Source organism: Coregonus clupeaformis, chromosome 36, assembly GCF_020615455.1.
Source record: "Coregonus clupeaformis isolate EN_2021a chromosome 36, ASM2061545v1, whole genome shotgun sequence".
In the NCBI taxonomy this organism is placed as follows: domain Eukaryota; kingdom Metazoa; phylum Chordata; class Actinopteri; order Salmoniformes; family Salmonidae; genus Coregonus; species Coregonus clupeaformis.
Genome location: NC_059227.1, coordinates 13,996,191 through 14,284,548, shown reverse-complemented (window position 1 = coordinate 14,284,548; position 288,358 = coordinate 13,996,191). Strand labels below are relative to the sequence as shown.

Here is a 288,358-nt window from a genome sequence, read left to right as displayed (position 1 = left end):
AGAGGTTGCCTGATTGGAGCGTTTTGGCAAGCGATGGTTGCCTGTGAAGTGAGGCCCCGCCGAAGCAAGGGAGATGTTTGTTGTACAGTACATTTCTATTTGAACATTCTGTAACGTTCTGCTGAGACAGAAATGTTTTCATGTGCCAAAACAGAACAAAAAAATAACAGAACGGTTACCTGGCAAAGAAGGGTATATAAAGAGAATAAAGTAATGGGACTCTTGGACTTCAAAGAGCTTGAGGTTGCGTCCCAAATGGCACCCTACTGTGTCTTTGGTCAAATATTATGTTTTTGTCATAAACATCTAATTGAGCATTTTGTAGTGTACAAATTATTTTAATTATGTTCCGGTCGCCCGACCAGCCATTCAAAAAACAATCGGCACGCAGCTAAATCTAGTTGCCTACCCCTGTTCTAAGGCCTAAAAATCTCAACTATTTCTCTACAGAACTGGACAGTATCTCAGGACAGTAACTGCCTACTGTGCAAAAACTGGTTGAATCAACGTTGTTTCCACGTCATTTCAACCCAACAATTTAATGTGATGAAGTTTAATCAACGTGGGAAAATTTTTGGATTTGCAAAGAAAATTCTACCAATCTTTTAACCTAAATCCAATGACATGGTGACATTTTTTGTTGATTTCACATTTAGTTTGTGTTAGTTGACAACTCAACGTCTGTGCCCAGTAGGTGCTGTGGCTACATTACAATATCAGACAAGGTTATGGTTTCCACACTGCAATTTCCTGTTGGAAGATGGCAATCTATCTGGAATAATGAGAGCTGGTCAGCCGGACAAATGAATAAAGAGAGGGTTTAAAGGAGGATATTGACACACACACACACACACACACACACAGTGTATCCTTGCCCAAGAGTGATTGCTGAGCCAACAGTTTGTGTTTGCGTGCGTGTGTTTCTCATCTATTTCAATCTATTCATCGCAATTTACTCTAGGAAACACCGTCTGTTTTGTAAAACAGGGAGATGACCTATGGATCCCCACAGAATAGACTAAACTAAGGTCTATATTCTGGCACAGTCTTACAGTATATTTCCTTATGTTTTGGAGATGCCTTCTTAAAACCATTACTTTACGAGTTTGTGCACATCTGGAGCCTTGTAGTTCAGTTTAAAGGAGATTGAGAGTGCGCACATAAATTGTTGAAGGGGTTAGTCAACCCATAACCCACTGAGTGTCTGGTTGTTGCTGCCTCCATCAGGTGAAATTATTTTGTAACCTAAATCTGTACTATTGTACTATTTTGTAACCTCTGAGTGAAAATAAATACATATAAGAATTTGTGAGTTGGAGGTGGAGTAGGGAGTGTGTGGGTACTGTACATTGACAATTCTAAAGTGTAAATTTTTATTCTTATTTTTTGGAAGATGCTTGATTATTTGCCATGAAAAAAATAAATAAAAAAAAAGGAGATAACTAAAAAAAGAGTAATGAGTTGAGTAGAATCCAATGACATTATTTGCTTATTCTGACATGTTATATTTTTTGAAAACCTTCGACATCACTGATGTTTTGTGTTATGTATTTTGTGTATATGTTGTATGTTTCATGTTGTTGTTGTAGGTGACGTATTGAAAATGTCAATCCTCAGGTGTCTCAACACTGCCACTGTGTGGTATGAAAAAGCCATGTTAATGTGGTGAGTTCTCTCTCCCAGTCCCCACCCCCCAAAACATTTTTATTTATTTAGATGCATGTATTATTTTACTATTTCTACGCTCTCTATACAACTTGCGTAGCCACGACTTCTTTGTAAATTCATGTGAAAAGGCCAGAGCGTGTCCAAACAATTCATTATATTATGGCATAGTCTCTATCATACTTCAGCCCGGTAGGTGGTGGTAATGCACCTGAAGAAGAAGAAGAAGAAGAAGAAGAAGAAGAAGAAGAAGAAGAAGAAGAAGAAGAAGAAGAAGAAGAAGAAGAAGAAGAAGAAGAAGAAGAAGAAGAAGAAGAAGAAGAAGAAGAAGAAGAAGAAGAAGAAGAAGAAGAAGAAGAAGAAGAAGAAGAAGAAGAAGAAGAAGAAGAAGAAGAAGAAGAAGAAGAAGAAGAAGAAGAAGAAGAAGAAGAAGAAGAAGAAGAAGAAGAAGAAGAAGAAGAAGAAGAAGAAGAAGAAGAAGAAGAAGAAGAAGAAGAAGAAGAAGAAGAAGAAGAAGAAGAAGAAGAAGAAGAAGAAGAAGAAGAAGAAGAAGAAGAAGAAGAAGAAGAAGAAGAAGAAGAAGAAGAAGAAGAAGAAGAAGAAGAAGAAGAAGAAGAAGAAGAAGAAGAAGAAGAAGAAGAAGAAGAAGAAGAAGAAGAAGAAGAAGAAGAAGAAGAAGAAGAAGAAGAAGAAGAAGAAGAAGAAGAAGAAGAAGAAGAAGAAGAACTCTAGAAGAAGAAGAAGAACTCTAAGAAGAAGAAGAAGAAGAACTCTAGAAGAAGAAGAAGAAGAAGAACTCTAGAAGAAGAAGAAGAAGAAGAACTCTAGAAGAAGAAGAAGAAGAAGAACTCTAGAAGAAGAAGAAGAAGAAGAACTCTAGAAGAAGAAGAAGAAGAACTCTAGAAGAAGAAGAAGAACTCTAGGGGTGTGTTCGTAAATTCGTAACTGGCTAACGTTGGCTAGCTACTTCCAGACACAAATGAGAGAACACCTCACTCTGACCATTTTACTCGCCCTAGCAGAGCTGGTTAAGCTGTTTTCATGTTATCCAGAGCATTGGTGACTTTAACTGTGCTGCTGGCAATAATTTAATTACACTTTTTTGCTGATGTTTACTGACACCGGCCATATTCAACAGGTGTTGAGTGTTTGTAAAGTTATTCTGCGCTCTGGCTCACTCAGACGAGAGCGCTCTGAAATCGGAGCAGATCGCCAGAGTGAATTTACGAACACACCCTAAATCAGAGAAATAAATAGTTGCTCACTCCAGAGCCATATTTATATGCACAGTACAAAGATATAAACACTTGCTCAACTGTCTTGTAATGTTAGAAGGAAATTAAACTTGATTGACAAGCTAACCAAATCATAACAATGCTCTGCTGGATAGTAACTGTCACAAACCATCTTGAGTCTGCACAAATCAGAGTCATTCTGACAAGTTTTGAAAGCATTCCTCCCTATCAGTGCTATGGCTAAATCCGCAAGAAAAATAGTTTACGTCAAAAATATATATTAATTAAACAGTGCCCTTGGGGTGCTTACAAAGGTGATTCCCGAAATGCAGAGCTTTTTGATTAAAAAACGTTTTCTTTTTGTGCTAATTTGTTAACTAGCTCACATTGCCCATAATTGAAAACTTGGTTAGAAGCATTTAAATTTGGACATGTCCATATACATTAAAAGGCCAGTTTATTAGGTACACCACCCCGTTCACAAAAATGGTTTGCTCCTACAGACATATGGCTTGCGATATGAAGCAGGCAGACAGGCATCGAGGCATTCAGTTACTGTTCGATTGAGCGTCATTGGTAAGGCAAGGACTGGTAAAACATTACTGTATAATTTAATGTGCTGAATAGCCAACTGTGCCAGTTCTATATGATATATTTCTATAGGCAATACTCTGTACATTACATCATCCGAAAGTGTCACGACTTCCGCTGAGGCTGCCTCCCCTCCTTGTTTGGACAGGTTTCGGCGTCACCGGCTTACTAGCTACTGCCGATCCCATTCTCATCGCTCCACTTGTCATGTCTTGTCTTGTCAATTACACACACCTGGTGCTCATTCCCCTAATTAGTATGTGTATAAGTGTTCCCTCTGTTCCCCTTGTCTTTGTGAGCGATTGTTTCATTGTGAGAGCGAGTAGCTCGGTTGAGCTACTCTTCAATTTGTTATTGCCAAGGTGGAATATTTCCCTTGTGATAGTTTGGTTTTGATGCTTGGTGCGTTTTATTTATGTAAATGGAATAAACTCTGGACTTCGGTGTTTTACCTCCTGCGCCTGACTCCTTCATTCACACCTCATCACAGAATCACTCACCTGCTGAATGGAGTCAGCAGGAGAAGACCGCGTGCCTGGAGCTTTGGCAAGGGTCCAGGAGCATTCCTCGATGCTGGCCAGCTTGGGGGAAACGATGGATCGGGTTCTTCAGGTAGTACAACGCTTGGAGAGGAGAGGACCCGATCTATCGAGACCAGCTGGTCAACCGGATCCAGCCACCTACACCCCAGCCCCTGGAGGGATCCAGATATCCCGGCCACCGGCGTTTGATGGGACGGCAGCGCGCTGTAAGGGATTTCTGCTCCAACTAGAGTTGTATTTCTCCAGCATCAGGCCGGCGCCACTGGAGCGGGAGAAGGTATCCGTCCTCATCTCCTGCCTTTGTGGGAGAGCCCTGGAGTGGGCCAACGCGGTGTGGAACGAGGGAGGTGCCGCGTTGGAGGACTACGGGGAGTTCTCTCGCCTCTTTCGGGCCGTTTTTGATCACCCGCCTGAGGGTCGAGAGGCGGGCGAACGACTGGTCCATCTGAGGCAGGGGACGAGGACTGCACAGGACTACGCGCTGGAGTTCCGGACGCTGGCAGCGGGGTCCGGGTGGAACGAGCGGGCCCTGATCGACCATTTCCGGTGCCACCTCACCGTTCTCATGATCATTGCAACTCCACGAGGTAAAACTTGCATGGAGCCCCAGGCCGAGGGAGATTGACTGGTCTTTTGTGTTTCTTCCATTTGCGAATAATCGCACCAACTGTTGTCACCTTCTCACCAAGCTGCTTGGCGATGGTCTTGTAGCCCATTCCAGCCTTGTGTAGGTCTACAATCTTGTCCCTGACATCCTTGGAGAGCTCTTTGGTCTTGGCCATGGTGGAGAGTTTGGAATCTGATTGATCGCTTCTGTGGACAGGTGTCTTTTATACAGGTAACAAACTGAGATTAAGAGTGTGCTCCTAATCTCAGCTCTTTACCTGCATAAAAGACACCTGGGAGCCAGAAATCTTTCTGATTGAGATGGGGTCAACTACACATTTCCCTCATTAAAATGCAAATCAATTTATAACATTTTTTACATGCGTTTTTCTGGATTTTTGTTGTTATTCTGTCTCTCACTGTTCAAATAAACCTACCATTAAAATTAGACTGATCTTTGTCAGTGGGCAAACGTACAAAATCAGCAGGGGATCAAATACTTTTTTCCCCCTCACTGTATTTGAGCACTGCTTTTGTTAGCTATTAGCTTGCCTTAGCTCAATCATTTAATACAGTCCTTTGTTTAGTTGACTCCCATGTGTCAAACTAATTTATTCCTTGTTTATTTAATAGAAACCATCTACATCCATCACCTGTGACATTTGTAGCCTACAAAAGATCAACAAACCTGTTCTAAATAAAAGGTCAAAAGGTTACCTTCTTGTGTTCTTGCAGACATACCCATTGCCTCACACCCATGCTTCCCATTTTCTTTTAGCTATTTTTCAAATATTGGTTTACCCCCCCATCTAAACCGATCAGATGCAGAGTTGGTATAATCTGTCGCTAACCGCAGCTGCTAATGGTTAAGGTTAGCATTTGGGGTTGGATAATCTGATCCTTGATCTGTGACTAGGGGCAACTTTTACCTTAAAACGTCTCCTATATACCTTAATTATACATTAGGTCCCATTTCTACACCACCACCAATTATGCCTGGGGAGAAGAAAAAAAAAGGTAGTATTCTGGAAAGTTGTTCCCCTTGCAACACAAATCTCACCAAACCATAATTAAAAGACTTACTGGTGAACATTTGCTTGTCTTTCTTGATTTATTATCTCTATTGTATAAATGTATATGTCCATATTGACAATTTATACAACATATACACATTTTGTTCAATAGCATACACATCAGGAAAACGGTTACATAACATGAATCTTACATTTCAAGTTGGAAGTTTTAATTTCCCCAATTTGATCTTAAATATCTCAAAGCAGAACGAAGGTAAGTCCCCAATGCCAATTTACCAAATCTGTTATAAAAATCTATAGAAATTGATTAATGCTGCACTCACGGCATTTTAACAAGGAATAAAACAGCAAGGCCTAGATTCAATCAGATCAGCAATAACCTGGAAACTGCAGAGCATATCATTGTTTTTGTTCGGCGGTGTCAGAGGTGTAACGGCGTTGGAGCTTTCAAATCGGTGACCACACCCATCCCACCGAGTTAGAAGTTCAGAATGAGAAAGTGTAGGCTATACAGAAATAATGTCAGTCAAATTGAAAATCATTCAACAAAAGAATGATTTAATTCAGTCTAATCGAGGTGTAGATTACAACACGCATTCCAGTGTCAAAACTTGTAACACGGCTGCATGGGATTTCTAAAAATGCAACAAGGAGTATCCAAAAGCAAATGTCCACGATCAGTATAACGCCGGGAGCAGCTTGCCGATTTGACAGCGCAAACGCAGTTACACATCCTACTTTGCCTAAACAAAAACAATGAATTAATCATTATTTTTTTGATTGAATCTAGCCCTACGTCGTTGACATACATTTATTCTGGATTTCATGGAGTAGTATACTAATTATTTTCTGTCCTGAAAGATAAATAAACAATATACTGTACACTGTAGCTGGAATATCTACATAGACGTACAAAGGCCCATTATCCGCAACCATCGGTCCTGTGTTCCAATGGCACGTTGTGTTTGTTAATGCAAGTTTATCATTTTAAAAGGCTAATTGATCATTAGAAAACCCTTTTGCAATTATGTTAGTGCAGCTGAAAACTTGTCAAGAAACTGAAGATCTCGTACAACGCTGTGTACTACTTCCTTCACAGAACAGCGCAAACTGGCTCTAACCAGAATAGAAAGAGGAGTGGGAGGCCCTGGTGCACAACTGAGCAAGAGGACAAATACATTAGTGTCTAGTATGAGAAACAGACGCCTCACAGGTCCTCAACTGGCAGCTTCTGGGATGCTGACCTTCTAGGCAGAGTTGCAAAGAAAAAGCCATATCTCAGACTACCAATCTTAATCTTTTCTTTTTATTGGCCAGTGTGAGATATGGCTTTTTCTTTGCAACTCTGCCTAGGTCAGCATCCCGGAGTCGCCTCTTCACTGTTGACGTTGAGACTGGTGTTTTGCGGGTACTGTTTAATGAAGCTGCCAGTTGAGGATCTGTGAGGCGTCTGTTTCGCATACTAGACACTAATGTATTTGTCCTCTTGCTCAGTTGTGCACCGGGGCCTCCCACTCCTCTTTCTATTCTGGTTAGAGCCAGTTTGCGCTGTTCTGTGAAGGGAGTAGTACACAGCGTTGTACGAGATCTTCAGTTTGGATTAGCAAACACAAACGTGCCATTGGAACACAGGACTGATGGTTGCTGATAATGGGCCTCTGTACACCTACGTAGATATTCCATTAAAAATCAGCTGTTTCAAGCTACAATAGCCATTTACAACATTAACAATGTCTACACTGTATTTCTGATCAATTTGATGTTATTTTAAATGGACCATTTTTTTTGCTTTTCTTTCAAAAACAAGGACATTTCTAAGTGACCCCAAACTTTTGTACGGTAGTGTATATCACATACACTGAGCATACCATTCAATAAGAACAACTGCTCTTTACATGACAGACTGACCAGGTGAAAGCTATGATCCCTTATTGATGTCACTTTTAAGTGCCTTTGAACGGGGTATGGTAGTAAGTGCCAGGTTTGTGTCGAGAACTGCAAAGCTGCTGGGTGTTTCACATTCAAAAGTTTCCAGTGTGTATCAAGAATGGTCCACCACCCAAATGACATCCAGCCAAGTTGACACAACTGTGGGAAGTATTGGAGTCAACATTTCGACACCTTGTAGAGTCCATGACCCAACAAATTGAGGCTGTTCTGAGGGCAAGGGCGGTGGGGACTCAATATTAGGTGTTCTTAATGTTTTGTGCACTCAATGTATATTCACAATATTATCATATACACTACCAGTCAAAAGTTTGGACACCTACTCATTCAAAGGTTTCTTTATTTTTACTATTTTCTACATTGTAGAATAATAGTGAAGACATCAAAACTATGAAATAACACATATGGAATCATGTAGTAACCAAAAAAAAGTGTTAAACAAATCAAAATATATTTTATATTTCAGATTCTTCAAAATAGCCACGCTTTGCCTTGACAGCTTTGCACACTCTTGGCATTCTCTCTACCAGCTTCATGAGGTAGTCATCTGGCATGCATTTCAATTAACAGGTGTGCCTTCTTAAAAGTTAATTTGTGGAATTTCTTTCCTTATTAATGCGTTTGAGCCAATCAGTTTTGTTGTGACAAGGTATACAGAAGATAGCCCTATTTGGAAAAAGACCAAGTCCATATTATGGCAAGAAAAGCTCAAATAAGCAAAGAGAAATGACAGTCCATCATTACTTTAAGACATGAAGGTCAGTCAATACGGAACATTTCAAGAACTTTGAAAGTTTCTTCAAGTGCAATTGCAGCCCAAATAAATGCTACAGAGTTCAAGTCACAGACACATCTCAACATCAACTGTTCAGAGGAGACCACGTGAAATCAGGCCTTCATGGTCGAATTGCTGCAAAGAAACCACTACTAAAGGACACCAATAAGAAGAAGAGACCTGCTTGGGCCAAGAAACACAAGCAATGGACATTAGACCGGTGGAAATTTGTCCTTTGGTCTGGAGTCCAAATTTGAGATTTTTGGTTCCAACCGCTGTGTCTTTGTGAGACGCGGTTTGGGTGAATGGATGATCTCCGCATGTGTAGTTCCCACAGTAAAGCATGGAGGAGTCGGTGTTATGGTGTGGGGGTGCTTTGCTGGAGACACTGTGTGATTTATTTAGAATTCAAGGCACACTTAACCAGCATGGCTACCACAGCATTCTGCAGCGATACGCCATCCCATCTGGTTTGGGCTTAATGGGACTATCATTTGTTTTTCAACAGGACAATGACCCAACACACTTCCAGGCTGTATAAGGGCTATTTTACCAAGGAGAGTGATTGAGTGCTGCATCAGATGACCTGGCCTCCACAATCCTCGACCTCAACCCAGTTGAGATGGTTTGGGATGAGTCGGACGGCAGAGTGAAGGAAAAGCAGCCAACAAGTGCTCAGCATATGTGGGAACTCCTTCAAGACTGTTGGAAAAGCATTCCAGGAGAAGCTGGTTGAGAGAATGCCAAGAGTATGCAAAGCTGTCATCAAGGCAAAGGGTGACTATTTGAAGAATCTCAAATATAAAACATTTTGATTTGTTTAACACTTTTTTGGTTACTACATGATTCCATGTGTTATTTCATAGTTTTGATGTCTTCACTATTATTCTACAATGTAGAAAATTTTAAAAATAAAGAAAAACCCTTGAATGAGTAGGTGTGTCCAAACATTTGACTGGTACTGTACATATCTCGAAGATCAGACTGACACACACAACATTAAATTAAGTCTGCTGGGTCCCCTTGCCCTCCCCTACAGGAGATCATGTCGGCTCAGTCTATAGGAACCTATAGACACATTTGACAAAATCATTGATTTGACGGAGATCCAATAGCAGGGATGTGATCACAGTAAACCAGTGGATCAAAACAAACATAAATTGGAACCACAACTCATTAAAAAAAAGCAATTTTCCTTCTAAGCACTAGCACGTTAACTAGAATATTAAATTTCCTAAAGAACATGTGTGCACTTGCGAGCTTGTCTTAAAGTCCTATTTCAGTCTCCTTTTTCACCTCATTGCATACCTGATTTACTTAAAAAAGGCACATCAATAGGTGATCCAGGTATGATTATGACATGACACAAGTGGGATGGGGGGGTGCTTCCTCTTTTGTTCTCTATTGCTCCTTTATTGTTCCTCATTTAAGGGGGGGTGGGGTGGGGGGGGATGATGACATTACATCAGACCAACTCATTGAATGCCCTACTCCTTGAAGTTTGCAGTTGTCTAAAAAACACTATTTTTCTCAAAACTTTATTTTTACACTTAAGTGGGTGTATGTCGCTGTATTTATACTTGGGCTACCGCCTTTCAATAGGAAAATGTTATTTTTTTTAATCACTGGAGAACGTTATGGTTGTTGTAGTGATAGTGACTAAAGTAGTAATGGTAGTGACTGGTTATAGTTGAAAAGCACATGTTGGTTTGGTGTCTCTAGTTTGAACGGTTCAAGAGTTACTATTACTGTTGGTGGGTTATTATTTGCCAATTTATGCAATTTTTGAATTGTTATAGTTTAAACATTTCTGAAAATGTTAGTTTTAATGTTTGTAGCTGAAATGGTTGAAGCGCAGTAGCATTTAAAATGTCTACCACTGTTTTCTTATGGTTGGCATTGAATCCATGTATTTATGCTAATTTCTGCAAAGTAAAATAGTTTATAAAAAAGTGTTAGAGAATTGGATAGCCTGAATGTTTTAAAGTTGGTCTTGTAGCATAATTGGCCAAGGAGCAGGACCAATTGGAATAGCTAACACTGTATTCCTATAGTTCTCATTCAAACCCATGTTTAATTTATGCTAATTTAAAATGGTTATAGTTCAAAAAGTATAAATAGCATAACAAATCTGAATGCAAGCAATCTAAGTCAGGTCAGTCTGAACATCTCAAAGTTGGTTTGGTGTTGATAGCTTAAAGCAGTGAAAGATGAGTCTAGAATGTTGACGTCTAGGCCATTTTTTTGCCATTGAAATGCATTGGAGATTATTTTAAATATTGTTGTAGTTCAAAAAGTATACATGCTATCAAAAAGATTCTCAAGCAATGTAATTTGAGTTAGTCTGCACATTTGGAAGTTGATTTCGTGTTAATAGCTTAAATAATTTAAGCGCTATATTGAGGAGAATAAATAGAATAACTAGAAAATGACATTTACTGAAGTAAATGTGGTGTGCTTGCTAATCTTGAAGTAGTTATGGTTGTAAAATAGTTATAGTGATGGCAGTAGTAGGGTTTTCATAGGCTGTGTGTTAGTTATAGTGACCAATTTTGGGGTGGTTTGTAGGTTTGGAGTTATTATAGTGTATTATAGTGGGCTAGAGTGAGTCCCATGTCATCATAAGCTCTATAATGTGTTTTTAAGCTCTTCAAATGTTTTTGTTTGAACATTCTGAAAGTTTTGTGGCAGTGATTTCAGTTAAGAACGTTGAAGCCTGCATTCCATCATTGAAATGGATGGGAATACAACAAGCTTTATAGTTTATAAGGTAGGAATGGTAGCAAAAAGCTCTGTTGAAGCCATTTAAGTTGAGTTGTGCACATATGAACGTTGGGGTGGTGTTTGTAGCTGAAACGGATCAAGAGCAGTGGTGAATCAACATTTCGCCTTTGAAATCTATGGAGCTTTTAAGCAAATGGGCATGAGGATGGGGATGTGGGAGGGCTCAGGGGACAACCAAGGGGTTTTGGGTATTCGGAGCAGCTTCACATAAAATGTATGCTTTAAAATACAAAATAAAACAAAACATCCCATTCAAGCCTATGGAGTTTCTATGCATATTTAAAACAGTTATAGTTCAAAATGTATAAATGGTATCAAAAAGCTGTATACAAGCAACCTATTCCAGACCAGTCTAAACATTTGAAAGTTTGAATAGCATTTCTAGTTTAAACGGTGGAAGACTAGTTACGACCGGAATTCTATTGAAATACATTGGGATTTATGCAAATATGGTTGTAGTGTGAAAAGTATTAGTAGTATCAAAACGTTTTTTTTTTTTCAAGCAACCTGAGCAGTGGCTGTCTGGACGTTTTAAAAGTTGTTTTGGTGTTTGTAAATTTTACAGTTTTGGCACTAAAGGTTCCAGCGTCATAATAAGTATGAACAGTTTCTAAAGTTGTGCTTGCCTAATAAGACTATATAAGAAATCTAGAGCGGTCTTGCCTTCAGCAAGCACATTAATATTAAGAATATGTAAGAAATCTAGTGGTCTTGCCCTCAGCAAGTACATGAATTAGTAACTACCAAAATAATTTAAACACTTGAGTAAATGAGGGATACAAAGTATATTGAAAGCAGGTGCTTCCACACAGGCATGGTTCCTGAGTTAACTAAACAATTAACATCCCATTATGCTTAGGGTCATGTATAAAAATACTGGGCAGGTCATTATTTTGGCTATCATGGCTATGGCCCAATAGGATGACAATGCCCCCATCCACAGGGCACGAGTGGTCACTGAATGGTTTGATGAGCATGAAAATGATGTAAACCATATGCCATGGCCATCTCAGTCACCAGATCTCAATGCAATTGAACACTTACGGGAGATTGTGGAGTGGCGCCTGAAAGCGCTTTCCACCACCACCACCAACAAAACACAAAATGATGGAGTTCCAGACACTTGTAGAATCTATGCTAGGGCTCTCCACCCCTGTTCCTGTAGAGCTACCTTCCTGTAATAACTAAACTGATTCCGTTTATCATCCAGCTAATTACTAGAATCAGGTGTGCTACATTAGGGTTGGAGGAAAACCTACAGGATGGTAGCTCTTCAGGAATAGGGTTGGAGAACCCTGATATATGCCAAGATGCATTGAAGCTCTTCTGGCTCATGGTGGCCCAACACCCTATTAAGACACTATGTTGGCGTTTCATTTATTTAGCCAGCAACCATACAGTGTGGTCCACAGTGATTGACACCCTTGATAAAGATTAGCAAAAATGACAATAAAATAAAGAGCTGTATTTTCATGTCATCCAACAAATGTAAATGCTTGGAGTTTGTTAAATGGGATTGGCACTTGGATTGAAACCTGTGCTATGGTCAGATTACATTTAAAAAGATTACTTATTAAACAATCTCTTTCTCTGAGCAATTGTATAAAATACAATAAAAAAATACAATATAGCTAAGTAATTGAATTATTTATTTGATAGTCATTTTTACTCATCTTTATCAAGGGTGTCACTGTATATTTATATATATTACATACATAATCTTGTTCTTCACTACTAGGGGCTCGGCATTAATGCGAGGAGGCTTTGGTGGGGATGTCAGACACACAATGTTGTTGGAAGTTGGCCGAAACTTCAGAGTCGCACCCCAGTCCCTGATTGCCTCCCCTCTTGACGCCGTCTCCCTCTACGATCCAGGTGTTGGACTCGTTTCCAAGGAGCATGCAGGGTTTCCCACAGTCGGCCAGGGCTGCGGCGGTGGGCTGTCCCCCGACCACGCTGGTCTTCCCAAATGCCCGCTCCTGGAGAACACTTGTGAGATGACTCAGTAGGTCGTCAAAGAACTCCGGGACACCCTCGTAACCTGAATAATAGAAAAGTTCATTTTTTATAGAAATACAATTAAATAAATATTTAGGCAGTAGATTTAGAATGCTAGATGTTTTATAAAAGGGAACACAAGATGTATACAAATACAGGCATTCACAAAATACATCACAACAAATGTAACTATGTAGAAAGGTAATTTCACATGAAGTAAGATTATGTGACTTGCTTCAAGCTCTTTAAAATTATTTTTGTGGTAGTTGAAGACGTTTAAAACCTATTACTTAAGTGAAGCAGCGAAATATAGTCAAAGTGAAATATTTTAAAAGATCTGGTCTGATTACTTTTATAGACTACTATATCAACCTTATTACTTTGGAGTGTGGGGTAGTTAGATCATATTTCAACAAAATAACTACAACACATTGAATCATTGTGGAGATAAAGCAATCCATCTACCCCCCCCCTCCCCCACAAAAAAATTAAAGAAGAAAAAAAGTGGTTGTCCCACTTGCTATCATAAGTTGAATGCACCAATTTGTAATTCCCTCTGGATAAGAGCGTCTGCTAAATGATGTAAAATAAATATGATGGTGCATCTTGTGGAAGAAGTTTAGAAGTTTGTTAGTGTTGAAAGATTGAGGCTGGTGTAGTAGAGAGAGTGACTTATAAATAGTTGAGAGTAGTAGTAGTAGTAGTAGTAGTAGTAGTACTACACTGGGCAAAAATTGGTCGAATCAACGTTGTTTCCACATAATTTCAACAAAAAAATTAAGTTGAATCAACGTTGTTTCCACATAATTTCAACAAAAAAAATTACGTTGAATCAACGTTGTTTCCACATAATTTCAACAAAAAAATTACATGTGATGACATTGAATCAACGTGGAAAAATGATTGGATTTGCAAAAAGTTATCAACGTAAGGGAATTGTATTTTTCAACCAACTTTAAACCTAAATACAAGGACCGTGACATTTCCTGTTGATTTCATGTTGAATTTATGTTAGTTGACAACTCAACCAGATGTAAATCAAAACTAGATGTTGAAATGACATCTGTGCCCAGTGGGAAGTAGCCCAGAAGTACTAGTAGCAATACATCGCAGTAATAATAGTGAATGTCTTAAATAGGTAGGCCACGGGTTAGCTATAGTAAGTGGGTCGCTATTGTTGTTTGGCTAGTGAGTGTGGGGTTTGTTATATTGGGTTAGTTTAGTGTGTTGGGGTGAGCTGTGGGCAATGAGATTGAGGCTGTAACCGGAAAGTGCGTTCGGAAAGTATTCAGGCCCCTTGACATTTTGTTACGTTACAGCCTTATTCTAAAATGGATTCAATGTTTTTTTTTATCCTCAGCAATCTACACACAATACCCCATAATGGCAAAGCAAAAACAGGTTTTTCAAAATGTTTGCTATTTATATATTTTTAAAAAATAAAGTATTCAGACCCTCTGCTATGAGACTCGAAATTGAGCTCAGGTGCATCCTGTTTCTGTTGATCATCCTTGAGATGTTTCTACAACTTGATTGGAGTCCACTTGTGGTAAATTACATTGATAGGACATGATTTGGAAAGGCACACACCTGTCTATATAAGGTCCCACAGTTGACAGTGCATGTCAGAGCAAAAACCAAGCCATGAGGTCGAAGGAATTGTCCGTAGAGCTCCGAGACAAAACTTTCTGCAGCATTAAAGGTCCCCAAGACCACAGTGGCCTCCATCATTCTTAAAATGGAAGAAGTTTGGAACCACAAAGACTCTTCCTAGAGCTGGCCGCCCGGCCAAACTGAGCAATCGGGGGAGAAGGGCCTTGGTCAGGGAGGTGACCAAGAACCTGACGGAGCTGCAGAGTTCCTCTGTGGAGATGGGAGAACCTTCCAGAAGGACAACCATCTATGCAGCACTCCACCAATCAGGCCTTTATGGTAGAGTGGCCAGACGGAAGCCACTCCTCAGTAAAAGGCACATGACAGCCCGCTTGGAGTTTGCCAAAAGGCACCTAAAGACTCTCAGACCATGAGAAACAAGATCCTCTGGTCTGATAAAACCAAGATTAAACTCTTTGGCCTGAATGCCAAGCGTCACGTCTGAAGGAAACCTTGCACCATCCATACGGTGAAGAATGGTGGTGGCAGCATCATGCTGTGGGGGTGTTCGCCTTCCAACAGGGCAACAACCCTAAGCACACAGCCAAGACAACGCAGGAGTGGCTTCGGGACAAGTGGCCCAGCCAGAGTCCAGACTTGAACCCAATCTAACATCTCTGGAGAGACCTGAAAATAGCTGTGCAGCAACACTCCCCATCCAACCTGACAAATCTTGAGAGGATCTGCAGAGAAGAATGGGAGAAACTCCCCAAATACAGGTCTGCCAAGCTTGTAGCGTCATACCCAAGAAGACTTGAGGCTGTAATTGCTGCCAAAGGTGCTTCAACAAAGTACTGAGTTAAGGGTCTGAATACTTATGTAAATGTGATTTTTGGTGGGGGGATAAATTAGCAAAAAATTCTACAACTTTTGCTTTGTCATTATGGGGTATTGTGTGTAGATTGATGAGGGGAAAAAAAACAATTTAATGAATTTTAGAATAAGGCTGTAACCTAACAAAATGTGGAAAAAGTCAAGGGGTCTGAATACTTTCCGAAGGCACTGAAAATATCTGAATGTTAATTGATGACGGCCTCTCTTTTAAATTACATATTCAACAACTTACAAAAAAATTGAAGCTGAAGTTTGGATTTTATTTTAGGAATAAGGCCTGTTTTTCTTTTGAAGCCAGAAGGAGGCTAGTATCAGCTACATTTATGGCTATACTAGACTATGGTGATATTTTATATATGAATGCTTCCGCTCAGTGTTTGAGATCAATTGACACCCTTCGCCATGGAGCATTGACATTTATTTTAAACTGCAAAACCCTTTCGCACCACTGCACTTTATATACCAGGGTTGGCTGGCCTTCTCTAGTCACTCATAGGCTCAGTCACTGGTATACTTTTATTTACAAAGCCATTTTTGGTTTACTACCATTTTATTTGGGCATTTTATTCTTCAGAAATGTGATGGGTACTCTCTTCGTTCGCATGACTTTATCCTGCTAACTGTTCCAAATGTCCGAACTGAATTTGTTAAAAGGGCTTTTATGTACTATGCACCATCGGCTTGGAAAGCCTTACAAAATCGTTTTAAACTGGAAGAACTGGTCCCGATTGGTGTTTTTAAATCATTGATGAAGGATTTTGAGGCTGATTCCTTGACCTGTCAATGTTTTTAATTTGCTGTTTTATGATTCTGTTCTGATTTCAGATTTGAAAAGCAGAGAATATTTAATACGCTCTAGGTTTTTGTCCAAGTTGTTGGGAAAGTGATAAAAATGTCAGTTTGTAAAAGTTTAGATAAAATGTAGTTTGTGGTTACTAGAACAGCTGTATTGTTTGATTGGTAGAATATATTTCCATTCAGATTTCAGATTTGAACAGCAGAGGCGTAGACCAAGATTTCATACGCTCTGTTTTCGTCTAATTTGCTGGAAAAGTGGTCAAAATGTCAGTTGGTTGAGAGAAAATAAAGTTGATGCCGATACGTTTACAGTTTTGGCATGTCAAAGGGTGAAAATGTCATATGGTGCAACTGTCTAAAGGTTGCATTTTAACAAAAGGGTTGCAAAATTGGTACAAGAAAACAGAAAATATTTAACTTTAGCATACATTTACAAGGGTATGTGATGACATAATGAAATGTTGAGCTAGGAAGGAATCATTTTCTTTGAAATACTTTTGTCCACACATTTGAAAAACACTAATATCAAATGGTGCAACCAACATTAACATTTCCTCCATGTGTCATGATACAACATCAAAGCCTATACTGTAGTGGACCCTCCAATTCAGCAGAAAGATAAACAAATCTCCCACAAATGTCACAGTTCTATCCTCTGTCATGACAGGGGATAATTTACAATGTCATATGGTACGACCACAAAAAAAAAACTATTAAAATGGTGTATAATTTAAAAATAGGTTCTATGTTATTAAAGATTATGGTGAATATGCAAGCCTTTCAAATAAACTTTGCCTCATGACCAGAGCTCTAAATTTAAATGTTTCATTGGTAGCACTGGTGCTCCCAACTTTAAAGTTAGGAGCACTACATAAAATGTAGGAGCTACTGTACTTCTGAAGCACATGATGTGCCCTAGAAATGCTGTAAAAACATGTGTATTTAAAAAAGTTAAAATATGATACAAATACCGGTCATTGAAATTACAAAGTAATTTGTGGAATATTAGGTTTTTACATAGGATAGCATTAGCCTTCAGGCTATCTTACCCTGAAGACCGGAAGAGCCATGTCGCTGGATTGACCGCCTAGTTAGCACAGGCGAGCAAACGCAGACTAAACTAGGCAAAGGGGATAGCCAGCAGTACTACCGTGTGGCAGGTAGAAATGCATGGTTAGCTTGCCTTGCAGTGAGCTAGTCGAGATAGCCCAAGCCTTGCATTATGGGCTAGCTGAGTCACACTAGCTAGCTAACCGGAGGGGTGACCAAGGGGTAGAATGAATTTCTACACAAGCAATGCTACAATACCGTGTTTCAGGTAGGATTGCATGGTTAGCTTACCTTGCAGCAAGCTAGCAGAGCTAGCTTAAAGGAAAACTCCACCCAAAACCTATTTTGGTATTTGTTTCATTAGTCCATTGTTGATATAGTCCCAACATGTCAGCAATCAAGTTTTCAAGATATGCAACTTTCAATATACAGAAATCTGGCCCACATGATGCATCTTATGATGCTGCATTTTGAAGATGCATGTCAGTTATAATTTCTTCCTAGCAAACCATGTACCTGTCAAACAAATACTTAGCATGTGGGTATGTACAGTATGCCTTAAGATCTGCTTAATGACTTCAATAGCTTTCAAAGCCTGCCCTCTGGAATTAAAGGGGCAATCTGAGATTGGTGAAAAACAAGATATGATTTTGATCTCATGAATGAGCAATCATTGCATCCATTGCTCGGTCTATGAATCTGAGAGTGGTTATGTTTCTCCAGCTGCAGACAAGCTGTCAACCACCAAAAAGAGTGGTGTGGGGTCTGCTTTGTTGTTGTTTGAATCCCAGATTGTTCCTTTAAACCTTGTGTCATACCATTTCAGATAACATGGTGTAACTTCTATTTCCATTCCCAAATGCTTCCAGTTACAGCAATACTGTTTCTCTCTCTACAGCAAATTATAGCGGTCGCACCGTATGACATTTTTCACAGGACTAAACATCTTATTTAATAATGAAATTAAATCATTTCAATTTTAAACTATCATTAGTTCAAAGACTAGACTTCTGTGAAGATAAAACATGTATTTGAACGTTAATTCATTAAACAAATTTTTTTCACACTTGAAAAAACATATTTGTCAACTCCCTGGTAGAAGATGTTTGTTCCAATTTCAGATTTGAATAGCAAAGAAGCAGACTAAGATTTCATACGGTCTAAGTTTTTATCTATGTTGTTGGGAAAGTGTTAAAAGTAGCTGATTTGTGTCAAAATATATACAATACATACAATGGGAGTTTAATAGTTGAAATATTATCAAAAAGTTGTATGCAAACACACTGGTCCTGACCAGTTTACACGTTTTAAAGTTTAAATGGCGTTTCTAGCTTAAACTGTGTAAGAGGAGTAGCGTTCCAAAGAATAACTACATGTATAATAAGTCAGAAATAAGTTGTACATTATTTAAAAAGTGTGGCTGCTGTCACATTAATAAAACAAATATTGTTTTATTCTTAACAATGTTGGTTAGGTTTGGCATATGTGAGTATAACTTTTCAGTTTATTAATTCTCTCCATTTAATGATAGAACTTTACTTTAATGGACCACAACCACTTCCTACTCCATCTGATTTTTGAACACCATAGCTGCAGCTTGAATTAGGTCCATTGAATGACACCACCGCACCCTGTGGAAACATGAGAATTGCACATACCTGGAAATGCGTTGATGTCAATGACTGCATGCTGCCCTGTCTGGTTGCTGATGATGATGTCAATGCCAAACAGGGACACATCCAGTGCTCGCCGCAGACACCTGGAGATCTCCCTGATGACATCATCAATAGGCACCCTGGACACCCCCTCCACATTGTCCCTCTACACACCACACAGACAAATGGACGGACAGACAGACACATAGTAAAGAGGGAAAGTTGACAAGATCAATTCTGGTTATGCTGTTAGTACCAACACAAATTGCAAGGCTACAGTAGAGGAAGAGAGACAGATCGACAGACATAAGGTCAGTTCTGTGAATGCCGTTGTACCAATTACTATATAGCAAGGCCCTGACAAAGCAAGAACAAAAAATTATTTAAAAAAAGATATTGCCCATATTTTGTCAATCAAAATGGCTGTGCACATTTTCAGAATATGCTTTGGTCTGAGGTTTCACTTACAGAATTCAGGTCGGAAGCACACTCTGGCTTGGACACATCGTGACTGTGGAAAAAAATGGGTTTTCTCTCTGGAAAACAGAAACCAGGCAGTTGACTAGGTTTGTAAAGAACAGACACTAATGAAGTCAGAGAGCAACCACATTAAATTAAATTTGCTACATGTAACATTTTAGCCACACATTCGATTTCTTCAGTTCTCTTTTAAGGACACTGCTAAGAAACCTAAAATGGCTTAGTTCTGCTTTTTACCTGATCATAATCCCCAAAATATCAGTTGCAAGGACGTGAAGAAGTTTTGTATTGCTAATGTTTTTGCTATTGTCATCCTCGTGAATGAGAACCAATTGTAATTCAGTAAGTTGTACACACAACTAGTTGTCTAGTTGCCAAATTGCTAATTTGCAGTAAAAATGCTAATTAGTCCTGTCACACTGACTTCTAAAAAGTATGTTTTACTCCTGTGGATTTATATTCCTTTGCTACTACTGGTATGCAATTGACAGTTGGAGCTAGTTGCAGGTGGAAATGTTAAATGTAGCTATATTCCAGTTTCCCAATGTGGACATCGCTAAAAGTACACATTTTACCTTATGCTCATTTCTGATGTGTCTCTACTAAAATGACTAGCTCTCTCAATAAAAAATATGTCCTGTCGGTCTTTAAGGCTTAAAGGCCCACTCCTCGACTAACACACCTGATTCAACTACTCAAGGGCTATTGATTATATACAGTGAGGGAAAAAAGTATTTGATCCCCTGCTGATTTTGTACATTTGCCCACTGACAAAGAAATTATCAGTCTATAATTTTAATGGTAGGTTTATTTGAACAGTGAGACAGAATAACAACAACAAAAATCCAGAAAAACGCATGTCAAAAATGTTATACATTGATTTGCATTTTAATGAGGGAAATAAGTATTTGACCCCCTCTCAATCAGAAAGATTTCTGGCTCCCAGGTGTCTTTTATACAGGTAACGAGCAGAGATTAGGAGCACACTCTTAAAGGGAGTGCTCCTAATCTCAGTTTGTTACCTGTATAAAAGACATGTCCACAGAAGCAATCAATCAATCAGATTCCAAACTCTCCACCATGGCCAAGACCAAAGTGCTCCCCAATGATGTCAGGGACAAGATTGTAGACCTACACAAGGCTGGAATGGGCTACAAGGCCATCACCAAGCAGCTTGGTGAGAAGGTGACAACAGTTGGTGCGATTATTCGCAAATGGAAGAAACACAAAATAACTGTCAATCTCCCTCAGCCTGGGGCTCCATGCAAGATCTCACCTCGTGGAGTTGCAATGATCATGAGAACAGTGAGGAATCAGCCCAGAACTACACGGGAGGATCTTGTCAATGATCTCAAGGCAGCTGGGACCATAGTCACCAAGAAAACAATTGGTAACACACTACGCCGTGAAGGACTGAAATCCTGCAGCACCGCATGGTCCCCCTGCTCAAGAAAGCACATATACATGCCCGTCTGAAGTTTGCCAATGAACATCTGAATGATTCAGAGGGGAACTGGGTGAAAGTGTTGTGGTCAGATGAGACCAAAATCGAGCTCTTTGGCATCAACTCAACTCGCCGTGTTTGGAGGAGGAGGAATGCTGTCTATGACCCCAAAAACACCATCCCCACCGTCAAACATGGAGGTGGAAACATTATGCTTTGGGGGTGTTTTTCTGCTAAGGGGACAGGACAACTTCACCGCATTAAAGGGACGATGGACGGGGCCATGTACCGTCAAATCTTGGGTGAGAACCTCCTTCCCTCAGCCAGGGCATTGACAATGGGTCGTGGATGGGTATTCCAGCATGACAATGACCCAAAACACACAGCCAAGGCAACAAAGGAGTGGCTCAAAGAAGAAGCAAATGTTGGTCCTGGAGTGGCCTAGCCAATCTCCAGACCTTAATCCCATAGAAAATCTGTGGAGGGAGCTGAAGGTTTGAGTTGCCAAACGTCAGCCTCGAAACCTTAATGACTTGGAGAAGATCTGCAAATAGGAGTGGGACAAAATCCCTCCTGAGATGTGTGCAAACCTGGTGGCCAACTACAAGAAACGTCTGACATCTGTGATTGCCAACAAGGGTTTTGCCACCAAGTACTAAGTCATGTTTTGAAAAGGGGTCAAATACTTATTTCCCTTGTCAATTTATAACATTTTTGACATGCGTTTTTCTGGATTTTGTTGTTGTTATTCTGTCTCTCACTGTTCAAATAAACCTACCATTAAAATTATAGACTGATCATGTCTTTGTCAGTGGGCAAACGTAAAAAATCAGCAGGGGATCAAATACTTTTTTCCCTCACTAACTGAATGAATACAATCAGGGGTGTGTAATAAAATGTACATGTCCTGGTGGTCCACCAAGTGATAGTTCACTTTTTAAAGTTGCAGTTCATTTCCAACTTCCATAGGGAAGCGGTTTTCAAATCTCTCCTTGGGGACCCGCAGACATTTCACAATTTTGTTATAGCCCTGAACTAGTTCAGGTAACTGATTTACCTAATCAAGGTTCTGATAATTAGTTGACAAGTTGAATCAGGTGTGCTAGCCCTTTAATAGTTCAAATATGGAATGGCTGGGGGTTCCCGAGGAGAGGTTTGAAATCCCCTGCCCTAGGGTCTTGTTGTAAACTGCAACAAAAAAAGAAAAAAAGAAAAAGAGGGAAATGAACTATCCCTTTAAGCAGAAGGAAGTTTTTTGTGTGGCAGTTTAGCATTAGCACAGAAGGGGGCAGAAATGTCCATGCAGACTCTCAGATTAAAAAAGATTGATCCACTCTGATGACTGTACTGCTGTGAGTGACTCACACGCTAATGAATACCTTGCTCAGTGAACCAGGGAAATGGAACCTATACACAAACATGGGACGAGCACAAACATTGACACAAAGAAGGGAATTGTTTGGGAATGCATCAGCGGTGCTTTACGTCAAACAGAGCAACTCGGAAATCCCATTAACAGTCATTTAATTTGGCATGTGGCCCCCTGCCATGGTTAAACAGAAGACGTGTTTATAAACGGCGGTAAATCAAGTGTCTTCATAAGGTAATGTGCCAGTTTACAGTGGTCTCTAAGAAATGGGACAATTCTGAAGTGGCACCTACTCCCAATATAGTGCACTGACTCTGGTTAAAAGTAGTGCATGAGAATAGGGTGCTATTTCAGATGCAAATTTAGATAAGCTGGTGAGGGGATTTCAATTCGGACACCATCTGTACTTTTAACACTTTTCTAATCAAAACGCACAATTCAAACCTACTCTATACGCCGACATTTGAAATGGGACAAGCTCGATTTGGGTTAGAATAGGGCAGGGTTGGGCTAAATGGATCTGCTATGAGTTTCAGGTAAGGTGGCATGAGTAGACTCAGTATCGCCTAATTTTTTTTTCTTCTATTTAACCTTTAACTAGGCAAGTCAGTTAAGAACAAATTCTTATTAACAATGACAGCCTACCCTGGACGACCCTGGGCCAATTGTGCGCCGCCCTATGGGACTCCCAATCACAGCCTGGAATCGAACCAAGGTCTGTGGTGACGCATCTAGCACTGAGATGCAGTGCCTTAGACTGCTGCGCCACTCAGGAGCCCAAATCTAAGATGTGTCAAATAAATTATATCCAGCAGAGATCAGCAGAGACATTCAATCCCCTTCTGGATCAAGATCCCTGTTGCCTAAATTGTTTTGTGCAGGTTTTTTGTTGAAATAGCGCCCCTTGTGTGCACATTTGGTAATACCGTATACCCCGGTATGGTACAGAGATGGTATGACGGTATTAAAATCTGGGTACTGCCCAACACCATCGCCTAATACAAAAAATATACAGTGAGGGGAAAAAAGTATTTGATCCCCTGCTGATTTTGTACGTTTGCCCACTGACAATGATCAGTCTATAATTTTAATGGTAGGTTTATTTGAAGAGTGAGAGACAGAATAACAACAAAATAATCCAGAAAAACGCATGTCAAAAATGTTATAAATTGATTTGCATTTTAAAATGAGGGAAATAAGTATTTGACCCGCTCTCAATCAGAAAGATTTCTGGCTCCCAGGTGTCTTTTATACAGGTAACGAGCTGAGATTAGGAGCACACTCTTAAAGGGAGTGCTCCTAAACTCAGCTTGTTACCTGTATAAAAGACATGTCCACAGAAGCAATCAATCAATCAGATTCCAAACTCTCCACCATGGCCAAGACCAAAGTGCTCTCCAAGGATGTCAGGGACAAGATTGTAGACCTACACAAGGCTGGAATGGGCTACAAGACCATCGCCAAGCAGCTTGGTGAGAAGGTGACAACAGTTGGTGCGATTATTCGCAAATGGAAGAAACACAAATGACCTGTCAATCTCCCTCGGCCTGGGGCTCCATGCAAGATCTCACCTCGTGGAGTTGCAATGATCATGAGAACGGTGAGGAATCAGCCCAGAACTACACGGGAGGATCTTGTCAATGATCTCAAGGCAGCTGGGACCATAGTCACCAAGAAAACAATTGGTAACACACTACGCCGTGAAAGACTGAAATCCTGCAGCGCCCGCAAGGTCCCGCTGCTCAAGAAAGCACATATACAGGGCCGTCTGAAGTTTGCCAATGAACATCTGAATGATTCAGAGAAGAACTGGGTGAAAGTGTTGTGGTCAGATGAGACCAAAATCGAGCTCTTTGGCATCAACTCAACTCGCCGTGTTTGGAGGAGGAGGAATGCTGCCTATGACCCCAAGAACACCATCCTCACCGTCAAACATGGAAGTGGAAACATTATGCTTTGGGGGTGTTTCTCTGCTAAGGGGACAGGACAACTTCACTGCATCAAAGGGACGATGGACGGGGCCATGTACCGTCAAATCTTGGGTGAGAACCTCCTTCCCTCAGCCAGGGCATTGAAAATGGGTCGTGGATGGGTATTCCAGCATGACAATGACCCAAAACACACGGCCAAGGCAACAAAGGAGTGGCTCAAGAAGAAGCACATTAAGGTCCTGGAGTGGCCTAGCCAGTCTCCAGACCTTAATCCCATAGAAAATCTGTGGAGGGAGCTGAAGGTTCGAGTTGCCAAACGTCAGTCTCGAAACCTTAATGACTTGGAGAAGATCTGCAAAGAGGAGTGGAACAAAATCCCTCCTGAGATGTGTGCAAACCTGGTGGCCAACTACAAGAAACGTCTGACCTCTGATTGCCAACAAGGGTTTTGCCACCAAGTACTAAGTCATGTTTTGCAGAGGGGTCAAATACTTCTTTCCCTCATTAAAATGCAAATCAATTTATAACATTTTTGACATGCGTTTTTCTGGATTTTTTGTTGTTATTCTGTCTCTCACTGTTCAAATAAACCTACCATTAAAATTATAGACTGATCATGTCTTTGTCAGTGGGCAAACGTACAAAATCAGCAGGGGATCAAATACTTTTTTCCCCTCACTGTATATAGCCCCCACTCCTAGGTACTTCATGAAGATTTGAAAAGATTGAATAGGTATAAGAAACATGGGAATAGGGTGAAATGTTCGTGTGCCCATATTGTTTACTTACGTCAATACCATTTTAGTATATAGGAGGCAGGGGCTATGTGTTATAAGGTGTTGGGAATGGGTACATTTTGAAGCTGGGAATTGGGTATATCTGACCTGCAGGTCCAAAAGGGAAGTTTCTGATAGAAGGCCTCTCCACCACGTAGTAGGCTTCTCCCACCACATACACCTTGTAGAGTACAGCATCGTGGTTAATGAAGTTCTGGATCACACACGGGGGCTTAACATCCTTCAGGTCCTCCTCACTGAATATGATGGCCATCTATGGGGGGAATAACATGTAAGACTCGTGCATCTGTTCATTCAATTTCATCAAACCTCCCTTGTTATCCCTCTGTCAGTTCAGTGATGGGTAGAATCCACTGTCTGTGATCTCATTCAGCCATACTCTCTTAAAACATGCCTGTGTTCAAATAGTATTTGTCTTCTCTGAAATACATTGATTTTGATTGAGCCTACCTGGAGTGCCAGATGGGTGAGGTTTGCACTTTTGGGACTATTCCATTAGTTTATTGCACCAGCCAAGTAAAATGATTTGAAAGATCCTCAAAACCCATTGTCAACAATAACATATTGACAATGTGACATTTTTGTGCAGTAACTAAAAATGTTTGGCCACTATCACAATAAAATGATCAGTGCCGCAATGTTTCCCCACCAGATAGAGGGCACTAATACCCAATATCCTTTTTGGTGTTTTGTGATTTTGTTTTGAGGTTTCTTTTTTGGTAGAAATCTATGCAAAAAAAGTTGTGGACTTTAAAAAATAATCTCTAGAACAAGCCAATGTCTGGTGATTCTTTTACAATCCACACATATTTTGAACCCCTATTATATCACAACCATTTTAACAGAATAGCCTGTAAACCCAACCTATTTTTATGACCAAGGCGAGTCTGAGTACACAATGATAAAAAGCACATGACTACCTAACTGTACGCTTACTCAGACCCAACTCGTAATACAATCACTCATTAGTGAGACATTATGGTCTTGAACATCCCTTTAGGTCAATATTGCTAAAAGCTTTCGCAAGAGAGTAGGTAGCGATTGTTAGGGGAGTTACCATAAGGATAGGATGAAGTCATGGTTGGGGCAAATTTAATTTCAATTAAGTCAATGCAGGCACAAATGTGATCTTGTAATAATGATTTTAAAAAACGAATTTCTTACCTCATGGGAGTTGGAGTTTGGAGTTTTACAAACTGTAGAGGTGAAAAGGAAAGTGTAAAATATTAGGACATCATTCTATTCAGTCAAGCAAAGTTCTGAAAATTAAGCTAGACTTGAATATGTTTTATAAGAGACCCTGTAGAAGTCTCCAGAAATGTTCTGGTAACCAAACATGTAGAGAATGTGATCTTACGTACTGAAAGGGAAGGTAATGCCATGTTTCTGGATGTCTTTGAGAGTGTCGGTTCCACACTCACTCCTTAGAACCATGAAGGGAGGAGAGCAGATCCTTTCATCTATAGAAAAGAGGGAGAGAAAGAGAGAGATACTGTTATTCCTCTATCCTTGCCATTTTAATCACTATACTGTTTACTATAATCATGCTTATTTGTATACATTCCTTAATAATGTAAGTACATAGAAAAGGAAGGAGAGAGATATTTAAAAAGTGTGTGTGTATATATACACACACGACTACAACCCTGAGCATCATAAAATCATCAACTGTAAACAGTTTGATAATAACTTGTTATATCAGTCAATGTGAAGAAAAGTTGAAAAAATTCTTAATCAGTTAGGGAAGATGTAACAATCCTTTGATCTCTCAGCAAACCTCTGTTGAAATATATAGCCATGTGTGTCATGACCCCTTGACTTGCTGTGCTATGTTGTTTAACCACATGCTTGTCTGTTGGAGTTGAGACTGCGTGAAAACAATTACTTTAAATCACAATAAAAAAGGTCAACTGCTACAGCTCTCGCTCTCTCTAGCTCTCCCCAATATCTCCTCTTCCTTCTAAGGTCTCAGGGGAGCCGTTCAGCTGTGATGGCTTCGAGTCCCGCTGTCTTTGGTGCAGCTGTTTCTAGCAGAGCATGCAAAAAGTCTGCTTGTTTGCAACATTTTCACACTCTCTCTGTGGTTTGTCTACCTGGTCTTTCTCTCAGTCTCCATCAACCCTTTCATTCTCTCTCAGTTGAGATTGTAATCTCTCCCTTTCCCTCTTCTCTCTCCATACCGCTCTTCCCCCAGTCTCTCCCACACTCTTCCTCTATACCCCTTTTCTTTCCCTTTACCACCTGCTATGGCTCTCATTATGCTCCTCTGGGCGTCATCTAGGCGTCCAGTGGTATGTTTATATTTGCTCACTGTGACCCTCGATCTCTGTCTCCGTGTGTTTGGATAAGCCGTTTTGATAAGCCGTCTCTTAGCAAGGACGCCATGGCTATAGCCTTGTCACCCAGCCATACAAAGACCCTGAGACAAACGAGGGCCTTGGGGCAGAGCGTGCGCGCGCACACACGCATGTAAACACAAGTCTCGTTCACATTACCTATAAGCACTCCGTTCATTGCGCCGGTTGTCATGCCTTTCAAATGGGGACTTCCACAACGGCATGGAAAGGCAACGCCCCCTTGCGGTTGAAGGCTCCGTTGCGAGACGGACGCCACATACTTTGACATTTTTCTAACTTTGCATCATCTTCAGTCCAGCCAGTCTGACAAAGAACAAGAAGTTACCAAACCACCGAAGATGAAAATGTGGTTTTCGGTGATGGTTTTATGGGATAGCTAACAACTTGTAAACAATTACCCATTCCTGTAAGTGAGTACTATTTTAATCGTAACATTAAATAACACACATTGGCCGTTAAGCCAATTATATGACTGTTGCCTCCCATTTAAGTTTGTAATGGTAATAACTTCATTTTTATTATTAGTTGGAGGTCACTAGCTACAATGGTATTTTCAACCTAGCTAGCTGCTCTGCAGTGCAAGCTAGCTTGACTTGCTTTAAAGTTAGAGAAACAAGTTTATGAAAAAGTAACTAAACAAAACGTGTTTTATTTTCACCTGAAACAATATATTTATCCTGTCTTGATTGAAAGGGTCATATTTTGTAATCTACCAAATTAAATGCAATCTCTGACGAGAGACAGGCTTTCCATCTTGCGTTACAAACATTACACTTGTCCGTTCAGTAGCCCCGTGAAGATTACGTACGGCTTCATGAAATATGTCATGATGGAAACGGGGCAGCACATACACACACACCACCATGCAGACAGACAGACACAGAAAGATTGAGCTCTCCCTCGCTCTGTGTGTGTCTTGCTAGCTGTCACTCCAAATGGCAAGGGGCTGAAGCTCATTGGCTGAAACTCAAATTGCTAGGGGGCTGACCCGTGGGGGTAAATGTAGGGGAAATGGTGCCGCAAAGCTTCCAGAAAACAGTCGCTTTCAAACTAGGGATTTCATGGCTAATTGAGGAAGCTGAAACGGTAATTCTGCTTGTAGATTATGCATGTATGAACTAGACACTGACACATCCAGCCCAAAACGTGAGGTTTAAAAAAAACACTTACTAGTCGCCAAAGTACCGGAGCATGTCTTTAAGGGGTTCATGTAAATTGATAGTCTTCCATCCTCACAATCCACAATGTTCCCAATTATCGACCCTTGCAGGATGAAATACTGAAACTGCTCCATCTTGAAAACTTGACTGCTGACATTTTTGCACAACAGTGGACATATTTTTTGCACACGTCAAGCATTTCATTGAGCCCACCCAGAGTATTATATTGGCAGGGTTTAGATACCAAATATCCTTCAAGTCCACTTGCCATGTAAAGCCTGACTCCAGATACTGGCTTTTACAAATAATCTCTACTACCCATTTTAGAAATATAAAGCAACATTTATATGAACCCCTTTCAAACAGCCCCTTATTTACCACTTAATTGCAGGTATACACCCCCTTTATACATTTAACTGGCAAATTGGGAAGGCTGGGGTGTGTTAAACCATGGGGGCTGTTTGCATTTCAAATTAGGGAGGTGTTAAACAATGGAAGTGTTAATTAAATTTACCTGCAAAAAAGCAGAGAACCATTCACACAGACCCAAAACCTGTATATTCGTTACAAGGCCTGTGAAAATGCTGGAATCATGACTAGGTATTTAGGTGGGTTTTAATTTAACATGTTTTTTACCCCCTAACAAAGAGCTCGATTTTCATCTCATAAGACCATAGCACCCGGTTCCAATCCAAATGCCGTTTAGCAAACTCCAGGCGTTCACATTTGTCGGTTGCTCGCAAAGGCTTTTTTTCTGGAAACCCTTCCAAATAGCCTATTGGCATGGAGGTGGCGTCTAATTGTAGATTTGGAGACCCGAAGATGTGACCAAGTTATGTAATTCTCCAACTTTGGCTCTTGGATTTTTCTTTGCCTCCCAAGCCATCTTCCTCATGTGCGTGCGGACAAGATGCCTGGCATTGGACGCAAGTGCAAGTTGACCACTGTTCCAGTGGTTTTAAACTTCTTAATTGTTGCCCTAATAGTGGTAAGGGTTATTTTATTTAGCAATTGTTTTGGTACCCATTGCCTGATTTATAAATGTCAACAACCATGTCTCTTTTCGTTTGTGAGTTCTTTGCCTTTTCCCATTGTGATGGATGACCAAAAGGATTTTACATAAGTGTTACTTCATTTTTATACCCCAGTGAAACAGGAAGCCATGGAATGCCACAATACTATTCCTTAAAATGAGAATAACTTAAAAGTATAATGTTAATGCAAATTGAATTGTTTGATTTTATTTATAAGAATCTTATAATTTTGACACCGACAGGTAACTGCCAACATAAAGGAAACACTTGAGTAAATTAGGGATACAAAGTATATTGAAGATCCTAACCCAATGAAACACTTATGGAAGATTCTGGAGCGGCGCCTGAGACAGCGTTTTCCACCATCATCCACAAAACACTAAATTATGGAATTTCTCATGGAAGAATGATATCGCATCCCTCCAATAGAGTTCCAGACACTTGTTGAATCTATGCCAAGGCAATAGAATCTTGTGATGATACATCTTGCTTATCTCAGGGATTGACCCAAGATGAACCTTAAGTGCGCAATATGTTTAAGTTGCAACTTATTCTGTTTAGGTTTATTAGATGCTAATTGAACACTAAGTGCGGGAGCCTCCTCAGTTCATATGTTAGTAGAAGTTCTAGGATAGTGAGAGGTGAGCGCATAGTTGGGATTTTATTTGTGTTTTACCGCTTGTTCGAGGTCGCGCCGTGCTTTTTTGGCATCGGCCAGACAATGTGTTTGTTATTTTTATTTTCATATTTTTTTCTGTCCTATGTGTGTATGCCTGTTAAATGTGGGTTGATGGGGAGGGTAAAGGTTGGGGAAAGTAGGGGAACAGGGTGGAGAGTAAAGGTGCTTGCGGGGGGGGAGGGGTGGGTTGGATACTGCTCGGGTGTAGGTGCTACATATGCTGATCGTGATGGTTTGGTGCGCTTTCTTACCTTTTTAGTGAGTTACATGTTATGCAGGCCACCATAGGAACTACAAATGAGAGGAGGGCGGGACTTACATTCACTTCCTGGAATGTCAAGGGTTTAAACGAACCAATTAAGAGAGGCAGGGTCCTAGCCCACTTGAAAGCACTTTCGTCTGATATTATATTTTTGCAAGAAAACCATCTGAAAAACAAATCTCATAACAGACTTAAATGTAAGTGGGTGGGACAAGTGTATCACTCTAACTTCTCTGCCAAAACGAGAGGCACAGCGATTCTGGTACGGAAAGGAATTCCCTTTCTACATAAAACCACTATTGTGGATAAAGAGGGTCGTTATGTGATCGTAATAGGAGAGATCCATTCTACTTCTGTAACTCTACTAAATATCTATGGGCCAAACATTGATAACCCCTCTTTTTTCAAAAGAGTCCTTGCCCTGATTCCAGATATCTCCCATACTAATCTGGTCATTGGAGGGGACCTTAACTGTGTACTAGACCAATATTTGGATAGATCCTCTACCCGGCGAACCCCTACCTCCCATTCAAACGAATTCTTGAATACCTACATAAAAAACTCTAACTTATTTGATATATGAAGGATCTCTAATCCTACGGGTAGGGAATACTCCTTTTACTCTCATGTTCACAATGTATATACTCGAATTGACTACTTTTTGGTTGATGCTAAACTACTCCCCTATACCTGTAATGTGAGATATCATGATATTATAATCTCTGACCACAGTCCACTCACCTTCTCCCTGAGATTGGGTGACATCGTACCAAACGAGAGGGTCTGGAGGTTGAATCCTCAGCTCCTCACAGAACCAACATTCTGTGAACATCTTAAAGACCAAATTACATTTTTCTTTGATACCAACGACAACACAGAGACTTCCCCAGCATTATTGTGGGAAACGCTGAAGGCTTATTTGAGAGGCTGTATCATCTCCTTTCAGACTGCCAGGAGTAGGCAAAACAGAAAACAATTGGTAGAACTGGAGGGACAAATTCACTTACTGGATAGGGAGAATGCTAGACATCCATCTATGGAGAAACATAAACAAATTATGTCTTTAACATTTAAATACAATCAGATCCTCTCGGCTAAAATTGCTAAATCTTTTCTCTATGCCAAGCAAAAATATTTTGAGTTTGGTGACAAACCACACAAATTACTCGCCAGACAACTTCGAAAAAACGTGAGTGACCGAATGATTCACAAAGTTAAATCTGCATCTGGGGAATTACTCTCCTCCCCCAAAGACATCAATGACAGATTCCGTCAGTTTTATGAGACTCTATATACATCTAAAGCGGATCCTAATCCCTTAATTATGCAAAACTTTTTGGAGGACTGTAATCTTCCTGCCCTGAACCAGGAAGACTCTAACTTCCTGAATAAGGAAATATCTCTTGAAGAAATTAGAGAAACAATTAAATCTCTAAAGAGTGGCAAGACCCCGGGCCCAGATGGATACCCTGGTGAATTCTATAAAACATTCAGCAACATGCTATCTCCCTACCTGCACAAAATGTTGGTTCGGGCCAATGAGGATGGAGCTCTCCCATCTACTTTGGATGAGGCGTTTATTACAGTTATACATAAGAAGGGTAAAGATCCGGAAGAGGTAGGGTCATACAGACCAATATCCCTCCTTAATACAGACCAAAAGATTTTAGCAAAAACTCTGGCTAACAGGCTTAGCACTTTAATTGGCAAATTGGTCCATTCGGACCAGACCGGCTTTATCCCTAATAGAAACTCATTCTTCAATCTCAGGCGCCTCTTCAACATTATGTATTCTCAGAGGTTACCTAACGTGGACCTTGCCGTTATATCTCTTGACGCCGAAAAGGCCTTTGACCAAGTTGAATGGCCCTATCTATTCAAGGTCCTACAGAAATTTAATATTGGAGATGGGTTCATAAATTGGATCCAGCTTTTATATAGGAACCCCTGTGCGAGAATACTCACTAACCAATCAATGTCGCCCCGATTTAACCTTCACAGAGGGACAAGGCAGGGTTGTGCGCTGTCGCCTATGCTCTTCGCCCTAATTATTGAACCTCTCGCTCAAGCGATCAGATCTCATTCAGCAATACACGGCTATAATACTAAAGATACTCTAAATAAGATTTCCCTATACGCAGATGATATTCTCCTCTATGTAACAGAACCCCAAGCTAGTATTCCAGCTATTCTTGAGGTGATTAATTTGTTTGGTACCTTCTCGGGATACAGAATAAATTGGAACAAGAGTGAATTAATGCCCATACGGTTGCAAAACACCTCCTGGCTAGAACATCTTCCAGTTAAGTTATCTTCAGAAAAATGTATCTACCTTGGAATTGTAGTTACCAAACAATACTCCTTACTATTTAAAGAGAATTTCCCTTCTCTGATGCAAAATCTCAAGGCAAACATACAGTTTTGGAGAACTCTCCCAATTTCTCTGCTCGGAAGAATTAATGCCATTAAAATGGTCTTCCTCCCACAACTGCTCTACCTATACCAGAACATCCCAATACTCATACCTAAATCATTTCATAAACAACTGGACTCTATTATCAATCCTTTCATCTGGGATTATAAAACACACAGGATAGGTAAAAAACACCTATGTAAATCCAAGATGGAAGGAGGATTGTCTCTCCCAAATTTTATATTTTACTATTGGGCCGCTAACCTCCGCGCTGTTACGTTTTTTGCTGGATGACGCAACCCCGCCACCCAGCTGGCTTAGCATGGAGCGGGAGGAGTGTCACCCCTTCTCTATTGGTGCCGTGATTTTGTCACCTGTTAATCTGGAGATGTCACTTTACCATAACAATCCTATTATACATAGCACAGTCCGAATCTGGAAGCAAATTAAAGCCCACTTTGAGCTTAGACCAATATCATTCATGCTCCCTGTTGCCAGGAATCCCTCCTTTGCCCCCCTCTAACCTTGATAACACCTTTGAGCGATGGGGAGAGTTGGGGATAAGTACCATAGGGGATTTATATATAGGAGGGACCTTTGCTTCCTTTGAAGCGCTGAGGGAAACTTATAACCTTCCCAGAAGTAACTTTTTCAGATACCTACAAATTAGAGACTATGTTAGAAAACACCTCCCAACATTTGAGAATGCTAAACCTTCCATGTTTGACGGATGCATAAAAATATGCCCCACCTCAGACAAACTGATATCTCGTCTATATGACGCTTTTCAATCTGTTAGCGCACCCTCTACAGATGCCATTAAGGCAAAATGGGAGGAAGAACTAGGGACTGACATTTCGGTGGCAGACTGGGGAGGATAGCTTGGAGTATATCCACACCTGCTCCATTAACTCCAGACATCGTCTCATACAATTTAAGGTATTACACAGATTACACTATTCCAAAACTAAACTGCATAGGATATTTCCTGATACATCCCCTATGTGTGATAAATGTCAGGCTGAGCAGGGTACACTACTCCACTGCTTTGCCCTATGCTCTAGTCTGTATGGTTATTGGTGTGGAATATTTGGGGTCCTCTCTGAAGTTCTGGAGACTTCAATAGACCCAGACCCGCTTCTGATAATCCTGGGAGTGTCCGACTCCCTAAATGGATTAACCAACTCCCAAAAACAACTCATCTCTTACAGTCTCATCTCGGCAAAATAATTAATTAATATTGTTGTTTTGGAAAAGGAGGGAAGCGCCCTCTACCAAATTATGGCTCACCGAAGTGGCAAAAACTGTACACTTAGAGAGAATTAGATATATTCTGAACAATAAATTATCAACATTTGATCAAATCTGGCAGCCTTTCCTCTCTTACCTGGACCAGTCGGTGCTGTGAATTTGTACTTTTTAACGCACTCTCAATTGTCATATTTATATATACCTTTGGGCAGCATGTGCTGGCCCCGACACTCGAGCAGTCGGGAGGGGAATAGGGTGGAATGGGGGGGGGGGTATAAGTGGGGGGGTTACATCTACCCTTTTTCTTTCTACCTGTCCCTGTTCTGTATGTCATGTTTTGTAATATTTGTTTTGTGTCCAGAACTCTGGGTCTTGTTGTTCATGTCTGTTCTCTTATGTTTAGATAAGAACTGTACACATGTCTTTCATACCTATACACCATTCTTGTGTGTGTTCAATAAAAAATATTTGAACAAGAATCTATGCCAAGGCACATTGACGCTGTTCTGGCAGCTCATGGTGACCCAACACCCGATTAAGATACTGTGTTGGTGTTTCCTATATTTTGGCAGTTACCTGTATCTTTTTGAGAAATAAAAAGTATTACTTGTTAAACAAAATCTTTATTTTAATTATATATTAAAATAATATAATAATAAAAAAAAAATGGAGCATACAATATTGCTCAGTATTTGTATTTCCACAGTCTTTTTTGCTCATCTTTATCAAGGGTGGCAATAATCGGAGGTGACTATATACAAAAACAAAGCTGGTATGGTAAAATTGTGGGATGGGGGGGGGGGATGAGAGAGGTGGGGGGTCACAGATACACACAAGAGCAAAGGTATGTTCTAATAGGGGTAAAAAAAAGCTAAGTAAAAAAATAAATAAATAATAACAGCTAGGCCTGAACACATAAGAGCTAATCCGTTATCGCCATCCACAATGTTCCCAATTGTGGGCCTTTATGGGGTTAAATACTGCTGGTTCTCTTTTTCTACCTGGTAGCTAATTGATTTAAAAAATAGCATTGATTGGCCAGACAGAGCATTCTTGTGGGTGTCCAAAGTGATGAGATATTAGTTTGAGATTTAGTTTTTTTTCTGAACCAGGAAATATGTACAAGCACTTCAGAGTGGCAGCTTGCCATCTTGCTGTACCTTTTTTGTGAAATACCCCCAGGGTTGCACATTTTTGTTCCAGCCCACCACAAGCACACCTTTTTCCAACTACTACTCGACTAATCAAGCTCTTAGCTGAACCAGGTGTGTTAATACTGGGCAATGATAGTTGAGAAGGTTAATATTGGAGGGGTATTTCACAAAACAAGGGCCGGGATTCAATCCTATCTATAACCTACTTTACAAAAAGGTAATTTACGGTTGAGCCAGTATGCACAGCCTTTACCGTGAACATGATCTCCGTAAACGTCAGGGAAAATGCATTTTAAAAAAGGTACATTGTCAGTTGTATAGTGACCTACGCTATAGCACACCTTGGATTGAATCCCGGCCAAGGTCAAGGAAATAGCCAGCTAAGAGTCCTGCCCTACAAAGCAAAAGAGCAGTTACTGTACATTTACACTTTTGATACATTAAATATATGCTTTATCAAGTGGACAAATATCCTGTCTCCACTGTGTTGTGTTTTGGAGAATATGGGGGGTTTGCAGTAACTGGAGAAAGTTAGTGAAACCAAGGAAAAAAGCAGCCATCCAGAAGGCGAGGTCAGTACAGGTGCAACAAAGCTGGGACTGAGAAACAGCTTCTATCTCAAGGCCATCAGACTGTTAAATAGTCACCACTAGCCGGCCTCCGCCCAGTACCCTGCCCTGAACTTAGTCACAGTCACTAGCCGGCTACCACCCAGTTACTCTACCATGCACCTTAGAGGCTGCTGCCCTATGTACAGTCATGTAACACTGGTGCCTTTAATAATGTTTACATACTGTTTTACCCACTTCAAATGTAAAGTATATACTGTATTCTAGTCAAGGCCTATCCCATTTAACTATTGCTGTACATATACTATTCTTCAGATATACTACATATTCTATCCACATACTGTCTATACAGCCCATCACACACACACACACACGCACACACACACAGAAAGGATTCAGACCCCTTGACTTTGTCCACATTTTGCTACGTTACAGCCTTATTCTAAAATGGATTAAATTGTCCCCCCCTCAATCTACATTTACATTTTAGTCATTTAGCAGACGCTCTTATCCAGAGCGACTTACAGTTAGTGAGTGCATACATTTTCATACTGGCCCCCCGTGGGAAACGAACCCATAACCCTAGCACTCTACCAACTGAGCTACAGGGGACTACACACAATACCCCATAATAACAAAGAAAAAATAAGTTTGGAAAATTGTGCATATATATATATATATATATATATATATATATATATATATATATATATATATATATATATATATATACACACACACACACACACACACACACACACTGCTCAAAAAAATAAAGGGAACACTAAAATAACACATCCTAGATCTGAATGAATGAAATAATCTTATTAAATACTTTTTTCTTTACATAGTTGAATGTGCTGACAACAAAATCACACAAAAATTATCAATGGAAATCAAATTTATCAACCCATGGAGGTCTGGATTTGGAGTCACCCTCAAAATTAAAGTGGAAAACCACACTACAGGCTGATCCAACTTTGATGTAATGTCCTTAAAACAAGTCAAAATGAGGCTCAGTAGTGTGTGGCCTCCACGTGCCTGTATGACCTCCCTACAACGCCTGGGCATGCTCCTGATGAGGTGGCGGATGGTCTCCTGAGGGATCTCCTCCCAGACCTGGACTAAAGCATCCGCCAACTCCTGGAAAGTCTGTGGTGCAACGTGGCATTGGTGGATGGAGCGAGACATGATGTCCCAGATGTGCTCAATTGGATTCAGGTCTGGGGAACGGGCGGGCCAGTCCATAGCATTAATGCCTTCCTCTTGCAGGAACTGCTGACACACTCCAGCCACATGAGGTCTAGCATTGTCTTGCATTAGGAGGAACCCAGGGCCAACCGCACCAGTATATGGGCTCACAAGGGTTCTGAGGATCTCATCTCGGTACCTAATGGCAGTCAGGCTACCTCTGGCGAGCACATGGAGGGCTGTGCGGCCCCCCAAAGAAATGCCACCCCACACCATGACTGACCCATCACCAAACCGGTCATGCTGGAGGATGTTGCAGGCAGCAGAACGTTCTCCACGGCGTCTCCAGACTCTGTCACGTCTGTCACGTGCTCAGTGTGAACCTGCTTTCATCTGTGAAGAGCACAGGGCGCCAGTGGCGAATTTGCCAATCTTGGTGTTCTCTGGCAAATGTCAAACATCCCGCACGGTGTTGGGCTGTAAGCACAACCCCCACCTGTGGACGTCGGGCCCTCATACCACCCTCATGGAGTCTGTTTCTGACCGTTTGAGCAGACACATGCACATTTGTGGCCTGCTGGAGGTCATTTTGCAGGGCTCTGGCAGTGCTCCTCCTGCTCGCTCCTCCTTGCACAAAGGCGGAGGTAGCAGTCCTGCTGCTGGGTTGTTGCCCTCCTACGGCCTCCCTCCACGTCTCCTGATGTACTGGCCTGTCTCCTTGTAGCGCCTCCATGCTCTGGACACTACGCTGACAGACACAGCAAACCTTCTTGCCACAGCTCGCATTGATGTGCCATCCTGGATGAGCTGCACTACCTGAGCCACTTGTGTGGATTGTAGACTCCGTCTCATGCTACCACTAGAGTGAAAGCACCGCCAGCATTCAAAAGTGACCAAAACATCAGCCAGGAAGCATAGGAACTGAGAATTGGTCTGTGGTCACCACCTGCAAACCAGTCCTTTATTGGGGGTGTCTTGCTAATTGCCTATAATTTACACCTGTTGTCTATTCCATTTGCACAACAGCATGTGAAATTTATTGTCAATCAGTGTTGCTTCCTAAGTGGACAGTTTGATTTCACAGAAGTGTGATTGACTTGGAGTTACATTGTGTTGTTTAAGTGTTCCCTTTATTTTTTTGAGCAGTGTATATATACATACATACATACATACACACACAGCTCAAAAAAATTAAGGGAACACTAAAATAACACATCCTAGATCTGAATGAATGAAATAATCTTATTAAATACTTTCTTTACATAGTTGAATGTGCTGACAACAAAATCACACAAAAATTATCAATGGAAATCAAAATGTATCAACCCATGGAGGTCTGGATTTGGAGTCACCCTCAAAATTAAAGTGGAAAACCACACTACAGGCTGATCCAACTATGATGTAATGTCCTTAAAACAAGTCAAAATGAGGCTCAGTAGTGTGTGTGGCCTACACGTGCCTGTATGACCTCCCTACAACGCCTGGGCATTCTCCTGATGATGGAGCGAGACATGATGTCCCAGATGTGCTCAATTGGATTCAGGTCTGGGGAACGGGCGGGCCAGTCCATAGCATTAATGCCTTCCTCTTGCAGGAACTGCTGACACACTCCAGCCACATGAGGTCTAGCATTGTCTTGCATTAGGAGGAACCCAGGGCCAACCGCACCAGTATATGGGCTCACAAGGGTTCTGAGGATCTCATCTCGGTACCTAATGGCAGTCAGGCTACCTCTGGCGAGCACATGGAGGGCTGTGCGGCCCCCCAAAGAAATGCCACCCCACACCATGACTGACCCACCGCCAAACCGGTCATGCTGGAGGATGTTGCAGGCAGCAGATCGTTCTCCACGGTGTCTCCAGACTCTGTCACGTCTGTCACGTGCTCAGTGTGAACCTGCTTTCATCTGTGAAGAGCACAGGGCGCCAGTGGCGAATTTGCCAATCTTGGTGTTCTCTGGCAAATGTCAAACGTCCTGCACGGTGTTGGGCTGTAAGCACAATCCCCACCTGTGGACGTCGGGCCCTCATACCACTCTCATGGAGTCTGTTTCTGACCGTTTGAGCAGACACATGCACATTTGTGGCCTGCTGGAGGTCATTTTGCAGGGCTCTGGCAGTGCTCCTCCTGCTCCTCCTTGCACAAAGGCGGAGGTAGCAGTCCTGCTGCTGGGTTGTTGCCCTCCTACGGCCTCCTCCACGTCTCCTGATGTACTGGCCTGTCTCAAGATGTACTGGCCTGTCTCCTACGGTCTCCTCCATGCTCTGGACACTACGCTGACAGACGACACAGCAAACCTTCTTGCCACAGCTCGCATTGATGTGCCATCCTGGATGATCTGCACTACCTGAGCCACTTGTTGTAGACTCCGTCTCATGCTACCACTAGAGTGAAAGCACCGCCAGCATTCAAATGTGACCAAAACATCAGCCAGGAAGCATAGGAACTGAGAAGTGGTCTGTGGTCACCACCTGCAAAACCAGTCCTTTATTGGGGGTGTCTTGCTAATTGCCTATAATTTCCACCTGTTGTCTATTCCATTTGCACAACAGCATGTGAAATGTATTGTCAATCAGTGTTGCTTCCTAAGTGGACAGTTTGATTTCACAGAAGTGTGATTGACTTGGAGTTACATTGTGTTGTTTAAGTGTTCCCTTAATTTTTTTGAGCAGTGTATTTTTTACTGAAATATTACAGTATTAAGACCCTTTACTCAGTACTTTGTTGAAGCACCTTTGGCAGAGATTACAAGTCTTCTTGGGTATGACGCTACAAGCTTGGCACACTTGTATTTGGGGAGTTTCTCGCATTCTTCTCTGCACATCCTCTCGAGCTCTGCACAGCCATTTTCAAGTCTCTCCAGAGATGTTCGATCGGGTTCAAGTCCAGGCTCTGGCTGGGCCCCTCAAGGACATTCAGAGACTTGTCCTGAAACCACTCCTACGTTCTCTTGGCTGTGTGCTTAGGGTTGTCGTCCTGTTGGAAGGTGAACCTTCGCTCCAGTCTGAGGTCCTGAGCGCTCTTGAGCAGGTTGTCATCAAGGATCTTTACTTTGCGACGTTCATCTTTCCCCTCGATCCTGACTAGTCTCCCAGTCCCTGCCGCTGAAAAACATCCACACAGCTGCCACCACCATGCTTCACCTTAGGGATGGTGCCAGGTTTCCTCCAGACATGACGCTTGGCATTCAGGCCAAAGAGTTCAATCTTGGTTTGATCAGACCAGAGAATCTTGTTCCTCATGTTGTTGTTTTTTTGGTACCCTTCCCCAGATCTGTGCCTCGACACAATCCTGTCTCGGTGCTCTATGGACAATTCCTTCGACCTCATGGCTTGGTTTTTGCTCTAACTTGCACTGTCAACTGTGGGACCTTATATAGACGTGTGTGCCTTTCCAAATCATGTCCAATCAATTGAATTTACCACAGGTGGACTCCAATCAAGTTGTAGAAACATCAAGGATGATCAATGGAAACAAGATGCACCAGAGCTCAATTTCGAGTCTCATAGCAAAGGGTCTGAATACTTATGTAAATAAGGTAACTTTATTTTTTAATAAATGTGTAAACATTTCTAAAAACCTGTTTTCGCTTTGTCATTATGGCGTATTGTGTGTAGATTGATTTAATCCATTTTAGAATAAGGCTGTAACGTAAAATAAATGTGGTAAAAGGGAAGGGGTCTGAATACTTTCTAAATGCATACATAGACTACGGCATTGCTCGTCCTAATATTTCTATATTCCCATTCTTTTACTTTTTAAATGTGTGTGTATGGTTGTGTATTTTTTGATATTACTGTATTGTTGGAGCTAGGAACACAAGCATTTCGCTACACCCGCAATAACATCTGTTAAATATATGTGTATGCGACCAATGAAATTTGATTTAACTGCACTCACTCACATCAGTTATTGCTTTTTACCTTGGTTTCACCAAGCTTTGGGCTGCAGTTACTACGGTTTACCTTGGTATTATTTATTGCTCTTTGCTGATACAAGTATTAAACTATATGACACTGACAGCCACAAACAAATAAGTCTATGAACACAACTAATGTTATTCCAGCCCAGCACTAACAAACCTTGATTGGGTGACTGGCTCATGCATAGATCCTTTCATATTACTTCTACACTTCGCTGTAAGTGTGAGCTTTTTAAACCACCTTTTACCAGCAGCTTTTAGCCAAAACCTTTTTTAAACCTAAATTGGATTTTTGGAGGATTCTTAAAAGGTTTTCTAAAAAGTACTGATATACGGGCCCTGGTCCCAGATCTGTATGTATTTTAGCCAACTCCTCAGACTATTATTGTCATGCCATACATGGCTGGCGGTGATATTACGATCAAACCCCTGAAGAGTTCAAAAAGTTGGCGCTTTGTAATATGACCGAAAATCGTGTAGAAAGAAAACATAAAAAAAGTTAAGCCTACCAGACTCCAAAACAAAAATGTAATGAATACCAAAAGACTCAACTTGGCGCTAAATAGACGATGTAATGCGCTGATATGACCCAGAGAATGTTCGTTCGGTGCGTTAATAGGAGTCTAAAAGCCTTCAAGTAGCCTTTTACATAAAGCCACAGCTTAAGCAAGTGTTATCGGCATTTTCCCAGGATCCTATTCTCTCTCCAGTCTCTACTGTTACCGGCTAATTGCCATGGAAGTGGTTGCCTGGGAGAAGCACAGCCACAGAAAACACTTTGCTCGCTGCTGAGGTATTTCTAAACAGAGTTGTGGAGCTGGAGCCAAGACCCACAGTTCACCTCACACTACCCCAGGTCGAGTGCACTTGCTCTGGAATTGACCAAAGCAGGGGGGTGAGCGGTCAACTTCAGTCCTGGAGGTCTGCTGGGTAAGGTAGTCGCTTTAAGGGATAATTTTATTTGTAGGTATTAGGTAACACTAAGTATTTTCTGTAGTCTCTTTATGTAGCTAGTTTCTTAAAAAGGTTAAATGAGCTATTATGAATGCTTATACAGTAGCATGTTTTATACTTCATATTACCACATAAGGCTTTATAAATGCATATTTTGCCTTTAGGCATGACAGCACACTTACACTAATACATGATAAACAGTTGGCTCATTAAACTTCTACCAACCTGAAGTTTGGTTTTAATTAGAACCAGTATTTGAATTATTATTCAAGTAGTTGAGGGGAGAGTACATAAACTAAATGAAATCAATGAGTTTAGTAAGTTAGTTCCATAAACAAATGTCTTTCTAGTATACAAGTTGTGCCACTTGATGTAAAGTACCAATAGATTCTGACGAATTGGCCAGTCAGAGTATACACAGCTCTCCCATTATTTAGAGCAGGACTGCCCAACCCTGTTCCTAGAGAGCTACAGTCCAGTAGGTTTTTGCTCCAACCCTAATCTAGCACACCTGAATCTAATAATTAGCAGGTTGATAAGATTAATCAGGTTAGTAACACCTGGGGCTGGAGCTAAAACCTACAGGAGGGTAGCTCTCCAGGAACAGGGTTGGGCAACCCTGATTTAGAGGATAGATTGGTCACAGAAACTATCCTAATTTACTTATTAACTTATTATCTCCAAATAAGTACATAGAAACTAGCCTTATTTCCATACGATAACCAGTGTTTGAATTGGGCTGGTGCACACACCTCGAATGTTCTATTGTTTGAGGACAGGAACCTCATAGAATATTCACTCTTAAATATGAACACGTACTGTAACATTTTAATGAGTACCAGCACCTAAAGTGAGTACAGAGTCTACAGACACCGTTGTCATTCAACTTCAAGCACAGACTATAAACACTCATGCCAGAGCATATGATAGCACCATATACCCTATATAATGCACTACTTTTGACCAGCACCCATAGTGCACTTCTTTTGACTAGTGCCCTATGTAGGAAATAAGGTGCCATTTGGGATTCACATACGTGCCTATGCAGCTAGCTACGCTAACCCTTCAGCCCCTTCAACCCTGATCCCTTTTGTTTAACTAGTTTGGGAATGCCCCATGGCGCAGGACAAAGGACGAGCCACTCTGCAGTTTTCATACACACGCCGTGAATAAACCCACCCTAAGCCACACATTTCCCTTGCGCAAAGCCCCAAAATGGAGCCTGCCATTCGACATCCAGCCCGGGACAAAAGGCTTACGGAAAGCGCCGGGCTCATGTAGGGAGCCAGTAGCAACATGAACACAGGCCAGGGAGGGATTCCTGTATTTTGCGATTCCGGGCTTCCCAACCCAAAGGGAGGAAAAAAATTCACGCACACACACATATTTAAAGATGGCATTGCCGGTTATGAGTAGGTGTGTTAGTCCCAGGCCAGGGGTAAACTGAGCAAGTGTATGCACACAGTATGTGAGTAATTGATTTGAATGTTCCTTATGTCGATGTTATGACGTAAAATTCTAACAAAAGGGTTAACAGAATGTCTAGGCAAGTGAGTGTGTAGTGTCTATGTTTTGGTATATGTGAGTGCATGGCTGTGTGTGGATTTGTGATAGTTTGTGTGTACATGCATGCGTGCGCGTACATGTCAGTTTGTGTGTACACTTTGGGTGGCAGTCCTGTCTCTATACCTTTCATGCAGTCCTCAAGCCTGCGGATGAGCTGGTAGGACTTGCAGCGGTCCAACAGGGTCCTAATGGCCGGCAGCGGGTCCAGAACCACCGTTTCAGGATGGGTGTCGATGTAATCCTGAAGACAGTCCCAAAACAACATCAGGGATGTATTCAAAAGTGCACACCTTAGCAACACACTTTGCAACAACAAAAAACGCCCCAAGGCCATGTTTATTAGGCACCAAAAACTGAGAGGGACTTCCTGGACTTGTTCAATAAGAAACGCACATTTTCGTTTTCCATTGCAAATCGTTTTAAAATATTCTGCGCCCTAATGAACATTTCAGACATTTCTGAAGCATATTACAGCCTCAGCAAGCCTTAACGCAACAAAGCCACTCAAATTATGAATCTGAAGAATGTTTAAATAATGTATACTAGATTTCAGAAAGTATACAGGTGACTTCCTAGTTATACTGTTGTAATTTGTTAAAGACTACAAAAAGGTTTTGTACAGTTCTGTTCTCCACTTCCTTGTGCTGGTACAGTAGAAGTCATTTATTTTCATATCTGTGCTTTTATGTATTAGTATCTCTGTATGCACTATAACAATCAAGAGGAACTCCATGTAATGTAAGTATCCATTTGAAATGAAAGGCTTGGCTCCTCGTCTAATGTCAATGAAACCATAAAAGGAGATGAAGAGGGAGGAGAGTTATTTTGTTTGTTTTTCTGAGACTGCAGGTGTGTAAAGCAACGCCTCCAGGAACAGCTAAGGGTGAAAACATGTATTCACGTGGCGTGGTGCATATTACCTAATGTTTACAAGATGAAAGAATGTGAAGAATGCAGAGAAATCCACGTGATATAAAAACAGGTGGCTAAATTTACCATTGGTTTTGTTTTTGAAATTCCTTGGTCTGTTTTGGTAAACAGTGAGGTCCAAAAGACATTTTGACATTGAAACCGTTGTTGTTTTGGGTCTGTACTCCAGCACAATGACGTTAAAGTGAAGATTGTCAGCTTTAATTCGAGGCCAATTTCATCCATATCGGGTGAACCATTTAGAAATTTAATCTGTTTTTGGACAAAAGTATTGGGACAAATTCACTTATGTGTAATAAAGTAATCAAAAGTGTAGTATTTGGTCCCATATTCATAGCACGCTATGATTACATCAAGCTTGTGACTCTACAAACATGTTGGATGCATTTGTAGTATGTTTTGTTTGCGTTTCAGATCATTTTGTGCCCAATAGAAATGAATGGTAAATAATGTAGTGTCATTTTGGAGTCACTTTTAATGTAAATAAGAATGGAATATGTTTCTAAACACTTGTACATTAATGTGGACGCTACCACGATTACGGAAAATCCTGAAAGAATTGTGAATAATGATGAGTGAGAAAGTTAGAGACAAATTTAATCTCCCCCCCAAAGAAATGCTAACCTCTCACCATTACCAATAACAAGTGAGGGTAGCATTTTTCTGTCTTGGGGGTATGATCGTTGTGCATCTAACTTTCTCACTCATCATTATTCACGATTGATTCAGGATTATTCGCAATCATGGTAGCACGTGATAAACCCACGTAATAAAAAACGAATTGCAAATGCATCCAACAAGTTTATAGTCATAAGCTAGTCATTGCGTGCTAGGAATATGGGACAAAATACTAAACTTTTGACTACTTCAACACACATAAGTGAATGTCCCAATACTTTGCACAAAACGTTCTGTAATTTCGAAACGGTTCATCCGATATGGATGAAAATACCCTCAAATAAAGCTGACAGTCTGCACCTCAACCACAGTCATTGTATTATTTAAAATCCAAAGTGCTGGAGTACAGTGTCACTGTCCAAATACTTTTGAACCTCACTGTATGAAAGCAACTCTGATCTAATCCCTGTGCCTTAAACATAAACTTTTTTAAAAAACTGTGTCCCTTTAAAAACAGGACATTTTACTTCAAAATCAGAAGATGCCAGATGTTTTCAGGCCTGGAAAGCAGTCCACATCAGAGGAATGAAACAGAATAAGTACAGACAATCTGGAAATAAACGGTTCTGATCTTTTCCATTAGTTTTAGATTGTGGCACGTAGCTGGATCTCCAAAACAGATGGCCTGGGACATGGACTCCCTCTGACAGTCTGAAAACATCTGCTAAAATGGGATTTCGGAGTGCAATGTCCCTTTAATGAATGAGGGGGTCCAGGGTAAACATTCAAATTAATGGCCATTAAAGAAGCTAATGGGAGTCATTAGTCAGTCATATAATGCTGAAAATAGGCCTATAAACCAAATCCAAGTTTGCTGAGGACCATTAAACATGTCAAGCTTTTAAAAATCGACCAGACTATCATGTGGAACTGAAAACAAATTCTGCATTAAAAGTCTCCCATATATCAGCTCTAGGTTTGTATAGTGTCTAGAGAAAAGAAGACTGAAGGAGTGGGTAAGTTTAAGGAGTCAATTACATGCGTTTTATGTAGATGTGAACAGTAGACCAGTGCACTGACTAAAAAGCTCAAAGTAGTATCCACAACTTGCGGTTTCCTTCTAATATTTGGTATTTTATTAGGATCCCCATTAGCTGTTGCGAAAGCTAATGTGGTTCACTGCGATGCTAGCGAGTGTAACAGTGCATTCTGTTCTGCCACGTGAAAGATGCGAACTAGCAACCTTCTGCACAACAACTCACGCAACTTAAAAAGGCAACAGTCTAGTCTGAATAGTCTGTCACTCCGTGAGTGACAGTTGCCTCAGGGAAGGTGTGAGGTCACCGATGTACTCCACCCAACATGCACTACATTCACCAACCTTTGATCTATGGATTAGGTCACGGCTATTCAACTGGTGGCCCACGAGCTAGATCCGGCCCCTTTATCAATTTAGAATGGCCATTTGATCAATTATGAACATTAATATAAAAATCCACACATAAATCCCTGCAAAAATCCAATGTTTAGTTCCAAAATGAGCCCTCGTTCAATATTCTCCAATAGGATCATCTGTTTTCCAGTGCTGTCAATCAATATCACCCAACGTACCAGCTACAGCCAATCAGAGCTGCAAACATCAGCCAATCGCAACTGCAAACATTTGGCGACGCCACTCCACCAACATCACTTGTTTCATACTCTGCTGAAAGACACGTCTGCTGAGCATCATGATCAACTTTTACATAATGATGTTAGGTGGCTAAGCAAGGGTAATGCTTTCAAGAGAGCATGTGAGCTTAGGAAGGAGATAGTTGCTCATCTCCGCCACAAGAAAGCCAATACATATCTAGCAAAAATTGTTGACATGATTGGAAAACTGACTGCTTTTCAAAATACCTTTGTTATTTTCTCCTCTGATTTGATCTCCAACAAAATGATCAATTTCTCTACACTCAGGGCTCGAATTGGAGGGGCTTTAGAAAAAAAATGGCAAAAAGCATACCACTTGTTAGCTTTTTTTTTCTACATAGTGAAAATCTCTGAAATCCTTAGCAGAGGCACTCCGAAGACAAAACGACAGCCAGGCCTGATGGAAAGGAGGGGAGGGAGAAAAAGGGGCAATCGTAGCAGCGGTAGCCTATCAACATACACCTCGGTATGTGTGCTGAGCACCTAGTTTGAGGAGAATATTATCTGTCGGGCAGCAAGAGCCCGCAGCTCAAACAACTTGTTGTCCCGTGGAGCAGCTCAGATGAACAACAGTGGTAGTGTAGTTAAATTGAATGAATGTCTCATAATTGATGCATCAGTTATTTGTATTTCTTGCCACATTCTGAAGTAGTAATGCCTGTTTGTGGCCCATGTCTGTGTAGCCAGTTAGCATGCCGAAATAGTAATTTCTAAGGCTTTCACCAAAAAGCTTCTCAATTAAATGTTTACTCCAAAGTAGGCCTACAGTGCCTTCAGAAAGATTTTGTGGCAGTGATCTACACACAATACCCCATAATATCAAAGTGGATTTATTTTGTTGACATGTTTACACAAATGCCTCAAGTCAATAAGTATTCAACCCCTTTGTTATGGCAAGCCTAAAAATGTTCAGGAGTAAAGGTGTCCAAATCACATAAGTTGTATGGACTCATTCTGTGTGCAATAATATACTTTTGTTATGACTACCCCAGCTCTGTACCTCACACATATAGTATCTGTAAGGTCCCTAAGTCAAGTAGTGAATTTCAAAAACAGATGCAACCACAAAGACCAGGGAGGTTTTCCAATGTCTCGCAAAGAACGTCACCGATTGGTTGATGTGTAAAAATGTAAAAGCAGACACTGAATATCCCTGTGAGCATGGTGAAGTTATTAATTAGGCTTGGATGGTGTATCAATAGACCCAGCCACTTAAAAAATACAGGCATCATTCCTAACTCAGTTGCTGGAGAGGAAGGAAACTCTTCAGGGATTTCACCATGTGGCCAATGGTGATTTTAAAACAGTTACAGAGTTTAATGGCTGAGATGGTAGAAAACTGAGGATGGATCAACAACATTGTAGTTACTCCACAATACTAACCTAATACTGCTTTCACGTTGGATTTACGGTATTTTGCCTGTACATTTTTTTGGGCAATGTATGACCTGCTTACAAACAGGCCCATTTTTACCACATTCTTGGCTGCATTCACCTTTTATACCTCCCGTGCGCTTGCCGGTGGTGTGCAGATGTGGGTGGGCGTATAAGTCCTTTGAGAATATACACCATCAAAAATAACTCCATTATTAATTCATTTTGGCAGGTCCTAAGAAACATAAGACTAATAAAATGTATTTTCAAAAGAATAGAATGGCATATTTTGAGTTTAATTATGTTACTGGTCTGTGCAGCCTGTATGGCTGCACATGAAATCAATAGTTATTTTGTTAAATTAAACAGACGAGACACACTAGCCTGATCAGTTTTTGATCCACGTTTCATCTCTTTCCTACCCTCCCTCTGCTTTGTTAGGGAGCAGGCATTGGGTCTTACATTGAGAGTATCTTCATCATGATACCGATAGAAAATAATAGCAATCTATTGTATATTTTCAAAAGCATTCCAGTCTTGTGTTCATATTTCACAACCTCTGCAGGCTTTTGGAGTTGCGCTATACGCGATCAAGCAAAATAATAGGCCTACACTTGATTTAGGCTACATTGTTGCATGCTAAATGTTTCTAATCAGTGATAGATGAGCAAATGAATAGATGAGCTATACCACCTCCATGTATTTGCCCAGACAGAGAATTAGCCAAATATACAGACAGATTCACTAAAAAAACTAAATTACATTGATTGATCACAGGCTTTCGGTCGGGAGTAGGCCCAGGCTACTAAGCGACTGATAAGCAATAATAATCCACTTGTTAAGCTACATAACATGCTGGCAAAATGTTCTGATCAGGGCTAATAAATGAGCCAATTAGACAAGATGATCATGAGCAGCTTCACCTCAACTTAATCTGGCATTTATTGATTTATCAAGACCCCATGCTGGTCTCAAAGCAGAGCGAAACGGTGCTGAAATAGTTGACCACACACAGGTAAGCTATTGCTTCAATCAAATGTATTATAACAATTCGATTACTTTGGGAGTTTCAGTAAGCAACAATGATGCCTTCAATTGCATTAGCCTCATTCAGTTATATTTATTCCCACAGTAATTCTTTATGGATCGATCCAGTTGTGGTTAAGAAAATAGTGCATGTGGTGGGCTATGCGACGAGATGGGTTAAGTGAAATGCCTCGCAAAATTATTTTGAACTGCCAGGATGATAGTAGTAAACGGGCACTGCCTAGCAACCATCAAGAGCTTAAGAGCGTAGTGCGTGCCAATGCCGCCTCGGCATTGCGACTTCATTACAGGCTTTGTCGCCGGCAATACTTTTCATAAAGAAAAGTTAGCAAACATTTGGCGGGATGCTAAAGTTGGCGGAAAAACAACTTGGTTTGAAAGGTATATAAATGACTGACTGAAAAGGAAGCCTGTACAGAAAAAAATATTACAAAACATGCATGCTGTTTGCAACAAGGCACTAAAGTAATACTGCAATATATATATATATATATATATATATATATATATATATATATATATATATATATATATGTTTGGGGCAAATCCAACAACACATTACTTGATGATTAGATGATTATTTGAATCAGCTGTGTAGTGCTAGGGCAAAAAACAAAACGTGCACCCCTTGGGGTCCCGAGAACAGAGTTTGGGAAACCCTGTCGTAGAGGATAAACCTGGTTCAGACAGCTTTCCAGGAGACTAATTCACCTTTTCAGCAGAACAATAACCTAAAACACAAGGCCAAATCTATATAGGAGTTGCTTACCAAGACGACCCAATGTTCCTGAGTGGCCTAGTTACAGTTTTGACTTAAATGAGCTTGAAAATCTATGGCAAGACTTGAAAATGGCTGTCTAGCAATAATCAACAACCAACTTGAAAGAGCTTGAAGAATTTAAAAAAGGATAATGGACAAATATTGCACAATCCAGATGTGCAAAGCTCTTAGAGACTAACCCAAAAAAGACTCACAGCTGTATTCGCTGCCAAAGGTGTTTAACATTTATTTACTCAGGGGGTTGAATACTTATCTGATCAAGATAGAACTTTTATTAAAAAGTTAATGACAAATTAAACTAATTTCTTTCACTTTGACAGATGTGTAGATCGTTGACAGAAAATGACAATTAAATCCATTTGAATCACACTTTTTAACGCAACAAAATGTGGAAAAGTCAAGGTGTGAATACTTTGACCTTTGATTTGTGGCCTATTAAGCAGGTGGTCTTTTTTATTTTTTTTACTGCCATCACATGTACACTACTGTATGTGCAGTACATTGTACAGTACAGAAATACCACTAGCCAAACAAATGGTCTTTTGTTAGATGCCAATTGAATTAATATAATAATATGCCATTTAGCAGACGCTTTTATCCAAAGCGACTTACAGTCATGTGTGCATAAATTTTTACGTATGGGTGGTCCCGGGGATCGAACCCACTACCCTGGCTCTACCAATTGAGCTACAGAGGACCACAAAGGGCAACTACACCCTCTCAATTATTATTTGTTTTTTTTGAGACCTCAAATGTGGTCACCTGATGTTGCATTGTTTTGGACTACATTTTTTGCAGTTTTTATATATAACAAAAATATGATTTTCATAATGAAAACCTGAAAAAACTACAAAAACTCAGAAAACTGGAAAAACTAAACCGGGAAAACAGATTGTTTAAAACATTGAAACATTAATTGATTTCATGTTTTTTTTAATATATAAAAATCGGTCTTAGGAAGAGTAATCGTCAGGGGTGAAAGTAAATAAAAAATAAATAGTGCCTGTAAGCCGTACCGGTAAAACATGAGTATCACAATAATTAAACCAAGATGGCAAGAAAACTGTAGGCTGTTACACCATAGTGTTTTATTACTGCCTTTCAGCTGCATGATAAATTAGTGAATGGACTTGAAAACAGGTGGTACACGTTCCAAAATGTGGTGTGGTTCGACGTGAACACTAAGTCAGAGATACGTTTTTAATGTGGCATGAACATGTAATATATTTTTACAGTTAAATTACACGTCTTTACTATTAGGCCCATAAAATCCTTTCATGCATATGAGGTTCCTTACCAGGAAGAATTTAAAATTTAATTTCACCGTGGTAATCGCATGTAGAAAATGTCTAACCCTGTAAATAACCTTTTTCAAATCTAGCCCCCAGTAAGAATATACAGGTAACTGCCAAAATAAAGGAAACACCAACATAAAGTGTCTTAATTGGGCATTGGGCCAACACGAGCCAGAACAGCTTCAATGCACTTCGGCATAGATTATACAAGTGTCTGAAGCTCTATTGGAGGGATGCGACGCCATTCTTCCACGAGAAATTCCATAATTTGGTGTTTTGTAGGTGGTGGTAGAAAACTGTCTCAGGTGCCGCTCCAGAATCTCCCATAAATTGGATTGAGCTCTGGTGACAGCCAGCCATGGAATATGGTTTACATAGTTTTCATGCTCATCAACCCATTCAGTGACCACTCGTGCCCTTTGGATGGGTGCATTGGCATCCTATGGGGGCATAGCCATTGTAGCCAAAATAATGGCCATAACAAATGGCCTGTCCAGCATTTTTATATATGACCCGAAGCATGATGGGATGTTAATTGCTAAATTAACTCAGGAACCACAGTGTGGAAGCACCGGCTTTCAATATACTTTGTATTCCTCATTTACTCAACAGTTTCCATTATTATGGCAGTTACCTGTAGTTGAATAGCACTGGATTAAGTCATGGTTAGGAGAGATTAAAAAAAAAATATTCATATTTCATTGGCACATTTCTATCCAGGAACACCAGAAAAGTTCACCAAAATCTCAGAGCAAAATTTCAGAATTATGTAATCAAAGGCATAACCCTCAAAGATAAACAGCCTACAGCACCTTCAGACCCTTAGCCCTAAAAGAAATGGCTGCACCTGTCAAAGAACAACTTCCCCAATTAGGTGAAGTGCTCAAGATCCACCCTTACAATGTTTTAGCGGTGCCGATTGGCTTACCTGGACACTCTGCACCAATAGCAGGCCCTGTGTGTCGTTCTGGTCCGCCAGAATGAGGTCCGCCAGCTTGTGGATGATGACATCCAGAGGGCCCTGCTCCTCCAGGGGCCGACTCAGATCCAGCTGCAAACAGGGAGTGAGAGAGGGAGAGAGAGGGCTCAGAGGTTAGGCAAGATAAAAATCAAGACACCTCTTTGTATTATTAGTTGATAAGATATGGGGTCCGTTCCAAATGCACCCTATTCCCTATATAATGCAGTACTTTTGACCAGAGCCATATGGGTGATGAACACACTTAAGACAATCATTTGGGGTTTGACCCAAGAGGTCAAAGAATTTGTTTTTTGCTAAGATTAGGCCCGTTCCAAGCCTCTTTTTCCCTCTCTTGCCACAAACGATACAACCATATGGGCTTTACGGATGGGCTTTACAGACTGCGTTCTGGTAACAGCTGGGAGAAGAAAAAAAAGCAGCAAGGAACATTGTCTGCTTCCCAAATGACACCCTATTCCCTATATAGTGCACTACTTTTGACCAGGGTCCTGCCATTTGGGACACACATTATGTAAGGAGTGGGGACCCGGTCATAGGGTCAATGGTCCAGCGCTGGCACAAAATAAAGGAGCACAAACGGACCACAGACCCACCAAGTCGTGGGATGAAATTGAGGAGGGGGAACATTTTATTCGGGAGGCCCCTGGGGCCTGTTCCCTACAAGGCTCTAGTTTAATCAGGGAGAGGATGTCTGCATCCCAAATGGCACCCTATTCCCTATGTAGTGCACTACTTTATGGGCCCTGGTCAAAAGTAGTGAACTAAATATGGAATAGGGTGCTGTTTGGGACGCACAAGTCTGGAAATGTTGTAGCGGCGGGATCAGAGCCTTCTTCTCGGCTGATTTAGGAAAACATTTTCATGTCTCCAAGCTCATAGATCAAGACACAGCAGTGCTGTCATGCAAGTAGAAGGTGTAGGGTAAAACGTTTCACCTAGACGCTGATCTTGGGTCAGTTTAGCATTTTCCCCCACTAACGGTTAGGATTGGGGGAGGGAAGCTGATCCTAGATCGGTACCTAGAGGAAATTTCACCCCAGAGCCAAGACACTGTTGTTCCTCCTTGTGTCCTAAGTGAGGCCACAGAGTGGGTTTGTGTAAAGAACTCAGTTTGGCAAAGCCTCTGAGGAACATGAAAGCCACCATTTGTAGCTGCCAGCATTGCTCACCTTCCAATTGATCAGGTTTGTAAACCGCAGTGAGCAATTGGAGGGGAATGTGTGTGCATTAGCCAAGCCAACATCTTTCCATAGACTTAGTCTTCAGAAAGTTCACACCCCTTGACTTTTTCCACATTTTGTTGTGTTACAGCCTGAATTTTAATTGGATTAAATTAAGATTTTTTTTGTCACTGTTCTACATACCCCATGATGTAAAAGTATAATTATGTTTTTTGAAACTGTTACAAATTAATGAAAAATGAAAAGCTGAAACGTCTTGAGTCAATAAGTATTCAACCCCTTTGTTATGGCAAGCCTAAAGTTCTGGAGTAATAATGTGCTTAACAAGTCAAATAATAAGTTGTGTGCAATACTAGTGTTTAACATGATTTATGAATACCTCATCTCTGTACCCCACACATACAGTTATCTGTAAGGTCCCTCAATCAAGCAGTGAATTTCAAAACACAGATTCAACCAAAGACCAGGGAGGTTTTTACCCAATGCCTTGCAAAGAAGGGCACCTATTGGTAGATGGGTAAAAATAAAAAAGCAGACATTGAATATCCCTTTGAGCATGGTGAAGTTATTAATTACACTTTGGATGGTGTATCATTACACCCAGTCACTACAAAGACAAGCATCCTTCCTAACTCAGTTGCCGGAGAGAAAGAAAACCACTCATGGCTGTGATAGTATTGTGGAGTAACTACAATGGTGATCCATCCTCAGGAGAAAACTAACCTAATTGACAGTGAAAAGGAAGTCTGTACAGAATAAAAATATTCCAAAACATGCATCTTGTTTGCAACAAGGCACTAAAGTAATACTGCAAAAAAATATGCCAAAACAATTAACATTTTGTCCTGAATACAAAGTGTTATGTTTGGGGCAAATTCAATAAAAACACATTACTGAGTACCACTCTCCATATTTTCAAGCATAGTGGTGGCTGCATCATGTTATGGATATGGTTGTAATCTTTAAGGACTGGGGAGTTTTTTAGGAAAACATTTTTACGAAATGAAGCTAAGCACAGGCAAAATTCTAAAAGGAAAACCTGGTTGTCTGCTTTCCAACAGACACTGGGACACAAATTCACCTTTCAGCAGGAGAATACCCTAAAACACAAGGCCAAATATACACTGGAGTTGCTTACCATGACGACATTGAATGTTCCCAAGTGGCCTAGTTACAGTTTTGACTTAAAATAGTCTTGAAAATCTATGGTAAGACTTGAAAATGGCTGTCTACAACCAACTTGACAGAGCTTGAAGATTTTTTTGAAGAATGTCCAAATATTGTACAATCCAGGTGTGCAAAGCGCTAAGAGACTTACCCAGAAAGACTTACAGCTGTAATCGCTGCCAAGGGTGATTCTAACGTGTATTGACTCAGGGGTGTGAATACTTATGTTAATGAGAGATTTCTGTATTTCATTTTCAATAAATTAGCAAAACCTTCCGCAAACATGTTTTCACTTTGTCATTATGGGGTATTGTGTGTAGATGGGTGAGAAAAAAATTAAAAATAATAAATTTTGAATTCAGGCTGTAACAACAAAATGTGGAATAAGTCAAGGGTTATGAATACTTTCTAAAAAGTCACTGTACACCCAAACCAGACCATCCATGTTGCGTGCGCTGCTAAATAAATCCACACGTTATTCAATCATTTCACCCATACTGCTCGCGCGTGACCAAATGTCTGCGTAGCCAAGTGCTAAAATAAAATGCTCAACGCACTGCAAGTCCCCTCCTTATTGGATATCAGGAAGACACAAACCCAAGTGGATGCTTGAAAGACCAACAAGGAGAGACTAATCAAAATATTGATAATTAAAACTAACTAGGTTTCCCTTTTTATCTGTGGATTAAATCAGGAGTAGAGAAACACGATTTTGTATTACTCTGGGTATTTTTTGGGGGACAAAGAACTAGCTAAAGTGGCCCATATTCATTCAGATAAAATAACAACCATCTCCCAGGACAAACTAGCTAGCTAAATATCCATAAATGTTTCATGCGTTTCGAATTGCGACAAAATTCATAATTGATTTTGGTATTTTAACCTGCGTGTCATGATCGCGTCTGGTGAAGATAGACAAAATTATCACGCACGCGCGGGGCCGGTGTTACAGTGCACTTACGCACAAGTTTACATTATGACTACCACACTCCACTTGACTAAAATAAATATCATGTGACGTCTCCTACCTTTAGGAAAATCATAATCCTTTAGGGAGAAATTCCACAGAAACACAGGACAAGAGTGGGAGTTAGAAGTTAGGAATAACTGATGTCATACAATAAGGGGTTGGAACATAAATTATTTCTCAATCTTTTCGTTCTGAACAGAACCTTTATTTTCATTCCTCTGTTCCAACCAGGAAACTAAAGTGCTGAACCGGTTCGAACCCCAAAAAAGTACCTCTGAAATCATAATTTTTCTCTAATAAAAAAAAAAGAATCTCTCTCCCTAGCTTCTGAACCCCGCTTGTAATGTCAATACGCTACAGCTAAGCTTTGGAAGGGCAGAGGCAGGTAGCCTATACGCTGGCTAAGATTTTCAACTGGCAGACAGACACAGGAAGAAGTTTGATTGACAGATGGGAAGGCGCCTTGTTGCATTTTTGTGTGGGACTGTTCCGGAACCGTATTAGATCACTTTTGTTCCTGGTTCGGATTCGGTTCGGTTCCAACCCCCGCATACCATAGTAAACCATCTGTGTTTAAAAGTGTCCTGGTTCTACAGGGTTGACCTGTGTGTGTGTGTTGTAGAAAGCAATTGATTTCCGTAGAAAAAATTGACAAAGTATCTATTGTATTGTCAAACAAGGTCCAAGATCGCAGTGCAACCTTATTGTCTCGGGGCATTGCAAACAGACATCCGAATAGACAGACCAATTCAATTCCAACAGAAACTCCAACTTGTGTAGAGAATGTCCAGATAGGCCTAATATCCCCAGCTCATGTAATATTGATGGCAGCGGAGTAGATTTATCAATTATGAATTGAACAAGATTAGTGGACTTGTCAATGCAGGGCATTGTTTCTCCTAAGGGGATTGAGGCATCCAAAGAAAACATCTCCCATACCGTAGATATAGTATGCATGCAAGGTTGGGATTAACCATTGTTTTGAGGTTTCTCTTTTATTTTGAATCCCTATTCTTCAGTCTGTCATTGGTGGAAATATCCAAAGTGGTGGCTCAACAAATCTGATTCAGATGCTTGCTGCCAGTTCGAGAACTAACGCTGGTTTGAAACACTTGAGACACTTCGTGACTATACAGAACGTTTGCCTCTGGGGGTTGCTCTTGAGCCAAAACGGGGTCCCCAAAATATTATCCAGAAATTACCTAAATTGGACAGGAAGAAAACAACGTTGCCCAAAAGAGAAGAATGTGTGTCATGACAGGTTTGACTGCTTCTCTAGGCGAAGCTAGCAAAGGATTTCAACACAATCCATGAACAACCTTTGGAACAACAATTTCTATCAGTTCAATCACTATCCCCAAGCCCTTGATTAACGACTGAAATGTGACACAGGTTGTGTCCCAAATGGTACACTAGTCTCTATATAGGGCACTACTTTTGGCCAGAGCCCTAGTCAAAAGTAGTGCACTACATGGGGAATAGGGTGCCATTTGTGATGCACCCATTGTATCTTATCTGCCTACACCCAAAAACATTGATAAAGGGTCATGTCTGTAGTACTGGGGCAGTGGTTCAGGGGCACTGTAGTACTGGGGCAGTGGTTCAGGTAGTAATGAAGACAGAGGAATTCAACGAGGGGAAGAGAAGAGGCGATAAAAGGGAGGGAGAGGATGTGATCGTGAAGCAATAACTGACGAGAAATCAGCTATTACATAAACCTTAAAAAAGGAAATGTTCACCCATTTTGAATGTTATATCGTTTTTGTGCATCTCAGTGATGTTCTATCGATTCCCTGGGTCATTTCATGTATCTGAGTTATTGGCGTTCAAGCAGGCAGAAATCCGTCCAGTATGACGTAGCACCGTGATAAAGTCGCTCTCGCTACACTGGAAGTTAATAGGAATACGACTTTTAGATCGTGAAAACATCTATCATACATGTCAGATTTCAATTCTGGCCGATGTCATAACTCAGGAGGGTGTCTTCTCTCGAATGAGCCTTACATCTTTTTGAAATATTCTTACCTCGGGAAAAGTGTAATTTAACGGAGGGTCTAACACATTGTTCCTACGAGTCTGCCTCTTTAGTCCAGGCTGCATTGCATGGTGCAGTTGCAAAAATATATTATAGAAAGGAGATAGGAATCCAATTAATCTTGACCAAGGCCAGTTGGTGTAAATGCTTGAAAATGACCTGTCACGAACTCTGATACCTCCTGCGCCTCGACCTGTTGTTTTGGCCTGTTTCCGAAGTTGTATTATTTTGTAAGTGTGTCAACACCTGCTACCAACTAGCTAGCTAGCTAGGTTGCAATGGAGCCCGCTTTGCCTGGAATAGCTAACGAACGCTTCCAGCGCTATAGAAGCTGTGCTTATTACGCTCTTATCCGGGACAATATTGACAAGCCGGAGTTCCAATGCAGGAATTGTTTGCCTGCGGAGGATTACAGGAATTAGGTGGCTATCCTTAGCAAGCAAATTTCAATTCTGCTGGAACTTATTGGGAAACGTAAATTGGAACTCTCTCATTCTCAACTCCTGTGGCCGGACGCAGCTCGGGCCTGATGGATGTATCCCCGCCTTGTCATCGGTCCCTATCCGAATGGCCTGTGCTACCTGGAACTTGCCTGCCAAGGAAGTCGTCTCCATCTGCTTCTCCTCCTCCTCCATCTTGTAGTGGAGTAGACGGAGAACAGCAAGAGGATTGTTTCAATCAGCAATGGTCCCATGTCACAGAAACCGAAGGCAGCGGCATGCTGCTAAGTGGACTGGAGTGTCTGTGAGCGGTTCAGAGCAGATTGACATGAGGAATAGCTTTGCGGCATGGTGCCTGATCTAACTGTGCCTTGGTCACTGGGACTGCCGGTGTCCAACTACGCGGACTCCAGCAGCGGCTTAGTCATCGAATTCGGCTCCTTTCACGCTCTCCGGATCTGACGAGGCACTGCCTGCTGTGGGAGGTCTGGACCTATCGCCGGGAGCAGCGGACGAATGCTATCCTGTTTCTCGTGGGCCCGTGAAATGTTCCACGAATTGTGTGAGGGGTAGGAATGGGCGGATTTCTCCATCCCTTCTCCGGCCATTGTATTGGGCAGTTCAATGGTGAGAAATGTCTCAGTCCCTGGAGCAAAAACGTTGTGCTATCAAGGAGCACAAGTACAGGACATCAATAAGATGCTCCCAAACATTTTAAACCTGCATCAGGAAATTGAGTCTATCATAGTTAAATGTGGGATTCAATGACATTATGAAGGGCAGCTCAGAACAGCTGAAGATGGATTTTAAAGAAATTATTGGGTCTCTGCTTGACACCAACAAACGCCCCATAATATCTGGGCATGTGCCCTCCCTAAATCGTGGCATTGAATGTTTCAGCAGACTTCTAGCCCTCCATAACTGGCCATGAGATGATTGCAGCTCTGTGGGTGTAACATTGACAATTTTGATCCCTTCAGGAAACAAAGCTTGATTTATAAAGGAGGATGGGATCCACCCAAATCATTTGGGTTCCTGGATCCTTTCACAGCATTATAAGGCTGCGTCGAGACACTGATTTATTAAATCACCCAATCCCAGCTCAGTTAATCCCTACTAGTTGTGGAACCCTGCCTTAAGGTAATAATAATAAAATAAGATTTATTTCATATAGCGCTTTTCATTACAATAGGAATCTCAAATACGTAGACTTACTCCGCAAACAAGCAAACTATAATCTGCAAGACATTTGGGGCTGGCTTTACTGTAGCAACGCTCATCAAAATTGTGATTTTTTTTTAAAAAGCAACAGTTGGACAATGGATTAAGATACTCCAAACTGTTAGAAAAGTTTTTTTTAATCTATCAGATATTGACTGAATCATAGCACATAAAACATTGTACTAGCAAAGACAAATAATGGAGTTCAGGTATTAAATGTATTGTCAAATGTAACTTTCTTATAATACACTCATACATTTTCTTAGTATATCAGGTATTTTTAAAATACTTTGTGATAAAATCAAGAAAAGTTGCTTTCATTCAACGCATCTAATTTGTAAACATTTCAACTGTATTAAAATCATATTTTTTTTTTTTTCATTGCACAAAAAAATCTACACCCACAAAACTAAAAGTTATCTTTCTTGTGATGCAAGTGTTGAGACAGTGCGTTAAATTTCAGACTAAGCATTAGCATTCTTATAGATGCAACGGAACACCAATGTATTCCATTGAGCTCATTACCAGCAGTGGCGGACTTCCCATTAGGCAGAATAGGCAATTGCCTCCTGCCTCACATCATCAAGGGGCCTCGTGAGCTGGGCATAATCTCACACACACACAACCAGTCAAAAGTTGACACCAACTCATTCAAGTTTTTATTTATTTTTTACATTGTAGAGTAATAGTAGAGACATCAAAACTATGAAATAACACATATGGAATCATGTAGTAACCAAAAAAGTATATTTTATATTTGAGATTCTTCAAATAGCCACCCTTTGCCTTGATGACAGCTTTGCACACTTGAGACCCATGAGACCAAGCTTTAAATTCCTGACTAATGTCTTGAGATGTTGCTTCAATATATCCACATAATTTTCCTTCCTCATGATGCCATCTATTTTGTGAAGTGCACCAGTCCCTCCTGCAGCAAAGCACCCCCACAGAATGATGCTGCCACCCCCGTGCTTCAGTTGGGATGGTGTTCTTCGGCTTGCAAGCATCCCCCTTTTTCCTCCAAACATAACGATGGTCATTATGGCCAAACAGTACTATTTTTGTTTCATCAGACTAGAGGACATTTCTCCAAAAATTACGATCTTTGCCCCATGTGCAGTTGCAAACCGTAGTCTGGCTTTTTTTAATGGCGGTTTTGGAGCAGTGGCTTCTTCCTTGCTGAGCGGCCTTTCAGGTTATGTCGATATAGGACTTGTTTTACTGTGGATATAGATACTTTTATACCCGTTTCGTACAGCATCTTCACAAGGTCCTTTGCTGTTGTTCTGGGATTGAGTTGCACTTTTCGCACCAAAGTACGTTCATCTCTAGGAGACAGTACACGTCTCCTTCCTGAGTGGTATGATGGCTGTGTGGTCCCATGGTGTTTATACTTGCGTACTATTGTTTGTACAGATGAACGTGGTACCTTCAGGCATTTGGAAATTGCTACCAAGGATATATATTTATATATATATATATTTATATATATTATATTTATATATATTATATATTTTAGTCATTTAGCAGACGCTCTTATCCAGAGCGACTTACATGAGCAATTAGGGTTAAGTGCCTTGCTCAAGGGCACATCGACAGATTTTTCACCTAGTCGGCTCGGGGATTAGAACCAGCGACCTTTCGGTTACTGGCACAACGCTCTTAACCACTAAGCTACCTGCCGCCCCAATGAACCAGACTTGTGGAGGTCTACAATTTTTTGTCTGATGTCTTTGCTTGACATCATGGGGAAATCAGCCAAGAGGCACTGAGCTTGTAGGTAGGCCTTAAAATACATCCACAGGTACACCTCCAATTGACTCAAATGATGTCAATTAGCCTATCAGACGCTTCTAAAGCCATGACATAATTTTCTGGAATTTTCCAAGCTGTTTAAAGCCACAGTCAACTTAGTGTATGTAAACTTTGACCCACTGGAATTGTGATAGTGAATAAGTGAAATAATCTATCTGTAAACAATTATTGGAAAAATAAAATGTGATTTGATCAGTCTTGAAGGAGTTCCCACATACAGTGGGGAAAAAAAGTATTTAGTCAGCCACCATTTGTGCAAGTTCTCCCACTTAAAAAGATGAGAGAGGCCTGTAATTTTCATCATAGGTACACGTCAACTATGACAGACAAATTGAGAAATAAAAATCCTGAAAATCACATTGTAGGATTTTTAATGAATTTATTTGCAAATTGTGGTGGAAAATAAGTATTTGGTCACCTACAAACAAGCAAGATTTCTGGCTCTCACAGACCTGTAACTTCTTATTTAAGAGGCTCCTCTGTCCTCCACTCGTTACCTGTATTAATGGCACCTGTTTGAACTTGTTATCAGTATAAAAGACACCTGTCCACAACCTCAAACAGTCACACTCCAAACTCCACAATGGCCAAGACCAAAGAGCTGACAAAGGACACCAGAAACAAAATCGTAGACCTGCACCAGGCTGGGAAGACTGAATCTGCAATAGGTAAGCAGCTTGGTTTGAAGAAATCAACTGTGGGAGCAATTATTAGGAAATGGAAGACATACAAGACCACTGATAATCTCCCTCGATCTGGGGCTCCACGCAAGATCTCACCCCGTGGGGTCAAAATGATCACAAGAATGGTGAGCAAAAATCCCTGAACCACACGGGGGGACCTAGTGAATGACCTGCAGAGAGCTGGGACCAAAGTAACAAAGCCTACCATCAGTAACACACTACGCCGCCAGGGACTCAAATCCTGCAGTGCAGACGTGTCCCCCTGCTTAAGCCAGTACATGTCCAGGCCCGTCTGAAGTTTGCTAGAGTGCATTTGGATGATCCAGAAGAGGATTGGGAGAATGTCATATGTCATATGGTCAGATGAAACCAAAATAGAACTTGTCGTGTTTGGAGGACAAAGAATGCTGAGTTGCATCCAAAGAACACCATACCTACTGTGAAGCATGGGGGTGGAAACATCATGCTTTGGGGCTGTTTTTTTCTGCAAAGGGACCAGGACGACTGATCCGTGTAAAGGAAAGAATGAATGGGGCCATGTATCATGTGATTTTGAGTGAAAACCTCCTTCCATCAGCAAGGGCATTGAAGATGAAACGTGGCTGGGTCTTTCAGCATGACAATGATCCCAAACACACCGCCCGGGCAACGAAGGAGTGGCTTTGTAAGAAGCATTTCAAGGTCCTGGAGTGGCCTAGCCAGTCTCCAGATCTCAACACCATAGAAAATCTTTGGAGGGAGTTGAAAGTCCGTGTTGCCCAGCGACAGCCCCAAAACATCACTGCTCTAGAGGAGATCTGCATGAGGAATGGGCCAAAATACCAGCAACAGTGTGTGAAAACCTTGTGAAGACTTACAGAAAACGTTTGACCTGTGTCATTGCCAACAAAGGGTATATAACAAAGTATTGAGAAACTTTTGTTATTGACCAAATACTTATTTTCCACCATAATTTGCAAATAAATTCATAAAAAATCCTACAATGTGATTTTCTGGATTTTTTTTCCTCATTTTGTCTGTCATAGTTGACGTGTACCTATGATGAAAATTACAGGCCTCTCTCATCTTTTTAAGTGGGAGAACTTGCACAATTGGTGGCTGACTAAATACTTTTTTTCCCCACTGTATGCTGAGCACTTGTTGGCTGCTTTTCCTTCACTCTGTCGTCCGACTCATCCAAAACCATCTCAATTGGGTTGAGGTCGGGGGATTGTGGATGCCAGGTCATGTAATGCAGCACTGAATCACTCTCCTTCTTGGTAAAATAGCTGTTACACAGCCTGGAAGTGTGTTGGGTCATTGTCCTGTTGAAAAACAAATGATTGTCCCACTAAGCCCAAACCAGATGGGATGGCGTATCTCTGCAGAATGTTGTAGCAGCCATACTGGTTAAGTGTGCCTTGAAATCACAGTCTCACCAGCAAAGCACCCCCACACCATAACACCAACTCCTCCATGCTTTACGGTGAGAACAACATGCGGAGATCTGTTCACTCACATTGCTTCTCACAAAGACACAGTGGTTGGAACCAAAAATCTCAAATTTGGACTCCAGACCAAAGGACAAATTTCCACCGGTCTAATGTCCATTGCTCTTGTTTCTTGGCCCAAGCAGGTCTCTTCTTATTGGTGTCCTTTAGTAGTGGATTCTTTGCAGCAATTTGACCACGAAGGCCTGATTCACACAGTCCCCTCAGAACAGTTGATGTTGAGATGTGTCTGTTACTTGAACTATGTGAAGCATTTATTTGGGCTGCAATTTCTGAGGCTGGTAACTCTAATGAACATTTGGTTTTTGCGACTGCCCTTGAAGAAACTTTCAAAGTTCTTGACATTTTTCTTAATGACTGACCTTAGTCTTAAAGTAATGATGGACTGTCATTTCTCTTTGCTTATTTGAGCTGTTCTTACCATAATATGGACTTGGTCTTTTACCAAAGAGGGCTCTCTCCGTATACCCCACCCCCACCTTGACACAAAACTGATTGGCTCAAACACATTAAGGAAATAAATTCCACAAATTAACTTAAGGCACACCTGTTAATTGAAATGCATTCCAGGTGACTACCTCATGAAGCTGGTTGAGAGAAAGCCAAGAGTGTGCAAAGGGTAGCTATTTGAAGAATCTCAAATATATTTTGGTTTGTTTAACAGTTTTTTTGGTTACTACATGATTCCATGTGTTATTTCATAGTTTTGATGTCTTCACTATTATTCTACAATGTAAAACATTTGACTGGTAAAACACACACGTTCAAAAGTTTGGGGTCACTTAGAAATGTCCTTGTTTTCATAAGAAAAGCAATTTTGTTGTCCATTAAAATAACATCAAATTGATCAGAAATACAGTGTAGACATTGTTAATGATGTAAATGGCTATTGTAGCTGGAAACAGCTGATTTTTAATGGAGTATCTACATAGGCGTACAGAGGCCCATTATCAGCAACCATCAGTCCTGTGTTCCAATGGCACATTGTGTTTGCTAATCCAAGTTTATCATTTTAAAAGGCTAATTGATCATTAGAAAACCCTTTTGCAATTATGTTAGCACAACTGAAAACTGTTGTGCTGATTAAAGAAGCAATAAAACTGGCCTTCTTGAGACTAGTTGAGTATCTGGAGCATCAGCAATTGTGGGTTCGATTACAGGCTCAAAATGGCCAGAAACAAATAACTTTCTTCTGAAACTTGTCAGTCTATTCTTGTTCTGAGAAATGAAGGCTATTCCATTCGAGAAATTGCCAAGAAACTGAAGATCTCGTACAACGCTGTGTACTACTCCCTTCACAGAACAGCGCAAACTGGCCATATCTCAGACTGCCCATCTTAATATTTTCTTTCTATTGGCCAGTCTGAGATATGGCTTTTTCTTTGCAACTCTGCCCAGAAGGTCAGCATCCTGGAGTCGCCTCTTCACTGTTGACATTGAGACTGGTGTTTTGCGGGTACTATTTAATGAAGCTGCCAGTTGAGGACCTGTGAGGCGTCTGTTTCTCAAACTAGACACTAATGTATTTGTCCTCTTGCTCAGTTGTGCATCGGGGCCTCCCACTCTTTCTATTCTGGTTAGAGTAAGTTTGCACTGTTCTGTGAAGGGAGTAGTACACAGCGTTGTACGAGATCTTCAGTTTCTTGGCAATTTCTCGCATGGCATAGCCTTCATTTCTCAGAACAAGAACTTGTTTTTGAAAACAAGGACATTTCTAAGTGACCCCAAACTTTTGAACGGTAGTGTACACACACAATTTCTCATCTTACATTTAAGTCATTTAGTAGACGCTCTTATCCAGAGCGACTTACAGGAGCAATTAGGGTTAAGTGCCTTGCTCAAGGGCACATCGACAGATTTTTCACCTAGTCGGCTCGGGGATCTTGAGGTCCCCTCCCCATGCTCCACTCGATGCCCCACAATCCTCCCCCTACAAATGACCCACTGTCGTGGGCTTGCTCAGGGCATCGCTCTTATTTCGATCTTGCTTCAGCAGGTTGGTTCAGCAGCAAAATCTGCGGGAAGATTCAAAGTTGCAAACGAAATGGAGAGGAAGGGTGCATTTTGCCTGGCTGCTGTGCCCAGGTTACCATGGTGTAAAGTCTGGTTTGCTTAATATAAGGAATTTGATTTATAGCATTTACTTTGTACTTTTATTAAAGTATGACAATTGAGTACTTTTTCCCACCACTGTACTTAAGAACATTTTAAACCAGATACTTTTACACAAGTAGTATTTTACTGGTACTTTCATGAGAGTAATTTTCTATTAAGGTATTGTGAACCATCCAGAGGTTTGGGGTCCAATTGGAGTCAGTAGGGCGGGGGCACTCCGGGAATCGTCACAGGATTCGCCGAAAACATCCCTTATTATCTTTACTTTTACTGAAGTATGACAATTGAGTACTTTTTCCACCACTGCCAGGTTAAATGAGGCCACATTGATGACAAAAAAGGACTCCAAAAAAATTTATTCAGCCACCTTCAGAAATTCACACCCTTTCACTTTTTCCATATATTGTTGTGTTACAGCCTGAATTAAAAATGTATTAAATTGAGACTGCACTGGCCTACACACAATACCCCATAATGTCAAAGTGGAATTAGGTTTTTTGACATTTTTACAAATGAATTAAATAAAAAGCTGAAATGTCTTGAGTCAATAAGTATTCAACCCCTTTTCTAGGGCAAGCCTAAATAAGTTCAGGAGTAAAAATTTGCTTAAGTCACATTATAAGTTGCATGGACTCCACATATACAATTATCTGTTAGGTCACTCAGTCGAGCAGTGAATTTCAAACACAGAATCAACCACAAAGACCAGGGAGGTTTTCCAATGCCTTGCAAAGAAGGGCACCTATTGGTATATGGGTAAAAATACAATAAAAAGCAGACATTGAATATACCTTTGAGCATGGTAAAGTTATTAATTACACTTTGGATGGAGTACCAATTCACCCTGTCACTACAAAAGATACAATCGTCCTTCCTAACTCCGTTGCCGGAGAAGAAGGAAACAACTCAGGGATTTCACCATGAGGCCAATGGTAACTTTAAAACAGTTACAGAGTTCAATGGCTGTGATTGGATAAAACTGAGGATGGATCAACAACATTGTACTTACTCCATAATACTAACCTAATTGACAGAGCGAAAAGGAAGCCTGTTTGCGACATGGCACTAAAGTAATACTGCAAATCCAATACATTCCTGAGTACCACTCCATATTTTCAAGCATAGTGGTGGCTGCATCATGTTACGGGTATGCTTGTAATAGTTAAGGACTAGGGAGTTTCAGGATAAAAAAGGAAACGGAATAGAAGTAAGCACAGGCAAAATCCTAGAGGAAAACCTGGTTCAGTCTGCTTTCCAACAGACACTGGGACACAATTTCACCTTTCAGCAGGAGAATAACCTAAAACACAAGGCCAAATACAGTGGGGAAAAAAAGTATTTAGTCAGCCACCAATTGTGCAAGTTCTCCCACTTAAAAAGATGAGGCCTGTAATTTTCATCATAGGTACACGTCAACTATGACAGACAAATTGAGGGGAAAAAAATCCAGAAAATCACATTGTAGGATTTTTAATGAATTTATTTGCAAATTATGGTGGAAAATAAGTATTTGGTCACCTACAAACAAGCAAGATTTCTGGCTCTCACAGACCTGTAACTTCTTCTTTAAGAGGCTCCTCTGTCCTCCACTCGTTACCTGTATTAATGGCACCTGTTTGAACTTGTTATCAGTATAAAAGACACCTGTCCACAACCTCAAACAGTCACACTCCAAACTCCACTATGGCCAAGACCAAAGAGCTGTCAAAGGACACCAGAAACAAAATTGTAGACCTGCACCAGGCTGGGAAGACTGAATCTGCAATAGGTAAGCAGCTTGGTTTGAAGAAATCAACTGTGGGAGCAATTATTAGGAAATGGAAGACATACAAGACCACTGATAATCTCCCTCGATCTGGGGCTCCACGCAAGATCTCACCCCGTGGGGTCAAAATGATCACAAGAACGGTGAGCAAAAATCCCAGAACCACACGGGGGGACCTAGTGAATGACCTGCAGAGAGCTGGGACCAAAGTAACAAAGCCTACCATCAGTAACACACTATGCCGCCAGGGACTCAAATCCTGCAGTGCAAGACGTGTCCCCCTGCTTAAACCAGTACATGTCCAGGCCCATCTGAAGTTTGCTAGAGTGCATTTGGATGATCCAGAAGAGGATTGGGAGAATGTCATATGGTCAGATGAAACCAAAATAGAACTTTTTGGTAAAAACTCAACTCGTCGTGTTTGGAGGACAAAAAATGCTGAGTTGCATCCAAAGAACACCAAAGCTACTGTGAAGCATGGGGGTGGAAACATCATGCTTTGGAGCTGTTTTTCTGCAAAGGGACCAGGACGACTGATCCGTGTAAAGGAAAGAATTAATGGGGCCATGTATCGTGAGATTTTGAGTGAAAACCTCCTTCCATCAGCAAGGGCATTGAAGATGAAACGTGGCTGGGTCTTTCAGCATGACAATGATCCCAAACACACCGCCCGGGCAACGAAGGAGTGGCTTCATAAGAAGCATTTCAAGGTCCTGGAGTGGCCTAGCCAGTCTCCAGATCTCAACCCCATAGAAAATCTTTGGAGGGAGTTGAAAGTCTGTGTTGCCCAGCGACAGCCCCAAAACATCACTGCTCTAGAGGAGATCTGCATGGAGGAATGGGCCAAAATACCAGCAACAGTGTGTGAAAACCTTGTGAAGACTTACAGAAAACGTTTGACCTGTGTCATTGCCAACAAAGGGTATATAACAAAGTATTGAGAAACTTTTGTTATTGACCAAATACTTATTTTCCACCATAATTTGCAAATAAATTCATAAAAAATCCTACAATGTGATTTTCTGGATTTTTTCTACTCATTGTCTCTGTCATAGTTGACGTGTACCTATGATGAAAATTACAGGCCTCTCTCATCTTTTTAAGTGGGAGAACTTGCACAATTGGTGGCTGACTAAATACTTTTTTCCCCCACTGTATACACTGGAGTTGCTTACCAAAATAACATTGAATGATCCCGAGTGACCTAGTTATAGTTTTAACTTAAATTAGCTTGAAAATCTATGGCAAGACTTGAAAATTGCAGTCTAGCAATGATCAACAACCAACAAGACAGAGCTTCAATAATTGTAAGAATAATGTGCAAATATTGTACAATCCAGGTGTGCAAAGCTCTTTCAGTCTTACCCAGAAAGACTCACTGCTGTAATCGCTGTCAAAGGTGATTCTAACATGTATTGAATACTGTGAATACTTATGTAATTGATATGCCCTCTGCCTGAGGCCTCCAAATCACTAAGTCAGCCCCTGATTACTGGAGTGTATGACAGGTCATTACAGTCATTATGTTAACAGGGAAAAATGAATGGCACAAGCAAAAGTGGGAAAGAGTCGCCAGAGTAAAATTAAAGTGACAAGTGGATTTTGCACCCCTCAAACACAGGAAATAGATGGCTGAAAAGGAGAGTTCAGGTGGGTGGGGCATGCGCATTGCTACACTCTTAGAAAAAAGGTTTCTTTGGTTGTTCCCATAGAAGAACCCATTTTGGTTCCAGGTAGAACCCTCAGTGGAAAGGGTTTTACATGGAACCCAATGTCCTATGGGGACAGCCAAAGAACCGTTTTAGGTTCTAGATAGCACCTTTTTTTCTAAGAGTGTACTTTACTGTTGCCTAACGGAATACTCTAAGCACAAAGGGTCCAACAAAAATACAAGGAAAAAAAACAAAAGGACTCATGTTAAAAGTGAAGAAAGAGACTGACGCCTATACAGTAAGTATTAGACCATGCCTAATTGAGCAGTGTTTTATAGCTTGCCACAAACGCGACAAGTTGATCATTAACAAATATTTATTTAGTCTCGTGACAACAGGCGACCTATGACTGGGTGTTCCCCGCCCAAGGATGACATGTGACAAGGAATCTACTCAAAGTCCACTCCCCTCCTTCAATACAATAATATGGATTTGTTCAAATGGTTTTCTAGTATCTTGGTAGTATTAAGACCATGGTTAGTTCCCACGTAAGGTGCATCGGTAGCATCCGAACAATAGTTGCACTAAAAACATAATAGCCCAAGTCTCGCTTTGCGAATGATATGCTACTTCAACAAAAATGGGATAAACAATTGGTGATAACCTTTAGTCACAATCATTGTTAAAAAAAACAAATCCAGGCAGAGAGGACAGAGAGAAATGGTCCTTCTTTCTTAGAGCTCAGACAGGTTTCTTATCAGCTGAACTGTCTGGCAGATGTTAAACAGCTGGAGGGAAGCCCTAAAGCCTTCTATCGGTACATTATGGTAAAGCTTTAAAACATTAAGTTTTTACAACAGGTTTGGTGGTTGTGACTAGCCATCACTAAATGCATTGCAGCGATTATTTGGTCAGTACTGGGTTGCAACCTAACTTTTTATTGCATGCAACTGTAAGTATAAAATTACCCATTGCAAGACTGGGGAAAGATATGAGGTGGAGACTGATGAGAGTGGCGGAGCTGGGGATCAAACCCCGGTCTCCTAGGGCAATATGTGGCCTTGAGTTGGAAGCAGCAGTGCTACTGCCAGACCAAACTCTTCGTCGTCTAAAATACTTATCTTAAATCCTGTTCACGTCCATAGATAAAACTCAACCATAGAGCCGGTTGGCATCACAATCAATGTACATAACTGTCCTCGCATTGCTTATATTAAAAGGTTATGCCATTTTTATGTCTATGCACAGACGACTGTGTGCTCATTTCTTTGTTGATGCACATTTAAAATGTTTCTGCGCATGCGAGTGTTTGCATGTGCATGAATGTGTGCGCGCATCTGTGTAGATGCGCCAGGTCCCAGCGAGATCTTATACAAAGTGGTTCCCTAGCCTTTCACATCTTCACATCCGCTTCTTTAAACAAAGCCATGCTGACTTTGGGACAGTTCCCAGGAACTGATCCATTTTCAAAATGGACAGACAGCAATGAAAAAACCAAAACATATGCACATTGCAAGCTCAAATTTCATCATGCTTAGGGTCATGTATACAAATGCTGGCCAATATTTTGCCTACCATGGCTATGCCCCCATAGGATGACAACGCCCCATCCACAGGGCACAAGTGGTCACTGAATGGTTTAATGAGCATGAAAACAACATGTCATGGCCGTCTCGGTCACCAGATCTCAACCCAACTGAACACTTATGGGAGATTCTGGAGCAGCGCCTGAGACTGCGTTTTCCACCATCAACAAAACACCAAATGGAATTTATCGTGGAAGAATGGTGTCGCATCCCTCCAATAGAGTTCCAGACAGATTGTAGAATCTATGCCAAGGTGCATTGAAGCCGTTCTGGCTCAACTCCCTATTAAGACACTATTGGGGTTTCCTTTATTTTGGCAGTTACCTGTACCTCAATTTATAAACACGGAACCATGTCATTGTGATAAAGCTGTCTTGCAAATGTTGCAAACTACACAAAAAGTATAATTTTATACACCTGTAATGTTTAAGCAGGATAACAGAAGCCCAAGATAAAAAAACAGAAATTAATATGGGTGAGACTTCCGCCCAACTCTGTATAAGGATTGCATGCGAGCAGCGGTGTAGGAGGGTGAACACACATAAACGCTGTTTATGCACCTTTTTTTATTTTGCGCAGGAGTTTACCCAACTATTGAGGAAAAATGCATTGAAAATATAGGGCACATTACTTTCCTCACAGCAAACTACGATCCGCGTTAACCCACCAATTTTTTACCACTACATCACTGAATGCGAGGCCTAACACTTAGTGATTCATTTTCTTAAAGATCGACTCTGCATTATGGGAAACAGCGCCACTGTTAGCCCCACCGCCTTTTTCATTTTTTTATTCTGTTGGCAAAACGGAGGTGAGGAGCATCCAGCAGCGTGGTAAATAACTTTGTTGTAATATCCCAAATGGATGTGGCAGTTTCACCATTAAGGATTCAAGCTTTACATGCACCTTGTCTAATGATCACAGGCGTTATACAAGGGCTGCATCGTGTAAACCACATGGAACATTCAGAAATAAACATATTATATAAAAACAGACGTGACAGACATGTAGAGTAAGCAATCATGCCAGCGCCAATCGTGACATTTATCTAATAATAAATTATAATAATTTGGAGGGTGCTTATACATGTGTGTATTATATGAGTGTGTGAATTGAACATTTGTTTTTTGCATATCACAACTCCCCCTGATACACCCTCAGAGAGTGGGGTCACAGCCAGGGTCAGCCTGGAGCAATTAGAGTTAAGTGCCTTGCTTATAGTGCTGAGCGATTAACTGACATTTGTTATTTTTCAGTTTTAAAACAACTAATTGACGTCAGTTGAATTATTTGACTTCCATTTCATTCTGTTTTTTTCCTGAGCTCAACGTGTATTTTCTCACTGCAGTTTCACTAGAGATAAATCCGATCAAGCCTGAACAGTGCGATGTATGCTGAACAAAAATGCAACAATTTCAAAAGATGAGTTACAGTTCATAAGGAAAATCAGCCAATTGAAATACATTCATTGGGCCCTAATCTATGGATTTCACTTCACTGGGAATACAGATATGCATGTTGGTCAGTTACATAAAAAAAAAAGTAGGAGTGTGGATCAGAAAACCAGTCAGTATCTGTTGTGACCACCATTTGCCTCATGCAAACACATCTCCTTCACAGAGTTGATCAGGCTGTTGATTGTGGCCTGTGGAATGTTGTCCCACTCCTCTTCAAATGGCTGTGCGAAGTTGCTGTATATTGGTAGGAACTGGAACAAGCGGTCATACACGTCGATCCAGAGCACCCCAAACATGCTCAATGGGTGACATGTCTGGTGAGTATACAGGCCATGGAAAAACTGACATTTTCAGCTTCCAGGAATTGTGTACAGATCCTTGAGACATGGGGCCGTGCATCATCATGCTGAAACATGAGGTGATGGCCGCGGATGAATGGGCCTCAAGATCTCGTTACGGTATCTCTGTGCATTCAAATTGCCATCAATAAAATGCAATTGTGTTTGTTATCCGTAGCTTATGCCTGCCCATACCATAACCCAACAACGTTGACATCAGCAAACCGTTCACCCACATGACGCCATACACGTGGTCTGCCGTTGTGAGGCCGGTTGGACATACTGCCAAATTCTTTAAAACTATGTTGGAGGCAGCTTATGGTAGAGAAATAACCATTCAATTATCTGGCAACAGCTCTGGTGGACATTCCTGCAATCAGCATGGAAATTGCACGCTCCCTCAAAACTTGAGACATCTGCGGCATTGTGTTGTGTATTCAGACCCCTTGACCGTTTCCACATTTTGTTACGTTACAGCCTTATTCTAAAATTGATTAAATCGTTTTATTTCCATATCAATCTATGCACAATACCCCATAATGACAAAACAAAAACAGGTTTAGAAAGTTTTGCAAATGTAGAAAAATTAAAAAATAATATCACATTAAGTATTCAGACCATTGACTCAGTACTTTGTTGAAGCACCTTTGGCAGCGATTACAGCCTCGAGTCTTCTTGGGTATGACGGGTACCCAAGAAGACTCGAGGCTGTAATCGCTGCCAAAGGTGCTTCAACAAAGTACTGAGTAAAGGGTCTGAATACTTAATGTGATTTGTTTTACATTTTTCTACATTTGCAAAACTTTCTAAACCTGTTTTTGCTTTGTCATTATGGGGTATTGTGCATAGATTGATATAGAAATAAAACGATTTAATCAATTTTAGAATAAGGCTGTAACGTAACAAAATGTGGAAACGGTCAAGGGGTCTGAATACACAACACAATGCCGCAGATGTCTCAAGTTTTGAGGGAGCTTGGCACACCTGTATTTGGGGAGTTTCTCCCATTCTTCTCTGCAGATCCGCTCAAGCTCTGTCAGGTTGGATGGGGAGCGTCGCTGCACAGCTATTTTCAGGTCTCTCCAGAGATGTTCGATCAGGTTCAAGTCCGGGCTCTGGCTGGGCCACTCAAGGACATTGAGACTTGTCCCGAAGCCAGTCGGAGGTCCTGAACAGGTTTTCATCAAAAGACCTCTCTGTACTTCTTTCCCTCGATACTGACTAGTCTCCCAGTCCCTGCCACTGAAACATCCTCACAGAATGATGCTGCCACCACGCTTCACCGTAGGGATGGTTCCAGGTTTCCTCCAGACGTGATGCTTGGCATTCAGGCCAAAGAGTTCAATCTTGGTTTCATCAGACCAGAGAATCTTGTTTCTCATGGTCTGAGTCCTTTAGGTGCCTTTTGGCAAACTCCAAGCGGGCTGTCATGTGCCTTTTACTGAGGAGTGGCTTCCGTCTGGCCACTGTACCATAAAGGCCTGGTTGGTGGAGTGCTGCAGAGATGGTTGTCCTTCTGGAAGGTTCTCCCATCTCCACAGAGGAACTCTGGAGCTTTTTCAGTGTGAGCATTGGGTTCTTGATCACCTCCCTGACCAAGGCCCTTCTCCCCGGATTGCTCAGTTTGACCGGGCGACCAGCTCTAGGAAGAGTCTTGGTGGCTCCCAACTTCTTCCATTTAAGAATGATGGAGGCCACGGTGTTCTTGGGGACCTTCAATGCTTCAGAAATGTTTTGGTACCCTTCCCCAGATCTGTGCGTCGACACAATCCTGTCTCGGAGCTCTACGGACATTTCCTTTGACCTCATGGCTTGTTTTTTGCTCTGACATGGACTGTCAACTGTGGGACTTCATATAGACAGGTGTGTGCCTTTCCAAATCATGTCCAATGAATTGCATTTACAACAGGTGGACTCCAATCAAGTTCTAGAAACATCAAGGGTGACCAATGGAAACAGGATGCACCAGAGCGCAATTTGAGTCTCATAGCAAAGGGTTTGAATACTTATGTAAATAAGGTATCTGTTTTGGATTTGTAATAAATTAGCAAAAGTCTATAAAAACCTGGTTTTTGCATTTTAATTATGGGGTATTGTGTGTAGATTGATGAAGGGGGGAAAATAATGTTATAAATTTTTTAGCAAGGCTGTAACGTAACAAAATGTGGAAAAAGTGAAGGGGTCTGAATATGTTCCGAATCCACTGTACTTGCCTGAAGAACACTCAAGAGGGATGGAGCAGTTGCTTTGCGAGAAAACGCTACCTGAAAATACATGATCTAAGCGATTGGTAGTTGGCAGTCAGCAGTCATAAAAGTATGCCTTATTTACTTTGAAGAACTACTAAAATAGCAATTTTGTCAGACAGCAGATATATTAAGATTAGATGACTTGGAATGAAATAAAAAGTCAAATAAAAACAAATGTAATATAGGCCTACACCACTGAAATACATTAAAGTAATGTGAATAAATTATGGTTAATAAGTGAAAAGCAGTCATGGGCAGTCACTACCATCATGGGACTTGTATTAATAGTTTTATTCTGTGTCGTTACAGCATTCAACCCACATAATGCATAGTGCATATAATGTCTAAAAATAAAACATGATTTATTTATTTTTATACTCGGAACAGACCTCAAAAAGCTCTCAAATCACTCAGCACTACTTGAAGGGCACAGACAGATTTTTCACCTTGTCGTTTCGGGGATTTGAACTAGCACCCTTTTGTTTGCTGGCCCAACACTGACTGCTTGGCTACCTGCCGACCTGCAATGTTTAGTTTGTGTCCCCCTTGAGTCCAGGGGCATTTAAACATGCAATTGTATACAAATATGATGAGCATGTAGTGCTCATGAAGCTCATTTTCATTGGGAACTTCTACAAGATTTCACCACATTCTGAATAGGGAATAGGGTACAATTTGGGACAAAGCCAGTGTGTTGTGGAATTGGAGTGGTTCTGAACTCTGCGTAAACCCTCCAAGACACCAGTTAGCTCCGCTCTGCTCTCCCTGAATAGAAACAGAGGAGCGCAAGAGAAGACACATTATGTAGTCCATATGGTCTCCCATGTCTAAATATAATCAACGATAGCACTCACTTCATGCAGATCGAAAGCTGAAAGAATACTTTTCTATAGAGCTGCCTCAGTACAATTGTATGTCCCCAGCAGGGACGGCCTGTTCAATAGGGCGATATGGGCGACGCACTGCCAAACGGGAAAAGGAAGGGATTTTTTTTCTAATCAATTATATCACGGCAACAGTAGTTATCAGTGTTCACGTCTGATCTGCCAGCCACTAAATGTCAAATCAGGCTAAAGTCGTGCTTCAAATGGCCCCGCCCATTTTTGGGGCGATTTCAGTCAAGTTGAAAATCGCCCAGAAGTCTCTCATAGCCTGTCATGTAAAATCTATTTTTTTCAAATTTCAAAGCTTTCAATACATTCTCTATGGGTGTCTGTGGGCTTGCACTTACGCGCTTCGTCATACGTGACGTAACCATGAACGTAACTAAGACAATAGCGGCTAGCAGCGTCTCTGTTGTGACCTGCAGTGTGGCGTTATTTTATGTTTTTAATTTGTAGACTTAGTTTACAAACATTCTGCCAACCATGGATTTCCAGTGGTTGGTTTTGGACTGATCTTGTTGATCGTGTACATACCCGCTACGAACGGACTAAATAATGAAAACGCTGCTGGCAGCGGAATCCCAATACAGCTGGGAGACTTGGCTGGATGACAGAGTCCCGGACAGAGAAGTGGAGCCGGCCGGCTTCACCCTGGTCAGAGCGGACCGCGATCCTGGTAAGAGAGCGACTCTGTACCCCGACATTGAACTGCTTTCTGTGTCATTGCGACCTTACTATCTGCCCCGTGAGTTCCCCCAATTGTTTGTTACCGTTGTGTACTGTTGATAATCACAAGTTTACTGGAGAACTGAGACCAAGTAGAGACTTTGGACAGGGTGGATATGGTATAATAAAGGCAGTTTATTCAGAGGTAAAGATATCTGGAATCGCGTGCACGGACTCGTTCGTGCACGCGAGTAAAGTAAAAGTGTCCTGTCTTAGGTCAGCTAGGATCACCACTCCTTGGCCACCTGCTGACAAGGCTGACAAGATAGGACTCTTTTGTCCATTGTTATAGGATAGGAACAGCATTGATTGAAAACAAACGCCCAACACAAAATGGGTCATGCACAAGATTTTAGTCAGACCAAGCTATAACATTATATATTTACTACGACAGTACATTCAACCAAAAGCTAATATAACAAAGGCATCAGAGATTATTTATAATCTGTCACAGAAACTGGAATCCATCTCCCCAGATCAGTCAATAAATGCTTCTGGTATTGACTTATATGCTGCCCCTGTCTTCATGTTGTTGCTGGACATATATTTTTTAAAATGTGTGTAGGTCACCTAAATCATCAGAAAAATTGCCCCTCCTGAGAATTTTTTCAGGAGCCGCCACTGGTCCCCAGTGTTTCCCAACTTGGTCATTAGACGACCCCCCATTCCACATATTTGGTTCATTCCAACACTCACACACTTGATTCAAGTAAATCTTCAAGCCTCTGATTAGTTAAATCAGGTATGCTAGTGATTGAATAGATAGACCAAATGTAGAATGGCCAGGGCATGCCCCAAAAATAGAGACTAACAGTCATAAATGTTACGTACGGGTGGTCCCGGGAAGCGAACCCACTATCCTGGAATTGCAAGCGCCATGCTCTGCCAACTGAGCTACAAAGGACCAGCTCTCTAATCTCTCAATCATTCGTTCTGGGAGCCACACAGATCATTTGTCACTCCCTAATAGTGCAATTAAAAGGGCCATAAAAAGCAACACGATTGGCCCCATTAAGTCATTCAAAACCAGTAATTACAAACATGTCTTCGATCATTGATTACAATGATGGAAACCAGGTGCCAAACAGACATTGCCGTTCACTGCAGAACTAGGATCCGTTTTCTTTACCTTAACCTCTAGCATGTAAAAAATGAGCTGGGTTCAAAGTGTTTTTTCCCCCAAATACTTTAGCTGCGCTTGATTGAGCTTTCCTGGCCCCAATGGAACTAATTGAATAGTCCATCCATCGGTCTTAAAATCCACCCTATATCTGTGCTTGGGGCAATTTCTACCAAAACCAGATTAAAGACTGCAATGTTCCTCTTACAGTAAGAATAATTTGAGCTCACTACCAATATGATCCGATTCACATTTTTACCCTTCCTTGCAGTTTGCGTCGAAGACGAGAAATTTGATTTAAGAGCATATGGCGTATCCCCAGAGTCTCCGTTACTAGAAAGGTTATTCAACTGTTTCCACACAGGCCTCCATTTTGAACCAATCTATACATGTTACGTCATACGCGTCGATTGTGTGAGTGATCATATAGATTTATTTGAAGCGCCGTTACATCATTGCAGTTGTGTGCACTTAGAGTAATGGGATCAGGGGCTGTATGTGTCAAGTGTGTCAGAGTAGTAGTGTTGATCTAGGATCAGGTCCCCCTTGTCCATATAATCTTATTCATTGTGATCTAAAAAGGCAAAACAGATCCTTAAATAGATTATTATACAAAAATAACAATAATAATATATCATCATCCTGTCCACTTGCATGGGATGTAACGCCAAGGGAGAATTGTCATGCACAGAGAAACAGCTATACTGATTGCGCTCTATCCAATCATACGGCAGAATCTACAGACAGTGAGACAGACCTGCCCACATTATCAGTTGCCGACTTTGTCGCTATATTTAGCGAGTATTCAGACCCCTCTAGCGACACATTTTCAAAAAAAAGCGACTAGCAACAAATCTAGCGACTTTGTGTTATTGGAGACTTTGAGACTCTGACGTGAAAGCGCGTATCGTTCTTACTCTTCTCAACGAGCAGCTGCCGTGGGCCCCACCCCCGTCCCAAAGCACTCACAGGCGGCCCAATCCTCAAGCAGCAGTCCCTCCCAGCTGCAGTCAGAGCAGGAGATGTTCACCCCTCCGCGTCCAGACTGCAAATGAATCGCGCATGCGGGAAGCCGCTGCTGGCTGATCCCACCCTGGCTTACATTCAGGGCGGGATGTAAATGTAGGGTGTTTTTTACAAACTTTTTGTCTCTCCCACAACGTTATTCCTCTCTCCTACAGCGTCCATCACAATTACATGCACATGGCCAATTATGCAAATTAGGTGATGACGTCATTTAGCGACTTCTAGCGACTTTTAGGACAGCCAATAGCTACTTTCCTTACTGAGGAGTTGGCAACACTGCACATTATGCAGCGCCTCGGACTTGTTTGCATAAAACACACCTCGCCAATGTTATGTTGAAAGAACACTTGCCCTAAACCTTTAACGAGTGGCCACTTGCTGATGTGATTGATAGTGATCACTTGTCTGCCACGGTTTTGGGTAAAATTATAATTGAAACGATGCACACTTGCATTGCAACTTCCACATTTCAAAAGCCATTCGTGAGCATCGTGTCCCGCCGCGACCTGTTTTGTAATATAATTTGCTATGAAACACTGCCAGACCGATGCACACTACGGTAATAGATGGTGAGAAAATTGTAAAAACAAACTGCACCAAAGCACCTTTCCACTCGCCAGTTACTTGATAAGTTGATTTAGCTAACGTGGCCTGCCTGCTAGCTAATAGCTAGCTTCATAGTCAGATTGAACTAGCTAGTGATTTTGGGCACTGAAACGGTGTGTATACTTTATTTGCGATGTATGACAGCTTGCTGAAGTTCTAGACATGTTCTCAGAAATCAGTCCTAAGCGCAGCAGCAGCTGACTTGACTGTCTGCAGTGCACTACTGGTTTTCATGCAAATTTTTTTACTTGAGAAATACTGCAAAAAACGCCTTGGCGAGATATAGAATTGAGTGACTAAGACCTCCTCGGCCAAAACTTAAAAATCAATTACAGATTTATCTTAGATTAATTAGGACTATTTTGAGGGTGAAATGTTGCTACACAGTGATTTAAGAGGGACTGAATTCCATAACTACTATAATGGCCATGATATTTCAATTGTGTAAATATTCCATAATAAATAGCTAAATGAGTGCATTTATGTTAAAATAGGTAATAAGAAACCTCAGGACACCAAATGTAAATCAGTCAGAAAAATGTGATTGATCCAGAAGCGCATAGACTAAATATTAAAATAAGATGATAATGTTTGTTCACATTGGCAGTTTGAAGTGACTCAAATCCTATTTTGTTTGCATATCCGATTTGAATCTTATTTTTCCTGCAGTCTGAACAGCCAAAAAGTACATGGACTCTGATATTTCAAGCCACATTTCAAACCACCTTCTGGCCATGCAACTTGTCTGAACTGTCAAATCTGGTTTATTTGCCCTCAAGTGGTTACATTTTATTTAGCATATCTTGTTGCTTGCTAGCTACTCTGACAAGAACATGTGGTAGGTAGATAACTAGCTTGTTAATTGTTTACAAACAAATTAGTGAATGTGCTAGAAAGCTACCTAGCTAACTGCTGTGGCTAGCCAAATATGAATTGTGTTGTAAGTTGGATAATCTTATCCTTTGAGGCTTTAAACGTGTTCTTACACTATGATTTTGAACATTCAAAGCAACTGGGAAACATCCATGGCAGGCATTATTGTCGCCTTACCTTGCAACATAACTTGAGTGATAGGAAGCGCGAGCACCACCAATCAGCCTACACTGCGCACACCTCCGTCATTACTATGACAACTAGCGTAGCCATGACAGCAAGTGACTACTGTCTGAACACACACAGATCTGATTAGGTCACTTGTAACTTACCGTTTGGTCAGTATTCCAAAACGGATTTAAAAAAAAAAAAAAACTGATTTGAGCATTAAGGCCTGCAGTGTGAACGAGGCTTAAGACCGTAGTTGCCTGCCCAGCTAATGTCCCATCCAAACTACACCTAAACTATATTGAAACCAATTTCACAATGTGGGATTGACCCATCGTCATACACATATAGATGTGGCCTAAAGACAAGATTAAATTGACAATAGTTTGATGGGTGAAAATATTATCAATTGTCAAATTGAGAATGAAGAGGCTGATAACCAGTGCAGCGTGCATTGACACAGAAGGAATCAGCAATAGCTGTTTTGGGAAAAAATATCCTTTCTATTTTATTATGTTATATTCATCTTCTAAAATGTGTGTTGACTGGTAGGGCAGAGGAATATAAGCCTGTGATGTCTGCTAAATGAACAAGTTGATTTCATTGGCATGGCACAGCCTATGGCTATTAAGCACAGATACATAAAACTCAAACACTTTTCTCTTCTTTTGAAATAAATAGTCTTATATCATGTTTATGACCTGTGATTGTGTATATTAAATGAATGTATTAGACTGGTGGCTATTGCTACTCATCTTGATAGGCATTGTGCTTTGAGGTAGAAATGCTCAAAAAGTTGTCTTATATTTCTCAAAGTACTGTATTTAGGAAAAGTCAGGGACAGGTGGGTTCAAGGTTTTAATTGAAATTACAAAATTGAAAACCGTCAGATGAACCGTCTAGGCAGTTCTAGTGTTAATGAGCAGCATAGACATGTAACCTCTACACTAGCCACCAACAACATCACAAGAGTTAGGTGTGGTTTCCCATATCAGAACTGTATCTTGCATTGAAGGACAAGAAACACCAGTATGACTGGTGTGGTGGTAGGATAAACAATCTAAAAGAAACTTACCTGAACCATTTCTATGCCTCGTTTCCTAAGGGAAAAGGAGAAAAAGGAATGCTCATTACAACTTCATGGCAATAGAGAAGACATCAGAGAATTCCTTTTAACATGTCTACTATGAGATAGCTGGCCGATGCCCTCTCACATTGACAAGACAGATGGGGATATAATAATAAAGTGTATTTTTATTAAAACTTGCATGACATACCAGCCATAACCTTCACACACTGAATACCATCAATTTAAACAAACTGATGCACAGGTGTGTGCAATCAGCTAATTAGCAAGACTTGCAAGCAGTCAGCTGAAAATTAAAAAGGGAAATTCCATTTAATCTAACATTCAAACAAACCGGTAAAGGTTGAGCTGATTGGAAAAGATAAATTAACTGGATTTACATGTGATAATGAATTGACAATCACACAATAAATACAGTCATACAAACTACAGTGAAGGCTACTCCTTCACATTTACATATTTTTCTGAAATGCCTACGTAGTTTTAAAAAAGTCAAAGGGATTTCATGAAAACAGGCTCTCTGATTTATTCAACAATGTACACTGTATTGCATCAGGACTCTCTGGAAAACAGTGGCTATTGTTACTGACTGGACTATCCTGGAACATTCATTTTGTCACAAGAAAACCTGTACCATTATCTGCAGATCAAAAACCGAAAGGTGTTTGATAGAAAAGGAGAACATATTGAAGCACTGCTATGTTTTTTTGCCTTATTATACATTTTGGTATACAGTGACCTTCAGAAAGTATTCATACCCCTTGACTTATTCCACATTTTTTGGGGGATACAACCTGAATTCAAAATATATAAATATGTTTGCCCCCCCCCCCCCATCACCCATCTACACACAATACCCCATAACAAAGTGAAAACATGTTTTTAGAAATGTATAGAAAATTAAATACAGAAATCTAATTTACATAGTGGGGGAAAAAAGTATTTAGTCAGCCACCAATTGTGCAAGTTCTCCCACTTAAAAAGATGAGAGGCCTGTAATTTTCATCATAGGTAAACGTCAACTATGACAGACAAATTGAGATTTTTTTTTCTCTCCAGAAAATCACATTGTAGAATTTTTAATGAATTTATTTGCAAATTATGGTGGAAAATAAGTATTTGGTCACCTACAAACAAGCAAGATTTCTGGCTCTCACAGACCTGTAACTTCTTCTTTAAGAGGCTCCTCTGTCATCCACTCATTACCTGTATTAATGGCACCTGTTTGAACTTGTTATCAGTATAAAAGACACCTGTCCACAACCTCAAACAGTGTCACTCCAAACTCCACTATGGCCAAGACCAAAGAGCTGTCAAAGGACACCAGAAACAAAATTGTAGACCTGCACCAGGCTGGGAAGACTGAATCTGCAATAGGTAAGCAGCTTGGTTTGAAGAAATCAACTGTGGGAGCAATTATTAGGAAATGGAAGACATACAAGACCACTGATAATCTCCCTCGATCTGGGGCTCCACGCAAGATCTCACCCCGTGGGGTCAAAATGATCACAAGAACGGTGAGCAAAAATCCCAGAACCACACGGGGGGACCTAGTGAATGACCTGCAGAGAGCTGGGACCAAAGTAACAAAGCCTACCATCAGTAAAACACTATGCCGCCAGGGACTCAAATCCTGCAGTGCCAGACGTGTCCCCCTGCTTAAGCCAGTACATGTCCAGCATGACAATGATCCCAAACACACCGCCCGGGCAACGAAGGAGTGGCTTCGTAAGACGCATTTCAAGGTCCTGGAGTGGCCTAGCCAGTCTCCAGATCTCAACCCCATAGAAAATATTTGGAGGGAGTTGAAAGTCCGTGTTGCCCAGCGACAGCCCCAAAACATCACTGCTCTAGAGATCTGCATGGAGGAATGGGCCAAAATACCAGCAACAGTGTGTGAAAACCTTGTGAAGACTTACAGAAAACGTTTGACCTGTGTCATTGCCAACAAAGGGTATATAAAAGTATTTAGAAACTTTTGTTATTGACCAAATACTTATTTTTCACCATAATTTGCAAATAAAATCATTAAAAATCCTACAATGTGATCTTCTGGAAAAATTTTCTCATTTTGTCTGTCATAGTTGACGTGTACCTATGATGAAAATTACAGGCCTCTCTCATCTTTTTAAAATGGGAGAACTTGCACAATTGGTGGCTGACTAAATACTTTTTTTCCCCCACTGTAAGTATTCACACCCCTTTGCTATGACATGCTAAAAGGAGCTCAGGTGCATCAATTTCCTTTGATCATCCTTGAGACGTCGCTACAACATGATTGAGTCCACCTGTGGCCAATTCAATCGTTTGGACATGATTTTGAAAGAAACACACACGTCTATATAAAAAAGGTCCCACAGTCAAATGTGCATGTCAGAGCAGAAACTATACCATGAAGTCCAAGGAACTGTCTGTAGATCTCCAAGATAGAATTGTGATGAGGCATATATCTGGGGAAGGGTATAAACAATTTCTATAGTGTTGAAAGTTTCCAAGAGCACAGTAGTCTCAATAATTGGGAAATTGAAAAAATATGGAACTACCCAGACTCTGCCTAGAGCTGGCCATCCAACCAAACTGAGCAACCGGTCAAGAAGGACCTTGGTCAGGGAGGTGACCAAAAACCTAACGACCACTCTGACAGAACTACAGAGTTCCTTGGCTGAGATGGGAGAACCTGCCAGAAGGACAACAGTCTCTACAGCACTTCAATCTGTGCTTTATGGGAGAGTGGCCAGATGGAAGCTACTCCTGACAAAAGGCACATGAAGTTTGCAAAAAGGCACGTGAAAGACAGAGCATAAGGCAAGATTCTGTGGTCTGATGAGACAAATTGAAAACCAGGCACAGCTCATCACCAGTCTAAAACCATCCCTAACTTGAAGCATGGTGGTGGCAGCGACTGGGAGACTGGTAAGGATAGAGGGACCAATGAACAATGACCCCAAGCATACAGCCAAAGAAATGCTGGAATGGCTTCAGAACAAGAATGAGAAAGTGCTTGAGTGGCCCAGCCAAAACCCAAATCTGTGGAAAGACCAGAAGATTGCTGTTGACTGCCGCTCCCCATCTAACTTAACAGAGCTTGAGAAAATCTGCACGGAAGAAGATCCCCAAATCCAGATGTGCAAAGCTGATAGACATACCTAAGACGACTCAAAGCTGTAATCGCTGCCAAAGGGGCTTTTACGAATTGACTTGTGTAAATTAGATGTTTTCTGTATTTCATTTTCAATAAATTTGCTAAATAAAATTTAAAACATGTTTTCCCTTTTTCATTATGGGGCATTGTGTGTAGATGGGTGAGGGGAAAAAATATATTTAATCCGTTTTGAATTCCGGCTGTACCAACATTTTGCTTTGTTGCTTCTGGCAATATACAAAACTAGCAGCATCCTGCCCTTATGCACAGTAAATCATTGGAAGTGTTTTAATTTAAGTCAATGCAACATCTTTAAGGACCGACAGTGAAGCAACCAACATTTCAACTCAAACAGTCACTGCAAATGAATGTGGCGTTTGGTCTCTGGATGCTGTGAATATTTACAAGTCTGGACCATTTAAACTCTTTCCCAAATTTCCGTGGGATCATGCTTCCCTTCGAAATTCAATGATTTGATAGGCCTACCATGAACCCATGTTCCCAACAACTTAACTTGTTGTAGCCCTAGGTCAAATCTTTAAGCTAAAATTTTAATTCACACAAAACAATGTTTGTAATTGCAACTGGGGCAATGTAAATAAATGTATAAAAACTGCTTATTTGGAATTCACATATTACCACTGTGTGACCATAAATGTCTGCATGCAACTGAGACAATTGAAGGGAATTTGAGCTCCTCTACCCTCTATTTGCATCCCAAATGGCACCCTATTCAGTTCACTAGGGCTCTGGTCAAAAGTAGTGCACTATATAGGGAATACGGTTCCATTTGAGACATAACCGCTGAGTCCCACTTTTACTTTCCGATAGTCAATGTACCTTTACATCACATAGCTAAATATTTCCAAAAGAAGAAACCAGTTAGGGGACACACATAACCACAGGTGTCCTTGTGACTGACACAAATTCTGTGAGAAGTCCTTCTCCAATAAGCCCACAACGCCATGACAATGGAATAAAATGTCTGTGGTCACATAAGGAACTGTTGACTAACAACAACCAGGAAACAAATTGAATTCAGTGCACACCCATTTAAAACAGTCAATTAATTAGTTGAATGAATTGCCCGAATTGGTCCACCCACAAAAACAGCTAGGGACAGCAGGCCCCCCCACATTCAGTAGGCCAGGGTACTATGTTGTGGAACATTCAAATATAAATATATTGTGTAGAACAGACATGCCTCTGACATCTAGACTAAATAATCATGTGAGCTCTATTTGTAGCAATTTTAACTCCAACTTTCAGGAAGTTGCACCCTCTTGAAAGCAATGACAGTCTGTCAGGGTTGGGTATGTTACTTTCTAAATGTAATCCGTTAGTTACTAGTTACCGGTCCACATTTTATCAGTAACGTAACTTTGGGATGACCCAAACTCAGTAACGTAAAATCAGATTACTTTCCTCTTAAGTGGCATTAGAACAAGACAAATTAATATTACCAATTGAACGACATCTATTGCAGGATAAATAAATGTTCGAGTTTACATAGCTGGCCATAAATGGAGGTTGCATTTTTTTTTTTAATGGGTTGGTTATGTAGGGTTCTTCTAACCAATTACTTTCTACTACAGATAATAATATGATTAGGTTACATCTTTACAATAAAAACCAATGTCTGTCAGATTTCCAGTCATTCCAAATAATGTAATTCCCCTTGATCTTCAAGAACAGGACTTGTAATTATGGAAGTATAGATTAGCCAAATTGTTTTACCTGAGCATATCCCAAAAACTCGCCTATTGTTTACGTTTGTTGGTGACACGTTGATATCTTGATAATTTGTAGCTGTTTGAAGGGCGAACAGTATTTTTTTGGTAAAAAGCTGAGGGCTGGGCCTGGAGAAACCACTCTCAGATTAATAGAGCTATGGATGCAAGGACTGACCATCCATGATATCAAAATTATTGTTTAAACCATGTTGAGGATATACAGTGTTTGTTTACATTTACAAATATTGGAGAAAAACAAGGTTATATTTTGGGTTCTCATGGGGTGTGACAATTGAACTAGTTCATGAGGCATTTATAAATTACATACCCATTGAGTGGCAAGTTTCAACCATGTGTATGTTAGATTATTATTCATTTTATATCAGCACAAATTAGACTGAGCAACAAAAGCCCCACTTCTGGTCTTGTTGAATTAAGCTAGTTTTTGACAGTATGGAGCACAATACCACGGAGGAGTTCATTTGGTAGGAACTCTGCATTATGCAGCTGTTGCAAAAGCCCTTTTTTCACTGGCTGTCCAATAGTTACAAAAACAATGATTGACAGGCAGCTTAAACTTAAAGCAATTCAACCATTATTGGGTTAAAATACACCTATACATTTGTGAACAGTCATCCACAACCCGTAAGGCGTAAATAGTTAAGAGAGAGCTGCAGTGCGACTCACACCAATGGGCTATGTAGAATTCAACACTAGTGATATCCGTTTCGGCCGTAGGCTACACCACTGCTGTCATCCTTACCTCCAAGCGTTTATTCAAGTTGGATAACCTTTGGATACCGACAGCAGTCGCACCATTGGAAGACAGCTTGGACTGTAGCCTATTTCTGCTCTTTTCCCGCGATTCATCAAACGTATTTGGTGTGTCATCAGTGGTCAGAGTCGCTAAGCCAGAACATTTAAACATGCGCCCTTTTCAATGCTGATTTGAAAGTCATTGAGAAAACAAAGTTGTCAAAGATTTTTTTCGCAAACATCCTGTCTGAATTTAAAAGTATTCTACTTTTTAAAAAAGTAGCTATCATCTGATTACAATATTTTTGCTGCTAACGTAACGGATTACATTTACAGTTTTTTTAAATAACCCATTACTCCAACCCTGCACTCAGTTACCAGGTTATGGATTCATGTTCTCAACATAACTAATTGAAAGATGCGTTCTCCCAGTGTAGGAACATAATTTTTTACAATATCCTGACATTCTCTGGGTCTTTTTTTATTATCTTGTTTGTTCGCTGTCCACTTGAGTCACCATTCATATGGACTGGCAATATTGCTAAGGGACAGATCGACATTTACTGTGGGGGCAGGGGTGGTCCAAAATACGGGAGGGTTGTCAAACATTTCTCTTTGCTTTGGGGAGGGTTGTGTTAAAAACAATTTTTTATTGGGCACAGGGGAGGATAGTGCATTTTTTCCCTGGTTTACATTCAAGCTTCTGCTCATATTTTCCCTATAAAACAATGGCTTGGACTTAGTTTTGATATTACTCTAATAAAGTTTAGAAACGTTTGGTATAGTGTGGCTATTATTAAGCTTTAGCTACTGCAGGCCCATGATATGAAGGCAGTGCACCCCGGTGCTCAAACTGACTCCAACAGTTGAACTTGATGTGAGGAAGTCGGTTTCAGGTCTACCAGAGTTACTCCTAAAATCTAACATTTATAAATGATCATCTTTGAAAAAAAAATCTGATCTAAAACTAATTAGACTCCTTCTGTACGTCTACATCTGTATACCAGGCGCAGTAGCCATCTGACACAAATAAATGCATGTCGGTGTCGTAGCATGCCACCAGCATCTCTCTAGGGGTTAGGCCTAAGCTTTTCTTCCACACAAAAGTATGTGGACACCCCTTCAAATTAGTGGATTCGGCTATTTTCAGCCACACCAGTTGCTGACCGGTCTATAAAATCGAGCACACCGCCATGCAATCTCCATTGACAAACATTGGCTTTACTGAAGAACTCAGTGACTTTCAACGTGGCACCGTCATAGGATGCCACCTTTCCAACAAGTCAGTTTGTCAAATGTATTTTTTGTGAAGGGGAAACGTCTAAGCGCAACAAAGGCTCAGCCGTGAAGTGCAGAAGCGTGTAAAAATATAGTCTGTCCTCGGTTGCAACACTCACTACAGAGTTCCAAACTGCCTCTGGAAGCAACGTCAGCACTGAACAGAACTGTTCTTCGGGAGCTTTATGAAATGGGTTTCCATGGCCGAGCAGCCGTACACAAGCCTAAGACCACCATGTGCAATACCAAGTGTTGGCTGGAGTGGTTTAAAGCTCGCCACCATTGGACTCTGGAGCAGTGGAAACGTGTTCTCTGGAGTGATGAATCACGCTTCACCATCTGGCAGTCCGACGGACGAATCTGGGTTTGGTGGATGCCGGGAGAACGCTACCTGCCCCAATGCATAGTGCCAACTGTAAAGTTTGGTGGAGGAGGAATAATGGTCTGTTTTTCATCGTTTGGGCAAGGCCCCTTAGTTCGAAGGGAAATCTTAACGCTACAGCATACAATGACATTCTAGACAATTCTGTGCTTCCAACTTTGTGGCAACAGTTCAGGGAAGGCCCTTTCCTGTTTCAGCATGACAATGCCCCCGTGCACAAAGCGAGGTCCATACAGAAATGGTTTGTCGAGATCGGTGTAGAAGAACTTGACTGGCCTGCACAGTGCTTGAGACTAGGCTGCAAACTTTGGCCCTTAACACCTATTACCTATAGATCAACAGGCATGGGGTAAACCCACTTTAGCACAAGACTCGCTATGATTTGCCAGTAGTTTGCCACATTCACTTGTCAATTCCTGGCTCCTTTAACAATGAGAAGCACTGAACACTGCAGTTGCCGATAGCATAGCATGAGGTACAGTTGGGTCCAAAAATATTGGCACCCTTGATAAAGATGTGCAAAAAAATACTGTATTAGATAATACAAATTCCGAGCTTCATTGTATGTTTTTTTCCGTATTTTATACTAATACAATTGCTCAGAGAAAGAGCTTCTTTTTGAGATTGTTTAACAAGTAAAAAGAACAGCTGTCAATTATTGGCATCCCTAAAGTTTCTGATAAATAAAATCAAACAAAATAAAATCTGCATTAATTATTTTCTTTTTTTTTTTAAATTAAAATGAGACTAAGTTAATCTCATCAGTATTGTGGCCTTCCATAGCTTCCTGTTTCACTGGGATATGTAAATGAGGTAACATGCACAGGGCTCTAAATAACATTTTTCATTGGTAGCACAACATAGAATTTAGGAGCACCAGAAAATACAATCTTTTTTTTAGCGATTGAGATTTAGCCTATATGAATTATAGCCATTTCTGAAGCGCGTTGTGCCCTAGAAACTAATTTGTAACCCTGTAAATACATTTGTTAAATGTAGCAAAAATGTTAATACAAATACCACTCATTGAAATTAGTCATTTGTGGAATATTAGTGTTAAAACCTATGTAAAAGCACTATTTTCTATTGAGATGCATTGCATTGAAAATTGTACACCGTCTCTTTAAGAGCGCCAAGTTTGTGATGATATGCAAGATACAGTATCTCTTCCATTCATCGGTATGATCATTGATCTCCTGAAGAAGCCATTACTTTTCCTTTCTTTCTGTGCCCCCAAATGTTTGGATATATTGGTGTTACCAGGTTGTAAACTAACTAGCTAATGAGGTAACAAACATGACTGAACAAGGTGTATAAGAAATGCGGAGGAGAGTGGTTTAAAAACAATCCGTGACAGGAAGAGAAAAACGTTGCGCTGGTAATGTGGGTCAGCTCTTTTGAAGCAGTTTTCGCTGTATTAATGGTGTAAGCATGACGCTAACGAATCTGCGCTCAAGAAACAAAATGGTACAGCAAAGCCTTATCATTACAATTATTTTAAAAATCCAGGTTGCACAGCAAAACATTTTGATGCATATGCGCACTTTAGAGCACCTTGAGCACGGATGTAAAACCCCTTTGTCATCCATTTCATTGGGAAAGGCAAGGAACTTGCCAAAAACCAAATACCACTTACCATTATTAGGGCAACAATTAAGAAGTTTGAAACTCCAGGAACAGTGGTAAACTTGCCTAGTAGAGGACAGGTGTTACTTATCCCCACGCACAGTGAGGAAGATGATTCGGGAGGCAAAGAAAAGTCCAAGGGCCACAGTTGGAGAATTACAGAACTTGGTCACATCATCACCAAATCTACAATTAGACACCACCTCCATTCCAATAGGCTATTTGGAAGTGTTGCCATAAAAAAGCATTTATTGAGAGCAACCAACAAATGTAAATGCCTGGAGTTTGCTAAATGGCATTGGCACTTGGATTGGAACCAGTGCTTTGGTCAGATGACATGAAAATAGAGCTATTTGGCCACGCACACCAGTGGTGGGTTTGGCCTCTAAAGAAGGATGCATAAAATAACCTCATACCTACTGTAAAATATGGTGGTGGGCTGTTTTTCTTCCACTGGTCCTGGGGGCTTTGTTAAGGTCAACAATAACATGAACTGGGACATTTTAACAAAAACCTGGTTGCCTCTGCCAGGAGGCTGAAAATGGGCCACAAGTGGATCTTACAGCAAGTCAATGACCTCAAGCACACATACAAATTCACAAAGGAATTGTTAATTGACCACAAAAAAAAAATCTACATTTTGCAATGGTCTCCAGACTTGAACCCCATTGAAAACTTGTGGTTTGAATTGAAGAGGGCAGTCCATTAGCACAATGGAGGAATGGGCAAAGATCCCTCCCAATGAGATCTTCAATATAAAATCCTATTACTGATGAATGTGTTTGTTGTTTTTGACCGTGTTTCTTTCTTCTTGCATTTATATTGACGTGTATTTTCTGTAATTCAGGGGTCATCTGTAAGAGAGACTTTGGTCTCAGTATGACTCCCTGATAAAATAAAGGTTAAATAAAGTAAAATAGAAAGAAAAGCTAATTGTTGTTATCCTTGCAAGGGGAGGGGGCACAAAGTATTAAAACAGTGGTGCCAATCGTTTTGACACCTATTTTTTGTATTCATTTTATTAATTGCTAAACAAAATCTTTCTCTGAGAAATTGTACTCGTATAAAATAATATAATTTCCCAAATCTTTGGAAGCATACACTATAGCTCAGTATGTATTATTTATTTTATAATCTTTTTTGTTCATCTTCATCAAGGGTGCCAATAATTTTGGATTTGACTGCATGTCATCTCCAATCACTGGCGTCAGTAAAACGTCAATGGCATTCTGACTAACCAGTAAAACCTGTATGCTTGGTAGCCTCTCTGAAGCGGAATACCTGTTAATAAAAGCTTGCAACACCCTGCAACTTCTTGAGGGGAAGGTTTTGGGTAAAAGTCTATTTTTATCTGGTAATAGATTTTTCAGGGGCTGCTGCAGCACCCTCAGCACCCCGGCTATGGGTCGAAGTGGAAACATCTGGATGAAAAACACTGACTCTAATTCAATCACATTGATATTATTATGCATGTCCGACTTGGAACAGCTACTAAACTATCATTCTAGCAGGCAGCACTACACGCACTTTAGCCTATTGAAGATTGCAAGGAATTGTCAACATAACCGAAATAAGTATGTGATATTTCTCGAGTGTTCTTGCGATCAGCAAGAACATTAATTCACACACTAATTGATTTGGGCAGGAACACACATCACATGTTCTAATGCTTAAATTACTGCACATCTTGGAATATTGGCTTAAAATAGTGCGGAGTTCTGGCGCCCAAAATGAATACCTGCACCTATTTCAGTCCAAGTCGAGCATTAAGTCCTGTACCAGTGTGTAAATGAATTGGATGTGCTAGAAATGCGTGCAAAGCCCTGTAGCCTACATTTTTCAGCAACAGGTTACACACGGTCTAAGTCATGTAACCATTATTGTGAACTGAAGGAAAACTATTGGCTATACTTCACGGATACGTTCGAGGTTACAGAATGTATTGGTAGGCTAATAGCCTGTGGATGTTCTTACCTGCACATGTCCACGAATACTAGGAAATTCATCTTTTTGATCTTCTTCTCGCTGAGCCAGTAGCCCACTCTTCTGCCCTTCAGAAGAGTCTGCATCTCAATATTATGCGTTGGGGCCCTTGCTGACAATGACATAATGAAAGAGAGTTATTCATAAAAGCCAGCTGTTCTTGCCGTTGTGCCAACGATAGCTAATTCTCTCCTAAAATGTTTTCATTCTGTAGCTCTTGCAAACTGTGAGACCTTTAAATACCCTAGACAAGATCTGTATGGCAGGTTTGCACCCTTGCCTACTCCAGCTGTATTTCAGGTAAGTCTGGTTACCAACAATCCTTCGTGGTCAATTAGTTCCCTGAGCGATCTCCCTTCCAATTGTGTCCCTCTCTTGCCCAAAGTGCCGATATTCCGTGCCAGAAACGTTTACTTTGAGAAATTGAATGCATTTACCCACGAGTCATTTACAATTAATCCATCCAATTCGTTTCTTGATGTTTATCGGATATAGTAGCCTAAAGGTGACTCCAACGGTGAATTGTTGTGGCTGAAAATCGTAGGCATACAAGTGCTGTAAACCTTCCGCGAGTTTGCAAGCTTCTGTTGTTGTGCGCAGAGCAACAGGCAAAATACTCAATTGCTTTGAATCACAGAGGGGGAGACCGAGAGAGAGCGCGATTGTGTTTGGAAGAGGCCGATATTGGACTTGTACAAAGTAACTTGATCAGTTTCAGTTTATGAAATATAGGGAAAATGCATAGAACCTCTTCAAATTAGTGTTAGGCTATAGGCCTATTAATTGTAGCCTTTGTATAGTGCAGAAACGACCGAAACAGAACACAAAAATAAGCTATTTTTGGTTGATACTTGATAGCCTACAAAATTAGATACCACGTACCTTGTCTGGTCTTCACCACAACAGGTTCCTTGATCGTTGGTTCAGACGAACAGTCAAATAAATGCAAGATAACCTGATATGCCCAAATGGTCAGCTCAGAGAAGATTATGCATCGGACGCTATTCCTATAATAACAGGCCCAAATGAATTGTGAAAGGCTTTTAATCAACTTTAATGTCGTGCTGTCGTATCAATGGGAGGAGGCACCAATTAAGTTACCTATTGGGTGACACAATCAGCTCAGCTGTCAAATCACTCAATCCATAGATTGAGGTGGGTGAAAATGGGAAAATTATCAAGTGGACATAGCCAAAATTGCACAAACATTTGCTAAATACATGATGATTGTTGGATGATATATACACAAAAAGGCAGAAAGATACGATAATAGTGGTAGCCTACTGTTTTGCTAAGGTGTACTGCTCACATTGCGACATCTAGTGGTAGGCTATTCATTATTGACAGGCAACCGGGTAGACTATATATTGGAATAATTTTCATGGCATGCTGCAGTATATGAATGTGGATGTGCAACACAAATGCATACAGTTCCTTATTAAATACGTATATATCGCCCTTAAAATGCACTAGATTCTAGTAACCTACCCAAGCAACAGGCCTACAAAGTATGACAAGGAACTTGATGCTGCTCTTATTTCAACTTTATGTGGCGCTGTTGTTTCCCGAATATCGGGTCTTCACTAGTTACCTAAAAAGAAATGTCTGTAACTATACTGAACAAAAATCTAAACGCAACATGCAACCATTTCAACGAGTTACAGTTCAAATATGGAAATCAGTCAATTGAAATAAATTCATTAGGCCCCCTATCTATGAATTTCAAATTGTCCGTACATTTGCCGCATTCAAAACAACTGGGAACATGGAAAAATACGAGTCAAATCATGAAGTCAGTGATATTCAGGTCGGAAAGTCGAAGCTCTAGAAAGAGGCCCGAGTTCAAACAATTATTTCCAGTCGGAGCTCGTTTTTGTCTGAGTTCCAGTTGTTTTGAACGCATTAAATCAGGCATTTGCGAGTTCCCAGTTGTTTTGAACGCGGCATTAGTCAATGGGGCCGTGCGGTCCATTCTAGGACAACTCCGACAAGGAGCGCTCTCCTTCAAAGAGTCAATTGTGCGCTACCACAAAACCACAACATGAGCACGAATTAAGTGAACAAGAAGCTCAATATAAAACATATTTTCCAGGATTTGAGATAATTCACTTGTACTTTCGAGGAAAATAGGCAGGTTTCTCGTCTTCTTCTTCTTCAGTGGGGTTTATCGGCGGTTGGCATCCAACATTATGGTGCATTACCGCCACCTACCGTACTGGAATGTGGCCCAGAGACAGGGAAACACTAAATCCTACCTGCCAACCCCGTTTCTCTTTAAAAAGATAACAAAATATTTGAGACTATATCTAATGACGTTCTGCTCAATATACTCCACTGGAGACATCCGAAACGCCCCACTACATATTCTGAGTCCTTGCCCCTGTATGACATCTAGCCTTTCCAATGAGGTCCGGGCTGCCGAACCATATGCTATACTTCCATAGTCTATTACAGATCGGATCAATGCAACATACATGGTTTTCAATGAGGAACGCCCAGCCTCCCACTCCTTCCCCGTCAGACAGCGCATCACATTTAGCACCTTCTTACACTTTCCCACCACTCTCTCAATGTGTTCTGCCCACGTCAGTCTAGTATCAAAGTATACCCCAAGGAACCTGAAGGCCCCCACCCTCTCCAAGTTTCTCCCATATAACCTCAAGCATACCTCATCTCCCACCTTCCTCCTGGTAAAGAACACTGTTTGAGTTCTCTACAGAGAACCTGAATCCCCACATTAATGCCCACCGCTCTACCTCATCAATTGCTTCCTGTACCATCCTGACTATGTATGGCACATTTCTACCCCTCTTCCATAAGGCACCATCATTTGCAAATAACAACCTCCCTATATCCGGCTGTACCTGAGGGTAAACATCATTGATCATGATTGAGAACAACAGAGGACTAATCACGCTCCCCTGTGGTGTACCATTATCCACCAAGTAGCTGGTTGATAAAGACTTCCCCACCCTCACCTGGATAGACCTTCCAAACAGGAAATCCTTTATCCAGTTGTACATTCTTCCTCCTACCCCCATAATATCAACCTTCCACATCATATCATACGCCTTCTCCACATCAAAAAAGACAGCTACAATAGTCTCCTTGTTCACCTGAGCCTTCATGACCTCTGCTTCTAAGCAGAGCACTGGATCCATAGTTCCCCTACCCTTCCTGAACCCACTCTGATATGGCGTTACTAGCCCTCTGCTCTCCAGGAAGTAAGTTAGCCTCTCCATAATCATATGTTCCATAATCTTACATACATGTGATGTTAAAGCTATTGGCCGATAGCCTGTTGGCTTCGTTGGATCCTTCCCGGGCTTCCGGATTGGTACCACTACTGCCTCCTTCCAACTGCCTGGTAGTTTCCCCTCCTCCCACACTCTGTTGTACAACACCAATACCTTATCCAGTGCCTCATCACTAAGATGGGCCAACATAACATAGCACACCTCCTCTTTCCCAGGTGAAGTTAACCCACCCTTACCTATTGCTCTTTTCACCTTTGCCCTGGTAAATGGTGCACTCAACGCATAATTTATATCCTCCCTCCTTTCCAGCACTCCAGGATGCTCCTCTCTTGTGTTCTCTCTCCCCCTCTGCCCCTGCTCTGACAGATTTGCGGAGCTATGCACTTGGACAAATGCTTTGGCCATCATCTCTGCTTTCTCCTCATCTGTTACTGCCACATCCTCCCCACTCGTCAACACTGGATAATCCCACTCCCTTCTGATCCCACTCATCCTCTTAATCATCCCCCACACTTCTCCCACAGGTGTCGCCCTTCCAATGGTGTCACAGAACCAATGCCAACATGACCTCTTTGCCTGACGGATAGTTCTCCTCACCATGGCCTGGGCCTGCTTATACTGAATCAGATGTTGGAAGTTATGCGTCCTTTTCAGTACTCTAAATGCCCTGTTCCTAATCCTCACCATTGCCCCACATTCCTCTGTCCACCATGGGACTGCTTTCCTCCTCCTCCTCCCTGAACTCTTAGGTATAGCCTCAGTAGCTGCCCCCACTAACGCTGTTCTCACCCAGTTATTCATACTATCTACATCCCCTCTCATATCCACACGAGCAATCACCTGCTCACTCAGCTCCTGAAACTGATCCCACTTTGCCCTTCCAAACACCTACCTGCCTACTCCATCCACTAACACCTCCTCCTCCCTCCGGCCTACTGTGCATACAATGGGGTAATGATCACTCCCTACTGTTGACTCCTCCCATACCTCCCACTCACACATTCCTGCCATAGCACTAGATACCAGACAGAGTGAGGTCTAAGGCAGACTCTTTCCCTGTGGCTACATCAATCCTGGTCCCTCTGCCATCATTCAGGCACACCAGATCTTTATTTTCTATTACATTTCCCATCACTTGGCCATTTGCGTCACGCGATTAGTTTAGCAACCGCGTGACGCAAAATGACTACGTAAACGCGATTGGTCGACAGTCTGCTGGGCGGAGTGTTATATGTTTCTCCATTCATTTCCTGCTGGGATATATGCCGCATTCAAAACAACTGGGAACTCGGAAATCCCAGACTTCCGAGCTTTCATGACAACTCGGAAAAGGACGAGCTCCGACTAGGAAAAATCGTTTTGAACGGTCATCCAACTCGCAGTTCCAAGTCGGAAACACGGGGATGTTTCTAGAGTTCAGACTTTCCGACCTGAAGAACACTGAAGTCGGAAGTCCGAGATTTCCGAGTGCCCAGTTGTTTTGAACGCGGCATTATCTCCTTTTCTAATATCTCTGGTCAGTCATATGACAAGGAAGAAAGGCGATCGGTGTTGTTGTTGCTGGTTTATTAAATGGCCTGGGGTAATGAAATAATATGAACATGGATTTAAAATGAAATCACAGCAAGTTGCCTCGTCAACGAAACGGTTTGTCATGTAAAGAAAGGTGAGCTTCATGGCTAGCTAATGTTACACACTTTCCATCTATCAAATCATGTGGTCTACCATTTTCAGCTACCTAGGCTAACGTTAACTGCCTAGCTAGTTAGTTAGCAAGAATCCGACTAGATGTTCACATGACATTCTCTCTGTAGTCGTAACGCGGTGCGAGATATAATGTACCTCAATCCAGGGATGAGAGATGGTAGTGTACTCCTAATTATCCCATTATCTAGAAGATTCAAATATTGCTAGTTTTTCGTCAGCATTCTAGGCTAGCTACTGCTATAGCAGCCCATTGGATTCCATGCAAATGCGACGCCTAGCGTCATAAACTGTTTTTAAAGTATTTCCGCCGTTTTGTTTCATAGCTGGTAAATTAATCGCACAAAGTCAAAGAACTACGAATCCTATATGTGACCGAACGGCTCGATTCGGTCTTATGTAGCAACATTTGAAATTGTGTTTTTTACATTGGATGAAAGTAGAGACTCAGAGTTAGAAAATGCTTTGAAAGTTGATAAACTTGTAACCTCACTTTTGAGAAAATGGCCCTTGAATGTTTTGGTACACCTACTGGAGAGCTCTTCTTTGTCTACACCCATTCAGCATCGTTCACACCCTCTTTCCCACCCATCTCTTTAAGGATTCACATGTGAGGCCAGAGTGTGCTCTGGGCGTTCGTAAACTCAGAGCGTTGTCAGATTGTCAGTTCGTAAATTCAGAGCGTTTCGCTCTCGGAGTGTACAGTCTGGTGCTGTGGTAAGCTACCTGAAGAAGCGGCCCAGCCCATAACGTTAGCTAGCTGGCTTTATCCCAGTGTTTGTTTGTCAGTTAGTCGACCACATCTGCCATTGCATTGGATTGTCTGCGCATTGCTGGCTAGCTAGCTAACGTTAGCTGGCTAAACATAGCAGAAAAGCATCTGTCATATGCAGATTTGACAGCCAACTAGCTAGCTAGCCAGCTAACTTGGCTCTTTATCTATGGCAGAGCACACACTGGATGCTCTGGCCGAGGAGTAGGGTTGATCCGAGCGTTCTGACCTAACAACAGCAGTCAAGCACCCAAGCTAACTGGCTAACGTTGGCTAGCTTGCTAGCTACTTCCAGACACAAATGAGAGAACAGCTCACTCTGGCCATTTTACTCGCCCTAGCAGAGCTGATTAGGGTGTTTGTATGTTATCCAGAGCGTTGGTGACTAAAACTGTGCTGCTGGCAACAATTTCATTACGCTTTTTTGCCAACGTTTACTGACACCGGCCATATTCAACGGGTGTTGAGCATTCGTAAATTCTGACAAAATTTCGAAATGTGTAATATCTGAAAATGTAGCTAGCTAGACTATCTTACCTGTATACATGGATGGACGCTCCTCCCACTCTGTCACAGATGCCATAGTTGCCCTTCGTTTGAAGATGTAAACCGGAGACAGGTGTTTTATACAACAACCTTCAGTGTGTTCTCTTTTTGACTGCATATTTGCAATCAAACAGCAGAATTTTCCCCATCTCCTTAGCTATCATTCCACTGATTTCAAAACTCGGTCCTCCAGAAAGTGGAGAGCAACACTTATGCAGTTCTACTATGTGATATCTTTCAAAAAAGCTGCATTAGAAAGGATTACCAACACATACTGACCAGCTCATGTTATAGACAGAAGCGTGCTACATGGCAGACCAATCCGAACTCATCTAATAATAATAATAATATATAATAATATGCCATTTAGCAGACGCTTTTATCCAAAGCAACTTAGTCATGCGTGCATACATTTTTGTGTATGGGTGGTCCCGGGGATCGAAGCGCCGAGCTACAGAGGACCATCTCTCTGCATGTCCAGCCCACTCATTATTCAATTTACGTAATTTAGCATTATCTCAGCCGATCATGGCTAGCGGGAAGGTTGCTGTCTTTTTCCGTGGCTAAACCAACTAGGCTCGTAATTTAACAATTTTATTCATATTTACAGATGGCATACAAGTTTGTTATTAAGGCAAATGAAAGTTCACATGTTCCAGAAGGCATTTCTGCCAAAAAACGCCCTTTGATAAAAAAAAAAGTTTAAGTTCAAATGGCTCTCCTGTGAAGTAGTGACGCGCGACATATGCCTAGTTTCCTGAAACCAGTCACATATAGCCTATCCCACCTCACGCTGCAACACTGCCAGGCTGTGCGCACGTGAAGAGCTGAGTGAAATATTCATTTTCAGAAGCACTGCTCACAGGCATAAAAGTTGATTTAATTTACTTAAAATGAAAGTCTACTTAAATGAGACTTTGTACTTGTTTCTTGGCCATTTACATTGTTTTCTTCACAAGCTAGGTTGTTTTTCTATGAGTTTCAACTGCTAGGGAAGAGAAGACAATGCTTCTACTAGTCAGACTCAATCTCACAGGCACAAACATGACTTGAGTCGTGCTACCACCTGTAACCTCTCGCCCTTAGAGGCATGTGAACATTGTCTCATCTGTGATATTTTGGTTAAAAGACTCGGGTCACAAAAAATGAAATTAAACAATATACCACATGACCTCTTACTAGTAATACATTTGTTTTAGAAACATTACAAAGCATGCTCATCTGTGTTTTTGGGTGTTAAAAAATCTGAGTGGCTGTTGGTCAGGGGCGCATTGTGTGTGGATTTCTCCTCAGTCTGGAAGCAATCAGACTACCGAAAGCGCATACAGTGGGCGACGTCATCAGAAAATTTGTGTTTTGGGAGCGAGGCACATTTTTGAATGTATTTGTATTTTCATATATTTTATTAAACGTTGGAGGAAATACTTTCCTAGTGTGTGAGGAACGTGTTTGCTGGCTTCTTAAATGCTAGCCAGCGACCTTATTTAGAATTATTTATTTTTTGTTTGGCTAGAGTTATGCTAACGTGTTTGCAATTCCTTTAGCTTTGTTAGCTAGCTTACTGGCTAGTTAGACGTTAGCTGGCTAGTTCGCTACAATAGTTTGCTACTGCCATCAAGTTGTTGTTGTGCTATCAAGTGAGCCATACGGGCATTTGAATATAGCGCGTGGAAAAGTGAATTGGGACACAATTTGGACAGTTAGACACATTTAAATGTAGGTGTAGACGCATGATGTGTTCGGAATTCCATCTTCAGAACACCATGATCAGAATACAAAAGCTTGTTTGTAGCCCACCTGTTTGCTTGCCATTCTTCATCGCACCTCTCATCAATGAGCACACGGGACTGTCTCTGGCTGGATGTTTTTTGTTTGTCTTACCATTCTCAGGAAACCCTAAACGCTGTCGTGCGTGAAAAGCCTGAGATACTCGATCCAGCGTGCCTGGCACCGACGATCATACCATGCTCAAAGTTGCTTAGGTCACTCGTTTTTCGTTCAAACAAACAGTAACTGGATGCCTTTCTGCCTGCTTTATATAGCAAGCCATGGCCACGTAACTCACTGTCTGTAAGAATGATCCAGTTTCGTGAATGGGGTGATGTATGTAATAAACTTGCCTGTGTGTGTGTATATACACTGAGTGTACAAAACATTAGGAGCGCCTTCCTAATATTGAGTTGCACACCCTTTTGCCATCAAAACCTCAATACGTCGGGACATGGACTCTACAAGGTGTCAAGCGTTCCACAGGGATGCTGGCTCATGTTGACTCCAATGCTTCTCACGGTTTTGTCAAGTTGGCTGGATGTCCTTTTGGTGGTGGACCATTCTTGATACACACGGGAAACTGTTGATCTTGAAAAATCCAGCAGCGTTACAGTTCTTGACACACAAACCGGTGCGCCTGGCACCTACTACCATACCCCGTTCAAAGGCACTTAAATATTTTCTCTTGCCCATTCACCCTCAATGGCACACATACACAATCCATGTCTGTTGTCTCGAGGCTTAAAAATCATTATTTTAACCTGGCTTCTCCCCTTCATCTACTCTGATTTGAAGTGGATTTAACAAGTGACGTCAATAAGGGATCATAAATTTCACCTGGTCAGTCTATATGTCATAGAAAGCACAGGTGTTCCTAATGGTTTGTACACTCAGTGTGTGTGTGTGTGTGTGTATGTACGTACATACACTGAAATATTAAAATAGTTGGTTGTGGATGCGTCCTCATCATGGTAATAGGCACACAAACTAGCTTTGTCAAATAAAACAAACGAGCTAGTTGCAGGATGGTTATCAATTCAAGTTGCTGTCACATGCTCACTCAAACACTACAGTAGCTGCCTGTGCATATTAGTCAATTTTAAATTTGCATGCTACCAGCTCTTTCTGAGTATTTGCCCTTTAGGTCATCTTTGAGATGGGTGTAGTCAAGAAGAGAAGATCAGCCACGCCTAGGCAACCAGGACTCGGGGGTAGACATAACATAGTAAATGTAAATCCAGGACACTCCAATTAGTATATGTTACATTTCTTATGGTATGTATTAGTTTGTGGATTTCAATCATCGTTTTTGTATGAAATGTTACGAATTACAATTAGTATGATATGTTACAAATTACAATTTGTTGTGGTTAACGTTAGCTAGGCTAGGGGTTAGGGGAAGGGTTAGCAAACATGCAAAGTAGCTAAAAACTATTAAGTAGTTGCTAATTACCTAAAATGTTAAAGTTGTCCAATTATGAGATTCTTACACGCAACTTTTGGGTTGCTAGAAATTCGCCTTATACGCCCACCCATTGACCCCAACCAACCACCTGCTTTGCTACACAGAAAGCAGCAGTTGTCTACTCCATTGTTAAGACTTTGATGAATTCAGTAGACCTATATCAATGTCTTTGAAAATACCATATAAGTATGATTAGCTTTTAAAACAAATATTTTGGACCAGAGTGAGGCAATCGCTCCACTAGCCTACCTATTGTTGCTGCAGTGAGGAGGATTCACCATCTTCATAGAATGTTTTCATAATTTATCTGCAGATGATCGCTAAAAAGCTTACCGGTATGTAAATCCGAGAGCCAAATGAACTGCTCTCTTACCAATGCAATTCGGTAGCCTACTGACGAGTCACTCATTTTTACGTCACTGTCTGGCAAGTCCTAATGGACTTCATATCGAAAATACAAACAATATCTTTAGTTTACTTGACCCGATGCGATACCATGGGCATATAACTATGTTGTATGCTTTATGAATGGCCAGGATATGGGATTGACTTTATTCAGTCAGTTCGACACCATTTATAAATTAGTCAAGCTTGCTGTTCATCAATCAAATTACAGTAAGCCTATGCGCCAACCCTTCGTGGCTGTATATGAAACACGCAAAATAAATTAATGTGCCAGAAAACAATAGACTAAGTGGATTTCGACTCATCGTTACCACATTATATGGGACGGTCAAATTGACTCATGTAGAGAATGAAGGAGCATCATGCTCTTCCCTCCGTGAACATATATTTGACTGCACACACACATACTGGGAGGCGGGACAGACCGCAGACTGTCAAACCAGCAGTGTTTGCCTGTCATCGCTCACTTTGTGACTGACAGGCGCCTATCCTATCAATAGATCGCTAGAAGATGCATATCGTTCATTCTAGCGGGAGAGAGCTCGGCTGATTTTTTTTCTTCTGACTTCCGTATTTTTCTTCTGACTAGTTAATTTAAGTGGAAAAAGTACCCGCTGAAAATGAGTCTAACCGGCTGTATAGCCGACAGCCGGCGCTAGTGGAAAATGCTGCCAAATGTAACATAACATATACACATTTGAGCGTCCCGGATTTACATTTACTATTACTATTACATCTAGTCTATGAGAGCAGGCTGGCCTAGGCGGTTCTCCTCGGGAGCATTCAGTTTCATTTGAACGTTTGCTAGCTACGTTGCGTAATGGTTCGTACTGAACGTCACGTTTCCCCAAAACGTTCTTCAACAGGGATGTAATCATTATTGGACAAATTCAGGTAGGTCCCTACCCGTTTTGTTCCGTTTAAGAAACGTTTTCCAACAGAATCTGAGTATTGAAAACGCACCAGACTTTGAGGGACGTTTACTCCGTTTGGTGGGGGTGGCGTTCAGAACAGCACTGTTTCCGTTTAATTGACCGTTGCAGTAAAAAAACACCGTACTGAATGCAGCCCAGATACGTTTTGTTTTTTTACCCAGGGGTGGCCAACTGGGTAAGAAAATGAGTATGCATAATGCAAGCTATTGAGTAGTACTTTGAAACTAAGGCCCTTTTCTGTTCCAGGGAGGAGTATGGAGAATGATGAACTTTCGTCAGCGGATGGGATGGATCGGCGTGGGGCTGTACCTTCTGGCTAGCGTGGCCGTCGTCTACTATGTCTTTGAGATCGACCAGACATACAACCGTCTCACCCTGGAGCACGTGGAGCGGGTGGCTCAGGAGCAGCAACCTCTGGCAGGGGACAACGCGCCTACCGCCGCATCCTCTGGGCCCCCCTCCTCCTCAGCCTCGCTGCCCACCTGGACCCAGAGTCTCAAGACTCACCTGCTCCTCTTGCCCTTCTGGGTGTGGGTCACCATCTTCCTTGTGCCCTACCTTCAGGTGTTCCTCTTCCTCTACTCGTGCACGCGAGCCGACCCCAAGACGGTTGGCTACTGCATCCTGCCTATATGCCTGGCGGTGCTCTGCAACCGCCACCAGACCTTTGCCAAGGCGTCCAATCAGATCAGCCGGCTGCAGCTGATTGACACCTAAAGTGTCCAACCGGTTGAGACGGTGGATGATATGAGAGGCGGGGTGAGCAGCCTTGGTGCATGCTGCACACAAACTAGGCGGCGGCCTACTACTCTCACACCTGAACTCCAGGATGCTAAACACTCACCTAGTGCACTGTGGGAAGTCTTAAGCCTGCCAGACATCACTAGGCAATTCCCTTGGGGGTTTGGTGGTGGTTTTGTTGATGTGTATGTGTGCTGTTCTTGAGATGAACAATGGTACGTGTTTCACAACCCTTTGTATTTGTGAATTCTTATATTGAAGAAAGGCTGGACCAAAGGGTGCCACGCGCTCCAGGGGCACCACAGTACCTGACTACGATACAGATGCCAATCATTGAAGGTTTGTCTGTTCACTGCAAGGTCCCACACTTTTTTGAGCAAATAATTCTGAGGGGAAAGTTTGAGAGCCATATTGGTTCAATCATCATCCCAAAACTATTACCCCCACTGACTTGAAGTAAGGTGAAATATGACACGTCAACTAATTTGTACAGACAGTTTTAGGAATGTGATGCCATTTAAAAAACAGTCTTAGTGGACCAGTAGTGATTCTTAGATAAGTAATGCAGTGTTGTTTTGTCATTGGTCTGAATGTATTTTGTAGTGTTATAACATGCTTTTTTTTGTCGAATTCTATTACTTGCAATATTTAGGAAGTGTTTCGGGGATTCGTCAATTGGTCCATCTATCTAGTATTTGTAAGAAAAATAGCTTGTGCCTTTTAGGACTGCCCCCCCCCCCGCCCGCCCGCCCGCCCGCCCGCCAAGTAAATTCAAAGAAAGTCCACACAAAGCACACAGACCATGCTTTTGAAAATACAGCTCTTCTTCTACAGCCATTGTTTGTTGTCCTTGTGTGCCATAAAGTGACGAAAACGTGACATGAAATTGTTTGTCAAAATGTTTTTGCCTTTTTTATGAAGATCACTAGTCCCTTTTTGTAAGCCATTTATGTGGAAATTTGTTTTTGCTAGTATTGTATGTTCAATAATGATCAATGAGTATTGTGGAATCCTTCTTCGCGTATGTAAGCTATGAGTCAAATGTTCACTGCCAACAAAGATCACATTTCCGATTTTGAAATATGAAATTAGTAATGGGACAAATGGGGAGGGGGGACAGGTACTATTCTGAATAAGTTTTGATTTAGTTTTCCATCTACAGTAGCACAGTCATGAATGTACATAAGGTTTATTTGACCTTCATCCCGACACGGAAGTGGCATGTACTGCTTCGAGTGACCTGACCGAAAGGTAATTGTGCTGGGTCGTGTTCATTAAGGCACACATCAGAAAACATTTTGATACGCTTTGTAACGGAAAATGAAAATGAATCCAGGTAGTCCTTTCCTGCTTCAGTCAGTTTTCTTCTGTTTGTTGCCTAATGAACACAACCCTGATTTTGTCCTTGAGTATAAAGCGTCACTCATTGCACAGAGGCCTTGATTGATTAATAAAGGTCACTGATTAGTAAGGAACTCCCCTCACCTGGTTGTCCAGGGCTTAATCGAAAGGAAAAACCAAAAACACTAGGCCCTCCATGGAATGAGTATGACAACCCTGCTATAAAGCAGGGTTTCCCAAACTCGGTCCTGGGGTGCCCCCTGGGTGCCTGTTTTGGTTTTTGCCCTTGCACTATACAGCTGATTCAAATAATCAAAGCATGACGAGTTGGTTTAATTGAATCAGCTGTGTAGTGCTAGGGCAAAAACGTGAACCCGGGGGGCCCAGGACCGAGTTTAGGAGACCCTGCTATAAAGGATAATCTACTTGGGTTTTGGACTGGGTGTTTTTAGTGGCTTGCAACATTACGTTTTCACTGAACTATTATCTTTCACTCCAACCCGTTTCAACATCATTCATCTCTTACGATGTTGCACCCATTAATAACATCTTAGAGCACAACTTGGGTCCTCAGGAGTTGCAGTGTCTACAAAGGGTCGCGTTCAGTAGGCATAAGATGGAGTTACTGCTTGAACTCATAGGAACGCTCATTTTGTTTTTTTTCACAAGTCCTACATGATTATTTCAATAGTTTGGACACAGCACTTGCCTATAGAGACACTGCCTTTCATGGTTCCTCTTTGGGTTAAGGTTTTTTCTTTTTCTTTAAAAATGTGTCATTAATGGCAAAGGAATACGCTTGTAGTAGTAAAAAATAATAATATGGGCTTGTTTGGTCTGTCTTTAACAGAATGACTGGCTGTTCATGTTGGTGCTTCTGATTTTTATTGCCTTTCAAATCTAAATGCACTGTGATTAAAATAAGGCCTGGATTGTAAGAAAATTAAACATGTTATGGGAAAATGTCTGCAGACTTCATGTAATTTCTTAAAGCAAGCAAATGCTGGGGGGGGACAGTGCTGTTCTATTATCCAATGAATGGCCATTTTAACTAAATTTCTACGAAACACATTCCACTTAAAAATGATTGACATTTACACAAATGTTCAAAACAAACATTTCAATTGTCAAGCATAACAAGAGAAAGATGTAGATCATAACTGCAATGATTGCCAAGGCAGGAGCAATACCATACATGAGTGGAAATGAATAATAAAGGCTGGCATATCTGCCCCCAAAACAGTGTCCCCGCAACATGTCCTCCAGTCTTGTATGCCAGGACCACCCTTCTCTGACAGGATATCCTACAGTGGGTCCTCTTAAATCCCAAATGGCACCCTATTCCCTACCTAGTGCACTACTTGGGCCCTGGTCAAAAGAAGTGAACTATATAAGGATAAGGGTGCCATTTGGGACAGAGCCCTTGTGTCGTCAGGCCCTCAAGGTCTTTGACCGCTTTGCAGGAGGCTGCATAATAGGGGCTTTTGTGTTTGTGTCTTCTTCATCATCATCACCACCATCATCATCCTCCTCCTCTCCATCTGCAACAGAAGACAGAAAATGACTTTGTGAACAAGTTTTTTGGGGGGTTGACAGGATAGAAAACAAACCAACATACATTACACAAATACACATTTATCCCTCCCCTTCCCACCCACAGGACCTGCTTATTTGAGTACATTGCCTATATAGTGATTTTACTATCAAGTGTTGTAGTCCATATGTTAATATTGGACTCTTTAGATTGTATCAGTTTATGAAGATAAGATTGATTACAACCAAACCTGTCACGGACTGAGAAAGGTTCAGTAAAATAATCTGACCAAGCCATTATTTTTATTAGATCTCATGTAGCGCAAGATATTGAGCATGGTTACATATTAGTAATCAAATACCAGGTATGTCAGCAGAGATGCTGCATGTTTTAATGTTTGAGGAATATTCACATCAAATCTATGTTGACACTTAATTTATGCAGCTTGATAACATGTTGCAGGCATGACACACAGCTGATTGATTTGATAGCCATCTGCCTATATCTGATATACATAACGTCTTCAAATGTCCATTGTTAAGTCATAGGCCGCCTACCTATAGTCATAAGATGGTTGGTAAAAACAGAGGAATAGAACATTGTTTCATCTGAAATGACAGGCTGCAGGCTTTATGTTTTAAACAATTGTAATTTGGTAAATTGTGATATCGGGAAAATATCAGCAAACAACTCAATTATCATATCAATACTCCGATGGAATCAATTAATCTGTTCACATGCACACACGTAGTGACAAGATGTTTGTACGTCACACAGTGCCATCATAGGCACAACAAACGTGTTCATGCTGGCTACATAAAAAAAGGCAGATCGGAACTAGGAAGTAGCTAGCCCAAAGACAGCTATATAACTCCCTTCTCTTATCAACGTGGGCGGTTTCTCTGACCATCCAAAGATTTACTAAGGTTGGGATTTGTCTATAATGATTTGAATAGCAACTAGCTCTATCTACCAAAAGGCGTTTGTTGTTTTCTTCCAGGTCATGATTAGCTAGCTACCAAAAGCGATAGATTTCGTGATAGACAATAGCTACAATAAAAATGAATAGCTAGGCTCAATAGAAACAGAGCAATTCGTGAACCTTGTTTTGTTTTTACAAACATTCATTGGTGTAGCTACGCGTGTTAAGTGACTAAAATGTAAATGTTAAATGTTAAGCGAGCTAGCTAGCTAACCAAGCTCACCATCATCGACTTGCAAATCCCCCTTGTCATTTCCTCCGCAAAATTGTTCTTGTACAACGAGATCAGTGAGAACCCTCGATACGTCTGCGTTTAATTTCTTAATCCCCACTATCATAGAAGTCAGGTTGTTTTCTGTTTTTATGATAATCTCTTTCGTCAGGCCATCCCTGTATTTTAGCTCTCCTCGTATCTCAGTAGCTGCCATGATTCTTGAACCATGACCCTAGTTTGAACTCTGACCCGAGTCATGCGGCATTTTGATTTTGATTTGTTCAGAGCCTTGTACTTTGAGACTTTAGCCATGTTTGCACAAAGACATATAAATAACCTCTAACTAAACCAACAGGTAGAGACAATATTTTAATTATCATACAAATGTGAAGATCTCATAAATGCTTTTCAGAAACTCCCCGCCAAGAGGGTGACATATTAGCATAATCCGGAAATCGTGCTGATGTTGTCATTGTGAGGGGGTTCGAATAATATAGCCCGGTCGCCCGTGTAGGCATGTTTTGTACTGGTTGAAAGTTGATTGCATTCGATTTGGAACCGGGCTGCCTCCCGGGCGTGAGCCAGGTGCCCTGCTCTGTCCGACGGCGATGTCAGCGCAAAACAATAGTGACGTAATTAAGCACGTGCCGTAATGAGTAGGATTATTTGTTTCCCCATGCAAAAGTGATTGCCTTTCTGCCTTCCCAGTGAAAACTAATTTGAAATGGTTAACATTTATTTTATGGAAAATAGATGTATGTTTCCGGACGATGCAACATGATTCCTTGTTGACAACATGATCGAACGGCGCAGATTACTGTTCATTTTGAGAAGGGCGCTCCTCCCTCCCCGTTTTCGGCCGATGATGTGCCGGCCCATTGCCCGGTTCAACCCGGGCCAGTGTAAAATAACTCCCTCATTGTATCGGGTTTGAGAAAAACATAAAGCCCAGAGCGCTCCAATATTTGTTTGCTTATTGTATCTAACTTACTGGATCTTTTGATGAACAGAGTATTTTGATACCTCTTCTTAAGTCATGGACATCCCTGTTTAGATTGATCTGGCGCTGTACATTTTGCCCTGGAACAGGAACTTGTATTCACACTTTTTCACCTTCTATTTTCCAAGAATGGCGGCAAATGAGGGAGATGAGGCTACTGTTTCTTTGGTAGATGTTTTGGAAGAAGATGAAGAGTTGGAGAATGAGGCATCTGCTGTTTTAGCTGGTAGTGATTCTGAGAAGTGTTCCTATCCCGAGGTAGGTTATTTGCTCCACATTGTTAGAGAAACACAAATTCCCCCAATTTAAGTTAGCTATACTACAACTTTGCAGTCTAAGCCAGTGTTTAGTTGCAAATTGATTTTGAAAAATGAAAACTTTGGCGACTTCACCAATCGTATGTCTCTGCCAACCTAAATTACAAATATAAAGACCAAATTGACATAATTGTTAATAAATTGAACTTGATTTGTGTTTTCATGAACTTGTTATAACAAAATATCACCTGTGGTTTTATCAAATGTACATTTTCCCTGTTATGGTTAATTGCCATGGTAGACATTGCGTTCATGCTCTACCCAAAGACTGATGGCAGTTTCACACGTGTGTTTGTTTTGATGTGGTCATGCAGGGCTATGTGAAGCGACAAGCCCTCTATGCCTGCAGCACCTGCACACCAAAGGGGGGCCAGCCAGCCGGAGTCTGCCTGGCCTGCTCCTACAAATGCCATGAAGGCCATGACCTTTTTGAGCTCTACACCAAAAGGTGAGTTTCACTGCATTGTTGACTTTTTTCGATTAATCTTTCCTCAATTCCTTGTATCCTCTTTCCTTGCCTTGTTCTCAAAACCTAGTGGAGAAGAAGGTCTGAAGGGAGGGACCTTGGACCTACTCCTCCAAAAAGGTTGAGGAGGTGAGGAGCTGGGATTACGAATTCAGATAGACTGGAATGGACACCTAAAGGATAAGACAGACCAACACAAATGTGGGCCATGCACAAAAAATCAAATGTTGACACATACTGTAAGGCAATATTTGGGTGCTGTGTGTGCCCCTATATCTGTGCTCAAAGGTATTATTGTCCCACGCGATGAAATCGGGGAGGGGACTGTGGATCTGTCTCCGTTCGTTCGTATACTAGTCACACGCGATATCTCCGACAGCACTAGCCCGATTTTGACAAAACGTGGGTGAATGATGCGTCTTGCCACAGAGATCCAGCATTTACAAAATTACACTGATTTGCCCAAGGCGGGAGTTATAGTAATTCATTGAAATTTGTTAGTCACACACAATATCTCAATTGGCCCAAGGGGGAGGAGGGGGATGTTGCATCATTTGTGGGGGACGACATGTTTACTGTTGCCTTGTTTGTCCTTTACCACCCTTCATCCCACTGCTGGCTTGTCTCTGAAGCTAAGTAGGGTTGTCCTGGTCGGTCCCTGGATGGGAGACCAGATGGTGGAGGGCCAGTCGGAGGCATTCTTTCCTCTGGTCTAAAGCAAATATCCCAATGCCCCAGGGCAGTGATTGGGAACATTGCCCTGTGAAGGGTGCTGTCTTTCGGATGGGATGTTAAATGGGTGTCCTGACTCTCTTTGGTCACTAAAGATCCCATGGCACTTATTGTAAGAGTAGGGGTGTTAACCACGGTGTCCTGGCTAAATTACCAATCATGGCTACCTAATCATCCCAAGCTTCCAATTGGCTCATTCATTCCCCCTCCTCTCCCCTTTAACTATTCCCCAGGTCGTTGCTGTAAATGAGAATGTGTTCTCAGTCAACTTACCTAGTAAGGGTGAAATAAATAAAATCATGAACCACAGCACTCTCTTGCTTTATCTGTGATCTTGCAGTTGGGAACAGAATTTTCCTATAGTTAATCCTGAATTTTTTGCAGGAATTTCCGCTGTGACTGTGGAAATGGCAAGTTTGAAGAGATGAGGTGCAAGCTATACTCAGTAAGTTTCCTTACATTTATTGAAATTATGTGGTAGTTTGATGTGATACTGTACAGTCGTGGTCAAAAGTTTTTGCGAATGCCACAAGTATTGGTCTTCACAAAGTTCGCTGCTTCAGTGTTATGAGATATTTTTGTCAGATGTTACTATGGTATACTGAAGTATAATTACAAGCATTCCATAAGTGTCAAAGGCTTTTATTGACAATTACATTAAGTTTATGCAAAGAGTCAATATTTGCAGTGTTGACCCTTCTTTTTCAAGACCTCTGCAATCCGCCCTGGCATGCTGTCAATTAACTTCTGGGCCACATCCTGACTGATGGCAGCCCATTCTTGCATAATCAATGCTTGGAGTTTGTCAGAATATGTTTGTTTTTTGTTTGTCCACCCGCCTCTTGAGGATCGACCACAAGTTCTCAATGGGATTAAGGTCTGGGGAGTTTCCTGGCCATGGAACCAAAATGTCGATGTTTTGTTCCCCGAGCCACTTAGTTATCACTTTTGCCTTATGGCAAGGTGCTCCATCATGCTGGAAAGGCATTGGTCGTCACCAAACTGTTCTTGGATGGTTGGGAGAAGTTGCTCTCGGAGGATGTGTTGGTACCATTCTTTATTCATGGCTGTGTTCTTAGGCAAAATTGTGAGTGAGCCCACTCCCTTGGCTGAGAAGCAACCCCACACATGAATGGTCTCAGGATGCTTTACTGTTGGCATGACACAGGACTGATGGTAGCGCTCACCTTGTCTTCTCCGGACAAGGTGTTTTCCGGATGCCCCAAACAATCGGAAAGGGGATTCTTTAGAGAAAATGACTTAACCCCAGTCCTCAGCAGTCTAATCCCTGTACCTTTTGCAGAATATCAGTCTGTCCCTGATGTTTTTATTGGAGAGAAGTGGCTTCTTTGCTGCCCTTCTTGACACCAGGCCATCCTCCAAAAGTCTTCGCCTCACTGTGCGTGCAGATGCACTCACACCTGCCTGCTGCCATTCCTGAGCAAGCTCTGCACTGGTGGTGCCCCGTTCCCGCAGTTGAATCCTGGCGCTTGCTGGACTTTCTTGGGCGCCCTGACGCCTTCTTCACAACAATTGAACCTCTCTCCTTGAAGTTCTTGATGATCCGAAAAATGGTTGATTTAGGTGCAATCTTACTAGCAGCAATATCCTTGCCTGTGAAGCCATTTTTGTGCAAAGAAATGACGACGGCACGTGTTTCCTTGCAGGTAACCATGGTTAACAGAGGAAGAACAATGATTTCAAGCACCACCCTCCTTTTAAAGCTTCCAGTCTGTTATTCTAACTCAATCAGCATGACAGAGTGATCTCAGCCTTGTCCCCCGTCAACACTCTCACCTGTGTTAACGAGAGAATCACTGACATGATGGCAGCTGGTCCTTTTGTGGCAGGGCTGAAATGCAGTGGAAATGTTTTTGGGGGATTAAGTTCATTTTCATGGCAAAGAGGGACTTTGCAATTAATTGCAATTCATCTGATCACTCTTCATGACAATTGCAATTCATCTGATCACTCTTCATGACATTCTGGAGTATATGCCAATTGCCATCATCAAAACTGAAGCAGCAGACTTTGTGAAAATTAGTATTTGTGTCATTCTCAAAACCTTTTGACCATGACTGTAGTTTGAGTTATAGAGACATGAGGCCAATAACATAATGATAGGCATGTTTTCTATATGAAGCCAGTTACAGGTCCGGCCAAATATATTGGCACCCTTGCACTTTTCTTAAATAATTCCCCATTTCTTCTAAAATAAGTAAAAATTGAAAACAACTTTTGGTCTCCACACCATGTTATTAGATTTTCAACATTGCAAAACCAATTTTATTTTTGTGCAATATGTAACTTTTAGGGGACCCGACCAAATTCACATAGGTATGTGAGTTAAAGATCTGTCATTCTCGTTGAAAGCAAGTCTAAGAAGCGGTAGATATGTTCTATGTGCGCTGTTTCTATGCTTCCCGTTCTTACGTTTCGTTTTTGCGTCTTTTACTTTCGGTTTTGTACACCAGCTTCAAACAGCTGAAAATACAATCTTTTTGGTTATGGAAAAGGTATTCCACAGCGGTTTAGATGGTGCAATGATTCTCTACACTATACTTGCTTGTTTTGTCACATAAAAGAGGCAGCAAAGAAACCCCATAGCATTATCGGGCGGCAGGTAGCTTAGTGGTTAAGAGCGTTGTGCCAGTAACCGAAAGGTCGCTGGTTCTAATCCCCGAGCCGACTAGGTGGAAAATCTGTCGATGTGCCCTTGAGCAAGGCACTTAACCCTAATTGCTCATGTAAGTCGCTCTGGATAAGAGCGTCTGCTAAATGACTACAATTTAAAATGTAAATGTAATTATCGAACCTCCCCCTTGTTTGATTTTAGGGAGGGTGTTCTTTTCTTTGAATGGTTCATTTGGTCGTTGGTAAACATAGGAAGACCCCACTGCTGAAGAAGGCTCAAGAAAGCCTGATTTGAACTTCTCAACAGCCCACCTAAAAAAGCCTAAATCCTGGGGAAAATATTATGTGGACCAAAAAAACAAAATTAGAGCTCTGGAAATGTAGATCAGCGCTGTGTTTACTGATGACCAAAAACAGCAATTGGTGGAGGGCAACTCTCAAACATTGAAGAATTAGAGCAATTTGCTGCAGTTATTTTTCTGCAGTTATCTTGGCCAAAGGCTGTGCAACCAAGTACTAGCTCCAGGGTGCCAACAATTTTGTCCATGCCATTTGTCTTTGTTTTCTCAATTAAAATAGTCAACTTAAGCAGACAAATATAAAATTGGTTCTGCAATGTTAAAAATCCAGTAAAATCTCAACTTTAAAAAATACATTGGGAATTATTTAAGAAGTACAATATATATTTGTCCAGAACTGTACATCTAGGCCAGTGTTTCCCAATCCTGGTCCTGGGGACCCAAATCAGGCTTGATTATGAATTGAATAGTTTAATCAAGTGTGTTAGTTCTAGGGCAAAAACAAAAATATGCACCCCTTTGGGTACCCAGGACCATTGATTGGGAGACATTGATCAAGGCATAGAGTACTACATGGCCCATGATGTTACTGATTTCGCATTCTTTCTTTTAGGACAAGGATCAGTTGAACACTGAAAACAAATACAGCCACAATTTTTGGGGTCTGTATTGCACCTGTAACAGACCGTATCCAGACCCAGAAGACCCGGTGAGAGTTGACCATTCACCTCAAATAGTCTATGAATTGGTGTTAAAAATCAGTAATCCAGTAAAGATCTATTGACCAAAACATGTCTTTCCCAGGTTGAAGATGAGATGATACAGTGCATTGTCTGCGAGGACTGGCTTCATGGCAGGGTAAGGCCTTTGTGGAGGACCTAAGCATAAGGATGTGTTCAAGGTGCACAGGTCCCTGGGCATGTACACTCCCCTATGTATTTATTTGGACAGTGAAGCTAAATCTTTTAATTTGGCTCTATACTCAAGCATTTTGGATTTGCGAAAAAGTGTTTCATATGAGGTGACGGTACATAATGTCACCTTTTATTTGAGGGTATTTTCATACATCTGCTTTACCGTTTAGAAATGACAGCACTTTATGTATCTTGTCCCCCCATTTGAAGATGTCATAAGTATTTGGACAAATTCACTTATACACTACATGACCAAAATTATGTGGACACCTGCTTGTCAAACATCTCATTCCAAAATCATGGGTATTAATATGGAGTTGGTCCCCCCTTTGCAGCTATAACAGCCACTCTTCTGAGAAGGCTTTCCAATAGATGTTGAAACATTGCTGCGGGGACTTGCTTCCATTCAGCCACAAGAGCATTAGTGAGGTCAGGCACTGCTGTTGGTCGATTAGGCCTGGCTCGCAGTTGGCGTTCCAATTCATCTTAAGTGTTTAATGGGGTTGCGGTCAGGGCATTGTGCAGGCCAGTCAAGTTCTTCTACACCGATCTCGACAAACCATTTCTGTATGGATCTCACTTTGTGCACGGGGGCATTGTCATGCTGAAACAGGAAAGGGCCTTCCCCAAACTGTTGCCACAAAGTTGGAAGCACAGAATCGTCTAGAACAGGGGTGTCAAACTCATTTTAGCTCAGGGGCCACATGGAGGAAAATCTATTCCCAAGTGGGCCGGACCGGAAAAATCATGGTATATATAACTTAAAAACAACAACTTCAGATAGTTTTCTTTGTTTTAATACGATCAACATACAACATAAAGCTGGAGCCTGAGGACAGTGTGTCCAAAATAGTACAAGCACAACATCACTATTAATCATAAAACACGTCAAGTTTATTTGAAAATTCTAAAGAAAAAAGAACACACAAACACACAATGCCTCAGTGATTAACAGAACTGTTTCACAGATCACAGAACTATATCAGGGTGTCATTTCTCAGGCAGAAATGTAGATACAAATAATGAAATCCTGTTCCCCAAACAAGTGCAAGAACCACAGAGTCAAGAATAGGTTAAATATACAAATAAAATAAAAATAATTAAAAACAATAGCACATCAACATAAAAACATATAAACATAAAGCTGGAGCCTGAGGACAGTGTCCAAAAGCACAACATCACTATTAATCATAAAACACCTCAAGTTATTTGAAAGTTCTGAGGACAAAGAACACACAAACACACAATGCCTCAGTGATTCACAGAAGTATATCACATAACTATATCAGGGTGTCATTTCTCAGGCAGAAATGTAGATAAAAATAATGAAATCCTGTTCCCCAAACAAGTGCAAGAACCACAGAGTCAAGAATAGGTTAAATATACAAATAAAATAAAATCAATTAAAAACAATAGCACATCAACATAAAAACATATAAACATAAATCTGAAAGCGTTGCTCAAACTCCCGTAACAGTCCGTTATTTTATCTTTGAACACGCTTCATGTCTGCCACATGTTGGAGTCGCGCACACATTTTCAGACAGGGGAAGTGAGCTGCATCACCACCGGCAAGTTGCGTCTCCCACAATGACAGCTTCAACTTGAAAGAACGATATGCTGTCATAATACTGCGTGACAACTTTGTTGCCCTTGCAGCTGTTTGTTCAAGTTATTCAGGTGCTCTGTAACATCCACCATAAATGCAAGGTCCTGCATCCATTCTGCGGCATGAAATTCTAACACTGGTTTGCCCTTTTCTTCCATGAACTGTTCAATTTCTTCTCGTAAATCAAAGAAACGCCTCAGCACAGCACCTCGGCTTAACCATCTTACCTCAGTGTGGTATGGCAGGCCATAGATGTGGTCTTTCTCTCTGAGAAGGCTGTCAAACTGACGGTGATTCAGGCTTCTGGATCGGATGAAATTAACAGTTTGGATGACCACCTTCATGACGTTATCCATCTTTAATGACTTGCAACACAAAGCCTCCTGGTGCAAAATACAGTGAAAAGTCAAAAAATCATGTCCTCCATTTGCAGATTGCACTTTCTCTCTGAACTTTGTCACAACGCCTGCTTTTTTCCCGATCATTGAGGGCGCACCATCTGTAGCCAGGCTGACAGCGGGACCAGTCCACTCGACCCTGTCCAGCGCGCCCGACGAATGCGGTAAAATATCAGCTGCTGTCGTTGTATCCGTCATCGGCACCAACTCCACGAACTCCTCGGTGACGGTCAATGTGTCATCAACTCGCGGATGAAAATGGCCAGTTGTGCAACATCTGTAATGCCCGTGCTTTCATCAATTGCAACCGAAAACACAATAAATGACTTTACTTTTTGCTTCAACTGGCTGTCCAAATCCACTGAAAGATCGGAAATCCTGTCTGCAACTGTGTTTCTTGTCAGGCTGATATTTGCAAAAAGCCTGCCGCTTTTCAGGGCACACAATCTCCGCTGCCTTCATCATGCATGTTTTTACAAATTCACCCTCACTAAATGGTTTTGAAGCCACTGCGATTTCATTAGCAATGAGGTAGCTAGCTTTCACTGCAGCGTCACTGATGTCTCGGCTGTGAGTAAACACAGACTGCTGTTTCTTCAGACCCGCCAACAGTTCATTCACCTTCTCTCATCTCCGCTGTCCTTGAAAGTTGTCATATTTGTCGGCATGAAGACTCACATAGTGGCGACGAATGTTATATTCTTTCAGCACTGCAACATGCTCTGAACACACCAAACATACAGCTTTCCCATTCAATTCCGTGAATAAATAGGATGACCATTTTTCTTGGAACACTCTGCACTCTGCGTCCACTTTTCTCCTTTTCTCTTTTTTGACAGAGACATATTGGGGCAATGAGGGTGCCAAAGCACATAATGTTAAAAGTAGAAGCCGCAATAAATATCGCGGGCAAAACAAAGTAGCTCATTGGCTGCACGTGCTTGACCTACTTGCTCTGCCCCGGTATAAACAGTTTGCTTGCTTAACACAATTGCTATTGCGCCATCCAGTGGACGCAATTGGAACAGCAGTTTATTTTATTGAAAAATTGCAGCGCATTTTTATACTTAAAAAAAATTATAATAATAATAATATATATTTTTTTCAAAATCATCTCGCGGGCCTGATTAAACCCGTTTGCGGGCCTGATACGGCCCGCGGGCCGGACGTTTGACACCCCTGGTCTAGAATGTCATTGTATGCTGTAGTGTTAAGATTTCCCTTCGAACTAAGGGGCCTAGCCCAAATCATGAAAAACAGACCATTATTCCTCCTCCACCAAACTTTACAGTTGGCACTATGCATTGGGGCAGGTAGTGTTCTCCTGGCATCCACCAAACCCAGATTGTCCGTCGGACTGCCAGATGGTGAAGCGTGATTCATCACTCCAGAGAACACGTTTCCACTGCTCCAGAGTCCAATGGCGGCGAGCTTTACACCACTCCAGCCAACACTTTGTATTGCACATGGTGGTCTTAGGCTTGTGTACGGCTGCTCGGCCATGGAAACCCATTTCATAAAGCTCCCGAAGAACAGTTCTTGTGCTGATGTTGCTTTCAGAGGCAGTTTGGAACTCGGTAGTGAGTGTTGCAACCGAGGACAGACGATTTTTACGCGCTTCAGCATTCGGCAGTCCTGTTCTGTAATTGCGGCTGAGCCGTTGTTGCTACTAGACTTTTCCACTTCACAATAACAGCACTTACAATTGACTGGGGCACCTCTAGCAGGACAGAGATTTGACGAACTGACTTGTTGGAAAGGTGGCATCCTATGACGGTGCCACGTTGAAAGTCACTGAGCTCTTCAGTAAGGCCATTCTACTGCCAATGTTTGTCTATGGAGATTGCATGGCTGTGTGCTCGATTTTATACACCTGTCAGCAACGGGTGTGGCTGAAATAGCCAAATCCACTAATCTGAAGGGGTGTCCACATACTTTTGTATATATCATACTTTTGACTACATCAAGCTTGTGACTCTACAAAGTTGTTGGATGCATTTGCAGTTTGTTTTGGGTGTGGTTCAGATTATGTTGTGCCTAATAGAAGTGAATGGTGAATAATGCATTGTCATTTTGGAGTTACTTTTATTTTAAATAAGAATAGAATATGTTTCTGAACACTTCTGCATTAATGTGGATGCTACCATGATTATGGATAATCATGAATGAATCATGAATAATGATGAGTGAGAAAGTTTGAAGCACAAAGATCATACCCCCAAGACATGCTAACCTCTCACCATTACCAATAATGGGATGTTAGCATTTTTTAGGGGGTATGATATTTATGTGAATACAAGCCCTGGACAGATCAGATCTTTACAATGCCTGGAGAAGCGTTTAACACAGGGTTCTCCAACTTTTGGTCCTGGAGAGCTACTTGGTGTGCAAGCTTTTGTTCCAGCCCAGCACAATGGATTCAGCTAATCATGGTACAGATTGAATGGGTTTGTTCAGTAGGAAGCAACATAGTAAAACATTTAAAAACGGAAACCGAAATTGAGCATTCTTATTGGACAGGTTCGGATAGGAGCGCCTCTGTTTCAAACTGCTTTCTCACATTTTGTGCCTACTGAACACAGCCCATAATTTATTGATTAATTGTGTTAGTGCCGGGCTGGAACAAAAGCCTGTACACCCAGTAGCTCTCCATGACCAGAGTTGGAGAACCCTGGTTTAACATCTTGTGAACCACATCAAGATAATATACGGATCCTATAATCTGTTGTCATATATCTGGAACGCATCCCAAGTCTTTAACTCAAGTCCGGCCTGGTCTTGACTGTGTACCCTTGATACCATAACTGCTATATGAGCATATGTATATGAGTGTTATTACGGTTTTCATCCAGCACTTGGGCTGTCCTGTGCCAGAGTGTGTGGAGCTCCAGGAGATGGTGTGTGAGTCCTGCATGAACAATGCTCCTTTCCTGTGGACCTACGCTACCCATCTGGCAGGTACTCATAGATCCTATAATTCACAGTGATTCTTTATGTAATTCTATGGGTACTCTCTCCTTACCTTCAGTTTACTGGCATGCTCCAATTGTCAACAAATTCAGAAAGAAAACACAAACTTCAGTATAGGAGACATCCTTTAGGCCTACTCTTGAGTTCTTTTGAGAGATTACATTGTGTTTTTAGTGTTTCGTTTATGCTTCTATGTGAATTTACAGGTAATTGCCAAAATAAAGGAAACGTCAACATAAAGTGTCTTAATAGAACAGCTTCAATGTGCCTTGGCATAGATTCTACAAGTGTCTGGAACGCTATTGGAGGGATGCGACACCATTCTTCCACTAGAAATTCCATCATTTGGTGTTTTGTTGAGGGTGTTGGAAAACCCCAAATAAGTGTTCAAATGGATTGACACCTGGTGACTGAGACACACACACGTTTAAAACCCCCATGCTCCTTTAAGACCCCTCTTTCAAAGTCACTGAGATCTCTTCTAGCCTTGTTAGCCAAAATAATGGGCAACTGGAAATGTTTATACATTACCCTGAGCATGATGGGATGTTAATTGCTTAATTAACTCAGGAACCACACCTGTGTGGAAGCACCTGCTTTCAATATACTTTGTATCCCTCATTGCCTCAAGCGTTTCCTTTATTTTGGCAGTTACATGTACAATAATAATGAAACCTGCAGTAACTAGTGAACAAGAGGCTATGGTCTGCGGTAGAGCAGTTTACTTCAATGAGTGAATAACAAAAATGCTAAAGTACCGTTAGCTATTGAGGTTAAAGTGTGCACTATTTCATTCCCCCTAAAGGATTTTTAAGGTCCAATTCAGCCGTTTTGATCTCAATATAAAATAATTTCTGGGTAACAATTAAGTACCTCATTGTGATTGTTTTCAATTAAAATTGTCACAAAGAAACAAAAGAGCTTCTTAGCGAAGAGCAATTTCTCAAGCAAGAATTTTGCTAGGACTGTCTGGGAGTGGTCTGAGTGGAAATGGGAAAACTGAAAACTAGCTGTTATTGGCAGGGAGGTTTCAGACTCTTTCTCATTGGTCTATTAACTAATTAATCACGACACAGGCCAAAACTCCATCCCACCAAACCAGGCTGAAATTTCAGGCGGCCTTTTCAAAGAGCTCTTACACTAAAAGGGCACTATCATCATTTTCACAATTTCACAGTATTATTCCAACCTCAGTGTGGAAATATATATAAAATACAGGAAAACCACGTTTTTGACTGCAGTGGGCATTAGATTGGATTGGTTAATACAGTGCCCGATTTCAGCAGCTGGTAATTACTGATTAATATGTTTACATTACTTTTATTCATTTCCCACCATTTTATAAGTCAGAATAAAACAAACTAGACAATCAGAGGCTTCTCTGTCGAATAAACATGTCTCTGGCTCTATCCAGGGTTCTGATTAGAGGGAGTACAGCTACGACCGGACGTGATTTTTCGTAGCAGGTTAGGATAATTAACTTGGCAGGTTAGGAGACTTAGGTTAAGGTTAGGAAAAGGGTTAGGGTTAGCTAAAATGCTCTCCTAACCTGCTACGAAAAGTGACTTCCGGCCGTAGCTGTACTCCCTTACCTGTTTTCCACGTCACATCAAAGGGGCGGCCTTAGAAAAGCTCCTCTGCTGGTAGACTCGATCACGATACAGACATGACAAAAAACAACGATGGATTTCTATCGAACAGGCGGCTCTAAATATATAGCTATAGTAAAACAGTGCAAAGAGCCTGTCAGCTCTTAAGTGGCTCCATTTTGTTTTGTATTTCTCCACCAGTGCCTGCTGCGACCAAAGCAAGCCCCTGCAAAGCAGAAGGGGAGGTGACGAACGAAGAGGGGGACCGTGAGGAGGGAAAGAATACAACAGCGGAGGCCTCCACGAGCCTCAATAACCAGGGTGAAGAGAAGGTACTCCACCTCTCTCGATACAAATCTTCATATACACTCAATGTTACGAGGACAATGAAGAGCATTTTATTTATTGCAGTACATTGAATATCATGAATGAACCTGTAGATGGGTATCTTGTTTTGAAAGTATCACTGAGAAAGGGATATTATGACCAGATAAAACAGATGGATGGAAATATATTATGTAGAAAAGTTTTCCAATGCGGCTTCATGCTTTTTAAGTACACACGTTTCAGAAGTCAAGTTTCTGCTTTCATCACTATTGAGAGCATTTCATCCATGCAGAGTAGGGAAAGGGACTGTCGGTATTAACCACCAGGTGGCGTCAGTCCTCTAACAGTCAGCATGAGATAAGCGCACAGAACCAGGCTGTTAGTTTTCTGTGGGTATTTAGGGGATAAATGGCCCGTACCATGCGCAGATTCTCCGGTCTGTGGGGAGCAGCCCCAAGGCTTTGCGGCGCCCGCATATCATCAACAAGAACGATTTCATTAGTCAGCCTCTGAGGCGAGCTTTAAATTGAAGACAGCCTTATTTGACAGCAAATATGGAAGCCCACGATTTGCCCCCTCATGCTGGGGCCCGGTGAGGTCGCACATTTGCGTGCACTGAAGACAGTAGTCACTCTAATGCAACTGTTTTTTGGTGTATCCTCCTAATGTTGGTTTTGGTTTTATGGGAGTGGTCTGTCTACTGGCGAGGTAGTGCAAGGTAATGGGCCTTGATAAGATTCTTAGGAAATATTTCCTTTCTTTCTTCTTTCCTTAGACTTAACTGATCATACAGGGCGGGATAAGTTAAAGCAAGGTGTCCACTTTCTACTCTCAACCTTTCAACCTCTTCATTAATGTCTCACCTTTTGTAATCATATTGAGGATGGAAAGATGCATCTTTTGAGTGTTCAAACAGAGGACATTGTGTGACATCTGTCCTACTCGCAGGTAAAATCCAATGGGGTGCCAGGCTGCAAAAGGAGGCACCAGGAGATGGAGGGAGGCTCGCCCTCCAAAGCCCCCTCCGATTGCAGGTTCAAGGAGCTGAGGGGCACAGGTACAGAGAGAGCAGAGTTTGGAGCTGTATTCTGGCCCTCAGCCTGGAGAACCAAACTCTGTTCCTGTGTCAGCTGCAAGGTATGTCTTCACCACTTATCACATCAACCAGGCTGCTACTCTGTTCTCTGCTTCAGCTGATTTAGAAGCAAGTCAAACATCCACAATCTGGGGTGTATTCACTGGGAACCAAACTGAAGCAAACGGGCTGAAAGTGGGAGGGACTAACCTACATTTGTCCAATAAGAAACGCTGGTTTTCGTTGTAAAACATTTTCAGTGCAAAATGTTTTGCTACAGTGTGCACTAATGAATACACCTGTTTTATTGTAGAACAGGTAAATAAATGCATGTTGTTTAGGCCTTTCAGTTTGGTGTGTATGTACGAGCAGTATCTTGCAAAACAAGTCAAAGGCATAATACACACCAATATAAAAAAAAAATGATCACAGAATTATTACTGCATATTTATGTCGTTGAGTAGGCCTATATCATTCGTAGAATTACCATTGACAATGGGAAAAGTCCTGCTCACCCGTTTCCTCCCCCCAGCAGAAATCCTACGCCGAAGCTGGTATGTCCTTTCTCCAGGATGAGTCAGACACGGTCTTAGCCTACGAGAACAAAGGCAAGACCACCGAACAGGAGCAGGCGGGGGCCGCCGAGGGTTGCGACCCCCTGATGTCAGCCCTTAATACCCTGGGCCGGGTTCAGCAGCTGGAGATAATCCACGGTACGAGGTGGTGGTGGGGAGGTTAAAGAAGAGACTGTACCAGTTCTCTCCCTATCCCTTTGATGTTTGCAGGTCTGAAGGTTCTGGGCAGGTATGTGAAGTAGAGGAGTTTCCACCATTATTGCTTACACCCTACAGACCTGCAACCATCAAAGCATTAGGGGTAGGGAGAGAATTGGGACCATCTGACAGGGAGAGAGTGAGTGAAGGAAAGAGGTGAGGCAGGTGTCGTTAGTCATTCCCTCGGCTGTATTGATTGAAATACAGATTGAATTTATTTTGTGTGGAGACGACTATCGGTGCTGCAATCAGAAAAGACAGCTGCTTTAAAACATTTTTATTTTCCTGGTTCTCAGGGTACAATGACATGAAGACTGAGCTGAAGGATTTCCTGCAGAGATTTGCTGCAGAAGGAAAGGTAGGTAAAACCTGCAAATGTATCAGCACACACACTATTTAGTTGAATGAGCAATCATATCAGCAGTGTCATCATATTTTGGTCCTCAGTTGATGTTCACTATCCCAGTGTCCCAAACCAACCTTCAATAAAGAATAGGGCTATAATGATAATATTGATGAGGATTGTTTTTCTCTCTATTCACATTGTGGTCCCTGAATCTGGAATGCCGCCTCCTGGCGGTCCTGTTCTTGGTGTGTGACCATGAGATCAAACTTTATTTAAAGTAACTGTCCAATAAATCTAATTCGGTCAAAATCATACTCCTAACATGACCTTGACTCCCATCTTTTCTTATGTTTGTAGGCAAAGTCGCTACACCCAATAAAAATGTGTGCCCAATTCCCCCCCCCCCCAGGTGGTGACTCCCGAGGACATCCGACAGTTCTTCGAACAGCAGCAGAACCGCAAGAGACGACGGGCCAATGCGGGCCAGTACTACTGCAGCTGAGCAGTCCATCCGGACCACAACTCCCCGTCTCCCCTCTCCACATTTCTCCAACACCTGTCAGTATAGTTGTATTCTTTTTCTTCTTCCCACTGAATGTCATTGCCTTGCGTCCAATATCTTCTAGTCCAAATCCTCAGACGTTATTGTTTGAACTTTGTATGAGCTTTTGTGTTATCTTGTTCTGGGCAGTATGCTTTGTTGTACTGTACTCGGGGCTCTGCAGTGTGATTTGTCTATTGAGGCTAAGCAGGTTAATGAACTGGCATTTGATTGATGTGGATGACACTGGTTATCTTTTTCTATAGGGAATTGTTAGTCTATCATAGCTCTCCCTCAAGTGTTCCAGACAAAACAGACTCCAGTTCATGGTGACCCCTTGACCTTTTCATTTACCTTTTTATTTGAAGATAAACTTCAATGGATTTGCTCTTAAAGCTCATTCAAATGGAATGCATTATCTATTGCTGTGCTGCAAATCAGAACTGGTTAAGCTGGTCAAAACAAAGGCATTGTTTTGTCTAGTCGTTCATCGTTCCTGCAACATGCTTTCTTTCAACTCATTCCTTTGACAATGTATCATTTTGTATTTGTCCTTAGTGGCATCACAGCTGTTTGTAGATCGCATGATTGCAGAACCCTGGCCCATTAGTATGGTTTGTATTTTAAAGGACCACGTTTAAATGTTACCATTGGTTTCCCTGCTCCTTTTTAATGTTCACTCTAAGAAATAAAGCTATGAATAATGTAAATTGTTTTAGCGTTGTTACTTACAGCAGTTCCACCTGGGAGCCATCGACCCATCCATTAAATGGAAGTTGTTGTTGTTTTGTTGCTAGCTTTAATACCCCACATGCTGATTTGACATCTGGCAAACCATTAATAAGGGGATATTTTAATCACACAAGCAATGAGTTAAGCGAATCGCTCAGATGGTAATAAATCTCTTCCTTGTGAGATCCAAAATGATAATGTACCCATCCATTTGAATGTGTTGCTAACATTAGCCGACCCATACTGACTGAAACAATGATTGACAAGTCATCATGTAGTGGTCCTTGTCTAGCCTCATTAGACTATCCTGATCTTGTGAGTTTACGTTCGGTTTCGTTACACGGTATGATGAGCGCAGTGTTTTGGATGGTGGATCAGGCTAGTCCTTCTCCTTGTAGACTTCAGTAAATGCAGAAAATTGACTTCTAATACTGACATTTGATTTGTTGGATTTTTGAAGATGCTACTGACTCAGTTAACCTAAGACAACCCTGTGCAGAAGCATTCAAGTAACCATTAAAAACAGATACAGTATCGTATCACTGACCTTTTTTCCTCACTGCAAAATAAAGAATCCCAAGCCATTTGATAATTTTTATCAAAGCTGTTTATTTTGAAGATGTCAGTCACCTAAATTGCAGATTTGAGTTCACCACTGTTACAATCCCAACTGAGAAGAATAGAAAAATAGACTTTCCACAATTCCTTAAGTCTACGAGAAAGCTTTTTGTCCTCGTGATATATACAACAAATACTTGTGACATTTGTTTTATATATATAGAAAAATGTATATATACAACAAAACAACATTTCAGAGACCGTTCAAAAGTACCTAAAATCAAAAAATACTCTTTGAAACCACTATGTATATGAAGCATTGGCTACACTATTACAAAGAGACTGGTTGAGTGGGCTGGTAGAAAAGGCTTGCATAGGACGAAGATAAGGATGCCCAGCCACTGGCAGGGAAGGCACTCTTTCGTCTCCATACAAGAGGGAGGGAGGGAGGGAGGGATGGGGAGCTAAAGGAGGAGGGAGGGATGGGGAGCTAAAGGAGGATCTGGAGGAAACGAAAGAACAGTCTTAAATGAAGAAAACCCCCGTTGCCGCTGATACTGGATGTCCTACTGCAAACCAGAAAGCAGGAAATTGGTTATTATATCTAGCCTGGTGGTCCAGATCTGTTTGTGCTTTAGCGAAGTACGTGTTCATTCGCTGACATGCCAAACATGTACATACGGCTTGACAACGATAGAAGAGTTGGCTACAGCACATAGAATGGGATCAGCCTGTTACATACCCACCCCCCAACCTGGTCCTTGTGAAAACCTAGAGAAAGTGTGAGTGCATCTCTAAATACAGTATCTTACATGATCAAGTAATTAAGGGTCTATTAAAGTTAACTCGTAATGCAAAGGTACATACCGTAGTACTTTTTTGAGACAATAGCTAGGTTTACATCTAAATGATGACAGATTTCCATACAAATATTCTAAAATATGCATAAAGAAAATATGCACGTTTCCACCAAACTGACTTGTTGATAAAAAACAGTTCGTGATGACAGTGCACACAAAATGTAATTTTCCGCTTAAAATTCATGTACCGAATAAAAATCTACAATTCGATGGGTTTCCATTGTATTTTCAACTCTACCGATAGTTTTGTCACAAAAATGTTGCGTTAAATAGCAAATGCGCCTACTCTGGTCTTGGCGCATGCGCTCTAGCCAACAGCTCGCAGATAAAGTGCGGGTTGGCTGTGGGGGTAGGTTAGTCTAAATGAGATTCTTATGGATTAAAAATAAATAAATTGTCAAACGGCAGTCAAGCATCATGTCACCAGAATAAAACCCTAGATATTTATTGGAAAGGAGCATCAAGCTCATCACCGTGCACTTTGACCACCCTATGAAGTTCATTATAATCTATTTTAACTGTAGCCGAATAAACTGCATGCTTCCCGAGTCGTAGTGGGAGGACCACACTTATCACCGCGTGACTCCAAGTTTACTTCGATATGATGGTTATTACATCAATATTTGCGCATAAAGGCGTTTCCACCGCCATTGCTTGCATAATTAATTGTACAGACACAAAAAGATCCCACCATGTCCGCGTACCATCACAGCTGTCATGATTTTAAAAAAATACGGTATGACTTTACTCGGAAACGTGGTTAGTGAAGGGAAATGTGTCACTCACCAAACTCTAACTACCAAAGAGGACAATCAACTGAACATCTCAATTCTACCTACAGGGGTGCTACTCATCAGTGAATACAAACATACAATACTGTTTTAAGATATAATTTTAGTGCAATAGTGAGGCCCTCTGTACAAGTTGCTGTCAATGTCTTCTATCATTCTGAATCAAATGAGTGTGTATGCATCATGATATGGGTTCTCTAAAGGGTTAATAGTCTGCAGGTTACCATCTTTCATCTTTATTGCAACAGTCATGTTTGTCCAACCATTGTGGTAAAACACACATATACAACAATACAATGGAATTAGTAATCTAGCCTAACCCATGAAACGCGAAATAACGTACACACTGCAGGATTGGTAATGCTCGTCTACTCACTCTGTCCAAAGCCAGGAGTCACGCCCTCATCCTCAGTACAGATGAGACACAGTTCAGAGCAGACCAGGGGTCATCTCTACACTTCAAAGAGACCTCTGCATTTGCCATTAAAATAGATGAGCTCATGCCTGAATGACCAACAAAATCAATTCATACCTGTGTCAGCAAAAATGTGCTCACACTAGCATTTGGAGAGAAAACAGCTCATACCACCTGTATTTGCCAAACTGCCATAAGCTCATAACTGTATTAGCATAGCAATTAGCTCATACATGTGCAGTATTAGTAAAGTAAACAGGTAACTATTTTGGCTAGGAAATGAGTTCATAAGTCCAAATACACAACGAATATAGCTCAAACCTAGATTTGCCAGTTTGCGGAAAGCTGCATCAGTAGCTACAATTAGCAAATACTTGCATTTCAAAACAAACTAGCTTATATCAAAAACGACAACAGACCCGAATGACTAAGCCAAACCGATTTTGTTTAACTGTTATTCGATTCAAGAGACCTCCGGCTGCAGTCCTCAGGGGCTGCAGAATCCGATTCCAACATGCCTGGTTGGTTATCACTTAATCACACAGGGTCTCAGGGTGAAGACCTTCCCTTTAAGGTTAAAACAAGCCCACAAGAAAAGTGGCCCAATAGAGCACGGCCTGGCATTCCCTTAGTGCTGCTTGGAGGGGGGCAACGTGTTTATTAGATCTAAAGCCCCTATCTCTACATTACTGCCGGGGGAGCCGTTCGGTAATGGGAAAAGCGTGAGATAACATCTCATGGTTCTCATATCTTTCATATTTTTGTCCCACTCCCATGGCTCTCCCATCTCCTCTTCTCCCTCTCTGCCTCTCCCTCCATCTTCTGTAGGTCAGGTCTGGATGACCTTAGCGGTCTGCAGGGAGGAAGGGGAGGCTCTGGCCTCGGGGGCTGCAGTACGGGGTGGCCGAGTGACTATTTTAGGTCTCCGGTAGCTCATGCTCCAGTGAGTAGACCCACGGCACTCCCCGCCCCCCCACTTGGGGTCGTGACTCAGGGGCGGCACACGCCTTCGGGGGAGTGGGGGTACTCTAGGCATTGAGTGAGGGTGCTGAGAGGGGTAGCTCTCTTCTAAGCTCACTTCTGCAGCAGTCACAGTGACAGGCCCAGTGTTTGCAAAGGGCTGCGCTGACCCACTCAGTTTTTCTCTCCCCTCCTTAGAGACAATATGCACAACACTGACGGTCTCATATTGCAGAGTAGTCTGGTCTTTGAAAAAATAAAACATAAACTGTTATCCATACTAAAACTTCAACCCAGCACCCAAAAATATAAATGATTCAAACTACCCAAGAGTGGCACCATCATCTGTCCATGATAAAGGATCACATGCCACCAACCTCCCACTCAAGACAGCCTTCCTCTTCCAATGACAACTGCACCTCTCTTTCACAACCATATTAGCTAAAGTACTGTCCACTATGTCCTTAGTAAGAGAAAAAGAGAGAGAGAGCCCACTATGGACAATGGTTTAGTTGTTGTTGAGCTCATCCGCGGAGAACAGAGCATGAACAACACACACCCACCGACACGTGTGAACACACACACCACCCCTTATAGCCTCGAGCAGCGGCAGCAGTGAGCACTCACCCACGGGAGGTCGAAAAGATTAGCAGAAAAGCCAAGGAAAACAATCTTCTGCAGGTTATGATCTTAGCAAAACAGCCACAGAAACATCAAGATATATCTAAGATATTAGCACTACTGTACTGTTCCAATCATTTGCATTCCAGTATATGAGTTCCAGAGGTCCAAATGAGGGAGTGCTTGGCGTAAAATGAGAGTGATTAAGGTTAAAGTACTGTGGAGTGTCTGTAGCAAGTAAAGAAGTCTGCGCAGAGACATAGCCTGGTTACAAGTCTGTTTCTGCTCTCTTACCAGCTCCTTATGGAATTGTCATGCCAAACATTTAGCTTGACAATGGAGTAGGCAAGAGCACAAACAGATCTGGGACCAGGCTAAAACAAGAACAGAAAGGGACCCAAGTTTGAATTGAGGAATTGCACCATCAAATGCCAATGAGCCCAGAAGGGGGTGCAGGAGAGAGCAATGGAAAAGTAAACAGAGCCGTTAGAGGGATAACTAATATCAGACGACGGATGCTACTTTTGACCAACTTGACACGAGCCGACAACCAAATGTAGGTTCTGAGCATGCCAAGATAGTTTTTCTGACAGTGGCAATCAAATTATAATGTGCCGTAGCCAATAATACTCCAATCTGCCAACTACAACTAGTTCAAATTGATACTCATCTCCTACTCATCTCTTGGTGATATGCATTAGTCTTCAAGTCGCCGCCATCGAAAGCGAGGGGAGACAAAAAGCCTGCAAACATACTTAGCCAACCTTATCCCAACCTGCTTCACAATCAGACCTCATTCATGAATTGATAGAAAGAGTATTCCATGTCCCACCATTCATACATGCATGCATCAAAACCAACTGGAGGAAATCATCCAACTTCTGAAACTGAATAGGTAAACACCTTAAACAATAACTATAGTCTGTCTCCTTGCAGTTGACCAACCGGGTTCAAAATAACAATTTTAAAAAATCACCAACAAGTAGGGATTTCTATGCTTCTCCAGTACCTTCTGCCTTGAGAATAATCGCACGCTGAAAGGGCATACAGAAATTAGTAATTTCGACTGCCTAGATAAAGGAAGGTATTCATGTGACAAGGTTTGCTGTGAGAGAAACATCATTTGCTAACCACCAGAGGTGAGGCTCTGCCTCACAGACAAACATGAGGCATCAGCATTATACAGAGAGCCAGGTCATGTTCATTAGGGCACGCAACGGAAAACGTTATAAAACATTTTGTGATGGAAAACTGAAATAAGGATTTCTTATAAGTCTAGGTAGTCCCCCCCTCTGTTTAGGTCCGTTTTCTTCTCGGACACACAAGTCATGTCCTGAGGGGGAAAAAGTGGCATATTGAGGTACACAGTGAACTATAGAGAATGTGTGAATGGTAGTATAGTATGGGCACAATTCAGCAATTTCATTTCTCCATGTGCGAGGAGATGCTAACAGAAGGAAGATAATTACAGTGAACCCAAGTCAATGTAATGTTCTGACAATGCGCCGCAACAGGGACTATGGAAAAATGGGATGGAAAATGTGTTGAGATTCTGAATTGAAAGGGAGGACCCGTGAGTGAGTGTGTTTTAATTGAAGCTATGCTGGTTTCGTGAGTAAGTCTTTGCCCCCAGTGGACAAGACATAAAAAATTCCTCAAGAGGAACCATTTAACCGCATCATCATAATCGTTGGTTGTTGGGTACAGTACGTCAAAGTAAGGATGGTGACCAAAGCAGTCTTGTTCAGATCTCCATGGAGGGAGACAGGGAGTCAATGGATTGAGGAACTGGGCTTTGGTTTGGTTGAAGTTTATCCAAGATGGCCGCCGGCATTGCTGAGCTATTGAAAAGGCAGAGGGGCACAGTCATGGGGCCTGCATCTTGATAAACCCCCACAAATTGCTGTAGGGTTAAGGCAGGGATATTCTACTTCAGTCCTTTATTTGCTGTTGCTATTGTGCTATCCCTCCTTTTTAAATATTAAGGTTGAATTTAGACCCCGGAAACCAGGTGTATATGCATGTTCTGGCCAATCGACAGTAATAGATCAATAAAGTGGGAAATGTGGTCTGGAATACTAGCCAGGGTTCACACGACTTACAGTGTCCAGCACTCAGGCTACTGAACATTACAGTACGGTTAAGGTAAAGGGACATCTGCAAAGGGTAAGTGTGGGAGAGGACCAGAGATAGCGCTGAGCAGTGGCTACCGCTCACAGAAACTTTGGGTATGAAAAGTGAATGGCTTCTAGTCACTTCTAATAAAAGCAGCTATGCAATTATTATTCCTGCCTTGTAGCCACATTGGTAGTGTTATGAAGATTTAATTTGTTTTTTTCTTCTCCTCTTTGTGCTATTGCTCAAATCTTAAATTGCTCGTACTGACATGCAGCCCGTGGGTCATAAAGGATTACAAGAGCTATTACTGCAATTCCTCCTTATTCAAAAGGAGGAGCTATTTGTAATGGGCAGGTTGCTGAAATGAGTTTGCAACTCATTGCCTGGGCATTTTTCCATTTATTTCTAAGGAAAGCATACCGGGACAAAAATATTAATATATAACTCTACAGTACCCTCATCCTGATGCAGGAAATGAGTGTAATGGAAATGAAACGATGACTGTGCGTTGTCAAAATCCAAAACACTAGGAAGAAAGGGAAGGATTTATTCACGTTCAATGACCAGTCAAGACTTTCATTTTGAGAATAATAAATGTGATTGGAAGATAAACAGTTGAGCATGGATCCAATCTGGAAGATGGGAAGGGCTAGGACCCATTATGTTAATTCATGAGACTAATGGCTATTTGGACAGATAATTCTCAACCAAACCGAGCCTTTCCTCCTCATCCCCCACCATGGCTCTGTGCTGAAGGCACTGTGACCGCCGCACATCGTTAGTTGGTGCAGCACCTGGGGCTCGCCTGGGGAGGGGGGGGACTACTATGTGTGCTTAGTGCCTTTGCCCTGAACTGAGCATGAGTATGACCACTCCGTCACCGGAGACACTGCCAACCACTAAGCCGTCAACCCCAAATCCCCCTAGAGCAAACCGTCCTTTAGCGCTCTTGCCTTTTCCAGTCTGTCTATATGATTTTAGCTAACCCGAGGCCTCTGACAGTCTTGGTTGCGGAGGGTCAGAGTGCAGACTTCCTGTAAGGGTACTCAGGTTTGTTGGGCGACCTGCGGTCCCTGGCCCCCACCACCTCCTCGGAGTAAGGTTCCGCGTGCCGCGCCTGTCCCAGTCCGCAAGTAAGGTCTGTTTCAGTTCGGGCGCGTCCTCTCGGGTTGTGTGATGCCCCGGCTGCTTGCACTCCTCCTCCGCTCTGTATGGCCAGAGCCAGATCTAGTCTCTGGGGGGGTTGCTCCAGAACATCCAGGCGGAGTGGGGTGCCGACTGGGCCGCGGCAGGGGTTTGGCTGCTGTTCGTCGGGGGAGTACTGTGGAGGGACTGGGCCCCCTCCCGTAGGAACTCGATTGTGACTGTAGAGGTCCGGCCCGGCGAAGGAGGTCACGTGGCGCCCGGGAAACTCATACAAGTCAGGATACTCCGACGCCTGGGCCTCAGGCTTGGGCTCGGCAGCGTGCCTCTTACGTGAGGCGTGCGGACCGTGGCGGCTCAGGCCCAGGTGGCAGTGGGGCACAGCGGGAGGAGCCGTGGAAGGGTGAGGGTGGGGGTCGTGAGGCTCCACCTCCATGGTGACCTCGGGCAGGCGGCGCTCCTTCAGGGTCATGGCCGACACGCCCATGGCAATGTCCGGCATGAACTCGTTGATGACCGGCACCACGTTCTGCAGGAACAAACAAGCAAACCTTAAGACAATAGCAACCAGGCCCCACTTTCCTCTCTTCCCTTTACGCATTGTTGCCACCTACATTTCAACACAGCTCAGGACACTCCTCTGGATCAAAATGGCATTCCAACATTCCCACCCAATTCCAGCTCTGTATTCTCACTATCCACGTAGGCCCCGTCATTACCACTATCTCAGGGGAACACTACAGCTCTGAAGTCCTGTAGACCTCTACTTACCCCTTGTTTATCCTGATGCGGAGTGCGTACCCCCCCTCCCTGGGGATTGGTGCAGTCCGGCGGCAGGGGCTTGGCAGCCGGTGGGTAGGCGGGGCTGCCGTGCTTGGAGGAGGAGCTCGCTGTGTGGTGGAGCAGGCTGTGGTTGCAGGGGTAGGAGAAGGAGCGTGACGGCGGCTGGCTGGGGGCACGGCCAGGCCTCCATCCACTGGCTTTGAGCTGGGCATTGTGAGTGGGTGTGGCCGGTGGGTGGTAAGGCGGTGGGGGAGGTGGCAGCGGCGGGTGGAAGCCCGCCATGGCCTCCAGGTCGGTGAACATGCTCTCCACCACTGGGCTGCTGTTGACCCGGCAACGCCCTCCACCACGGCTGCCACCCAACGGCTGGCGCAGCGCTAGGACGGGGCTCTCGTCGCCAAAGCGCTCCTCCGGGAAGAACTTGTGAGGGTTCTGTGAGGGGTGGAGCACAGCACACAACAAATTAGTCGAAAATGGCGGAGGAACAGCCATTTTCTTTTGTCATTTAGCAGACGCTCTTATCCAGAGCGACTTACATGAGCAATTAGGGTTAAGTGCCTTGCTCAAGGGCACATCAACAGATTTTTCACCTAGTCGGCTCGGTGATTAGAACCAGCGACCTTTCAGTTACTGGCACAATGCTCTTAACCACTAAGCTACCTGCCGCCCCATTTGAAACCGAGTCATATTCTAACCGTGGGAAGTCAAAAAATCGTTCATTATTTCCTCTGCTCTCAGTTCAACATTTGAGTTAACTTTGGCCCAGTCACCACTCAATGGAAAGCTAAATAAAATGTAATGGGGGGGACAAAATGCCTGGTGTGCTCCAGCCAGAATTCCTGAGACGTTTGTCATTAAAGTGGCACGCTGGTGACAGAGGCTTTCAGCGCATTAAAGGGAAAACACAGCCATACTAAAAGCAACACTGCATGAAAACAATCTCTTCACCGTATCCTTTAGGTTGTTAACCGATCCATTACTGCCTAGACATTAGATATTGATATATATATTTCTTACATATTGTTTGACATACACTGAGTGTACAAAACATTAGAACACCTGCTCTTTCCATGAAAGACTGATCAGGTGAAAGCTATGATCCCTTATTGATGTCCATTGTTAAGTCCACTTCAATCAATGTGGATGAAGGGGAGGAGACAGGTTAAAGAAGGATTTTTATAGCCTTGAGACAATTGAGACATGGATTGTGTATGTGTGCCATTCAGAGGGTGAATGGGCAAGACAAAATATTTAAGTGCCTTTGAACGGGGTATAGTAGTAGTAGGTGCCAGGCGCACCGGTTTGAGTGTGTCAAGAACTGCAACGCTGCTGGGTTTTTCACTCTCTAGTTTCCCATGTGTATCAAGAATGGTCCACCACCCAAAGGACATCCAGCCAACTTGACACAACTGTGGAAGCTTTGGAGTCAACATGGGCCAGCATCCCTGTGGAAGGCTTTCGACACCTTGTAGAGTCCATGCCCCTACGAATTGAGGCTGTTCTGGGGGGGAGGTGGGGGGGTGCAACTCAATATTAGGAAGGTGTTCCTAATGTTTAGTATACTCACTTTTTGGACTGTTCAATCAATCCTATTTCTATAAATTCTAGTTCAATGCTTTCAAAGAGGGTGATCATTTATGTCAGTAAAACCATGTATAAGTCGGATATTGAAGCATTAGTAAAATGCTTAGAATATACCACAATATACCCAAAAGGGAGTCGGGTACAAAGCATCTCTTTTTGTGGATGGCCACAGGCACTTCTGTAGACGGATGAAGTAGTTGAGAATCCTTTTGCTATCATATAATTTTCACACTATGGGCGAAATATTGCACGAGGACATGGCATTGAGCAAAATAACCATAATATTTAAAATAGATGGCAGTAGGCACATTATCCTATGCGAGCTCCAAATACGGCAACTGCCGATTGATCACGTGCATCACCTGCATCATGCAGATTACAAAATTCGGGTGAAATAATATTTGCCTTACAACACATATCTTTGAGGAAAAGTAAAACACTTAATTATGCAGAAGATTATAATTTTTATACACTGATCTGTGCTCTTTTGTGCCACCCTACAGCTTTACAAAGTTCAACAAAACATAAAAAAATCGAATAAAAAAAAAGATTGATTGGCATCTCACCTGCAATAGCTCTGCGGCGGCGTCCGGCAGGCCGAACTCGCGGAGCACGCGGATCTGCAGCTCATAGCTCACCGTGGCACCCTCGCCGCAGTTTAGGGCGTACGCCCGCTGTACCTGGTCCGTGTGACGCAGGTCCTGCAGCCTCCGGATCATCTCCTTCACCACCGCCAGCCTGGGAACTGAGAGAAAGAGAGTGGCATAACTGAGTGGCCTGGTTGGTCTAGCAGTAATGCCACTGCCTCCTGCACATGTCTACAGTGTTGGCATAGGTTCAAATCTTTATAGAAATAAAAACATAAATAACAAAATTAGTCTTTTACATGCTGGGGACCACCCTGCAACATAAAATCATGACATAATGGTAAATATTGTGTGTATTGTGTGTGCAGGATCATATGTAGCCTTTTCAAATGGTCCCTGAGGGAATTTATTTTCTTCTTTATTGGCCCATCCAGTCTTCGGAGGACAAGTTACATTCTACTCATTTTACATACATGGCACTTTTTTTTACACAGTAGTTCCGGTACACAGCAAATATATAGTTATTTGATATACACGACATCTGGATAGATAGTACTTAAAACATATCCAATATATATTATATATAGTGTTTTCAGTCATAACTATTACAGATCATTAGCTTTTAATCCAACCCCTCAGCTACTCTCAGCCCATCCCACTTATCTCCGTAAACCACCCCCTTATGATTTCCAAGTGCCATATATTTTTCAAATGTACTGTGATGTTTCACATAAATTCTGAACCTTTCTTATCACGTAGTATCTACAGATTGTAAGTTCAAGATCAATATTTTTACCAAGAGTATTATTATATTGTTGATTGATTGACTATGGCTTTCCAAATCTCCCAACAGTGCTATTTGTAGGGTTAGCCATTCCTGAGGGAATTAGTAACGTTGTTATTGAACTGGATGGGGGTGAGAGAGAAAGTCAGTAGGGAGAAAGAGTAGGAGAGGAGAAAGCATGGGCAATGGTGGAGGGCCAAGGGGAGCACACTAAAAAGAAAGGTAGGGCAGACAAAAGAAAAGCAGATAGATAAAGGGATGGAGGCGGGAAAGAGTGTGTCATCTCTCTATGGTATGAGAGAAAACTGTAGGAGAAAAAGAGAGGGCGGGATGATGAGAGGGATGGAGAGCGTGTGGGAGACCAAAAGAGAGAAAGGGTCATCTCGCAGGTCGCCCCATCTCTGCCAATAATGCTAATAACTACTGTTCGTCTGAGATAATAGAATATAGAATATAACCATGAATTAAACAGCACAGTGCTTATAATAAAATGCTCTATTGGCTCTGGTCAAAATTAGTGCACTATTAAAGGGAATAGGGTGCCATTTAGGACACAGCCAAGAGCAAAGGTTTGCCTTTCCAAACCCATCAAATCATAAAATCAAGAGCTAACTGAGAACTTGAGGCCCTGTCAGGGCAGTTTGGTCGAGGTTAACAATGTATGCAATGCATAGCCACCTCTTCGTTGGGTACTGAGTGGATCGGCATTGAGATAAGAAAACAAAGAGGTTCATCACTTGTCGGAAGGATGAGGATAGATGGAGGAGGGGAAGTCTCTCTCTTTTCTTGTATGGAAGAGGAATAGCCATAACAGAGTCCTAACTTATTGTTTGCCTACGGGTAGAAGTTGCGCCTTAAGCACAGGTTCAGCTTCCGTTCATCATTCATAAACCTACACTGAAACGTTACGGAATAAAACTCAGAAACAGACTTTAGATCAGTACTTAAGGGTCAACATTGACCTGCACCACATTTTCATGAGATCTCATACATCCTTCTGTGGACCATTGGAGTTTGTAGGAAGACTGCAAATTGGTAGGGGCGGGTTTATTCAGTGAAGTTATGTTTGTCATAGCCGCTTGCTCAACACCATTTCTTCCTTGTTACAATTGCATTTGTATCTTTTCAGGAAGAACTGACTGTAAGACACTCTAGATAAGAGCTACAAAATGACAAAAAATCTACAGCATCGTTTTGACCATTTTCATTTTGGGAAGCTGGAAGAAAGCTAGCTTTGCTGCTCCACCCACCTGGTATCTCATTGGCCACCACTGAGGGTGGGGTCGTCTGGCTGCCACCGATTTGCTGGTGGTTGATCATGTGACAGCACTGTGGCACAGCATTGTTCACCATGTAAAGGGTGTCGGGCACGTTGGACATGCGGACCATGCGCAGCCGCACCAGGTCCGTCTGCTCCACCATTATCTCATCTAGCACAGACTGACAAACAGCACAACAACAGGGGGGTTAGAGTGTGTGTGTGAGGGTGAGTGAGTGAGTGAGTGAGAGAGAGAGAAACAAAGGGTTGGGGTCAATTCAGTTTTCAATTCAGTCAATTCCGAAGGTGAATTGTAATGAATCCTCATAGACAATAATGGACAATAGCATGGGTAATTTCAATTCACCCCTTGTATCTTAGATGTGATGATGCCCACCATTGGTAATGTTGTGATGTACAAACAGTGTGTGTGTGTGTGTGTGTGTGTGTGTGTGTGTGCACGTAGTGGTTCTGTTGTGTGGTGTTGTCCCAACCTTGGCCTCCTCCACGTAGGGCGAGAAGAGGCGGGGTCGCACGTAGATGCCGGCACTCTTTTGCCTCAGCCAAGAGTTGGCCTTTCCACCCTCCGCTGTTGGCAGCATGTCTGAGGGAGGGGTGCTGATCAGACCCCTCTTCATCTGGGAGGGGGTGGAGTGGGAAGGGAAAGGAAAGGAGAGAGAAGAGAAGAGAGCGAAAACAGAGCGAGAGAGGAGAGGCAGAAAGAGAGAGGAGGTGTGGGGAAACGAGGGAGAGTGAGAAGGGAAAGAGAGCAGGAAAGTGAGAAGGGAAAGAGAGCAGGAAAGTGTAAAGGAGAGGGGCATGTTAAATGGAGGAATGCAACATACACTACAGCCAGACTGATCCTGCTGGCTTCACAGACCGAAAACAGATTGGCAACAAAAATACTGCAGCAAGACACTTACAGTATATAGTGCATAACATTTGATCTACGAAACCAAAAGGACTACAACGAAAACGTTGGTAAAAAAACAAATTCCCCACAGATTCCGTCTGCCCCTGCATATGAAGGATGACTATGTTTGCCTGGGAAAACATGATTTATTTATTTATTAACCCGTATTTTACCAGGTACGTTGATTGAGAACACATTGACTGTGTCCCAAATGGCACCCTCTTCCCTATATAGTGACCAGAGCCCTATGGGGCCATTCTCTTTACAGCAACGACCTGGGGAAGAGTTGCAGGGAGAATTAAGGGAATGAATGAACCAACTGAAAGCTGGGGATGATTAGGTGGCCAGGAGAGTATGCCAGATTAGGAATTAAGCCAGGACACCCCAACTCTTGCGATAAGTGCCATGGGATGACCACAGAGAATCAAGACATTACACCATGTCGGAGAGGACCTCGCTGTTGGGGGGGGGGCAGTATGTGTTCGGTGCGGGGACACACACACTCTCTTTCACACACACACACACACTCACTGTGTCGTAGAGGACCTCGCTGTGGGGGGGCAGTATGTGTTCGGTGCGGAGACACACACACACTCTCTTTCACACACACACACTCACTGTGTCGTAGAGGACCTCGCTGTGGGGGGGCAGTATGTGTTCGGTGCGGACACACACACACACACTCACTGTGTCGTAGAGGACCTCGCTGTGGGGGGGCAGTATGTGTTCGGTGCGGACGAAGGGTAGCAGAGGGGACAGGATCTCCTTGAGCTCCTCCAGGTCCAGGTCTCTCCTCTTCACCCCCCGCTTGTTCACGCTGTGGGCCGTGCCACTTAGGAGGTTGGGCTCTGAGGATGGATCACACACACAGTAAGGCACACACGCAATGCAATCGGGAGCTCCCGTTATTTAGAACGTTGCAGTGCATTAGTTCACAACGCAGCCGTTTTTGCCACAGGAAAATGCCGCCTAATCTATTTGGTCTTACTTGTGGTCAATTTGCTGTGTAAAAACGATTATAATTATGTACCGGCCCTCGGCTAAATCGAGTTGCTTACTCCTGCAGTAAGGTATATATTTTCATACACACACATTCTTCTTCACAAAAAGGTTCACAATCAAAATCTTACTTTTTCTTTTATCTGCACAAGGGATTAATCATACACTCTGAAGAGGGCTCTTAGCCAAAACATGTGTATGATCCATCCCTCTGTACAAACAAAGTATTTTAAGACACTGGAAAATGACATAAGCTCCTTCAAACTACTTTTTGAGTTCGGGCCTGCTGTATTTTTCGTGTATCTGGAGTAACTGGTTTTTACGCGCCAAAAGAACCCCCCCTTTCGGAAAGAGCTATGGTTTTCCAATTTCCATTGAAGAATCTTCCCAACAAAATACCTAGCTGCACCCAAAATAGACTGTTCATCTTGAACGACAAATGAAGGTGTAGAGAAGGAGTGAGCATGGCATCCCTGTTCTCCGATTGGGCCAAACTCTCATCTGACTGTGACATGTGTCCCAAATGGCACCCTATGTAGTACACTACTTTTGACCAGGGCCCACAAGGCTCTAGTCAAAAGTAGTGCACTATGTAGAGAGGGAGGAAGGGAGGGAGGAATGGGTATCTCACCTCGGTCAGCCATCCTCTTGATGAGCTGGTGCTCTCCCCACTTGATGAGATACTTGAGGATGTCCTGCTCGCTAGCCTGTGAACCGAGACAATAATTAGAAGCCATGGGAGATGACGCGTGTATTCACATCGTACCATAACGTTTTGCAACGAAAACACACTTTTCTTAGTTCAGGAAGATGAAACACTATAAGACTTGTCTGCTTGAAGTCTCCCTGTAATGTCATGTGTTTTGGATCTGTAGAAAATGAATGAGAGTCAGTCTGCCTCTCGTTGTGGACCAGGAAAGTTACCAGGATGTGAGCTCTCTGTGTTTGTTCTAAATCCTCTTTGGGAATTAAATGATCTGCCCGTGTCTGTTGCTTTGAGTGAAGTGTTTCAGCTTTGATGTGGGTGACAGAGGGCAAACGGTTTGTCTTTGATGCCATGGCTTTGACCTCCAGGCAGATAATTGTCCAAACCATTGCTGTGCGTGGGCATGCACCGTGTGTGCGAGAGTGTGTGCGCATGTTTATTTATGTACTATGAACTTATGCATGTTTTTTTGTAATGTGTGAAAGTGAGAGAATTAAAGTGTAAGCTAGCCTATATGCGTGCATGTCTCGGAAAATGTGTAATGCCTTACTATATGTGCTTTCCCGAGTGCGTCTCTCCGCGTACGCATACCTCTGTGTGTCTGTGTCTTCGTGTATCCTTGAGGATTCTTCTCCTGCATGTGTGTATGTGTTTGAATGTAACACGGAGCCAGGGACACCTGTGGCGGACACTGCTCATCATTGACCGTTTGGCTGGGAATTTGGGGATGTTAGATGCTGGAAGCTCTCCCAGCACCAGTCAAGGCTGCTGCTCCGAGCCCTGGCAGGTCCCTACGCAGCCTGGGGTGTATTCACTAGGAACCAAACGGAACAAAATCGGGAGGGACGTACCCTAATTTGTCCAATAGAAACTCTAATTTTTGTTGAAAAGTGCTTTGTTAAGGTTTGCAACGGTCAGTTGTGCAATAATAAATACACCCCAGCTTAATCTTCTTCACACGAACAGCCTAGTCTTCCAAGGGTGACATGACATTATCCTCTAAACGCCCCCAGGCACTACCTGCAGAGCTTTCTGTAGGCTAGCCTACATCTCAAAACTTCCCTTGTCTGTGAAGGTGGTGATTAAAACTGCAGATTAAAAACAGTGTGGAAATGTGTTGCATTGCGGTTACTTGGCACTCTGCTTGTGTGCGTTTAGAAGAGTGAAATGCCGTCCAAGGTCCTCATAAGCCAGTCTTCAAACAGTTAGCCTATTTCTATACCACAAAGATCCCTCATAAAACAGCCTTGTCTAACAGCACACAACCACTAACCAGTCCTAATATCATCTATCATCATCAACTCATACAAGCAAATCCCCCCTCATATCCAGTCTATTTCCAAAGAGCTCAAATGCATATCAATTTCGCAGCAACGAAGCAGAAGCCCGTCAGGTACTCGTTAAGGCCTAAACACCAACAGTATAGTACAGAATGTAATGGTCACCACAGACACAAGCTCAATCATGATACACTGGCACTAATAAGAGATCGAGAGAGGGAGAGGAGAGAAAGGGGGAGGTGGAAGGGAGGAAGCGAGAGTGTTCTGAAGGATCATGCCAATTCCACCAACTCCCTAATTACCCTCTGGGCACACCCCCTCTCCTGCCAAGTCGCCATACCGGTCTCCTCTCTGATGATGACCATTCCACCCCCTTCATCTATAGACCCATTTCCCGGCCTTGTCATGAAAAGTTTGAATCAGAAAGCAGTTTGAATCAGAAAAATATTTGTTTACATGGGAGTGGATACAGTATAATCCGACTTCAAATGCAGCTTGTACAAGTTAACGCGTAATCAAATGGTTATTGTCTACAACAGGGGTGTCAAACGTCCGGCCCGCGGGCCGATCAGGCCCGCAAACGGGTTTAATCCGGCCCGCGAGATGATAAAAAAATAAAAATAAAAATAATAAATATATATATCTTTTTTTTGTAAAGTATAAAAATGCGCTGCAATTTTTCAATAAAATAAACTGCTGTTCCAATTGCGTCCACTGGATGGCGCAATAGCAATTGTGTTAAGCAAGCAAACTGTTTATACCGGGGCAGAGCAAGTAGGTCAAGCACGTGCAGCCAATGAGCTACTTTGTTTTGCCCGCAATATTTATTGCGGCTTCTACTTTTAACATTATGTGCTTTGGCACCCTCATTGCCCCAATATGTCTCTGTCAAAAAAGAGAAAAGTGGACGCAGAGTGCAGAGTGTTCCAAGAAAAATTGTCATCCTATTTATTCACGGAATTGAATGGGAAAGCTGTATGTTTGGTGTGTTCAGAGCATGTTGCAGTGCTGAAAGAATATAACCTTCGTCGCCACTATGTGAGTCTTCATGCCGACAAATATGACTACTTTCAAGGACAGCGGAGATGAGAGAAGGTGAATGAACTGTTGGCGGGTCTGAAGAAACAGCAGTCTGTGTTTACTCACAGCCGAGACATCAGTGACGCTGCAGTGAAAGCTAGCTACCTCATTGCTAATGAAATCGCAGTGGCTTCAAAACCATTTAGTGAGGGTGAATTTGTAAAAACATGCATGATGAAGGCAGTGGAGATTGTGTGCCCTGAAAAGCGGCAGGCTTTTGCAAATATCAGCCTGACAAGAAACACAGTTGCAGACAGGATTTCCGATCTTTCAGTGGATTTGGAGAGCCAGTTGAAGCAAAAAGTAAAGTCATTTATTGCGTTTTCGGTTGCAATTGATGAAAGCACGGACATTACAGATGTTGCACAACTGGCCATTTTCATCCGCGGAGTTGATGACACATTGACCGTCACCGAGGAGTTCGTGGAGTTGGTGCCGATGACGGATACAACGACAGCAGCTGATATTTTTACCGCACTCGTCGGCGCGCTGGACAGGGTCGGAGTGGACTGGTCCCGCGCTGTCAGCCTGGCTACAGATGGTGCGCCCTCAATGATCGGGAAAAAAGCAGGCGTTGTGACAAAGTTCAGAGAGAAAGTGCAATCTGCAAAATGGAGGACGTGATTTTTGACTTTTCACTGTATTTTGCACCAGGAGGCTTTGTGTTGCAAGTCATTAAAGATGGATAACGTCATGAAGGTGGTCATCCAAACTGTTAATTTCATCCGATCCAGAAGCCTGAATCACCGTCAGTTTGACAGCCTTCTCAGAGAGAAAGACCACATCTATGGCCTGCCATACCACACCGAGGTAAGATGGTTAAGCCGAGGTGCTGTGCTGAGGCGTTTCTTTGATTTACGAGAAGAAATTGAACAGTTCATGGAAGAAAAGGGCAAACCAGTGTTAGAATTTCATTCCGCAGAATGGATGCAGGACCTTGCATTTATGGTGGATGTTACAGAGCACCTGAATAACTTGAACAAACAGCTGCAAGGGCGCAACAAAGTTGTCACGCAGTATTATGACAGCATACGTTCTTTCAAGTTGAAGCTGTCATTGTGGGAGACGCAACTTGCCGGTGGTGATGCAGCTCACTTCCCCTGTCTGAAAAATGTGTGCGCGACCCAACATGTGGCAGACATGAAGCGGTTCAAAGATAAAATAACGGGACTGTTACGGGAGTTTGAGCAACGCTTTCAGATTTATGTTTATATGTTTTTATGTTGATGTGCTATTGTTTTTAATTGATTTTATTTTATTTGTATATTTAACCTATTCTTGACTCTGTGGTTCTTGCACTTGTTTGGGGAACAGGATTTCATTATTTGTATCTACATTTCTGCCTGAGAAATGACACCCTGATATAGTTCTGTGATATACTTCTGTGAATCACTGAGGCATTGTGTGTTTGTGTGTTCTTTGTCCTCAGAACTTTCAAATAACTTGAGGTGTTTTATGATTAATAGTGATGTTGTGCTTTTGGACACTGTCCTCAGGCTCCAGTTTTTATGTTGATGTGCTATTGTTTTTATTTTATTTGTATATTTAACCTATTCTTGACTCTGTGGTTCTTGCACTTGTTTGGGGAACAGGATTTCATTATTTTTATCTACATTTCTGCCTGAGAAATGACACCCTGATATAGTTCTGTGATCTGTGAAACAGTTCTGTTAATCACTGAGGCATTGTGTGTTTGTGTGTTCTTTTTCTTTAGAATTTTCAAATAAACTTGACGTGTTTTATGATTAATAGTGATGTTGTGCTTGTACTATTTTGGACACACTGTCCTCAGGCTCCAGCTTTATGTTGTATGTTGATCGTATTAAAACAAAGAAAACAATCTGAAGTTGTTGTTTTTAAGTTATATATACCATGATTTTTCCGGTCCGGCCCACTTGGGAATAGATTTTCCTCCATGTGGCCCCTGAGCTAAAATGAGTTTGACACCCCTGGTCTACAACATCACAGATGTCAGAAAATGATTACCTAGCAAGTTAGCAAGCCAGCAAGGCAAGGTAAAATATTACAAACAGAGCTAGATAAAGAATAACATACTTGTTGAACATGGCTATAGCCATCAGTCTTGAGTGTTTTCATGTACATCACTCATTCACTTAAGTTTCTCAAGGTCACGACATCAGCGTTACCTATCCTGCAACAGAGCTTTTTGGTGCAAGGATGCGCGTGTATCGCTCGAATGTGGCGTTTGCTTGTAAACAAAATAAATGGCTCTATATTATCAGCAGCTTCTCACTCCAGTGGTAGGGTGCCAATCAAAAATGCGTCTTCTGACCAATGGGTAAAATGTTAATGGTTAATTGTGTAGATACTCCTATAAGAAAACCAATGGTCCAAACCTCATATCTCTATCATATTCCGTTCAAAGATTACTGGAGTTTTTACCCAGTAGGATGGCTAAGATTAGGGTAACTACAGTGGGGAAAAAAGTATTTAGTCAGCCAACAATTGTGCAAGTTCTCCCACTTAAAAAGATGAGAGAGGCCTGTAATTTTCATCATAGGTACACGTCAACTATGACAGACAAATTGAGAATTATTTTTCCAGAAAATCACATTGTAGGATTTTTAATGAATTTATTTGCAAATTATGGTGGAAAATAAGTATTTGGTCACCTACAAACAAGCAAGATTTCTGGCTCTCACAGACCTGTAACAACTTCTTTAAGAGGCTCCTCTGTCCTCCACTCGTTACCTGTATTAATGGCACCTGTTTGAACTTGTTATCAGTATAAAAGACACCTGTCCACAACCTCAAACAGTCACACTCCAAACTCCACTATGGCCAAGACCAAAGAGCTGTCAAAGGACACCAGAAACAAAATTGTAGACCTGCACCAGGCTGGGAAGACTGAATCTGCAATAGGTAAGCAGCTTGGTTTGAAGAAATCAACTGTTGGAGCAATTATTAGGAAATGGAAGACATACAAGACCACTGATAATCTCCCTCGATCTGGGGCTCCACGCAAGATCTCACCCCGTGGGGTCAAAATGATCACAAGAACGGTGAGCAAAAATCCCAGAACCAGACGGGGGGACCTAGTGAATGACCTGCAGAGAGCTGGGACCAAAGTAACAAAGCCTACCATCAGTAACACACTACGCCGCCAGGGACTCAAATCCTGCAGTGCCAGACGTGTCCCCCTGCTTAAGCCAGTACATGTCCAGGCCCGTCTGAAGTTTGCTAGAGTGCATTTGGATGATCCAGAAGAGGATTGGGAGAATGTCTTATGGTCAGATGAAACCAAAATATAACCTTTTGGTAAAAACTCAACTCGTCGTGTTTGGAGGACAAAGAATGCTGAGTTGCATCCAAAGAACACCATACCTACTGTGAAGCATGGGGGTGGAAACATCATGCTTTGGGGCTGTTTTTCTGCAAAGGGACCAGGATGACTGATCCGTGTAAAGGAAAGAATGAATGGGGCCATGTATCGTGAGATTTTGAGTGAAAACCTCCTTCCATCAGCAAGGGCATTGAAGATGAAACGTGGCTGGGTCTTTCAGCATGACAATGATCCCAAACACACCGCCCGGGCAACGAAGGAGTGGCTTCGTAAGAAGCATTTCAAGGTCCTGGAGTGGCCTAGCCAGTCTCCAGATCTCAACCCCAAAGAAAATCTTTGGAGGGAGTTGAAAGTCCGTGTTGCCCAGCGACAGCCCCAAAACATCACTGCTCTAGAGGATGTTTGCATGGAGGAATGGGCCAAAATACCAGCAACAGTGTGTGAAAACCTTGTGAAGACTTTCAGAAAACGTTTGACCTGTGTCATTGCCAACAAAGGGTCTATAACAAAGTATTGAGAAACTTTTGTTATTGACCAAATACTTATTTTCCACCATAATTTGCAAATAAATTCATTACAAATCCTACAATGTGATTTTCTCATTTTGTCTGTCATAGTTGACGTGTACCTATGATGAACATTACATGCTTCTCTCATCTTTTTAAGTGGGAGAACTTGCACAATTGGTGGCTGAATAAATACTTTTTTCCTCCACTGTAAATCAATGGAGGCCAGTGAAAAAAAGTGGTAATAAAATTAAAATAAGCTTTCTTCTCATTTCCGGAGGACATAAAATAACAGAGGTAAGATGGATATCGATTTTGAGACATGATATGTAGTAATTTCATATTTTAGTATATGCTTTTCTTATTAATGCGAAATTCCTGTTATATTTCTGAAGACTTCTCAGAAAAACAAGCAAATCTCTGAAATGCCAACTGAGCCCTGAGCGTACCACAAGCCTTTTCTTTTCAAAGGCTTTTACATTTAATTCAGCTCGTGTCATGTTAATTTAGCTTTTTGCGATCCGTGGAAACAACTTTGGAAAGGACCACCACAACATATAACATTCTCAAAAGTCGCTGCGAGAAAGCGGCGCAGCTCTGTCAACAGAGCTCGGGGGTGATTCTATCCAGTGTATGTGACAATAAAACAATTAATTTTTTTAATCGGATATATTAGGTTACGAAATCCGACTTTTTGGATATAATGTTAATACAGTATTTTCGAGAAAGACTCCACTGAACGATTCAGAACATGAATCATTTGTCTTGGTAAAATGTATAACATAAGTGAAATTTCATCACCAGAGTGGGTGGACACCCTATCCAGTGTTGTTCAGTGTTTATGGTGGCATAGAGCAGCCCATTTCCTTTCCTTTTCATTGTGTTGTGCATGCCTGAGTTAAAGTGCCTTTTCATGTGTTTGGAGATTGTTTGATGCTAACTTCCTAGCCTTTGTATTTATTGCCAATTGGATTGCTTATATGACGCTACCATTTTCCCTTAGTATAATTCCTTTGTTGGCTGAATATCTCCCGAGTTCCTTAGTTATCGGTGATGTCTTATTTCTGTTGCCTGTTAAGTTATACCATTTACATTTGGAATGGCTGGAGTCAGTGGTCTGTGCAAATGGTGGACATGAGCAAATGCTTCAGGTAACAACAAACAGGGACATTTAGAATCACAGAGCAATGCTTAGTGTTGCAAAATTCCCGTAACTTTCCCAAGATTTCAGAAATTCCCAGTTGGAAGATTCCCAGAATCAGGAGGTAATAAGCAGGAAATCCAGTAATTCTCCAACCTGGGATTTCTGGAAAACCTGGTAATTTTTGAAAAGTTATTGGAATTTTGCAACACTAGCAATGCTTCTGTGTATTTTTCTAAGAAATAATTTCCACTAAGGGTGTAGTAAGGCGAGAGAGAGGAGCTCAGCAAACAGAACGTGAACAGGGCCGGCCTTAAGTAGGGAAAAGCTCAATTTTATGCCAGTGCTCAGCGATATCGCGGCACAATTGACCAATCAAGGCGCTATATAGCTTCCAGCCTGTACTGGATTGGCTGTCGATACCCTCATGTAAATCCAATGTCGGCGAATCAAGCGTTTCACAGTTCTAATGGGTAAATTCTGTAAGTTTTACTTTAGGCAACTGAAAACAACATAAAAAAAATACAAATAAAACATTTATCTAATCTGGAATTTGAACCCTTGCCGCGAAAATGACCAGAAGCTAGGCTCGCTACACTGTGAGCTATTTGTCAAGTTGTGCAGTTACACGTGTTTTAGCAGATCGTGGCGTTTTATTTATTTCATGAAAAAGTATTCTATCACGTCCAACTACGTCAACGTTTTTAATTGGCTGATGCAGAATGTGTTCGAGAAAACGTTTCAACCGTAGCTTTCAGCAAGTTCGTAAGTATGGGCCCCGAAAGTTTAGAATGTATTTAGGTACATATAGAACTGGTGTTATGTGTGAATTTAGGTCAGGTCCTCCCGAATCTCTCAGAGATCTGGAATTGTGAGCTGTAAAGTCTCACACCTCATCTACGGCCAGCTTCCATTACAACAAGTAACAATTGCCTGAGCAGGAGAAACGCTGTCTGTCCACAATCACATGGAGCTGATGCGCAAGGTGGAATTTTAAAGGAGAGTTAGGATGGATTTTTAGAAGTAGTAGTAAAATAATATAAAATAAGATAAGAATGGTATAGTACGTTTGATAAGTATAAGTTATTTTCTATTTTACATCAATAAACATACATATTCTAGGTATAAAAAATAGTAATGAGTCTGGGTGTGTGTGTCTGTGCGTGAGTGAGTGATTAAGTGAGTGAGTGAGTGATTAAGTGAGTGAGTGAGTGCATATGAATGCACACGTATGCATGTGTGGGTGCATGCATCTGCCTGCCTCTCACCTGCAGATAGTCTGACTGGATGGCAGCCACCAGGTGTTCCTTGCCCAGTTCGTAGAGCACGTCAGAGGTCATGACCTGGCTGAACTCCTCACACAGGAAGTGCATGGCCTGCCGGTGGACCCACTTTGAGCCGTAGGGCTGCGAGCTCCACTTCAGGATGGGCACCACCGTGTCCAGAGAGATGCTCTCCACCACGATGTCCTCGCAACCTGGAGAGAAAAGGACAGAAGGGTTTATGAGGACATAAAGGAGCAAAAATTAAAATATTATTAAGGTTTTGCTTTCCATGATTGCAAAATCTTAGTACTACACTTCACAGTCACTGAACTGAATAAGATCGTCTGGTAACTGAATTGAATGTTATGCAAAGTCTAAAGCCAAGGATGCGACTGTCATATATAATATAGACCTTGCATACTGCAAATGTTGGCACGAGAGTGAGAGATGGAAAGAAGTAAAGAGAGAACCTCTAATTCACCAACATATAATGGCATATTATTATTATTATACACATAGCAACTTTTTTATTCCATAGTTGACAACCTTACTATTTCTCAACCTAGTATCCCCTCCAAACACACACAAGGGGAGATGGAATAATAATACATTGAGGTACAGTGGGACCAAAAATACATATGCATAATAACGACTTTATAAATATTGATAGGAATGTACATCTGAGAAGAATTAAATGGTACAGTGGGGATCAATTAATAATTCACTCGATTGCACACACTGCTGTAGGGTAGTAGTGTTCCACACACAAAGCTATCAATCTCAATATAGTCTGAAAGTTACTAGTTTCCTCAAAAATAAAATGCTTACATTTTAGTGATTTAGCAGACGCTCTTATTCAGAGGGACTTATAGTTAGTGCATTCATCTTAAGATAGCTAGGTGGGACAATCACATCACAGTCAGTCAGTACATTTTTCGTCAAAGTAGCTTTCAGCAAAGTCAGTGCTAGTGGGGGGGGTAAAAAGTCAAGTACGAGCGTTAGTTCACGAAAAGGCTTCTTTTTTTTTCACTCCACCACACCATCCATAATCTCTCTTTCCACCCTGACTTTGTTTAGTAACCTTTGTGTCAAAGTGTACGTACGGGTGTGTGTACAAGTCATTTTTGCTGTTCATCTAACACCGGACATCTAAAACACAGACGATGCAAACTACAGAAAACGTTTTCAAGCGATTTGCAAAGGAAAGCGAAAATGTGTGTTTCTTATTGGACAAGTCATGATAGTCCCTCCCTGTTCCAGTTCGTTTTGTTCCATCAGGTGCCTAATAAACATGACCCAGACCATCTTCTGTCAACATCTAAGGAGTTACACACATTGAGCCATGTGTAACATCATTTCAGAGACTGACAGAGCTCATAAAGCTCTGTGGCATGCGTAGGACACCATAAATCAGTCACACATCATCTGACTTCTTGGTGATCTAGGAGGTTGCTCAGAGCTGTATGCTATTTATGCCAATTGAACCATGTCGCTAATGTTCACTGTCGCTAAAAACCTGTCTGAAAGTCCTACTGAGATCTGTGATGGCAATTAGTGAACTAGCATGTCTCCTTGGTGACTAGTTCCTGTGGTGCTTTAGCTCAAATGCTAGTTGATCATGCAAACGTGCTGGTCTCGTTAGCTTAGTCTGTAGACTTGGTCATGTGTGGCTGCTGACACGCTCGTGGCTGTGCACTCTGGTGTTACTGATGTGGAGGGACCGCACCGTTCTTAAATGTCAGCTCAGCGAGCTGGCCCAGAGGCTGGGTATGACATCATAGGTCATGCGAGGTCAGCGCTCTTTGCCGTTCCACAAACTGGCTCTAGAGTTTCTAGTGTGCTCGTAGCACTTCTTGTAGGGTGTTCAACCATAAATAGATTATTTCATTAAATGTTTATGAAAATATGTTAATTCAATAGAGATGGTGTATTTCTGAGTCTTTCCCTTTAAATCAAAATTCAAAAGGCACTTGCACATCTGAGCTATCTTTTTTGCATGTGCATGGTAACAGTTGAATAAGATGAGAAAAAATAAGAAACACCCTTTAAAAATCACCATAGAAACAGCCCCTCTCAATGTTGATTGACCGGGCTTAGAGGAATAGAAAGCCACGGATCTGGAGATGAAGATGTTATCAAGTTTATTTTGATTGGTCCAAAGCACGAAAACGTCTCCAAATGTTACCACCTCCCAACACCGAAATATGAAAGCGATACAACCAAGCTGTGCAGTATAAATTAGCAACAGTCACAACAAACTAACGTTCTTACTTAATCAATACTGTTAAGTACAAGCATATTAAGGTTATAATATTGTAGAGAACAATCTAATAATGAATAGTGTGATTCAGAATGAAATAGGCTAAAGAAAACTACGTTTAGACATTTATTTAGTAGCACCCTCTTGAATATACCCGTATTTCTAGTTCACTACATTCACGCCCTACTTCTTGTTATGCGTCTGTGGGAAAGGACACGCAGCAACATTCCTGAGATATTAATGGAATGATCCACTGCAGGTCCACTGCTGCCTGATACGTTGCATTATTAGCCCTTTTAAGTTACACAAAGTATTAGTACTTTGCAATTCCTTAAATGTTACCATAAGAAATTAACCAGATTTTCTAAATCATTACTTAACTAAAGGGCAACTGTACATGACCAGGTTTTTACACTGGAAATCATTCCTAGACAAGCTTGTGGCTCTACTCTTAAAAAAGTCATTAGTATTTTTCTCCCGCTCCTCTACAAACAGACGGCCACTACTATCATGGCTGCCGGATTAATACTTAAACTTTACTCTTTTCATATATCACTGCAGACCTCGTTTTAAAAACAGAAAAAAAAATAAAGTGACTGCAAAACAAATAAATGATGTTGTAGAGTTTATATTTCGCTATTTCTTTGTTTATAAAGAGACGGGGGAGCAACAAGAGCATGCGGCGTTGAGGCAGTAAAACGCTAAGCCGTATTGCTGATAGAGAACTAAATGAAAATGTCACTTTAGTGATGGGGTTGTGGAGCGCCCTGCAGAAAGCTGGCTTACGCTTCTCTGCTCTCCTGAGGAGGGATGTGGTTGAGGAGCACTAGCTTGGATTTCTAATACAGCAGCCTGTAAAGTCCAGTCCATCCAACTTCAGCCTGAGTATTTCAGCAGTGAAGGGCATGTGTATTGTTCGATTATAGATGACCTGGAACAATTGGACCTGAGAAGTCTACAATTCAATATCTTAAATGTCCCAGTACAGCCCGGATTTCACAAAAATACTACATATACTGTATACACCACCTATTCACACTTGAAATAAAAAAAACATACAAAGAAAAAATGTATACATTCGTCTTCACCATCAACAGTGATAGTTACCGGTTTTGTTTTCTCCATTTGAAAAGGTTCAATGGCATTGAAAACCTATTTTGCTCACCAGAAACTGAGGCCTGAAATGTGAAGAAGCAGCAACACCCCTGGCCCCATGCAGTGTGTATGATAGGAATTGAAGATGCCCCAAAATATTATTGCGGGCATCAACCAACTGAACTGTGACAACAGCCTGATTTCAAGGTAGAGATTAGAAGGAAATATACGCGATGGGGTCTGATAGTGACTTGCACAAGAAGTCTCCCTGTCTCTTAGACACACACACATACCTAGACTCCCACCTCAAAGGCGTGTAGAATGTGCCTTCGCAAAGTATTCAGACCCCTTGACTTTTTCCACATTTTGTTATGTTACAGTCTTATTCTAAAATGGATTAAATAAATCTACACACAATACCCCATAATGACAAAGCGAAAAAGTTTAAATTGTTTTGCAAATGTATAAATAAATAAAAAACAGAAATACCTTATTTACATAAGTATTCAGACCCTTTGCCATGAGACTCGAAATTGAGCTCAGGTGCATCCTGTTTCCATTAATCATCCTTGAGAGGTTTCTACAACATGATTGGAGTCCACCTGTAGTAAATTGAATTGATTGGACATGATTTGGAAAGGCACACACCTGTCTATATAAGGTCCCAGAGTTGACAGTGTATGTCAGAGCAAAAACCAAGCCATGAGGTCGAAGGAATTGTCCGTAGACCTCTGAGACAGGATTGTGTCGAGGCACAGATCTGGGGAAGGGTACCAAAACATTTCTGCAGCATTGAAGGTCCCCAAGAACACAGTGGCCTCCATCATTCTTAAATGGAAGAAGTTTGGAACCACCAAGACTCTTCCTAGAGCTGGCTTCCCGGCCAAACTGAGCAATCGGGGGAGAAGGGCCTTGGTCAGGGAGGTGACCAGGAACCCGATGGTCACTCTCACAGAGCTCTACAGTTCCTCTGTGGAGATGGGAGAACCTTCCAGAAGGACAACCATCTCTGCAGCACTCCACCAATCAGGCCTTTACGGTAGAGTGACCAGACGGAAGCCACTCCTCAGTAAAAGGCACATGACAGCCTGCTTGGAGTTTGCCAAAAGGCACCTAAAGACTCTCAGACCATGAGAAACAAGATTCTCTGGTCTGATGAAACCAAGATTGAATTCTTTGGCCTGAATGCCAAGCGTCACGTCTGGAGGAAACCTGGCACCATCCCTACGGTGAAGCATGGTGGTGGTAGCATCATGCTATGGGGATGTTTTTCAGCGGCAGGGACTGGGAGACTAGTCAGGATCAAGGCAAAGATGAACGGAGCAAAGTACAAAGAGATCCTTGATGAAAACGCTCAAGACCTCAGACTGGGGCGAAGGTTCACCTTCCAACAGGACAACGACCCTAAGCACACAGCCAAGACAATGCAGGAGTGGCTTCGGGACAAGTCTCTGAATGTCCTTGAGTGGCCCAGCCAGAGCCCGGACTTGAACCTGATCGAACATCTCTAGAGAGACCTGAAAATAGCTGTGCAGCAACGCTCCCCATCCAACCTGACAGAGCTTGAGAGGATCTGAAGAGAAGAATGGGAGAAACTCCCCAAATACAGGTGTGCCAAGCTTGTAGCGTCATACCCAAGAAGACTTGAGGCTGTAATCACTGCCAAAGGTGCTTCAACAAAGTACTGAGTAAAGGGTCTGAATACTTAAGAAAATGTGATTGTTTTTTAATAAATTAGCAAAAATATATAAAAACCTGTTTTTGCTTTGTCATTATTGGGTATTGTGTGTAGATTGATGAGGGGAAAAAAAACAATTTAAAGGTGAAAAATCAATTTTAGAATAAGGCTGTAACCTAACTAAATGTGGAAAAAGTCAAGGGGTCTGAATACTTTCCGAAGGCACTGTACAGGCTGTTAATCCCATCATGTTCACTCCTTCGTTTTCATCAGCATGACGTTGCAAATTAACAGGTCTCACTTCAAGGTGTGTATTCTAGATTTAAAACAGCTGTTAATATACCAAAATAGTGTATCCTACCCTCATTATGCAAGCTCAAAGTGTCAACACTGACATGGGGCTAAACATTCATAATTTGATTTGAAAGCTTTTTTCAAATCGCAAGGCAATAAGGTTTTCATTTTTCCCTTGTGGTTAGTCAGTGTAAATTGATATAAACGACAACTCATCACGTCAGGTCAGTTGCCTTATGAGAACTGCCATGAGTCAGCTGTGCTTAGGGCTGTGGCGGTCATTACATTTTGTCAGCCAGTGATTGTCAAGCAAATAACTGCCATCTCACGGTAATTGACCGTTAATTAACATAAACACATTTAGCATCTCCTGGCTTTCAAGCATACAAGCCACTGATGCAGACCTTTGGAACATCTACATTTAAAAAAGTATAATAAATGCATGTAATATAGCCTACACCTTCACAATAAATCCATTATTTATTTTAGACAGTTCTAAAGAAACATGATATGAAGAAAACATAGTATATTTCAGAAGAACGGGATAACATACTGAGTTGTCCTTATGTTAGGTCCTAATCTGGCTATACCATATGGCTGTGGGCTACACTAGTTCATTTAGCAGACAAGATTTGCTTAGAATTCCGTGGCATTATTTTATAGTATGAAGAATACAATTTAACATAGCTGAATAAAATAGAAAGGATATTTTCTCCAAACAATTTGAAGGAGAGTGCACATGCGGCTATTCTGTGTTTAGATTTTTAATACATTGTAAGGCTGCATGATGCGACTAATGATGATTTTAATCTGCTTTGTTTTCTAGCAGGCTGCACACACTTCATCAGTCTCTCATTCACAATTTGACAAGCACTTGATAATGCCTTGAAATTCCTGTCAGCATCCCCTTTGTGTGGCCGTAATTCCCCCTAAAAAAATCCATGCCTTTTGCGGCCAGTGGCCGTTGTGCCCTTGGGCTGAATATAATAATGATAATTCCCTTTTCTGCTGCATGCTCCGAAGCACCTCTCACTCACATTGCTCTCCGTCACATGATCAGGTCTTTCTCACAGGCTACAAGTGAAGACAGACACATCAGGGACTCAAATGTGCACGTCCTAATCCAATTCCGAGGTGTATATTGAAGATATTGGAAGAACTGTCCACGTTTACTTTTCGTCAGCCAACAAGATGAGTAGGCCTAACAAACAGCAAAAGCCCTAGCCTATGTCAATCTACTATCCCCCATAGTACAAAAGTTGACCTAGGCTATTATATTCTGTGCGAGAAATAAATATTCCAAACACAGTCTGGGACAGTTGTGGGATGCGATAGATCCCAAATTAATACAACCAGTAGCATCAAAAACCATTTTTTAAGTAATGAGGCTGACGCAACAGATCAGAACGTTTAGCTTAAAATGTTGATAAACTATTAGGCTATTTCTTCACATTATAAGCGCAGCAATGCGCACACGGCAGTAGGCTCTAAGCGCGAATGTTCCATTAGCAGGAAAACACCATTCTCAAAAGGGACCACAAATGTGATTATGCATGTAATGCTTTTATTTTAAAGGTGCATTTTTATGGTGAAAATTATCTTCCCGAAACTTGAAACTCACACACTGCGTATGTATGCCAGTTATGCTCTACACCCGTTGTAAAGCAGATTAATGTGCTTCATTTAAAAAAGTTATTTGGCCACTTTAGTTGCGATACAAACCTTATCAAATCATATAGGTCTATAGGCTAGGTTGCAACTATCAGTTGAAAAAGTCACACAAAAAAGGAATGCGCTGTTTCTTGTCTTAAGCTGGGCATCATTCACAAGTGATAATATATAATTCAAAAGTGATTGGCTAATATTGTCACCCATCAGAATATTCTTGATTTAATCTTGTCTTTACATATCCTAAATAATATATGTGTGAAATTTGTTTTGATTTAGAATGGACCATTATCATGCACCTGTCTTGAAACAGGGGCAAGGGAAAGGAATACATGTTATAAAAGCACTTAAATAGCGAATGGAGGACACTTTTCCCGTGGTTCATTTTCATGCTAGCCAGGTAGGCTATACTCCTGTTGTAAAGAGAAGCAATGTGCTTAATATTAGGAAAGTTTAGAAATATAGTAGGCCTAGCTTATAGAAAGCTGATCCCATCCTCCTCTTTTTAATAGAGGTCATCACTTTGTCTCCTCACGCAATTGCATAACCTATAGAAATGTTGCGCAACATGAGCTCATCGGCTCTCATGAAGTGTTTGATTAGATTTTCGATTACATTTGCATTGATGTCAGAGTGATTAGCGGGACAATAGAGTGCTGAGTACCAGGCAGTTAGCAAGTTTGGTAAGCTACTAATGACCATCAGCATCATCAGAGCTTGGAGGCCTAATTACCGTGACTAAACGGTCACGTGGAATTTGACTGCCGTCATGACTCGTGACCGCCAGCGTGGCGGTAATACGGTCACCGTAACAGCCCTGATCCAAGGTGGCCACAACTGCACTGGGCCTAACTGCAAAACCGACGGGCTTCTTCCCTTCTCCCTTTGCCTTGATAGGACAGCTTTACAACAATCCTGCAGACTCAATGCCCTAGGCCAGGGACCATCAACTAGATTTAGCCGCGGGACGATTTTTTTCTTGTGCGGATGGTCGGGGGGCTGGAACATAATTAAGCAATAAGGCCTGGGGGGGGGTGTGGTATATGGCCAATATACGACGGCTAAGGGCAGTTCTTATGCACGACGCAACGCAAAGTGCCTGGATACAGCCCTTATCCGTGGATATTGGCCACATACGACAAACCCCCAAGGTGCCTTATTGCTATTATAAACTGCTTATCAACGTAATTAGAGCAGTAAAATAAATGTTTTGTCATACCCGCGGTATACGGACTGATATACCACAGCTGTCAGCCAATCAGCATTCAAGGCTCGAACCACCCAGTTTGGTCCCGGGAACACTCTTCACATTTCTAAAAAAAATTTAAATGACCGTGTCGGCACTAATGTGGCTACATCAGATTATAAAAAAATAAAATAGCACATTATCCAAACAGGTGTATTTACTACACACAAAGTCCCATAAATTCAAATCACACGCATAATTGACACTGCTGGACTGCACACGCGACCCGAATGCAGTTAATAAACCCTACAGGAACCCCTTACAGTATAGCCTATAAAATAATGTGTGCCTCTGAGCTGTCGTTGTGAATCTTCAGACAGTCACAAATATGATAGGCCTATGCACAATTCACTACATATGCATCTCTGTCACAGACAGTCTGGATACAATTCAGATGCATGAGGGAAAATTATATCTTCACCTGTCCTAGAGCCTAGACTATTTTCCTATCCAGTCCCAATCCCACTGAAACCCAAAATCCTGACTCCTGTCCACATGAAAATTCCTAACTTTATCTGTAATCCATAGGTTGCATTATGAAAGCACTTATCTATGTACAAATACCGCTATAACATTTCCCCCGCTTCTCTGCGCTGTCTCATACTTGCTGCCTATATGAGCGCTTCAGTAGAGAATGTGTGATCAACAAACGGTATGAGATAAGTATATTTTTTTAAACAGAGTTGGTCCCCATTAAGATACCTTCATATTTAAACTATTTCCACTCTTCATCTCTCCGTTAATCATGAGCTGATCTGTATAATCATCAACTCGATTTTGCCAAATATAGGTTTAGTTGAAAGAGGTTATCTATCAAGGTCAGCAACTTTCGTCTTTTATTTGACTGCCGTTACAAAGTTTGTATGATTCGACACCACTTTACTCGGGGTGCGCTCTGTGCGTCCTGAGCATTCTCTCTGTCAAGATAGCCTACCGCTGAAATGCACGGAAAGAATTGAGGAACACGATAACGTTCTACATTTATGAACGGCCTGTTTTGCAATTCACAACAATGTCATTGGCGATAGTTACTCTATCAATATTAAATATCAGTTTCATTTGATGAAATCTTTACATTACATTTACACATCATTTTAGTCATTTAGCAGACGCTCTTATCCCGAGCGACTTACAGTTAGTGAATACATATACATATATATATATATATATATATATATATATATTTATTTTTTAAAAAAAAATTTATACTGGCCCCCCGTGGGAATCGAACCCACAACCCTGGCGTTGCAAACGCCATGCTCTATCAACTGAGCTACATCCCTGCCGGCCATTCCCTCCCCTACCCTGGACGACGCTGGGCCAATTGTGCACCGCCCATGAGTCTCCCGGTCGCGGCCGGCTGCGACAGAGCCTGGATTCGAACCAGGATCTCTAGTGGCACAGTTAGCACTGCGATGCAGTGCCTTAGACCACTGCGCCACTCAGTCACGTAGTGGCGCAGGCAAGCCGACTAGGTGGCGCAGCGCCCCTCTTATTTGGGGAGAACCCTGGCATAGTGACCATATCTTGGTTTTAAATGCTTTAAAAATTGGCACCTCAGATTTTTGCGGTATTTCCAGGGACTCTGGATAAATATGAATTATTCCTGGTATTGAAACTTGGTAATTTTTTTGGAAAATATTCATCCCTACCTAGGGCTGTGGCAGTCATGACATTTTGGCAGCTGGTAACTGTCATACAAATAACTGCCGGTCTCACAGTAATTTACCGTTAATTAACAAACACGTTTAGCATCTCCGGGTTTCCACACACAGCCTAAAAGCCACTGATGCGGACCTTTGAAACATCTAGGCTACATTTTAGTCTAATAAATCAATTTAATATAGCCTACACCATCACAATAAATCCATTATTTTAGGCAGGTCTAAAGAAACATGATATGAAGAAAATTTAGCCTGTTTTAGAAGAAAATAATATATATTCTATGTCGTTCTTATGTTACGCCCTGATCTAGCTATGCCATATGGCTGTGGGCAACACTAGTTAATTTAGCAGACAAGATTTTCTAATAATTCCTGTGGCATTATTTTATAGTAAGAATAGAATTGAACAAAGCTGATAATAGATTTCCGAAGGAGTGTGACCATGCGGCTATTCTGTGTTGAGTGGTTGACAAAATGATCATTTGAAACAGGTCCTCCTATATGCTTAATTTTGAGTTATTTCTGCAACTTTAGTTGTGATACAATCCTTAGTCTATATGTTTTGATTTCTAATACATTCTAAGGCTGAATGATGCAACTAACGATAATTAGAAAAAAGCTGCATGAAAGGCATTATTGCGCAGGCTGCATACAATTCATCAGTCTCTCATTCACAATTTGACAAGCACTTGATATTATTCTCACCCATCAGACTATTCTTAATTTAATCTGGTCTTTACATACAGTGAGGGAACAAAGTATTTGATCCCCTGCTGATTTTGTACGTTTGCCCACTGACAAAGACATGATCAGTCTATAATTTTTATGGTATGTTTATTTGAACAGTGAGAGACAGAATAACAAAAAATCCAGAAAGACGCATGTCAAAAATGTTATACATTTATTTGCATTTTAATGAGGGAAATAAGTATTTGACCCCTCTGCAAAACATGACTTAGTACTTGGTGGCAAAACCCTTGTTGGCAATCACAGAGGTCAGACATTTCTTGTAGCTGGCCACCAGGTTTGCACACATCTCATGAGGAATTTTGTCCCACTCCTCTTTGCAGATCTTCTCCAAGTCATTAAGGTTTTGAGGCTGACGTTTGGCAACTCGAACCTTCAGCTCCCTCCACAGATTTTCTATGGGATTAAGGTCTGGAGACTGGCTAGGCCACTCCAGGACCTTAATGTGCTTCTTCTTGAGCCACTCCTTTGTTGCCTTGGCTGTGTGTTTTGAGTCATTGTCATGCTGGAATACCCATCCACGACCCATGTTCAATGCCCTGGCTGAGGGAAGGAGGTTCTCACCCAAGATTTGACGGTACATGGCCCCGTCCATCGTCCCTTTGATGCGGTGAAGTTGTCCTGTCCCCTTGGCAGAAAAACACCCCTAAAGCATAATGTTTCCACCTCCATGTTTGACGGTGGGGATGGTGTTCTTGGGGTCTTAGGTAGCAATCCTCCTCCTCCAAACACGGCAAATTGAGTTGATGCCAAAGAGCTCGATTTTGGTCTCATCTGACGACAACACTTTCACCCAGTTCTCCTCTGAATCATTCAGATGTTCATTGGCAAACTTCAGACGGGCCTGTATATGTGCTTTCTTGAGCAGGGGGACCTTGCGGGCACTCTGTTCATAACGTTGACATCACCAAACCGCTTTTCCACATGACGCCACATACGTCGTCTGCCATCTGCCCGGTACAGTTGAAAATGGGATTAATCCGTGAAGAGCACACTTCTCCAACGTGCCAGTGGCCATCGAAGGTGAGCATTTGCCCACTGAAGTCGGTTACGACGCCGAACTGCAGTCAGGTGTGCAGAAATTATTTGGTTGTGCAAACCCACAGTTTCATCAGCTGTCCGGTCTCAGATGATCCCGCAGGTGAAGAATGTGGAGGTCCTGGGCTGGCGTGGTTACACGTGGTCTGTGGTTGTGACGCCGGTTGGATGTACTGCCAAATTCTCTAAAACGATGTAGAGAAATTGGTAGAGAAATTAACATTCAATTCTCTGGCAAAAGCTCTGGTGGACATTCCTGAACTCAGCATGCCAGTTGCACGCTCCCTCAAAACTTGAGACATCTGTGGCATTGTGTTGTGTGACATAACTTTAGTGGCGTCTTTTGTCCCCAGCAAAAGGTGCACCTGTGTAATGATCATGCTGTTTAATCAGCTTCTTGATATGCCACACCTGGTTCTGACACTTTTTTATCTTGGCATTTCAACTCATGAAACATGGGACCAAAACTTTTTCTCAGTATCATTTTTAAAATTTAGAATGGCCCACAAAAAACAAACGTCATGCATAGCCTGCACTCGAATAGCGAATGGAGGTTACATGCGGTCACGTTTTTAATATGCCTGGAAGGAGGAATAATGGTCTGGGGCTGTTTTTCATGGTTCGGGCTAGGCCCCTTAGTTCCAGTGAAGGGAAATCTTAAAGCTACAGCATAAAATTACATTCTAGATGATTTTGCGCTTCCAACTTTTTGGCAACAGTTTGGGGAAGGCCCTTTCCTGTTTCAGCATGACAATGCCCCCGTGCACAAAGCGAGGTCAATACAGAAATGGTTTGTCGAGATCGGTGTGGAAGAACTTGACTGGCCTGCAGAGAGCCCTGACCTCAACCCCAATGAACACCTATGGGATGAATTGGAACGCCGACTGCGAGCCAGGCCTAATCGCCCCAACATCGCGACAATGTTCCAACATCTAGTGAAAAGCCTTGCCAGAAGAGTGGAAGCTGTTATTTCAGCAAAGGGGAGACCAACTCCATATTAATGCCCATGACTTTGGAATGAGATGTTCGACGAGCAGGTGTCCACATACTTTTGTAGCGTGCAGCGCATTCGGAAAGTATTCAGACCCCTTGACTTTATCCACATTTTGTTATTTTGCAGCCTTATTCTATAATGGATTCAATATTTTTCCCCCCTCATCAATCTACACACAATACCCTATAGTGACAAAGCAAAAACAGGTATAGACATTTTTGCAAATGTATTAAAAATAAAAAACTTGATTGGAGTCCACCTGTGGTAAATTCAATTGATTGTACATGATTTGGAAAGGCACACACCTGTCTATATACAGTGGGGGATAAAAGTATTTAGTCAGCCACCAATTGTGCAAGTTCTCCCACTTAAAAAGATGAGAGAGGCCTGTAATTTTCATCATAGGTACACGTCAACTATGACAGACAAAATGAGAATTTTTTTTCTCCAGAAAATCACATTGTAGGATTTTTTATGAATTTATTTGCAAATTATGGTGGAAAATAAGTATTTGGTCAATAACAAAAGTTTCTCAATACTTTGTTATATACCCTTTGTTGGCAATGACACAGGTCAAAGCGTTTTCTGTTAGTCTTCACAAGGTTTTCACACACTGTTGCTGGTATTTTGGCCCATTCCTCCATGCAGATCTCCTCTAGAGCAGTGATGTTTTGGGGCTGTCGCTGGGCAACACAGACTTTCAACTCCCTCCAAAGATTTTCTATGGGGTTGAGATCTGGAGACTGGCTAGGCCACTCCAGGACCTTGAAATGCTTCTTATGAAGCCACTCCTTCGTGCCCCGGTGTGTTTGGGATCATTGTCATGCTGAAAGACCCAGCCACGGTTCATCTTCAATGCCCTTGCTGATGGAAGGAGGTTTTCACTCAATATCTCACGATACATGGCCCCATTCATTCTTTCCTTTACACAGATCAGTCGTCCTGGTCCCTTTGCAGAAAAACAGCCCCAAAGCATGATGTTTCCACCCCCATGCTTCACAGTAGGTATGGTGTTCTTTGGATGCAACTCAGCATTCTTCGTCCTCCAAACACGACAAGTTGAGTTTTTATCAAAAAGTTATATTTTGGTTTCATCTGACCATATGACATTCTCCCAATCCTCTTCTGGATCATCCAAATGCACTCTAGCAAACTTCAGACGGGCCTGAACATGTACTGGCTTAAGCAGGGGGACATGTCTGGCACTGCAGGATTTGAGTCCCTGGCGGCGTAGTGTGTTACTGATGGTAGGCTTTGTTACTTTGGTCCCAGCTCTCTGCAGGTCATTCACTAGGTCCCCCGTGTGGTTCTGGGATTTTTTGCTCACCGTTCTTGTGATCATTTTGACACCACGGGGTGAGATCTTGCGTGGAGCTCCCAGATCGAGGGAGATTATCAGTGGTCTTGTATGTCTTCCATTTCCTAATAATTGCTCCCACAGTTGATTTCTTCAAACCAAGCTGCTTACCTATTGCAGATTCAGTCTTCCCAGCCTGGTGCAGGTCTACAATTTTGTTTCTGGTGTCCTTTGACAGCTCTTTGGTCTTGGCCATAGTGGAGTTTGGAGTGTGACTGTTTGAGGTTGTGGACAGGTGTCTTTTATACTGATAACAAGTTCAAACAGGTGCCATTAATACAGGTAACGAGTGGAGGACAGAGGAGCCTCTTAAATAAGAAGTTACAGATCTGTGAGAGCCAGAAATCTTGCTTGTTTGTAGGTGACCAAATACTTATTTTCCACCATAATTTGCAAATAAATTCATTAAAAATCCTACAATGTGATTTTCTGGATTTTTTTCCCTCAATTTGTCTGTCATAGTTGACGTGTACCTGACTAAATACTTTTTTTCACCTTCAACATTGAAGGTCCCCAAGAACACAGTGGCCTCCATCTTTCTGAAATGGAAAAAGTTTGGAACCAACAAGACTCTTCCTAGAGCTGGCCGTCCGGCCAAACTGAGCAATCAGGGGAGCAGGGCCTTGGTCAAGGAGGTGACAAAGAACCAGATGGTCACTCTGACAGAGCTCCAGAGTTCCTCTAAGGAGTTGGGAGAACCTTCCAGAAGGACAACCATCTCTGCAGCACTCCACCAATCAAGCCTTTACGGTAGTGGCCAGACGGAAGCCACTCCTCAGTAAAAGGCACGACAGACCGCTTGGAGTTTGCCAAAAGGCACCTAAAGGACTCTCAGACCATGAGAAACAAGATTCTCTGGTCTGATGAAACCAAGATTTAATTATTTGGCCTGAATGCCAAGCGTCACGTCTGGAGGAAACCTGGCACCATCCCTACGGTGAAGCATGGTGATGGCAGCATCATGCTGTGGGGATGTTTTTCAGCGGCAGGGACTGGGAGACTAGTCAGGATCGAGGGAAAGATGAACGGATTGAAGTAGAGAGAGTACAGAGAGATCCTTAATGAAAACCTGCTCCAGAGCGCTCAGGACCTCAGAGTGGGGTGAAGGTTCACCTTCCAACAGGACAAGGACCCTAAGCACACAGCCAAGACAACGCAGGAGTGGCTTCAGGACAAGTCTCTGAATGTCCTTGAGTGGCCCAGCCAGAGCCCGGACCTGCCATCTGTATGCACTTGAATAGGGAATGGAGGACGCTTTTCCCGTGGTTCATTTTCATGCCAGCCAGGTAGGCTACTCCGGTTGTAAAGCGAAGCAAATGTGCTTAATATTAGTAGAGAAATAAATATAGTTGACGGGATCCTGTTTTTAATTACCTAGAGGCCATCAAAACTCTTTTCTCACGCAATTGCATAGCATAGCCAGTAGAAATGTTGCGCAACATGGGCATAAAGGAACACATTTCATTCCATTCATCAACCAGCCATGAGGAGCTGGTTCTCGCTGCGCAACAGGTGATCATATTCCGCTCAAACTCTTGAATGCCAGGACTCTCATTAAGTGTTTTTGATTAGATTTTAGATTGCATTTGCATTGATGTCAGTGATTAGAGGGACAATAGAACACAGAGTCCCAGGCTGTTAGCAGTGTGCAGTTTTGGAGAAGCCCAGAAGCCTGGAATTTGACTGCAGTCATGACTCGTGACTGCCGGTGTGGCGGTAATACGGTCACCATAACAGCCCTATCCCTACCACCAAGGCTTGCTATCAAAAACTATTAGCTACAGCTCTCAAATACAGAAGTGCATAAACGTTATACAGTATAATATGCATTATACAGAGCCAGGTTGCAAGCTAAGCAAATAATGTAGGCTATGCATCACATAATTGATTAACATTGCTAGCTAACGTTAGCTAAACCAGCCATCTAGATTATATTACAATTTAAGGTAATTATTGCAAAACAAACCAGGCTTAGTTTTATCCTATAATGCAAATCATTACAATCATTGTATGGGATATAGCTAAGCAAATTTCGCCTTAAAACGTTAGCTTAATTCAGAGTGACATTGCTCTGCTATTAAGAGCTTTACTGTAGGAGCATTTGGCTACACAAGATAATTCTATTTACATCCGACGGCTCGGAGAGGGGTGACTCGAGGAAGGCACACCCGCGACCTCCGGAGGTAACGGTCGAGACATGACCAGTTGGCAAGTTTAGATTACAGTATAAGGTCTAGCCGAGGGTATTTCCTCGAAATCTCTAGGCAATCGCTCGTAGTGAGAATAGGGCCTCAGTCCCTGCTCTCATTAGTTAAACACAGTATGGGGGATTATTTTCTTGTGGTTCTCTCTGTACAGGGAGCCAGTGTCTTGCCAGCAAGAGCTGCCCTCTCCAGTCTGCTGAAATGTGCATTAACTTTGGAAATGTTGAACTGTGGTTGTGTCTTCTCATGTTTCCCCCTTTCAAGGAAAATGACTGGTCACTGGTAATTTGAAAGGCATTTTTTATTCAATGCTCCAAAAACCATTGGGCCAAAGATTCGGCACAAATGACCTTGGAAGCACCTTATGAGAGTTTGTAAATAGTTTCAATTAAAATAAATACCTACAGCAACACTGTCCTGGTTCACAACGAGGCGCTTGTTCAATCCCTCCCCTTGAGACCAAGATGAAGTTCTCCAGAAAGGAAGCCCTGCATCAAGGTCATCCCATGTAAAATACAGCAGGACAGATGTACCGGGCTCATTTTACACATTGGTAAACATATGGAAAAGAAAAGCGGGCATAGAAAATATGAGGAGGAGGTGCGGGGAGGGATGGTGGAGGGCTGGAAGTGTGGAGGTCGCAGGTGTTGAAGCCCAATCATGGATACATCCATCAGGCCATGAACAAGTGACACTCTCTAATTAACTAACTTGCACCCTGGAGCCAGAGATACTGTAGGCAGACAAGGGAAAAGAGGGAGGAAGGGATGGGGGGAGGAGGTTGATGGAGACACCTTTAGAGAACAGGGAGAAGTGAGCAGAGAAGGAGAAAAGAAGGGCAGCGGGAGGAGAGGTAGAAAAAGAAGGTTGACGTAGAAAAACGATAAGGGTATGTACTGTAGGCAGAAAAGTCAGGAATGAGAAATGAATTTGAGGGGGGAAAATAAGGTGATAGGAAGGCAAGAGATAGAGATATAACATGAGGAATAATTGAGGTAAAGGGAAAAGGTGGGAGGGAGAGCGAGAGCGATAGCGGAGTTCTGAGGGAGAGAGGACACAGAGGTCAGATCTGGATATCAGAGACAAAGGTCTCAATGCACTCCTTAGTTTTGCTGATAGCGCCCCTCAGGAAAACAGAGCATAAACCACACAAACACTGAGGAGTTAAGAGGGCTGGGTGTAACTTAAGGAAGCTGGAGTTGTGATATGTAATCAATACCATGACATCATGGATGGCCGCCTAGTGTCATCTCCTCTTTTAAATTGTATATCACAGGTCGTCTGATGCATGGTTTGATTCTTGAAGCTTCAGAGAGGCCTGAAAAATTAAGTGTAAAGATTATTCTCCATCATTATTAACATTATTTACAATGTGGGTACAAAACTATAAGTCAAAAAGAGCCCAGAAGGAAAGGATGAGGCTTGTAAAATCCAAGTTCTGAATCTTGGTCATCTTTCCTTGCCGGCAGCACCACCAACCCAACCCCAAAGTGAAGCCAGAGAGCACTCTGGTTTGGTGGGGTTCATGGATTATTCAAGTGATCACACCTACCCATTTCGGGGCCATATGCCAAAACAAAAATTTATTCTAAACCAGGGATGAGAAACTTTGATGGGGGTGGGGGCCACAAAAAATCTGAACTCATGAGGGGCCGCAGTTGCACGCGGGCCTGCGTACGCACATGTGCATACCCTCTCTCTCTCTTCCCCCCCCGGAAGTACATGATTCCCTCCCTCTCGTTCCCTCTAATTTCGTGCAATTCTACACATTTTGCCATGGGGCGTACAGAAAATGTACTGTTTTAAAGCAAGTTTGCTGCAATACACATTTTTCCATAGGGTGGAGAGACATGTTTGCAGGTTTTAATATGATATCTGAGGGAGACTGACTAACAAAATGAAAGGGGGCGCCCTGACCGGTAATTCGACCATGTTTAGATAGCTAGCCGCTAGACTAATTTACCAATCTAAAACATTTTAGCTGACATGGGCTAATTGAGTGATCAGTGACTGACATAACGAGAGAAAAACTGCTGAAGTACAACCAAATTTCTACTATTCTAACATGTACTAAAAAGCATCAAGCCTTTGTTTGTTAGCGCCAAAACACACATTGGAAGTTCGTGATTCCCTCCCTCCCTCGAGAAGTAATGCATTTTTAAGGTGCCGAGGACCCGGCGGAGAGGAGGTAGTGTGGCATTTTTTAAAATCTGCTTTGTGTCTTCGTGGCGATGTGACAGCGTCTGGGCCCACCGACAATGCTTCTCATTTGGCCTACTGAACCCACCAGCTTGGCCGGCTGAAAGGTGCCACTTAACGTTATCCTCACGAGCTCAACTCAGGCAAGAGACAGCAACTGAGGACACCACTTGTTTATTTATTCATTCTCCCCCAATTTTCCAATTGACAATTCCCCCTACTCTCTCTTTGTACAGTGCAGTTTGTTCCCGTTCTTCTGCATTGGAGGCATGGCCTTGTTGTGTAGACTTTTCGAAGACGTCTCCTCTGAACAGTCCAGGGTTTTCCACCGTTTCTTTGTTTCTAGGCCAATGGAAAACTTGCTATTTCCACAACAGGAGCACATAAATGAAGAGAGACCAACATAAGCATCTCCTGCAGAGGTACTCTGCTCAGAGCCTCAAAGGGTATTGCTTGTTTTCTTTTCACTCTGGTGCAATTTGTTTATCATCATTAGCCTATGTATTCATCCATTTATTAATGTCACCGATTGGCCAGACATTCCACTCTCCCGGGGCCTCATTTATAAACATTGAGTACATACAAAATATACCCCAAAACATTCATGTGCAGTATTACTGCAAAAGTTGGCATTTATAAATACTGAACTTGGTGTGAGAATGTGCTTACCTCCACACAAACTTCAGACCATGCGTATGTAAAGGACGTCACGCTGCGTGCTTAGCGAGTATCCTCCGGATACGGCTCACTCTGAGGCTCGAACCCTGGATCTCTGCCTTCCTAGCACACATGACCAGGTCTCGAATGTCAGAGCAGCATCGACGGCCGCCCCCTTGTGTGGCAGTAACGGCCCCTATAAAATCCATGCCTTACGGCCAAAGTGGCCATTGTGCCCTTGGGCTGAATATACACTGAACAAAAATACAAATGCAACATGTAAAGTGTTAGTCCCATGTTTCATGAGCTGAAATAAAAGCTTATTTTCGCTCAAATTTTGTGCGCACAAATTTGTTTACATCCCTGTTAGTGAGCATTTCTCCTTTGCCAAGATAATCCATCCACCTGACAGGTGTGGCATATCAAGAAGCTGATTAAACAGCATTATCATTATCACAGGTGCAACCTGTGCTGGGGACAATACAATGCCACTTTAAAATGTGCAGTTTTGTCACAACACAATACCACAGATGTCTCAAGTTGAGGGGGCGTGCCATTGGCATGCTGACTGCAGGAATGTCCAACAGAGCTGTTGCCAGAGAATTGAATGTTAATTTCTCTACCATAAGCCGCCTCCAACGTTTAAGAGAATTTGGCAGTATGTCCAACCGGCCTCAACTGCAGACGACGTGTAACCACGCCAGCCCAGGACCTCCACATCCTTCACCTGTGGGATTGTCTGAGACCAGCCACCCGGAAAGCTTATGAAACGGAGGAGTATTTGTCATAAAGCACTTTTGTGGGGAAAAACTGATTCTTATTGGCTGGGCCTGGCTCCCAAGTGGGTGGGCCTATGTCCTCCCAGGCCAACCCACGGCTGCACCCCTGCCCAATCATGTGAAATCCATATATTAGGGCCTAATTTACTTATTCTAATAGACTGAATTCCTTTCAGTGCACTCAGAAAGCATTAAGACCCCTTGACTTTTTCCACTTTGTTACATTACAGCCTTATTCTAAAATGAATTAAATAGTTCCCCCCCCCCCCTCAATCTACACACAATACCCCATAATGACAAAGCAAAAACAGGTTTTTAGAAAATATTGCACATTTATAAAAAAGAAAAAACTGAAATATCACATTTACATAAGTATTCAGACCCTTTATTCAGTACTTTGTTGAAGCACCTTTGGCAGCGATTACAGCCTCGAATCTTCTTGGGTACGACGATACAAGCTTGGCACACCTGAATTTGGGGAGTTTCTCCCATTCTTCTCTGCAGATCCTCTCAAGCTCTGTCAGGTTGGTTGGGGAGTGTTGCTGCACAACTATTTTCAGGTCTCTCCAGAGATGTTCGATTGGGTTCAAGTCCGGGCTCTGGCTGGGCCACTCAAGGACATTCAGAGACTTGTCCCGAACCCACTCCTGCGTTGTCTTGGCTGTGTACTTAGGGTCGTTGTCCTGTTGGAATGTGAACCGTCGCCCCAGTCTGAGGTCTTGAGCGCTTTGGAGCAGGTTTTCATCAAGGATCTCTCTGTACTTTGCGCCGTTCATCTTTCCCTCGATCCTGACTAGTCTCCCAGTCCTTACCAATGACAAACATCCCCACAGCATGATGCTGCCAGCACCATGCTTCACCGTAGGGATGGTGCCAGGTTTCCTCCAGATGTGAGGCTTGGCATTCAGGCCAAAGAGTTCAATCTTGGATTCATCAGACCAGAGAATCTTGTTTCTCATGGTCTGAGAGTCTTTAGGTGCCTTTCGGCAAACTCCAAGCAGGCTGTCATGTGCCTTTTACTGAGGAGTGGCATTCGTCTGGCCACTCTACCATAAAGGCCTGACTGGTGGAGTGCTGCAGAGATGGTTCTCCCATCTCCACAGAGGAACTCTGGAGCTCTGTCAGAGTGACCATAGGGTTCTTGGTCACCTCCCTGACAATGGCCCTTCTCCCCCGATTGCTCAGTTTGTCCGGGCGGCCAGCTCTAGGAAGAGTCTTGGTGGTTCCAAACTTCTTCCATTTAAGAATGATGGAGGCAACTGTGTTCTTGCTCCCAAGGATGAACCAGACTTGTGGCGGTCTACAATATTTTTTCTGGGGTCTTGGCTGATTTCTTTTGATTTTCCCATGATGTCAAGCAAAGAGGCACTGACTTTGAAGGTAGGCCTTGAAATACATTCACAGGTACACCTTGGCAAGACGGAGCTGCTCTTCCTCCCGGGGAAGGACTGCCTGTTCCATGATCTCGCCATCACGGTTGACAACTCCGTTGTGTCCTCCTCCCAGAGTGCGAAGAGCCTTGGCGTGACCCTGGACAACACCCTGTCGTTCTCCGCTAACATCAAGGCGTTGACCCGATCCTGTAGGTTCATGCTCTACAACATTCGGAGAGTACGACCCTGCCTTACACAGGAAGCGGCAGAGGTCCTAATCCAGGCACTTGTCATCTCCCGTCTGGATTACTGCAACTCGCTGTTGGCTGGGCTCCCTGCCTGTGCCATTAACCCCCTACAACTCATCCAGAATGCTGCAGCCCGTCTGGTGTTCAACCTTCCCAAGTTCTCTCACGTCACCCCGCTCCTCCACACACTCCGCTGGCTTCCAGTTGAAGCTCGCATCTGCTACAAGACCATGGTGCTTGCCTACGGAGCTGTGAGGGGAACGGCACCTCCGTACCTTCAGGCTCTGATCAGTCCCTACACCCAAACGAGGGCATTGCGTTCATCCACCTCTGGCCTGCTGGCTCCCCTACCTCTGCGGAAGCATAGTTCCCGCTCAGCCCAGTCAAAACTGTTCGCTGCTCTGGCACCCCAATGGTGGAGCAAGCTCCCTCACGACGCCAGGACAGCGGAGTCACTCACCACCTTCCGGAGACATTTGAAACCCCACCTCTTTAAGGAATACCTGGGATAGGATAAAGTAATCCCCCAAAAAAAAAAAAAATAACCATTGTAAAGTGGTTATCCCACTGGCTATAAGGTGAATGCACCTATTTGTAAGTCGCTCTGGATAAGAGCGTCTGCTAAATGACGTAAATGTAAATGTAAATGTACACCTCCAATTGACTCAAATGATGTCAATTAGCCTATCAGAAGATTCTAAAGCCATGACATCATTTTCTGGAATTTTCCAAGCTGTTTAAAGGCACACTCAACTTAGTGTATGTAAACTTCTGACCCATTGGAATTGTGATACAGTGAATTATAAGTTTAATAATCTGTCTGTTTAAACAATTGTTGGAAAAATTACTTGTGTCATGCACAAAGTAGCTGTCCTAACCGACTTGCAAAAACTATAGTTTGTTAACAAAACATTTGTGGAGTTTTAATGACCCGAACCTAAGTGTATGTCAACTTCCGCCTTCATCTGTATATACATACATAACCACTCAAAAGTTTGGACACTGCAAAAACCATCAAGCGCTATGATGAAACTGGCTCTCATGAGGAGCGCCACAGGAATGGAAGACCCAGAGTTACCTCTGCTGCAGAGCATAAGTTCATTAGAGTTACCAGCCTCAGAAATTACAGCCCAAATAAATCTTACAAAGTTCAAGTAACAGACACATCAACATAAACTGTTCAGAGGAGAATGCGTAAATCAGGCCTTCATGGTCGAATTGCTGCAAAGAAAACACTACTAAAGGACACCAATAAGAAGAAGAGACTGGCTTGGGCCACAAAACACGAGCAATGGTGTCCTGTGGTCTGGAGTCCAAATTTGAGATTTTTGGTTCCAACCGCCGTGGCTTTGTGAGACGCGGTGTGGATGAATGGATTATCTCCGCATGTGTATTTCCCACCGTAAAGCATGGTGGAGGAGGTGTTATGGAGTGGGTGTGTTTGCTGGTGACACAGTCTGATTCATTTAGAATTCAAGGCACACTTAACCAGCATGGCTACCACAGCATTCTGCAGCGATACGCCATCCAATCTGGTTTGGGCTTAGTGGGACTATCATTTGTTTTTCAACAGGGCAATGACCCAACACACCTCCAGGCTGTGTAAGGGCTATTTGACCAAGAAGGAGAATGATGGAGGCCGCATCAGATGACCTGGCCTCTACAATCACCCAACCTCAACCCAATTGAGATGGTTTGGGATGAGTTGGTCCGCAGAGTGAAGGAAAAGCAGCCAACAATTGCTCAGCATATGTGGGAACTCCTTCAAGACTGTTTGAAAAGCATTCCAGGTGAAGATGGTTGAGAGAATGCTAAGTGTGTGCAAAGCTGTCATCAAGGCAATAAGTGGCTATTTTGAAGAATTTAAAATATATTTTGATTTGTTTAACACTTTTTTGGTTACTACATGATTCCATATGTGTTATTTCATAGTTTTGATGTCTTCACTATTATTATACAATGTAGAAAATAGTTTTAAAAAAATTATATATACATACATACACACACATTAATTAAAAGTAATTAAAGTTTGGCTACATTTTCAGGCGCCTCATGTCAGCATTGGTCTGGACATAACAGGCTGTAACCAATACGCATAGGCTATTACCTACACTTCGACATGTAGGCACATTTTTTAAAGTACATTTACATACTTATGTTTTCTTATGAGAACAGCTACTATTTCTCCATTTTCAAATCAATTTCATTGGCTATTTTGGTTAATGGCTGTGGTGGCCTAGCAGATGTCCTTGATGCCCTGGCAGATTGGGCACCTCTTGAAGAACAAATGGCCTTGACACCTAAAATCACGAAATTCCAGGCCTGCACATGACCGCCCTCCCAAAGTGTCTCACCAGTCCATGCCACTGAAAAGTTATGAATTTACACAACAGCAACCCCAGCGTTGAGCTGAGCGCAACTGTAGATCCGGGTCATGGCAGCACTGTAAAAGGACGTCACGCTATTTGCTTAGCGAGATCCACTTCCTTCTGATTCGGCTCACACCGAGGCTCAAAACCAGGACCTCTGCCTTGATAGCAAACATGACCACCCTCCTGAAGCATCTTACCAGTCGGTCCCAACCAAAAAGTTAACAATTTGGCGGCGGAAGTGCCAATACTTCAGGCTGAGGAGTACGTTTCAAACATCCCCATGTGCTACACATTCGCACATTTTCTAGTGGCTGAAGTATTGTATTGCAAGCAAGCCTAGGCTATTTTGTGCAAATGGGGATATGATGACACGCTTAGGCCTAACAATATTGATTTACCATTTCAATTTTTATTTTATTTTACGATTCTTAAGCAATTATTTTTGACGAAACTAACGATTCAATTTGCCGTTCTAGTAGTTGGGACTCGGTTTGATCGTGAAGAATCTAATCGTGCAGAATCAAAATAACGCTGGTGGCTTTGATTGACGGGTGCTTGTGTGTGTGTGAGTTCACTGATTCTATCTTTAGGCCTATATGTCCATTCAGAAAGTTTTCTAAAGTAGCCTGTCTGGACTCCATCTCTTAAATAAGAATCAAACGCTCCTGTCATGTAAAAGGCCTGTTTTCAGTAGTTTAGGCTACATTATTTATCGAATTACGGCGTCCCCTCTTTGAAGAACAGTTGAATTACAGCAGCAGCAGGGTTTGTGACGTTATGCGAATATTTCTGGAAAAGTGGGAGAAAACCCATCGGACTTCATTTGAATGGTTTTGCGTGTTGAAATAGGGTCTGAATTATATTTTTTTAGATGAAGAAAAGCCAACAGACAAGGACAAGGTACAGTAGGCATATCTTTATTTTCACTCCATTAATGTTGTCAATACAAAAATGCAACAGGTCCTCTACAACCTGGCATTTCTTTAATTTGTTTATTAATTTGTAAGTAATAACCTGAATAATAATAATGATAATAATGAAGTGTAATGGCTTGTTTCAAATAGGTTTTTATTAAGAAGATTAACAATGTAAATAAGTAAACAAACAGAATTGTGACCTCTCCTAAGTCTGGGGTGGTTTTAACCTTCCAGACTTGGAACTAGTTACCCAAGGCTTTTACTTGTGACATATAGTTAAATGCACTGCACAGAGGAACAATGTGTACATATTGAAGACGTGCCTGCTCATCCCCAGAATCTTTTTACGTGACCATTTCAAAGGATAAAGCTACAAACATTAACAACTTCATAGTTAAGACAACTATAACAATATGGAAGAAAAGGAAACGTATTCTACAAAAACCAATATCACTCCCTAAAAACACAACCTTATGGAATAACACTTGGATAGCTTTTAAGAATTCACAGATAAATTGGTCCACATGGAAAACTAAAGGCATAGAAACCGTAAATGACTTGGTAACAGGAATACATTTATTTCCATGACAGAATTAAAAAGTAATTTTGGAAAATTTCGATTTAAAATATTTTGGACATCAGAGCAACATTGAGGGAATCTTATTTGAGTCAGAAAATGTTCATATGACAGGGGAGATACAAAACCTTGCAGAAAGCATATCCAATTGACAATCTCCTAGAAAAATATTATCTATCGGAACCAAGTTAAATAAATGATGTTGGAACAAAATGGAGAGAAAGTTGGAGCATAACAAAATAAATTACAGTTAACAAAAATCTACACTTAATCCAGTATAAACTAATGTATATAATTTTTTATACAAGAGACAAAATTCACAAATTCTACAGCACAATGGCAGAGCCATGTCTTAAGTGTAAAACTAATAATGACTCAATAATCCACGCTTTCTGGGAATGCTATAAAGTCCAAAAGTTATGGGCGGAGCTATAAAGTTGGCTATCAGAAGTATTACAATGTCAACTTACTTTTAATCTGTCTGTCTGCATATTTCAAGACATGGCATATGGGGGTGTAGTGAGATACCCAATGTGCTGGGCGATTCTCTTCTCATCACTCATCTTGAAAAAAACGTATACACAAAACTGGGAAACATATCAATCAGCCATCATTAACAATGGAAAAATCTAATATTTCTTATTGAAATAGCATGGGCAACAGGGAAAAACAAAAATGTGTACCTGGCGCTGACGAAGATGGCGTCCTCGCGACTAGTTCTTAGGAAACTTTGCAGTATTTAGTTTTTTCATGTATTATTTTTTATATTATTAGCTCAAAGTGTTTTGTATCATTACATACAGCCGAGGAAAACTATTGGATATCAGAGCGGTGGTAACACACCAGCATTACGACCAGGAATACGACTTTCCCGAAGCAGATCCTTTGTTTGCTCTCCCAAGGGCAATTGAACTGATTCCAGCGGCTGACCCAAAACATCGCCGGCGGAGGAGAGGCAATCGGAGTGGCCTGCTGGTTCGACTTAAGAGGCGCGCACACCACCCACCGCTTCCAAGAATACCACTCGCTAATGTTCAGTCTCTGGTTAACAAAGTCGACGAACTCCGAGCAAGGATCTCTTTCCAGAGAGACATCAAGGCCTGTAACATACTTTGTTTCACGGAAACATGGCTCTCTTGGGATATTCTGTCGAAACCGGTCCAGCCAGAGGGGTTCTCGGTTCATCACGCAGACAGCAATAAATATCTCTCTGGGAAGCAGAAGGGCAGAGGTGTGTGTTTCTTGATTAACGACTCATGGTGTAATTGTAGTAACATACAGGAACTTGAGTCCTTTTGTTCACCAGACCTAGAATATCTCACAATCAAATGATGACCCATTATCTCCCAAGATAATTTTCTTCGGTTATAGACACGGCCGTGTACAGTGGGGAAAAAAAGTATTTAGTCAGCCACCAATTGTGCAAGTTCTCCCACTTAAAAAGATGAGAGAGGCCTGTAATTTTCATCATAGGTACACGTCAACTATGACAGACAAAATGAGGAAAAAATATCCAGAAAACCACATTGTAGGATTTTTTATGAATTTATTTGCAAATTATGGTGGAAAATAAGTATTTGGTCAATAACAAAAGTTTCTCAATACTTTGTTATATACCCTTTGTTGGCAATGACACAGGTCAAACGTTTTCTGTAAGTCTTCACAAGGTTTTCACACACTGTTGCTGGTATTTTGGCCCATTCCTCCATGCAGATCTCCTCTAGAGCAGTGATGTTTTGGGGCTGTCGCTGGGCAACACGGACTTTCAACTCCCTCCAAAGATTTTCTATGGGGTTGAGATCTGGAGACTGGCTAGGCCACTCCAGGACCTTGAAATGCGTCTTACGAAGCCACTCCTTCGTTGCCCGGGCGGTGTGTTTTCACTCAAAATCTCACGATACATGGCCCCATTCATTCTTTCCTTTACACGGATCAGTTGTCCTGGTCCCTTTGCAGAAAAACAGCCCCAAAGCATGATGTTTCCACCCCCATGCTTCACAGTAGGTATGGTGTTCTTTGGATGCAACTCAGCATTCTTTGAGTTTTTACCAAAAAGTTATATTTTGGTTTCATCTGACCATATGACATTCTCCCAATCCTCTTCTGGATCATCCAAATGCACTCTAGCAAACTTCAGACCGGCCTGGACATGTACTGGCTTAAGCAGGGGGACACGTCATTAAAAATCCTACAATGTGATTTTCTGGATTTTTTTTCCTCAATTTGTCTGTCATAGTTGACGTGTACCTATGATGAAAATTACAGGCCTCTCTCATCTTTTTAAGTGGGAGAACTTGCACAATTGGTGGCTTGCTTCATATTTCCAAAAATAAAATATTTTAAAAGAGTAAATCAACTTTGTATGGCATTAAAAAAAAAAAAATCTAATAAGATGCAGCCATTTGCTGTTAGTGAGAAGAGCGAAAATCGAAGTGTTTTGTTTTTGGAATCTATTTCCTATTTATTTTATTTTCATAACTATTTCAGAATAAATTAATATTTTATGGCCGTGATGCATTCCCAAAGTAGCCTTAAAAAAATTACCATTCACATGTCATTCAATTGGGCCTAGTAGCCTAGTAAATAGATATGTAGGCCTATTAAAAGTTTTGCTGTAGCCTATGCGATCCCATAGGAAGTGCGGTTTATAACATACAGTCAAATTTAACAGGTTAACAGACAAGACAGTTGATCTTTTATATTTAAGTATGTATGCAACTACTGTATGTAGCCTACAGTAATAAAAAATATATATACAGTGAGGGAAAAAAGTATTTGATCCCCTGGTGATTTTGTACGTTTGCCCAGTAACAAAGAAATGATCAGTCTACAATTTTAATGGTAGGTTTATTTGATCAGTGAGTCATTGTCATGCTGGAATACCCATCCACGACCCATTTTCAATGCCCTGGCTGAGGGAAGGAGGTTCTCACCCAAGATTTGACGGTGGGGATGGTTTTCTTGGGGTCATAGGCAGCATTCCTCCTCCTCCAAACACGGCGAGTTGAGTTGATGCCAAAGAGCTCCATTTTGGTCTCATCTGACCACAACACTTTCACCCAGTTCTCCTCTGAATCATTCAGATGTTCATTGGCAAACTTCAGACGGACATGTATATGTGCTTTCTTGAGTAGGGGGACCTTGCGGGCGCAGCAGGATTTCAGTCCTTCACGGCATAGTGTGTTACAAATTGTTTTCTTGGTGACTATGGTCCCAGCTGCCTTGAGATCATTGACAAGATCCTCCCGTGTAGTTCTGGGCTGATTCCTTACCGTTCTCATGATCATTGCAACTCCACGAGGTGAGATCTTGCATGGAGCCCCAGGCCGAGGGAGATTGACAGTTCTTTTGTGTTTCTTCCATTTGCGAATAATCGCACCAACTGTTGTCACCTTCTCACCAAGCTGCTTGGCGATGGTCTTGTAGCCCATTCCAGCCTTGTGTAGGTCTACAATCTTGTCCCTGACATCCTTGGAGAGCTCTTTGGTCTTGGCCATGGTGGAGAATTTGGAATCTGATTGATTGATTGCTTCTGTGGACAGGTGTCTTTTATACAGGTAACAAACTGAGATTAGGAGCACTCCCTTTAAGAGTGTGCTCCTAATCTCAGCTCGTTACCTGTATAAAAGACACCTGGGAGCCAGAAATCTTTCTGATTGAGAGGGGGTCAAATACTTATTACCCTAATTAAAATGCAAATCAATTTTTAACATTTTTGACATGCGTTTTTCTGGATTTTGTTGTTGTTATTCCGTCTCTCACTGTTCAAATAAACCTACCATTAAAATTATAGACTGATAATTTCTTTGTCAGTGGGCAAACGTACAAAATCAGCAGGGGATCAAATACTTTTTTCCCCTCACTGTATAGTAGCCTAGACAATGCTACAGAATTTGCAGGCAGTCCAGCATTATGTTGGGGGAAAGTCAATGTAAAACATTGTTGAATTCAAACATTCTGCTGGCAGGTACACAACAATTAGCCATAGTTTTTCTTTCAGAAACTCACTTTCCTTTGCCAAATACAGCATAAGTTACTGCGAAAGATTAAAAGATTCTGCCAACGTCTCCAAAAACATTATAAAATGTGCTATTGGCCTAAATTCCAATAGTTTGAAATGATACGGCAAATAAAGGGCGTCATTGTCACCATAAAAGGTGAATGGAGGCGTTTTCCAGGAGGAGTTATAACACTAGGTCACGCACAGTTTTTTTGGACAGGTTGGATTTATAATGGGAAACATGCGTATGTATTGTGTATACCAAGTTTATAAATCTCAATATTTTTATAAGAACGTACTATTTTCAGAAACGGCACACCCTGATATTTTGTGTGGAATTTACAACAGTTATAAATGAGGTCCCTGATGTCCCATGTCTGATAAGTCTCCTGGTTAGACAGGAAGGATGACATCCAGACCTCGAGGCCCAGACTTGGGAAAGGGGGAATCTATTAAAAATGGCTTCCACTAAACTATGTGTGCAAAATATGCAATGGCATATTTATTACAGGCAGATAGGATATCCATTTTCAGCACTGCGGATGTCTTCCAAACAAACCAAACTTCATCTCTTTACATTACTCATTCTTTACAGTGAGCATGTGTGAAAACAAGTGAATGTTTGATGGTCGAATAATGGATGTGCCTACACAACTATGAAATATCGATTAGCATTGTCATAACCAAGTCAGGGCTTTCCAACAAAGATGAGACAAGAGAAGAGGCAACATTTAAAGCAACCCCAATCTTCAACCATGTTGCCCACTTTCTTCTATAAAGGAATAGAAGTTTGGTGCAAAATGAGTGGTGAGTGGTTTGTATTTGGTGTGACACAGACGAGAGAACCCTCCCTCCCGGACCAGACTTGCCCCCGTTTTACGACAAGGTCTCTCCTCCTCCTCCTCCATCAGGTTCTGGCGAGGTGGCTGACATTGGCGCCTCCGTGTAATGAACAAGTGTATTAAGGACTACCCCCGGTTTGTATAAACTAGGCTAGGGCTCCCGCAGACACATTCATTATCCCTACCCATCTACCTGTAAGTCGTGCAAGGCACCGCACGGGTGTTAAACTTCCGGTTCCATTTTCCAGAGGTCACAACTTCCATTTTGTTGGGGAGGCTTTTGGGCATGCAGTTGCTAAATCATTATTTGTGTGTGTGTGTGTGGCATGAAATGAGAGTGTGTGTGTGTTTGCATGCATTTTTTTGCATGTGTTTGTGTGTGCATGTGTAACCACAACTGGATTGTGTAGACAGTGAGGTAACAGAAATGGAAGTTCCTACATAATGACGATTCTAATTGAACACCGAAGTCCATCCAGTAGTAAAAATACTAGGAAACCTTTATTTTATCTGACAATTCCTCAAGAGTGACTTCCAGTCTTTCATGTCACAGTCTGCTCTGGCTTCAGCATGGACAGTGTTTCTAATAATCTACAACAAATGTGGGAATTAAATGTCCCCTCCTTACGGGCAATTAACAGAGATTAAAGTAGTAATCGTAAGACTTAGCATACAGTATTAGGTCATCATGGGCCATTATCATTCTTCAGGAAATGTGTCTACCTGTTGATAGAAATCCAGAGCTCTCCCTCGGGTCGACGCACATTCTCCAATTGAGCTAATCTGTAAAGCACCAAGCAGTCACCGTTGAGACCTCGGTGGACATGCTGTCACTGCTTGGTACTTTCGCTTCATCGGTACTGTAAAACATTTTTTTTTAAAGCAACAGTTTCAGTAGCGTCCCCATCTGATTCTATCCATATGGACAGCTTTCTGGGTGATAGCCGTGAAACAGAACTTTGATGTTACGTAAGGTGATTTTGTCATACTTTGCCGGCTTCCAATGGCCAGTGCCCAATTAGCTGTTTACAAGTCTAGCAGCGTCAACATTGAGAAATCGTGGACTGACCAGTCCTCCTCCATGCACTACTTTCCAGGATAGCTGGGAAACCAATTAAGCAGTTTAGATATAGCAGTGAACTATTAGTTTAACATGAGTCGTGTGATACTCAAAGCATAAATGAATTCATAGCTTACTTAGTACCTATTTCCTTTCATAGCATTGTCATAGTTGGTGTCGTCATTAACACATGTAACACCTTTGGTTATGTTGGAAATCAGATGGTCATTGTTAACATGCAAACTGCTATTAACAAGTCATAGAATTAGGCATATTTGAAATGACTCAGACACAGCCTTACATTTTTTGGGGGGGCTTAATACTGTAGGTTCACTTACCCTACATCTTTGACTATGACAATTAGCCTACGACATGAGCAATTTGTTTTTGTGCATTTCTTTGTAACCATGTGCAGCACATTTACCCAGGTGATATGAAAGTGCAGTTGGGAGCTGCCTAATGTTCCTCATGAAGCTACAGCAGGGTTTTGCTGTGCAAAAACTTACTCATTTGAATGAGCCACCACTAAATCGAAAGCAACTAAGGCTGACCCCGGAGAGCCAACACTTACAATGAATGGGAGCTTAAATGTAATTTGAAGTTATGAGACGAAGAGCTTGATAACGGTGTAGACGTGAAATAGTAGTGTGCAGTCAGATACTATGAACTAACATCAGAGAATAGCCATTCATGGCGACTATTCCTTTGTACAGTGGGGGAAAAAAGTATTTAGTCAGCCACCAATTGTGCAAGTTCTCCCACTTAAAAAAGATGAGAGAGGCCTGTAATTTTCATCATAGGTACACGTCAACTATGACAGACAAAATGAGAAGAAAAAAATCCAGAAAATCACATTGTAGGATTTTTTATGAATTTATTTGCAAATTATGGTGGAAAATAAGTATGTGGTCAATAACAAAAGTTTCTCAATACTTTGTTACATACCCTTTGTTGGCAATGACACAGGTCAAACGTTTTCTGTAAGTCTTCACAAGGTTTTCACACACTGTTGCTGGTATTTTGGCCCATTCCTCCATGCAGATCTCCTCTAGAGCAGTGATGTTTTGGGGCTGTTGCTGGGCAACACGGACTTTCAACTCCCTCCAAATATTTTCTATGGGGTTGAGATCTGGAGACTGGCTAGGCCACTCCAGGACCTTGAAATGCTTCTTACGATGCCACTCCTTCGTTGCCCGGGCGGTGCGTTTGGGATCATTGTCATGCTGAAAGACCCAGCCACGTTTCATCTTCAATGCCCTTGCTGATGGAAGGAGGTTTTCACTCAAAATCTCACGATACATGGCCCCATTCATTCTTTCCTTTACACGGATCAGTCGTCCTGGTCCCTTTGCAGAAAAACAGCCCCAAAGCATGATGTTTCCACCCCCATGCTTCACAGTAGGTATGGTGTTCTTTGGATGCAACTCAGCATTCTTTGTCCTCCAAACACGACGAGTTGAGTTTTTACCAAAAAGTTCTATTTTGGTTTCATCTGACCATATGACATTCTCCCAATCCTCTTCTGGATCATCCAAATGCACTCTAGCAAACTTCAGGCGGGCCTGGACATGTACTGGCTTAAGCAGGGGACACGTCTGGCACTGCAGGATTTGAGTCCCTGGCGGCGTAGTGTGTTACTGATGGTAGGCTTTGTTACTTTGGTCCCAGCTCTCTGCAGGTCATTCACTAGGTCCCCCCGTGTGGTTCTGGGATTTTTGCTCACCGTTCTTGTGATCATTTTGACCCCACGGGGTGAGATCTTGCGTGGAGCCCCAGATCGAGGGAGATTATCAGTGGTCTTGTATGTCTTCCATTTCCTAATAATTGCTCCCACAGTTGATTTCTTCAAACCAAGCTGCTTACCTATTGCAGATTCAGTCTTCCCAGCCTGGTGCAGGTCTACAATTTTGTTTCTGGTGTCCTTTGACAGCTCTTTGGTCTTGGCCATAGTGGAGTTTGGAGTGTGACTGTTTGAGGTTGTGGACAGGTGTCTTTTATACTGATAACAAGTTCAAACAGGTGCCATTAATACAGGTAACGAGTGGAGGACAGAGGAGCCTCTTAAAGAAGAAGTTACAGGTCTGTGAGAGCCAGAAATCTTGCTTGTTTGTAGGTGACCAAATACTTATTTTCCACCATAATTTGCAAATAAATTCATTAAAAATCCTACAATGTGATTTTCTGGATTTTTTTTCTCATTTTGTCTGTCATGGTTGATGTGTACCTATGATGAAAATTACAGGCCTCTCTCATCTTTTTAAGTGGGAGAACTTGCACAATTGGTGGCTGAACAAATACTTTTTTTCCCCACTGTACATCAGTCACAAACAACTGCATATAGAGGTTTTAATTCAGGGAGAAATGTCCAGTGAGACATCTCTTTATAGAGACTCTAGATTCTAGTGAGAGGATGAAACTGAGTGAGATGCTGCAAAACAGCAGTGAGATGTAGTCGACAGCATGCAGAGCGCAAAACAATGAGACAGACAGTGTGGTATTCAATGAGGCAGCAATGAGACCCAGTTTGACAGAGGCTGAGTGAGAAAGTGGCTCCACGGGTTATTTCTGTCTGAGTCCCTTTCTCACTCAGCGTCTAATAACCAAGATCATACCTCTGTGAGATGCCAATGAGACGATGAGTGAAAGGCACGACAAAATGAGACATGGAGTCAGATAGAGACAAATTAGAATAGAAAGACACTGAATTAGCACACTATTGAGACAGTGTGATAGGTGAGTGGCTGAGACAAAGCAGCTGGCTGTGGTAGCAGGCTGGGCTGAAAGCACTTAATCTACAGCCGAGGGCGGGGTGCTCTGGTCCCAGACATATGGAGCAAAAACCTAATAACCTGTTACCTGAGGAGACATATCCAACAGCAAATATTAAGACAGGTCTTAATATTCACATCACACACGGTCACACACACACGCTCGTTTGTGACTGTGTGTGATCTAGATGTGAATATGTGGGGATATCAAGGCTGATAAGAAGTATAAAGAAAGAGTTTATCGAAACAGACAAGTTCCAATCAGAACAGAATTGATCATAGGGCTGGGTGATGTGGCCAAAATATCATATCACGGTATTTTACAATTTTTCCGGTATTTTATGTTTTTGAATAATAAATGTTAAAGATTTGCTTTATGGGTAGTGCGTGACCCTAGGGTAGCAACACATACACTATATACACAAAAGTATGTGGATAAAATCAAGCACACAGCCATGACATCTCCACAGACAAACATTGGCAGTAGAATGGCCTTACTGAAGAGCTCAGTAACTATCAACGTGTCACCGTCATAGGATGCCACCTTTCCAACAAGTCAGTTCACCAAATTTCTGCCTTGTTAGACCTGACCCGGTCAACTGTAAGTGCTGTTATTATGAAGTGGAAACGTCTAGGAGCAACAACGGCTCAGCCGCGAAGTGGTAGGCCACACAAGCTCACAGAATGGGACCGCAGAGTGCTGAAGCGTGTAGCACGTAAAAATCGTCTATCCTCGGTTGCAACACTCACTACAGAGTTCCACACTGCAGGAAGCAACATCAGCACAATAACTGTTTGTCTGGAGTGTCATGAAATGGGTTTCCAAGGCCGAGCAGCCGCACACAAGCCTAAGATCACCATGTGCAATCCCAAGCGTTGGCTGGAGTGGTGTAAAGCTCGTCGCTATTGGACTCTGGAGCAGTGGAAACGCAGTCTCTGGAGTGACGAATCACACTTCACCATCTGGCAGTCCGAAGGACGAATCTGGGTTTGGCGGATGCCAGGAGAACGCTACCTGCCCCAATGCATAGTGCCAACTGTAAAGTTTGGTGGAACAGGAATTATGTTCTGGGCTGTTTTTCATGGTTCGGGCTAGGCCCCTTAGTTCCAGTGAAGGGAAATCTTAACGTTGCAGCATACAATGACATTCTAGACGAGTCTGTGCTTCCAACTGTGGCAACAGTTCAGGGAAGGCCCTTTCCTGTTTCAGCATGACAATGCCACCGTGCACAAAGCGAGATCCATACAGAAATGGTTTGTCGATATCAGTGTAGAAGAACTTGACTGGCCTGCACAGAGCCCTGACCTCAACCCCATCGAGCGCCTTTGGGATGAATTGGCATGCAGAATGCGAGCCAGGCCCAATCGCCCAACATCAGTGCCCGACCTCACTAATGCTCGTGGCTGAAAGGAAGCAAGTCCCTACAGCAATGTTCCAACATCTAGTGGAAAGCCTTCCCAGAAGAGTGGAGGTTGTTATAGCAGCAAAGGGGGGGGGACCAACTCCATATTAATGCCCATGATTTTAGAATGTTCGACGAGAAGGTGTCCACATACTTTTGGTCATGTAGTGTACATTCTAAGTGATATCAAATGGGTCTTTCTCTGTTATGATTATTTTATACTGTTCAATTCAACCAAAAACTATTTTCAGCATTTTCATAAATTTCTGCATTTCCTGGACTAATTTGCCACGTAGGGCTGCACGATATGGGCAAACATTCTAGGCCTTATTTTTAACCAAATGTTGCAATTGTAATTTGACTTGCGATTTAGAGCAGAACACTTGGATGAACTGTTGGAATCATGGAAATATAATAATTATTCTAATTCTATAGTTAGAATATAATAGTGAGCACTTTGAATAGTGTTGTTTGAAATGACAATGAATGGAAATGACAGGGAGGAGTTATTGTGACAGGGTAGGAACCAAAGTGTTGATGTGGGCTCCCGAGTGGCGCAGCGGTCTAAGGCACTGCATCTCAGTGATTGAGGCGTCACTACAGACCCCCTGGTTCGATTCCAGGCTGTATCACAACCGGCCGTGATTGGGAGTCCCATAGGGCGGCGCACAATTGGCCCAGCGTTGTCCAGGTTTGGCCGGTGTAGGCCGTCATTGTAAATAAGAATTTGTTCTTAACTGACTTGCCTAGTTAAATAAAGGTACAATAAAGTAAGTGTTTCCTAGGAGACCCTATAATTTACATTTTAATCATTTAGAAGATGCTCTTATCCAGAGCGACTTACAGTTAGGACCCTATAATCTTTGGCTACATTGAATGTTCTCTTAGCTACTTCATGTAGCTAACATATTCATGCTTTGCGTATTCCTTTTTGATTTAGAAGATACTGGTGCACAAACAACATGCTGATTTAGGTCTACACCATCACTTGTATTATCAAGCTGTATAGCTAGTTACGTTTGCTCTGACTCAGTACATTTATTAGCTAGCTAGCCAGCTAACTAGCGATTAGCATTACTGGCTAACAAGATTTAGGGCCAACTTGCTAAGAAAAGACAAACTAGCCTATTGCAGATGTAAGAAACACAAACTAATACTGTAATTATAGAATGCTAGTGGATTTAGCAAAGTGAAAAGCGGCATCGTTGTCATCAACATTGTTGCTTGTGCTGCATTGACCATGCAGACTGAACGCAAGTGTCTCGTGGTCAAGCAACAACAAATGCCCTCCTTGAGTGCCAGGGGGCGGAGCTAAATCTGTATGGAACGCAGCATGGAGCAGAGAGAGATAACTCTAGTAGTGAAGTAAACTATAAAAACACGTGTCACATTTAACAAACCAAACATTCAAATACCATTATAGAAGGTAAAGTAAAAACCCATACCGGTCCATGCATCAATACAAATATATATTAAAATACGGTATACCACCCAGCCCTAATTGATCATAGCATGAGTCTACGCGTCCGTTTTTTCTAGACTCAACAAGCAGGCATGTTAGATAACAACCTAGATTCAGGCTATGCTTAAACCAAACACCCCCAACTCGAGCACTCCATTCTGCCACCTCTGGTCTCTTGGCCCTCCCACCCCTAGTCAGCTCCCGCTCAACCCAGTCAAAACTCTTCTCTGTCCTGGAACCCCAATGGTGGAACGAGCTTCCCCCTAACGTCAGGTAGGGATTGGGATCCTTAACCGAAGAACAATGTTTTTTTCCCTCACTAAATTAAAATCACAGTGCAGTTAACACTGTGTTATAGCCTAAGTAGACAATAGGAATTTGCGAGACATGCAAGACAAGACATTGCGAGATACAGATTACCAAGACATAGGCGCACGGCTCTTTCTGCCTGCCCCCTCCTCCTCTCTCTCCCTCACGCTGGCTCACCTGCTCTTTCGCTAATGATGCCAGTGTGTGTTCAGTCTTCGGTCTGTTGCGTGTAGAATATCCTAGCCTATTCATTGATGATAGACCCTGCTTTACTGAAGTTGTGAGACACTGCAAGGCAAGAAATTGCAAGATACAGCATTCCATTGCAAGATACAGCTTTTGATTGCCGATAGATAGGCCTAGTGCACAGTTCTGACTGTGTGCCCCTCCGCCCTCTCTCCGTCCCTCGCTAGCTTAGATGCAAGTGTTTGTGCTCTCGGAAGTATGGCAACTAATCAGTCTCCTCCGTTCCAAAAACACTTAATGGGAAAATAATAGGAGTTGACTTGGATGAATTATTTTGGAGTCGACTCTCCACCACTACCTCATTGTTGTCTACAGTTTGAAAAAGCCAAGGGACACCAGAGAATTCCTGTATGCCAATAAGAAGGAAATGCTGACTTTGTGAGGTGGAATTGGGGTACAGTAACGGTAGTCCAGGTGCAATTCTTAACCATCTGAAAGGGACGCACTGTGAGACACAAACCGTTGCTGGCAGCAGTGCAGCTGCATTGTGAATTCACAAGGATTTTATTAATTTTCCTTATCTTTTTAACAGAAAAACAAAAAACACATCCCTAACATCAGGACAGCGGAGTCCCTGCTCGAAATCATCTGAAACCCTACCTCTTCAAATAGTATCTTAAATAAGACATCTCAGTCTTATCCCCCCCCCCCTAAAAACCTGCACTTGTCTTTTCCTATACTAGCACTGACTTTGCTGATAACTTCTTTGAGGAAAATGTACTACGACAGTACGTGGATTGTCTCACCTCGTTATCTTAAAGTTGGAATCCTTAATTTAAACAATAAAGCGGACACCCCGCCTGTGTTTTGGTAAAAGCTGAGGATGGGCCTGGAGAATTGTAACAACTCAAATTCAAAGCGAAAGCTATGTATGCAAAGACTGACCATCAATGACATCAAAATAATAGTATTAACCAGGTTGAGGCTATAGCTACAGTTTTTGTTTATATTTACTTTGTATACAAACATTGGAGTACAACAAATATATTTTGGGTTCTGATTGGGTACAACTCATGAGGCATTTTTAAGTTATATTCTTCAAAAAATTATGGGCAGCCTATATATAATTAATTTATAAGTCTAAAAATGGATGTAGCAACTAAGGATTCTAGCTTTAAGGTGAATGCACTAACTGTAAGTCGCTCTGGATAATAGCATCTGCTAAATTACTCAAATGTAAATAACTATTTTGTGGAGGGACAAATTCCAAATACCACAACCCTCGAGACGTCTTGTTTTGCACCCATAATTCTGCCCTGTCATCCATCTACCTTAAACACAACTATGTGTACTATGAGACATTAAAACTTTCCATTGAGAAAGTGGAAAAACAGAAGTAATCGTTAAATTCATGCAATGACAAATGATTGCTTTGCCTAGACTTGCTGTCACTAGCAGAATGGGATGTTTCGAATTGAAAACCAAAAGCTAGAGGAGAACACATCAGCAAAGCTTACAGGGCACAGTCAGATCGATATCCATTACCTATCAATGCTGACGGCGAGGCTGGAAAGATTGGCAGACACAGGGAAACTGAATCCTTACATGGCGATAGGCAGTGATTGCACTGTGACCTTAAAGCAACACTTTTTTTTTTGCTTTCTAGGGAAACTGTCATTTCATTGTCTATCTCAAAATGTCAGTGACAGCAAGTCTGTGCTGGTCTTGGTGGATTCCCTAAATAAACAACAAAAATAAAAATCCATCGATAAAGTGAAACGAGTTAAATCAAACCTGCACTATGGATAAAGCATCATTCATGTTGGCAAGGTTCACATAACTAAAATGCTCCTCCCTGACTAATCAATTCTCCTAAGGCACATCTCTCAACTCCAAAGATATGCTTTTCGCAACGCTTAGCCTAAGTGTTTACTTCAAATGCCCAAAAGGTGTATGTGTGTCAGTCTTTCCCTTGATTTATTTCCAAGGGGGTCATAAACACAAAGCAACATCACGATGGATTGAAACCCAAACTCTTTTAGGAGGCCCATCATGCATGTACAATTTGTCTGACCATTGAGGCCATCAAAAAACATAGGCAACATCAACGTCCACTGAGATTGCAACTTCGAGACATGATGAAACTCTGTACTTCTCCTCCATAAAGAAGAGTTGGATCTCAACTGGTTACAAAAGGAGCCATGACAATGGAAGGAAAGTGCTAACATATGACTTAAGAGCTACAGGGAAATCCTTTGCTACATTAATCACTGCATGGAGTGCTACAACAGCCGCTCCTTCCCCAGAACCCAGCCCCCCAAACAGCTTGTGAATTCATTAGGTAAACAAAAGCCTCGGGTGTAGGCGAGCGAACAGGAAACATAGGGGAGCAAATCAGGGCTCCGAGACTCACCTTGGGCCAGCATGCTGAACTCCAGGAAAAGGGCAATGTGGTAGAGCTCCATTGCCTCCTCAGCACGACTGGCAAGCCCCCTGCCTCCGGCCACCAGGGCCTGCACCTCCCCCAGGCTCCCAGCCGAGGGGCTTCCCCTCAGCACAAGTGCTAGCTCCACGGCGTCCGTGTACATGCAGTGCAAGATGACACAGGCATATTTCTTGGGGATGATGGACTCGTCCAGGATGATGCGTGTGGGAGTCTGCAGAGCGCGCTCCGTGATCTCCTCGCCGGTGCGGATGCGCCGCTGCAGGAGGTTCCGGAAGAAAGGAGAGCGGGCCGAGAGGACAGCCTTGTGGGCGCGCAGCTCTTCGTCTGCGGGTCCTTGGATGACCGGTCCTCCTCCTACCCCTCCTCCCCCAGCCACTACCCTAGCAGCTGGCCCGGCGCTGAAGACCTCCGCCAGCTCCGAGTCAGATGAGAAGCTGAGCAGTGAGTCGTAGAAGCACATGTGCTCGTAAAGGCCACGCATGTCCTCCTCCAGTGAGCTAGGTGTGCCAAACTCCTCGCTCAGGCGCACCAGCACGTCCATGTTCCGCAGCCGCGCATCCACCTCTGGGCCCAGCTCGCCTGTGTACAGGTAGTGCAGCAATGCCGAGAACATGGGCGCGTCCATGCCTGCCGTGCCCACGTCCAGGAGCACCTCAGCGCCGTAGCCCGGCGACGACGACAGAAGCGTCTTGAAGAAGGGGCAACGGGCAGCCAGCACGGCGCGGTGCGCGGGGAAGCAGGCATCCTGGAAGATCAGGTCCACGTCCGTGCAGTACTTGTGCTGGTAGAGCGCGGCCAGGTCGCGCTGCAGGCTCCGGGCCTCGGCTCGCGCCAGTCCCGCCTGCAGGTTCAGCTCCTTGAGAGCTGCTGTACCCTCGTACTCCTCAACCAGGGCGTTGGCATCACGCACGTCCCAACCTGAGAGGAGCTCGCGCATCTGCCGCACGTGGTCGGCCGAGCGGCTGGACTTGCGGCGCTTGATGAATCTCCTCCTGAGCGTGGCTAGGCCCGAGCTCTTCTTCTTTTTGTCCTGGGGCTTCTCGGGGCCGGACTCCAGGCTGTAGAGCTTCCCCTCTCCTCCAGAGCCCTGGGAGCCATAGGAGGATGTCCCTGAAGGGAGACAGTAACATACAGAATCAGTGGGTGAGCAACAGAGCAGTGGTTTACAAATTAGATTTAATGATAATAAATAATAAACTCAAGATGAGCCAACTAATAATTAATGTTATATATAGCTGGTTTTAGGGCATACACTACCAGTCAAAAGTTTGGACACACTCATTCAAGGGATTTTCTTTATTTTCACTATTTTTTACATTGTAGAATAATAGTGAAGACATCAAAACTATGAAATAACACATATGGAATCATGTAGTAACCAAAAAATGTTAAACAAATCAAAATATATTTTACATTTGAGATTCTTCAAATAGCCACCCTTTGCCTTGATGACAGCTTTGCACAATCTTGGCATTCTCTCAACCAGCTTCATGAGGTAGTCACCTGGAATGCATTTCAATTAAGTTGTGCCTTCTTAGAAGTTAATTTGTGGAATTTCTTTCCTTCTTAATACCTTTCAGCCAATCAGTTGTGTTGTGACAAGGTAGGGGGGTAAACAGAAGATAGCCCTATTTCGTAAAAGACCAAGTCCATATTATGGCAAGAACAGCTCAAATAAGCAAAGAGAAACAACAGTCAATCATTACTTTAAGACATGAAGGTCAGTCAATACGGAACATTTCAATAACTTTGAAAGTATCTTCAAGTGCAGTCTCAAAAACAAATCATGCGCTATGATGAAACTGGCTCTCATGAGGACCGCCACAGGAAAGGAAGACCCAGAGTTACCTCTGCTGCAGAGGATAAGTTCATTAAAGTAACCAGCCTCAGAAATTGCAGACAAAAATAAATGCTTTACAGAGTTCAAGTAACAGACACATCTCAACATCAACTGTTCAGAGGGGACTGTGTGAATCAGGCATTCATGGTCGAATTAATGCAAAGAAACCACTACTAAAGGACACCAATAAGAAGAAGAGACCTGCTTGGGCCAAGAAACATGAGCAATGGACATTAGACCAGTGGAAATGTGTCCTTTGGACTGGAGTCCAAATTGGGGATTTTTGGTTCCAACCGCCGTGGCTTTGTGAGACGCGGTGTGGGTGAACGGATGATCTGCGCATGTGTAGTTCCCACCGTAAAGCAAGAAGGAGGAGGTGTTGTGGGGTGCTTTGCTGGTGACACGGTCTGTGATTTATTTAGAATTCAAAGCACACTTAACCAGCATGGCTACCACAGCATTTTGCAGCGATACGCCATCCAATCTGGTTTGGGCTTAGTGGGACTATCATTTGTCTTTCAACAGGACAATGACCCAACACCTCCAGGCTGTGTAAGGGCTATTTGACCAAGAAGGAGAGTGATGGAGTGCTGCATCAGATGACCTGGCCTCCACAATCCCCCGACCTCAACCCAATTGAGATGGTTTGGGATGAGTCGGACCGCAGAGTGAAAGAAAAGCAGCCAACAAGTGCTCAGCATATGTGGCAACTCCTTCAAGACTGTTGGAAAAGCATTCCAGGAGAAGCTAGTTGAGAGAATGCCAAGAGTGTGCCAAGCTGTCATCAAGGCAAAGGGTGGTTATTTGAAGACTCTGAATTCGTTTTTGTTACTACATGATTCTATATGTGTTATTTCATAGTTTTGATGTCTTCACTATTATTCTACAATGTAGAAAATAGTAAAAATAAGGAAAAACCCTGGAATAAGTAGATGTGTCCAAACGTTTGACTAGTATTGTGTGTGTGTGTATATATATATATATATATATATATACACAGTGGGGGAAAAAAGTATTTAGTCAGCCACCAATTGTGCAAGTTCTCCCACTTAAAAAGATGAGAGAGGCCTGTAATTTTCATCATAGGTACACGTCAACTATGACAGACAAAATGAGAAAAAAAAATCCAGAAAATCACATTGTAGGATTTTTTATGAATTTATTTGCAAATTATGGTGGAAAATAAGTATTTGGTCAATAACAGAAGTTTCTCAATACTTTGTTATATACACTTTGTTGGCAATGACACAGGTCAAACGTTTTCTGTAAGTCTTCACAAGGTTTTCACACACTGTTGCTGGTATTTTGGCCCATTCCTCCATGCAGATCTCCTCTAGAGCAGTGATGTTTTGGGGCTGTCGCTGGGCAACACGGACTTTCAACTCCCTCCAAAGATTTTCTATGGGGTTGAGATCTGGAGACTGGCTAGGCCACTCCAGGACCTTGAAATGCTTCTTACGAAGCCACTCCTTCGTTGCCCGGGCGGTGTGTTTGGGATCATTGTCATGCTGAAAGACCCAGCCACGTTTCATCTTCAATGCCCTTGCTGATGGAAGGAGGTTTTCACTCAAAATCTCACGATGCATGGCCCCATTCATTCTTTTCTTTACACGGATCAGTCGTCCTGGTCCCTTTGCAGAAAAACAGCCCCAAAGCATGATGTTTCCACTCCCATGCTTCACAGTAGGTATGGTGTTCTTTGGATGCAACTCAGCATTCTTTGTCCTCCAAACACGACGAGTTGAGTTTTTACCAAAAAGTAATCTGACCATATCACATTCTCCCAATCCTCTTCTGGATCATCCAAATGCACTCTAGCAAACTTCAGACGGGCCTGGACATGTACTGGCTTAAGCAGGGAGACACATCTGGCACTGCATGATTTGAGTACCTGGCGGCGTAGTGTGTTACTGATGGTAGGCTTTGTTACTTTGGTCCCAGCTCTCTGCAGGTCATTCACTAGGTCCCCCCGTGTGTTTCTGGGATTTTTGCTCACCGTTCTTGTGATCATTTTGACCCCACGGGGTGAGATCTTGTATGGAGCCCCAGATCGAGGGAGATTATCAGTGGTCTTGTATGTCTTCCATTTCCTAATAATTGCTCCCACAGTTGATTTCTTCAAACCAAGCTGCTTACCTATTGCAGATTCAGTCTTCCCAGCCTGATGCAGGTCTACAATTTTGTTTCTGGTGTCCTTTGACAGCTCTTTGGTCTTGGCCATAGTGGAGTTTGGAGTGTGACTGTTTGAGGTTGTGGACAGGTGTCTTTTATACTGATAACAAGTTCAAACAGGTGCCATTAATACAGGTAACGAGTGGAGGACAGAGGAGCCTCTTAAAGAAGAAGTTACAGGTCTGTGAGAGCCAGAAATCTTGCTTGTTTGTAGGTGACCAAATACTTATTTTCCACCATCATTTGCAAATAAATTCATTAAAAATCCTACAATGTGATTTTCTGGAGAAAAAAAATCTCAATTTGTCTGTCATAGTTGACGTGTACCTATGATGAAAATTACAGGCCTCTCTCATCTTTTTAAGTGGGAGAACTTGCACAATTGGTGGCTGACTAAATACTTTTTTCCCCCACTGTATACACACACACACACACACACACATATATATATATATATATATATATATATATATATATACACACACACACACAGTGGGGAGAACAAGTATTTGATACACTGCCGATTTTGCAGGTTTTCCAACTTACAAAACATGTAGAGGTCTGTAATTTTTATCATAGGTACACTTCAACTGTGAGAGACGGAATCTAAAACAAAAATCCAGAAAATCACATTGCATGATTTTTAAGTAATTGATTTGCATATTATTGCATGACATAAGTATTTGATACATCAGAAAAGCAGAACTTAATATTTGGTACAGAAACCTTTGTTTGCAATTACAGAGATCATACGTTTCCTGTAGGTCTTGACCAGGTTTGCACACACTGCAGCAGGGATTTTGGCCCACTCCTCCATACAGACCTTCTCCAGATCCTTCAGGTTTCGGGGCTGTTGCTGGGCAATACGGACTTTCGGCTCCCTCCAAAGATTTTCTATTGGGTTCAGGTCTGGAGACTGGCTAGGCCACTCCAGGACCTTGAGATGCTTCTTATGGAGCCACTCCTTAGTTGCCCTGGCTGTGTGTTTCGGGTCGTTGTCATGCTGGAAGACCCAGCCATGACCCACCTTCAATGCTCTTACTGAGGACAGGAGGTTGTTGGCCAAGATCTCGCGATACATGGCCCCATCCATCCTCCCCTCAATACGGTGCAGTCGTCCTGTCCCCTTTGCAGAAAAGCATCCCCAAAAAATGATGTTTCCACCTCCATGCTTCACGGTTGGGATGGTGTTCTTGGGGTTGTAGTCATCCTTCTTCTTCCTCCAAAAATGGAGAGTGGAGTTTAGACCAAAAAGCTATGTTTTTGTCTCATCAGACCACATGACCTTCTCCCATTCCTCCTCTGGATCATCCAGATGGTCATTGGCAAACTTCAGATGGGCCTGGACATGCGCTGGCTTGAGCAGGGGGACCTTGCGTGCGCTGCAGGATTTTAATCCATGACGGCGTAGTGTGTTACTAATGGTTTTCTTTGAGACTGTGGTCCCAGCTCTCTTCAGGTCATTGACCAGGTCCTGCCGTGTAGTTCTGGGCTGATCCCTCACCTTCCTCATGATCATTGATGCCCCACGAGGTGAGATCGTGCATGGAGCCCCAGACCGAGGGTGATTGACCGTCATCTTGAACTTCTTCCATTTTCTAATAATTGCGCCAACAGTTGTTGCCTTCTCACCAAGCTGCTTGCCTATTGTCCTGTAGCCCATCCCAGCCTTGTGCAGGTCTACAATTTTATCCCTGATGTCCTTACACAGCTCTCTGGTCTTGGCCATTGTGGAGAGGTTGGAGTCTGTTTGATTGAGTGTGTGGACAGGTGTCTTTTATACAGGTAGCGAGTTCAAACAGGTGCAGTTAATACAGGTAATGAGTGGAGAACAGGAGGGATTCTTAAAGAAAAACTAACAGGTCTGTGAGAGCCGGAATCCTTACTGGTTGGTAGGTGATCAAATACTTATGTCATGCAATAAAATGCAAATTAATTACTTTAAAATCATACAATGTGATTTTCTGGATTTATGTTTTAGATTCCGTCTCTCACAGTTGAAGTGTACCTATGATAAAAATTACAGACCTCTACATGCTTTGTAAGTAGGAAAACCTGCAAAATCGGCAGTGTATCAAATACTTGTTCTCCCCACTGTATATGTATGTATGGATGTGTGTATATATATATATATATATATATATATATAGTTACAATCTAATCATTGCAGTTCGAGTTGATCTTATTTTGTTGTAGCCTAGGCACTCTACCAGTTAGCATATGTTGAGGAGATGTACAGTAATTGTGTCACCTTGAATTGTAGAATAGACATAATAAAAATGAAAGATGTTGGTGCATTATTAAAGCTGATCTACCCCCTAAAAAAAATATAAAATAATTTGGTGCAGTATTTCTCAATGAAAAAATGTGAATGAAAACGAGTTGTCTATTGCTGAATGACAACAAATACTTTATTGAAGAATCCCTACGGTTGACCAATCACCGACGAAGGGGTGTAGACTTCGGCTACTGACTTCGGCTTAACTCAAGAAAAAAGTCCAAAAACAGACAAAAACGTTACAAAATGTCTTCAGAATATATGCACAAACTCTTCCAAGCTGTTTCGGCCGGGAAGCATGCGGACGCCTTTAGTGTGTAGCCCAAACTGTTCAGACGCTACAGACAGAAATTGGCATATCTGCAGTACCGACTTCAGACGAGTCCTGTGACGCTTGATGGGGTTGTAGCGTAAAACGGAGAACACCAACGTGTTCGTTTGAGTCTCATCTTTCTGACATAATATTTTGTAGTCCAAACCATTCGGGCGCTACAGATGATTTCGTGAGAAGACTGATTTCCGGGATGTCCGCTTTAGCTCTACCACCGCAGATGCGGAAGGGCGATATCGGCGGATGCGGTGGATTGAGACACATTCAGTAAAAAAATATAGATACAGTGGGGAAAAAAAGTACTTAGTCAGCCACCAATTGTGCAAGTTCTCCCACTTAAAAAGATGAGAGGCCTGTAATTTTCATCATAGGTACACGTCAACTATGACAGACAAATTGAGAGAAAAAAAATCCAGAAAATCACATTGTAGGATTTTTAATGAATTTATTTGCAAATGATGGTGGAAAATAAGTATTTGGTCACCTACAAACAAGCAAGATTTCTGGCTCTCACAGACCTGTAACTTCTTCTTTAAGAGGCTCCTCTGTCCTCCACTCGTTACCTGTATTAATGGCACCTGTTTGAACTTGTTATCAGTATAAAATACACCTGTCCACAACCTCAAACAGTCACACTCCAAACTCCACTATGGCCAAGACCAAAGAGCTGTCAAAGACACCAGAAACAAAATTGTAGACCTGCACCAGGCTGGGAAGACTGAATCTGCAATAGGTAAGCAGCTTGGTTTGAAGAAATCAACTGTGGGAGCAATTATTAGGAAATGGAAGACATACAAGACCACTGATAATCTCCCTCGATCTGGGGCTCCACGCAAGATCTCACCCCGTGGTGTCAAAATGATCACAAGAACGGTGAGCAAAAATCCCAGAACCACACGGGGGGACCTAGTGAATGACCTGCAGAGAGCTGGGACCAAAGTAACAAAGCCTACCATCAGTAACACACTACGCCGCCAGGGACTCAAATCCTGCAGTGTCAGACATGTCCCCCTGCTTAAGCCAGTACATGTCCAGGCCCGTCTGAAGTTTGCTAGAGTGCATAGAGTGCATTTGGATGATCCAAAAGAGGATTGGGAGAATGTCATATGGTCAGATGAAACCAAAATATAACTTTTTGGTAAAAACTCAACTCGTCGTGTTTGGAGGACAAAGAATGCTGAGTTGCATCCAAAGAACACCATACCTACTGTGAAGCATGGGGGTGGAAACATCATGCTTTGGGGCTGTTTTTCTGCAAAGGGACCAGGACGACTGATCCGTGTAAAGGAAAGAATGAATGGGGCCATGTATCGTGAGATTTTGAGTGAAAACCTCCTTCCATCAGCAAGGGCATTGAAGATGAAACGTGGCTGGGTCTTTCAGCATGACAATGATCCCAAACACACCGCCCGGGCAACGAAGGAGTGGCTTCGTAAGAAGCATTTCAAGGTCCTGGAGTGGCCTAGCCAGTCTCCAGATCTCAACCCCATAGAAAATCTTTGGAGGGAGTTGAAAGTCTGTGTTGCCCAGCGACAGCCCCAAAACATCACTGCTCTAGAGGACATCTGCATGGAGGAATGGGCCAAAATACCAGCAACAGTGTGTGAAAACCTTGTGAAGACTTACAGAAAACATTTGACCTGTGTCATTGCCAACAAAGGGTATATAACAAAGTATTGAGAAACTTTTGTTATTGACCAAATACTTATTTTCCACCATAATTTGCAAATAAATTCATTAAAAATCCTACAATGTGATTTTCTGGATTTCTTTTTTCTCATTTTGTCTGTCATAGTTGACGTGTACCTATGATGAAAATTACAGGCCTCTCTCATCTTTTTAAGTGGGAGAACTTGCACAATTGGTGGCTGACTAAATACTTTTTCCCCCCCACTGTATGACTAGCTTATAGACGGATTTATGTTTTTTAATTTATTATTCTAATTAGAATTAAGTGGGCCCGAGGAAATCGACTCTAAGGGGTTTTAATAGGAGCGCTTCAGAAAACGAGATTATGAGAAAGCTCAAAATCTTGGCTTTGCCTTTTAGTAGACTTCTCTCAACCGAAAGATTGTTGATCTTTGATTGTTTTACCGAGAGTGCCAAACAAACTAGAAAACACTACACAACGTTTTTTTCTATGTTACAAAAGTAGGCAACAATACATTAGTATCCCATTTAGTCGCCTATCGTAAAGCATTATTTTTGTTCTGCTGTGAATATTCGGTGACCATAGTTGTTTTAAAGCCAATAGGCTACATTTTCACATTCAGTTTACACATCTTTTTACGAAGTGGGTTGCATAGGATTCCTTGACTCCAGCATGAGGGTATAAGAGATAAATACAATAGAAGCACTCACCTATAAACGTCTGCTGGCTCTGTGAGTTGCCCCCAAATCGGGGTGAGCACGAATGGGGATAGCTGGAGGCATTGACACCCATCCTCTCCTTCTTCCACTTCCTCTTCACATGGACCGCTGGGGCCACCCTTGCTGTCTCATTCTGCCTGAGCAAAAGTGCCTCCACTCAGGGCCTGGACAGACTCAGAGCCAGGACCTCAGGGAGTCTAGCTTTACCAGCCATCCCTGAGAGACACAGCAAAGAGGGAAAGTTTGTTAGTTAGGGCTGTCACATTGTCCAAAAATCTATATCAAACACAGGAGCTGTAATCTGTACAAATTTGCTCAGATTAATTTCCAACTTCCACCTCAATATTTTTCATTTTCATGGAAATACCGGAAAACCCTCACTAGAGTGACTAGAGCTCGTCAGTCCCCAGAATTCCAAACCAAATACCAACTTTTCTGCTGCTGTTTGCTTGGCAAGTAGCCTAAGAGTTAAAGCCATTCAGAGGGGCAAGTATTGCAATATAAAACCAAAGAGGCTATTGCTACATCCTGAAATTTCAACCAGAGGGCATTGATAAAACTTCTAAGCATATGGCGGGTGGACCACTCTGCAACGCTGGCATAGGCTACTCCCCTCTCCCGCTCTTTCACCCAGAAGTTAATCGTTCTTGGGTTACCACCACTTGGGTTAGCACCGCACTTTGTCATCGCCGAGCAGGAACGGAAGTAGATGGAAAACACAAAACAAAGATAGTAAGGGGTCCAATTTCATGGCTCAGACAACATGCAAGGGTACCCTTCATGTATGTTTTGACTGATACGTGGCTTGTGTCTGGAATGCATTTTAAATAATTCTTTATAAGCCTAATACTTTTTTTCAATCCAAGGAGGCATGGTTTTCAAAACCCTACTGTTGACAGTCAGAACAAGCCTCTCTACAAGGTAGGTACAATGCCACGTAATAGAAAGGGCTAATTCCTAAAGCATTATGCTAAGGCTACTTTTCCGCAAATCGATTCCTAAAGTAAAGGAATTAGGGATTTCAGTCACATACCCTATGTTATCCACTTTTCTTCCACATTCATCTAATAGCCTAACTACTGAGAGTTTGAATGCCCTTTTAGAACCACCTATTCAATAATAAGCATTACGATTAGCCTAGGTATCAAATTAAATAGAGGCAGTATCTATTATTATTTTCTGACTAACAGTAGAAATATTCTGAGAGAACCCTTGTCATTAAGTCATCAGTAGTCATTGGGTTGGATTTTACATAAGTAGACAACTTTCTAGAGAATGAACTCTCCATATTTGACAGCGTGGTTTTGAAGCAAGTTGCTACTACTGTAAAACTTTCACAAGAATATAAAATAATGACTGCATACGAAAGACCGAGATTGCACAATTTGCTGAGAGAAATTCTGGCTGGGACAAGGACTGTATCAATTTGAGTGACATAAGTAGAGAAGGAATAAATTAATAGGCTAGTTCACTGACTGGCGTGGTGCGCCAAAACAGAAGCTGACAGAGATAAAAGGTTATGTAAGTGATGCAATGAGGGTGGGAGGCAGAACATTCCATTGGCTATGAGCATCAAGAGCCCTTGTCCTGCTGTTGGGATGACCATATTGACTGGCAAAAGGGACACAATAGAAAATGTTGCCTCAAACAAGACAACCATGATTCAGAAAATGAGGAAGAAAGGGAGCAAAGTGGCTGTAGTTGAGGGGTCACAGCAGGAATGAGGAAACGAGAAGGGTAGCTACAAATATAGTGCTATTCTCAGTCCAGTGCTTTCTTGATGCCTACCTCATTTTAGCTCTGTGACTGTCCCACTTGACTTGACGCCTTATCATATTGATGCTGAGAATGCTTGCATTGTTCGCTGAGTGGCTGACATACTGCTTTGCCCCCTATGGCATAAGGGGGAAGGCCAATTTCGCAGGGGCTCTCAGTTTCAATAAGAACACAACAAATCCATACGTTCCATACTTCCTCAAAATAATTGGCAAGCAGAAGCCCAAGACACAACATTATTAAAGGAGAAGTTTTGAAATTGTGTCATTCTGAACTTTATCCGCGATACCTCAATTATACAAGTAACAGCCAAAATAAAGGAAACACTTGACTAAATGAGGGATACAAAGAATATTCCAGACACTTGTAGAATCTACGCCAAGGCGCATTGAAACGGTTCTGGCGGCTCAGCGCCCTATTATGACACTTAATGTTGGTGTTTCCTTTATTTTGGCAGTTACCTGTAAAAGCAGGCTACACAGATAATGGAACAGCTGGATAGGGAAAACAGCTAGAATCGCACAAAAAGTAATACAACATTACGGATCAAGTTCGGAATGACAACCTCCCTTTCTCCCCCTCCCTCACTCTCACAATCATGAACATAGAATCGTCCCAATTACTGGTTCAACAAACAAGTCGCAGGGACGCCAGTTTTACCCAAATTCACAGAGAGCAGCCTAATTTTCCTTGCTCTTTGCTAAGGACGAAAAACAGGAACATTCTTTCTCCTCACTTCTTGATGGCTGAGGAACATTTACAAAATGGGCACAACTTTGATTAAATCTCTCGAGGCAAGGACTGAACCCCTAGCCAGAGGATTGTATTTGGTTGATGAACCTTTCCAATGTGTGTAATTTTTTGTTTTTTAAGAAGCAAGAGAAAAATATCTTCCACGACAGCATGTTGAGGGCATGTGAGACAAGTTCCCCGTTACCTATTGGCGCTCCAACATAAATAGACCTTCTCCATCCCCTATGGTCCTCACCGTTGGGTACACAATCCATGGTTTGACTCAGAGCAAAGAAAGTAATTTTTCAGTAACTACTCTAGTAAATACCGGGCTGTAAAATAAGGTAGAGGATGCAACTTTTTTCGGGATGTTTAGTCCACTGCACTCAAATATCTGGAGGTTCCCGAAGCTTTGCACGTGCGGATCACATTCTGCACATGTGTATATTCTGTACTTTACGTGCAGAGAGTAGGCTACGAATGGTGCTCATTTAATTAAGTTAGATCAAACTTAATCCGTTTCTGCAAGATCACATAATGATCACAGTATTCTACATAACAGAACCGAATATAATAGCATAGTATAATGTTACCGTAAAACACCAACCCATTCAATAGGGCATTATAATTCTTCAAGTTTTACCATCATTCTGCATAGTAGGCTAACCATTTGATCTCAATCCTTCTTGAGTTATAGTGTTGTTTAGAATGATGGAGTGAACGAACTTTAGAGCTGATGGTGTTAAAACTGTAGCATACCCTACCTGTGTATTTTGCCTAGTGGGGCGCGCTGTTGAGTTTTGGCCACAGTAACATTATACTATGCTGCAATGGGCCGCCCCCGGGTGGTGAGGGTAGGCAATAACACATCTGCCACGCTGACCCTCAACACAGGGGCCCCTTTAGGCGCGTGCGTGCTTAGTCCCCTCCTGTACTCCCTGTTCACCCACGACTGCGTGGCCACGCACGACTCCAATACCATCTGGGGTTGAGAGCTTCAGGTTCCTTGGTGTCCAACATCACTAAAAACTATCATGGTCCAAACACTGCAAGGCGCTACAGAGGGTAGTGCGTACGGCCCAGAACATCACTTGGGTCTAGGACCAAAGGGCTCCTTAACAGCTTCTACCCCCAAGCCATAAGACTGCTCAACAGTTAATCAAATGGCTACCCGGACTATTTGCATTGACCCCTTATTTTATTCATTTTTTTGCACTGACTCTTGCACAGGCTCGATGTACACTCACTGGACTCTAACCACACCCACACATACTACACTGACACTCCAACACACACACACACATATTGACGCCACACACACATACACTGCTGCTACTCTGTTTATTATCTATGCATAGTCACTTTACCCCTACCTACATGTACATATTACCTCAGTTACTCCGACTAACCGGTAACAGCCTTATTCTAAAATTGATTAAATTGTTTTTTACCTCATCAATCTACACACAAAACTGCATAATGACAAAGCAAAAACAGGTTTAGATTTTTTAGGATTATTTTTTATTGTTAAAATATTACATTTACGTAAGTATTCAGACCCTTTACTCAGTACTATGTTGAAGCACCTTTGGCAGCCATTACAGCCTTGAGTCTTCTTGGTTATCACGCTACAAGCTTGGCATACCTGTATTTGGAGTTTCTCCCATTCATCTCTGCAGATCCTTTCAAGCTCTGTCAGGTTGGATGGGGAGCGCCGCTGCACAGCTATTTTCAGGGCTCTCCAGAGATCTTCGATCGGGTTCAAGTCCGGGCTCTGGCAGGGCCACTCAAGGACATTCAGAGACTTGTCCTGAAGCCACTGCTGCGTTGTCTCGGCTGTGTGCTTGTCCTGTTGGAAGGTGAACCTAGGCCCCAGTCTGAGGTCCTGAGCGCGTCGGAGCAGGTTTTCATCAAGGATTTATCTTTACTTTGCTCCGTTCATCTTTCCCTCGATCCTGACTAGTCTCCCAGTCCCTGCCACTGAAAAACACCCCCACAGCATGATGCTGCCACCACCATGCTTCACCGTATGGATGGTGCCAGGTTTCCTCCAGACGTGACGCTGTCATGTGCCTTTTACTGAGGAGTGGCTTCCGTCTGGCCTGATTGGTGGAGTGCTGCAGAGATGGTTGTCCTTCTGGAAGGCTCTCCCATCTCCACAGAAGAACTCTGGAGCTCTGTCAGCGTGATCATTGGGTTTTTGGTCACCTCCCTGACCAAGGCCCTTCTCCCCTGATTGCTCAGTTTGGCCGGGTGGCCAGCTCTAAGAAGGGTCTTGGTGGTTCCAAACTTCTTCCATTTAAGAATGATGGAGGCCACTGTGTTCTTGGGGACCTTCAATGCTGCAGAATTGTTTTGGTACCCTTCCCAAGATATGTGCCTCGACACAATCCTGTCTCTGCGCTTTACGGACAATTCCTTCGACCTCATGGCTTGGTTTTCATAGCAAAGGGTCTGAATACTTACGTAAATAAGGTATTTCTTTGTCATTAATGGGTATTGTGTGTAGATTATTAATTGTTTATTTAATCCATTTTAGAATAAGGCTTTAACGTAACAAAATGTGGAAAAAGTGGTCTCAATAATTTCGTTATTATTTTATTGTGTTACTATTTTTAGTTTAGTCTACTTAGCTTTTTTTTCTTGCTTTTTTTTTTTTAACTGCATTGTTGGTTAAGGGCTTGTAAGTAAGCATTTCACAGTGTTGTATTCAGAACGTGACAAAATTTGATTTGATAACATTTGTTCTGTTATGTAGAATTCTGTGATCATTATGTCATCCAGCTTTCATCTAACTTTATTAAACGAGCACCATGAACATTCACCTGAGTAGCCTGTTCTCTGCGCGTAAAGTAGAGAATATACACATAAGCATAACGAGATCTGCACATGTGCAGACGCATCGGAAAGCTACAGATCTTTTAGTGAAGCAGACTAATGATACCGAAAAAGTCGGATCCACAGCCACTCCGGTAAAATAAAGGGTTACCTCAAATTCATCTCAGAATCACAGCTCCACGATGGACCCGTTTGCCTTTTTTAGTCAGGTGGCTACAGCTCGCAATCTCTGAAGGAGGAGGCCATGCAGGCTGTGAACTTCTCCCAGAACTTGACATTCTGGAGGCTTTTCTGTGGAACTGCACCATTCTGAGTGTGCCTTTAGGTTGTGCGGATGGACAAATGCGAGCATGGAGCCCCTGCAAGCGGCAGAGAGTTTTAGAGGCACACATGCATTCTTATAGCTCTCATGTTGCAGGACGAGCACAAACCTGATGTCAGCCTTGCTTTTGTATGGTACTGCAGTGCTGTCTCTGACTGCATTCAAACCCGAGAGAGGAGGATCTGCCATCAGGGCTCACTGGGTGTGCCCGGCTCTGTGGGTGTGTCCGGACATCAGATTTAATCTGGCTCGGAGGTCAGCTCCACTAACGCATTGGGACCACTGCATGCCTGAGCAAACATACGAGATGTTCCCCAACACAGAGCAAATCACACACTGACATTAAGATATAAAGAGGAGGAAGTTTGCTGTCTCGAGTGACAGTAAACAAGGCCATTAATAGGAGGGAGAGCATAGAGTGCAAGACTGTCAAAGCAGTGTTTTACCACTCAGAAGAGTACTTGCTCTTTTATCCCACTCATATCCTAACAGGCATGCACAAGCACACATTCTCAGCGTGTGTTGTTTTCCACCAATAGGCAAATTGCAAATCATGCACAATGAGAGCTTGCATAGCAGCAGCGTAAGAGTTTTTCTTTCAAGAGCTGGCAACGTGGGAGTGAAAGTTAAGTGTTCAGGGGACAACACTTTACCAGACCACTGAGCAAAAGCAATGTCCATTCAACAAAAATCAGGAAGGATAAAGAGCCCTCTGTTTCCAGGCCCTCAGCAACTTCTCAGGATTGGCAGAAAGCAGGGAAGGGGAGGGGGGCGACGGGGCACCCTGGCCTGTGGCTGCTTCCTGAAGGCCGTGGCAGGCTGGATTATGTGAGACTAATGAGAGGGGACAGAGCCAAGCTGCACCAGGCCAGCTGCGGGTTGTCTGATCCACCCTACAGCGCCTCTCCCGCCGAGCGGCTCCGGGGACTTCGGGCCAAGGCAGAACCAGGGGCCCAAGGCCACTGCTCCACCCAACATGGTGCATCCCTAAACTGATTCGCTTAGTTAAGGTCTTTGACTTGAATAGCCAACTCATTTGTGGAATTGACTATTTAAATGAGTCGACCCCAACCTCGACATCCCAATGCTGGGTACGCACTTAGCTCAGGGAGCAAAGCAAAAAGAAAACAGCTAAAAAACAACCAGAATGCCAGTTGTCAGAGGGCTTCCTGCATATTTGGACCGTGGCTGTCAATGTCAACTCAAACATGAGCAAAGAAAACATTATCACACTGACAAGTAGCTAATGAGAGTCCCATGCACTGTAAAATATGAACTACCAGACATGCCATTAATTTTGACTGTCATATTATAATAGATTGTTTTTCGCTTTCGCAACCACTCCCCATGGTCTATTCAGACAGACAATATACAGCCTGACTCTAAACATGAGTAGATTGTAATTTCTGAGTGCTTTTTTTATTCTGGTATTCAAATACATGAATACTCTCATGATCTAAATCAGGGATCATCGGTGGTCCTCTGTAGCTCAATTGGTAGAGCATGGTGCTTGTAACGCCAGGGTAGTGGGTTCGATCCCTGGGACCACCCATTCGTAAAAATGTATGCACACATGATTGTAAGTCGCTTTGGATTAAAGCGTCTGCTAAATGGCATATTATTATTATTATTATCATCATCATCATCTACTAGATTCAGCCGCGGGCCGATTTTTTCTTGAGAGGATGGACTGTGGGCAGGAACATAATTAAGTGATAATGCCCGAGAAGCCGGTGTTTGGCTGGCAACGTTCTTATCCCTTGCTTGCTAGCTAGCCAACTACGGCTAACTTACAGTCAAGTCAAACAGTGCAACCAGAATAACAGCAAAGTAGCATTTGCGTTTGTTTAAGCTGTTTTCTAGTGACATTTGGATACATCAATAACAATGAGCTAATGTGCTCTCTCATCAGGACACTGTTGTTCAGAGGAGCTAGCCAACAACACAGCTAACACAATCGCTGTAAAGACAAACTAGCTACACTTCGTTTCGTTTTACCTGTTTTCTATTGATCGTTTTGTATACATCCATAACAATTATGCTGATTCATGATTTCGACTGGCTGAGAAAAGCTGCCTGCCTGTCTGTCTCATCCCGACACGTTCATTACTATGGGACAGCTGGAGATCGAATTTGAATATTGAAACAATGTTGCAAATGTCAGAGACAGACAGCGAGGTTTATACAAATCTCCGCTGTTGAAAACTAACTGTAAGTCTAAAAGAAATGTGAGATAATGTCTAGATGCTTTTTATAGTGGAGATCAAGTTTATAACTTGCCTGGCTGGGCTGATGAGACCGTGGATTGCGTAGTCAGATGGAACAGAGTAAATAGGCATTTTAACGTCATAGATTTAGCCAGTAGTAACTTGTGGAATAGACACCGGCTGGAATGCGTTTTTAACCAAATCAGCATTCAGGATTAGACCTACCCCGGGCGGCAGGTAGTTTAGTGGTTAAGAGCGTTGTGCCAGTAACCGCAAGGTCGCTGGTTCTAATCCCCGAGCCGACTAGGTGAAAAATCTGTCGATGTGCCCTTGAGCAAGGCACTTAACCCTAATTGCTCCTGTAAGTCGCTCTGGATAAGAGCGTCTGCTAAATGACAAAAAACGTAAAACGTATAATTACAAATAATTTGTAGACTGCAAATTGACCGCAAGAAGCCCAAACAGATATGTTTGACTAAAACAATCATTTCAAGCCTTGCTTACATTTGTATACGATCACGTGTCTCTCTATTATGCGTGGGAATACTTTGGAACAGATTTTTTAAATTAAAATCACTTGGAGCTGATTTCCTGATGTTTTTACAGTCTTATGTCCAACAATGCAAATTCCATGGGGGAACCCTGATCTAAATTCTTCTCTGAAAGGATACAGAATGCAGAGGAGACGGTAAAAAATAACTTGAAGTGGCAAAAGATTTATCTTCCAGTTCATGCACACCGGTGCCTTTGTTTCCTCATTAACCAGCACGTGTCGGACAGTGACCTCATGGGACATTAAAGCACAAAGGTTTCATGGCGTTTCGTTTCCCAGAGACATACCCTCAGTGTCGACCACACACACATCACTGAAACGTCCCAGGCTTGGTCTCTGTATATCTAACATCTAAAATGTCTTTAAGCAAAATGCTGCAATATATGGGACATTTTGCTCTCCACCTGTCAAAAACTGTTATAGCAAAAGCAATGTTCTACTGGAATGTTTATTACAATAAAATAGGCCCAACTGCTTTGCCTCAGCTTTTGAGGTCCTGGTGAGATGGACCTCTTCATTTCCAGCAGGCTGTTGCCAATTTCCTCAGTCAAGGCCATCCTGTCTGGTCCAAACAGCACCAACAGTCACTGTGACTACTCCACCAGGAACTTAAAGTCAGAGGCTGGGATCTCAGCACATCCTGACTGAGGCCAAACGTACTAATGTATTCTCTGCCCTAGTTTGTGGTCCAGGCCCTTCATTAACAATTTAGCACTATTGACCAGGTCTCAAAGTGCTTTAGGCCTACATTGTGTCATCCACTACCAATGTGCAGCCTCAACCTGGATGAAGTGTGGCAGCCATTTTGTCGTCCTGTTCCGTCCCCCCAGCCGGTTACTTGACCGCTGGGTGCATGAACCCATCCAGCTTAGAGGAGAGGACGATGAGGGCTGACATTTCAGAGTTCACGCGGTTCTGCCGACACGCTTACCCTTTCGCAGAGAGAGCTCAAGGAATGCTCTAACTGACACACCCCGCCCCCAACCATCCTCACGAATTTGAGCTTCAGCTAATACAATTGAACAAAAAAACATCTAATTAGGCTTTAAAGGTCAGCGCAGCCACAAGACAACAGGATGTTTCGGGGGAGTTTTGGCCTTGTACCAAAAACATTTCTGCGGGGGAATGGAGATGGAAATCAGTCTCAGAGGAAAAAACTAAAAACAGGAGGAGTATCCAGACACTTTTGTTTTAATGTCCTCGGAGACACTCATCATTTTAATGAAGGCACGCACCAAATAGCAGATAAATAACTGACATTCCTGAGGTAAACAGAGACGAGGGAGGGTGGTAAAGCAGCCGTTCCTGTGGTAATAACAACTGTGATTTATATTGATTTATTACGAGACGATGGATGGTCCCTTGTTTGATGACATTGTTTGCTACGCGTGAGGTCTGAAGGATAAGAGTGATAAAACAAAACATGCGAAGAGATAGCAGTTCCATTCCAGTCTGTGGCATTTTTACTGTCCAACCCCCCTTTCATGAGAAGGCGACAGGAAAGGCCTCTTCAGTTACTGTGGCGGAACCAAAGCACAGCGTGCCAAGCTATGCAACAATAGCAGCACTGTTGACTGGATTCTCCTCGGTTGTCAATAATCTAATGAGGACTGACTAAATCAACACATAAGCTATTCAAAATCTGAGTATTTCACGTTGCAGAATTACCAATATAGTCACATCCCTACTCACACTTTTCTAAAAACACACGTGGCTAGTCATTAGCCTATGTAGTGTTGTGATAGCTAAACTTAGCCTACGCACTGCTGCTGCAAGCCCTCAAAAGGCTCATCTCCTAGAGGAGACAGAATCTCACTGGTATCAGCTCATATCTGCAAGGGGAGAGAAGTGTCTGTCCCCCAGGAGAGGGGAGTGGTTCCCCTAAATGCCTGCTGAAACCGTCACAAACCAGGACCCCATTTAGCCTCAAAGGACAGCTGGCTTGAAGTCCCTTGATTACTGCATTGCAGTGCTAGCTGTGCCACTAGAGATCCTGGTTCGAATCCAGGCTTTGTCAGTCGGCCGCGACCGGGAGACCCATGGGGCGGCGCACAATTGGCACAGCGTCGTCCAGGGTAGGGGAGGGAATGGCCGGCAGGTAGCTCAGTTGGTAGAGCATGGCGTTTGCAACACCAGGGTTGTGGGTTCGATTCCCACAGGAGGCCAGTATGAAAAATAAAAAAATAATGTATGCACTCTGGATAAGAGCGTCTGCTAAATGACTAAAATGTAAATGTAAATTTACTGCAGGGAACACTAAAACATGCCAATACCATTTTACCTCTATCTAGAAAAAAGGAATGGCTTTCAAAGGCCCCACTTCCCCAATTCGGAGGGGATGAAGACTTAGCTCACAGCCTTTCTCTCAGAGTAATTAATGCACCCTATCAGCCATTAGACACTTGCAAGCAGTCAAGGATGAGACACTTGGCAGATGCCTCCAAATACCGTTGTTTTAAATGGTTAGGCGGACAAACTACATCCTGTTTATGGTAGCCCCTTCCTGAAACCAAGCATCTATCTTACTTCTGCCATTTTAAGGCCCTTGAGCAAGCTAAGCACTCTCCAAAATTAAAACTCACTATGTGCTCTTCATAGGGACTTTGATGTCGGATAAACTCCCTGTTAGTGAGTAACAGCGGTCACGCATGCCACTAGTCCTAAAAATAGCCGCATGATAGCCCAACAGCAAAGGACAGAGATCCTATGAGAAGCCATTTGACCAGCATGGGGAGGAACAGAAGAGTGGCAAACTGAATAGGCAAGGAGGCCAAGAAAAGTTCTAAGTGTCCATTTAGACTCTTTCCACATTTTGTTACGTTACAGCCTTATTCTAAAATTGATTACAAAAAAAAATCCCCTCACACAATACCCCATAATGACAAAGCGAAAACCGGATTTTATTCATCTTTGCAAATTTAAAACACATGAAAAACAGAAATACCTTATTTACATAAGTATTCAGACCCTTTGCTATGAGACTCGAAATTGAGCTCAGTGTATACGGTTTCCATTGATCATCCTTGAAATGTTTCTACAACTTGACTGGAGTCCACCTGTGGTAAATTCAATTGATTGGACATGATTTGGAAAGGCACACCTGTCTGTATATGGTCCCACAGTTGACACTGCATGTCAGAGCAAAAAACAAGCCATGAGGTCGAAGGATCGTGTCGAGACACAGATCTGGGGAAGGGTGCCAAAATATTTCTGCAGCATTGAAGGTCCCCAAGAACACAGTGGCCTCCATCATTCTTAAATGAAAGAAGTTTGGAACCACCAAGACTTCTAGAGCTGACCACCCAGCCAAACCGAGCAATCGGGGGAGAAGGGCCTTGGTCAGGGAGGTGACCAAGAACCCGATGGTCACTCTCACAGAGCTCCAGAGTTCCTCTGTGGAGATTGGAGAACCTTCCAGAAGGACAACCATCTCTGCAGCACTCCACCAATCAGGCCTTTATGGTAGAGTGGCCAGATGGAAGCCACTCCTCAGTAAAAGGTACATGACAGCCCGCTTGGAGTTTGCCAAAAGGCAGCTAAAGGACTCTCATGAGAAACAAGATTCTACAGTCTGATGAAACCAAGATTGAACTCTTTGGCCTGAATGCCAAGCGTCACGTCTGGAGGAAACCTGGCACCAAACCTACGGTGAAGCATTGTGGTGGCAGCATCATGCCGTGGGGATGTTTTTAAGCGGCAGGGACTGGGATACTAGACAGGATCGAGGGAAAGATGAACAGAGCAAAGAACAGAGAGATCCGTGACGAAAATCTGCTCCAGAGTGCTCAGGATCTCAGACTGGGGCGAAGGTTCACCTTCCAACAGGACAGCGACCCTAAGAACACAGCCAAGACAACGCAGGAGTGGCTAAGGGACAAGCCTCTGAATGTCCTTGAGTGGCCCAGCCAGAGCCCGGACTTGAACCCGAGCTAACATTGAGAGAACTGAAAAAAGCTGTGCAACTTAACAGAGCTTGAGAGGATCAGCAAAGAAGAATGGGAGAAACTCCACAAATACAGGTGTGCCAAGCTTGTAGCGTCATACCCAAGAATACTCAAGGCTGTAATCGCTGCCAAAGCTGCTTCAACAAAGTACTGAGTAAAAGGGTCTGAATACTTATGTAAATGTGATATTTCAGTTTTAAATTTTTTATAAATGTGCAAATAATCTAAAAACCTGTTTTTGCTTTGTCATTATGGGGTATTGTGTGTAGAATGAGGAAAAAACTATTTAATCAATTTTACAATAAGGTTGTAACGTAACAAAATGTGGAAAAGGTCAAGGGGTCTGAATACTTTCCGAATGCACTGTACATTTGGATCCTAGTTTGAGTTTCAGCCAGGAGCAATAAGCAAACTCAATAAGGATTTCACTACATTAGCACTAGGATGATGATTATGTATGAGGGAGTCAAGCTCACGGAAGATAAATTAGCCAGACAAGGTTCTTGTGATGCCCTTCCATAAAGCAATTTTTTAAAGCGCGGTGAAAAATATGCCGCCCCCATGACAAAACAGACACTGTGATCCATAAGAGGGATTAGCTAATGATGGGGGTCGACCGAGAAATATTTGTACCATTTTCTACACTGTAGAATAATAGTGAAGACATCAACACTATGAAGTAACACATATGGAAAGATGTAGTAACCAAAAAAAGTGTTAAACAAATCAAAATATATTTTATATTTGAGATTCTTCAAATAGCCACCCTTTGCCTTGACAGTTTTGCACACTCTTGGCATTCCTTCAACCAGCTTCATGAGGTAGTCACCTGGAATGCATTTCAATTAACAGGTGTGCCTTCTTAAAAGTTAATTTGTAGAATGTATTTCCTTCTTAACGCGTTTGAGCCAATCAGTTGTGTTGTGACAAGGTATTTGGTAAAAGACCCAAGTCCATATTACGGCAAGAACAGCTCAAATTAGCAGAGAAACGACAGTCCATCATTACTTTAAGACATGAAGGCCAGTCAATACGGAACATTTCAAGACCTTTGAACGCTTCTTTAAGTGCAGTCACAAAAACCATAAAGTGCTATGATGAAACTGGCTCTCATGAGGACCGCCACAGGAATGGAAGACCCAGAGTTACCTCTGCTGCAGAGTATAAATTCATTAGAGTTACCAGCCTCAGAAACTGCAGCCCAAATAAATGCTTCACAGAGTTCAAGTAACGGACACATCAACATCAACTGTTCAGTGGAGACTGTGTGAATCAGGCCTTCATGGTTGAATTGCTGCAAAGAAACCACAACTAAAGGACACAAATCAGAAGAAGAGACTTGCTTGGAAATGTGTCCTTCGGTCTGGAGTCCAAAGTACAGATTTTTGGTTCCAACCGCCGTGTCTTTGTGAGACGCGGTGTGGGTGAACAGATGATCGCTGCATGTGTATTTCCCACCATAACGCATGGAGGAGGTGGTGTTATGGTGTGGGGGTCCTTTGCTGGTGACACTGTCGTGATTTATTTAGAATTCAAGGCACACTTAACCAGCATGGCTACATCAGCATTCTGCAGCGATACGCCATCCAATCTGGTTTGGGCTTAGTGGGACTATCATTTGTTTTTCAACAGGACAATGACCTCCAGCCAGTGTAAGGGCTATTTTACCAAGAAGGAGAGTGATGAAGTGCTGCGTCAGATGACCTGGCCTCCATAATCCCCCGACCTCAACCAAATTGAGATGGTTTGGGATGAGTCGGACCGCAGAGTGAAGGAAAAGCAGCCAACAAGTGCTCAGCATATGTGGGAACTACTTCAAGACTGTTGGGAAAGCATTCCAGGTGAAGCTGGTTGAGAGAATGCCAAGAGTGTGCAAAGCTGTCATTAAGGCAAAGGGTGGCTATTTGAAGAATCTCAAATATAAAATATATTTTGATTTGTTTAACACTTTTTTGGTTACTACATGATTCCATGTGTTATTTCATAGTTTTGATGTCTTCACTATTCTTCTACAATGTAGAAAATAATAAAAAATAAAGAAAAACCCTTGAATGAGTATGTGTTCTAAAACTTTTGACCGGTAGAGTATATAGTACGCTTAATGGACAATAGTCTTTTACATTTCCATTGATTGGACAGGGACTGGTGCCAGATTCAGGATCTCTGACTCATTCCCCAGCTGGCAGACTTCATCCATCCTTTCCCCAAACTGATCATTTCCCTTTCATGCTCGTTTTCTTTTTCAACACCCTGGGAATTGGGCAGCATGATTTGAGCAATTTCTATTAAATGACAAACAGACTCAATTTCCACAGAGAATGTATGAGTTAATGCTGGAGAAACTGCACAATAAATAGGTTTATGAGCAAGGCAGTGTGATTGTTCCTCGCTAGGTGAAAAAGCTCTACCTTAGGCTAGAGGGGTTGGACAAATACATTGATCTGCCACTTTTCCCCCCATTAACACCATGGTTCCTCTATCCCTTATGGATTCAAAATAACCAATTAAGCCAGGTTACAATACCAACATCATTATTGCTGTCAAAATCGTTTTCCCCAATATCGCTGTATGAGAGAACCTACAGGTTTCTAACCCCTGGTCTTTGCTAACCTTGTTACCCAAGCGATAAGTCACGTTTGTGGATCGGAGAGGATCCCTTTGTTCCCAACGGGTGCTTCATTTGCCTGGAAAACTCCCGGTATCGTTGATCTTCACAATATTCCAGCTGTCAAGATTTCACCAGCTGATGAACTCGGAGACGGCTCAACATGCTGGCAGCTGGGAACGATGTGTATCCTAGATGAGGAGAAGGGCATTTTACGAGTCACAAGCCCAGATGAGGCCCGGCTTTCATTGAACCACTTGCTTTAACATGGGAATCACTGATAAGGGTGGCCAGTGTTTTAGTACATGAACCTAACAGATGCTGTGAGAATTGGAGAGAGTGCCTGTGTGCCAGAGACACCATAAAACCCTGGTACAGCAAGCCACTTTAATTAAATACTCGCCTGTGCACGAGGAGAGGATAAATTGCTGCAAATGTACTTTCAATCATCTCAGGATCTTTAATGAATTTGCCGACATAATCAGCTACTATCAGTTTCTAATCACTGATATCACCGGCAGTCATGCACTTCATGTAGGCTGCCATGGCTGTTGTAAGATTTGGGAATGTTAATGACATGATTTTTATTTCCCTTCGGTGAAAAGCAGCAGTTGGTCAGACACCTGTGAGAAACAACCACAAACTCATGTAATTACTTCGTTTTTAAATCAGGAGTTATGAGACATGTATTAAGGGACAATAATACAGTACCATCATTTTATAAGTCATTAAGAGGGCCAAAGACTCGCAAAGGAGAAAAATGGTGAGCAACTATTAGGGCGGGCACAATTACCGTATAACCGACCTATGGAAGAAGACAGTCATGAAAATAAAATAACCATCATAACCGTAATTTTTATACACACACACGCTACCGTTCAAAAGTTTGGGGTCACTTAGAAATGTCCTTGTTTTCGAAAGAAAAGCAATTTTTTTGTCCATTAAAATAACATAAAATTGATCAGAAATACAGTGTAGACATTGTCAATGTTGTAAATGGCTATTTTAGCTGGAAACGGCTGAGGAAACGGCTGATCTTTAATGGAATATCTACATAGGCGTACAGAGGCCCATTATCAGCAACCATCAGTCCTGTGTTCCAATTGGCACGTTGTGTTTGCTAATCCAAGTTTATCATTTTAAAAGGCTAATGGATCATTAGAAAACCCTTTTGTAATTATGTTAGCACAGCTAAAAACTGTTGTGCTGATTAAAGAAGCAATACAACTGGCCTTGAGACTAGTTGAGTATCTGGAGCATCAGCAACTGTGGGTTCGATTACAGGCTCAAAATGGCCAGAAACAAATAACTTTCTTCTGAAACTCGTCAGTCTATTCTTGTTCTGAGAAATGAAGGCAAAGGGTGGCTACTTTGAAAAATCTCAAATATATTTTGATTTGTTTAACACTGTTTTGGTTACTACATGATTCCATATGTGTAATTTCATAGTTTTGATGTCTTCACTATTATTCTAGAATATAGAAAATAGTCAAAATAAAGAAAAACCCTTGAATGGGTAGGTGTCCAAACTTTTGACTGGTACTGTATATATAAATAAAACATTTTAAAGAACAGTTGACTGAAGACGGGACGGCAGGGCATTTGTGCGGTTGAGTCAGTTTCTGCGATAATGAAGCGTGATGAAACTTTGTTGCCCCTTGCTGAAACAATAGTGCTGAGTGATTAGTGCTTTATGAGGTAGGTTCTGTTTCGGTTCGATTATTCCAAAATAATCACGGTTTTCGATTTCGATTATGTTTTTAAACATTAAATACACTATGCATTATGTGGGTTGAATGCTGTAACCCAGAATAAAACAATTACTACAAGTCCCACGATGGTAGTGACTGCCCATTACTGCTCATCACTTAACATTATTTATTCACATTACTTTAATAAAATATTTTAGTTGTGTAAATTACATTAGTTTTATTTGATGACTTTATTATTTAATTCCAATTCATCATCTCTATAGAGCTGCTGTCTCTGCTGTCTGACAAAATCACTATATCTTAGTAGGTCTTCAAAGTAAATAAGGCATACTTTTATGACTGCTGAATACCAACTATCAATCACTTAGACCTGGGGTACTCAACTCTTACCCTACAAGGTCCAGGGCCTGCTGGTTTTCTGTTCTGTAAAAAGCCACTCTAAAATGTGCAGTTTTGTCACACAACACAATGCCACAGATGTCTCAACTTTTGAGGGAGCGTGCATTTGGCATGCTGACTGCAGGAATATTCAACAGAGCTGTTGCCAGAGAATTTAATGTTCATTTATAAACCGTAAGCCTCCTCCAACATCGTTTTAGAGAATTTGGCTGCACGTCCTACCGGCCTCACAACCGCAGACCACATGTAACCACGCCAGCCCAGGACCTCCACATCCGGCTTCTTCACCTGCGGGATCGTTTGAGACCAGTCAAGGGGACAGCTGATGAAACTGGGTTTGCACAACTGAAGAATTTCTACACAAACTGTCAGAAACCATCTCAGGGAAGCTCATCTGCGTGCTCGTCGTCCTCACCAGGATCTTGACCTGACAGCAGTTCGGTATCGAAACAGACCTCAGTGGGCAAATGCTCACCTTCAATGGCCACTGGCAAGCTGGAGAAGTGTGCTCTTTACGGATTAATCCCAGTTTCAACTGTATCGGGCAGATGGCGTCGTGTGGGCAAGCGGTTTGCTGATGTCAACGTTGTGAACAGAGTGCCCCATGGTAGGGGTGGTGTTATGGTATGGGCAGGCATAAGCAACCGACAACAAACAATTGCATTTTATCGATGGCAAATTCAATTGTCATGCCATTCATCTGCCGCCATCACCTCATGTTTCTGCATGGCACCATGTCGCAACGATCTGTACACAATTCCTGGAAGCTGAAAATGTCCCAGTTCTTTCATGGCCTGCATGCTTACCAGACATATCACCCTTTGAGCATGTTTGGTCGACATGTATGACAGTGTGTTCCAGTTCCCGCCAATATCCAGCAACTTTGCACAGCCATTGAAAAGGAGTGGGATAACAATCCACAGGCCACAATCAACAGCCTGATCAACTCTTTGAGAAGGAGTTGTGTCGCGCCGCATGTGGCAAATGGTGGTCACACCAGATACGGACTGGTTCTGATCCACACCCCTACTTAAAAAAAAAAAAAAAAAAGTATCTGTGGACAACAGATGCATATCTGTATTACCAGTCGTGAAATCCATAGATTAGGGCCTAATGAATATATTTCAATTGACTGATTTCCTTATATGAACTGCAACTCAGTAAAATCTTTGAAATTGTTGCATGTTGCATTTATATGTTTGTTCAGTGTAATTGCATCCACATGGTGTCTCAGATCGAAAATCAGTCCCCTATCAGACGTGAAGAATAAAATAAAAAAACGTAGAGACACATCTCAAAGCAACTGCTCTCGATCGCGTGTTCTTCAATCTCGTCTCTGCTCTCCCTTTCCGTGTCTGCCCCACACACACACCGGACAAGTAGGTGCGCAATGGATTATGGTCATTGTAGTTAATTACCACGTTATCTGCTCTAACTATGTAGAATATTGGCCTGTTGGAAACTACAAATTCTTACTACATCGCACAGTTCAGGCTTGATCTGATATACATTGCATTCTGAAATTATTCAGACGCCTTGACTTTTCCGACATTTTGTTACATTACAGCCTTATTCTAAACTGGATTAAATAGTTTTTCCCCCTCATCAATCTACACACAATACCCCATAATGACAACGCAAAAACAGGTTTTTAGAATAAAAAATTATCATAAAAAAAATGAAATATTACATTTACATAAGTATTCAGACCCTTTACTCAGTACTTTGTTTTAGCACCTTTGGCTGCGATTACAGCCTGAAGTCTTCTTGGGTATGACGCTACAAGCTTGGCACACCTGTATTTGGGGAGTTTCTCCCATTCGTCTCTGCAGATCCTCTCAAGCTCTGTCAGGTTGGATGGGGAGCGTCGCTGCACAGCTATTTTCAGGTCTCTCCAGAGATCTTCGATCAGGTTCAAGTCCGGGCTCAGGCTAGGCCACTCAAAAGACATTCAGAGACTTGTCCCGAAGACAGTCAAAGGTCCTGAGCGCTCTGGAGCAGATTTCCATCAAGGATCTCTCTGTACTTTGCTCCGTTCCTCTTTCCCTCAATCCTGGCTAGTCTCCCAGTCCCTGCCACTGAAAAACATCCCCACAGCATGATGCTGCCACCACCATGCTTCACCGTAGGGATGGTGCCAGGTTTCCTCCAGACATGACACTTGGCATTCAGGCCAAAGAGTTCAATCTTGGTTTTATCAGACCCGAGAATCTTGTTTCTCATGGTCTGAGAGTCCTTTAGCTGCCTTTTGGCAAACTCCAAGTGGGCGGTCATGTGCCTTTTACTGAGGAGTTGCTTCCATCTAGCCACTCTACCATAAAGGCCTGATTGGTGGAGTGCTGCAAAGATGGTTGTCCTTCTGGAAGGTTCTCCCATCACCACAGACGAACCCTGGAGCTCTGTCAGAGTGACCATCGGGTTCTTGGTCACCTCCCTGACCAAGGCCCTTCTCCCCCGATTGCTCAGTTTGGCCGTGCGGCCAGCTCTAGGAAGAGTCTTGGTGGTTCCAAACTTCTTCCATTTAAGAATGATGGAGGCCACTGTGTTCTTGGGGACCTTCAATGCTGCAGACATTTTTTGGTACCCTTCCCCAGATCTGTGCCTCGACACAATTCCTTCGACCTCATGGCTTGTTTTTTGCTCTGACATGCAGTGTCAACTGTGGGACCTTATACAGACAGGTGTGCCTTTCCAAATCATGTCCAATCAATTGAATTTACCACAGGTGGACTCCAATCAAGTTGTAGAAACATCTCAAGGGTGATCAATGTAAACAGGATGCACATGAGCTCAATTTCAAGTCTCATAGCAAAGGGTCTGAATACTTATGTAAATAAGGTTATTTATTTATTTTTTATACATTTGCTAAGAATGTATAAAAACCTGTTTACACTTTTTCATTATGGGGTATTGTGTGTAGACTGATGAGGAAAACAATTAATTTAATCCATTTTAGAATAAGGCTGTAATGTTACAAAATGTGGAAAAAGACAAGGGGTCTGAATACTTTCCGAATGCACTGTATCTGTAGAGAAACTGCGCATTGAGCTCACAGAAAAATGGCATTCAAATAATTGAACTGATGTTGGTCAAATAGTTGTTTATAACCGAAATTCTGTTTAAATCGCTCAGCACTATGAAACAAGCCAGGTGTTTGTGGGGATTTTATTATTCTCATAATATGGAAGGGATGACTAACTTAGAAATAATGCATTTCAGTGGACCCGTATATACGAACCTTCATACTTATCATACATACATTTTGCATATAATAAATTTAGCTTGGATTGAAGATCTCTTGATTCTTATTCCAATACCAGATTTGAATTACGCAATTTCTAACATGTTGTAGAAAATTATGATTAGAATGGGCTTAGAACCTCTAACCCTGGCAATTTGACTGGTAAACTCATGGGTAGGCTACACTCACAATGGCTGCCTGGTATTGTGATGCAATCATTTCCATGGTAATGTAGAATGTTAACTGATGTGGCTCATGTAATGGAATGTATTTTTTGCAATGTCAGTTGAGTCAACAAATCAGAGCACATATTGATGGGTTAAGACAGCGTTTCCCAAACTCGGATCTGGGGACCCCATGGGGTGCACGTTTTAGTTTTTTCCCTGGCACTACACATCTGATTCAAATAATCAAAGCTTGATGAGTTTATTTTTTGAATCAGCTGTGTAGTGCTAAGGCAAAAACCAAAATGTACAACACTTGCGGTCCCCAGGACCGAGTTTAGGAAAAGCTGGGTTAAGACAACGTAATAATTCCATGCTAAAGCATTAGAAAATAAATAAATTCCTGGGACCAGCGCCGTTGATAACTACTAGCGCCGTTGCTAACTAGCAACTTTGGTCCCATTTTTCCAAAGAGTTAAGGGATATTAGAATCCTCGTCTTAACTTGTATTTTTTTTTACTTTGCTTTTACTTCCTGCTTGTACTTTCTGCTTTGCTTCTATGGGTACACTCGCAATAACCAATGTTTGAAAGCAAGACATAGCGATGGGGCAACTTGGGATGGTAGAAATGAAGAGTGCCACAGACTAGGAGTAATTCTGCCATGCCAAGCACACTGAATTATAAAATCATGCGACACAAAAATAGTCCCAATAAGTGTTGGGAACAGCCGATTCAAGACTTCTGTCTTGCAGAAGAATGCTTACTCGCAACGCATCTGCACTTAGCAAAGTGATGTAATTAAACTATCCAGTAAGCCTGACTTTCAGAGTCTAAATTTATAAACCACTGAAATAACATGAAGGGATATGAGCACACGGTTTACACCAGGTGAAATAACAGGAAAAGAGAGGCCTATTGTCCTGAGCAGCACATGGTATCCAAGTGGCTGGCCTAGTTCTTGAAGGGTGAAATAATGCATGGTTTAGAGGCACAGAAAAGCACAGCATAAAATGTATCATCTGCCTCATGTGGTTGTCTATGGTGCTCAAACAAAGATGGGTTGCATGAGACACACTTGCATGCTTATTGTTGATTATTGGAAAACAAATTAAGGCATATCCAATGGCAAAGACTGTGGTTACAGTCATTGGTTTATGCTCTTATGAGTGTTTTCATGTATAGTCCTCTTTAAAGTGAACTTTGAATAAGGACTCTTTTGCCTGTTCACTTCACCTATTTTGTGGTCCGAGTCCTCTACGCATTTACATTGCTATGTTTAGAAAGGAACCACGTTCTTTTTCCAACATTCACCAATGCACTCTGGGTTTTTACAAAGTGCAGGACAAACCATTCCGTGTTTTTCGGACAGCTAGATATACACTATATATACAAAAGTATGTGGCCACCCCTTCAAATTAGTGGATTTGGCTATTTAAGCCACACCCGTTGCTGACAGGTGTATAAAACCGAGCTCACGGTCATGCAATCGCCATAGACAAACGTTGTCAGTAGAATGCCCTTACTGAAGGGCCCAGTGACTTTAAACGTGGCACTGTCATAGGATGCCACCTTTCCAACAAGTCAGTTCGTCAAATTTTTGTCCTGCTAGAGCTGCCCCGGTCAACTGTAAGTGCTGTTATTGTGAAGTGGAAACTTCTAGGATCAACAACGGCTCAGCCGCGATGTGGAAGGCCACACAAGCTCACAGAACGGGACCATCGAGTGCTGATGCGAGTAAATATCGTCTGTCCTCGGTTGCAACACTTACTACCGAGTTCCAAACTGCCTCTGGAAGCAATGTCAGCAGAACAACTGTCCGTTGGGAGCTTCATGAAATGGGTTTCCATGGCCGAGCAGCTGCACACAACCCTAAAATCACCATGCGCAATGCCAAGCGTCGGATGGAGTGGTGTAAAGCTTGCCGCCATTAGACTCTGGAGCAGTGGAAACACGTTCTCTGGAGTGATAAATCTGTCCGACTGACAAATCTGGGTTTGGCGGAAGCCAGGAGAACGCTACCTGCCCCAATGCAGTGCCAACTGTAAAGTTTGGTGGTGGAGGAATAATGGTCTGGGGCTGTTTTTCATGGTTCGGGCTAGGCCCCTTAGGTCCAAGGGAAATCTTAACACTACAGCATACAATGACATTCTAGACGATTCTGTGCTTCCAACTTTGTGGCAACAGTTTGGGGAAGGCCCTTTCCTGTTTCAGCATGACAATGCCCCCGTGCACAACGCAAGGTCCATACAGAAATGGTTTGTTGAGATCAGGGTGGAAGAACTTGACTGGCCTGCATAGAGCCCTGACCTCAACCCCATCGAACACCTTTGGGATGAATTGGAACGCAGACTGCGAGCCAGGTCTAATCGCCCAACATCAGTGTCTGACCTCACTAATGCTTGTGACTGAAGGGAAGCAAGTCCCCTCAGCAATGTTCCAACATCTAGTAGAAAGCCTTCCCAGAAGAGTTGATGCTGTTATAGCAGCAAAGATGGGGACTAACTCCATATTAATGTCCATGACTTTGGAATGAGATCTTCGACGAGCAGGTATACATACTTTAAGATGTAGGATAATATTAAGATGTAGGCTTGTCACGATACCAACATTTTACAAACGTACCGGGCCAAGTATCACGATACCGAGTAGTATCACGACACCACAGTAGGAAAAAAAATGTGGCCTAGCATCCTGTTCACCCTGTCACCCGGACGCTTGTTCATGTTTTCTAAACGTTCTCCAAAAACCTGTCACTGAAATTCACACTTCTACTATAACACATTGAATTTAACTTCACACTGTTCAGTGTATAATATAATATTGCATAGAATGGTTGATTTGCTAATATTTGCAAAGGCCTAACTGTGATTTGGCTGGAGGAATGGGAGGAAAGAATATACATCAGTTGCTGAAGGGAGTATGGCTCATAATAATGTCTGGAACGGCGCAAATGGAATGGCATCATACACATAGAAACCATGTTTTTGATACCATTCCACTGATTCCACTCCAGACAGTACCACGAGCCTGTCCTCCCCAATTAAGGTGCTACAAACCTCCTGTGATATACATGCATAATGATCTGCATGTCATTGTGTCAGTTTGGGGAAAACACTGCATGAAACCTTTCCTCCTCAGTTAACACAGACACACACACTCTCAATCCCTTCCTCACACACTTGCTCTGTCTCCCTCACTCTCATTAACACACACACACACCACTCTCTCTCTCCTACAAACACACACTGCTCCCAACTTTTAACACATTAAGCACCAAAGAAAATTTAAGGAGCACCAGAAATAAATTATTTTTTGATATACACTACCGGTCAAAGGTTTTAGTACACCTACTCATTCAAGGGTTTTTCTTTATTTCTACACTGTAGAATAATTGTGAAGACATCAAAACTATGAAATAACACATATGGAATCATGTAGTAACCAAAAAAAGTGTTAAACAAATCAAAATATATTTTATATATACATATATATAAATAGCCAACCTTTGCCTTGATGACAGCTTTGCACACTCATGGCATTCTCGCAACCAGCTTCATGAGGTAGTCACCTGGAATGCATTTCAATTAACAGGTGTGCCTTCTTAAAAGTTAATTTGTGGAATTTCTTTCCTTATTAATGCGTTTGAGCCAATCAGTTGTGTTGCGACAAGGTAGGGGAAGATAGCCCTATTTAGTAAAAGATCAAGTCCATATTATGGCAAGAACAGCTCAAATTAGCAGAGAAACGACAGTCCATCATTACTTTAAGACATGAAGGTCAGTCAATACGGAACATTTCAAGAACTTTGAACTTTCTGCAAGTGCAGTCGCAAAAACCATCAAGCGCTATAATGAAACTGGCTCTCATGAGGACCGCCAGAGGAATGGAAGACCCAGAGCTACCTCTGCTGCAGAGGATAAGTTCATTAGAGTTACCAGCCTCAGAAACTGCAGTCTAAATAAATGCTTCACAGAGTTCAAGTAACAGACACATCTCAACATCAACTGTTCAGAGGAGACTGTGTGAATCAGGCCTTCATGGTCAAATTTCTGCAAAGAAATCACTACTAAAGGACAATAATAAGAAGAGACTTGCTTGGGCCAAGAAACACGAGCAATGGACATTAGACCGGTGGAAATGTGACCTTTGGTCTGAGAAATCCAAATTGGAGATTTTTGGTTCAAACCGCTGTGTTTTTGTGACACGCGGTGTGGGTGAACGGATGATCTCTGCATGTGTATTTCCCACCGTAAATCATGGAGGAGGTGGTGTTATGGTGCTTTGCTGGTGACACTGATTTATTCAGAATTCAAGGCACACTTAACCAGCATGGCTACCACAGCATTCTGCAGTGATACACCATCCCATCTGGTTTGGGCTTAGTGGGACTATCATTTGTTTTTCAACAGGACAATGACCCAACACACCTCCAGGCTGTGTAAGGGCTATTTGACCAAGAAGAAGATTGATGGAGTGCTGCATCAGATGACCTGGCCTCTACAATCCCCCAACCTCAACCAAATTGAGATGGTTTGGGATGAGTCTGACCGCAGAGTGAAGGAAAAGCAGCCAACAAGTGCTCATCATATGTGGGAAGTCCTTCAAGACTGTTGGAAAAGCATTCCAGGTGAAGCTGGTTGAGAGAATGCCAAGAGTGTGCAAAGTGGTCATCAAGGCAAAGGGTGGCTATTTGAAGAATCTCAAATATAAAAAATATTTTGATTTGTTTAACACTTTTTTGGTTACTACATGATTCCATATGTGTTATTTCACAGTTTTGATGTCTTCACTATTATTCTACAATGTAGAAAATAGTAAAAATAAAGAAAAACCCTTGAATGAGTAGGTGTTCTAAAACTTTTGACCAGTAGTGTAGTTTAGGCTTACAATTAGGCCTATATGAATCCTACCTTTAGAAGCACATCTCATGAGTAGCAGGCCCTTTTCCTTGCTTCCTGTGCCAATCAAATTTGCCTAAACCTACTGTCAAGTTACCAGGTTGTTAGCTAGCTAGGTAACATGACTGAACAACGTTGTTTGTTATCAAACCAATAATTAGCGAACCAGGAATAGTTTAAAATGGCCCGCGACATGTTTGTGAAATTATATCAAATGCGTGTGAATCCCGATAGAAAGAATAAAAGGCATCTCCTGTAATATAGGTCTTTTTTTTTTTTTACCGTTTAGGCTAGAGACAAGCCATTCTCTTTGTGGTAAAGCTGCAAACATGCTTGTCGCGAAGCGGTGCTCCATTTTCCCTCTCTGTCACTCAAGAGGCCGCATGACAGTGAACTTGCAAAGTTTACTCAGGCTGGTCTGTGCTCTTGGTTATAACAGCCGATTAAATTATACAATGTATCAACATTGCTCGCATTGCGCGCTGCTCCAATGTAACAAATGTACAAATCTAACAAGAGATGACTCATCAGGGTCTAGGTCTGCATCCCCCTCCCAATCACTGCTAAATTATATATTTTTTAAACTGACGGAGGAATAGACTCATGTGAAGAGCGGACGGAGAGAAGCAGGTGAGTGAGGGGCGGGCTGGTAGGTGATGCAGCTAGTTGATTACAGCTGCCACACATGATATGCGCATGAAAGTGAAGTAGATATTGGACCGTACAAGAGACTAGTGACTTGCTTAAATTCAACTGAATTTATAAACAAAACTGACTTTATAAACATTTTATAACAAGCGCCAGCAGGTTCTTTAGATTGGTAGGGCTGAAGAACTTGGTACTATCATCTGAAACGGTACTAAAGTATTCTAAAATGTTGGTATCACAATTATGACGTTTTGGTACCGTGATATTACTGTGGTACCGGTATAGCGTGCAATACTATTAAGATGTAAATATTATTGGTAACAGAATAAATAGCAGAAGAATAACTACAGATTAAATAAAGATATAATTGAAAAGTGTACACCCAATGTAGGCTCCTTTCAGAGCTAGCATTGATTTTGTACCATTGTGATAGTCACCAAATATTGTAGTCTTCTCACACTATTCAAAGCCCACAATCAAATAATCTGCAATCGCTATTCAATATCCAAAAACAGCACGTTTATTCCGCAAACCTGCACATCAACTTCTTTCTTTTATGGCACCAATGTGAGGGGTTATGGCAGGGGAAACGGTGTTGCAGTAGCCTAGTGTGTGGTATGGGAATAATGACAAGCGAACCTGGAGAGCTTTTGTATTCACATTGCTGTAAAAAAGGGAACCAGACCGTAGAATTAAAGCGAACTGAACTCAGACCACCTCTCGAGATGGTCTCAGTTCGGTTCGCGTCGGGGCTCTTTTGAGGGGTCTGAGTTCCTTTGGAGCATTCACACTGCACAAAAAATAAAGCAAACAGCTGTAGACTATTTGCGCAAGCGATAAGAAGTAGGTAGGCCTATTTTACAACGTTTCCACCAGATCAGAGCATGACATTTTCTTCAGTTTTCACGAGAGGTTATCAAAAGACAGTGGGAAAGATTTTTCAAATAGGCTACATTGAGGAACTATTGTCATTCTCAATGGATGTAAAAACAGACTTTGTTAACTTGCTATTTGAGGTGAAGAAAAAACTACTTTGAGAAGCTCCACAGTGGTGGTGAGTTAAGACAATCAGAAATGCTATCAGATCCCTAAATAGGCACATTTATAGACCTACATTTGCACGCAGGCCAGGTAGCCTAGGCCTACTTTTATGCATAATCAGGTGCGTGTCCTTACTCAACATTGACAGGAGCGCTACAAACAAAAGACAATGAATAAACTGACAACTCCGTAAATGGAATCAACCAAAACTTGTTCCTCACAAGTGTAGCCTAGGTTGTGCGGTCCGCAAACAACGTGTCCACTCCAACAATGAGAACGGTAAAAGACTAATAATAATAATAATAATATATTGAATGCATTAACAGAAATGACCTTCACCAAACAAATATTGTAGATTAGAACTGTAAACGTACTACTGGTGATACTGGTGCGCCATCCCAGCAGCCTCCGCAATGGATTAGTCCACTCAAACAGGCATGAATCAGACGGGTGTCTCATGTGTCATAACAAATATATATTTATTTGCGACTGCTTGACTCTTGGTCGACCAAAAGCCTATCGACCAAACAATTGACCAGTCGACTAAATGGGGTCAGCCCTAGTGCGTGCGGTTTGCTGAATTTTTTGTGCAGTGTGAACAAACACAACCAAATTATTATTTTTGCGATAGCATACACTCCCCTACATATGTATTTGGACAGTGATGGAAATATTTTATATTTGGCTCTATACTCCAGCATTTTGGATTTGAGATCAAATGTTTCATATGAGGCAACAGTAGAGAATGTCACCATTTATTTCAGAATATTTTCATACATATCTGATTTACAATTTAGAAAAGAAAAGCACTTTATAGATCTAGTCGCCCATTTGAAGATGTCTTTGTATTTGGACAAATTTAACTTACAGTCCCATAATTCCTAGTACGCAATGACTACGTCAAGCTTGTGACTCTACAAACTTGTTAGACGCATTTTGCAGTTTGTTTTGGTTGTGTTATGTTTTTCTCAATAGGAGGTGGCGGCAGGTAGCCTAGCGGTTAGAGCGAAAGGTCGCTGGTTCGAATACCCGCGCCGACAAGGTTAAAAATCTCTCGATGTGCCCTTGAGCAAGGCACTTAACCCTAATTTGCTCCAGGGGCTCAGTACTACTATGGCTGACCCAGTAAAAACAACACATTTCACTGCACCAATCTGGTGTATGTGACATCAAAAAAATATCCTGATAATGCCATGATAAAACAAATCATGAATGAATCATGAATAATGATGAGTGAGAAAGTTAGAGGCTTCAACAAAGCATGCGAACTTCACCATTACCAATAATATGGGAGATTATTATTTTTTAAGGGGGGGGTATGATCTTCGTCCCTCATGTCTCTCTCATCACCATTCACAAGTAATTGATGATTATCCATAATCATGTTAGCATTCACATTCATGTAGGTGTTCACAAACATATTGTATTCTTATTAAAAATAAAAGTGACTCCAAAAAGACAATACATTATTCACCATTCACTTCTTATTGGATAAAACATAACCTGAAACACAACCAAAACAAGCTGTAAATGCATCCAACAAGTGTGTAGAGTCACAAGCTTGATGTAGTCATCGTGTGCAAGGAATATGGGACCAAATACTAAACTTTTGGCTACTTTAATACACTATAAGTGAAATGTGTGTGAATACTTATGCCATCTTCAAATGGGGGGGACTAGATATATAAAGTGCTTTCATTTCTAAACAGTAAATCAGATACAGCGCATTCGGAAAGTATTCAGACCAGTTGACTTTTTCCACATTTTGTTATGTTACAGCCTTATTATAAAATTGATTAACTTGTTATTATCCTCATCAATCTACACATAATACCCCATAATGACAAAGAAAAAACAGGTTGTTGGAAATGTTGGCAAAAATAAATAATCACATTTGTATAATTATTCAGACCCTTTACTCAGCGCTTTGTTGAAGCACCTTTGGCAGTGATTACAGCCTCGAGAATTCTTGGGTATGACGCTACAAGCTTGGCACAGCTGTATTTGGGGAGTTTCTCCAATTCTTTTCTGCAGATCCTCTCAAGCTCTGTCAGGTTGGATGGGGAGCGTCGCTGCACAGCTATTTTCAGGTCTCTCCAGAGATGTTTGATCGGATTCAAGTCCGGGCTCTGGCTGGGCCACTCAAGGACATTCAGAGACTTAGCCACTCCTGCGTTGTCTTGGCTGTGTGCTTAGGGTCGTTGTCCTGTTGGAAGGTGAACCTTCGCCCCAGTCTGAGGTCCTGAGCGCTCTGGAGCAGGTTTTCATCAAGGATCTCTCTGTACTTTCCTCCGTTCATCTTTCCCTCGATTCCGACTAGTCTTCCAGTCCCTGCCGCTTAAAAACAACCCCACAGCATGATGCTGCCACCACCATGCTTCACCGTAGGGATGGTGCCAGGTTTCCTCCAGACGTGACGCTTGGCATTCAGGCCAAAGAGTTCAATCTTGGTTTCAACAGACCCGAGAATCTTGTTTCTCATGGTCTGAGAGTACTTTAGGTGGCTTTTGGCAAACTCCAAGCGGGCTGTCATGTGCCTTTTACTGAGGAGTTGTTTCCGTCTGGCCACTCTACCATAAAGGCATGATTGGTGGAGTGCTGCAGAGATGGTTGTCCTTCTGAAAGGTTCTCCCATCTCCACAGAGGAACTCTGGAGCTCTGTCAGAGTGACCATCGGGTTCTTGGTCACCTCCCTGACCAAGGCCCTTCTCCACCGATTGCTCAGTTTGGCCGGGCGGCCAGCTCTAGGAAGAGTCTTGGTGGTTCCAAATTTCTTAAATTTAAGAATAATAGAGGCCACTGTGTTCTTTGGGACCTTCAATGCTGCAGAAATGTTTTGGTGCCCTTCCCCAGATCTGTGCCTCGACACAATTCTGTCTCGGAGCTCTACGGACAATTCCTTCAACCTCAGGGCTTGGTTTTTGCTCTGACATGCAATGTCAACTGGGGGACCTTATATAGGACAGGTGTGTACCTTTCCAAATCACGTCCAATCAATTAAATTTACCACAGGTGGACTCCAATCAAGTTGTAGAAACATCAAGAATGATCAATGGAAACAGGATGAACCAGAGCTCAATTTCGAGTCTCATAGCAAAGGGCCTGAATACTTGTGTAAATAAGGTATTTATTTATTTAATACGTTTTCCAAAAATTCTAAAAACTTGTTTTCACTTTGACATTATGGTGTATTGTGTAGATTGATGAGATAATATATAAATAAAAATAAATTTTAGAATAAGGCTGTAAAGTAACAAAATGTGGAAAAGGGGAAGGGGTCTGAATACTTTCCGAATGCACTGTATGTAACGAATACCTTCAGATATGTATGAATACCTTCAAATAAAAAGGTGACATTTTATAAGGTCACCTAATATGAAACATTTGATCTCAAATCTCAAATACTGGAGTATAGAGCCACATTTTTAAAATAGCATCACTGTTAGCCATAGGCTAACAGCCACGGACGTTTGATTTTTGTAAAAGAATAACAAATAAAAAATGTCCTGCTCCTTCCCTCACTATTCCTAAATGATTGTATTTTACATTGCTCTTTTGTCAGAATTTAGAAATCACAAATATAATATAATTTAGAGCCTATTTATCAGGGTTTTTTTCACACCTATTCCCAACCTGCCAAGACAATGCGCTGTAGGACATTGGTACCCAGCCAGGCGCTAATGCGCCTCTCTCTCAAATCAAATCAAATTGTATTTGTCACACATGCCGAATAGAACAGGTGTAGACCTTACAGTGAAATCCTTACTTACAAGCCCTTAACCAACAACGCAGTTAAGAAAAATAAGTGTTAAGTAAAAAATTGATTTGTAAAATATTAGTAAAAATAATAAAAATAGAAAAACAACAAATAATTAAAGAGCAGAAGTAAAATAACAGTAGTGAGGCTATGTACAGTGAGGGGAAAAAAGTATTTGATCCCCTGCTGATTTTGTACGTTTGCCCGTGAACAAAGAAATGATCAGTCTATAATTTTAATGGTAGGTTTATTTGAATAGTGAGAGAAAGAATAACAACAAAATCCAGAAAAACGCATGTAAAAAAGTATTTGACCCCCTCTCAATCAGAAAGATTTCTGGCTCCCAGGTGTCTTTTATACAGGTAACGAGCTGAGATTAGGAGCACACTCTTAAAGGGAGTGCTCCTAATCTCAGTTTGTTACCTGTATAAAAGACACCTGTCCACAGAAGCAATCAATCGATCAGATTCCAAACTCTCCACCATGGCCAAGACCAAATAGCTCTCCAAGGATGTCAGGGACAAGATTGTAGACCTACACAAGGCTGGAATGGGCTACAAGACCATCGCCAAGCAGCTTGATGAGATTATTCGCAAATGGAAGAAACACAAAAGAACTGTCAATCTCCCTCGGCCTGGGGCTCCATGCAAGATCTCCCCTCGTGGAGTTGCAATCATCATGAGAACGGTGAGGAATCAGCCCAGAACTACACGAGAGGATCTTGTCAATGATCTCAAGGCAGCTGGGACCATAGTCACCAAGAAAACAATTGGTAACACACTACGCCGTGAAGGACTGAAATCCTGCAGCGCCCGCAAGGTCCCCCTGCTCAACAAAGCACATATACAGGGCCGTCTGAAGTTTGCCAATGAACATCTGAATGATTCAGAGGAGAACTGGGTGAAAGTGTTGTGGTCAGATGAGACCAAAATCGAGCTCTTTGGCATCAACACAACTCGCCGTGTTTGGAGGAGGAGGAATGCTGCCTATGACCCCAAGAACACCATCCCCACCGTCAAACATGGAAGTGGAAACATTATGCTTTGGGGGTGTTTTTCTGCTAAGGAAACAGGACAACTTCACCGCATCAAAGGGACGATGGACGGGGCCATATACCGTCAAATCTTGGGTGAGAACCTCCTTCCCTCAGCCAGGGCATTGAAAATGGGTCGTGGATGGGTATTCCAGCATGACAATGACCCAAAACACAAAGCCAAGGCAACAAAGGAGTGGCTCAAGAAGAAGCAAATGTTGGTCCTGGAGTGGCCTAGTCAGTCTCCAGACCTTAATCCCATTGAAAATCTGTGGAGGGAGCTGAAGATTCGAGTTGCCAAACGTCAGCCTCGAAACCTTAATGACTTGGAGAAGATCTGCAAAGAGGAGTGGGACAAAATCCCTCCTGAGATGTGTGCAAACCTGGTGGCCAACTACAAGAAACGTCTGACCTCTGTGATTGCCAACAAGGGTTTTGCCACCAAATACGAAGTCATGTTTTGCAGAGGGGTCAAATACTTATTTCCCTCATTAAAATGCAAATCAATTTATAACATTTTTGACATGCGTTTTTCTGGATTTTTTTGTTGTTATTCTGTCTCTCACTGTTCAAATAAACCTACCATTAAAATGATAGACTGATCATGTCTTTGTCAGTGGGAAAACGTACAAAATCAGCAGGGGATCAAATTGGGCAAACGTACAAAATCAGCAGGGGATCAAATACTTTATTCCCCTCACTGTACATTTTCCTGTCAGAGGCTGTTTGCAGTTAGGCTGTGGCTAACAAGGTTTGCTGCTATTGGGTGACACGCTAGCCCTGTAAAATATAAGCCACTATTGTTCACTAAATAAGCCTCATTAGTAAATACAGCTGCTGGGGTTTATTTTCTTTTAAAATCAGTGAGACGTCCATCATTTCCACCAAAAGTGAGGGCTAATGGATTAAGTCTTCCTTCAGAGGTTAGTCCAATTCAAATTGAAGATGCAAACATTTGTTTTTATTTAGTCCCTTGGATCAGGTGTTTGTTCAGGAATAAAGACTACATACCGTCAATAACTAGTATAGTCCATGGAAAATGTAGGCTGCCTGCATTAGCTTGAATCAAGAATTAGGCCTACAGTTCGCAGTCAAGGAGGCTTTGGTCTATATAACATCTAAAATGGTATTTGGTCCAATGACCCCGCAGCTTTGAGTAACTTCTAAGCAGCAGGATGTAACATTGAGCAAAATGAAGGGGGGTTGGGGGGAGGGCAGCCCTCTTTCTGCCTCTCAAGCTTGACCATCTCCAAACTGACCCACTAACAGACAACAGCGAAAGGTCTTCTTGACAGAGGAGCTGTGAATGCAGTCAGCTGGGGTGTACCGCATTGTTACAGCAGCAAGGCTAAGAGCCTATCCAACTGTAATGGGGGTAGGAAAATTACAGACCGTCAAGCCTTCTAAACAAGTCTTCTCTGTAAGTGGATAAATTAACTAGAGCTCACACTTATTCTATTCCTCCTCTGTTCCTCTGGTGATGTAGAGGTTAACCCAGGCCCTGTAGCCCCCAGTATCACTCCAACTCCCCACGAGCTATCATTTGTTGACTTCTGTAACCGTAAAAGCCTTGGTTTCTTGCATGTTAACATCAGAAGCCTCCTCCCCAAGTTTTAGTTATTCACTGCATTAGCACACTCTGCCAACCCTGATGTTCTAGCAGTGTCTGAATCCTGGCTTAGGAAGGCCACCAAAAATTCAGACATTTCCATCCCCAACTACAACATTTTCCGTCTAGATAGAACTGCCAAAGGGGGCGGAGTTGCAATCTACTGTAGAGATAGCCTGCAGAGCTCTATCATACTATCCAGGTCTGTGCACAAACAGTTTGAGCTTCTACTTCTAAAAATCCCTTTCCAGAAATAAGTATCTCACTGTTGCCGCTTGCTACAGCCCCCCCTCAGCCCCCAGTTGTACCCTGGACACCATTTGTGAATTGTTTGTCCCCCATCTATTCTCAGAGTTCGTACTGCTTGGTGACCTAAACTGGGATATGCTTAACACCCCGGCCGTCCTACAACCTAAACTAGATGCCCTCAATCTCACACAAATTATCAAGGAACCTACCAGATACAACCCTAAATCCGTAAACATGGGCACCCTCATTGATATCATCCTGACTAATTTACCCTCTAAATACACCTCCCACTGTCTTCAACCAGGATCTCAGTGATCACTGCCTCATTGCCTGCGTCCGTAATTGGTCCGCGGGTCAAACGACCACCCCTCATCAATGTCAAACGCTCCTTAAAACACTTCAGCGAGCAGGCCTTTCTAATTGACCTGGCCCGGGTATCCTGGATGGATATTGACCTCATTCCGTCAGTAGAGGATGCCTGGATGTTCTTCAAAAGTGCTTTCCTCTCCATCTTAAATAAGCATGCCCCATTCAAGAAATTCAGAACTAAGAACAGATATAGCCCCTGGTTCTCCTCAGACTTGACTGCCCTTGACCAGCACAAAAACATCCTGTGGCGTACTGCATTAGCATCGAACAGCCCCAGAGATATGCAACTTTTCAGGGAAGTCAGGAACCAATATACACAATCAGTTAGGAAAGCAAAGGCTAGCTTTTTCAAACAGAAACTTGCATCCTGTAGCACTAACTCCAAAAAGTTTTGGGACACTGTAAAGTCCATGGAGAATAAAAGCACCTCCTCCCAGCTACCTCACTGAGGCTAGGAAACACTGTCACCACCAATAAATCTACGATAATCGAGAATTTCAATAAGCATTTTGCTACGGCTGGCCATGCTTTCCACCTGGCTACCCCTACCCCGGCCACCAGCTCTGCACCCCCCGCTGCAACTTGCCCATGCCCCCCCCCCGCTTCTCCTTCACCCAAATTCAGATAGCTGATGTCCTGAAAGAGCTGCAAAATCTGGACCCTACAAATCAGCTGGGCTAGACAATCTGGACCCTTTCTTTATAAAATTAGTCGCCGAAATTGTCGCAACCCCTATTACTAGCCTGTTCAACCTCTCGTATCGTCTGAGATCCCCAGAGATTGGAAAGCTACCGCGGTCATCCCCCTCTTCAAAAGGGGGTGACACACTAGATCCAAACTGTTACAGACCTATATCCATCCTACCCTGCCTTTCGAAAGTATTTGAAAGCCAAGTTAACAAACAGATCGCCGACCACTTCGAATCCCACCGTACATTCTCCGCTATGCAATCTGGTTTCCGAGCTGGTCATGGGTGCACCTCAGCCACGCTCAAGGTCCTAAACAATATTATAACCACAATCGATAATAGACAGTACTGTGCAGCCATCTTCATCGATCTGGCCAAGGCTTTTGACTCTGTCATCACCGCATTCTTATTGGCAGACTAAATAGCCTTGGTTTCTCAACTGACTGCCTTGCCTGGTTCACCAGCTACTTTTCAGATAGAGTTCAATGTGTCAAATCGGAGGGCCTGTTGTCTGGACCTATGGCAGTCTCTATGGGGGTGCCACAGGGTTCAATTCTCGGGGCGACTCTATTCTCTGTGTATATCAATGATGTCGCTCTTGCTGCTGGTGACGCTCAGATCCTCCTCTATGCAGACGACACCATTTTGTATACATCTGGCCCTTCATTGGACACTGTGTTAACAATCCTCCAAACGTGCTTCAATGCCATACAACACTCCTTCCGTGGCCTCCAACTGCTCTTAAACGCTAGTAAAATTAAATGCATGCTCTTCAATCGAACGCTGCTTGCACCCGCCTAGAATCACTACTCACGGCGGGTCTGAATTAGAATATGTGGACAACTACCTAAGTGTCTGGTTAGACCGTAAACTCTCCTTCCAGACTCACATTAAGCATTACCAATCCAAAGTTAAATCTATGCTGCTAAACATGCCCTCGTAAAACTGACTATCCTACCGATCCTTGACATCGGCGATGTCATTTACAAAATAGCTTCCAACACTCAACTCAGCAAATTGGATGTAGTCTATCACAGTGCCATCCGTTTTGTCACCAAAGCCCCATATACTACCCACCATTGTGACCTGTACGCTCTCGTTGGCTGGCCCTCACTACATATTCGTCGCCAAACCCACTGGCTCCAGGTCATCTATAAATCACTTCTAGGCAAATCCCTGCCTTATCTTAGCTCATTGGTCACCATAGCAGCACCCACCCCGTAGTATGCGCTCCAGCAGGTATATCTCACTGGTCATCCCCAAAGCCAACACCTCCTTTGGCCGCCATTCCTTCCAGTTCTCTGCTGCAAATGACTGGAACAAACTACAAAAATCTCTGAAGCTGGAGACTCTTATCTCCCTCACTATCTTTAAGCATCAGTTGTCAGAGCAGCTTACCGATCACTGTACCTGTACACAGCCCATCTGTAATTAGACCACCCAACTACCTCATCCCCATATTGTTATTTACATTGTTATTTATTTTTCTCATTTGCACCCCAGTATCTCTATTTGCACATCATCTTCTGCACATCTATCACTCCAGTGTTAATACTAAATTGTAATTATTTTGCACTATGGCCTATTTATTGCCTTACCTCCATAACTTACTACATTTGCACACACTGTATATATATTTTCTATTGTGTTATTGACTGTACGTTTTTGTTTTGTTTATTCCATATGTAACTCTGTATTGTTGTTGTTTTTATCGCACTGCTTTGCTTTATTTTGGCCAGGTCGCAGTTGTAAATGAGAACTTGTTCTCAACTGGCTTACCTGGTTAAATAAAGGTGAAATAAAATAAAAAATAAAACATTAGCAGAATTTTAAAACATGAGATTTGAACTGTTATGATGTGGAACAATTTGGCCTATTGCATGATGATGTTGAGGTCAAAAACTGCAGATTTTCTACAACATAACATCTTAAAATGTTAAGGCTACAGACTGAATATGTTGGTTTAAAATCCTGATGTGTAGAAGGGATGGTTAAGGGTATTGCTGAATGCTTTTTTTTTTCTTTTTTTTTAATCCTAAACGGCTCAGACAGAGAGTGGGGGTTCTGAGCTGTTTGAAGCCTCTGCAAATCCTGACGTGTGACTGACTCTTAACAACAAGCTCACAGTCTCATGTCGGAATTAGACGTTCAACCATGTTTCTCAAACATCACATTTTGTGAAGTTGTTCCAAACGTCAAATTTCCAAGTGTTTGGGTACTTCTCTGTATCGTTCCAAGGATACGTTTAGGCATTAACTCTGAATTCTTAAGGTTAAGCATTATCTCCGAATGGTTAAGGGGATGGGGTAAGGTTTGGGAACAAACACAAAAATAACTAAAAAACTAAATATCAAAAACAACTTTCTATCGCTGGATTCGAACATGGAACCTTTTGAACTAGAGGCAGATGCCTCCTGTCATACACAACGCCCTAGCACAGGGATTCACAAACTCGGTCCTTCCCAAACTTCGACGTCATCTCTCAACGTCCTTATACTGACTTGTATCACGGGTGACCTGCCTGCTCTTAATACAATATTAAACACAATGGACGGCTGTAGGCTTCCCGTCAAAGTAGAGTGCAGGCCCATCACTCAAAATTAATCTGTGTTGGCACTTTATTCCTCCTTCAGTTTAATTATTTGCAGGTCGAGAGGCTTCGCTGAGTGTCAAGCGCAACAGACTTCCGTGGGACTTCGTCATTTTTTCCCATGGGGGGAGGAGGGGAAAAAACGAATCAGACATCCTCTCATCCCACATCATTAAACAGACAGCTTAGGGCATAATCAACGCAAAAATATAACCCTCCGCTCAGAAACAGAAAAGTTAAACCACAACCCTCAAAGCTGTGCATTCCATCAACAAGCGGAGGGATGAGTAAAAGTATACCACCCCCCAATCCACTCAGTTTCTCGCTTTCTTTAATAGCATGAAATTCAATTTGCTGAACAATGTAACAACTGTAAGGGGATGGGACGGTGTATTGAGAAAAGACTCTTGCAAAGAAACTGTGCCACTGAAAAGAGTGGGGCCTATGGTGGGGATATTGAAGCCATAGAAGGACTTGACATTCACTTCACTCCATATACCCTCTTTGTTTCTAATGCACAGTGAGATTGCACATACCCATCTGTAACCCAGTTAGAACTCTCTTGGAACTTAAAAAAACTGTATACTAAAGCCCAAGGACCTAGTCATCCCCTGCTTTGAGCGCGTAATGCCAGGTTTTACAGGCGCCACTCTCCCCTGTACTTCATTGAAGTCTGACACCGGCGTTTACCTTTCTGCAGCCTCTTTTGGAACCTGGCCCAGAAAGAGGCTCCTTGCTGCACATTCACTTCCCCCCACTGTGAGAGAAGGACAGGGGCATTTAGTTTCTCAACTGTTCCACTGCTACTAGTCCAAGAGCAGCGAGGGCGGGGATCCCTCAAAATGCCATGGCCAACCCCAACATTCATGTCTATAATTCAAAGGATGGCACTAAGAAGCTGCTCCTTACTTTTTGAAGGTTATTTTCTCCATCTGGTGTGCTCTCTGGATTGACTTCTATAGCCTTGAAACCCCATGAGGCAGGTGCATGGCAGAAGCTTATGAGTCACATCTTTACATAAGCATGGTAGCATGTTGTCATCTGTTAAAATCTTGACTGAATATCAGTTCCAAACATTTCCTTTGTGTTGTGGGTTTCCAAAAGGCTCCCTTCTTAAAGGGATACTTCAGGATTTTGGCAATGAGGCCTTTATCTACACTACATGACCAAAAGTACAGTGGGGGAAAAAAGTATTTAGTCAGCCATCAATTGTGCAAGTTCTCCCACTTAAAAAGATGAGAGGTCTGTAATTTTCATCATAGGTACACGTCAACTATGACAGACAAAATGAGAAAATCACATTGTAGGATTTTTTATGAATGTATTTGCAAATTATGGTGGAAAATAAGTATTTGGTCAATAACAAAAGTTTCTCAATACTTTGTTATATACCCTTTGTTGGAACGATACATGGCCCCATTCATTCTTTCCTTTACACGGATCAGTCGTCCTGGTCCCTTTGCAGAAAAACAGCCCCAAAGCATGATGTTTCCACCCCCATGCTTCACAGTAGGTATGGTGTTCTTTGGATGCAACTCAGCATTCTTTGTCCTCCAAACACGACGAGTTGAGTTTTTACCAAAAAGTTCTATTTTGGTTTCATCTGACCATATGACATTCTCCCAATCCTCTTCTTGATCATCCAAATGCACTCTAGCAAACTTCAGACGGGCCTGGACATGTACTGGCTTAAGCAGGGGGACACGTCTGGCACTGCAGGATTTGAGTCCCTGGCGGCGTAGTGTGTTACTGATGGTAGGCTTTGTTACTTTGGTCCCAGCTCTCTGCAGGTCATTCACTAGGTCCCCCCGTGTGGTTCTGGGATTTTTGCTCACCGTTCTTGTGATCATTTTGACCCCACGGGGTGAGATCTTGCGTGGAGCCCCAGATCGAGGGAGATTATCAGTGGTCTTGTATGTCTTCCATTTCCATAAGATGTTTAAATCAAGAGATTTCTCCACAACCCACACTAAACAAAATTATCATCAAAATGCCTTTGTTTGAAGTTTTGTTGGAGAGCACAAGAGCACAGCCCCTGGCAAATGAACCGCTGTGAATTGACAATTACATATTGAATAAGCAAATCCAGTTGCATGGTAACAATGTGGTCCTGGGTGTGACATAACTATCCAATTACTCTCTAGGGACATACGCCTACAACAAAATGCCTTTGTGAAGCACAAACCATCACGTTACAATTTGTCCCCCCCTCAAAATAAAAAAAAACACCCAGACACAATTAAGGCCAGACTTTGACTTAAGCATTTTTTCGAAGGATCAATTTGCATGCCTTGTCATTTTTGGTATTCACAGGGGCAGAATGTGTAATTTCCTTGTGCACTCTGAATAATAGCAGACGGATAAAAAGATGACTTGAATGACTTTGACATTAGGGCCTACCTTTTATTTAAGCGTGCATCTAGCTAGAATTGGGTCCATTGTGTACATGCTACAAGACTGGCAATATTATTCAACATGTCTTCAACAAACTAATGGGGGCTGAGTGTATTCAGCTTTGGTCTGTTGAAAAAACATTTTCTTGATCATCAGCCAGAATTCTCTTGCATGTCTGTAGCAATGCAGCTCCGGCATAGTACACCACTGAGAAACAGTTCCTTTTAAAGGACAATTCCGCCACTTTATAACCAGTTATTATGCTCTTAGTATATATTAGGGATATAACGGTTCACTAAACCCACGGTTCAGTACATATTGCGGTTTTAGGGTCACGGTTCGGTTACGGTACAGCGGAAAAAAGAAATTCCAACAGTTACTATAGTTAATTTCTGTTTATTTGGGAAATACGCCAAATTAAAAAGCACCCTATTTGTGGCCGAAGTCCAGTTTCAGTGACATCCTTCACAATGTTCCTGGCATTGTCTGTTGTGACAGGGATTTTTATGTTGGACCTCAAATAGAGGTCTAAAAAGTTGGACCGGTTCCGAAATAGACCTGGGGCTTTCCCACCCGGACAAATATGCATAAATAAATGTTTCAATATAGAGACCTGTTCCGTATAGACGTGCTCGGATCAGAGTGAGGAAAGCAGCAGAAAAGCCCATTTGTAAGCTATTTTATTAACCAGAGGTGATACATCACAAGGGATAGCCAGCGGAGGAGGGGTCTTGCGGTGTGTGTACTGTGAGCGAGTTAAACAGGAGCAAGGAGGGAGTGGCAGCAACCAACCGAGCCGACTTGCGCTAGTAGACTAACATCTAGCTTGTCATAGCTAGATTATTTATCATCCAATATGATTACGTAGTACCTGTCTTGACTGCATCAAACCGTGAGAAGCTAGTTGGCTAAGATAGCTAGCTAAGTTAGCTAGGCTAATGGAGTCTGCATGCGCTTCCTTCCTGTCCTACAGTTACAAATAACACCTCCATTCAGATTATTAAATAGCAGCCTACCTGTTGGCTCTTGTTCGTTGTAGAATATACTTCTCATTTAACTTTTATTTCCATCATTTTAATTCCATCTTCCATTGATTAGATAATCTCCTAACTTGCTTTGCCACACACAGAGGCTCTATGACAGTAGTGGTGCTTTGATGACTTGTGATTGGCCAACAAGCTACACGCACCACTCTGCATAGGCTATTCTCGTTGAGCAGTGGAGAACGTACTATTAACTTTTTATCCACAACTCTGTCCATCACCATTGTAATCGATTGTGAAGCCAAAATGTTCAGAAACTGGAGATTTAAACAATATTGGAGGATCCTCCAATTATGGTTTATCGATCCCACCACTCACCATCTACAGAGTTCCCGGCTGTGCCTCACAAAAGGATAGTTTGAAATCAGCCAGTTAAGATTCAAATTTTTATTACAACGTGCACATTGGCTGTAGTGGTTTTAACAGAATAGCCTGCAATGTTTTTTCAGCTCAGATTTACTCACCAGGCAATGGCATACAATGCAGCGTAGGCATAGCCTATAGGCCTAGTGTTTCTTTATTTATTATGAATCATTCGGGTTCAGTGTGGACAGAACCGAGGTCCCCGTACTGAACGGTTCGGTACGAATACGTGTACCGTTACAGCCCTAGTATATATGCACTACTGCAAGATTTGATACATTGGGGTTTTATCATTTTGTTAGTCATAAGGCACCTTTCCTAGTATTTGACATTTTGAAGCTTCTGTATTGCCCTAGTCTCCAGCTTACTACGATTCCCAGGGTGCATTTAGTCTCCCATGATGCAATGCTCTGCCTAGTTAGCCTGCAGTTAGCTTAGGTAGCTGGCTATCAACCCCAGATTAAGTTTAGTCTAAATATATTGCTTATGTCATAAATGATGAGTGAATTTCATATTACTTTTAGATTGTAAATATATTATAATGCTTGCATGAATGCCATGCTAAATATATGTTCATGACATTGTCACCAATCAACTGCAATACACCCAAAAATAATTACAATTAGATGCTAGTTAGCTACGCTAACAATAACAGTGTTAATGTATCTAGTTACCATGCTAGCTAGCCCGACTGCTAACGTTACATCCAAATAATAGTGCTTGCAACAATAATAACTGAGTTTTATCTTAGCGACTGTCTTAAACATGTTATAAGTTATGTTCATGTCATTGTCACCAATCAACTGGTATACACTCAAAAATTATTTGCATTTAGATGCTAACTAGCTACGCTAAGACTTAATGTATCTAGTTAGCATGCTTGCTAGCACAACTGCTACATCTGAAATCATAGTGTTTGCAACAATAACACCAGAGTTTCATCTCAGCGACTGTCTTAAACTGTACAAACTACATGTAGGCCTGTTATAAGAACATTTATTATGAAATTTACAGGCAAATCATTATGAAATCCTAGTCTTTCAGCCTGTATCTTTGGTGCTAACATTAGCAATTCTAGCTAGCTAAGTAGCTAAACCTGCTGCATCTGAAATAAAGTGTTTTCAACTATAACAGACAAATAAAGCCTCAGCGACTGTCCATGCAACCATCTAACAACACTGGAAGCCTATTGGAACTAGGCTTGGAAATAGCCACTGTTGAAACTATTTATTAGATGTTTTTGTTTTTTTAAATACATTTGAATATTTGTAGCTCCTTTTTAAGTAAATACCTGCAGTCAACTTGTACAATGCGTTAAGAGATAACGAAGATTGCGTTCTTCATTTCACCTAACAGAATTTTTCATTATGAAGCTTACCGGTAGTCTTCAGTCAAGTGGTGTTTGTTTACAAGCACATAACGACGATTGACCGGAGCCTTGTGAGTGTCGATCGTTGTGCAGCACGTGCCAGGTGATCTAGTTACAGTATGTTTACCAGCTACATATCTTATAACTATTAACTTAACTGTCTAAAATGTGCTAAATGCTTTGCAGTTGTGCATTTGGTTTGCTAATTTAGTATCTAGTTAGCTATCTAGCTAAGTGGTTAGATTCTTCTAAATCAAGGATCAAGCGCCTTGACGCCTAATATTTGTTTTGTGCGTGCAGCAAACTGTGAGTAGCATTTTCTTTATTACTAGTATAACTTTGAGCTGGGATGTCTGTCCTGCAAATACTTTAGGTCAGAGACTGTATAGAATGTTTGCAATGCACTCGTAAGAATTTAGTTAGCGTTCTCTATGGGATTTTACATGTACTTGTTAGCATTGCTAATCTTCGGATTAGAGGCTCAGAGGGGTTTGAAAATAGCGCTCTGTGTTCAGTGCCGGCATTACTGAATATCCCAGTAAGGCACAATGTCAGTATGAAGGTATGCCAATCTATACTGAACAAAAACAAATGCAACACGCAACAATTTCAAAGATTTTACTGAGTTACAGTTTATTTGAGGAAATCAGTCAATTGAAATAAATTCATTAGGCACTAATCTATGGATTTCACATGACCGGGAATACAGATATGCACCTGATGGCCGCAGATACTTTAAAAGACATGGGCCTCACAATAAGCCTCATGAACTCGTCACGGTATTTCTGACATTAAATCATAAAATTACACTTAAACTGTGTAGGACATCCCTAAATACTTCATAATAACAACCTAAATGTTAAAAGTGGTAGAGTTGTCCTTTAAATATGCAAAAGCCGCCCAGGCAGAGATTCTTTGCAACCGACAAGACCACAATGAGACAAGAGCTTTCTGCATGCAACTCGCCATTCTGGATAAAGCCACAAATGCCAAGAGCACTTTCAGCCTATTGATTCATTTAGTGGGTTGGAGAGGAGGCGACGGCTAGAGAAGGGATGGGAAGGGGATGAGGGACAATGAGAACCAGACAGTAAGGGAAACTGGGCAGTTGGAAACCCCAGGTGGGACAATGCTGCCGGGCCATAGAACAAAGGAAGAAATCTGTTCCAGTCCAGTTCTGGTTAAGAATGTCATTTGGAGGAAAAAAATATGTTGCCAAGGACAACAAGCAAGAAAAAAAATACGTCCCACTTTCGTTTCCCTCTCCAATTTCTCTCTCTGGTGAAAGGAGGCAGAGGTCAGGCAAAAGTATTTTTGGAGCTGTAGGGACCTTCAGAAGAATGAATACTTCACAAGGAAAAATATATTTTAAATGTGCTACATTTTGGTTGTCTTATGAATCATTGCTATGCATGGGCAAAGGGAATAGTGTAAGTTGCCTGTCTTGCTGCTGTAAGTTGAACACCTTCATATTATGCTACATTACACAATCCCTTTTTAGAAACCCAGTATGCATTTGATTCAGCAGTCAAATATCTACCTAACATCCATCTATCTATAACAACTAGCATAAACACAAATAGATTAGGTAACTTTCACCCTTGCCGTCAAGTTGAAGGACCTACTGCTGTTTAAGAGGCTCTCGGAGGGAGCACATTACAGGATCGTAGCTGGCTGGCTTGGCAGGGGATGAAGAGATCGGTGTTGCTCTTTGGGCCAGTTGCAACTGCTTCCTCATTAGCACCATTTTCTCTGTCAGTGTTTGGTAATCTAATCGCCAAGTAATTTACTGTTAAACTGGTTGCGCTTGGCTCTGACTGAATTCATTCTCTCAATAGGCGGTGAACTTCCTTTCATCTGCGCATCAACATCAGGATTACCCTCAAACAACTTTCCCAAAGAAAAACTTTCACACTTAAACAAGGAGTCTGTTTTCAGTTCTTGCGTTTCATATACAAGTCCCTAGTGGAATTCTGCAAAAGTATACTTTGAGGAAATCATAGGAAATGAAAATGCATGTCTACTTGTCCATTTGGATAACTTAAATCTATACTCTAGTTCTAGTGAAATAATGGACTAAGTGGACTTAAACACCAAATTGGTTTGGATCGGTTTTTCCATACTCTGGCCGGTTTTCCCCCTTCGGTTCGTTTGGACTGGTGTGAACACTATCCTCACTAGGAGTGCACAAAAAAAACATGGTTCGCTCAAAAAGGGTGGTCACGGTCTGATTCCACCAAACACAGGAAAATAACCAGAGGCGCAGAGTATTATTGGTTGTTTGACTACAAGCATTTAATGAAATGCACGCAATACCATAACATCTCTGAAACATTGTGAGTAGCAGCGCATTTATGAACGCATCTGATGCGGATTAGGGGAGACATGGGCTATACCGGGGATATAAGGCTACTGAATATAGACTATTCACGTGGCAGTTAGGGCAGTTATTTCGCTGTTTCATTTCGGATGTTGTTGGAAGACCAAAGCGAAAGTAATATGAAGCTTGTGACAGACAAGTTATGCTTCTTGATAATCCTATATGATTTAACATGAGCCTTTTTCTAAAATAAACAAATGACTTGCATGAACACGTGGTTTTGTTTAGGCATAGTAGTTTGTTTGACATTTGGCAAATGTGAAACCAACGGGAGCAAAACAATTAAAATACAATGTAACACATAACCAAGCTATGATTCAAACTAGGCCTATAGCTCAGAACTGTGTGTGAAAACGCCCTAATAGTGGTCACTCACTAATAGCGGACTAATTGCCCTATATGCAACAAAAGTGGTTTTGGTCACCAATACCATCTGCAGTTCACCCACTCTATAACTTTTCAAATAGACCAGTATAGTCTACTAATGTTTAGGTCATAGACCCAAAAAAAATCAACAAAGGACACAAGAGAAGCACACCCACCTCCATTGAGAGAGAGAAGGACTTCTGTTCCACATAGAAAAGAAGGGATGTGACCTCTGGCTTGTTTGCTGAGATGCACTGCTGATCAAACTGAGGGAATCGGACCCTGCTGGTATAGGATTACTGAGGCCCAACAAGACAGCAAATGGCCTGATTTAGCCTACGTGTGCCTCCCCCATTGTTGGCTTCGAGGCAAACGGACTTCTATAACCAGAATAGAAGGGGCCTGGTTAGAGCAAAAGAGAATTGGCGCTGAAAGAAATCTCCCCAGAGCTGAAAAGGAGCAACACCATAATATGTTAGCATGTTTTTTTCTGCATATTAAAGTCTTCGGCGGGCCGCCTATGTCCAAACAGTCAAATAATGTTTTGGAAAAATGTTTTCAGTGTAAACTTAAACCAGATACAAAGTATGTAGAAAAGATAATGGACCTATACAGAGCTTGACATTTATGCTTGTCCTCTTGTTCGGGACAAGTAAAAAAAAAAAAAAAAAGTTGGATAAGAAGAATATAGTTTTAAGTAATCCAAATGGACAAATAAAAAAATAGATAACAAAATCAAACAATTACTGGATCAGATAGGCCAACATGTTAAAAGTGTAGGTGATATTCATATTGGCTACAGACTCATGTCCAAACCGATGCTGACAAGAGGCACCAGAAAACGTAGCCAAACCTTAATGACTTTTAATTACATAAATATGGCCAGTCATGTTTGAAAAATGTAATGAAGGATTATTAACATCTAAAAGGCTTGATTCTGTCGACATACCTACTCGAGGCACAGAACACCGGAGAGTGAAGGACAGTGCCTGTTGCACATTTACATTTACATTTAAGTCATTTAGCAGACGCTCTTATCCAGAGCGACTTACAGGAGCAATTAGGGTTAAGTGCCTTGCTCAAGGGCACATCGACAGATTTTTCACCTAGTCAGCTCGGGGATTAGAACCAGCGACCTTTCGGTTAATGGCACAACGCTCTTAACCACTAAGCTACCTGCCGCCCACCGCACATCATCCACCTTGAATCTGAGCGGAGGCGGTCAGCATTGTAAAAACGATTTAACCATAAACTTAATTGATTAAAACCTGGATGTTATATGTCAATTTATGAAGAATATCTTACATTGTTTCAAAGTAGCCTAGCCAAAACACGACCACGTGCAGTGCACGCTATTCACATTTTGGAGCCTACAGCCATGGAGCCTACAGCCATTTGCGCATTGTTGAGCTGATGGTCGTAAGCTAAATGTTCTGATCTGTTGCATCAGCCTCATTGCTTTATAAAATGTTTTAATGTACAGTGGTTGTCCCAGAACTGTCCCAGAGTCTGTTTTGAACCGTATTCATTTTTTATTGTCCCATCGATGACGGGACAACCTTAATTTCTAGCTCTATAGGAATTATTTTATAAAATACATAAAAAGTATTTTATTGTAATGTTGCAATATTTCATAGGCTACCAAGGGTGTGGTCCTCTGTGGTCCTCTGTAGCTCAATTGGTAGAGCATGGCGTTTGTAACGCCAGGGTAGTGGGTTCGATCCCCGGGACCACCCATACGTAAAAATGTATGCACACATGACTAAGTCGCTTTGGATAAAATTGTCTGCTAAATGGCATATTATTATAAGGGTGGCCAACCATACTCCAGAAGAGCTTTAAAACGGTATTGAAATACCCCGGGTTTACGGTATAAACAGTATATCGCCTAAGCCTAGTACTGACCATTTTTTATTTTTGGACAAGTGATTTGAGCTTTTGGACAAGTAACAAAATCAGGGGCCTCCCGAGTGGTGCAGCGGTCTAAGGCACTGCATCACTACATCCGCGGGTTCAATCCCAGGCTGTGTCGCGACCGGGAGACCATTTGTTTAATAAGATCATATTTCAGAACTCACATTCACCAAAATAAAAGCTAGACAGTCAGGTAGAATCTAAAATTCTAAATATTATGCATTCAGGAGTATTTGTCATGGCATGGGGGCCCTCATTGATTTTGATATGTTTGAGTAACTCAAATAACATAAGCCATGGCAAAATATGTAGAATTGCAGGAAATTAGCTTTGATTAGCCTACATATTTCATGAGGGGAATGGTTCAAAAAAGCTCTTTAATGAGGGCAAATCCTGTGAGAGGATATCAAAGAAGGAAATGTGTCCTCAAAAACGGTGCACCTCCAAAAACTAAATGGGAAATGAGGGCATCGCCTACTGGCAGTGGCTACAGGTCTTAAAACAAGTGAGCAACTGCACCAACTGTACAGGATGTAAAACAATGACCAACTACAAGTTATGATTTTCTCATGTCAATCATGCTTTTTTATATATATATATATATATATATATCCTTTTTGCTACAATCTGAGATGTTAATAAAATTCCTGTGCCTTTTCACAAGAAGCCATTCCTACACAACACAATCAGAAGTCTTAACAGACTGATAAACTACCATCCGTCCAGTACAACACCAGTGGAGTGGAAACAAATGAACCTGCCAGATTCAGTTAAGTGATGTGCCAACGGGAGGGAGGTACCGTGAGGGAAAAAAGTATTTGATCCCCTGCTGATTTTGTACGTTTGCCCGCTGACAAAGACATGATCAGTCTATAATTTTAATGGTAGGTTTATTTCAACAGTGAGAGACAGAATAACAACAAAAAAATCCAGAAAAACGCATGTCAAAAATGTTATAAATTGATTTGCATTTTAATGAGGGAAATAAGTATTTGACCCCTCTGCAAAACATTACTTAGTACTTGGTGGCAAAACCCTTGTTGGCAATCACAGAGGTCAGACATTTCTTGTAGTTGGCCACCAGGTTTGCACACATCTCAGGAGGGATTTTGTCCCACTCCTCTTTGCAGATCTTCTCCAAGTCATTAAGGTTTCGAGGCTGACGTTTGGCAACTCGAACCTTCAGCTCCCTCCACAGATTTTCTATGGGATTAAGGTCTGGAGACTGGCTAGGCCACTCCAGGACCTTAATGTGCTTCTTCTTGAGCCACTCCTTTGTTGCCTTGGCCGTGTGTTTTCATGCTGGAATACCCATCCACGACCCATTTCAATGCCCTGGCTGAGGGAAGGAGGTTCTCACCCAAGATTTGACGGTACATGGCCCCGTCCATCGTCCATTTGATGCGGTGAAGTTGTCCTGTCCCCTTAGCAGAAAAACACCCCCCAAAGCATAATGTTTCCACCTGCATGTTTGACGGTGGGGATGGTGTTCTTGGGGTCATTGGCAGCATTCCTCCTCCTCCAAACACGGCGAGTTGAGTTGATGCCAAAGAGCTCGATTTTGGTCTCATCTGACCACAACACTTTCACCCAGTTCTCCTCTGAATCATTCAGGTGTTCATTGGCAAACTTTAGTCGGCCCTGTAAATGTGCTTTCTTGAGCAGGGGGACCTTGCGGGCGCTGCAGGATTTCAGTCCTTCACGGCGTAGTGTGTTACCAATTGTTTTCTTGGTGACTATGGTCCCAGCTGCCTTGAGATCATTGACAAGATCCTCCCGTGTAGTTCTGGGCTGATTCCTCACCGTTCTCATGATCATTGCAACTCCACAAGGTGAGATCTTGCATGGAGCCCCAGGCCGAGGGAGATTGACAGTTATTTTGTGTTTCTTCCATTTGCAAATAATCGCACCAACTGTTGTCACCTTCTCACCAAGCTGCTTGGTGATGGTCTTGTAGCCCATTCCAGCCTTGTGTAGGTCTACAATCTTGTCCCTGACATCATTGGAGAGCTCTTTGGTCTTGGCCATGGTAGAGAGTTTGGAATCTGATTGATTGATTGCTTCTGTGGTCAGGTGTCTTTTATACAGGTAACAAGCTGAGATTAGGAGCACTCCCTTTAAGAGTGTGATCCTAATCTCAGCTCGTTACCTGTATAAAAGACACCTGGGAGCCAGAAATCTTTCTGATTGAGAGGGGGTCAAATACTTATTCCCCTCATTAAAATGCAAATCAATTAATAAAAAAAATGTACATGCGTTTTTCTGGATTTGTTTGTTTGTTATTCTGTCTCTCACTGTTCAAATAAACCTAACATCAAATTTATAGACTGATCATTTCTTTGTCAGTGGGCAAACGTACAAAATCAACAGGGGATCAAATACTTTTTTCCCTCACTGTAGAGGGCAGGCCACCTGATGACCGCTGGGACCTCATCAACGACTGCCGGCCTAAACTTATGACAGCTACATTTCAAAAGGTGGCTGTTTCTGTTCAGGCCTAGCCCATTTCTTTGGCACATGATGATTGATGGCCCTTTTAGCATTAAAATGTAGTGCCACGTTTCCTATTACCATTTGTATATGATTTATTCGGAACATTTGTCCATGTTGGTTTATATGTTGACATTGTGTAGGCCTACACATGCAGTAGAGGACAACTGAAGTGAGATGGGGAATCTGACGCTTTATTGAGAACAAACTGTCTAGCAAGTGTCTCTGTACTGCTAGATAAATTGAAGGTTTTCCATTACTATGGGTCTTAATACGACCTCCTTCCAACTGGCAATATGTTCGCCAAGGACACGCTATAAAAAAAAATCACATTAATGAGCCCACCAGTCCAACATCTTTTCACATTATACGGAAATGGCTCCAATATCTATCAGAATGTATGAGACTTTAAAAGCATCTCAAATTTAGATCATGGTGTTTAATATAGAGGGGCGGAGGACACTTATTTTTATCCTAAGACACTAAGAGGGGTGCTTGTTTTAAATATGTAGTGTGAACGTATCAGATCGCTGAAGCAATCTGGATGACTATGAAGCCCATGATGTGATGCATTCCAATTTGCTTAAGCTCATAGAAGTCCATCAAGACCAGAATGCATGACTATGAAGGACAGTTTAATAATGTTCTGAAAGAAAAGATGTAGAAGAGGAGATACATTTCCAAGAGCAAAACATTTACTTTGCGCACTTTTTTTTGTAGCCTAATCTACAAACAACTTTTGCTGATATTGAAACCTACCTGATATATGCTCACACACACTATAATTTAGTTGATGTCATAGGCAAATCAAAGCAAAAAGTTTGGTTTCTAATAATAATAAAAAACTGAGGGGCTGCATGACCAGACTCTCAGGATGCCATTCCTGATAGCTAAACAACCTTACCTTCTGCACATGTGCTACTTTACGCACAATGTTTTTTTGCATAGCTGATACTCCCTCTGCTGATGCTTCCCCACGCTCTTCCTGTTCTCATTCACCACAGGGCGATGATCAGACATATTTGTCCTTGTCCATGTTGTACAAACTTCTGTCGGTTGTAACTATAACCACACAAATTGAATTGACCTTCCACATCGTAGCCTATATGCGGCAGACTGATCACTTGAATTGACGGGCATGTTGTCAAATCATGCGGTGTTGCATAATCAGTGAGAAGCTAAATAACAGTTCTATGTTATGATAAAATGCAGATTGTTTTTGCCCCAATGCAATGTGTAGACAGGGCTAATGACGCTTAGCCACTTCTCAGAATGGTGCTTGTTTAAAGTTGGATCAAAGTTTGTCTCACAAGATCACTTAATGATTAATGAATATGCTACATAACAGATATATATCATAGCACAGTATAACTTTGCTGTTAGACTAAAGATAACAGGAAATGTCTTAAGAGATTTTAGGATGATTGTGCTCATGTGCTGAATGCTCTTTTTTTTTTGCTCATGCGGCCAAAACTCAACAGCAAGCACCACTATTTGCTTTGATTGAAACAAGATACAGGTAGACTTATTCACACAATAGACTAACATTTGTTCACGAAACAGTAGTTACACATCATGAAGGGAAGGTGAGAAGCAGCTTATGTAAAGTAACATGCGCAGAACATAAGGTTATTTAGCTATGAGGAAGAAGCGTCCTGCGGGGCGGGACATAGTGGTTTGATCTGGACACGCAGCCTCTGCCAACACAATTTTTACACAAATGTACATTTCCTTGACAAAGATGGCTTGAAGACATTTGAAAATGCATTCCGAGTTGGCCGAGATCCCACAAGCAATTTATACCGGTACGAGTATTGTTCCCCCGTGGGGGGCATAAACGTATTGTGATAGCAGGTAGGGTCAATGACAATTCCAGATTCACCAGGGGATTCCAAACTAATTCACATCTAAGCGACGATACTTATTTGTCACTACCTCGGACCAATATAAACGCAACATTACACATAGCCTAGCCCATGTTCAGCATAACCATAAAACGAGTGGCATGCTATTTAATAAGGGTAGAACAGCCCTATATAGGGAAATGCATGCTCCACTGTAGCACACAAACAAGGACAGATATAGCCCATACTCTACCATGTTAAACCCTCATGCGTCGGTCATGCTTCTCTGTAGAGCACACCCGCTCTCAGCTCTGCTTCCTCTCAAAACAGCTTTGAGAAAAGAAAATGCACCAAGCTACTCTAATCCTTCAACATGGACAAATGTGCTGTGACACAAGATAACGGTTAATACGCTAATAACCACTATTAACCATGGTGACCCCGCACATTGACTCTGTACCGGTACCCCCTGTATATATAACTTTGTTACTGTTATTTTATTGTTGCTCTTTAATCATGTTATTTTTCTATTTTCTTATTTTTTAAATTTTAATTTACTGTTCACTTCAGTTTATTTAGTAAATACTTTAACACTTATTTTTTCTTAAAACTGCATTGTTGGTTAAGGGCCTGTAAGTAAGCATTTCACTGTAAGGTCTACACCGGTTGTATTCAGTGCATGTGACAAATAAAATATGATTTGATTTTGATTTAGTGTCACAAAAGCAATTTTACTACTAAAAGAATGCTTCCTGGGCAGCACAGCCACAAATGAACAAGATGGCTTCTGGGAATACTCTGGAGTCAAAAAGCTGAATCAGGGAAACAAGGGGCCAGTGGAGAGGAGATTGTGCACTTTAGGCCAGAAGGGAGGCGCGAAATGGGGATGAAAGCATGCGGTAGCTGTCCGATGGCTTTCTATGTTTTCAGAAAAAATACTGACTCATTTGAGAGGAATGGGTGCTGGCTGGGGTGCCCTTCTCTTGCGGTGCTGTGACGAATCAATATCAAAATAATTTGTTTTCTACAGCTCTTTATATACAGTACATACACTACCAGTCAAAAGTTTGGACACACCTACTCATTCCAGGGTTTTTCTTTATTCTTACTATTTTCTACATTGTAGAATAATAGTGAAGATTCAAAACTATGAAATAACACATATGGAATCATGTAGTAAGCAAAAAAGTGTTAAACAAATCAAAATATATTTTATATTTGAGATTCTTCAAAGTAACCACCCTTTGCCTTGATGACAGCTTTGCACACTCTTGGCATTCTCTCAACCAGCTTCATGAGGTAGTCACCTGGAATGCATTTCAATTAACAGGTGTGGCTTCTTAAAAGTTAATTTGTGGAATTTCTTTCCTTCTTAATGCGTTTGAGCCAATCAGTTGTGTTGTGACAAGGTATACAGAAGATAGCCCTATTTGGTAAAAGACCAAGTCCATATTATGGCAAGAACAGCTCAAATAAGCAAAGAGAAACAACAGTCCATCATTACTTTAAGACATGAAGGTCAGTCAATCTGGCAAATTTCAAGAACTTTAAAAGTTTCTTCAAGTCCAGTTGCAAAAACCATCAAGCGCTATAATGAAACTGGCTCTCATGAGGACACACACAGGAAAGGAAGACCCAGAGTTACCTCTGCTGCAGATAATAAGTTCATTAGATTTACCAGCCTCAGAAATTGCAGCCCAAATAAATGCTTCACAGAGTTCAAGTAACAGACACCTGTCAACATCAACTGCTCAGAGGAGACTGTGTGAATCAGGCCTTCATGGTTGAATTGCTGCAAAGAAACCACTACTAAAGGACACCAATAAGAAGAGGAGACCTGCTTGGGCCAAGAAACACGAGCAATGTACATTAGACCGGTGGAAATCTGTTAGTTGGTCTGATGAGTCCAAATTGGAGATTTTTGGTTCCAACCGCCGTGTCTTTGTGAGACGCAGAGTAGGTGAACGGATGATCTCCGCATGTGTGGTTCCCACCGTGAAGCATGGAGGAGGAGGTGTGATGGTGTGGGGGTGCTTTGCTGGTGACACTATCGTGATTTATTTAGAATTCAAGGCACACTTAACCAGCATGGCTATCACAGCTTCTGCAGTGATACGCCATCCCATCTGGTTTGCGCTTAGTGGGACTATCATTTGTTTTTCAACAGGACATTGACCCAAAACAGACCTCCAGGCTGTTTAAGGGCTATTTGACCAAGGAGAGTGATGGCGTGCTGCATCAGATAACCTGGCCTCCACAATCACCCGACCTCAACCCAATTGAGATGGTTTGGGATGAGTTGGACTACAGAGTGAAGGAACAGCAGCCATCAAGTGCTCAGCATTTGTGAACTCCTTCAAGACTGTTGGAAAAGCATTCCGCATGAAGCTGGTTCAGAGAATGCCAAGAGTGTGCAAAGCTGTCATCAAGGCAAAGGGTGGCTATTTGAAAAATCTCAAATAACATTTTGATTTGTTTAACACTTTTTGGGTTACTACATGTTATTTCATAGTTTTGATGTCTTCACTATTATTCTACAATGTAGAAAATAGTGAAAATAAAGAAAGTTCCTTGAATGAGTAGGTGTGTCCAAACTTTTGACTGGTACTGTATAGTTGACTTTATTAAAACACATAGGGTGTGTCGATTGGTTGAAAGAACAGACTACTCCTGGTCAGCCAAGATTTTTTTTGGTCGGGGACAGCCCTAATGCTGGGTGTGCAGGCTTCTGTTCCAGCACAGCACTAACACACCTGTTTCAATTTATCAAACCTAATGAGTTGATAATAATGTGTATTATTGCTGGGCTGGAATAGAATCTGCTCACGCAGTAGATCAGGGAGTGGAGCATGGTTGGCCACCTCTGGGATGGACTTGTTTGTTCACCCGAAATTATGCTTTAACAATAATAGCCTACTTCCTAAAATGTCAAACATCTATAAATAAGTTAGATTATTTGTACATTTTGAAATTATATTTTTCATTCATTCAATATTGATTCATTATTCAAGATGAACTAGTGTCAATGTTCATTAATCACAGATCCCAATTTTGGAATAAAAAATGTGTGAAGGGGATCGGTCTCTAATTTGTCTGTGTTTCTGTGTGGCTTTCTCAAATGAGAAAGTTGAGAGCTCTCCAATCGGTTTTATTTGATTGTTACGGTCTCAGGATATCAGCCATGTGAACCCATTTTGCAGCTTATCATAATGGCATGTGTCACCAATGCAACCAAGAGGCCTACAGTATGATGGCATTACTGGCCTAATGGGCATGTGCAATAAATGTGCCCCTTGTCATTGTACAGTTGAAGTCGGACGTTTACATACACCTTAGCCAAATACATTTAAACTCTGTTTTTCACAATTCCTGACATTTCATCCTAGTAAAAATGCCCTGTCTTAGGTCAGTTAGGATCACCACTTTATTTTAAGAATGTGAAATGTCAGAATAATAGTAGAGATAATGATTTATTTCAGCTTTTATTTCTTTCATCACATTGCCAGTGGGTCAGAAGTTTACATACACTCAATTAGTATTTGGTAGCATTGCCTTTAAATTGTTTAACTTCGGTCAAACGTTTCGGGAAGCCTTCCACAAGCTTTCCACAATAAGTTGGGTGAATTTTGGCCCATTCCTCTTGACAGAGCTGGTGTAAATGAGTAAGGTTTGTAGGCCTCCTTGCTCACACACGCCTTTCAGTTCTGCCCACAAATGTTCTATAGGATTGAGGTCAGGGCTTTGTGATGGCCACTCCAATACCTTGACTTTGTTGTCCTTATGCCATTTTGCCACAACTTTGGAAGTATGCTTGGGGACATTGTCCATTTGGAAGGCCCATTTGCGACCAAGCTTTAACTTCCTGACTGATGTCTTGAGATGATGCTTCAATATATCCACATCATTTTCCTTCCTCATGATGCCATCTATTTTGTGAAGTGCACCAGTCCCTCCTGCAGCAAAGCATCCGCACAGCATGATGCTGCCACCCCCGTGCTTCACGGTTGGGATGGTGTTCTTCGGCTTGCAAGGGTTCCCCTTTATTTTATTCTGAGGTCTTGGCTGATTTCTTTGGATTTTCCCATGATGTCAAGCAAAGAGGCACTGAGTTTGAAGGTAGGCCTTGAAATACATCCACAGGTACACCTCCAATTGACTCAAATGATGTCAATTAGCCTATCAGAAGCTTCTGAAGCCATGACATCATTTTCTGGAATTTTCCAAGCTGTTTAAAAGCACAGTCAACTTAGTGTATGTAAACTTCTGACCCACTGGAATTGTGATACATTGAATTATAAGTGAAATAATCTGTCTGTAAACAATTGTTGGAAAAATGACTTGTGTCATGCACAAAATATATGTCCTAACCGACTTGCCAAAACTATAGTTTGTTAACAAGAAATTTGTGGAGTGGATGAAAAACTAGTTTTAATGACTCCAACCTAAGTGTATGTAAACTTCCGACTTCAATTGTACATCTGAAGCAGAGAATATCTCAACGCACACATCACTTGTATATTGATGAGCTAGCTTTATGTTCTCAATTTAAAATGATACCAGTAGATAATGTAGATGAGGCTTACCCTAAGCCAGATTTTCTACATGATTTTCCTGACATGAAATTGTTTAGTGCAAATCCAATCTTGTATTCTAGGTACTGCACATGAAAATAAGGAGCTGGCAATTTGTATGCCAATTCAAAATACCAAAAAAGAAAATAATGTGGCATGGGGAGCGTTGTAATTCTACCTCGTTTATTTGCTGAAAGTGATTTTAGAATATAGAGACAAAATCAGAAGGTCAATGGCATGGAGGAGGATTGCAGAGATGTTGGTGTTGATGGGTAAAGAGATTTGCACAGCCACAATTCCCTTTGCCCAAAGTACTCCTTCATGTGCATGTAGGCCCATGTATTTTACAGAAAGTGAGCTATAATCATCAACGTCATGACAAGTATAATGAAAGAGCCATAAGCTTTATTATAAACTGGGTGGTTCGAGCCCTGAATGCTGATTGGCTGACAGCCGTGGTATATCAGACCACGGGTATGACAAAACATTTATTTTTACTGCTTTAATTACGTTGGTAACCAGTTTATAATAGCAATAAGGCACCTCTGGAGGGTTGTGGTATATTGCCAATATGCCACGGCTAAGGGCTGTGTCCAGGCACTCCGCGTTGCGTCGTGCTTATGAACAGTCCTTAGCTGTGGTATATGGCCATATACCACAACCCCTCGGGCCTTATTGTTTAAATATATGAAAATCCTAATGTTAAAATACCATAATCCAATTGGTAGCATATTACATGAGAAATCCATGCTTAGTGTATAATTTACAATGTTATAATGAATGTTACTGGGGATTTATATCCTTTCGTGGGCAAATTCCACAATATAATTTATTCAGCACATTTATAAATGGTGGCTTTGATCACAGTTTTGAGGTTTAGGTTGCTTGATGTTTATAGCTAGCTAGCAGCTCAAGCAAACATTATTGTGCACATCTCTCTTCACCCACCATCAACACCAACAATCTCTAGAATCCTCCTCCATGCCATTGACCTTATGATTTTGTCTCTGTATTCTAGCAAAGCAAAATCATATAGAATTGGATGATTGTCTTTCCTCCATATTTTTTAGTTGTGCTTGCGGAACTATGTTTCATGAACAGAAGATTTTCAAGCAAACATTTGCTCCTTACCTGATTGGTTAACGCAGCAGTGGCCACATGCAATTTGCATAAAGTAGAGCAGAACCTTTTCTATAGCTGCAGTCCATATTCAAAGTAGACAGCCCTCAGCCTCTGTAGCTCAGCTGGTAGAGCACGGCGCTTGTAACGCCAAGGTAGTGGGTTCGATCCCTGGGACCACCCATACACAAAAATGTATGCACGCATGACTAAGTCGCTTTGGATAAAAGCGTCTGCTAAATGGCATATATATATATATATATATATACCCTCAGCCCTTGAATGACGTTTTACATCGTCACATCAGAGTGTACCTTAAATGTCCCTTGACTAAGCGAGGGAGTGTTTGATCGTAGAGGCAACATCCTTGCTGGAAAGCTTGAAATTGAGCTTAAAAACAACCAACCTAAAGCTATTAATGTACCTAGCAAGCACTCCTGTCAGGTAGCTAGCTAGCTACAGTTACCCATAGCTGGCTAGATAGTTGTATAGTTTGGTAATTTATTGAAATACATTTCAGAACTCCCCAAAAAAATTATGAAGCTAGCTATGTTTTATAGGGTCCTCACCATGAGACTTAGCCAAAACTAAAATCAATGTCATCTATACATTTATTTGAGCAAACTAGCTTAATAATTTTGTATGACATGCCGAAAAGCAGACATGTTGATTAAATTTGACACTTCGCCACCACTGGAGTATGACACGTGACTACAGTTTGCATTGAATTGTTGGTCATATCAACCCCACAAGTGATCAGTTATTCACTCACTCCCTCTAGTGAATTGGACCACCACTTAAGATGGCAATCAAACTACATCCGGTTTCAATGGGGATTCCCCCAAGGGAAAGTGGCTATTACGAGGGGGTAGAAATAACTTGTTTGGACTGCAACCTATAGCTCTACCTGCAGGGTTCGCGCCGCTCACCTTCCCACAACCCCCTGGGCATTGCTCCGCGTGCTCCCGTTAAAAATGAATGGGGGCGGGACTTCGACTGGCGAACTCGTTAGTGGCGGAAACCCTACATTAATGTTCAGAAAAAGCATCGAGCCTCTTAACAAAACTCCCCCATTCAGAAGACGCCTTTGTCCAATGACTTGTGTGTAATGGAATTGATAGTCACGATCAAAGGCTACCCCCAAATTATCACTCATAAATCTCTTCTGTAATTGGCATGCAAATAGACTACTTCGTGGCAAGCTGTCGCTTTTGTAACAAGTGTTTGATTCTACTACATCGCATAGGGAGTAAGGGCAGAGAGTCACGAGGAGAGGAATTCAGAAAAATCGATAAAAAAAACATAACCCATGGTCTGAGGTTGGTCACGTGATACCCAACCTTGCTAGCTAGCTACCAAAACATGACAAAAGCCTCAATTTAACTAACGTTACCTAGTTCACAACGAATGAAAGTACAGGTTGGCCAATAAACTACAATGAAAAAGTACATTGCTAACCTGGTTAGCTTGGTGACGTTGTCTGGCTAGCTGGCTGTAGCAACGTAATAGGATCTCTGCGTTAGCGAGAAACCCAACTTCAATCCCATTTCTGTCCTGGCTAGAAAGTCGCTATAACCAAATATTTTAGAATTATAACAAAGATAGCTAACTAACGCGTTACATCCTCAAATAGCTAGCGTTAATGCTGAATTGTCCTTTGCAACTTTACTACTCTAACGTTAGTCTTGCATTGTCCACTTCAGTGACAGTTAGCTAACGTTAGCTATCTAAGTTAACGTTAGCTAGTTAGTTGGTGTCGGGCAAACTAGCTGAGTCGGTTAACGTTAGCTACTATAAACTAGGTAACGTTAGCTAGTTAGGCTAGCTAGCGTTGTTTGATAATAATTTTTACAACTAACGTTAGGTCGTTTTAACGTTAACGTCATATGTAACGTTGTTGGGTAACGTTAACTAGTTAAGAGTCACTTGCTAACGTTAAATCATACCTAGCTAGCTAACGTTAGCTATATAGCTAGTTAGCTGCGCGACCAAAAACGTTGGGACGGGTAAGTTAGCTAGCTTAGTGCTAACGCTAACCACCCGTGGTTTGTCGCTGTCGACGATGTTGCAATTGCTAACAAGGAGATATGAAGCAATGTTAGTTAACTAGCTAATGCAAGTACAATTACATATAGCTAGCTGTTTAGATATCTAGACATAGCTATGAACTCCACCTAAGTGTAAGCAAGCCTACCTCATAGGGTCAAGTATGGTTTTGCAGCCCTCTTCCTCGTACGGTATGATTTGACTTCGTAGACTGTTCGTTTTGGGTTGCTACTTTAGCTAACAGTCCCCACGGTGGTGTGCAAGTTTAGACAGTTTAGCTAGCTAAAGCAACACAACCCCAGAACATAAATGTAGTCCTCGCGCACTCGAGTGTCAACTGTGGATCGTTGGGTTTCAGATATTCCGTTTTCCACTGTCTAAAATGTGTAACTAGACTTCTCTTTTTGCTAACATTGGGCTACTCTGCTTTGGAGTGTCTGGTTCCACGTTATACTGCAAAATCCATTGACCAAAAGGTACACTGACCCTGGTTGATGTCAACTGCACGACACTTTGCTGACTGTTTGGTTTGTGGACGAGTTGCAGAGGCACAGTGGCATTGGGAGCTGTGGAAAACTCCAGTGTTGCACATTCTGGTTAGACAGGTGATGTTGGTCGCGTGCTCCCACTAGCTTCAAGATAACCTCATTGCACTTTTCTTCTTCTTCTTCATGTGGCTTTCCGGCAGACTAGACGCTATGTTGCATATTGCTGCCTTTCACAGTTTGGAAAGTGCATAGCACATTTGGTCACAATAGAAATGGGGGTTGAAATGAAATTGCTCCGCCATCTAACCCTATATATACACACCACTATCCCCAACACACCTTCCCACTACTTTGGCCACAACATAACCTACTACAGGCCGTCAGCCTTGGAGGCTGAACTCATTCTTTGAAAAAACCCTGTTGTTCTTCTAAACTAAAATCTCTGATAACCAAAAACGTATATTCTGCTGCAGTGGATCCCACGCAGGGCTACGGGCCAGAAGGTTGAGGTTTTGCCGACCACCACAGACGAGCTCACTCTTCCTGCCTGTTTCATTACACCATGATCAATGATCAGCTTGGGGGAAATCAAATCTACATTTTGATGCCATATTTATAATTATATAAAATATATGCAACACATTTTCCACCAACAGGTTTCTGTGCCAATGCACCACACAACCAATTAACAAAGCATACCTACTTCGGGCACTTCAATATCATGGTTTGCATGTTCAACACCACAATAATAGACTATGTCAATCTCGACAAACAGAAAATATATCCCTCCCTACTAGGGCTGGCCCCATTTTGGTCGACTGAGATTTATTTAGTTGAGCAGTGGCAAATATTTGAAAGTTTGGACACACCTACTCATTCAAGGGTTTTTCTTTATTTTTACATTATATAATAATAGTGAATACATCAAAACAATGAAATAACACAAATGGATTCATGTAGTAATCAAAAATGTATATATATTATATTTGAGATTCTTCAAATAGCCACCCTTTGCCTTGATGACAGCTTTGCACACTCTTGGCATTATCTCAACCAGCTTCATGAGGTAGTCACCTGGAATGCATTTCAATTAACAGGTTTGCCTTCTTAAAAGTTCATTTGTGGAATTTCTTTCCTTCTTAATGCGTTTGAGCCAATCAGTTGTGTTGTGACAAGGTAGGGGTGGTATACAGAAGAGCCCTATTTGGTAAAAGACCAAGTCCATATTATGGCAAGAACAGCTCAAATAAGCAAAGAGAAGCGACAGTCCATCATTACTTTAAGACATGAATGTCAGTCAATACGGAACATTTCAAGAACTTTGAAAGCTTCTTCAAGTGCAGTCGCAAAAAACATCAAGCGCTATGATGAAACTGGCTCTCATGAGGACCACCACAGGAAAGGAAGACCCAGAGTTACCTCTGCTGCAGAGGATAAGTTCATTAAAGTTACCAGCCTCAGAAATTGCAGCCCAAATAAATGCTTAATAGAGTTTAAGTCACAGACACATCTCAACATCAACTGTTCAGAGGGGACTGCGTGAATCAGGCCTTCATGGTCGAATTGCTGCAAAGAAACCACTACTAACGGACACCAATAAGAAGAAGAGACCTGCTTGGGCCAAGAAACACGAGCAATGGACATTACATTTGTCCTTTGGTCTGGAGTCCAAATTGTAGAATTTTGGTTTCAACCGCCATGTCTTTGAGAGACGTGGTGTGGGTGAACAAATGATCTCCGCATGTGTAGTTCCCATCGTAAAGCATGGAGGAGGAGGTGTTATGGTGTGGGGGTGCTTTGCTGGTGACACTCTCTGGGATTTATTTAACCAGTGTGGCTACCACAGCATTCTGCAGCGATATGCCATCCCATCTGGTTTGGGCCTAGTGGGACTATAATTTGTTTTTCAACAGGACAATGACCCAACACACCTCCAGGCTGTGTAAGGGCTATTTTACCAAGAAGGAGAGTGATGGAGTGCTGAATCAAATGACCTGGTCTCCACAATCCCCAAACCTCAACCCAATTGAGATGGTTTAGGATGAGTCGGACGGCCAAGTGAAGGAAAAGCAGCCAACAAGTGCTCAGCATATGTGGGAACTCCTTCAAGACTGTTGGAAAAGCATTCCAGGTGAAGCTGGTTGAGAGGATGCCAAGAGTGTGCAAAGCTAACATCAAGGCAAAGGGTGGCTATTTGAAGAATCTCAAATATAAAATATATTTAGATTTGTTTAACACTTATTTGGTTACTACATGATTCCATATGTGTTATTTCATAGTTTTGATGTCTTCACTATTATTCTACAATGTAGAAAATAGTAAAAATAAAGAAAAACCCTTGAATGAGTGCACTGTATGTATAGCGAATGTGCCCACTCTGGTATTGGCACGTACTACATGATGAGATTATTATGAAAAAAATGCAAGATCATTTTCATTTTTCAAATGGCAGCCAAGCATTGATCATCATTCACCAGAATAAGACCCTCAATATTTTTTGACAACAGAATCAACCTCATCACTGTGCACTTTCACCACCCAGTGAAGTTCATTATAATTTAGTTAATCTGTATAATAAACTTCATGCATTCTTATGATGTAGTGATTTTTTTTTTTTATCTGACATGTAGGCTACTTTACTTGCATAAAAAGGTTGGATGGAAACCTGGTTAATGTCAAACCATTTTGAGGATGCTGAAATTATATTTTGGATGAACGTGCGCAGACCTACAGGAGACTTTTGAAGTAGCCTAATCAGATTAAAACATTGTGACTGGTTGTGTTTATAACAACATATAAAAGGTAATACATTTTAAAAGTGAAATTATAAATATTTAGTCTATATTGAGGCGTTAGATTCTAGGTGCCCGAAGAATAGCTGTTCGGTTTGGAGAGGAGGCAGAGCGTGAGTTAAACTTTCCTGAATAACTGGGCCTGCCGGGAGCATATGTGGCCACATTATTATAGGAGGATTTGGGAGAATTATGATTACATTTACGTCATTTAGCAGACGCTCTTATCCAGAGCGACTTACAGTTAGTGTATACATTATTCTTTTTTATTTTCATACTGGCCCCCCGTGGGAATCGAACCCACAACCCTGGCGTTGCAAACGCCATGCTCTACCAACTGAGCTACCTCCCTGCCGGCCATTCCCTCCCCTACCCTGGACGACGCTGGGCCAATTGTGCGCCGCCCCATTGGTCTCCCGGTTGCGGCCGGCTACAGCAGAGCCTGGATTCGAACCAGGATCTCTAGTGGCACAGCTAGCACTGCCTTAGACCACTGCGCCACTCGGGAGCAACATACAGGGCATTCAGTATCGGAAGTAAAATTAAAGCCAGACTGACCTGCTACTGTGCCTTTCTAGACCTTATAAACTGTTGAGAGTAGACCCATAACTGATCCAAATCTAATGAAACATTCAAATGACAGGGCTTTTGTGCTGTTATTCAAATGACATTTGCACTGCAGCCTAGAGTAGAATTTTGTACTCGCTTTAAAACAATAATGCAATTACTCATTGCATTGTGGTGTTGTAGGCTAGTCTCGGTAGGATAATTGTATTGTCCCTAAACAAGATCAATAGGGGAGCTTTTTGAGCTGTGTGTCTCATGTCTTCACTGTTCTTTCATGTGCAATGACGCACCTGGCCTCTCAAATCAAATAAAATCAAATGTTATTTGCCACATGCGCCGAATACAACAGGTGTAGACATTACAGTGAAATGCTTACTTACAAGCCCCTAACCAACAATGCAGTTTTTAAGAAAATAAAAAAAGTGTTAAGTAAAAAATAGATAAGTAAAAAATAAAAAAATTGCAAATAATTAAAGAGCAGCAGTAAAATAAAATAACAGTAGGGAGGCTATATACAGGGGGTACCGGTACAGAGTCAATGTGCGGGGGCACCAGTTAGTCAAGGTAATTGAGGTAATATGTACATGTGGGTAGAGTTAAAGTGACTATGCATAAATAATAAACAGAGTAGCAGCAGCGTAAAAGAGGGGGATGGGGTGGGGTGGGGTGGGGGGGGCAATGCAAATAGTCCGGGTAGCCATGATTAGCTGTTCAGGAGTCTTATGGCTTGGGGGTAGAAGCTGTTAAGAAGCCTTTTGGACCTAGACTTGGCGCTCCGGTACTGCTTGCCATGCGGTAGCAGAGAGAACAGTCTATGACTAGGGTGGCTGGAGTCTTTGATAATTTTTAGGGCCTTCGTCTGACACCGCCTAGTATAGAGGTCCTGGATGGCAGGAAGCTTGGCTTACCGCTGCCTATCAGCTATTCCTATTTGTTCTTGTCGATTCATATTACAAATGATGCAGCTTTGAAAGCTTTTATGTGTGGTATGATTGCTAGTTAGCCTATTGCAGATCTGGACAAACGATCCACCTACCACTATTGTCACTATGAATGGTCAATAGAGTGCAGGATAGACCGTTAGACTAGTAGACTATAATGACCTGTGCTATAGTAAAAGTTAGCACAAGGAAAAGTGTAGTGCATAAGGGAAGTACCAAAACACCTTGATATAGGGGAGGCGCATGCAAACAGATGAGGGCATTTGTCAAGGATGAAATAAATGATATAGTAAAACCTGCAAATAGCGAATGTAAAGCAGGGGGGGAAACGCACTACCTTTCCCTGTGCTCAATAATAAATAACCCCCCCCAAAAAAAAGAAAAAAGTTTGACATCCCTCCCCTATTTTGGACCACCCATCCCCCCAGTAAATTGCGATCTGTCCCTAAAGCACAAACTATTTTGGTAACTTTGTACTGGCCTACAACTCACAGGGATCCTCTCAGGCTCCCTCACCATTTGCCACCATCCTCTACTTTCCTCACTGCCTCAGCATATGACACTTTCTGCACTGCTCTTACCCTGGAAACTTCAATCTGTCTCACTTGCACAGGACATTTCTGATCCCCAGCAACATGGCCACCCCCACAATTGAAACACTCCACTTTTTCCAGTGGTGTAAAGTACTTAAGTAAAAATACTTTAAAGTACTACTTAATTAGTTTTTTTGGGTATCTGTACTTTACTTTACAATTTATATTTTTGAAAACGTTTACTTTACTACATTCCAAAATATAATTATGTACTTTTTACTCCTTACATGTTCCCTGAAACCCAAAAGTACTCATTACATTTTGAATCCTTAGCAGGACAGGAAAATGGTCCAAGTCACGCACTTATCAAGAGAACATCCCTGGTCATCCCTACTGTCTCTGATCTGGAGGACTCACTAAACACAAATGCTTAGTTTGTAAATTATGTCTGAGTGTTGCAGTTTGCCCCTGGCTATCTGTACATTTAAAAAACAAGAACATTTTGCCGTGTGGTTTGCTTAATATAAACAATTTGAAATGATTTATACTTTTACTTTTACTTGTGATACTTAAGTATATTTTAGCAATAACATTTACTTTTGATACTTAAGTATATTTAAAACCAAATACTTTTAGACTTTTACTCAAGTGGTATGTTACTGGGTGACCTTTACTTTTACTCAAGTATGACAATTGGGTACTTTTTCCACCACTGCACTTTTGTCCCATGCCCTCCTGCACACTTCTCACACCTCCGAATCTCCCAAATACATCCTACATACTGCTGCAACATGACCATAAACTGCTCACCACGGGGTCTGGGTCGTACCAAATGTTGTGCATCCCAGACACCGGGGATCCCCAGCTTCAGTTGATCCACCTTAACACTCAACCCCACCCCAGTTATCAAACCCTGTCAGCGGCACTCTGCTCTGGAGATCAAAGCAGGCCACTGCTTTCGTCCCGAGTCTCAAAACGCTCTCCCTCTGAGCAGCAGACACACAAAAAGTCCACCTCTGGATACTTCGACCGAATTGACAGAACCCAACTCCTTCTTTACCCAGCCTGATACCACAAACGGATCGGCCAAAAGGCATGGATCCACTTTCTCCATGAATCGTACTCCCACTATGCCAGAGTCATCTTGGGGTGAGACTCGGAAGCCTTCACCTCACCTGACGACGCAGGTTCTTTCTCCTCACTTTTGTCAGGATACATTTCAAGTGCGCTATCCATCGACATGAATTCCATCTCCGTGTGGGACTTCAGGAAACTCAGTATCAATTCGCCAGCTGCTGCCATGTCACATGCCCCTAGAGCTCATTGCACTCATCTCAATGTGAATCAATGTTAACTTGTTGGAGCTGAGCATTAACCCATGATACTGTAGCTACATACATTTATCATCTGTCATATATTTATCTGTAATTTATCATAATACAACTAACGGTACTCATAATAGGCAAGAGGCAGAGGTCGTCCTGCATGGTTCACATTTTAATTATGCATAAACTATTCCAATGATTTAAGTAACATAAAAAAATATGAATAGATTTCAGCTGTCCCAAATCATTCCACATTATCACCCTCAAAACTCGTCTCTTCCATGTTTGTCCCAGGAACTTGGGCCAACCTGGATAATGAGTGATTGCAAAATACACTTATTTGGAGTAAAGCTAAAACGTTTATTTTGTCTCTATACATCTCAGAGGAGCTGACCACATGGACACCATGGTAAAGAAGGCATGACAGCAACTCTTCAACCTCAGGAGGCTGAAGAAATTCTGCCTATCCCCGAGGGCCCTCACATTGTTCTACAGGAGCACCATCAAGAGCGTACTGCTGGGCTGCATCACAGTCTAGTACGGCAACTCCACCGCCTCTGACCACAAGGCTCTACAGAGGGTGGTATGCTCAGCAGAACGCACCATTGGGTGCACACTGCCTGCCCTCCAGGACACCTACAGCACCAGGTGTAGCAAGAAGGCCAAGAAGATCATCAAGCACCCCAGCCACGGCCTGTTCTCCCCGCTTCCATCACTCAGGAAAATGTGGCTACAAAAATGTGGCTACAAAGGTGTGGAGAGCAGCTCCACTCTCTTGAACCATTACTGTCCCATTCAGGTATATGTTTCTTGTGAGGTACCTGATCTCACTTTCCTTCCCCTGGTCCTCAAAAATCAAAATCTGCCTCCATTTGCCAATGCGCCTTTTTGTAATGCATTTGTAGTGTACCATGTTTGACAATTGGTAAAAAACAGCAGGTTAGTTAATGTGACCTGATCTTGCAAATGCACAGTCACCAAATAATGCCTTTGGACTCTCCCTTTGTTGCTTCAGTTTGTGGCACCTTTTGGAATGTTCTTATGTCACAGATAGTGGATAGACAAAGGGGTGTGGTGAGACTCCTACTGCTGCTGATAGTTCCATTGTTATTTTTAATTGATTTTTAATGGTTCTTGTTTGAAGTAGCCCGTTTTAAAATCAATATGCCAGGTGCAGATTACCTGGTAACTAGGATGGTCTACCGAGCTACCAATTTGTTTACAGGTTGTTTGTAGTTGTTTACATAAAGAAAATATAAACATGATTTTAATTAAAAGTAAAATAAAAAAATCATAATATACATTTCTGATTTAGAGTGAAGAATCCATGTCTCACAACTCTTTCTCATTTATTTTCTCAACTCTTTTGTGTAAGGAGTGCTTGTTCCTTTTTATCTCAATCCCCTCTATCTGAACATTCCGGAACACAGATAGAGAGATACAGACGCAGAGACACTAACTGTCAGAGAGAGATACAGACACAGCGACACTAAAGCCTTGCTCACACTGCAGGCCTTAATGCTCAAATCACTATTTTTTCTACAAGTATCCAAATCGGATGCGTGTGTGTTCAGCTAGCAGTCATTTGCTGACATGACTACGTTAGTTGTCATAGTAACAACGGGTGTGTGTGCAGTGGTTTAGGCTGATTGGTGGTGGTGCTCGTGCTTCCTATCAATCAGAAGTTATGTAGCAAGCTAAGGTGACAACAATGCCTGCCATGGACATTTCCCAGTTGCTTTGAATGTTCAAAATCATAGTGTAAGAACACTTTTAAAGCCTCAAAGCACAAGATGATCCAACTTTCAAAACGAGTCATTTTTGGCTAGCCACAGGTAGGTAGCTGCTTAACGTTTGTAAACAATTAACAAGCTGGTTAGCTACCACATGTTCTTGTCAAACTGTCAACAGAGTAGCTAGCAAACAACAAGATATGCCAAATAACAGTCTAAAAACCACTTGTTGGCAAACAAATCAGATTTGACCGTTCAGACACAAGTGGAATGGTGGTTTGAAATGTGGGTTGAAATATCCAATTCCATGTGCTTTTTGGCTGTTCAGTTTGCAGGAAAAATAACAGATTAGAATCGGATGTACAATTTATTTTTATTTGAGTCCTTTCAAACTGCCAATGTGAACAAGGCTTAACTGTCTAACATAGATACAGACACACTTCACACTAATGTGGGAAGAACATGTGACATATTCCTGATTCAGACACATGAAGTTTCACATGGCTCTTTCATGTGAATATTTCACATGACTCAGACATGTGTTTTCCCAACATTTCACATGTGATATACATTTCAAGTGTGCTTTTTTAACTGGATTAGAACCTGGGTCTCCCACGGGAGAAACCAAATGTCTTGACCATTAGACCAAGAGGACAAACGCTGACTATGAAGTTGCAGGCGGGGCTACCTTATTACGTGACCATGAGCAACCGTGACTGACTCAACTCCGCTACACTTTCACATGTGTATTTTCAAATTTGTATGCACATTTTAATATGTTAAACAGGATAAATAAGGAGACACGTAGAGTTTACTTCTTTTTACTGGGTTTCTCTTCCAATTTATATTTATTATCAATTTCTCTCAATCTCAGAATATTGACTGTTCAATTCAAAATCATCTCTTTGTAGAAAAGTATCTGTTTACATCTGTTTACATTCATTCCATGTTTAGGCCTGTGTATTAAATGTAAGAAAAAACAATAGACAGCTAACATAACAGAAGCTAAAAATAGCTACACTACCGGTCAAAAGTTTGGACACAACTACTCATTCAAGGGTTTTTCTTTATTTTTAAAATGTTTTACATTGTAGAATAATAGTGAAGACATCAAAACTATGAAATAACACATATAGAATCATGTAGTAACCAAAGAAAGTGTTAAACAAATCAAAATATATTTTATATTTCAGATTCTTCAAATAGCCTTGATGACAGCTTTGCACACTCTTGGCATCCTCTCAACCAGCTTTACCTGGAATGCTTTTCCAACAGTCTTGAAGGAGTTCCCACATATGCTGAGCACTTGTTGGCTGCTTTTCCTTCACTCTGCGGTCCAACTCATCCCAAACCATCTCAATTGGGTTGAGGTCGGGGGATTGTGGAGGCCAGGTTATCTGATGCAGCACGCCATCACTCTCCTTCTTGGTAAAGTAGCCCTTACACAGCCTGGAGGTGTGTTGGGTTATTGTCCTGTTGAAAAACAAATGATAGTCCCATTAAGCCCAAACAAGATGGGATGGCGTATCGCTGCAGAATGCTGTGGTAGCCATGCTGGTTAAGTGTGCCTTGAATTTTAAATAAATCACGACAGTGTCACCAGCAAAGCACCCCCATACCATAACACCTCCTCCTCCATGCTTTACGGAGGGAAATACACATGCGGAGATCATCCGTTCACCCACACCGCGTCTCACAAAGACACGGCGTTTGGAACCAAAAATCTCAAATTTGGACTCCAGACCAAAGGACAAATTTCCACCGGTCTAATGTCCATTGCTCGTGTTTCTTGGCCCAAGAAGGACTCTTCTTCTTATTGGTGTCCTTTAGTAGTGGTTTCTTTACAGCAATTCCACCATGAAGGCCTGATTCACGCAGTCCCTTCTGAACAGTTGATGTTGAGATGTGTCTGTTACTTGAACTTTGTGAAGCATTTATTTGGGCTGCAATTTCTGAGGCTTGTAACTCTACTGAACTTGTCCTCTGCAGCAGAGGTAACTCTGGGTCTTCCATTCCTTTGGCGGTCCTCATGAGAGCCAGTTTCATCATAGCGCTTGATGGTTTTTGCGACTGCACTTGAAGAAACTTTCAAAGTTCTTGAAATGTTCCGTATTGACTGACCTTCATGTCTTAAAGTAATGATGGACTGTAATTTCTCTTTGCTTATTTGAGCTGTTCTTGCCATAATATGGACTTGGTCTTTTACCAAATAGGGCTATCTTCTGTAATGGTAGTGTATGTACTGTATATAAAGAGCTGTAGAAAACAAATTACTGGTACTGTCGCTCGGACGAAATGGCAGCCAAGCTAGTGCCTAGCTAAGCTATTTAGCGGTTAGCAATTAGCATGTGACCATTAACGTTAGATACAAATTTCCTTAAAAGTAACCAATGTACATATCATTAGCGTGGTTCACATGTACACATGTAAATACACTCAATATGAGCCCTTGCTTGTAAAAAAATAATAAACAATAAAAAAAATATATATATAATTCATCCGAGATGCCATCTTGTTTTCATTGACTTGCATACAAAAGTGAGCTAGCTTGATAGCTAGTTAGCTAGCTACTTAGCTTGGCTACACTCATGTAAATCGTAAACATCTCTAATTCTTCACTAGGTCAAAACTATTAGTCTATAAATCAAATTGACCAATGAATGGGATAGTTTTGATGCCAAAAATCTGGATTATCTTGATCCCACTGGAAGGGTGGATTTTGACAGGTGAAAGGCACTACAACCAAGATAATTCAATGTATCTAAGGTGAGGATGTCAAAAAAACATTCTTACACTTGAAAACCAAAGGTTCATAATGTTAAATTAACCGCAGAATAGGTATGTGGTTAGTTGTTATATTGAGAAGTGTCAAATAAATGCATCTACTTACTTATAAGTGATATGCAAGCTCTATGTGTTTTAATAGATCCTGTAATCTTGATATTGTGGCATCTGGATCAGAATGATCCTATTTGATTATTTTGTGAAAAAATGGCTAAAGAAATAGCCAGATTGATCTGATTGTCTATAGAGAAAAGAGGATTACATAATCTGGCTCATTCTGATCCAGATAAAACGTTTTGAAAAACTGGGCTGTCTTTTTGGCTTGACAAAATGTTGTAACATAACTCGCTCAGTAGATGGCGATATAGAGACCTGTCCAAAGCACAGAAAATCCTGATTCTGTGATCTTGATATTGTGGCATCTGGATCAGAATGATCCTATCTGATTATTTTCTGAAAAAACGGCTCAAAAACATCAAAAAAAGAGCATTACAGAATCTGTATCATTCTGATCCAGATTAAAAGTTAAAAAGAACTGGCCTCAGGGTATTATGTTCAGTATAAAATAAACTTACTCACTGACCAGACTAAGCGTCAATATAACTATTTGTCAATCATTCCATACAACTGAAATATAATATTTTCTAGTTTACCTCGACAAATCTACTGTGCAATTTACCCTACACATTTTATGAAGGGAAAACTAATGTTGGTGTACTTACTTTTTAAATTCCAATTTATGTAATCCATTAACAACAACTTGTCCTAATAGAGTATGGTAATTTCTTATCAAAAGGGAAAAGTCAATATCCCTGAATAAAATGTGTAACTAACTCAAGCCAATCGGGATTGAGTTAATATATCATCTGTTTTAATTCAAGTTATTTTAAATCACATACTCATTTGAATTATCTTGACATTTAAGATTCAATGTTTTGTGGGAAATATAACCATATTCTTACAATAAGTATTTTAGATACATTTCCAGCCTTGCGATTTTTTATGTTTCTGATAGGTCGATATTTCATTGGGGGCGGGAGTATAAGACTTTCTTTGACGCATTAACAACATGCGATCAACTGATCTGCTGGTTTATTCTTTTGGGTTTTTGGTTGCAAGGAAGTTTGTCTTAACATGTAGATGCATGTAATCTCCCATTAGTAGATTTTTAAGAAATCCAGCACAAACATGCAGCTACGCAGTTCTGCCCGTTGGTTGCAATTGACCCACCTGGTTCAATATTAGCCTACCTTCATACTCTAAACAGGACAGTGTTTGGTAGGGGGTTGTGGACCCTAAGCACTGGTCTGAGGCCAGTAATGTGCTTTCACAAACAGCAAACAAACAGACTTTGGGTTGTTGAAAAGCACATTACAAATAAAATGTATTAATAATAATAATAATAATAATAATAATAATAATAATAATAATAATAATAATTGACCATACACATACTACGGTCGCGTTTGACTGCATTGGCTGTTGAGCTATACACAAATTAAATTGTGTTTGTTGGTCTGGTTACGTAACACTTTTCCCTATACCAAAAGGCATTGTATTTAGTGAAACACTCCTTCATCCACCCCCGTAGATTACAGTGACCGCGTTGCGTGTTACTTTAGTCCACAACAGAGCTGCTGTCACTGATGAAGCATGACTTCTCAGCCCCATCTTGATAGATGACACAAAACACAGCTGGCTGTTTCCCCCTACACCCTTTAACCTCCTTTGATCTGCATGGAAAATCAGATCATTTCCAGTCAGGCGGCCATTGTATGGCACAATTAAGACACCTGCTGGGCAGACAAAGACCAGAGGGCCAGGTGCCGTGTTTTGTGTGCCAGGTTCTGTTCAGCACCCTTTATCTATGATCTTCTTTCCTCTAAAATTGTGTACAATCACTGTAGGCCTACAGTAGGATAGAGGCTATAGGGAACATTAGCCTTTTGAGCCAAAAGGGGTCCCTAGAAATGACCTGTTATTGGACAGACCTCTACGAGCAAAAGCATATATTGTTTCACTCATGTTTGCCGGATTTGTGTGGTTTCATGAGATAAGAAATTGTCTTAACTTATGTTTATGAACCCTACATCCAACATTCAAGCCAGAATCTGACAAACAATTAGCACCTAAACTTTTATAGTGTATCTTTAATGACCAAGACATACTGAAATTGTGTAATGAGTACTAATCAGTCATGAAAGCAGAAGGATGCTTTGGTTTTTTATGCTTATTACATCATTAGAGGATGATGAGCTCTGGCCCACTTTTTCATGTCCATAAAGTTGGATCAATTGGAGAAAAAGGTTTATGGCGTCAGGGTTAAATACTACCTTGACATCAATCGAAGACCAACTCCCTTTAAATCAAGTCTTCGACACAACCTTAGTTCAACATTTTCTACAGATACAAATCACACCCGAGCCCTACGTTGACTTAAGGCCATTCAACAGATGGTTTCTCAAAAAGTTCCAGACAGTGTCTCTATGCAGTCCTCAAATTCACAAATCTGCCTGACGACAATGTGAGGTATTGTTGAACAACATGGCCCTGATAGCCTCCCCCCCCCCTCTTCCTGATTGCCTAAAAACCATCCTTCTGACTCCACCCATGTAAATGTGACTGGTCCTCGGCTCTATTTCACATGCGTCGGGAGGTTCCTCAGCACTCTTGAGACACAGAGCTCAAGAGCTTTATGCACTGACTTCCTCCCCCATCCCTCACATCCACAGCTGTCAGGATGGTCGTGGCCCTGAAGGGGGTCCCTCAGGCAGTGTCTCTGGTACGGGCTAAGATGGTCCTGCAAGAGAGGAGGTCCAGCATCTACAGCAAGCCGCCCAAGACCAAGATTGGACCTGGGGTGAGTGTTGCACTGAGGGACTCTCTGCTTATAGAGTAGATCGTACTCTCTAATTTGGAACTCACTCAATGTCCCAAGGAACTGTCGCTTCTATATTCATTCAGGGACAGTTTCCAGGGGCCTAGATTAAGCATAGTCCTGAATTTAAAAGAAGTTCCAATGGATTTAGATGTTTCATTGTGCATGGTTTTTAGTCCTAGGCTTAAACTAGCCCATTGTGTTTGATGTTTCTTTACCATCATATTTCAAAGTTAAAACTCAAACTTAATGATAATAATGTATGCACTTAAGGGGCATTTCCCAGACACAGATTAAGCCTAGTCTGGCACTAAAACAAATGTTCTATGGAGATTCTCCATTGAGTTTGCTTTTTAGCCCAGGACTAGGCTTAATCTGTGTCCAAGAAACCACCCTTTAATGTATTAACAACATTACAATAACAGTCATAGTACCCTGTATTGTCATCCTTCATATCTCCGGTGAACTCATGCATTTAATAGTGTCATCAACAAAAAGGAATACTAGAATTTTGCAAAAACTGAAATAACTCAAACATCAGGTAACGCTTGAGTTGATGATTGGTCTTTTAAGGGTTTGTGCTCCCCAAGTTCCAGTTTACTTTTACATTTTAGTCATTTAGCAGACGCTCTTATCCAGAGCGACTTACAGGAGCAATTAGGGTTAAGTGCCTTGCTTAAGGGCACATCGACAGATTTTTCACCTAGTCGGCTCGGGGATTAGAACCAGCGACCTTTCGGTTACTGGCACAACGCTCTTACCCACTAAGCTACCTGCCGCCTTACCAGACGGACAGACTAGTATTTTATTTGTCCTGCCACAAACATTCCATGTCTTTTAATTTAAAGAGAGAGAGAGATCGCAGCAAGCTCGTCTTTGTATTGTGTTGTTGTTTCACCAGGATAATCACGCAGTAGATTTTGATAAGGACACAGGGTAAATGTTTATTTTGCTGTGTCCTGCCATGGCTCTTCGGCTATGTATGCATTTTTGTGTGCTCTCAAACACAGCACAGAGACATTTTTCAACTATAGAAAGACTGATGTATTTCACACGTAGAACTGCCACGTGGATATCCCGTAAAATGTTAACCAAGTTCAACTTGACAGAAGCCTTGGTGAGGAAGGATGTGATCCATGTCTATTGATTGACACACCTCGCCATGCTTCTACTAGCCTATATTTTACAGTCTATTTGGAACACATGACAGACGTAAACAATTTAGACAATTCAGACATCAAAGATTTAATTCAGACGTAGAGGTTGAGACTGACTTTGATGGACAGACAGGGATGCGCCAGAAAGGTCTGAGCCGGAGCTATAAAATAAGCTTTCCTCCTGGCTGGAAGTATATAAAGGGTTTCTAATGTATAATGTATGGACACAATGAACGCCTCAGCTCCATGAGGGAGCTGCCTGGGATAGAATCAAATCGATCGCCCGGGGCAGGGGGCTCGGATGTGGATCAATGCGGCCTGCCTAGACACTTCCTCGGAAAGTGTGTAGTCTTTGAGCCGCTTAGCTGTAGTGCAGGGATGGGTAACTGGTGGCCCACCGGACGCGCTCCCTTTTGAAGACCCTTGGATGAATAAAATAAATAAATGTATAAATATATATTAATATACAGTACCAGTCAAAAGTTTGGACACACCTACTCATTCAAGGGTTTTTCTTTATTTTCACTATTTTCTACATTGTAGAATAATAGTGAAGACATAAAATCTATGAAATAACACATATGGAATCATGTAGTAACCAAAAAAGTGTTAAACAAATCAAAGTATATTTTATATTTGAGATTCTTCGAAGTTGCCACCCTTTGCCTTGACGACAGCTTTGCACACTCTTGGCATTCTCTCAAGTAGCTCCATGAGGTAGTCACCTGGAATGCATTTCAATTAACAGGTGTGCCTTCTTAAAAGTTAATTTGTGGAATGTCTTTCCTTCAGTTGTGTTGTGACAAGGTAGGGGTGGTATACAAAATATAGCCCTATTTGGTACAAGACCAAGTCTATATTATGGCAAGAACAGCTCAAATAAGCAAAGAGAAACGACAGTCCATCATTACTTTAAGACATGAAGGTCAGTCAATACGGAACATTTCAAGAACTTAAGGTTTCTTCAAGTGCAGTTGCAAAAACCATCAAGCGCTATGATGAAACTGGCTCTCATAAGGACCACCACAGGAAAGGAAGAACCAGTGTTACCTCTGCTGCAGAGGATAAGTTCATTAGAGTTACCAGCCTCAGAAATTGCAGCCCAAATAAATGCTTCACAGAGTTCAAGTAACAGACACATCTCAACATCAACTGTTCAGAGGAGACTGCGTGAATCAGGCCTTCATGGTTGAATTGCTGCAAAGAAACCACTACTAAAGGACACCAATAATAAGAAGAGATTTGCTTGGACCAAGAAACACGAGCAATGTACATTAGACCAGTGGAAATCTGTTCTTTGGACTGATGAGTCCAAATTTGAGATTTTTGGTTCCAACCGCCGTGTCTTTGTGAGACGCAGAGTAGGTGAACGGATTATCTCCGCATGTGTGGTTCCCACCATGAAGCATGGAGGAGGAGGTGTGATGATGTGGGGGTGCTTTACTGGTGACACTGTCGTGATTTATTTAGAATTCAAGGCACACTTAACCAGCATGGCTACCACAGCATTCTGCAGCGATATACCATCCCATCTGGTTTGCGCTTATTGGGACTATCATTTGCAGTCATAAATAGGTTCTTCACATTGAAATGAGCCGGTCTGAAATTAGTTGAAGGCATACTTTTCTGGGATTTGTATCAGGGACATAGTAAAGTTAATTGCACAACAAGCCTTCATGCATTTGTAACACTACCACTGAAGAGAAAGAAAGGCTCAAACACAAGTTCCTTTGATACTTGTGGGTGGAGTAGTTCAAGTGACACTTGTATACTCAATGGAGTGAATAAATTATATACCACCAAGCTTTCCTTTATATTGCTAATTGAAGCCATACAAAATACAAATACAGCAAACTCGATTGGAGATTTGGACATTAAACAGAAGACATGTCAGCTCTAAATATTAGATGGCAGTAACATTCTCATTTATATTTTAGTAATACTTAAATCCTGCAGCTAAAATGCTTTACTACTTATTTGAACACCTTCATAATGTCCTTATTTAATGTTTTATTATAATGTCCTATTATAAGGCTTATAATATTATGTTATGTTTCTCTTTGTGAAATGTTCAAAGGACTCAAAATAACTGGTATTTAGTGAGGATCACAATGAGATGACAGTGGGTCATACATGCTCATGACAAGTCTTACAATGCCTTATAACCACATCATAATGCCTTATACCTGCAGACTTTAGATGAAGTGTTACCAATATTTAAACTGCAGATTAACTTTAGTCTTTTAACAGAAACGTAATTGGCTTCGAGGGTTTAGTACAGTAGTGGGTCAACCTCTGCATATGTATGGCTGGTACTGTGTCTCTTATTTTCTCTCTTCTCCTCTACTCTCCTCTCCCTTCCTCCCTCACAGCAAAGCTTCTTTATCATGTCCGTCTTTGCTGTCGGCATGCTTGCTCCGGCCGGCTGGATCATGCACCACCTCCCAGAGTACCGCCAAAGACCACATCCTTCATCAAGACCGTTGTAAAGAAGAAGTCATCACACACACACACACACGCTACAAACCACGGCTGTGTCCAACATATTAGCCACCATGCTATCAAATACTGTACCTTGCTACTGTATAACAACACACACACCTACAGTATAAATGATATTCAATGGCCACAATAATCACTGGTCAATAACATGCACTTTGAAGGGACCATGGAAGACATTTCTGCATGACTGTCATGAGTATGTTTTTGTACGGTGTCTTTTTTGTGTGAATATTCTGTTTATTGCAGTAGCATGGAGTCTAATGTCTCATGAATACGGCCCCTAATGTCACTGCGGCATCCAGTTGCAATGACACGTCTGTAAAACTGCCAACTCACTGCCATCATCAATAAATATATGCTGTGTTGGCAATATTTGCCTGTGTCTGTTCATTGCAGTTGCCAAGCTGAATTATGGTAAACTTAAGCAATAAGGCCCGAGGGGGTGTGGTATATGGCCAATATACCACGGCTAAGGGTTGTTCTTAAGCAAGACGCAACGCGGAGTGCCTGGACACAGCCCTTAGTCGTAGTATATTGGCCATATACCACAAACCCCTGAGGTGCCTTATTGCTGTTATAAATTGGTTGCAAACGTAATTAGAGCAGTACAAATAAAGGTTTTGTCATACCCGTGGTATATGGTCTGATATACCACGGCTGCCAGCCAATCAGCATTCAGGGCTTGAACCACCCAGTCTATAATTATACTTATACCATCGTGACATGTGCATTATATACACTACCGTTCAAAAGTTTGGGGTCACTTAGAAATGTCCTTGTTTTCGAAAGAAAAGCAATTTTTTGTCCATTAAAATAACATCAAATTGAACAGAAATACAGTGTAGACATTGTTAATGTTGTAAATAGCTATTGTAGCTGGAAACAGCTGATTTTTTATGGAATATCTACATAGGCGTACAGAGGCTCATTATCAGCAACCATCAGTCCTGTGTTCCAATGGCACGTTGTGTTTGCTAATCCAAGTTTATCATTTTAAAAGGCTAATTGATCATTAGAAAACCCTTTTGCAATTATGTTAGCACAGCTGAAAACTGTTGTGCTGATTAAAGAAGCAATAAAACTAGCCTTCTTGAGACTAGTTGAGTATCTGGAGCATCAGCATTTGTGGGTTCGATTACAGAATCAAAATGGCCAGAAACAAATAACTTTCTTCTGAAACCTGTCAGTCTATTCTTGTTCTGAGAAATGAAGGCTATTCCATGCGAGAAATTGACAAGAAACTGAAGATCTCGTACAACGCTGTGTACTACTCCCTTCACAGAACAGCGCAAACTGGCTCTAACCAGAATAGAAAGGGGAGTGGGAGGCCCCGGTGCACAACTGAGCAAGAGGACAAATACATTAGTGTCTATTTTGAGAAACAAACGCCTCACAGATCCTAAACTGGCAGCTTCATTAAATAGTACCTGCAAAACACCAGTCTCAACGTCAACAGTGAAGAGGCGACTCCGGGATGCTGACCTTCTAGGCAGAGTTGCAAAGAAAAAGCCATATCTCAGACTGGCCAATAAAAATTAATTAAGATTAAGATTAAGATGGGCAAAAGAACACAGACACTGGACAGAGGAAGATTGGAAAAAAGTGTTATGGACAGACGAATCGAAGTTTGAGGTGTTCGGATCACAAAGAAGAACATTTGTGAGACGCAGACCAAATGAAAAATGCTGGAGGAGTGCTTGATGCCATCTGTCAAGCATGGTGGAGGCAATGTGATGTTCTGGGGGTGCTTTGGTGGTGGTAAAGTGGGAGATTTGTACAGGGTAAAAGGGATCTTGAAGAAGGAAGGCTATCACTCCATTTTGCAACGCCATGCCATACCTTGTGGACGGCGCTTGATTGGAGCCAATTTCTTCCTACAACAGGACAATGACCCAAAGCACAGCTCCAAACTATGCAATAACTATATAGGGAAGAAGCAGTCAGCTGGTATTCTGTCTATAATGGAGTGGCCAGCACAGTCACCGGATCTCAACACTATTGAGCTGTTGTGGGAGCAGCTTGACCGTATGGTACGTAAGAAGTGCCCATCAAGCCAATCCAACTTGTGGGAGGTGCTTCAGGAAGCATGGGGTGAAATCTCTTCAGATTACCTCAACAAATTGACAATTAGAATGCCAAAGGTCTGCAAGGCTGTAATTGCTGCAAATGGAGGATTCTTTGACGAAAGCAAAGTTTGAAGGACACAATTATTATTTATATTAAAAATCATTATTTCTAACCTTGTCAGAATGACTACATTTCCTATGCATTTTGCTATATTTCCTATTCAAACTCATTTCATGTATGTTTTCATGGAAAACAAGGACATTTCTAAGTGAACCCAAACTTTTGAACGGTAGTGTACATACATGATGTACAGAGCTGTGTCAATTAGGTTGTAACAACCATGCTGGAAGAGAAGAGCAGGAGGCTTTTGGATGTAAAACAGAAAAGTTCACCCAAGATTATTTAAGACATTAACAATTTTTGAAGATATCACTGGTTGCTTTCCGATTCTACACCCTTCTCAAAAACATTGGGTTTGTGTAAGCGTGGGGCTAGAGTGGAGTTTCGACCATATTTCTTACACAATCCTTTTAAATGTATGGCTCTGTTTGAATACTCTTAAAATGCACCTTTCCTTCCTCGTTTCCTTGAAGTACTCACTAATATGACTAGATTGGTGTGAGCAAGCTTTCCATTATAACCTTCACCAATTGCATTATGTCAGATCAGTGATTACTTCAAGGAAGCAAGAAAGGAAGGATGCATTTTCAGAGTATTCGACCGGGGCCTATGATGGGAGGTGAACAAGTGTACACAACTGTACACTTGTTCAGGGAGAAGGGAGGGGGAATCGGACCACAGCCTAGAATAGATCACACCACCCAAGCCTATATCAACTCCTCCCCACCCCCCTCCATCTCCCTTTGGGTGGTCTGTGCCGTGAGCCTTCTGGGCGGAATTCAACTCAACCCAGATGCCCTTGATAACACTCTTAACAATAACATTTACAGGATGCTGCCTGACCACGGATCATGTTTATCACCCCTATCAGGGGGACGAGGGAAAGAAAATTCCACCAGAACAGTTTAAGATCTGATCTGGAATCAGATTAGCCTATCCTAATGCTAACCTTAACTATAAAAATATATTTATATTCACTTTTATTTAAGCAGGGAGTCACCATTGAGACCAGGGAACAATTTCAAAGACAAAATAAAAAATTAAATAACACAACACAAATGTTCCAGAAAAATAATTACATTACTCAATAAGAAAATCCCCAATCAATATTTGAAATTGCCCGAGCGACACCAGAACCTCAAATTGTAATGTATTTTCTAGTTGGTTCCAGCAATGAGGTGCTTTAAAACTAAAAGCAGATTTACCTAGTTTGGTGGAGACCCGAGGAACCTCAAGAGTAAACTAACTGCAAATGTGTTTGGTATCTCAAGTTTTTATATATTAACAGTGAACTTAGTTAAGTCAGAAGCTTGTGTAGTAGAGTTTTGTAAACAAAAAGGGAATAATGAAGTGATCTACGGGACTTTAATGACGACCAGCCAACCTTTTGATACAGGATGCAGTGGTGAGTATTAAAACTGTCATCTGTGATAAAGCGAAGGGAGCTATGATAGACGGCATCCAAAGGGTTAAGAGTAGTGGCTCATGCAATCTGATAAATGGTGTCACCATAGTCAAGAACTGGCAGAAAAGTTGACTGTACGATCTGCTTCCTGCTATTTAGGGAGAAACCCACTTTAAATCTTAGCTTTTTAACTAGTGCATCCGTATGCTTTTTAAACATGAAATCTTTGTCAATCCAAATGTCCAGATATTTATAGAAGGGAACCCGATCGATGGGAGAACCATCCAATGAATAAATATGTAGTCCATCAGATTCAAATGGCGCCGGAGAGGATGGCTGCCGTTTTACAGCCCTCTAACCAATTGTACAATTATGTGTGTTTTTTCGCATTATTTGTAATTTATTCTGTACATAATGTTTCTGCCATCGTCTCTTATAAACAAAAAGAGCTTCTGGATATCAGGACAGCGATTACTCACCTCGTATTGGATGAAGATTTTTTCTTCAACAAGTCGGACGCGAAGGATATCCCCGTCATTCGCAGGAGAAAGAGACAGAGATATCGTGGACGTAGGTCGGGGTGCCTTGTAAGGATCCGACGGCGAGCGAGTAAACTGCCTCTTCCATCAATCCTATTAGCCAATGTTCAATCATTTGAAAATAAATTAGATGACCTATGATTACGGATATCCTACCAACGGGACATTAAAAACTGTAATATCTTATGTTTGACCGAGTCGTGGCTGAACGACGACATGGACAACATACAGCTGACGGGATATACGCTACATTGGCAGGATAGAACGGCTGACTCCGGTAAGACAAGGGGTGGCGGTCTGTGTATATTTGTAAACAACAGCTGGTGCACAAAATCAAATACTAAGGAAGTCTCGACGTTTTGCTCGCCTGAGGTAGAGTATCTTATGATAAGCTGTAGACCACACTATTTACCAAGAGAGTTTATCTATATTTTTCATAGTTGTCTATTTACCACCACAAACCAATGCTGGCATTAAGATTGCACTCAATGAGCTGTATAAGGCCATAAGTAAACAGGAAAACGCTCATCCAGAGACAGCGCTCCTAGTGGCCGGGGATTTTAATGCAGGGAAACTTAAATCCGTTCTACCTCATTTCTACCAACATGTTAAATGTGCAACCAGAGGGAAAAAAAACTCTAGACCACCTTTACTCCACACACAGAGACGCATACAAAGCATTGTTGGTTAAGGGCTGTAAGTAAGCATTTCACGGTAATGTCTACACCTGTTATATTCGGCGCATGTGGCAAATACAATTTTATTTTATTTTATTTCTTTTCTTAGAACAACATATATTTAGTCTTGCCCGCATTAAGTACAAGTCAGATTGCAGCTCTAAGATAGCCTGGACAACAGTTGGGGCAATGGCATACATAACATTGTCGCCTGCATACAGATGAATATTACAAGTTTTAACAGATAGATCAATATTATTTATATAAATAGTAGAGAACAGGTCCCAATACCAACCCATGCGGTACACCTTTTGTAATATCCAAGAAACTAGACTTGACACCATCAGAACTCACGCATTGTGTCCTATCTGACAGATAATTCTCAAACCACATGCAAGAAGCCTGATCCAAGCCTATTTCAGTCAGCCTTTGAATGAGAATGTAATGGTCAACAGTGTCCAAGGCCTTGGAAAGGTCTACAAATAAGGCAGCACAATGGTTTTTATGATCTAAGCAATTTAACACATCATCTAGAACAAGTATAGCAGCTGAAATGATGCTATGTCCAGGTCTAAAACCAGACTGGTGTACATTTAAAATAGAATGAGAAGTTGAAAAAGTTCTTAGCTGAGAGTTGCCCAGGGATTCTAAAACTTTGGAAAGGCAAGATAACTTGTAAACTGGATGGTAGGTACCTAAGTCAGATAAATCTCCTCATTGTGTAGGGGGAGGACATGTGCCACTTTCCAGATCTTATGGATAACACCAGAAACAATTGTCAAGTTAAGAATACAGGTTAATGATTCTACAATAAGTAGCGCAGAGAGCTGCAGTAAGAAAGGATCAAGAGAATCAGCCCCTGTGGATTTTTTTTACAGTGATTTTCAGCAAGGCACTTAGGACATCATAGATATAAAATGGTTGAAATGAAACTAGAGAATGTGTTTCTGGGAGTGCATCATTCTCTACAGTCTGTTTCGAGGTGAATAAAGGGCACCCTCTACTGGAATTAGAGTAATTTCTATAAACTATTATTTCAAATAGATGGCTAGCTGAGGCAAAATGGTTATTAAAAGCACCACAAATTTTCCTTTGGTCATTCATAGGACCAGAGGCTGTCATAACCTGCTGGGGCAATGAGTGGGGAGTGGAGCTTTGTTTCGGAGATTTGACTACTTTCCAGAAGTTTGCTGGAATCCCACCATTCTCAGATACACAGTTCAAGAAGTACAGTATGTTGACTTTGGTTTTCTAACCAGAGATAGACATCTATTTCTCAAATGTCTGATGGACTGCAAGTCGGATGTAGTATCAGTCAATCTAGCCTTAGCCCAAACGACATTTATTTATTGTACTTTTTCAGACAATTCATGCATGAACCAAGGGTTTGATCTATCCTTTACTCTTAGTTTTTTATACGGAGCATACTTATCTGCAACAGTGTTAAACAGAGAAGTAAAACAATTTAGGGCCTGATCCGAGTAAGAGATAGATGACACAATCCGATTTTCTGGATGTCTTATGGTCTGACAAACACTGCGGTAGCTCGGCCACCATCCACCGCAGATGCGGAAGGCCGACATAGGCGGATGTGGTGGATTGAGATGCAGGCCTTGCAAAAAAACAGATATCTATAGCTTAAAATTATGGATTTTGATGGGAGTCCTTTATTTTGTTACTTAGATTGACACACGGGTAGGGCTGTGGCAGTCCTGATTTTTTGTCTGTCGGTTATTGTCATGCAAAAGACTACTGGTTTGACTGTTAATTAACATAAACATGTTTAGCATCTCCAGGCCTCCACGCATACAAGCCGCATACAAGCCGTTGAATAAAAATAATATAATTGAATTTAGCTGAATGAAATATTAATAATATTTTTCCCATTCCGGAGCGAGAGTGCGCATATGAAGTGGCTATGTTGAGTGTAAAAGTGATCATTTGAAACAGGTCCTATATGCTAGATTTAGAGTTATTTGGCAACTTTAGTTGTGAATGATACAAACCTTAGAATGCCTTAGAAATCAAAAGATATATCGGCTGCATGATGCGACTATAGGCTATTGATGATTTGAGAAAGTTGCAAAAAAAAGCTGCCGCTCTGGTCCTTGCCTCAGGCTGCACATGCTGTTCTCTCATCAAGTGATCATATTTTCACCCATTAGACTTTTCTCTATTGAATTTTGTCTTTACTAATATGTAAAATTATTTTCGATTTAGAATGGCCCATTATCAAATGGGCAAGAAAAGTGGCAAGACGGAAAAGACATGTCATCCGTATGCACTGGCCACTTTCCCGCCAGTACGTTTTTTTTCACTCATGTTGGGTAGGCTACTCCGGTAATTCTGCTGCATGACAGGTCATATTCTGCCCAAACTCTGTATGCAATGGGCTCTCCAACCCTGTTCCTGCAGCTACCCAGTGCTTAATTTGGGAAACCAAGTGAAATCATCTGTTCGGGAACATTGATAGTAACATGTTTTCACAACAAAACATATTTCATTAAACTGTTGACAACCCCTCTCTCTGCACGCTGGAGAAAGGAATGAAGGAGAGAGGGGAGGAGATGGAAACTCACAGTGGTGAGATATTCTGTAGCTAAAGTTAATGTGTCAGCCTATTTATTATGAAAATATAAAAAATGCCCTATTACTAGGCTATTCAAAATCAAATAGGCTACAAATTCATTATATATTTTTTTGTTTAGGCTAGACCAATTATGTACCAAATATATCTTAAATCAGTATATGTTTTTCTGCCATGTGTAATATACGGTCACCGCAACAGCCCTATGCACGGGTGCGTCAATAGACTCTTAAGGATTATTTAACCAACATTCAGTAATAATCAGAATGTCCGCGTTGGTTTAAGAATCCAGAGTTACGATAAAATCAATTTTCAAAATCAAACTTCTGGCATTTACATGAATCAATCCAAGGCCGCAGCTGCGGGATTTCAGATCAGATGGAGTTGCTTTTGGAAGCGAACCACTATTTCATCCCTTTGCTATATCGTCATCGAACACGTCACTCTCCCAAGGAGAGGGGGTGACCTTGACAATTTATTGTTAAAACAAGAGGCCGCTCCCTTCGGTCTCAACATAAACTTTGATCTGAAGCCATTCTTGTGATTATTGTGTTTTTGCTGTTTTGCTGTATCTATGATCGTATGTTATCCATGCATGCTTTTTTATGTTTTATTTATATCTGTAAATCAACCAATGAAATCAAGCCACACCCGGCCATGATTACAGACACCTGTGTGTGTCCTTTAAAAGTATATAAATTAGTGACCCGCAGTGTTTGTCATTATACCCTGATGAAGACAGGTTGTCTGTCGAAACGTTGGTTATAAAATTATTGCATCTGAGAGTGTGAGGCTCTCCTTTTCTTTGTCAAGAAGTCTCTGAAACAACCTGCTATGTTCAGTAGGTAAACCTCTATTTAACGATACCACAGAGCTGGCTTGAATTGGTATAAATACAAGATTACACAGGACAGTACCATTAGGCCTATGCCTTGAAGGAGGACGTGATTTGAAACATGAGTCATTGAGGGTTACCTGTTGCGGGCCAGGACTGAAGTCCCATCATTTGTTTAGTGCATGTGCAATGTTAGAACTCAGCATTCTAGCTCCTCTTCTGTTCAGGTGCAAGCAGTCCCTTTTAAAGAACTGAGGTCGCTCCCAATACAAATGTTGATGATAAAATGGAAGCGATCAACTCCACAACCATATGTTGGGATAGGGCCGGAAAGAACAATCCGCTTGCCAGTAGTCATTAGCCTGTCCCTCAGGTATACGAATTCCCGTCTCGACTCCCCAAATATCCGCAGCTTCATGTCATTAGTACCGGCATGCACAACCACCGTTTGCCGCTCAGGGTTTCGGTCTAAAATTACCTTAAGCTTCTGAATAATATCACGCACCCTAGCACCAGGAAAACAGAATGTCTTTGCTCTGGCAACCACCACAACCCTTACAATAGAACTCCCTACAATGGCCACACTAGGAAGGGGAGGCCGTGGATTCCCAGGCCGCACGGATTCCCAGGCAGCGGCCTGGCTTGCGCTGGGTACTGCGGTGGAGTGGTAGGGGGAGCGGCGGAGGGCCTTGTCAGAGGGCCCCGATGAAGACGGGGGTCAGGGCCGCAAAACGGTTTGATAGCCACAGGTCAGGACGAGAGGGCAGGGGGAGGATATGTTGGGAATATCTTCCTCTCCTACCTCTAACTCGACTCCACCTCGACTCCACCTTGACTCTGAAGGAGTAGAGCAAGACGCAGTAGTTCTCCAGCTCTTGTCGGAGGGAAGTGCCAATTCAGGAAAAGGTGCTATCTAGAACCTAAAAGGGTTTTTCGGCCGTCCCCATAGGATAACCTTTTGAAGAACCCTTTTTGGTTCCATGTAGAACACTTTTGGTTCCAGGTAGAACCCTTTTGGGTTCCATGTAGAACCCTTTCCACAGAGTGTTCTACATGGAACCCAAAAGGGTTCTCCTATGGAGACAGCAGAATAACCCTTTTGGAACTCTTTTTTTTCCAAGAGTGTATCCATGGTAGAATCCACAGCAGCTACTACAGAGGACCCCAGTCTCGTCGAGCACCCGATATGATCCCCTTGATTGTTTAGCAGTGTGGCATCAAAAGCAGCATTCAGCTTTGGAGTCTCCTTGTTCAGAGCGAGACGCTCATTTAGGAGCTTGATTTCCTCTAATAGTTCAATGATCCGTTCTTTTGCACACCGAGTTGTCTACACTTATCACAAGTGTATAGGTCTGTCTGTAAAATCCTGCTTCTTTACTACCGTGAACACGTCGCAGGTTTTGCACTTCATTGTCTTTTCGCCTGTGTCCAAATCAGAGTCCAGCAGGCAAACTTTCGGGTCCAGACCCGCGGACACCTGAAATAAAACACTTAAAACAAAAGTCTTGAGGGTATAAAACAATTTAAGAAGTGTATAAACAACAAACCGAGTGTGAGTGACCAGTATTTTGATTTTCGTTCAGTTGGAAGTGATGAATGTCACGCAGGAAGTGACAAATGACCAGTAATCTGACCCTGTATCAGTGGTTAGGGGGAACTTGTACAGAAGGAGGTACATTTTTGGCTTAGCTCTTCCCAAATTAGCTGTTTTGGGCACCAGGTAGGGCCAGAGAGTACAGCACACGGGGGCGGTTTCCCAGACACAGATACAGCCTAGTCATGGACTAAGCAAGCTCAATATGATATGCAAGTGACGCGTCAATTTTACTTCCGTATTCCTTGTTTTGTAGGCTAAGAATGAGCCTCAGATTTGCATCTTCAAAGAGATCAAAGATATACAGTGGGGAAAAAAAGTATTTAGTCAGCCACCAATTGTGCAAGTTCTCCCACTTAAAAAGATGAGAGAGGCCTGTAATTGTCATCATAGGTACACGTCAACTATGACAGACAAAATGAGAAAAAAAAATCCAGAAAATCACATTGTAGGATTTTTAATGAATTTATTTGCAAATTATGGTGGAAAATAAGTATTTGGTCAATAACAAAAGTTTCTCAATACTTTGTTATATACCGTTTGTTGGCAATGACACAGGTCAAACGTTTTCTGTAAGTCTTCACACACTGTTGCTGGCATTTTGGCCCATTCCTCCATGCAGATCTCCTCTAGAGCAGTGATGTTTTGGGGCTGTCGCTGGGCAACACGGACTTTCAACTCCCTCCAAAGATTTTCTATGGGGTTGAGATCTGGAGACTGGCTAGGCCACTCCAGGACCTTGAAATGCTTCTTACGAAGCCACTCCTTCGTTGCCCGGGCGGTGTGTTTGGGATCATTGTCATGCTGAAAGACCCAGCCACGTTTCATCTTCAATGCCCTTGCTGATGGAAGGAGGTTTTCACTCAAAATCTCACGATACATGGCCCCATTCATTCTTTCCTTTACAGGGATCAGTCGTCCTGGTCCCTTTGCAGAAAAAACAGCCCCAAAGCATGATGTTTCCACCCCCATGCTTCACAGTAGGTATGGTGTTCTTTGGATGCAACTCAGCATTCTTTGTCCTCCAAACACGACAAGTTGAGTTTTTACCAAAAAGTTATATTTTGGTTTCATCTGACCATATGACATTCTCCCAATCCTCTTCTGGATCATCCAAATGCACTCTAGCAAACTTCAGATGGGCCTGGACATGTACTGGCTTAAGCAGGGGGACACGTCTGGCACTGCAGGATCTGAGTCCCTGGCGGCGTAGTGTGGTACTGATGGTAGGCTTTGTTACTTTGGTCCCAGCTCTCTGCAGGTCATTCACTAGGTCCCCCCGTGTGGTTCTGGGATTTTTGCTCACCGTTCTTGTGATCATTTTGACCCCACGGGGTGAGATCTTGCGTGGAGCCCCAGATCGAGGGGAGATTATCAGTGGTCTTGTATGTCTTCCATTTCCTAATAATTGCTCCCACCGTTGATTTCTTCAAACCAAGCTGCTTACCTATTGCAGATTCAGTCTTCCCAGCCTGGTGCAGGTCTACAATTTTGTTTCTGGTGTCCTTTGACAGCTCTTTGGTCTTGGCCATAGTGGAGTTTGGAGTGTGACTGTTTGAGGTTGTGGACAGGTGTCTTTTATACTGATAACAAGTTCAAACAGGTGCCATTAATACAGGTAACGAGTGGAGGACAGAGGAGCCTCTTAAAGAAGAAGTTACAGGTCTGTGAGAGCCAGAAATCTTGCTTGTTTGTAGGTGACCAAATACTTATTTTCCACCATAATTTGCAAATAAATTCATTAAAAATCCTACAATGTGATTTTCTGGAAAAAAAAATCTCATTTTGTCTGTCATCGTTGATGTGTACCTATGATGAAAATTACAGGCCTCTCTCATCTTTTTAAGTGGGAGAACTTGCACAATTGGTGGCTGACTAAATACTTTTTTTCCCCACTGTATATTAAATTGTTTACGTGTTTCTGAGTGAATTAACCATATTTACAACGTATTTGACAGCCAAGAAGAAGCACAAAGCTGAAAAGTTAAATCCATTTAATTAGAACTACACACATGCTATAAATGTTTCGACAGTTTGCCGGTCTACAAACAAACAATTTTGGGCATTTAAAAAAAAAGTACTGGCTGGCAACGTTTTTTTTTTTGTTCCCAGTTTTCTTGAACGCACTGAAGTCAGAATTTGGAGATTTTGCCAGTTCCCAGTTCCAAGTTTCCAGTTGTTTTGAACGCGGCATAAGTGCCCGATCCCGATTTAGGAATTGATGCCTTTCCTAAGCACGCCTTTCCTACACACTTCTCAGTATTTGGTATTCAGACTTACCTTATTTAGTCGCGTAATGTGCTCTGCAGGTGTGGCTACTTTGCACGCTCTGAATAAATTTCATTCAACGGCTGAAAACCCTCCCACTTGCTGGCCATCCCCTTCTTGTGGAGTTTTCATTCAATGGGGTATTCAGTACATTTATCTTAAGCCATCCCCTTAAATACGGTGCACCTTTAATTTGAAGTTTGTAGCCAGACTCAATAGAATACAGTATTTAACATATAAATTGTAAAATAAAATGGAGAAAAGCCCAGATATATAATCAAAGCATTCTTAAAGCGCATGCATCTACTCGGCAGGTTCAGCCCTACAGAAGCCTATAGCTTGGGTCTCAAAATTTCATCCATGCAAATTATGAGGGCACACAATTAGAATTCTGAATAACCGCACAGCTATTTATATCATTTTTTAATTTTATTTTTTACATTTTTAGTCATTTAGCAGACACTCTTATCCAGAGCGACTTACAGTTAGTGAGTGCATAAATTTGTTTTTTTCATACTTTGTATATCTTGAGACGTCATAGCCAGTATACACTTCCTCAAAGTAGTCAGAATTAATCTAAGATAACTCAAGAAATCTGTCTTTAATTTGGAAATTTTTGCCCAGGAGATCTTAGTCGCGCAACTTGACATCTAACGAAGATGTTTGGTGCAGTATTTCTCAAGTGAAAAAATGTGCATGAAAACTAGTCGTCTGTCGTTGAATGACAACAAACATTTCATTGAAGAATCCCTACTGTTGACCAATGACCGACTCCGAACTTCGGCTTGCCTCGAGAGAAAAAATGTGTGTGCACGAACAGCCGAAAAAACCCGTTGCCGAAGACCAAAACGAACAATAACATCACAAAATGTCATCATAATATATGCACAAACCGTTCCCAACTGTTTTGGATGGGAAGCATGCGGACGCCTTAAGAGGGAAGACAGACAACAGGAATGTTGGCCCTGCGCAGTGGGTGGCCATCTTATCGCCTCTGACCACAGAACATCAGCCGTCAGTTTCTATTAATTTTCGGACTAATCTACACCACTCGTCGTCACCCAGCAGGTGATGTTAGTCTGTATTTCCACTAACACACCATACTGCCAATCCTGTCAGGGATACAGAGTCTCTGTCCTATTTTAAAACACTGCTTAAAACCTTCCTGTTTAGAAAGACTTTATCTGATACCTGTCCTTCAGATCAAATTAAACTTGTTTGTTGTCTGACTATTATGTGATTTGCGTGTGATTATGGATATGTGTTTCACTATTGTGACTTTAATTCGGAGTACTTACCACCATCTTGTATAGCACCTTGGGTGTGAGCAATGTGCTATACATGCATTGTTATTATTATCTCCAGGGAGTCTCCACTGTATGGGGGTGGGGCGCTCTGGTCTATGGTTAATCCATAGATACCCCTAACGGTCCTTGGTTCCATGGCAAAGGTAAGCATAGGTCTAGGGCTATAGTGGTTACATTCTTATTTTGTGGGAAGAGAGCACTGAATAGTATTTCTGTCTTTTGTAGCATGGCCAGATAGGGATGACCCAGAAGGAAGGGGACAGTTTGAATCATGAGAATGATCATGGTTCAGAATTAACTCATGTCCAAAATGTTTATTATCACAAGTGTTCATGTGTATTGTCCTTATTATTATTAGCATGTGTGTTTGTTGGAAAGTTCATTTTTTGGCATCTTTCCCCATACATGGACTTGTAGTTCAAGGGTTCAGTGCGATTCCATGAGATTTCATATTCCAGGAAATGCATTTGATAGATGGGAAAGTCCAAAAGGAAAACAAATTAAATTGAATCCACATTTTCACAGTGCAAATCAGAAACGGTTACAGGTTTGGATCCAATAGGACCCTCAGTCAATCCTTATCTGACCACAATATATTTTCTGTTGCTCTTGTATTACATTTAATATGTACTTGTTGAGCTTGCTTAGTGGTGTGTGACAGTGATAGCCCATTTATTAACCTTTTACTGCAGTGGGCTAAATCAGGGTCACACAGAGTGTTTCTTGGTAGTCATAAACAAATCTACTTTGAAACAAAAGTATTCACCTCACACACATGGTTATGGGCTTTAAAAAAGGAAGACACCTGTACCATGTCAGATATAGTTGAAATGTATTCAATTTTGAGTTTGCATCCCAATATTACACTTTATAGACATCACAGAAGACTGAAATATAACAAAACCAACTGACATGGAAACCCCAGATTTTGAAAGAATGTTTATTAATTATAAAATTATTTAAAATATTATTAACATTCTACCCATATGGTCACTAGGTCATTTGATTGCAGGAAAGGGCTACGATATTGACTCACAGACAGACCAAGCCCCACTCAGGTAATACCTCCCATCCTTTCTAAACCTTATCATCGTACTGTTGTCTATACTGCCAGGGTTGTTGTCAGTTGTAA

General features: G+C 41.9%; 6 protein-coding genes across 10 annotated transcripts; 3 read left to right on the top strand and 3 right to left on the bottom strand.

Annotated features, from left to right (window-relative positions):
* Window positions 1–9,875: 9,875 nt before the first annotated feature.
* Window positions 9,876–92,977, bottom strand: itpk1a (inositol-tetrakisphosphate 1-kinase a). 2 transcript variants are annotated; one of them, XM_041865941.2, is made up of 11 exons: window positions 92,856–92,977; window positions 91,965–92,085; window positions 81,062–81,086; window positions 52,366–52,488; window positions 43,824–43,941; window positions 26,550–26,648; window positions 26,353–26,384; window positions 25,276–25,441; window positions 19,636–19,703; window positions 19,171–19,333; window positions 9,876–13,220 (listed from the first exon to the last, which is right to left on the bottom strand). In XM_041865941.2, the coding sequence occupies exons 2-11, from the start codon at window positions 92,057–92,059 to the stop codon at window positions 12,928–12,930; spliced, it is 1,182 nt and encodes a 393-aa protein (XP_041721875.2). In that variant the 5' UTR covers window positions 92,060–92,085; window positions 92,856–92,977; the 3' UTR covers window positions 9,876–12,927. The 2 variants fall into 2 exon arrangements, with proteins under 2 accessions (XP_041721875.2, XP_041721874.2); XM_041865940.2 differs by lacking the exon at window positions 92,856–92,977 and having other exon boundaries at window positions 91,965–92,282.
* A 3,653-nt stretch (window positions 92,978–96,630) lies between these two features.
* tmem251 (transmembrane protein 251) lies at window positions 96,631–104,009 on the top strand. Of its 2 annotated transcripts, none has more exons than XM_041866019.2 (2): window positions 96,631–96,896; window positions 103,074–104,009. In XM_041866019.2, the coding sequence occupies exon 2, from the start codon at window positions 103,089–103,091 to the stop codon at window positions 103,542–103,544; it is 456 nt and encodes a 151-aa protein (XP_041721953.1). In that variant the 5' UTR covers window positions 96,631–96,896; window positions 103,074–103,088; the 3' UTR covers window positions 103,545–104,009. The 2 variants fall into 2 exon arrangements, with proteins under 2 accessions (XP_041721953.1, XP_041721954.1); XM_041866020.2 differs by lacking the exon at window positions 96,631–96,896 and adding an exon at window positions 102,385–102,786.
* Window positions 104,010–105,777: 1,768 nt separating this feature from the next.
* si:dkeyp-55f12.3 (uncharacterized protein LOC568418 homolog) lies at window positions 105,778–107,895 on the bottom strand. The gene is made up of 2 exons (XM_041866025.2): window positions 107,649–107,895; window positions 105,778–106,450 (listed from the first exon to the last, which is right to left on the bottom strand). The coding sequence occupies exons 1-2, from the start codon at window positions 107,851–107,853 to the stop codon at window positions 106,341–106,343; spliced, it is 315 nt and encodes a 104-aa protein (XP_041721959.1). The 5' UTR covers window positions 107,854–107,895; the 3' UTR covers window positions 105,778–106,340.
* ubr7 (ubiquitin protein ligase E3 component n-recognin 7) lies at window positions 107,228–124,339 on the top strand. 2 transcript variants are annotated; one of them, XM_041866021.2, is made up of 12 exons: window positions 107,228–107,369; window positions 108,768–108,897; window positions 109,271–109,404; window positions 110,539–110,599; window positions 113,701–113,796; window positions 113,892–113,945; window positions 118,861–118,966; window positions 120,769–120,899; window positions 121,843–122,031; window positions 122,502–122,682; window positions 123,039–123,100; window positions 123,498–124,339. In XM_041866021.2, exons 2-12 carry the CDS (start codon window positions 108,769–108,771, stop codon window positions 123,588–123,590), a joined length of 1,236 nt encoding a protein of 411 aa, XP_041721955.1. In that variant the 5' UTR covers window positions 107,228–107,369; window position 108,768; the 3' UTR covers window positions 123,591–124,339. The 2 variants fall into 2 exon arrangements, with proteins under 2 accessions (XP_041721955.1, XP_041721958.1); XM_041866024.2 differs by lacking the exon at window positions 107,228–107,369 and having other exon boundaries at window positions 108,546–108,897; window positions 122,505–122,682.
* A 2,115-nt stretch (window positions 124,340–126,454) lies between these two features.
* Window positions 126,455–256,711, bottom strand: btbd7 (BTB (POZ) domain containing 7). Of its 2 annotated transcripts, XM_041866026.2 has the most exons (11): window positions 256,276–256,708; window positions 196,843–197,067; window positions 187,828–188,970; window positions 148,021–148,229; window positions 139,367–139,442; window positions 138,424–138,584; window positions 137,318–137,461; window positions 136,816–137,005; window positions 134,761–134,939; window positions 132,599–133,042; window positions 126,455–132,356 (listed from the first exon to the last, which is right to left on the bottom strand). In XM_041866026.2, the coding sequence occupies exons 2-11, from the start codon at window positions 196,922–196,924 to the stop codon at window positions 131,703–131,705; spliced, it is 3,282 nt and encodes a 1,093-aa protein (XP_041721960.2). In that variant the 5' UTR covers window positions 196,925–197,067; window positions 256,276–256,708; the 3' UTR covers window positions 126,455–131,702. The 2 variants fall into 2 exon arrangements, with proteins under 2 accessions (XP_041721960.2, XP_045067200.1); XM_045211265.1 differs by lacking the exons at window positions 126,455–132,356; window positions 132,599–133,042; window positions 134,761–134,939; ... (3 more) ...; window positions 139,367–139,442; window positions 148,021–148,229 and adding an exon at window positions 174,468–174,594 and having other exon boundaries at window positions 256,276–256,711.
* A 13,210-nt stretch (window positions 256,712–269,921) lies between these two features.
* si:dkey-85n7.8 (COX8 domain-containing protein) lies at window positions 269,922–274,199 on the top strand. Its single transcript, XM_041865712.1, has 2 exons — window positions 269,922–270,150; window positions 273,698–274,199. Exons 1-2 carry the CDS (start codon window positions 270,031–270,033, stop codon window positions 273,812–273,814), a joined length of 237 nt encoding a protein of 78 aa, XP_041721646.1. The 5' UTR covers window positions 269,922–270,030; the 3' UTR covers window positions 273,815–274,199.
* The last annotated feature ends 14,159 nt before the right edge of the window (window positions 274,200–288,358 follow it).

Bases quoted from the DNA above. Each gene is read 5' to 3' on its own strand.
- ubr7 (XM_041866021.2), top strand. From the start codon at position 108,769: ATGGCGGCAAATGAGGGAGATGAGGCTACTGTTTCTTTGGTAGATGTT. The intron at 108,898-109,270 runs GTAGGTTATTTG...GTGGTCATGCAG, and splicing joins AGAAGTGTTCCTATCCCGAG to GGCTATGTGAAGCGACAAGC. The intron at 122,683-123,038 runs GTACGAGGTGGT...CCTGGTTCTCAG, and splicing joins GCAGCTGGAGATAATCCACG to GGTACAATGACATGAAGACT.
- itpk1a (XM_041865940.2), bottom strand. From the start codon at position 92,098: ATGTCATTGTCAGCAAGGGCCCCAACGCATAATATTGAGATGCAGACT. The intron at 26,649-43,823 runs GTATAGAGACAG...TCTTTTCTATAG, and splicing joins GCTTGAGGACTGCATGAAAG to ATGAAAGGATCTGCTCTCCT. The intron at 19,334-19,635 runs GTAAGTGAAACC...TGTGGTGTGTAG, and splicing joins GTGCTTCCGACCTGAATTCT to AGGGACAATGTGGAGGGGGT.
- si:dkeyp-55f12.3 (XM_041866025.2), bottom strand. From the start codon at position 107,853: ATGGCAGCTACTGAGATACGAGGAGAGCTAAAATACAGGGATGGCCTG. The intron at 106,451-107,648 runs GTGAGCTTGGTT...CTTCTGTTGCAG, and splicing joins GGATTTGCAAGTCGATGATG to ATGGAGAGGAGGAGGATGAT.
- si:dkey-85n7.8 (XM_041865712.1), top strand. From the start codon at position 270,031: ATGGTCGTGGCCCTGAAGGGGGTCCCTCAGGCAGTGTCTCTGGTACGG. The intron at 270,151-273,697 runs GTGAGTGTTGCA...CCTCCCTCACAG, and splicing joins AGACCAAGATTGGACCTGGG to CAAAGCTTCTTTATCATGTC.
- tmem251 (XM_041866019.2), top strand. From the start codon at position 103,089: ATGATGAACTTTCGTCAGCGGATGGGATGGATCGGCGTGGGGCTGTAC.
- btbd7 (XM_041866026.2), bottom strand. From the start codon at position 196,924: ATGGGTGTCAATGCCTCCAGCTATCCCCATTCGTGCTCACCCCGATTT. The intron at 137,006-137,317 runs GTTGGGACAACA...GCTGTTTGTCAG, and splicing joins CCTACGTGGAGGAGGCCAAG to TCTGTGCTAGATGAGATAAT. The intron at 134,940-136,815 runs GTGGGTGGAGCA...TCTTTCTCTCAG, and splicing joins GGTGGCCAATGAGATACCAG to TTCCCAGGCTGGCGGTGGTG.